General features: G+C 41.9%; 9 protein-coding genes across 20 annotated transcripts; 6 read left to right on the plus strand and 3 right to left on the minus strand.

Annotated features, from left to right (window-relative positions):
* The first annotated feature begins 3,735 nt into the window (after positions 1-3,735).
* Positions 3,736-9,929, plus strand: prdm4 (PR domain containing 4). 2 transcript variants are annotated; one of them, XM_080518393.1, is made up of 12 exons: positions 3,736-3,762; positions 4,085-4,151; positions 4,337-4,452; positions 5,051-5,239; positions 5,423-6,187; positions 6,288-6,437; positions 6,907-7,025; positions 7,108-7,193; positions 7,280-7,407; positions 7,500-8,096; positions 8,541-8,709; positions 8,823-9,929. In XM_080518393.1, coding segments are annotated over exons 2-12 (2,706 nt in total). In that variant the 5' UTR covers positions 3,736-3,762; positions 4,085-4,149; the 3' UTR covers positions 9,208-9,929. The 2 variants fall into 2 exon arrangements, with proteins under 2 accessions (XP_080374519.1, XP_080374520.1); XM_080518394.1 differs by having other exon boundaries at positions 3,754-3,919.
* A 4,926-nt stretch (positions 9,930-14,855) lies between these two features.
* On the plus strand, positions 14,856-20,112 carry tmem209 (transmembrane protein 209). Its single transcript, XM_080518039.1, has 15 exons — positions 14,856-14,893; positions 15,160-15,319; positions 15,410-15,468; positions 15,749-15,880; positions 16,003-16,232; positions 16,331-16,535; positions 16,654-16,829; positions 16,936-17,007; positions 17,171-17,267; positions 17,451-17,576; positions 17,686-17,783; positions 17,876-17,990; positions 18,669-18,766; positions 19,139-19,212; positions 19,394-20,112. Exons 2-15 carry the CDS (start codon positions 15,180-15,182, stop codon positions 19,446-19,448), a joined length of 1,677 nt encoding a protein of 558 aa, XP_080374165.1. The 5' UTR covers positions 14,856-14,893; positions 15,160-15,179; the 3' UTR covers positions 19,449-20,112.
* Positions 20,113-21,033: 921 nt separating this feature from the next.
* Positions 21,034-57,683, plus strand: ahcyl2b (adenosylhomocysteinase like 2b; the record flags this gene model as incomplete). Its single annotated transcript, XM_080518635.1, has 17 exons — positions 21,034-21,369; positions 43,394-43,502; positions 47,792-47,935; positions 48,438-48,538; positions 48,625-48,727; positions 48,894-48,988; positions 49,333-49,439; positions 49,775-49,891; positions 50,074-50,137; positions 50,384-50,472; positions 51,219-51,289; positions 52,353-52,447; positions 53,119-53,217; positions 55,058-55,126; positions 55,243-55,321; positions 56,066-56,186; positions 57,588-57,683. 17 exons carry the CDS (start codon positions 21,034-21,036, stop codon positions 57,592-57,594), a joined length of 1,806 nt encoding a protein of 601 aa, XP_080374761.1. The 3' UTR covers positions 57,595-57,683.
* A 5,485-nt stretch (positions 57,684-63,168) lies between these two features.
* strip2 (striatin interacting protein 2) lies at positions 63,169-87,956 on the plus strand. 3 transcript variants are annotated; one of them, XM_080518386.1, is made up of 22 exons: positions 63,169-63,406; positions 67,756-67,825; positions 69,014-69,088; positions 70,947-71,081; positions 71,398-71,518; positions 71,764-71,832; positions 72,872-72,978; positions 73,061-73,188; positions 74,420-74,608; positions 74,929-74,979; positions 78,014-78,246; positions 79,453-79,518; positions 79,613-79,676; positions 79,909-79,980; positions 80,147-80,221; positions 80,935-81,032; positions 81,368-81,494; positions 82,376-82,476; positions 82,639-82,705; positions 82,853-82,957; positions 83,049-83,253; positions 85,557-87,956. In XM_080518386.1, the coding sequence occupies exons 1-22, from the start codon at positions 63,296-63,298 to the stop codon at positions 85,805-85,807; spliced, it is 2,520 nt and encodes an 839-aa protein (XP_080374512.1). In that variant the 5' UTR covers positions 63,169-63,295; the 3' UTR covers positions 85,808-87,956. The 3 variants fall into 3 exon arrangements, with proteins under 3 accessions (XP_080374512.1, XP_080374514.1, XP_080374513.1); XM_080518388.1 differs by having other exon boundaries at positions 63,169-63,316; XM_080518387.1 differs by lacking the exon at positions 74,929-74,979.
* Positions 87,957-91,842: 3,886 nt separating this feature from the next.
* dhx57 (DEAH (Asp-Glu-Ala-Asp/His) box polypeptide 57) lies at positions 91,843-99,746 on the plus strand. Its single transcript, XM_080518031.1, has 22 exons — positions 91,843-92,075; positions 92,153-92,362; positions 92,956-93,854; positions 93,947-94,134; positions 94,238-94,359; positions 94,531-94,726; positions 94,815-94,939; positions 95,038-95,171; positions 95,254-95,308; positions 95,402-95,616; positions 95,699-95,815; positions 96,069-96,165; positions 96,389-96,562; positions 96,647-96,847; positions 96,971-97,247; positions 97,414-97,509; positions 97,595-97,678; positions 97,848-97,985; positions 98,074-98,148; positions 98,238-98,372; positions 98,538-98,738; positions 98,854-99,746. Exons 1-22 carry the CDS (start codon positions 91,969-91,971, stop codon positions 98,995-98,997), a joined length of 3,990 nt encoding a protein of 1,329 aa, XP_080374157.1. The 5' UTR covers positions 91,843-91,968; the 3' UTR covers positions 98,998-99,746.
* Positions 99,747-100,956: 1,210 nt separating this feature from the next.
* Positions 100,957-102,541, minus strand: stmp1 (short transmembrane mitochondrial protein 1). Its single transcript, XM_080518632.1, has 3 exons — positions 102,396-102,541; positions 101,793-101,846; positions 100,957-101,531 (listed from the first exon to the last, which is right to left on the minus strand). Exons 1-3 carry the CDS (start codon positions 102,408-102,410, stop codon positions 101,460-101,462), a joined length of 141 nt encoding a protein of 46 aa, XP_080374758.1. The 5' UTR covers positions 102,411-102,541; the 3' UTR covers positions 100,957-101,459.
* Positions 102,542-102,698: 157 nt separating this feature from the next.
* LOC308146304 (dynamin-1-like protein) lies at positions 102,699-114,772 on the plus strand. Of its 3 annotated transcripts, none has more exons than XM_080518051.1 (19): positions 102,699-102,890; positions 103,294-103,435; positions 103,908-103,954; positions 104,036-104,107; positions 105,092-105,178; positions 105,584-105,746; positions 105,997-106,117; positions 106,384-106,515; positions 108,544-108,750; positions 108,972-109,092; positions 109,225-109,380; positions 109,462-109,551; positions 109,648-109,740; positions 110,780-110,833; positions 111,150-111,230; positions 112,391-112,522; positions 112,655-112,764; positions 113,861-114,020; positions 114,147-114,772. In XM_080518051.1, the coding sequence occupies exons 1-19, from the start codon at positions 102,789-102,791 to the stop codon at positions 114,201-114,203; spliced, it is 2,127 nt and encodes a 708-aa protein (XP_080374177.1). In that variant the 5' UTR covers positions 102,699-102,788; the 3' UTR covers positions 114,204-114,772. The 3 variants fall into 3 exon arrangements, with proteins under 3 accessions (XP_080374177.1, XP_080374178.1, XP_080374179.1); XM_080518052.1 differs by having other exon boundaries at positions 103,299-103,435; XM_080518053.1 differs by lacking the exon at positions 111,150-111,230.
* On the minus strand, positions 114,580-121,254 carry tnnt2e (troponin T2e, cardiac; the record flags this gene model as incomplete). The annotated part of the gene is made up of 10 exons (XM_080518587.1): positions 121,171-121,254; positions 120,547-120,568; positions 120,382-120,442; positions 119,320-119,436; positions 119,145-119,222; positions 118,494-118,607; positions 118,292-118,404; positions 118,116-118,206; positions 114,850-115,003; positions 114,580-114,593 (listed from the first exon to the last, which is right to left on the minus strand). Exons 3-10 carry the CDS (start codon positions 120,424-120,426, stop codon positions 114,580-114,582), a joined length of 726 nt encoding a protein of 241 aa, XP_080374713.1. The 5' UTR covers positions 120,427-120,442; positions 120,547-120,568; positions 121,171-121,254.
* Positions 121,255-131,783: 10,529 nt separating this feature from the next.
* Positions 131,784-192,511, minus strand: cald1a (caldesmon 1a). Of its 7 annotated transcripts, XR_013937102.1 has the most exons (17): positions 165,474-165,611; positions 163,652-163,737; positions 154,576-154,713; positions 150,632-151,085; positions 150,509-150,541; positions 150,201-150,413; positions 148,753-148,865; positions 147,440-147,707; positions 144,652-144,789; positions 141,346-141,389; positions 141,041-141,116; positions 140,149-140,289; positions 139,950-140,045; positions 138,119-138,187; positions 137,468-137,519; positions 135,658-135,694; positions 131,784-133,550 (listed from the first exon to the last, which is right to left on the minus strand). XR_013937102.1 is itself a non-coding variant. In XM_080518067.1 (16 exons), exons 2-16 carry the CDS (start codon positions 163,726-163,728, stop codon positions 133,537-133,539), a joined length of 1,911 nt encoding a protein of 636 aa, XP_080374193.1. In that variant the 5' UTR covers positions 163,729-163,737; positions 192,395-192,511; the 3' UTR covers positions 131,784-133,536. The 7 variants fall into 7 exon arrangements, 5 of the variants coding, with proteins under 5 accessions (XP_080374193.1, XP_080374195.1, XP_080374192.1 ...); XM_080518067.1 differs by lacking the exons at positions 137,468-137,519; positions 165,474-165,611 and adding an exon at positions 192,395-192,511; XM_080518069.1 differs by lacking the exon at positions 137,468-137,519 and having other exon boundaries at positions 150,315-150,413.
* Positions 192,512-288,358: the final 95,847 nt, after the last annotated feature.

Raw genomic sequence — 288,358 nt, forward strand, 5'->3', positions numbered from 1 at the left:
TTTCAAGAAATACATGGTGTATTTTGTAAAAGAAAAAAAAGACTATTACATTTGAAGTAACCTTTTTAAAAATGTGCTTCAAGTCTAAATCAAATGACATAACAGTCGATGACGGATAAATAAATAATTATATAACTGAATGTCAGATTTTTACGTTTTTAACTAAACGTAAAAGCATAAAGTAGTATTAAACAGTAATATCATGTATTTCTCTCTCTGCTTCTTTTCTCAATCCGTTCATTTAGGTCTCTTTTTTCAATTTTTTCTTTAATGTTTTCTAGAGTGTCTTTTTCTTTGCTATAATATGCTGAGAAAGTGTTACAGACTGCGGTCAAGCCAGCCCGCAATTTCAAAAACGAAGTCAAGTGAGCCGGCCGTGCGGTTGTCTGCTGCCGTCAGTGATCAGGGATGCAGCGTACTATTTCCGCTGACGGATTTCAAAATAAAAGCTCAAATCACTTAGCCGGGAATGGTTGTCAATTTCTATAAAGAATGATTTATTCAATCTAAAAACTACTTATTCAAATACTGTATCAATGGAATCAAGCTATTGTTTTCAAAATATTAGGTCAACATATATGTACCTTATTTTTAACAGTATGATGGTGCTCTTCAAAAAAATCTATTTGGAAATCAGGATATAACCAAACAATCTTATTTCAAGAAGGATTCAATCAGAAACTCACTAAAAGTACTCACTCAAAATAAAATGCAATTGGAAATTGGAACGGAACACATGAATTTGAAGTGGAAAACTTCAAAATTCCTAGTTGTCCCGGGGTCATTCCACCTCACAGTGATACTACACCATCCCAGGATGCCACTCAATCACTATGAAGGAATTCTGATCTGTCGTTTCAAAATAAAATAAAATTGAAAATAGAAATATAATGTCCTTTCACCTGACTTTGAGGTGGAATATCTCCGAAATTCCTAGTTGTCCCGGGGTCATTCCACCTCACAGTGATAGTACACCTCCACAGAATACCCCTCAGTTAGTTTGAAAGAATTCTGATCAGTCGTTTCAAAATAAAACAACTTTGAAAATTTGAAGGAATTAGGATTATTTATTCATCATTGAGTTGTACAGGTGTTTGTTGTGCTGGATCACAGATTTACACCTGGAGGAATGTCAATAAATATACTACCTTTGTTCTGAGATGTCCAGAGTACAGTTGAAGTGAAATATAAAGTACTCCAAAACACCACAATACAAAGGAGAAAATACAAAAAGTCTCAACTATTTTATTGTTCTTTATTCAGTCATCTGTGTAGCATTCACAATATCCCTGATAACGTCTTTTGTTGATGATTTGTTTCCAAAATGTCCGATATTACAGAAAACATTTTAAATGGCTCGAAAAGCGATTCATTTTCTGACTCGTCTCGGATTACTTCTTTAGACCAGACTTTGTACTGCTCCTCCATGTCCAGTACAGACTCCAGGTCAATTAGGCAGTAAACAGGTCCATGTTCTCCTTAAGCCACTTTGCTGCACGTCTGCAGTAACCAACAATCCTTGATTCACACGTTTCCTCTGGAAAAATCAGACAGAAAAAGGATCTTTCCAATGCTGCAGCAATAGTATTTGACCACCAGAGACTGTGAAACCAGACTCCTCTTCTACTGTCGTCTCCCACCTGGTGGATTGACGTCCAGTGTGAAAGAAACATTAGTGCACTGCTCTTCTTCAAACATACAAACACACATATTTCAATATTCAAACACGAGCAAGACACTATGAGAGTTTTTAATTAGTCCACACTGACATATTACCGTAATTTCCACACAATAAGGCGCACCGGATTATAAGGCGCACTGTCAGCTTTTGAGAAAATTGGAGGCTTTTAGGTGCACCTTTTAGTGTGGAAATTACGGTAATATGTCAGTGTGGACTAATTAAAAACTCTCATAGTGTCTTGCTCCTAATTCCTTCAAATTTTCAAAGTTGTTTTATTTTGAAACGACTGATCAGAATTCTTTCAAACTAACTGAGGGGTATTCTGCGGAGGTGTACTATCACTGTGAGGTGGAATGACCCCGGGACAACTAGGAATTTCGGAGATATTCCACCTCAAAGTCAGGTGAAAGGACATCATATTTCAATATTCAAAGTTGTTTTATTTTGAAACGACAGATCAGAATTCCTTCATAGTGACTGAGTGGTATCCTGGGGAGGTGTAGTATCACTGTGAGGTGGAATGACCCTGGGACAACTAGGAATTTCGGATATATTCCACCTCAAAGTCAGGTGAAAGGACATTATATTTCTATTTTCAATTTGATTTTATTTTGAAATCATACATCAGAATTCCTTCAAACTCACAGAGTGGCATCCTGGGAGGGTGTACTTTCACTGTGATGTGGATTGACCCCGGGACAACTAGGAATTTCGGAGATAATCCACCTCAAAGTCAGGTGAAAGGACATCATATTTCAATATTCAAAGTTGTTTTATTTTGAAACGACAGATCAGAATTCCTTCACAGTGACTGAGTGGCATCCTGGGATGGTGTACTATCACTGTGATGTGGAATGACCCCGGGACAACTAGGAATTTGGGAATTATTTCACTTCAAAATCAGGTTTCATATTGCAATTTTCAATTTCATTTTATTTTGAAATCATACATCAGAATTCCTTCAAACTGACAGAGTGGCATCCTGGGAATGTGTAGTATCACTGTGAGGTGGAATGACCCCGGGACAACTAGGAATTTCGGAGATATTCCACTTCAAAATCAGGTTTCATAGTCCAATATTCAAAGTTGTTTTATTTTGAAACGACAGATCAGACTTTTTCCAAACTAACTAAATGCTATATATTATTCCACTTCAAAATCAGGGTTCATATTGCAATTTTCAATTTGATTTTATTTTGAAATTATACATCAGAATTCATTCAAACTGACAGAGTGGCATCCTAGCAACGTGTACTATCACTCAAAATCAATGATTGTTTGATATATAAAAAATTGAAAAGGTATTTTATTTTGAAATGCATCATCATATTAACAAAAACAGAAATAAAAATAAAGTTTTACTTAATATCACACAACTTTAATTAAATTAACCTTTTGTCCTTTTGTCCCACTATTTTTCTCATTTGGCTTGGCATTATTAATTCAATTACTTACATTTGGCTTTGCTTTGCTCTATTATGTTTTGTGTGCTTCTATTTAAATATATTTAATTTGTTGTTATAGATTTGCATAATCAAATTTGTGTCCAAACATGAAATAAACCTTCATTCTATACAAAAATAAATATATTCAGAACCTTTAATGAGTAGCTTTTGGCTTTAATAAATCATTCTGTACAGAAATTGACAACCATTCCAGGCGAGGTGATTGGAGGTTTTATTTTGAAATCAGCTGGCGGAAATAGTACACTGCATCATTGAATATTGACAGACGCCGACAGCCGCACGGCCGGCTCACTTGACTTCGTTTTTGAAACTGCGGGCTGGCTTGACCGCAGTTGATACAGCCACACATTAGGTTAAGACAGAATTCCAAAGTTACTAAAATTGAATTTTGTCTTGAATGTAGAGAAAACACCTTTTATATTAGTTTTGTTGAGCCAAAATTCTGTACATTTTGCCCAAAACATGATATGAAATGGATTTTAGGCAGTTCTGAGTGCATCTGTAGTATTTTGGGGTCCAAGGGTACCCGTAGCTGTCACGTGACCCGTGTTTTGTGCGCCTCCACGCGGGGTCCCTTCTGCGCGTGCGCCGGGAGTCATGGCCCCGTTCAGGGAGGTATTGTGCGGCTATGTTGTTGTTTTTATGCCATTCTCTTCTTTGAATAAGCAGCATTTATGCTACGAAGCACCATTATCCGCCTCGTGGGTTTACACGGGCACTGCCATTTAGTTGGAGCACACGAGCTTTTTCTCTTTTGACGATTTAGAAACATGTAAGTTAGCAATGCTAACGAGCTAACTGTTAACCCGCCGTGTCAGTTTAAACGTTGACTGTTGTTTGAGGTCTTTTTTTTTCTATTTCTGGGACTGGTCTTATGAGCTGATTCTGGTTTATAATTGCTTTCACGTGTATTCTTACCAGCTTTCTTGTTTCACAGGGAGAGATGTGTGAAGACGCCATTCAGCTGTACACTGTCATCACTGGACATTAGCTGTTGATTTCATGTAAGAAAACTTAACTCACACTGGATCTGTGGATTGATTTTGCATTTCTGCATCTGTGCACGAAATCTAAGATAAAGCTCACTTAAATGTGTATTGTTTTTATGCTTGATGACACTACATCGGTGTCAGCCATACTTGCTATGCGTTTTGCTCATGTTGATGAACTCTTGTGTTTGTTCCTCCAGGATGAATGACATGAACCTGAGTCCAGTGGGCATGGACCAGCTCAGTGTGCCCTCAGTGAGTGCCAGCCACCTGGGTCTGCCCACATCCCCCACCCACAATCCCATCCCCACCCCAGGTATGACAGACTCTCCCAGCTTCCCAGAACTCACTTTGAAAAAAACTAATATTTTCCATGAAGTGGTTGCATGTCTTGTTAGAGAAGTGAGCTCATGGTCAGGAAGTTTGAATGTTACTGCTGACAGGTTATTGTTGTTGAATTGGGTAATGCCGACCTAACATGTTTCACCATTTTAACAAAAAGAAACCCCTCATCTAATGTCCTACAATGCAATGTTTTAATGACAAACAAGTACACTAAATATATCCTACTAGCTTATTGTTTACATGTTAGGAAATGCACACTGTTGCTTGCAGTAGTTGTCTGTAAACAATGCTGATGTTCACATACATTTGTTTTATATTTCTAAGATAAATGGAATAATAAGACTATGTGATTGTGAATAGGAGCTGCTTTGCTTATACCTGAGTAATTAGCATCTTTTCCCCTATTTTCTAATATTTACTATGTCTCCAGATTATTGTTGGTTTAGAAGAAAAAGTTTTTGAATCAAGTGTGAAAGTTGACATAACTTGGGAAAACTTGTATTTGATTGTAACAATCTCAAACTTTAGCAACTTCTCCACTCACTTTTCTGATTTCCTCTGTGGTTTAGGCATGCCAGTGGCCATCCCCAGTTTGGGTCCGTCCCTGGGGTCCCTTCCTTCAGCCCTGTCTTTGATGCTCCCCATGGGTCCGCTGAGTGACAGAGGAGTGATGTGCGGCCTGCCTGAAAGGAATTACTCCCTCCCTCCTCCTCCATACCCTCACCTGGAGAGCAGTTACTTCCGGCACATACTCCCAGGTTGGTTTATGATTTTATTTGAGATGTGTAGATCATCTCCTCAAGCACTCAGCTGTAGTGTAATAGTGAGTCTTTCACACTTGTTGCATTCTTTTGCTTGATTACTGTTGTAACTGACCCCAGTCAAATGAATGTCTTTGGATAAACTTCCTGAATCCCTCTCCCTCTCTCTTTGTTCCTCAGGTATTCTTTCCTATTTGGCAGACCGCCCACCTCCGCAGTACATTCACCCCAGCAGCCTTAACATGGATGGCACCCTGTCTGTGCCCAGCAACAATCCCTCGGGTCTGGATCCCTACAGTGGCCCCGGAGGTCCACTGGAGCAGGGCCTGGTGCCCATGGACTCCAGACAGGTCAGCGGTCAGGGCGACCTCCACCAGGGTGGTGCTCACGAGCTGGACTCCACCGGTTTAGCGATGGAGTCCCGTGTGAGTAGCCCCATGTCACCTGACCGGATGGGAGAGGAACTGGCGACCATGGACGGGGTCGGGGTGGTATCAGACACCCAGCAGCAGCTCGGTGGGGGGCGGCAACCGCAGCCCCACGAGGGCCTCACAGGGGTGGACTCCTCTGGCGGGGTGATGCCACTCCATGGCCCCCCTGTGCTGGAACTACCTGTGGTGATGGATTCAGATCACCTCGGGGGGCGAGTGGGCAACTCTGGGGGTGGAGGAGCCGGGGGGCTTGGGGAGCAGCTGCATGCGAACGGGGAGCTGACCTCCGGTGTTGTGAGTGTGGTGCTCACTGGCTCCATGGCCAGCCAAAGCCAGCTGGAACCCGTGTCACTCCACGGGCACACCGGAATGGGGCTGGAGGCAGTGAACGTGTCCCCGATCACAGCGGAGGTGTCCCTCGGGCCAGAAAACAACCTGGTGCTCGTCAACTCCACACTGCAGCTCGAGGATTCAACTTCGAGCAAGGAGAACATGGTTCCTGGCTACACTATCTGTGAGTTTGTCATTTAGAGTGATGCTTAGTTTACAAGCTAAAGAATTTAATCCCAGATAGTCAAAGAATCATAACCCGTGCTAATTTGTTTTGTATCTAGGGTGCACACTGTGTGAGCGCTCATATACCTCAGACTGTCCAGAGCATGGCCCAGTCACATTTATCCCCGACGCGCCCATCCAAAGCCGAGCTCGCCTCTCGCTGCCCCGACCACTGTGCCTCCGTATCTCAGTGGCTGATGAACCGCTTGGTAAGCCAACAGATATCGCAGTTGTGGCTGTTTATAAACACAGATATATGATTTCCATGAAAGGGGGATTTTTTTAAGGAGAGAAAAAAATGAAAACTCCCAAGGTTAGAAATTTGATTTGAGTCTCTCTTTTTTTGGGGGGACTTTGTCAATTTGGATAGTTTCACGACGAATTGAATCTTTGGTGAGATGTCAATAGCAAACATATAACTGCATTCAGAGAAACAAAGGCTTATCTTTTATAATTTAGTAGTTTAGGTACATGCAGAGGAGTGTTACAAGAAAATTGGTGGTTGATGGCAGGTCCTGGCATCATAATTAATTTAAACCCATTGACTCGTATCTTCTCAGAGACTTCACTGTCGTTCAAGATTAGTTGTAGGCTAATTCCCGGAAGAGCAATCAACACTTTGTTTAAAGCTGTTTGTTTTATTATCACATTATTACATGTGTTTATGTCCTCTCTTAGGAGTGTTTGCACGAGATGTTATTCCTCCAAGGACCTGCTTTGGACCGATGGTCGGTCAGCACTGCAGCAACGTGGATCTCTCGGATTGGCCAGAAAAGGACACGCCTCAAATATGGAAGGTCTGAGCTGCGGAGTGTGTGAGAAAAACCCCGCTTGTCGACGAAGCTCACAGTAGATGACGAACCATTTTCCCTGTCCCAGATGTACCACAACAACGTGCTGGAGTTTTGCATCGTGACAACAGATGAGAACGAGTGCAACTGGATGATGTTTGTGCGCAAGGCAAGGTAGGGCTCACCTGGTGGCTTTATTATCTATAACGCAAGTCCCCACCAAATTAAATGAACCATGTTTCGTGGTTTTGCGTGTGCAGGACCCGTGAGGAGCAGAATCTGGTGGCGTACCCTGCCAATGGTAAACTCTTCTTCTGTACGACCACGGAGATCCACCCAGACCAGGAGCTGCTCTTCCACTACAGCAGAGACTACTGCCGGCTGATGGGTGAGATGGTGGATGAACATGCATTCCTGCTGTGTTAAGCTACCCCTACCGACGTGTTTCTGAATCGAATGTCCATCGCGTGGCGCCCGCAGGCGTTCCCCAGGTGCCCGAGGGTCAGCTCTGCCAGTGTGGCAAAGAGTGCTCCTCCTTCAACGAGCTCAAGTCCCACCTGAGCAGCCACAACAGCACACACAGCCACAACCAGCCTCCGCACAGCCACAGCCCCTCGCAGCAGGACCACTCTCAGCAGCAGCAGCAGCAGCAGCCGCCGCCTCCACCGCCACCACAGCAACAGCAGCAAGAACAGCAACCACAACAGCAACAACAACAACAACAACACACACACCAGGAAGAGAAGCTGGCCAATGGCACGTCGAGCTCCTCCTCGTCCCCGTGGACCTGTCACAGCCACGCTGCAGGACAGCCAAATCACAGTGACAGCGGCGGCAGCGGCGGCGGAGCCAACAGTACTAGGAACACTGCCAACGGCAGCTCCAGGGCGAAAGGTCAGGGCCACGTGCGGGAGAAGAAGTTCAAGTGCAGCATGTGTTCCCAGGCCTTCATCACATCCACAAAGCTCAACGTGCACTTCATGGGACACGTTGGAATGAAACCTCACAAGTGTGAATACTGCAGCAAAGCCTTCAGCGACCCCAGCAATCTCAGGATGCACCTCAAGATCCACACAGGTATTTAAAGGGTTCATTGAATTGTGGTGGATGTCCGCTGTGAGTTGCCATGGCAACCCTAACTGTCTTACTGCCCCCACTTATTTGATTATGAATGGATGAATAACTTAAATATTAAAACAATAAAAAAAAGAACTTTTCAAAAAGGAGCAAGTAGAAGTGAAAGTTAGAAAGTCTTACCTTTCCTTTTTTTTCTGAAACTTGTATTTTTTTCTACAGATATTTACAGTTTAAATACAGCAATTTTCAACCTTTTTCACAACCTCAAGTCCTAAATTCATCACATGGCAATACTAAATGTGTACAGTTCTCTTGATAACTGCTTTTCTGTTCATTCATTCTCATTAGAAACTGGATAACATTAATTTAAATGCATGAATTAAAAAAATTCAATTGACTGGCAAACGACCTCTGTGTGATAAATGTCTTTTTTTCTACCGATAGGTCAGAAGAACTACAGATGCACCGTCTGCGAGAAGTCGTTCACTCAGAAATCCCACGTTGCTTCACACATGCTGATCCACACGGGTGCAGAGAAGCTCAAGTGTGACCTCTGCGACCGGGCGTTCATCCGAAAACACGACCTGAAGCAGCACATGTTCTCTCACACTCAGTACGTATTCTAATCACTTCAAATAGGATCGTCTTAATATTTTTGTTTTGTTTTGTTTGTGTTTATCCCCCCCCCCTTGTCACTGATCATTCATCATCTTTCTCGTTGTTCAGTGAGCGCCGGATTCAGTGTCCGAAATGCAACAAACACTTCCTGAAGACGAACCACCTGAAGAGTCACATGAACTCTCACGAGGGCCGAAGAGACTTCATCTGCGAGAAGTGCCACAAAGCTTTCCTCACAAAGTACCACCTCACGCGGCACCTCAAGATATGCAAAGGGCCCAAGACGGACAGGGCGTCCCGGAAGGAGCAGGATGCCGAGCAAGAAGAGGACGAGGAAGAAGACGAGGAGGAGGAGGAGGAGGAGGAGGAGGAAGAGGAGGATATCCGAGCAGGTAGAAGAGGAGAGAGACTTGTTGATTCTGTCAGTAATGAAGACTGCGGATTAGACGTTGGAGGATATAACTCTGAAAAGTCTTTGTCACCCCCTCATTGACGACATACTTCCTAACACTTTTTATTTATTCACTTCACCACAATACCACTGTTTACCTCTCATTTGCGCGCCAAATATTACGTTGTGTAATGTCTTTTGTAATCAGCTTAACTGCCATGTTTTACATTAAAATGTAAGAATTTGTTGGGTTTTTTTTCCTAAAACTGTCAGTGCTGCTAAAAACAAATATTTGTCCTATCAAATTTTTAAGATTTGACTGTGTTCTTGTGAAGCTACTTTCCTGTCATTAACTCAGGCTTGTGTAATGTTCTTGGTTGTTGAGGTTTATATAAGCTATTATTAATTTAATGTTTTCTCATTTTATTTCAGTATCATAGTCGATACGCATTTATGGTTGCACAGTAAGGTCAATTAAGAATTGTAATTGCACGTCTTTATGTTTCAGGTTAGATTTTGTCAAATTGTACCTGTTCTTTTAGGTGAGGTTTCTCCCAAACAGATTTTGCATTTTTCTAATCCTCCTTTTTTAGGCAGTCAGCAAACATTGTTGAATAGGAATTTGGGCATTATGTGATGTGTATCCCATACATTGCTTTTACAAAATATAATGGCTTCTTTCAATAAACAAACACTTAATGTGCCACATATACACTTTTTCTGTCTCTGTCTGTACATGATGTTTTTCACTACTATGTAACATTTGCCACTGTGACTGACGATGGCAGCTAACCTGTCTCTACAAAACATTTCTTTTATATGAAATAAACCATTTAACAGACTTAAGAGCACCTTGCGTCACCTGCCATCTTTTTATTTTTTTATGTTTTTTGTAAAAGCGTACAAATAAGATGCAAAGATATTGGAATGATAAAATTAAAAGGCAATATAAAATCGAGTAGTAATACATTTCCTTTATCAGCACCTTTCACAAAACCCAAAGTCACTGGAGTGATATTGTGGAATGAATTTCAGCAGGACAGATTTGAAATGAAAGTGTTTTTTTTTTTCAGCAGCTTGCTGACGTCACTGCCAAAGTTTCATCTTGTTCTTACCGCTTCATTAAGGGCGTGTGCGAGGGCCTTTCGTTTATTGAAATGTTGGTGCGCTCCGCTGCACCGTGGTCTTTCAACGAGGCGCAGACGCTCCTCTCAGTAACAGGAGAGGAGGAGATCCAGCAGGAGCTGGACGCTGCTAGTCACAATGTGAAATTCAAGCCCTGTTTCCACCGCACAAAAGTGCGGGGATGGAACGGAGCATAACCGGAAAGCATAACCGGAGCCAAATCCGGTACCCGTTTCCACCTCAGAAAGGAACTTTAAAAGTGGGCGAGGCTTAAGAGCCTCGCAGATATGTGACGTTACAACAGTCGTCTCAGCTTGGCTGCAGATCTTGATCTTATGAATCCTCTGTTGTTGTTTCCATCCTCCACTTTGCACTTGTTGTTTAGTTAACTGTTATTTTTTGCAGCAGCAGAGCTGCAGCCGCAACTTCTATGTTGGTTCTGAGAGAGCGAACGCTCCGGCGACTTGCCCCGCACCCGAGCGCGCCCCAGCTGGGGCGCGCTCGGGCAAGTCGGGCAAGTCGGGCAAGTCGCCGGAGCGTTCGCTCTCTCAGAACCAACATAGAACAACATCCCGTGTCTTAAGCTAAAGACACGGGAGTCTTTAGCTTTCTGCTCAAACGCAGGAGCAGCCACTCCGGCGCTGACCGTGCTCCACGGGGGCTCCGAGCTCCGAGCGTCTCTGCATCGCATCCGCGGTCCGTCTCCGCGATGCAGCGGCACTGACCGCGGTTGAACAGAACACTGACCGCCTCTGCCTCACGTTTGAACAGAAACCACAGACCCACGCCGCACCCCACGGCGCTATGCTGCAAACAGAAAGCTGACAGCAGAGGATTCATCCAGCCGACATATTAAAATATTGAGGGCGTGTAGTAAATCACTGACCAATCAGCAGACGGCTGCTCAAAGTCAGACCCGTTCCATGGTCACTGGTACCCCCAACGGAAGGGTAGCGGAAAAGCGACCGCCTTTGGAGCGGTTTGGAGCGGTTGTTTTCGCATTCCTGCAGTGGAAACGCGAACCGTAACGGACTATAGCGGTCTATCCCCGCACTTTTTGTGCCGTGGAAACGGGGCTTTACTGTACTGTGGTTTTTATTATCCCCCGCTGTGGCTGATAGGCCCCGAAGGGGGATCTTGAAACAGTCTCCGTACGTCCGTCCGTTCGAACGTTTCTACCTATATCTTGGCAACCCCTGGGCCCACAGTGACCAAACTTCACATGTGGATACATCTCAGAGGGGGAAGGGATACTATGGTGACCTTGACCTAATTTGCATATTAAGTAGGTCACAGGGTCACGAAGTGCTTAAAAACACATTTTGGGCTCTGGAGGCCTAGGTTTTTGAGCTAGGGCTCTGAAATTTTATACACACATGATACACACTCCAGGGATAACCTCTAGTACACCAAGTGACCTGACCTTGACCTTGAAGATTGGTAGGGTCTGAAGTTTGCTCGTCATGGTTGCACAATACATGTATTTTCATATAAACATTTCTCCTCATTTCTCAGCAGTTCCTGGGCCCACAGTCACCAAACTTCACACATGGACACTCCACCTGGGGAGAAGGGGCACCATGGTGACCATGACCTAATTAGCATATCAGGTCACAGGGTCACTAAGTGCATAAAAACACCTTTTGGGCTCTGGAGACGTATTTTGACATAGCTTATGAAGAAGACCTTTCAGATTCTACATAATTATCTACTAGGACCCATGGAACACCCTCTAGTGTACCAAGTGTGCTGCCTTAGAGCTGGCTTTGTGAGAAAATATAAAGCCCTCCGGCGGGGGATTAGCCGAGCAACGGCCTTCTTGTTTACTGGTTGTCAAACACAAGCGATGCAATAAGAGTAGGTCAAGTAAGAGGGATTGTCGTTTTTAAAGGAAACATTTATCCCCAAAAACAAATCAGGTCTCTGTGTCTGACCCTGTGTGACCCTGTGTGCCTCGCCTCATGTTTCCAATCAACCAATGATCTTCTCCCTCTGTGTGCTCCCTTCGTTATAAGTTCTACCTGTGTCCACTCCCCACTGTATTTAAGTCTCTTTTTTTCCTTTGTCTGCATCAATTTAACGTCACGTCCAAGCTTTTAGACTGCGGAAGGAAGCACACATGAGGAGAAAATGCAAAGTCCTAGGTCTAAAGCATAATCTTCTCACTGTGAGGCAAGACCTCTTACCACTGCACCACCGTGTGGCCCCATTATGAAACATATGTTTATGTTTGATTTTCACATCATTTTCACAGCTTGAAAAAGACGTGGGTGGCACCGGGGCACAGTGGTTTGCACTCTTTGCAGGTGAAGACGTCTTTTCACCCTTTGACTTTTTCAAAGGGTCTCATGGTGAAAGATATTTCTAAAATGTCTCATGATTGTTGTGCTGTGCTGCCTCTTGTCCTCATTTTTTGCATCCTTCATTAGCTTTTTCCACTTGTCCTTAGCCTCTGCTCTTTCCTTTTTAGAGATGTTGCCACACTCGTAGTTCATTTTCAGAACAGAGTTGAGCTGCTTGTTCATGATCTTGTACTGCTGCGATGTGGAGTAAGCAGTATGGGCGCAGTCACCAACTTCCGACGGGCTCTGTCTGTAACCACTTGTGTTTTTCAGGCTGTCGATTGCCTGTAGGACAGAAAAGAAAATTATTTAAATTTCTTTATATGCAGCAACATATACAATTAGATGTTCTCATTCTTGTGTAGATTTGTTTACCTCGAACAGCCGGTTGAAGTCCTTCATTTTTTGGCATTGCTTGGATAGCATCTTTTTATTGAGGGATTGTACCTACACAAACACATAAGATTTATCAAATTTTCTACCAATGCAGATATACTTTTTCACCCCTGCTGCTATCATTTGACATTTGATTGATCAATAAAACCAAAGAAATGAAAATTCAATTTATAACTCCTGACAAGAAAAGCAAGTGTTCAGAGTCGCATAAACTCCAACTGTTACAAATGAGCCACAAAACAGCACTAGACTAATATAATACACTTATATAAATTGTGTGTGTGTGTGTGTGTGTGTGTGTGTGTGTGTGTGTGTGTGTGTGTGTGTGTGTGTGTGTGTGTGTGTGTGTGTGTGTGTGTGTGTGTGTGTGTGTGTGGACTTTACATTTTCCCTCAAAGTTGATCTGATTCTCCTGATTCGACATGTCACTCTCCTCAACATTTCCGTTTGTTTGTACAAAGATTCAATGCAAACCGTCTTCAGGAGGATTTGACCAAACCCGCAATGTCTTTATATAAGATGTTTGATGCTCGTTTGTAAAGTTGTGACTGGTCCTGCAGGCTCTGCAGCTTCAAAAGATGACGTCATTATGTTCCAGATGAAGATGAAAGACTCATGCACTCTGCTCTGCGTTGCCATGGTTACTATCTGTATTTGATTACAAACACATACTGCCTATATAATATTTAGGATCCATTTTATGTTTCGTATGGGTTTATTATGTATTCCTATTGTCTGTTTGTGCTCACCTTTACATTGGATTTATGTGCAAGTATTCTGTTGATCCACTAAGGGGAGCCGGGCCAATTTAAACAGTTTATAATATGGTTGTGAAGAGAGCCTGACTCAGATTTTTTTTGTCATATCAATGAAAATTGCAAATATTACACCCAAGAACAATATAACAGCAACATTATAATGGAAAACAGTTTATCAGTAATTCATATCAACAGCAGAAGCCTATATGCTAACTTCTAAAGCATTAAACACTTTTTAAGTCAATTCAAACATCCTTTTTATATTATTTCTGTATCAGAAACCTGGTTAAACAGTGAACTAGGCATGCACTTTAACATTGATGGTTATGAGATTCTGTGAACACAAAAATTCACTAGTTCTACAATCAAGAACTTTAAAATTCATGGATCTGGTAGAGTTCAAAACTGATCAAGTTTTGTACAAAGAAAGCAATAAATTATTACCAGGTAACATCCAGAAAATGTTCAGTGTGACATTGAGTGGGTATGAGTTTAGAAGAAAGTTAAATTTCAAGATGCCTAAACTGTGTACAACTCTAAAAGGCATCTGTGGATTAAAGAGGTGGAACAGATTAAGGACTCAGATAAAACAATCATCAAATGTAAGTCAACTTATAAAAAGATATAAGGGATTGTTACTTGACAAGTACAGCAGTTTATCTTAGCGATGATTTGCTTGTTTAATAGAGAACACTGCATTAAAAGCACAAGTTTTTTTCACAATCTCCTGTGCAAATTCAAATTGCTGATGTTAAATGAGGAGCTTTTGTCACCGAGTGTTTGAGGGGTATGAGTTAATATGTTGGTTTTTTTTTTTAACTTCTTCTAATTCCTTTTGGACATACAAATCTGGATAAAGTGGGATGTGTTTCATTATTCTCTTGTGTTTTCGTTTTACAAATTAATTTCTCTTTTCCTTCTTTCTTTTTTATTTATTTGTATGTTCGAAATAAAGATTCATTCAATTAATTAATTGATTAATTGATTAATTGATTCATTTATTCATTCATTCATTCATTCATTCATTCATTCATTCATTCATTCATTCATTTTCATATTTGGGTCTATGAAAAAAGCGCGGCCAGACTGACCCGGATGTACATGTTCTGTACCTTCCGGTTAAAATACGAACGATGCAGCGCCGCGGCTGTCATTCACTGTAACGTGGTACGAATTATGTTTGATTCTTTCGCATTGCCTTTTTACTTCGGCTCTGTTCCTTTCGAAGACAAGTGCTGCTAATCGTTGAAATCCTAGGGAGAAGTCTGAAGTGCAACTATGAATGTCAGCGAGCTAACTTTAGCTAAGTGCTTCGCTAGCAGCCGGCTAGCATAACAGACCTAAAATAAGCACAGGGTCACACTGATCCGAGCTGAGGAGTGGGGATTTGTTGTGTTTTCTACAGGGTTTTTTGTTCCTCTTTGTTCTTTCAGCCTATTAGCGAGATAAAGTCATGTTCACCCCACCAAAGGAGGGGATGCCCAGTATGATCGACAGGGCGTTGAGGCTGAGGAGGGAGGAGCAGGCTCGACAGGTGGTCCTCGCCTGGGCTGTTCTCAACGTGTCTCTGGCAGGAATGATTTATACTGAAATGTAAGTGCAAACAGTGACATTCATGGGTTGCCTCCCAACTCCCTGTATGCGTTATACCGAAGTCTGTTTGTCTTCTCTTTCTCTTGTCAGGTCAGGGAAACTGTTGAGCCGATACTACAACATTACCTACTGGCCTATCTGGTACATTGGTGAGTTCCTACTAAAGTGGTGCTCAATCCAAAGATATGAAACATTGGATGTGTGTACTTAATAGTACATTAGGAGTACTGAAAAGTCCTCACCAGTACAAATAGGGTGGGGAACATTGCACCTAAGCTTTAATCTTGAACCTAAATATATCTCAAATTTCAATTCAACAACAGTAATTTACCATGTGAGGAATTGGAAAAAGAAAAATGCGCTACTTTAGTCGGTCTCTAAGATTTTTCATACCCAACTGTAATGTTGTTTTTCTTCTCTCTTTCCTAGAACTGGCATTGGCCTCTCTTTTCAGCCTCAATGCTCTTTTTGACTTCTGGAAGTATTTTAAATACACCATGGCTCCCTCCACCATCGCTGTGTCCCCTGAGCAACATCGCCTTTTAGGTCTAACAAACACCAGTAAGGCCCTGATTTCTGAAGACACGAAGCTGTATTCTCCTCAAGTTTTTGTTTTGTTTTTGTAACATGGATTTGTGTCATTAAGAATCGTGACGTGTTAATTGTTGTCCATCTCTCTGCAGGTATTCAAGCCTCTCCACCCAACAAGCCAGAAAAAAAGGAGACGCCAGCTCCCACCCAATCATCTCCACTGCAGGGCCAAAGCGTCCTGAGCTTCAGCCCGTCTCGGCCGGCAACCACCAGCCCCAAATTCTCCCCGAGCTGTGTCCCTGGCTACAGTCCTCCTTTAAGCAACCCAGCCACCCCTAATAGTGCAGGGGGGCCCTTTTCCCCCACAGTGGCCTTTGGAAAGGTGTGTTTTGGTTTTTTTTTGTTACGAGTCTAATAATAAAAACTAAATGCCCATTGACCATATTCAATATTCTATCCGTTCTATTGTCTCTGTCTCAGGTATTGAACTACAGCCCCTCCTCTGGCTCCTCGCCCTATCAGAACACTATGGGGTCAGCAGAAGGCTCCAGCCTCAGGGCTCGGTACCGCACCTCCCCTTCAGTGTTCAATTCACCAGGAAGCAAAGAGGATTACATGGAAGATCTGAAAAGTCTGGAGAGGTTTTTACGTTCAGAGGAGGAGAAGAGTCACCGCAGCCAGCTTGGTAGGTACCTGTGGGAATTCTTCCAGTCTTGCAAAGGGATCGTGGAAACAAACGGATACGGATGGAAAAGTGTGGTTAAGCCTTTGCTAATGTAATGTCTTGCCTTGTAATTCTGCAGGCAGTCCAGAGTCGGTGTCCCCAAACCACAGTCCAACATTTTGGAACTACAACCGTTCAGTGGGAGACTACGCCCAAACCTTGAGGAAGTTCTTGTACCAACCTGCATGCCGCTCTCAGGCACCGTCTGCCCACAAGGATGAAACAGACCTGGGTTCCAAACAGGCTGCCGAGGAGGTCTGTGGATAGTGTGTTTGTATCCTGAATGGTGTCTTCAATCCACCGCAGAACTATACTCAACACCTCAACAACACGTTTTTCTTTTCATCTGCTTATTTTGTAGGTTTGGGCCAGAATCACCACCAGTCGCACTGCAGTGGATCGTATTGACAGCTGGACAGCCAAACTTAGGAATGTAAGAAATTGTGTTACTCACGTCTCTACGATGAGATGAATCACACAGAATTTCCTTTAGCTGTTCAAGGTCAAACATTGAGATGAAACTGTGTTTTGTCATCCAAAGATTTTCCTTGTCGTTTTAACCAAATGTGGTCATTTCAATTTGTCCGTGTCTGTAGTGGATCAGTGACACCATCCTGGTCCGATTGGTGAAGGAAATTGACTCTGTCAACAGTCAGCTGAGGAGGATGGGCTGCCCAGAGCTGCAGATAGGAGGTAGATCTGAGAAAATTGTATATTGAGTATGTAAAAGGAAGTTATTCAACCATATCAGGCATTCAGTAAATCTGCTTTTGGAAGCTGTATAATTTAGATATTCAGCCATTATTATAAATGCGTGGTTTCAGTTTAATCATAAAAGTTTCTTAACTACAGTGTCGTCTGTTGTCTTTATTGCAGAGGCCAGCATCAGCAGTCTGAAGCAGGCAGCAGTCATGAAGGCCTCGTCAATCCCCACCATGAACTCTATTGTCCAATATCTGGACGTCACTCCAAACCAGGAATATCTCGTGGACCGGATAAAGGGTAGGTCCGGCAAGACAGCTAGGGACTTGTCAGTACTGATTGGGACTAAGAGGAGCGAACAATGATCGCTTCTTAAAATGTATTTTATATTTGTTTTTGTGTCCATTAGAGCTGGCTCACAGTGGCTGCATGAGCTCCTTCCGCTGGAACGGTGGAGGTGATGTGAAGAACAGGAAGTGGGACACGGACTTGCCCACTGACTGCGCCGTGAGTGACAGAATTGTGGCTTCCAGTGCAGCTCTGACCCAGTCGTATCCGACTTCCACCTGAAATCTGGAATCAATCTGTCGACCCTCTAGATCCTCATGCATGTGTTTTGCACATACTTGGACTCCAGGCTGCCCCCACACCCGAAGTACCCGGATGGGAAAACCTTTACCTCACAGCACTTCAGGCACACGCCGGACAAGCCCGGTAAGTGCACGTGCATACAATCCTGACGGGGAAATGTAGTCGTTTGTTCCTTTCATGGTGTCTCAGACTAAGTTGACGTCACAGTAGAAAAAATAAGAAATCTGATTTTATTTTTGGGCTTATATATAAGCCATGTCTTTTGTTGGTTTTGTTTGCTTTTTTTCATTTTTTGAAAAGCAATTGCATTTTTTGTTTTCCTTCAGTTTCAGGCCACTTTCATGTGTCACCCTAAAGCTGATACATGGCCAGAGAGCAGTAACATCGGTCTAAGGCGATGGTCACACTGCGGGTCTTGCTGATCAATTTAGATTTCTTAGCATGATCGTTCATATTACATTTTGAATGCAGCCTTGGATATGGGTCTTGCGAGTAAAAGAAACCGGAATTGGAGCACATTTATCTAGCCTAAATGAACACGTCTAATTTCATCCGAATTTTGTTTTCTATACATGAGACAGTGACATAATGTCTGTAAAAGATTGGATGTTCTGAGATCAAATTTGACCTATTGATGAAACTCCACATCCATTCTTACCTCCTGTACAAAGGAAACGGCCACTGCTCCTCAAATGACCCCCCTGAAAATGTGTCTTCTCTATTATCTTAACCACCTCAGTTCCTTTAAAGAAAAAATCTGTATTATGAATGTAGTTTCTTGTGTTTCTTTAACTCTCCCAGATGTGACCAAGGAGAACCTCTTCTGCATTCACCAAAGCAGCACCACTCCCCCTCACTACCAGCTTATATACCAAGGACACATTTACAGCCTTCCCAAGGTAACCGCTCAATGGTCTATATTGAATAGTGTTGTAAAAAACTTGTGTATGCAATATAGTTTTATCGGAGCATTATTACAGCAAAACACAATATTTGACAGGGAAAATAAAATGAGTTCCCTTCAACTACATATTGTTAAAAGCACCAACTTTGATTCTGTTTACATTTTCTTGCCATTATTGTTTCTCATACATGTGGTTATATGATCAAAACTCAACTAAAGTTCCATGGAGAGCTTCCTATCAACTGGTGTTCCTCATAACTGTGATCCCGTCATATAAATGATACTACCAGAGAAACACAAACCTTTAGATCGGATATATTGAGGCCACCGTGCTTGGTTGTAACAGTTTTTTTGACCTCCATTACAGGGTAGGAACAATTTGTTCCACACGGTCCTCATGTTCCTCTATGTCATTAAGACCAAGGAGTCGGGGATGCTGGGGTGAGTGAAAACCTATAAAATCTCAAATGAACTCAAATAAGTCTTCAGTGCATGTTGCTATTAGGGAGTATCATGACATATTGATTAATTCTCAAGCGCTGATTGGATATTGATTCAAAGAGTATTTGACCTTGCTTCTTCTGCTGCGCAAAACTAAAACTGTTGTATGTATTTTCTATAGGAGGGTGAATCTGGGCCTCTCTGGTGTGAACATCCTTTGGATATTTGAAGACTGATGCTTCCTCTTGGAAGCAGCTGAGAGTGGATATTTGTTCCTTTTTAACAGTGTTGTGAAAGCTGTCGGTTGGAATATTGTATGAACCTTAGGATTGCTCTTTCAGGATCATATTGGAGGGGGGGGGGGGGAGACTTCATATTGAATTTTCACAACAGTTGCACAGTTTTGGACATGTTCTCCATTTTGATGCACAAATTGTCAACTTGATGTATTTTCACCTGCGTTTTGGAGACACACTTCTGTTTCTTTACGGAGTGCTAATGATACGATAAAAGGAGACTTTGTGTTCATTTGAGAATGTTTATTTGTAAATACTACACCTCAGATTTATCTTACATGGGGTAAAGGGCTCAGAGCCATCTGCTTGAATGTAAATACAGCATGGTTGACTCACTTGTATCAGCAGCTGTTTTACAAATGAATGCCTGCATTAAGGATACACGTGGCATGTGCTCCAATTATGTGAATAAAATGGAGATTGCAGCAATACTGAATAAGGTATTGAAGTATTCTTTACTACTCAAGCACAATGCTTTGCAAAGTGTTGTACAATACACGATAAATGATGGTGAACAAAGAAAGGGCCTTTCGATCACAAATGCCTGTTTTTGTTTTTTGTGACTGAAGAATTTGATGTTGGCTTTCTTGTCTTCTTATTTCTGCCATTTGTTACTGTTCAGATATTTTCATTTACATGTTTTCTTGTTTTTGTATAGTTCGATTTGGGAAATGTCTCAAGAGGATTAGAAATTAAATACAGATTTTACAAAGAAATGACTGACGTTGGTTCATTCCTTTTGTGAATATTAGATACAATCCACTTGGTGGCAGTATTGTTCATTTGAAGGGATTTGACCTTACTCCTGTACCCATTTTCTCCTGATGTACCAGCATGTGTGATTTAACATGATGCAGAGACCTGGGATGATCTTTCAATTGCTGCATTTAAGCTGGGGACAAATGTGTTTAATTATTAACAGTATTTTCACTATATATATATATATATATATATATATATATATATATATATATATATATATGTACTAAAAACAAGTAACTGGCTCTCATGGTTTGTGGGAGAATTGGTGAGTTTAACACAATATCGTCTGATCTTTACCTCTGATGTTAATTATATAGTTCGGAGTATGACAGTGATTGATATCAGAGCCGTGTGTACGTGTTAAACGTGCCTGTGTTCAGAACAAAGCATTATCTGGCAAATATCACGTTTGTTTTGTAGTTTAGTGTCGTCCTCTTTAGTAATAAACTCCATCTCCCGCAATGAGCCGGGCCGTGTGGCTTTTCTGGCTGGGGAATGTAGTTCTAATGGCTGATAGAACTGTATGTAAAGCCACGAGAAGTTGATTATGGTGGGTGATTTTATTTAATATTTTTGCAAAAAAAAAAGTATTGTCAAAGATCATACTGGTAGTCACAAGTTTTTTATTGGTTTAATTATTTTTTTTAATAAAACGTAAGCGAAACTACAATAACCATGATGCTTTGCGCCGGCGTCGCTCCGCCGCTAACATCCGCTTGACTCGCTATCAGTGCTGGAAAAAGGACTTTGAGAAACTGCAGCGATGTCAGTCCAGGTTGTGGCAGCGAAAATGGCAGAGGTCGAACTCAAAGACGTCCCCACCGGCAAAGAGTTGTCGGCCGAATCCCCGGTGTCACCGACGTCGGAGGGCAAAAACATCCCCAGAAGCGACCCGCACGAGGCCGGTTCCTCCGCCGCTACGTCCCCCGCCGCGGAGCCGTCCGCGAAAGCCGGGGAAGGCAGCCTGGGCTTGCTCACCCCGATGCCCGCAAAGATGCCCCAGGCGTCGGCTATGAAGCGTACGGAGGCGCAGCAGAACGGCGGGGAGGCGTTCGTGAACCGGGACGGCACTGTGGCCGAGGCTCCGCGGATGAAGAAGGTGAGAGATAGATTAGACAAGCGCGTGTTCTTGCTCGGTTTGTGCGCGCCGCGGTGTGTCGCTCACTGTTATTACGGGACCACCGCGGAGGAGCTCGCCGCAACGAGACCTGGCATTGTGTGGCGATGCTAACGAGCTAGCTGGTCTCCCGGAGCTGATTCAGCGGTGTCACTTCACGCTTTTTAATGATGGAGTCCGGCTCTAATGACACCGTGGAGGCTGTAATGAGAGCCTCTGACACGAGGAGCCTCATCATTTTGGCTGACATTTAGCTGAAATCTCCAGGACACGATGATACGACGTGGGGTGCTAAAAAAATAAGGGAAAACAAAAGCACCCAACTATCCTCACAAGTTTTTTTTTTCTTTTTCGCTGAGAGCAGTTGTTTTAGAGAGAAGAGACTGTTCATACAGAATTGGCTCTATATTTTTGTGGTTTGTGGACGTCTGCGTTGTAGTGCGCAACAAAACAAGAGTGCGTCATATGGCACCGCACTACTCAATCACGGCTGAACGCTGGAGTCTCTATCAAGAGTTTCTGTGTTTGTCAACATTAACAATTGAAAAGAAATGTAGTTGCTTTAAGTTTGGACACGTGGTTCCCTTCAACAACTCCCAGTTCCTGCCTCCTCATGCAGATACTGTCTCGTTTAAGTGGGTTTTGACCCATGCTTGACCTCAGGGTCAGTGCAGTGAAAACACAGTTCATTGCTTAGAATACATGCCTTGGTAAATTTAGTCAAGAGTTAAGCAGTCCTACTAAACATGTGTGACCCAACTTAGACATAGCAGTAATCCATGACCCGTGGTCATTCATGTCACCTAGTTTTTCCTACAATCCTGATTTAGCTCTGGGAACACCTAGAGTTGATACTTTGGCAAAGGGAATCCCGGCTCTCCTGGATTATTGTTGAGGTTAAACTGACCTGGGTTATCCACAATCCACAAACTGTACAGTTCTTGTTTAAATCTTATCTCTTTAAGATCTTGATTATGGCAGAGATGGGTATGAGGGCAATGTTCAAGGAGAAAGAAGCCTTTTTTGATAAGAAATCTCGGAAAGAAAATTCCCAACTTTTATCAACAGCTGGTACTTTGTAATTCCTTGTAGCACTTAATCAGTGTTGATAATTCTAGGATTAGATTTGAAGTACAATTAATGGTTTTGAGAAGCGTGTTCAGTTTTTGCTCAAAAATCCTAAGTTAGATTTGATTTCAGCTCCAAATATTGTCTTGGAAGTAGCAAAAGTTTGGTAGTTACTCTGGAGCGCCTAAGGGTGGAGTGACATTTTGAGACCGAATAAATAGGATGGGATGCACTTGTTACCCACAACGTTGTCCATGCGTCAACCCGGTTGGGCTGCCCTTAAGGAAAGGCCCTTTAGGCGAGACCTGGATTACAACCGTGAGAGCCTTGACTTTACACTAATGGCAGTGTAGAGCAGATGGGCTCGTGTGCCTCAGACTGTCAAATCAAACAAACATATGGAAGTCGACCAGCAGTCCGGCGAACGGGACCGACAGGGCGACTCGCATCTGGGGGACAACCCAAAGCCAGATCAACCGGACAGCAACAGCCACATCTGGATTATTGAGGAGATCCATTTCACATATTTGACGATGGTACCAAGAGATTTCCCATTTTCTAAAACGCTGTAGGTTTGTTTTAATCTTGTGTCAATAACTCACAAAAGTTTAAAGCGTAGTATCTCTGAAAAAGTTTTCGTTGAATGGGTCGTAATGAAGAAAATGTATTTGTAAAGTAATTTTTGTGTTTGTTTTCCAAATTTTTAAAATTTTAAAAAAAATCAAATGTGTAGTTTTAGTTTTCGGAACATGCAGACTGATAATATTTGAATGCCAGTTAGGTCACTGCGGTTGGATGCAACAATTGAAGTGATCATGTAGTTGGGTATTTGAGTCACTTGGAGCCATGTATTTTAATTTGAAAGAGATTACACTCCACAGTTGAGAGGACATCTCTGAACTGTCAGGGTCTTTTATTTTCATGTGAAGCGGCAATCTTAAGTAATGGATATCAGTCGGGGATAATACAGTGATGCTAAAATCTGTCCACCATGGCAATTTAAATATATCATTGTAGCTGCATTGTCTTTATCAACTACTTTAATATGTGCGTAATTGTCCCGGGTGACAGGGTTGCTTGCAATCTATTTATAGACGAGGATGCATTGTGTTTTTTTAATGCCTCTGCATTACAGATATGTACACTGCAGTCTGAGCTTTAAGCATCTGCCGAGTTGTGCTTGTCCAGTGCAGTAAAGGCTAAGCGATGCATTGGAGCTGATGATGCGAGCAGACTGTGTTGACTGACTGACTGACTGACTGACTGCATGACTGGATGACTGGTTTGCTTTTAATCCTCGCCTTTATCATGTCGCCACATGCAGAGATTAAAAGGCCACCTCTCTGTTGTAGGTGAGCCCAGATGTAAGGTTTATTTATTTAATTTTTTCCCCCTTTTTAAGGGAGTGATGAGTTTTATTGTAACTGGCTTGAATACCCAGCCAGTATGAGAAGGTGAAGAACAAACTCTGGTTCTCTCACGGTCACTCTCTTTGTTTTTGGCTGAGATCTTTCTGGTTCCCATCATGATCAGTGGGGTTCTCCTGCTGGATTGCATATGCTGATGTCTCATTACAGATGATTCACCTGTTTTTTTTTTGTTTTTTTTACAAAGACCATCAGGGGTGCTCCCTAAACCTATTCTCCAGTCGGTATTTGACAGTGATCGCTCTCTGCCTGACAGCCCATCCCTTCCTGATGTAACGTTATGTCACCCGGTAAGCTGGTGTTCCTGGTACTGCGCGCTAGTTAACAGGCTTACAAGGACCTATGGCTGCTTTGCCCAGGAGAAGTACAGTCTGCAAATGTTTTTCATTGAAAAGAAGTGAGATAAGTGTCTATGTGCTCTTTATGTTGGCTCATGTAGATTGTATTATGATGTTCCAGTGGGGGCCAGTCTTCATGGTCATAAATTCCGGCTTTGCACCTTTTGGCCTTGCAACTCGTCAACAACTTTAATTTCGGGTTTTCCAACCTGTTGAAAGCCTTTCTGACGCGTATTAATGTCTCGATGTTGACTTCAAGCATTGGGTTAACACTGTTCTTCCTATTTCTCTTCAACTTATTCCAAACTTTTCAAGGGCATCCTGGAAAAAAGTTACCACTCTGTGGTTTATCATAATGGTCATCATGTCACAAGGTCATCCACCATCTTCTTAGTCCCACGACTGTCCGCTGACCACAAAGGCGAGTGTGTCATGTCCTTTCATTTATGATTCACGTCTGCGACGGAGCTGGTCTGCGTACGAGAGCGCGGGCAGGGCCCCGCGGTGATCACATGGACTCCTGCAGGGATTCTGTCGTCTTTCATTGCAGTCAAAATGTTGCTACATACTAATCCGTCTTCACGAAATGGATTTATTGAATAACTTTGAGTGTTGACGACAGTTTGAGTAAATACTGGGGGGATGGGGGGGGGGGGGTAAATTTTGTAAATCAAAATCAACTTTTTGTGTTTTTAAATGATTACTCATAAGAATTTGATTATTTAAGTAAACATGGATGCACAATACGTATACTTGCATTGGACAGCTGTTCTTGAGCCATCACAGGTGTGATTTCAACATAAACCTCACACCTTGAGCTGGTCGATGAGCTGTTTTTCAATTCAAATGTTTGCGGTTCGATCTCCCACCTCGCCATGTCCGTATACTGCAGTGTCCTTTGCACGCCGTTGCTTCCACCTTGCACAGCAGCAGCCCCCAATTTCGTGAGTGAAGGGGTAAGTGTGAGTGCTGGAGCTATAAAATGTACTGTCAAAGTGTATTTCAATGACGTTTTACCACATCAATCATGGGGTCGTACCTTTTAAGACCTACTAAAACATTTACACATCCGTTTACGATGCATGTGTGTGGATATGGGGAAAGAATGTGTAACTTCGGTGTGAAGTTTGAAGAGGGCTTTGAAGAGGAGAGGCAGAGAAAGGGAGGACTGGTTACAAAGCCACTCCGTTTTGAGGCTTCCCCTTCCTTTTCCATGGATGTTGGCCTCAAAGGAGGAATGAACTGCTTTGCTGACAGATTGTCATAATCCCAAACCCTCAACATGTGGAAATCACTCTGGGTGATGTGGAGTTCATCATTTCTCCATCGCAAACAATATCTCTGAATCGTCTCCTTTAAATGAGAAATGACTGTTTGTGGATACCGAGTTAAGTTTCTCCTGGGAGCAGAAAGACGGGTTGTGGCTCTGGCCGGATAATTTAGCACAACAAATAGCGAGACACAGAAACTGAAGGGAACAAGTCTTGGCTGTGATCAGTGAGAGCTTCCTGAAAGATTGAACTGGGGCGAACCTGAGCCACCCCTTCGTATAATAATATAATGCCCTTGCTAATGATATTGTAGGCTTTGTCGAGCATGTAATGAAAATGTGAGGAATGGGGCGGTGGTGAACAGTTTCTGCATGTTTGTTTTAGTACATATCTTGTAAATGATTAATCTATTAGACGCGAGTCGGCCTGGCCTGGATTTGGAATAACAAAGAGCGGTATGCCTTCAATACCTGGGAACTCGACGAGCAGAACAGGAAATGCATCTGAAAATAAATGCCAATTGGAACTGGATGGTGCTGTTGTGCAATTTGGCATGTCCTGGCTGCCTCTGCCAGTCGCAGGAGAGAGTGTATATTTGGCTAGGCTTGGCCTCAGTGCACTTAGCCAAGGTTTATCACTCTTGTTAATGACCGACGAGTGAAGCCCTGGTTTTATCTGCTCTTTCTCTTGTGTTCCTGAAATTACCACGTCACAACACTTTTATTGATATTTTTGCATCAGCCACTTTACCCAGAATAAACCCACATGCCATCTGTCTGAATTACAAACTACACGCACCCCAGGACTTCCTCTATTGTTTTTATTGTTTTGTTTTGGAGTGCTCACCGGGATTTCTCACAGTCTCGTTGTGTTCCTGTGCCGTGAGAGCTCTTGTCTGCCTTGCTCGCGGCGTAAATCTGCACACGGCGTGCCAGATCACACCTTCCTAACCATCTTTATCCGTACCACTCAGGGAATGGACTGCGAGTACTTTACACCAGTTCCAGTTTCTCTCACCCCGATAGTGATGTCTTCGTCACGGTCCAGAAGGGTCTTGCAGGCGCCTGCTCTGCAATAGGGGCTGCATCCATAATTAAGAGGATATAATGAGAATAGATCTTCACCCTCAAAATCAAAAGGCATCAGATTCTTCCAGTGGTTGTCAATTCTTCACCATTAAGCCAAGTGCCATCAAAAATAGTATCAATGCTTTTCACAGTAATAATTGGTAGGCTTAAAGTGTGGCTTTGTCAACAACACTAAGCTGTCGCTTGATCCCTACTTTCCCTAAAGTTCAGTTCTCCCATAATTAATCATGTTACCTTTACGATGCAAATGAATGAACTGACTTGCATTGTGCGTCACGAAACACACCCAAATGTCACTCCCAATAACTGTTTTCTGGCCGGGCTGTAAATTCAGGTCAGCTATCGTATCAATAAATTCTCTAACCAGAACATGTTTGAAGGTCAAAGCGGTTTATAAATGTCAGTGAGCTGCATCTGCCGGCGCGGAGCTTTTCAAAAGGATTGTGGCTGGGTTCCTGTGACCTTTTCAGAATAGTTAACTGGAGGATAGGATAATTTGACACATTTGTAGTTGCTGATAGAAGCATTGAAGAATGGGTCAAACTGACCTGCCGTCTCTTCTGCATCAATTGTGTGAGCGCCAAAGGAAGTTCACCCCCGACAGGTGTCGGACACCGGTTATCTTACCAGACTCTCCCCACGCAAAGAGGACGGGTCACACAGGTAGTGTAGATGGAGATGGACAGTGGTGGCCTACAGGTTAGAGGCGCTAGCTTATAACCAGAAGCTTGCCGTTATCAAATCCCACACCAGTGTGCCTGGGGAAGGCCCTGAACCCCAAGATGCTCAAATTGTGGCATAAAAGTACACAATCAAACGCGTGGATCCCATAATCCACTGTGGTGAGGCTGCAAGTTCGCCGTCAAAATACATTCCCTCATTTGTGATATAGATTTTTTTTTTAGGAGCTTTCTTTCAAGAGTGCATGCCTAAGGTTGGCGTGTGGTGTCGGCCTCTCTGCTTCCCCGTTCTTCAGTATACCACCCGCACATGCAGTATATCTGCATCGTCGACGAGCCACTTGAAACTCCTTTCCTGCTCTGTCATGCAGCATGCATTCACTGAGCACGTACATCTGATCGAGTTCCACGTCTTCACATCAAAACACTTCCGACACGTCTCGTGTCTCTGGAACAGTCTCAAGTAGGTAAATATAAACCGAGGTTAGTGTGTAACATTGATGCCCTCCCCCTGTTTATTAGTTATCCATCAACTAGTGGGTGCACAGCAGGCCCAGCTGATGTGGGTACGTGTGCACCCAACCTCTCACCCCCCCCCCCCCCCAGCCTATAGCTTTTGAGTTTACTCAAGGATCAACCAGCAACAGTGGACATTAAGACTCGACTCGCTATGTAACATGACGAGGAATGCAGCAACATACTCGAACTGTGCATGTGAACAAAGAGCTAACATTGTGTTCAAAAAGTGCTGCCTCACAAAAGGCCCCCCTCACAAAGCCCGAAATGAAGCCCGCACACCCATCAGTCTGCCCCACTTCCTTTTAGCCAGGCCAAATCGCCACTCAGGCAGACAGAACACTGACACACTGAGATTTATACAGGTTTAGTAGATGCGAGTACATGAACTTTACAATCGACCATATTGCACAATGTTCCTGGAAGTGTAGGAGTGATATTGCACCACGTCAAGATTGCAGTTATGATATATCCTGAATCAGTGCTATTGCTAACAATCACAGCTGCTCCTCTCACTCTATTAATCAGGAGGGATTTTGTTTAACCGTTTTGTCAAATAAAGGTCTAAGCTTGGAAATATGCCGACAACAGTTTTGGGGTTTACTTCCAAATCGGTGAGCTCAGTCATGCCAAAGTGCTTCGTCCAGCTCCGGTAAATTATAGCTCTGTATGACAATTATTTTTCAGATATCTTAAATCCACATAAAAGCCTTCATATTGCACAAATTGTCTTTCCTTTACCGCTATGTGGTAAGTCTACCATTTACGTCAAGAGAAGTTAAAGTCCTTTAACATGCACATCTGTAGTTATCAGATTATCCAACTGATCATGTGTAATGTGATATAACAGCAGTTAATCTGATTATGAAAAATAAGATGATCTCTCCTTGGTTTCTCCCCAAGATTATTTTCTTTTCATGCATGCAAACCCGTCTTTCCGATTTGTTTCATTCCTCGACATTTGCTCATGTGATTTACAAAAAAAAAAAAAAAAAAGGCCACTGACCCCCTCTTTGTGTTTTTTAAATACCTGATGGTTCCATCTGGATTAAGTAACGTTGGAAGAGATGACTTTTACGTTTTAATTAAAAACCTCTGAGAAGACGTGGACGCTCGTATTAGTTGTGTTTTTAAGTGTTGGCGTACTCTTGAGTCGGTATAACCTATCTTTTCTTTTTCTTTTTTTTTTCCGATTATCACATTTCTGAAGTCTGTGCAAAAGCATCAGATTCAAATATTACAAATCTCTGATTACTCCCAGTTAACTGATTTTTTATGCCCATGTAAATGGGTCCATTATGGAAGAGCCATTAGTTTTGCAGACATTCTGGTGTTTCCCTCTGGCACATACCCTCTCATCAAATTCTTGTTGAGAGGGTATGTGCCAGATTAAAATCTTTTTTTTTTTTCCATTGGCCACTTGTGTTCAATGTGCATTACACACATCTGCAAGTTTGAGTCATTATCCAAAGCCATTATTCTTGCAGCCCACGATAACGGGGCCATAGACACGTAATGTATTTTTCCTTTCATGTGATCGGTTGAAAATTAACAACAAATTCAGCTTAATAAGTGATGCAGAATTGCTTCACACTCCTAATTAATCGTATATCATTGACCTTGTAATGGTTTTATTCAAAAAGAGAGCAGCACCGCCCCCGTCTGTGAGCCTTTTGATGTAATTATACCTTCCCCGTAGGGAGAGACTACTATTTTCAGCAAATCAAGAAGAGGGAAGAATACAAATATGCAATTGAAGGGATTGAACCACTCGATTTGGGAGATTTTTCACTCGCTGTTAAGTCTTCTGATTTTTGTTTTGCTTTCAAGCTCAGGGAAACATTGTTTCATTTGGCTTAATGACAGACATTAACAATCCATTTACATCTCATCCAAGTGAGAGGGATTTATTGACTCCACAGTGATGCGGCGACGACCGAAAACCATGCGCTGATTGAGATTGATGGGTTTGGATACGCGCATCAGACGCAGCTGGCTGTCTAATTTACGGGAAAGCCTCGACATTTCTGATCCGTCGTCGGAATACTCGCTGTCGGATATGGGAGCTGTGTGAGGACAGAAGCAAGCGATATTAGAACATCTGATCAATAGTGATGCCAGTCATATGTGAAGGGGGGGGCGTCATCTGACTGCTCGTATGGGGTAGAATCGTTAAGCCCCAGGGCTCCAAACAGTGGCCTGGTTTGCCCCGTTTAGTGTACGGGGCAACGAGACCCTGTTAGGCCGTTACACAACTGACTGGAGCCTGTGTGAGTGGGCGAGAGGAAGACAAACAATAGTTAGAAATGCTTATGAGCAATACCTTGGCCACGATCACTACATTATTTTTTTATACATATCGGTATAGACGTTTTTGGCAGCTGTCTCAACAGTTTCAATAAACACTGCACAGCTATTTTACCCAAGGTGCCCATTGTGCTGGTGGCATTATGGAGGAATCTCATGAATCCACCAGAAAGCTACAAGCATACTCTCTTCCAACCCACCAGTCATCCATACGTTTTGTCCAGTGAACTTGCAGCTACCAGAAGAATTGAATTTCCAGCCGCTCTGTAAGGGACAGTTTTTAGCTTTTAATCGAGCAACGTTAAATCAACATTTTCTTTGTCTTAGTCTTTGTCCTCTTTTACACTGTTTGATGCAAGTAGATGTGAGGTCTTCTAGTCTGTTCAGCTCTGTTGCAAAACCCAATGTTTTGGACACTTGTGTCAACATCAGTCCATTTTGTATTTTGAACATAACATGACAATAGCATATCTGAATGATACATTCATTGGAACAATAAAGTGCATGGCTGGGAACTTAAAGTGACAGTATCTGCTATAACTGAGTGCGTTATAGTTGCACTTTCTGCTTCTTTCAACCTAATTCCAAATGCCATTTCTGACATAATTGAAAAGCAATAAGTTGGAAGCATAAGTGTTGACATTTTTTGAGTGTGTCTGTCTGATCAGGACAGGAGTCCACCTACAAGCTCCATTGGAGATCATCCTGTCAAAACAAATATCCTCTGGTAAGCAAGCTGGCAAGTGTGTTAACTATGTGGATGTGGCTTGTAATTGCTTATGTTCATAGTTTCAGGCAAACGCGGAATAAAAAGATACCCGATCAAAGCGGTGTACGACAAAGCATAAAATACATTTCTTTGGGTCGTTTCTGCTCAGAAGTGAGCTTTATGAAAGTTTAGGTTTGTCCTTGAAGGACATGCACACCCAGTGGTCTTGGCTCTCTTCCTTCGCTTAATGGCGCATGAGAAGGGAAAGGCATGTGAATGAGAAGAAAAAAGGCAGTGGAAAGTACCTAGTGTGTTGGCTGCGGCACCCCCCCCACCTCCAGGTAGGGTTTAATCTGTCACTAAGCCCCCATCATTCATTGCCTGTTCTCTTCTTGTATCAGTGTCCCTGGCTGTTTGCTGTGACCATCAGACCATATCGGAGGGACATGGTTTCTTCTGGTCAGCACTGCTCAGTGTTGATGGCCCTGCGTACTCCCCATAGTTTCATAACAGCCTGAGTTGATACGAGTTCAAAGAGGGGGCCGTATTACTTTGCCAATTTTGGATTGCGATTTTCAAAAGCAATCACGAGAAGTATCTACTAAAGGCACTTGAAGAACATTAGTGTGACATTTTAACTCGACAGATTCTTCACTTGTTGTGTAATCCATTGTGTGTGGTGTTGGCATAATAACATCTGTACTTTCTTCAACAATGTACGCGGAGATGCTGCGTGCATGGCAGACAGAAGGGAAGAGATCAGCGGATGAGTCCCTCTGGCGCCTCTGACGTGGCAGCTCTGAGCGGAGGGAAGCCGTGTGTGGCCAAAAGCCTCTGGCCATGTAGACGTGATGTGTGACGGCACGTGTCGAGCCGCTGGTAATTGCATGTGGGTACAGTAACTGCCAAGTGTACGCATGGTAATGGGGGCGAAGGGGTGGCGGGGTTTGCGCGCTCTTTTGATTTGTGTGTGCGTGTGCGTGCATGCCATTATTTACAGTCTGAGCACTTGTCTCTGTGTATAAATCAGCAGGAGCCACTCTTACATCACAGCCTCCCTCAAGGCAGCACTCTGATACGAAAGCCCCCCCCTTCACACAACCACACCACCTCACGCTAGCAGCTTCCTCCTTCCTTTTATCCCCCCCCCCTTTTTTTTTTTCCCCACCCTCTCTCTCCCAAGATTGACTTTGCAACAGCCCTTCATTTTCTCCATTTTCACACGGATACGTGAGCAGACTGCGGTCTTCCACGTGTCACAACAAATCGCCCACTTCGTACAGATAATGCACGTACAAGTAGTTGAGTGGTGGGACATGCCGCCATATTGTCTCCAGTATGGAAATGTCAAGGTCACAACAGCAGGTCGCAACAGCTGGCTGACAGACTCGTCACGTCTCTGCTTGGGCAAGGCATGCATCAGTAATCTCTGCATTCGCTTGAATATGGGCACGTAGGGAGGCATTCATGTGAGCTTCCTTGACTTGGTCTCAGTGGCTTCCTTTCTTTCATTTTCCTTCTCTTTTCTTTTTTCCTGCATGTGAGGTACCAGAGCTTAACAACTGCAGAGCTGTTTCACCCCCCCGCCTCCTCCTCCTCCTCCTCCTGCCAGCGTCAGGATGCCTGTTTTTGTGTCTGCACTGCAAAGTGTCTGGTCTTTCCCGTGGCCAGAGCTCCGAGCTTTTCCACAAGCTCTTGTTGCCATCCAACGATCTCTATCGTGGCTTTAAAAGTCTCGAATCCTTAAATCTGTTCTCTGGTTTTCCATGCAGTTCATGTGTTCGCTGCTGTTTGTAATTTCACTCTTGCAAAGCAGCTTCTCATTAACAATAAAGGGACTCTGTTCCTTCCATGCATTTAATATGTTAGCCAGTAAGCTTTGACGTGCAAAAACAGCGTATTGCTCAAACATCAAGTGATTATAGGTCCAGTTCAAGCTTCACTGGCCATGACCAACACATTCTTGATTCTTGAAATATTACTACACTATAAAGTCTTTTTATTTTGAAAACGAGGTCCTGCATGATATTTCTGTGACATTTTATTGAGATGGCAAAACAACTCAGTCGACCTGAATACCAAAACCAAGCGTTGTATGACTTTATAATCATTTGCAATGTTTACATATCTGCGGCGTCTGAAACCAAAAACTATTTTTATCCCACTCACTCCCAGTAAAACTTGTGTGGGAGTCCAAGTTCTACTTAACCCTTGAAATTACATTTCTGTATGTAGGTTTTCCTTTATCTACAAAATCTCTGCTGGATTCCTTTATAAAACTGAAAATCTACAGTTAAGAAGCACATGTTAAGTTTAGTTCTTTTGGAATAAGTGGGGGGGGGGGGGGGGGGGAAGAAAAACTTTGTCTATAGAACTTTCTGCATTAATAACATTTAGAGAATGCTGCTGTGCAGGTGATGTGTATTTTATTTGTATGTTTTTTTTAAAGTTGCATCTAACTACAAAGTGCAAGTATTTATAAAAGAGTCTGTTGTTCAGCGGCATTTTAGTGGTTTAGTGACATTCATTGACCGTGTTGCTAAATTGTAAGTGAAAATAAACACGAACCCTCTCATTATTAGACTTTTTCATCTTTTACAACCAGTTTTATTGTCGACGTGTTGGCCAACCGCTTCATTGAGGAGATTTATGTTTTCGTCAAGATGCTTAAACCTGTCTTCCAACGTTGTCAAATGCAAAACCAATACCTTTTTATTTTCACCTCCAAGCTTAAGTTGTACTGTTGTCCTTGTTCGATGCTGTTGTAGGTTCAAACCGAGGCCACGGTGTCCTCGGCTAACTTGGACCATGTTCGATCCAGTTTTCATCGCAGAGGTGGGAAAGTTGTGAAAAGTACAGGAGAATTCAAGATTTTATATATGTATATATATATATTTTTGATTATTTATTTAAAGCATCTCTCGGTCAAACACAATAGTAATCCAAGAATAGATGGTGAAAAGTTTGAAAAGCACATTCACAATTCTTTAAGGTGCCATGCAAGCGCTTCAAAATGTGCATGCATATTAAATTGCAAACTTGTTTCCACTGCAGGTGAATTTTTTTATGAGGAAGGATAGTTATAGAAGGTAAAAAAAAAACAACTAGAAATTATGAGGAAAAAAAAGTCTGAATAACTGTGCACATCCTCTGCAGAGATGTGTGTGGGAGATTTTGCAAACAAGACATCCGTTGCTTTGTCTAATAGACACCGTACAGGCTTGAAAGTCAAAGGGCTTCCGCTACTTTAGAAGCCTGTGCCAGATGTTTAGACAATATACCTATTTCTGCCAGTGAATTCTGTTCACGAATATGTTCATTACAGACTAACACAGTGCTGATATTTATTTGTGCATGAGGACGAAATCAACGATCAGAGTTGTCGATTGATTTTCAACACAGTTATTCAGATATTTCTCATTGTTTTGAATTCAGATTGAAATGTCTGCGGTTTCCTTCCCAGATTCAGGACAGCCAGGCTGGAGCACTCTCAGGATTTGGCTTTGAGGATATTTGTTTTTGAGCATTAATCCGTCAACAGGACATGTTCCCTTTTAATTTATTATTTTTTTTAATGCCATCACTCTCACATTTTTTTCCTTTTTATGCCTTCTGGCAGGCAGTATCTAATAGTGAAGCTATTAAAAGCTCACTGGCACTTTGATTTAGGAATACTCATCCTTCCACTTGGATGTCTGATCTTCTTTGCCCGCGTGTTCTCCTTTCTGCTTTGTATCGCCAACAGCAGCTATCACACTGCTATTAAAAGACGAAAACTTGGCAGGGTACCCATCCAAGCTGTATGGAAAAAAAAAATAGATAGGGCGTTTGATTTAGAGGAATAATGCTGTTTATCCATGCATTTGAAAGAAAAGCAATGACAAGTCAAGTGTTACTTAGCGGCTGGGTGCAAATCCATTCATCCCTCCATCCTGATGCAGACGCTGCCGTTTGTTGTCGTCTGGTGACGGGAGATTTTGTGGCAGGCTTCCCAAAGCAGAACAGTTGTTGATGCAACACTTAAAAGTGCCGCAGCAGCAACTGATGTTTCCAGGCAACACTCGAATGTGTCACTAGTATGTCGAATTTTGTTTTGACCCAGCAACTGTTAATGGCGTGAGTCATTTGTGAAGAGGGTTTTTGCTTCTTTTCTTCTAATCCTAATTCCCATTGAATCTAGCTGTTTTAATAAATATTAATGGCTTAAATTGACTTTTTTTTTTTGGTTGAATATAGCGTTGCGACAATTAAACAGATTGCTATTTTTGTATTATTTGCATTTCTGCTCTCTGCTCTCTGCTCCGTGTTTCTGTCGGGACATTCAGGCCAAATTTCAATGAAGACTTAATTTCATCACATTGAAAAAAAACAACCAAGAATGACTTTGGTTTGGGTTTTTTTCGCTCTAGGGTTCTGAATTTTTCTGTGTTCCTCGGCTGTGGCGCAGGTTGCGTTGCCATCGGTTGGACGTGGCGCCCCCAGAGAGGGGAATAGCAGCAAGTCGTTACAAACAGCAGCTTCCCACTGGCATTTCCAGAGAACACTTCCTTCCCTCTTCTCCCTCTCGGCGTCCCCCTGAAGGACCTCATCTCAGTCCCAGGTTGACTTTGAACAGAAAACTCTCAGGCTCCTCATGCGTTTGCCCATGCACATTAATTCACAAGAGTCAAACCCAAATCTGTTGTTTGTATTTGTGAATGCTCACTGCAATTCAAAGCTCATTTTGAAAGCCGCCAAGAAGAAACCGACATAAATCCTCAGTATTGAAGTCGGAGGGCTTGTAATTCTTCCTCAGTATGAAGCTTTCCAAATGGGTCACGGCGTGTCATTCTCGCGTGCTTAACTCACTCTTCAGAAAGCGTTGGTGCTGTACGCTATGATTACAGCCGCTCCCTCTCGTCTCAACTCCACGTAACCGTGCGTCGCTTTGCGACGAGAATCTTTTCCCAGTCGTCTGCTGAATGGACCATCATCTTCTCCGTTAAAATGAAATTCCAATAGAAAAAGCTTCACCCATATAATGGAAACATCACAGCTGTCGGCAGTTTTCGTTATGGGGAAAGGAAGAAAAAGAAAATCAACAATGTGATGCCGTTCGCGTGAGGCTGCACATGGGGTCTCGCTATCACAGACACAAACGGCCTCATTTCTCCCCCCTTGGACGATGACTCTGTGGTTTGAGGCGGCGGAGGAGTTGAACGATATGTGATTGCATATTAAAGCTCTTTCAGGTTTAGAAATGGTTTTAAATTGCCAGTCTGCATCTAGTAGTGAGGTGGCAGATGACAGCGAAGCATGAAAGAGAACCTACAGTGAGATTTATAAAAAAAAATATCATGAAATTGTCAAAGAGACATCATGGATTAGCTTGTGGAAGGTTTTTTTTTTCCAATTGTTCTAGTAGAGTTCCTATATTCCAGCTATTGCAAACATGCTACCTGTTGTTTTAAATTGAGACGGACAAAAGTGCTAAACTCTGTGTAAAAACCGCGGAAGACTTGAGCACTGTCACGGGAGGACTGGCCCTGCAGCCCCTTCTAATGGCAGGCGGCTGGTTTATATTTAAAGTGCTGATTGGTGAGAGGTCAGAGGTTTGAACAGTTGAGTCGACAATTTAAACTCGTCTAAGTATCATGTTGGATACGCGAGTATCGACGAAACTCGAAACATGTCCTTGTCAGTGATGGTAAATGTGTGAGCCACCAATAAGTGTCCCATTCTCCAGAATAAAAGGTCTTCTGTCCTTTTTAAGGCCTGTATTTGTACAGTCCATCAAACGCAGCGAGCACTCTCCAAATAACCCCACACAACCAGCACATGCGCGGGGAGAACATGCAAACTTCACGCAGAAAGTCTCTTGCGCCAGGAATTGATCCGTGAAACACCGTTGCCGTTAGCGGAAAGTGTTGACTACTGAACCATTATGGGCCACCGCTCGTATGCTCACGTACACAAAGTAAACAAACACACAGCCCTCTGGCCTCCTGCATGGAAAACAAGAACAATCACATGACCTTAGAAACCACCTGAAGGTGATTCCACACTATGGGGCACTGAAAACCGCCTCACAGGGTAAACGAGGCTGAACTATGTCCTTACCTTGCTCTATTGCAGTATATCACCATTTGTCAAGGACTTTTAAAGTGCCCAGTCCCGATGTTGGATTTCTCAATTCCAAAAATATGTTGTATGTTGTATGATCATCTGCCGCGAGGCTGAATGTTCCTGCTAGTATTGATGGCGCAGGTACAATACTGCCACGCGTAGTTCAGATATGAAATAATAAAGACAAGCGTTTCATGAAGGTGAAATCAAACCGCGACAGTTACGCAACTTCAGATAGGTGTAATAATGATTACACCTTGTAAAATAAGGCGATATTATAATCTATTTAGTGAGCGTGTCAACAGCTCGGCTCACGTGTTTCCACGCGACTTCAGACCCCGCAGACGAGTCAAGAGCTCCTCTGTTGCTGCAGGTGTCTGCTCCTTCCTCCCGACCCCGTCGTATTTTGATTTGGGATCAAATTCCCCCAGGCAAGTTCCAGGAGGTGAATCCTTTCAGACTGAACTCCCATCTTGGGGCATGCTGTCAACGTCTGTAAACACTGGATTTAAAATTCTTATTTTCGACAACTTTCTTGAAATGTGGAAAGCCTGCTGGCTACACAGCTGTGAAGACATGGCACCATGTTTTGTAGGTTTGCAGTGTTTAGGATATGCCGGCGCGCGTTCCCACAGTGACAGCTGCGTACACACGCTGCATTTATTTGTTGTAGACGAATCAAACTTCACTTTTGCGTCACAAAAAATAAAGAGTTGGCCAAAACCATTTACTTACAGAGTCAAATGTAGCGTTTTAAATCCACAAATCCAGTTTAGTAATAGTCTAATTCGATGGTTGACAGTACATTTTCCCTTTTCTCGTCAATCAGTGACTTTGCGGAGAATTCCTCCACTGTTTAAGGCATGCACGTTCAAAAGGTTTCGTGCAGCCTCCAAAGACTTTGAAATGGGTAAACATCAATTGTTTGATATCTTTTTTTTGAACATGAAATGTTTTGTCTCCTTGGTGTTATGCCAAAGGCTTATTGAGCACAGCTGGAATACAGAACTGTTGTTTTGAACTCGGCATGTGCATCATTTTGTGCACTAATGTTACATTTTAAAATGAAAGAAGTGACGCTAATCACCGCTTTAATGCTCAAGAGGGCCTTTTTTCACCTGGACTTTGTTTGCGCCTTCTGGTTGTTTTTGTCATCTTGGTAATTGTGTGTGCTTTTTACTTCATGCTTCACCCTGCTGTTAATTTTTATTTTTTTTTTAAATGCAGAGCTGAAATAGTCTTGTAATGGATTAATCGAATTTGTAGTTGGGCATTTCATTCTACCATCCTTTGTGGATTTCCGTAGTTACTGTTGCACTTTTACTTAAACCCGAGTTAAAGCTGGAATTTATTGAATGACAGAGCCTCATTTACTTTTTATGTTGGGATTGTTTGTATGCATTTTAACTCTGAGGACAATCACAGCAATAAAGTTGCACTTTTGACAATATATCTGATGTCTGCAGTAATTTTTAAGTGCATTGAGAAATTCTTTTTAATCTTAAATCGAAACTCAAATTTTTATAAAAAAAAAAAAATCTGATTTTTTTTTTTTTTTTTAGGCCAAATCGACCAGTTCTACATTGTTTATTTGATCACTTCTAAAAATGTGTATTTTAACAACGCAAACTTTGGCTTCATTCTAATTACTGTTTTGATTTTGTTAAAGAAATTCAACGAGAAAGGGCATCTCCCTGATCGTCTTGTTTTTCCCCACTGCATGCCCCCCCGCCCCCCCTGCTGAAGCTCTCTTCCGCCCCCCCCAGGGGAGACTTGCCCCACACTTTGAAACCCACTGCTCCACTGTATCACATCTCAAAACACTCGCTGTTCCATCTGCTCCCATTTGTTTTCTACCCCCCCCCCCCATATCTCTGGTCTGGAGGGGGTAACAGTATTTTCACAAGGCGTTCTCCTCACTCTGCGCCCTCAAGACCCGCCGCCTTGTCCCCAAACATCATGTCAGACCACTAAAGTTCAACAATCTGTCCTTTCCTCTGGGTTTCAGAGCTCACACACATTGCAGGGTTTAGATTTTCTGGTGTTTGTGGAAGTAGTCAGGGTGTCATCCTCTACTATTCTGGAATAAAATATGCAGATGGGACACGAAGCCTCAGTGTGATCTCTGAGGTCTTCAGTTACGCGTCAACGCTTTGAAGTGCTTTTGGGCTTCCGTTTGGAATTAAAGGGATATAGATTATCGGGGTGAGTTTCCTCCTCCACCTCAATTTAGAGCACGGCTGGAAAAGCCATTTTTGCACTTGTCCTCCAATAGATGGAGCATTTATCAGTATTGTGTTTTAGTGAAGCGTACTCTGTCCTAATTTCTAGCAAACCAATACTGTGTACATTTAACCCAGACGCTCTGACAATACTGGAACACATGGCCACAACTGTGTCCCATGTGTTCCAGTATTGAGTGAACATTCATTATTCACATGTCATTTGCCGCTCAGTCAGTACTCTTTCTAACGTTAACAAGTGCAACACGATGTTGGAGAGGTAAAGTCGGTGGAAGATCAGAGATCACGCGACAACAGAAAGACTTGACACCCAGGAAAAGTTCAGATTCACTCCCATTTGTTGCTATTTCATTGAATGTTTTGTTTTTTTTGCCAAACTGGAGGCTACCTACAATATAGCACAGACCGTAGTGTTGTGGCTGCGTCAATATTGTCATAGTCAAATATGATTCTTCTTACCGGTTTGACTCACACAGATGACGGCAGTAATAAGCCTAACATTGTAGAAACCGACTGTTCTAACTGAATAAATCATGTCTCATATAACAAAAAAAAAAATGGAATCCAGCTGTTGAAAGTATTTGAAGATTTTGAATGACACAATAGCGCCTCTTCAGACAGACTGAATTATTGCTACGTGTCTCTTATGTCTGCCGGTGTTTTAGAGCTTTGTGTGTATTGATGAGTCATGTTCCCAAGTACCACTCCAGTGTACTCGGTAGTACAGGGACAGAGCAGTGCAGTCTCCATTAGTTGTATGCAATGCTTTTTGTTTTTGTTGTTGTTGTTGTTTTTTAAACCTAAATCCTCCCGCAGTAAGTTTTGACAGGCATCTGTCATTTCATGAAGTTAAATCTCCCCACTACAGGTTTTTCAAGTCCCATTAATCGTGTGTGTGGCTGCTCATAATGCCCCAGATTTAATTCATAAGCACGACTCATTGCAGCATATTAAGCTGCTGGAACAGCTGACCAGTGTTTGACTGGCAGGTTATTTTAAGCCGGTGGCACCATTTACTAATTGTAAATTCCCATTCTGCGTTAATAATTTGTTAAACAACACTCACAAGCACCAACATGGATCCAGTGCATCTCGTCTTTCTCCAAAATCCTGAGCGACGGACAAATCGGATCACAATGTGTACCCGTTATGTCATTTTCATCCACCTTGTCGCTCTTGTTTGGCTAATTTTGTACTGCAGAACCAAAACCGCTGGGCGCTTTCTCTGGAACCCCCCCCCCCCCCCCCCCCCCCCCCCCCCTCCACTCCGAGGCCTAATGTAATCTGTGGCAACCTTATCCCCAAAAACGTCTCGTAAGCCCTCCATCCTCTTCGCCTGAGCTCCCAAAATGACCCTCAATCCTTTGGTGAAACTTTGAGCTCCTAAAGCCCCTCCTCTAACCTCCACCCATTAAACCTGAGGAGACCGTTAACAATGTTATAACGCATTGGGGCCCGGATTACTAGAGTGCTTAACAGCAGGTTTCTCACTTTTGTCATCCAAAAAGTGTTCAGATGGTTTTCATTTTGCAGTCTGATAGTCATTTTTTTTTTATTTATTAAAATGTATTTTTTTTTTTATAGTGCGTTTTGCATCAATACCAGCCACCCATTGCAGTAGCTCTTTGTTAATGCTCTAAGTGGGCTACACACCATCTTGGGTCAGCAGCGGTGAAACTGAGCTTCAGTTTTCATACCAGCAGGTCAGGACCCAATCTCTCTGACGGGTCTACAATCAAACAAGAATACAGAGGTAGACGTGAGGGAGGGTGAGAGGGTGGGAAAGAAATGAATGGAAAAGGAAACAATTCACCGCATTGTATTATTTTTCCCGGCACAAGGTCAGACCAGTCCGGAACTGGATTGCATGAAAGCAGAGGCTTGAATGGAGGCAAGCGAAAGAAGAGGCACAGCTTTTGAAATGATCAGTCCTTGAAGTTTAATGCACAGGGCGTTGCATCTCACACACACACACACACACACACACAGCCACCCACACACAAGCTGAAGGAAGAATAAAGAGGGAACAGCAGTGAGCTCTGTGTGAGAAAGGTAAGGAGGAAGGCTGAGAGGTGGATTAGCCGGGCTTTATGGGGGGGCGGTAGGAAACGAGACATTAGGATCTGGATGCTGAGCATATCGGTTTCATGATGAAATGGCTGTGAAATACTTTTCAGCTTAGCAGCTTTGGTCACTGAGAACTGGCATTTAAAGTACAAGAGAATAAACACTTTTCTCTATCATCTCTCGTTTTTTTTCTTGTTTTGCGTGTGTTTTTTTGTTTTTTTTACAGTTTACATTTATAATCCGTTAAATTCAAGCATTGTCAATAGCCAAGACTTCTTTGCCGCATTTCACTTCAAGCTAACCCACACACATCCTGCATGGAGACGTTCAATGTCTTGTAATATGAAAGAAGAGAAGCCCAGTCGATTAAAACAAAGTCTCCAAGCAATGTAATATCCGATTTACTTCAGAAATGGTCCAATGTGACTTGAGCCAGCTCTTAATTGTAAGATTTATCAAACAGGAATGTTTTAAGCCTGGTCTTCAAATAGAGACTGAAACGGTTTAATTAAATTCTGTGCCAATGTTCAATGCCAGCATGGCTATTGGTGCTCAAGAGACACTGGCTACTTCCTGTGAAGGTGCAGGTGCATCGCAGCCGTCAAGGAGGGGCATACAAATTCCAGAGAACTTATGTGTTGTGGGCGTTCACTTCTTCTCCTTCTTCCTCCAAGCCATGAGTCAGTAGATTGTTTTTCAAGGAAGTGAAAAGGAGGAAATTTAATATGGAAATACTCCAATAATGCATTTTGACAACTACTTGGCACATAGCGATGGAAGAACAAACAAGAACCACATCGAGAGCATTTCTCCATTGAATCTACCGAGCAAGAGAATTACTGTTTCTTATTTTGAGAGAATTCCTTAACCAAGAAGGGAACACTGCAAATATAAAAAGGAGTAAAATGTTTATTGTGCTGAAAGTTTTTCCATTTGTTATTATGACTTGAGTTTTCTTTTTGTCCATCATGTACAGCTACAAAACCATACAATCCCTGTGTTTACATGTATGCATGTATCCACACACATGCAACTTGTCACCGACCTTGAAAGTATATTTGAAGTCGTGTGTTGGTTATGTGGATGAAATCAACGTCAATTATTTTCAGATTGTGTCGGAAGGAATTCCTTATGTGAAGTGGTGCAATTCGTAACTCAGTTCCTCACAGCTTGATTGATGCAAATTGGTTACAAAACAGTATAAAACTGATTTTTATGGGGAAAAAATGCAATTATATAGAGTTGCCCCATTCAATACTCCTTTTTTGAATGTGGCACCTTTAAAGAGCATCTGATGCTGTGCACTGATGGCTTGAGTTGGTTTAAATACGTCTACACACACACGCACCTTAATCTGTATTTTGATATGCATTTCCTGTAATAAGCCATCCTTGAAAGCAACTGCTTGTTTTGTATTCGAGGACCGGTTAATTAAAGAGATAAGAAAAAATAAAACTGATACTCGGCTCCTTTTCTTGAAATATTTGAAGGACAACTGGGGAGTTGTCAGAATGACATCGCCACTGAACGTTTTTGCAGATTGGTGGGCGTCAAACAACCTTTCCATTCAACGATAGTCAACTAAAAATGCTTCTGTCGTTCAGCACAAGTCGTTGCACAAATTCCCGCTTGTGCTTTTTGTCCGTGACATGTACTTTTATTGGAGGAATAGGTTAGCCATTTGTACTCTGTGGCACTGTCGCTAGATGAATTATGGTGTATCAGACTCTGTTGTAATTGCGGAAAGATCAACACAGTGACAGAACCGTGGGGACTTTAGTGCCTCTGCCAGCCACCTTTTGTGTTCACCAAACCTGAATGAACTGTTGTACCTTGTGTGGCCTTGCTGCTGGTAGATAATGGCCTCATTGTGTCCTTTATCTTTCCAAGTCACAGTAAACTCCAAAGCTGGCCTCCCGCCTTGGAAATTGCATTGTGCTTGTTCTGTCCCTCAGTATTTATTATCTGCCTTCCAATAGTTCGTTTTCATTTTGGAGGTCAGAGTTGACCACAAAAAAAAACAAACCCTCAACTATAATTGTCTTGTTTTGTTTTTGATAGTTGAAAACTGTATTGTAACACAAATTAAGTCATGACAGATGTGTTTTTTCCCAACACTAACTATGAGCAGAAAGCGGTGACTTGTTTTAATCTGGTCTTTTTCTCCTCTCCCTTCCCGGCCAGCAGATCCAGTTTGCCGACCAGAAGCAGGAGTTCAACAAGCGTCCCTCTAAAATCGGCCGGCGCTCCCTGTCCCGCTCCATCTCTCAGTCCTCCACAGACAGCTACAGCTCAGGTAAACACACACACACACACACGAGTGTAGTCTGACCGCAGCAGTTGCCCGCTCATCGGACACTCCTGCAGGTATTTCGGCTGCATTCCGTCGACGGACGATAAACTGACCTCTCCCGTCCGAGCAGCTCCGAGTCTTTCTCACGCTCGGGACACATGTGAAAGTGGCTCATGTGAAAGTGGGCTCTGCGGCGGGAGGATTAACTGCCGGTGGTCCGCAAGGCAGAGGGGCCGGGGGGAATGAGGGAAGTGCTGGAAAGTACAGGGTGTGGTTGAAATTAAATGACACGACTCGCCTCATCTCTGCAATGTCATTGCCTCATTGTTGGTGTGGCGAATGGCAAGATGGGGGTAAATGGGACTTCATCCAGTGTCTTTTCCACGTTGAAGACATCTGTTACACAGCGAGGGTTTATGTGTGGCCTTCGAGGGCTGCTTAGGTTTTAGATTATTTACAAAGTAGCAACAATATGTTTAGCAGAGATTTGGTGTAGGAGTGACCACTAATGCTGCATGAACTTAAATGGCTTAGAGCAGTGGGTTCACATTTTGGGGAATCACTGAGGTAGTCATAAAAATAGTTCATCATTGGATAAACTATATTACAGACCTTGCCAGGCTCCACTTTATGTGCGCGAGGTGTTTCTGCCAGTGGTTGCCCTCACAACAATGTTTTATGCAGATGAATGAAGGTGGATCTAACCTGAGTGGCTCCAAAACTGGAAAAAGTAAAAGATTGGGTGCTCATGTATTCGTCATCGACCTTGTTGGTTTTTATACAGCAACATGCGTTGTCCACTTCGTTTGATAGGTTCCTCCCATACAGCTTTACATTACACATTTTCTCACTTGAGACCTTCTCAGACGAGAGATGCTGGAGGAAGACTGGGATGATACACGTGCCTGTTTTACAAAAATACGTTTTTTTTTCGTTTTTTTCTCAACACAGAACTGAACACTGGGAATCACCTAACCTGACTCTGCCTCTGAAAGCGAGAACATGGTTATTTATATCGATCTAAAGCATTCCACATTCTCTTTGGTGGTTTGCCCTCTTCTCCTCCCACTGCCAGCTTTCAGAAATGTGTAAATTCTGTTCAGTTGAAGGTTTTTTTGTTGTTTTTTTGGGGGGTCTCAAACTCTTTGATTCAACAAGCATTCACAGGGAACCACGGTTGAATTAATACTGCGGTTAATCACAGGGTGTGAGGGACAAACTGAGTTTCAGTTAGTATTATAGTGGACGGCTCTCAGGGGTGTGAAGAACGTCTTGTTAGCACTGGCAACTCTCACTGAGAGATGATGAAGCACTTTGATCCTCTGACTGCCCAGCGGCACATGTTTTCATCGGCCAGCGACATCAATGAGGGTCAGCTGAGGAAAAGCCCTCGTCTTTCTTCACTTTCTTCAGTCTTCAAATGAGGGGGGGGGGGAATGCTATTGCTTATTGTAGCCTGAGATTAGAGTTTCTCTCGTCATGTCATCCTATTTTAGGAAAACATTTTGATTAAGATGCATTTGTATTTAACCCACGACAGATAACCTACAACAGTCCTAATTAACTCCATTAAGTAAGATTCTGAGTTCAGCTCTGTGTTTGAATCTCTATTTCCCTCTTGTTCCTCTTCAGTGTTTTCACCTCGTTCTTTTTCCTCAATCTTTATCTCCTCTCCTGCAGCCAGCACTGCACTCCCAAAAAATGTTCCTTTCCAGCCTCTGGCTCTTGGCTCATGACTGAAATATGATCTGCATTTTTTTTTCTTTCTCCCCTGGATATCGAGATAGTGATGAGTGCACTTAGTTCACTTTTATTTCATTGAGTAATTTGAAGAAGCCAGCAGTACAGACACCAAGAAATACCATATGCCAGTTAACTTAACAATAAACCACAGCCTTTGTAGATTGAGCGAAATCCTGTCAGTTTTGTTAAATTTAAGATTTTTATCAGATACTTATGTAGCTATTTGAACTGTGCTTTTCTTTTTTTTCCTCTTCTCCTTTGCTGCTCACTCCCTGTCTTTTCCTATAATTCCATCAGCCGAGTGATTCTTATTACTCTGATGGTTCCCACAGTACGGCGACCTCACCGAAAATCAAGAGCGCCGATGTATAAGTTTTGTTTATGGATGCTCTTTTAAAAAAAAATTTTAATCACTTTGTAGAAATTTCAGATTTGCAAGACATTTTCAAACAGTTTAATGAAATTCAATGATAGAAGTTAACAAACATGTAATTCTATTCAAGTACATCTTAAGTAGGGATTTAAAAGATGGTCGAAAGGAATCCAGTCGCTCTCCTCATAGCATTTATATACAGGGAAACTAACTACATATGAAGGGAGACAAAGGATGGAGACATGATCTGGTATTTTACCCCCACGTGAATCTGCACTTCTGCTGGATCCTGGTTCTGCATCTTCATTTTCTGGTGCTTTTCCATTGGTCATTATTTGCTGCAGCTCATAGCATCAGTCACACTGCAGGCGAGAGGTCAGCATGAACACTCCAGTGTGTTTTAACCTTTTATAGGACAAGCTGTAAAATACTTAAAAACATTGTAACCCCAGGGCGCTGTGGGATATCTCAAGACGTATTACAAAAAAAAACCGTAAGAAAGCATAAATTACTTTTTTTTATATTTTAATAAAGTGCCACCATCAAATATAAATTTGTTTGTAAACCTAAAGCTGAACAGCATCTTTATTTCACAATTTAAAACTTTGATCACTACTATTTATTATAAATAATGGAAACTGCAGTTCCCATTATAGCACATATCTTCTCCTACACTAATTTCATCTATAGTGCAGATACAGTTTTGTTTTTTGTTTTCCGCATTTTCTGAGCTGAATGCTGTTTAGCTGAATATGAGGAAGGTGTTGCACATTATGACCAACTTGACCTCTCTTAATATTGAGCATATCTTTTGATCTGGAGCCAATAGATCAGCCAGCAGCTAAGCTGCTTCATTCTCTGTTCATGTATTAGACCAGAATACTAGTGTCACATTCAATGAGCTGATGTTTATCTTATTATATATATATATATGTGTGTCTATAAAGTTAGATATTGCAACAGACTGACTGGCTTTCAATAAATGGTTCATTTAATACATTCATGTCATGGCCAGATGGAGCTCCACTGCCCTACATTGTGTTGTCAACAGATCAGATGTCACGCCATTATTTCATCACATCGTACCTGGTGACACCAAGCCACAAGCACCAAGGGACGAAAATCAAGGAAAAATTGACCCCCAAAAAAAGTCAACAGTCAACAACTGCCACATGTCTGAAAAGCTGCTCGTGAAAACTGAAAACACATGTGATCCAGAATAATGAGAAAAACAAACGGACGAAAATTGGGTCAAAGAAAACAGAGAGCAGTTATTTGTACAAATCCCAAAGCAGAACAGCATCAACGTCAAATACTTAAGTGTTGGTTTAGTAGTCACAAGTCAATACTCATTTTTGCCTATTGCACGTGTGTATACTACTGTACAATCTATCTCAAACATGCTTCTGCAAATACTGCAATTATACTGGTCACGAGAAGAGGGAAATCATTTTAACTGTACATTGCAATGTCAATTATAAATAAAATTGTAATTATTAGCCCGGATGTATATAAATCGCGTTGGAGTAGAAGTGCTTGATCCCGTTTCTGCCTTCTGGTCGTGAGGATACGTTATTTTCTGTCCCTGACCAAAGTTCTCCTTTCCTGCTACAGGTGCTACTGTTGCTGTCAGTCGCACCTATAACTTTGTGTATTTTTGCCCAAGGGTTTGAACATGCAGGAAAGGCTTATTTTCTTCTGTGTAAAGACCAACAAGTCTTTCCTGTTGGGCTACAGGTTTGAACCCATGAGAACCAAACTGAGAGAAACCAGTCGAATTGGAGAAACAAGCAGCACGTAAAGTTCCAAGTACCGGCCAGTGAGTCCCAAGTGAGAAATAACCGGCTGCAGGTCGGGCCCCGGAATAAAGACAAACAAGTCTCAAGTGGCACACACATGTTGGAACCAATTAGACTCCAGGGTTGCGGCGGCCCACGATGACGTTTTCGAGGAAAGCCTTCGGTGAACAGCTTTTTATCAATTAAACCCCGTCTTGTCAGGAAATGTGTGGCCTCCCAAAGTTTAATCACCGGATTAGGGAATATACCGACTTTTACTGTGGGTAAAATAAAACGACTACCACACGGTGTTCATTTTCTGTTTTGAAAACTTTGTGACTTGTGTGTTTGCTCGCGCACGACTCGCCGGTAACACTGATGCCTGTGGTGTTTTACAGCGGCATCATACACAGACAGCTCCGACGATGAGACGTCTCCCCGGGACAAACAGCAGAAAAACTCCAAGGGCAACGGGGACTTCTGCATCAAAAACATCAAACAGGCAGACTTTGGACGCAGGGAGATCGAGATTGCAGAGCAAGGTAAATATGACAGGTCGTCACTATTGCAGGGGGGTTGGTGAGTTTAGGGGGGGTAACTAAAGCTTGTCCATCCAAACATGGTGTGAATTTTACCTGAACGAATATTCAAATAACAGAATGACCCTGCGAGAACAGTGTGGTTTTGCGTGCGTGTTCGCTGATGCCTTCGTCCACTGATTAGTGCCCATATTTTCAACACCACTACGAACGCAAACACAACACATGTTGACACGACACCAGTTCCCTGATGGCTTAACAAACAGCACGAAGAGCCTCAGCTGAACTCTGGAGGTCTCACACACACACGCACACACACACACACACACACACACACACACAATATCCTAAGCATCAATAACCCCTTCAGCTGGATGAGTCGATGGATTAGTGATGAAGTATTAGGAGGATTAAATCATGTGAATTCCTTTCACCATCTCTTCTGATTGTTGTATCCACTTCTTATGTGTCATGTCTCTGCGTTTGTGTCGTCCCCCCCCCCCAGAGATGCCAGCTCTAATGGCTCTGAGGAAGCGAGCCCAGGGGGAGAAGCCCCTCGCTGGTGCCAAGGTGGTGGGCTGCACCCACATCACCGCCCAGACTGCTGTGAGTAGAAATGCGCTCTCATGCCAGCGTAACATCGGTGCCACTGCGAACAAAAATCATCCACCGTTGTTCTTCTTCTTACCCAGGTGCTGATGGAGACTCTGTCAGCTTTAGGGGCTCAGTGCAGATGGGCAGCCTGTAACATCTACTCCACCCAGAATGAAGTGGCAGCTGCCCTGGCAGAAGGAGGTGAGACTATCAGGAGTTCCTGTGTGTGTGTGTGTGTGTGAGACATCTGACCTCTTCTTAACCTTTCACACTCACATCTGTGCTCTCACTTACATTTACATCACCCTTCGGTTTCCCCGCGCGCTTCTTGTGCCACATATATACACCACTGCCCGTGTCGCCGCAGGTTTCAGTGTGTTTGCATGGAAGGGTGAGTCGGAGGACGACTTCTGGTGGTGCATCGATCGCTGTGTCAACGTGGAAGGCTGGCAGCCCAACATGGTAGCACACCTACATTCTAACTGAAGCTCGCTAAGTGTTTTCTCTGTTTATATCCCGCAGTCTTGTCGGTGCTGCATACAGTTGCTATTTTTACCAGACAGACCATCTATTTTTAAATAGATTAGATCTATGTTTGCGTCGCTGCTCATTAACTGGCCATGCGAGTAAAACTGCAGAGAAAAAGCTTGTACTTGGTGAGATCGTTCTTTGTCTTGGACGGTGAAGTGGCAGCACTTGGACTAAACTCTAATGTCTGTTTGATTGCGGAAACTCGGCAGATTCTGACTTGCCTCTTCATCACTCCCAATGTCCTCTGCTTGTGTCCGTCTCTGCTCATCTGTCAGATTTTGGATGACGGTGGAGATCTGACTCACTGGATTTATAAAAAGTATCCCAACATGTTCAAGAAGATCAAGGGCATCGTAGAGGAGAGCGTCACCGGTGTGCACAGGTAAAACACGGATACAGAACTATACGATTTCTCTTTGATATTACACTGATCAATAAACAAAACCAGCTTGTTTTCTTTTTGTTTTTTGTTTTTTTTAAACGATAAGATGATTCACTTGTAAGCAGGGAAATATCCATCAGGCACATGACGTGTCCACAGTTTTCTCATGTTCTCATAGCACCATCTAGTGGTAGAAATGTCCATGGAATATGTACTGTTTGGGGTTAAGTGTGTGTGTGTGTATGTGAAAAGGATCAAGGTCTTTGATTGTGAAATCATCTTCTGTGTGTTTACATTTTTTCACGCGACGATGTTTGTTGGGTGGACGTTTGCAGGTTGTACCAGCTGTCCAAGGCCGGGAAGCTGTGCGTACCAGCCATGAACGTCAACGACTCGGTCACCAAGCAGAAATTCGACAATCTCTACTGCTGCAGAGAGTCTATCTTAGACGGGTACGAAGCCGTCTCCCCGTTTATTCCAGATTTTTTGTAATTTTTAAAATTTTTACAACAGACTGTGTTTGTTATTTCTACATTTAATGTTGCAGGGCAATTACGCCCACCTCCTTTCTGTTCCAAACGGCCTGAATAAATATTCGGCTGCCAGCCTGGTATAATGGTGTTTTTGTCCTCAGGCTGAAGAGAACCACTGATGTCATGTTTGGAGGGAAACAGGTGGTGGTGTGTGGATACGGAGAGGTAAGGTTGGCCTCCTTAGGCTTCTGCCTTATTAAGAGAGAGGCTTCATTAAACAGTGTAATAGTTTCTGTAGATTTTAAGCCATCTCAGTCATGAAAGCAGTTGGTATTCGGGTGGTGTGAGGGTTTATTCCAATTCAATGAGCTTAGACACTGATAGAAGTTCTTCCACGACAAAACAATTCCTGCTCCTTTTCCATGATAATCCTGGATGTGAATTTGTGTGTTTACTGTGCCGTGTCCTCAGGTTGGGAAAGGCTGCTGCGCTGCGCTCAAAGCAATGGGTTCCATCGTGTACGTCACAGAGATCGACCCCATCTGTGCCTTGCAGGCCTGGTAAGAGACGTCTGGTTTTTATTTTTTTTTTTCTTCCTTCTCAACCAAATCACTTTGTTTAAAAAAAATAAAATAAAAAAATGAGAGCAATACAAATAAAAGCATATAGGTTGATATGGGGAGCAGCAGCAGATATACACGCGCTTAATAAAATAAAGCTAAATTGTGTAATTTCTGTGATTTTCTTGTCATAATGAAGATTGAGGTTTCCACGTGCCTTTGTTGGGAAAACATTTTTTTTTATAGTGTGAAATACTGCAATGACATCCAGAAACTCTTACTGTCATTCTGCATATTCATAGAGTCTTTATTTTTGCATTATAAATGCCAAAAAGAGGACATTTACTTGCAAGACATTGTCCTTTCAACACTAGAAGTTTTTTTTTAAGTTTGTTTCATATTTTGTTAACATCCCAAAAATGTAGGTCATGTTACAAATTGTAATTGTTCACTCGAGCAAAGTGACCGATAATAAGTTAATGCTTATCTGAGCTCGACCTCCCATCATTTATAAGTGCGTGGCAATCATTTCCTTCGTAAAAGTAATATAATACAGTCGCCATTTCCACAGCAAAGCAGCCTTCAGTGTCCCTAATTACATAATACATAAGGCAAACTAAATATTTTTCTACACACCTGAGCAAAACACAATTTCCATGTTGATTTCTAGATTACATGCCAGACTTTTTTTCTTTTTTTAAATATTAGTCGTTGCTCTTTTAATTATGTCTTTTTCCGAATGGCAGCATGGACGGCTTCAGGCTGGTGAAGCTCAACGAAGTCATCAGACAAGTGGACATCGTGATCACCTGCACAGGTTGGTTCAGTCTCTGAACTTATTAGCCGTCCTGCATAACAATCATTGGGTCGCTGACTAATCGCCTCACAGTAGCTGCACAGGGATTAGTCCTGTTGGCTTTTGTGCTGGAATATAATCCACGTTGAACAGCGCTGAAGTAAATGGAGTTATTACTCTGGGAGAACACCAACTTTAGGGCCCATCGGTAGTCTCCACGTGGGCATAAAAGAGCCGCGAGCTGAAAATAGGCGATGCACCTTTACTCCAAAGGTCTTTTTGTTTTAGGATCGGTCGCACATTTTGTTCCGAAATGCAACGGTGAATTCTCCGCCTGCAAGAAATGTCATTCTTTTGATAAATACATAATGCCATTATGTGCTCTTTAACGTTTCTCCTTCTTTTTAACCCAGCCTACACTGACAGGAACATGCCGTCAAGCCAAACCGGGTCTCAAAAGGCGGATCACAGCTCACATTTTGTACACTCGCGGAACCCAGTCACCGTGACTCAACAGATATTTAATCAGTCTGCAGGAGTTACTAATAAAGTTCTCAGTACTGAAGTCTGCGAGTTGAGCACTTAATTGGAGCAGAGAATTACTCGCGCCCCGGCCTCATTAGCTAGCGCTGCTGGCAGGGATGAAGCGGGGGGCTCTCTGCGGGGTGAGACGACTGGAACAGTCGCATTAGAGTGTCACATACTGTCGGCTCCATTCATAAAAGCCAGCGCCGTGTTTAAATAAGCGGGAAAAAGTCACCAGCTGTCTGTCAATTCCATTTTGATATGACCGTCACCTTGAAGATTATGTGACTTCTGCTTTGATCCCACTGAATGAAAATTAATTCATGTAATTAAAAGAATGTAAATTTTAGATGTCGAGCGTTAAAAGTGATGCCAAAGATTTGAACAGGTTGAAAGAAAAAAAAAATTCAAAGCCTAATTCGCCTTTCTCACATTCTTTCGTCAATAATTGAGGCTCCATTAGTAGTGACTCACTGAACCTCTTGAAATACTTCTTTCTGAACCCTCTCCTGTGATTCGTGCTCTCACTCTTTTGACTGTTTGTCCTTTGTGTCGTCAGGCAATAAGAACGTGGTGGTGAGAGAGAACCTCGACCGCATGAAGAACGGCTGCATTGTCTGCAACATGGGACACTCCAACACCGAGATCGACGTGGTCAGTTCGCTTAAAGCAAACTCCTAATAGATTTGAGTTAATCTCATCGGAATGACATGACAATTCTGCAAAATGAGTCAAACTGTCAATTTATAGAACTTAGTTTTTCTGTGTTTGTTGTTCTTAAAGAAGATAATCTATTATCGCAGATTGAGACACTTGATGGAAAATGAGAGCACCAAAACACAGACGGCTCCTCGCAGCGTCTGTCTGTGAAGCTTGACCTTGGGCAGGGATTGTTCAGGGTTGTCATGGTAACTGACAGCTCGGTATGAGTTAATAGAATAGCAATGAAAGGATTGATCCGCATCCCGCTGTGGCAGTGAGAACTGGGAAAGTGGATCTTATCAGGTCTACAGTACAAATACATTAGAAGTCACTCTATCGTTCATTTAACAAATCAGTTCTAAGTGCATATGTGCACTAATCTGTTAGAGCTCGCTACACAGACATTGAAAAGGCAAGAACATTATAAAAAGTATCTTCTGGCGAGTAATCGGCAGTACATGAAACTAGAATACAGTTCATATTTGAATGGAAATCGTGAGTGCGTTATCACGGAAAATACTAATTATATATTTTAATTCCATCTAAAAATAAAGGGAAGTTTGATCAGTGATCCAAATGGAAAATTTTGATGATTTATTTATAAATTTTTTTTAATCTTTCAGGCAAGCCTGCGGACTCCTGAACTAACCTGGGAGAGGGTGCGCTCTCAGGTGGATCACGTAATCTGGCCTGATGGCAAGAGGATAGTCCTACTGGCAGAGGTATATACACAAACACGCATATGCACAGAGATCCAAAACTATGGGTCATCACCCGTTTTCAATATTAGAACGACCTTTCATCCACCTGTTTTACCATCTTATTTAACTGGGCGGTTGGTGTTTATCGAAGCTCATCCCATTTGCTAGTCTATTTGTATTTTAGATTAAAGGGATGAGCAACAATTTTTGTTTCCCCACAATGGCAAGCTTAACGCTAGTTGAAGATGCACAGCTAAGAGAGACGTTGGAGGCGTGACTTGTTTCATATAAGAAACATCATCAGAAATGCTCTCCCATAAGTATTACGTGGAAATAGTTTATAGTCCAAGATATTTAATGATGAGAATGTACAAAAAAAAACATTCCAATGAATACTTTGCTGTCAAATGTAAATCTCAGCGAAAACCCAATGGGAAAACCACTAATCCTCATTAACACAGAAGAAAAGAAGCCAAAAACTTCCAGATAATCCAATCCAAACCTCCTTTAATGGGTTTTTTCCCCCCCTTAAACATCAAATCAAAAAAAAATTCACTAAACTGTTGACATTTATTTGACAAGTTGTGTAAAAATCGTTTGAAAAGCGAAACGTGAAGACAGACGTATGCTGACGCATGCCTCTGCAGACTCGTGTTGCAGGTTAAGACAAGCTGCGCCCGCCTGCAAATTACAAGCTGTGACAGAATGAGAGCAGGCCGACAGACGACCTGCCAGCCCTGCCATGATGGCGTCTCCGGGGCTGTTTGATGTGGTCGTCCACACACCCCCACCCCCCCCGTCCTCATCTCACCTCACCTGCTTTCTGATCACAACAGTTATGATCTTGAATGGAAGCTTGAAACAGAAATACCATCTATTTAAAAACAATAGAACCTTTTTTCATCCGTCTTCGTCGACAGTTTTTCATTTTAAAGGCTCCCACAGACAGGAGTTTTATTAGTTGTCACGCTGAGCAACGTAGATGTTAAGAACTTTGCTGGAACCGTGGGCTTGGTTGCTAAATGTCACTCTGGGCCATCGGAGAAGGTGACTTTACACTGAAGGTCATCCACATAAATCAAAGGTGCCTTCGGGCAATTCTTAAAGCACGTGAACCAAGAATGGAGCCGTTGTTATAGAAAGCAGCAGGTACATTGAGGATGTGGATGAAGGTCCACCAGCTTCCTTGAGAGTCTTAAGTCCTAATTAAACTACCGATTTGCTGCAATGCGGACGTCTCTTTGATCTTTCTATAGCCGACTGTCGCACTCCTCTCACTAAACAATTTAAAAACTACAGCGTTTAAGCTCTGATTAATGATATCACCACAGATGCCCGTCTTTCAGTGTTGAGGCGGCTTCAGAGGACAGACTGCGCGTTGCATCATCTTCAGCAACACTTCCAATTCAGCAGGCTGGAGACAAACAAACGTATACAATAGAAGGTTATGCAATCAAAATGTTTATGTAGCCTGAAAACCTTTTATGCTTCTCGTTTTTAATTATTTTTATTAATTAGCTTTATCACACAACGTGGTTTCATGTACTTTCAAATGCCATCATGTCTGAGACGAATTGGAATTTGATTTAAAAAAAAAAAAAAAAAAAAAAAAAAAAAGGTCCATTTTACATCAGGATCATTGTTGACTCCTTTCAAGGTTTCATGTTTTATACTGTGGATTAATGAAATCATATTGTTGCCTTTACCATGAATCCTTTGTGGCTTACAGAGCCAGAGTACTGAAAACCGTCTGGATCTGAATAATTGTTTAAATTTTGTTTTGTGTTGTGAAAAAGAGATATGCACCTGAGTCTCTGTCCTCTCACCCCCCCCCCCCCCCCCCCCCCCCCCCCCTCTCCAGGGTCGCCTGTTGAACCTCAGCTGTTCCACTGTGCCCACGTTTGTTCTGTCCATCACTGCCACGACCCAGGTAAGACCGAGTCATCCATATTCACAATGACTCTATTTTGTTTTCTTTTTTTTTTCTTTTTTTAAAATATGCTGAAACACAGTGCTCATGTGAGTAACACTTGTGTCTGTGCGCAGGCGCTGGCTCTGATAGAGCTGTACAATGCCCCCGAGGGACGCTACAAACAGGATGTTTACTTGCTGCCCAAAAAGATGGGTAAGTCGTTATTTATTTTTGATTCTTTTATTAGTGTAAAGACGTGTTGAAGAAGTCTTGAAGGAAAGAATAATGCACATCATGTGAAGCTGTGGACATGCCACTTGTGTAACACACTTGGCTGGTCAGATGGGCGCAAGCACCAAGCGCAGAGACGGACAGGAAGTTATTATTGAGAGTTTGTCGTGGCCCAGCAGAGGCCCCGCAGGAACGCCGCATTTATCTCTACAGAGAACATGGCGAGTCTCATCTGTTCCGTCCGGAGTCGTATCCCCGGATAGATCTTTCACGCTAGATGAAAATCCCCTGCGTCGGGTGTAATCACACACACACGCGTGTGTGTGTGTGTGTGTGTGTGTGTGTGTGTGTGTGTGTGTGTGTGTGTGTGTGTGTGTGTGTGTGTGTGTGTGTGTGTGTGTGTGTGTGTGTGTGTGTGTGTGTGTGTGTGTGTGTGTGTGTGTGTGTGTGTGTGTGTGTGTGTGTGTGTGTGTGTGTGTACGCAAACTGACATCAACTGCATTTCCCGTCACATTTCCGAGCGGTCCCTCAGCGACCGGGAGCAGACAAACACTGAGCTGAATGTAGGTCACCCTGCTACCAGCACACGTTGGGAGATGGATGGAAAGGCTCAGAGGAGGACAGAAGGAAGGGAAAAGAAGGAGAGAAAAAGAGAGAGAGATATGGGAAATTGTAGTACTCTCCATTCTCATTTCTAACATGTCCTCTCTCCATTTCCCCCTCCAGATGAGTATGTGGCCAGCCTACATCTCCCAACCTTCGATGCACATCTTACAGAGCTGAGTGACGAGCAGGCCAAGTATCTGGGCTTGAACAAGAACGGGCCCTTCAAGCCAAACTACTATAGGTACGAAAACACCCCAACGCCCTTATTGTGAAGGCCACTGCTGCAACATGTCAGATTTTCCACAAGCCCCTCCCAGACCTGAAGAGGGTTAACCCAGTAACCAGTGTTTACTGGGTTAACCCAGGCCCAGGTGCTCTCATGCACTTCTATTTAATTCACAATAAAACATAGCAGATGTTAAAATTGGGACATTTTGCAGTTGCATTTATTTTTTAAAAATGTTTTGAAGTTTTTCACATTTCATAATATTAAACACACAATGCCGCAAATGATAGTGAGGTCATGTGGTCATCATATAAAAGCTGCAGTTATACTTGGAATGAATGACGACGGGCTGCGTTTACTTCTGAACGCAGTTCATTTCGAGGTACTGTTAAAGATTATTTTTGCATTTTTACATGGACATTTTACTGGACTTAAAAGTTAAAGGATTTCCTCACAAGTCAAAATAAAGTCAGTGGTCCTGAAGACGATAATACATACAAGTGTGTCACACAAAAAAAATTGTGTAATTGAAATGTTTTTTGATCAGTTATTTCTATTTTCACATCATCTGCAACCTTTCTGGCCAAAATAGCCTTTTTTGTGATATTTTTTTCCCACCGAAACAAATTGACCTGGAGCTGCAAGACATGTTTAACCTTGTAAAGTTTCATATATTTACAGTAGTTTTGAAGGAGAAACTGGCTCTTATGTCACATTTATCAAGTTTTAATTACAATTTAGGATTGTAAACATGTAATAACTTTTCTGGTACATTACATACCAGTTTGGCTTTTTGGGTGGTGGATGTTGTTGTTGTTGTGTATTTTTTTCCTTTCGTTTTGAAGCTTGTTGTTGTTTTATTTTATTTTTTTGCACTTTTATAACAATCTTTCTTGTCTTTGTCCCACTAAACATGTATTCTAAACTCCTGAAGACAACAGAGAGCTGTGATAAGAAATACAAACAGCTCACTTCTGAAGTTATTACATTTAATGTTAATAGCAGCAAAACATACCAGATCATTATGGACCGTTAAAAAAAATATATATTAAAAATCATCTAATTTTATAAATCTTCTCACATAATGAGTTCTTGTTCATTACTTAAAAGCTATAATTCTAAAATACAAAAAAAATAATGCATTGAATTACATTATTGGAAAAATGTGTTTTTAATTTTCTAACTTTAATATACAAAATATATGTAAAAGTACGCTGGCGTTTGCACTTCCTCCTCACACGTTTGTGAATTTCGTTCTGAGTTCTGTCCTAAATTGAGGTTAACTAGTCTCTGGAATTGCGCTGGGATTGTTTCCAGCCTCCTCATGACCCTGAATCAAGGTATAGAAAATGGATGAATGTTTAAAAAATGAGTAGTAGAGAACTCAGTCTTTCTTTCCTTTTTTTCCCCCTCAAGGTATTAAACAGTGTTGGGGTTGACGTGAAGAAATACCAACACTCCAAGACTCGCACAGACTCGGAGGAAGAGGAGGAGGAAGGAACAGTCGACACACCGGGGGGGGGGGGGGGGGGGGGGCGAAGCAAAGGGGGGGGGGGGGGCGGAACTTTATTCGTGCTCATAGCAGCCATTTTTATTTCTTCACACTTGACAATAGTAATAACAATGATAATAGCGACTCCACGGAGCAGCTCCTGCCATTCACCAGTAGCTCGCTCCCCCCCTCCCACACACACACACACACACCCTCCTCTCGTCATTTCATCATTATCTTTCCCTCTAAATACTCGTTTGTGCGTCAAGTTGTATGTAAAACCTCAACTCTCCCCTCCCGTTGCAAGATCTTTTATTGTTTCTGTTAAAGATGAAATCACTTAAAGGATATATAGCTTCTAAAACTCTTGATTTAAAAAAAAAAAAATCTGTATGAATGACGGATGATTTCATTTTTCGCCTCTTATTTTGGGATGTTGCTGTCTTTTAATTTCTTTTCTTTCTTTTTTTTACTTGTGATTTTGTTTTTCCTCTCTCGTAACCTTTGTCAGGGTGGGGCTAGACTTAGGGGTAGGCGGGGTCTCAGGGTCCAATCATATCTTGTTTTGTTTTTTCATTGAGATTCTCCGTACTCTGTTTTTAAGTATTTTTTTTTTTACTTCATGATTATTATTTTTTTAAATGATCCGCCTGTAGTTAAAAAAAAAAAAAGTTTTAATTTTTCTTTTTGCATGACTGGATGGTGATCGGTTCTTTCCGCCCGTCACTCAAACTGACAGTCAAACCATCTCACTCGCTGATTTTGCTTTATTTTTGTTTTTTTAATTTTTCTCTCTCCGCTGCTCACAAGATGCCAGTGTTGAAAGTAATGAAAAGTATTGACGCTTTTCATTTAGTCTTTTCCTTTAACAGTAATGACTATTTGAAGCATTGTTAGATCATTACAAGGATATACTGTATATTTACATATTTATATAGCCACGGCATGTTTTCCTATCTTTTCTCTGCTTCTGGCGCAATCTAATATGATTTTCTTTGGAAACATTAACATGTCATACAAACAAGCAATTAAATGTTGTATTGACAAGTGTAATGAATGGACTAAAACCCTGTTTTGAATACTGTGACAAAAATGTAAAGATATACCAAATGCGCAGCTGGCTGTTGCCAGGCCGGTACATGGGTCCTGATTTAGTAGGGGTGGAAACAAAAAAAAAAAAGGTATGGTGCTGATCAGGCTTACTGTATCTGCCATACGCAAATAACGCAACTCTTTGGTACTCGCAGATGTCAAATGGTTTAAAAAAAAAAAACTCCAGTCGAAAAATAAAATATATATGTTCACTTTAAATGTGTCAAAAGTAGATTTTCACCGGCTCTTCACCTGAACCTGCCAGGTCTGCTTCCACCGAGTGGGATCAAACACGCACACTCATATACATATATACATATATATATATATGTACACTACAGCTCATTATCCAACCTTACAGAATTGCATCGTGTATTCCATCGCTCCCGGGAAATGTCACAAAAGCTCAGTTTTTCCAGCTGAATAAGTTCGTTTGTCCTCCTCACACTTGAAATACGCAACATTTCAGTTTTTAGGATATGACTGAACTTAATTCCAACCAAAGTCTTTGAAGGAGGAGGCTTCAGTCTTCGATCTGCTATCAAAAAGCGGCCCGTTTCCATGGTTTTGTTTTTTTTTTTCTCCAAAGAATTCCCGTAAAACGAGCAAAAATGTGTAAATCTCTGCTGTACCTACTGTACCTACACCTGTATGCCGTCACGAAAGGACAAAATCTCATACGGTCACACTGTTCCCTGCCAATATTTGTGCATCTCTTGTCTCCTTGTGCGGTTCAGAATCCCACTCTTGAAGTTGTGTGACCTGTTTCCTGTTTTAGTTCTTAATCCTGTTGTCTTAAGTCTTATTTTCCTCCTCTTTTTTTTTTTTTTTTTTTAATGTGAATGAATGGTACGCTCTCTCCACAGAGCGCTGAGATGATTATTGACGATTGTGTGTCTCGATATCTTTCTGTATTTGTACATCTGTTTTTTTTCGTTTTTTTTGTAGGCCTTAGTTGCTTTTGTTAACAGCTGCCTCAGGATCCTAGCCTGTGAGTTAGAAACGGTTTTTGGTTTTGGTCGGCGCCGAGCTGACCGACACGTGGGCGGGTAAGGGGGAAGACACCAGCATCGTATGTGTATATATACATATTATATACAGATATGACAACCTTTAAAAGTATAGGAAGGTAAAAGAAGAATCGACTCCTGTATTTATTGTTGTAAATCCTCATACAGTGCAAACTGGCAAAAATTCTCAAACATGTTTTAAGTTGTCTAATAAAGATAAAAAAGACCCTATGTTTAAATATTGCAAGTAATGGTAGATGATGAGCAATAATAAAAGAAAAATCTGTAATCTTAATGAATAAAAATGTAAAAAACCAACAATCTTGTTTGTCATCTTGAGATTTGACTTGAGATACATAATTTTCCCATGTTCTCTTTTGTATCATTCACCCCTTTTCTTATTGTATTGCTGCGGCAATATTCCATTATTTGAGGGTTTTGTTCCAGAGGGATCAATGAGGTTCTATTTAATTTGTGAGATTGCTGAAATGTGGGGGAAAAAACACTTTACTACAAGTAAAGTCACAATTTATATTATGCTTTTTAGAACCTGTAGTTCAAAGCACATCCTCGAAATACCTGCATTTGAAATATTTATTTGCTAAATCCTACAATGGTGGCAGTGGTTCTCTTCACAATATTACTTTTTCTATGAATATCCGCCATGTGATGTTTAGTGCAGGTGTTTATTCTTAAACAGCAGTCACGCTTATTAAAAAAAAAAAGGTGACTAACTTGTAGTTATTTTTACATTTAGGTCATCCTGCATGCCGGATCGATCTCTTGCAGGATGTGTGTGTGTGTGTGTGTGTGTGAGAGGGTTGACGTGGTCGTACTTGGGTGTGTCTGCTGGGTGAGAGGGGAAGCCCGTGTGTGCAGCTGCTGGAGTCTGTCACAGCCACGCTGAGCCCCTCTGAGTCGGCAGCGACAGCAGGGTCACACTGCCTGCCAGCTTTATTTACTGGTGACAGATGAGTCGGGCTCCGTTGTGGATGTTGTGGCCAAACAGCGAGAGGAAGGAGATGCTATTTGGACCATTTTCAGTCTTTGATTGAGGATTGACGAGGAAATGCGATTTCTATTACTCAACCTGTGAGAGTCACCGCAGTGCCAATGGGGAAAAGATTGTTTCAGCAGGCTGTGGGGATTGTAAACGCCATAATGAGGGCGGTTTATAACCTTTTCTCCAAAGACAGACCTCCAGTTTCGGGGAAAACTGACTGACTAACTGATTTTTTTTGTTTTAAAAATCTTTGTCATAAATCTTTTAAACTTCTTAAATAGGCTGCTGACATAAACCTGTAAAACTCAGCTGAAGCATTTACTCTTCCCAAAAGGGTGGAAAAAACAGTTATAAAGATGTTCTTTCTGAACATTTTTCTTTTCTGGAAGAAATTGTGTTACATCAGAGTCCATCACGGGGCAGACGTTTATTATTTTCTTCTCAAGCAAATATGGAGTTTGCATGTTTTCTCCAGGCTTTTCTTTGGTTAATTGGTGATTTTAAAATAGTTGTATGGCAGAAGTAATACTGAATGTGTGTGATTCTCTGTTTTTTCTTTCTTTCTCCAAATCCAGCACCCTGGCTTCATCTACATAACTCTAGGAGATGAATGAATAAACGCATAGATGCTTGCATTATTTTTTAATGCTAGTCATATGAAAACTTGATGCTGAGTGGTTTCCAGCTGTGGCTCAGTTGGTAGAGAAGGTCAGTCGCAGTGTTGCAGGTTCGATCCCACGTCTGACCATATGTTGACGTGTCCCCCAGCAAGACACTGATTCCAATTAATGGAGCGTCTGAGTGGGTGTGTGAATGTGATTAACGGTAAAGTGCTTTGGGAGCTGCTGGAGCAGTGGAAAAGCAATATGCAAGTACAATCCAACAATAACGTAATAGCCATGTGACACACGAGTCCAAATTGAGTTACCACTTGTAAATAATTGAATAAAATCGGGGTCCCTGGGCCATGTGGCCTTGATTGACCCAAATCTCACCCCCAAACATTAAACTGTACTCTTCAATCATGTCAGTGGACTTAAACAGTCGAAGGCTTGCGATTTGATGGGGGTGAGAGCGCACAGTAACCCCGCCCCCCCCCCCCCCCCACCTCCACGTATCAATAATTCACTGGCTCAGCAGGGTGACAGGAGGTGAAGGGGCCACAGGAAGCCTCCACCTCCACCTCCACGCCTGTTCAACGTTTAAAATGGAGGCAGACTCGTCAAGATGCAGACACACGAACCCACCCAGACCCCTGACCGCAGATTGTGAGACGGATTGAGACATAATTTACTTTCTTTATTTAAAGGCACACAACCACTAGGTCTGACTCTTTTTTTTTTAATACACACAGGAGTGAAAGTCATACTTGTGAGTTTCTGTACTTTTATCTGTATTCGTATTAATAATGCTACTTTACTCAAGTACATTGACACCACAATACATTTATTACGTTTTTTTATGCAGGTATGGTGCATTATGCATTACAAGAAATACTCAGTTGTGCAAATATATTTATTTTTATTTATTTATTTCTCTTTAAAATTAACCCAGACTTGTTGAAGATAAGCAGGATTTTTCTTGGGACCTTTTGAACAAGTACATATTGTTTTACCAAACAAGTTAAATTGATGTAATATTGTACTTGGATGATACAAAAACAGAGTCTGAAAAGTGTATTTTCTTTTCAGGAATAACCATGAACATTTGGCCAAATTGACCAGAGCATTCAACTTGCGTGTTAGAATTTAAAAATATATGTCTTTGAAGGGAATTTGGGGGAAAGGTGGATGACACTCTTTTGAGAGAAGGTTTGATATGAAGTGTACCATTCTTTTAATATCATCTTTATTATTATGCAAGGTGCAGACAAGTGCAAAAAATCAAGCAACATCTAACAGACAGGAGAAAACAATACTACATACAAAAGATATATAAGAAAATACACAGCTCAAGAGCTTTTTAATGTAACCTTGAACATGCGGATGTACACACTTGATTTGATTTTAGGGTACATATTTTAGAAATTTCTTTTTGCTTTATTTTATTTTATTTTATTTTATTCCCCTGGCTTTGGGGTAGGAGTTGGTGGGTTTCTGCTTGTTCATTTGTTCATGTTTGTATGTTAATGAAAAACAACAAATATAGTTAATAAAAAAAAAAAAAAAAAAAAGCTTTTTAAAACGTATCTTCACCGAATCAGTGGTTGTTTAAATGTCAGATGTTTTCGTCCACATTAAAAAATCCACCAGTTTCAGTTTCAGGCGATCAGCTGATGCGCGCCTCTGCCACTAACCCCGCCCTCCCGGGGCGCGCGGGGACAGCGAATCAAGCTGATCGGGGGAAGTAACGTGCAGGAGGAGGAGGAGGAGAAGAGGAGGTGGAGAAGAGGAGGAGGAGGAGGAGATCCTCAACTTGGCTCCCCGGAGTCGGTGCACCTCCACGCGCGGTGCAGTGTGAGCCCTCGCGCCGGTCCGGTATGCTCCACCCGCGGAGGGGGGAGTGATCCGCAAGCCACCGCGCAAGCATGCAGGCGGAGGACATGGAGGTACCTATCATTAATAACCTTAACGATAACGGCGACAGACAGAGGCCGAAAGGGAAAGATGTGTTCAAGGATCAGCAGAAGGAGTCGGAGGTAAATCCGGTGGAGAGTGTGTGTGTGTGTTTTTCTGTGCATGTGTGTGTCCGGAGCGTTCGGATCTTTCTGAATGTCTTTATTTCTTCTTCTCCTCCATGAGTCTCAGCTCTGGAACGTGCATGCAGGCAGACAGCGAGGTGTTATTTTGGCCACCGGCTCCTATAAATAACCCAGCAGTAATCCTCCAGTGCAGAATGCAGGTGGTGAAATGTGACTGCTGCTGTCAGGACCAAACCACCAACACTGATCCCGGACAAGAGTTGCAATGTTTTTATTTATTTATTTATTTTTCCATTTCTCTCATGCGGTCCGTACAGTAGATCCTCCTTATGCCCTTCGTACAGTCATTTTGATCACAATCCACTCAGCTGCAGCTCCGTCAACCTAACCAAAGCTTCTGTGAATGGATTGCTTTGGGGTTTTAATGCTTCACTTTGAGATCTGGTCCAGTTTGATGCAAATAATCGTTCTTGTGGGATCAAGTTTCAACCATTATTCGAGAGATATCAGTACAGTATATTAAAACAGAAAATGAAATGAGAAGATACAATGGTTTTGGGTTTGTTTGTTTTTTCCCAATAGGGAAATTACCATTTCTACATAACATGAAGTGAGCATGTATTACAGTTGCTTAAGAGGTAATAATTGTTCATGTTTCAAGATGTTTTCCAAAAGGTCTTGATTATTTTGAGCTCCTGATTGGGAAGAACAAACAATTGACAGATGCAAATGTGGGACTATTTAGATTTTTTTTTTTTTTTTTTTTTACCATCTTTCATAAGCAAATCTAATATTTATAGTTGCAGCGTAACCTGCTCTGCTTTTCTGCCTTCAAAACGAGTTGAAGCTATTCCACACTATGATCCAAAGTCAGTGTTTTAGTGATGTTCACCAGTGTTTGGATTCACCGTCTCTGTAGTCTCCTCTGCTTTTTCTTCTCAGCACAGCTCATGTGAAATCCCATAACGGGCTCTTTTTAAAAAAAATGTATTAATTCTTTTCCTGCCATGCAGCTCTAATTCGTCGTCCTCATGAAAAAATTACAAGACGACGATGGTTCAGATGCCAGTGAGTCAGTCTGAGCTCGTCTTCCAGGGCCAAAACCATTCAGCTTTTGAAGCGCGGGCTGAATGGGATTGGAGCATATTCATCTCGCAGACGTGGGGATTCTGGGTCGGAGGGGGGGGGCGGGGGGGTTGGTGGCTGAATGACACGGACGTTGAAAGTGTTTAACGTCAACGTGCGCTGATGCTCCCTGACCTCACCAGCTTTCAAGCTGTGCTCCGGCGTCTCGCCCGTCTGCTGGGCGACATCAACCTCAGACCTGATTCACTCGTGGGTGTGTGGGTGTGTGGGTGGGTGGGTATGTGTATGAGTTGCTGCTGATCGCCGGGGCTGGCTGGAGCAGTCGCCTGTTGTCCATTCAGCATATGTTGGTCAGAGTGGGGGGTGGTGGTGGTGGTGGTGGTGGGGAGGGTGATCTGCCTTCACACTGCGCCCGGTGTTTGCACACAACAGTGTGCGGACGAGGACGCCGTGCCAGTTTGGAGCTGGGACCGTTATCAGCTGGCGGCAGAAGGCTGGAGAGAGGGATGAGAGAGAGGATGAGCAGAATGAAGGAGATAGAAAGTGAGAGGAGAGGAGAGGATGGGCCACTCCAGGAAATTAAAGAAGGACAAAATGAAGCATCTCAGTTTGGGCTCAACAGAAGACTTGCTGAATAATATCATCAAACATGTTTCTGGTCTCCGCTTAAAGAAGCGAGGACGAGCTTCTCCTCTCACCGTCATGTCCTGTAATCCTTCGAATGTTGGACAGGTTCCCTTTCAAGCTCTTCCAAAACCATTGGCCATATCCAAACATGTCCAGGGCTTTCCTGTGTTGATCCCCACATCCCCTTGAAGCTTTAAATAATATGTCTGATCAAAACAATGCTTCACAATAGGTGCTCATGGCAGATTTCAACCTCTTCTATTCAGCATTGAGACTCATATAAAGGTTGTTTTGGTTTTTTTTTCATTTGAGCAGTAATGTTAGTTTTTAGCCTCCTTAAAGTGAAATTTCTAAGGTACTGAGACAAACATGTCTCTATTTTATTGTGGCCACATAGTGAATGTGGGTTGTTTTCTATTTATTTGCTGTGATTTCCCTCCACCAGTAAACAAAAAACATCAATATTTTGAGCTTTGTTGCTTGCTCCACACTGCTCGCAAGTGCGATTATCTGTCTCCCTGTGGTGTCCAGGATGTACCCTGCCTCCGCCCAGAGTCAGCTGGTATTGACTCCAAAAAACAAACAGACTCCAATAATGTGATCTTAGATTTATGACGTAATCTCACGGTGTTCACACGTCGGATTGATCCTGTCAGGAGCGGTTTTCTTGGGAGCGTTCGCGGGAAGTAGTCGACAGTAGAATCTTACACAGCCTCAACAAACCTCCCTTTTGCTTTTGGCTTCCCGGCGATTTACCGTGCTCGCTTACAGGTTGTAGATGTGGGAAGTGAGCGAAGCAGCGCCTGGTCTCAGACCCGCAGGCCTTCTTCATTTGCACCCCGACTCACGCCAGCATGTTGCCGTCGGTCGCCGGCGCTCCCAAGTGGGTCTCATTTCCTGGTGTACAAGTGCAGTAATGACATGAATCGCTTTACTTTGGCCCCGGTGTCATAAACAAACAAAAAAAAAACCCGCTGACGGCCTGCGTATTACAGTCATATTTATAGGAGACGCTTACATCGCACTGCACAGTTATTTAACCGGGGAGCGCTGACTCAGAGTGCACATCCTTATTTACAGACCCCGGCCGGCCCCTCGGGGAGGTTTCTCACGGGGTTAAACGGCAGCTTGCACCCGTTGTGCTTGCCAGTTCTGCCTGCAGTGTTTCTTGATTCTCATTTGCATGAAAAATGCATATTTAATATCGTCTGAAGGGACATTTCAGTTGACAGACCCAACCCAAAAGCTTAGGCAAACAATGGCTCTCCAGCTTATTTGTCGTGACACGTTGTGCCACTGTTATCGTACACTCTATGTACTGTACGAACCGGGTGGAAGTTATTCTGCACAGTCGGCACATGCGGCGTTATCCTGCATTCTACGGAGATGTCTTTGTTTGTACTGTACACCCTTTTCCTGCATGTGGAAGAGGAATTGTTTTCACAGTGATCCTCGATGTGAAGTTGCTTGTCTTACTTGTGTCAGGAAAGGATGTTTTTTGTTGTTGTTGTTTTTTTACTTTTCAGTCTGAATCACTTGTTCGAGAGAGGTTTTGGAGCTCTTGAAGTTGAGGGTGAAGGTCCAGCTCGAGCCCTAAACTAGCATATGTGTGTGTGTGTAGTTCAGATTAATAGGAATGAAATGAGTTGAATGGGCATTTTAGTGATCAGATGCCTCAACCTGCATGTCTTTGGATGTGGGAGGGGAAAAGGAAAACTTCACACAGAAATCAGGAAACCTTTAAAAAAAACAAATATATATATAAATACACACAGATAATGAGGTGGAGAAAAACGACTGACCTGTACAGAAACTCAAGAATCTTCAAGGTCAAGCCTTCAGTAATTTTCTGTAGCTCTTTTCAGCAGTATCATTTTCAGTGATCCCATTTTTCTGTTGACTCTGTCATTTCTTTTCCACGAGCGAGTCAGCTTTAAGGTCATGCTTTTAATATTTGTGTGTGTGTGTGTGTGTGTCTACACGTGTTGCCCACCCAAAAATATTCAGAGACCTAACTTCAAGATCAAACTGGGAAAAAAAAATATGTTTTTTCGGATGCAGACAACGTGTGTGCCCTAAAGGGACTCCATGTGCGGTACAGGGTGTCTCGTGGGCATGTGCTAATCACAGGGTGAGGCTAAAGTCAGAGCCAGGAGAGACCCTTGCCTGGATACAGCAGCTAATCTGCTCTGAGTTGGGGGGGGGTTCCTCTGGATTGCTGGGGAGAGCCTGCTGTTACTCACTCAATTAGTCAGATTAAAGCAGCAGCTATGAAGAGAGCAGCTGTGATTGCAAGTATCTCTGTACAACAGAAGAAAAAAACAAATGTAAATGACCAATCAGCACTGCCAGCAGAGGAAATATAGAAATGAGCCTGAAGAGTGTGTGTGGGTGTGTGTGTGTGTGTGTGTGCGCAAAGTGTGTATGTGTGTGATCGAAAATGGAGTGCAGAGTAGAGGCAGGTGTAAAATAATGCGAATGGCCTGCGGTTTGTTTGTGTGTGAGTGGGTGTTGACAGTGACACTGCGGAGCTCAGGGTCACACACTATCGTAACTGTTAATGTGTGTGTTCTCGTCTTAATGTGTGTGCTCTCGTTCTTGTCTTGTTTTTGTTTTGTTTTTTTACCATTTAGAGCTCCATGGAGTCCCCCAACCTGGAGTTCGAGTACGGAGACACGGACACGCTCACGGCTGAGCTTTCAGGTAACGTGAACCGCTTGCTACAGCTGCAAGAACCAACACAGTTTATTTAGTGATTTATTTATTTATTTTTGTCTTTTGGCACTCAGTTTTTAAAACTATGACCAGTTGTAATGCGACACGTCACGTTTCACCATGAGAATTCCTTCAAGGAAAGCTTTTCTCACCACTTTGGGAGACCAGAGCTGGTGCTCGTTTGCTGCTGTTTGCCACAGTGAACTTGTTCTACCCAAATGTGTGACCTTATGATAAATAGCTGACTCTTAAGTGATCACACATTCTGTGTGACGCGGTTAATAAATAGAGAAAGATGTGAGGAAAAAGTAAACGGAACTTTAGCAAAGCTGATGGACGCGTCTGCAGCACAATATTTACTCTTCTGATGCGTCGTTTACATTCCTCGTCTCTTCTTTTCATCGGTTCCAGCTGAAGTGTGGATGGAAAATTTAGAATAAGAGGCGTCGATCTCGTGTCCCTTCTGGTTATTTTTATCATGTCTATGTGGATTCATTGCATTTTCTTCTTTTGAATAGTGATATTATCTTTTCCATCCGCTGTTCAACGTTTATTCTTGCATGTCCTTTATTCTGCTTTTTCTGCACTGTCTCTACGTTGCCGGATCGCAAGCTTCTTTTCTAGATCATCACTGCGAGACACTTTCTTTTAGATCTCAAGTTCTTTTCAGAATCTTCTCTTCTACATCTCCTACCCTGATTGTTTTGGTGCTTCTTTTTTCTCGATGCTTTTTTTCCCTTTACACGTTTTTAAGATTTTGTCATTTCAGCGCTTCTAAATCTTTTTATTTTTCTTCTCGTTCCGTCTCTTCTCTGCTGATCATGACCTAATCTACAGTTTGGTTTTTTTTAAATCATGATTTCTCTTCAAGATCTTTTAAATCTTATATTTTGAGGTCTAGATCTTATAGGTGCTTTCCTCCCATGTTTTCACTTTTCTTCTCTTTCTTTGCAGAATTCCCCCCTTTTTTCCCCACTTGTCTTTTCTTTTTACTCTTTTCTTGCCCCTTCCTGATATTCTCCCTTCTTTCCATTCCTTTTTCTAGTTTTCTCCATCTAGACTCAAAGTTGAACCCTGAAAAAGACCCAAACCCCTCTCTCTAATAATAAATATCATAAATAAACCACCACAGAATTCTCTTTTAAATCAGTTTTGTTTCCTCTCTCCTCTCCCCAGAGCTCTACAGCTACACGGAGGAGCCGGAGTTCGCCCTCAACAGAGACTACTTTGAAGAGGACTTCAGGAGCCACGGTACCGTGTCTGTGTAAATCCTGAGCTTTGCTCGCCGTGTTCAGGTTTCCTACAAGGTTTCTAGCCTCCTGGGTAGAGCAAACCGGAGCTGCACGCTGTGTGTTTGATGGATGAAATGGGGCTGCGGATGCTCTCTCTCTCTCTCTCTCTCGCTCTCTCTCTCTCTCGTGCTGCTTATCTCAGTGAGCTCTGACAGGACGGAGGCGAGCGCTTGACAACTGTCCTTTACTGAAACGTTGAAGGTTAAATAAAGTCAACGATCACATGTTGCGTGCTAAAGAGATTAAAAGAAGGCTCCAGTTCACTGCAATCACAAATAGTGTTCCCAGGCTGACAAAAAGCATTAGATACGGTCTGAAATACTCCGCGATGGGTCGCGCCATTTTCGTCTAATTTTTTAACATTTTTTAAGCTGATCATCGTGATGCGGTGATGAGCAGCCACATCAAAGCTCTGCTCTTTTAAGCTCTTCAAAGAATGAATATCCCCACTAATACAGACGGGAGGGCGAACCCTAAACCATGTGATTACTGTTTGGGTTACTCACGATAAAGCAGCTTTTCCAGCGTGAACCTTGACTTTATTATCTGCAAAACAAGCGATCAGGGATGTCTCAATGGATATTTGATGCATCATGCAGTAGTTTAGAGAATCACAATATTGGAGCATAAAGATCTGAAGTAAATATTTTAGTTTTTTGCAAGGACAAAATAAATCTTTTTCTTTTCTGTGTCACCTTCCTTTCACACTGAGTGAAGATGAACAGCAGGATCGGATGGCTGCTGTTTTACAGAGACGAAGCACCAGGCATTTTTTTATTATTTTTTTAAACTTCATTGTCTTTTCAGTTGCTCAGCGCTCTGTAGTGTACTGAAGGTGGTTTTCCTGTTTGACTCTCTCAAGTATTTATACAGTGGGGCAGGGCCGCCGCCGTCAGCATCTTTATCAAAGCGTGACGCCTCTGCCCACAAACACCGCAAAGTCACGTATGTAAATTACAGTCATTATCCCGGCGTCTAATTTAAGCTCCTCGCCAGTTTTCTGAAGGCGCTGCTTAAATCGGAGAGCGTTTCTGTTGGGCATAAGTAGACAGCACGAGTCAGAATACCTTAAGTAGAAGAAGATCAGTGCTTCACTGATGATGATGAAGATGATGTGCTTCCGCCTAATGCCTATTACTGTCTGTTTAATCAAATGACCACCCTAAGAATAGATGACAGGAAGTAATCTTTGCCAGGGACGGCATGCTGTAGTTCTTGTAGTAGCTTGACATCTGGGCTGTGTCGTACTTGATTTGTTCGAAGAGCATTCATCTTTCAATTTTGTTTATCGGTAATCTAAATAATGTCAACTTGTCCTTATTTTTTGTCTATTTAATGATACATTTGTGAAAAACCTCATTTTGATTTGTCTCCATTGCACTTACAATGAATCCACTTATTACGTGTGCTCCCTTTTTTAAAGCATTGATTTTGTGTCTCATTCAGGGAAAACCTTCGGCGTGACCTTGTCAGAAGCTCCTATATCATTTTGTTTGGCTTGAGCCAAGCTCGTCGGCATCACAGGGATAGAAAACCCTCCCGTCTATAAATGAAGATCACACTGAGGGTTATTCTAAAGCGCGAGTGAGACGGGAGGATATCCAGACAACCAGGGTTATTCAAGCAAGGCTATAATGTAATAACTGATCCTGTTGGAGGAGAATATGATGGGAAACAGACGGACAAAAAGGTCCGCATGGTTGTACGCTCCATCGACACCGTGTTTTCAAAGGCACAGCAGAAAAGGAAAGATGGTTCATAATGTGCCTGATTTTGAAAGTGACCCTGAGTTCAGTGTGTTTGTGTTCGTCCTGCAGCTAAAGGCAGACGGTGGATCGAGCTGGCGGCGGAGGAGCAGAGGGCGTATGTGATGAGGCTGCTGGACGCGCTGGAGGTCACGGACCGGGACAAGAGACTGAAGGTGGCCAGAGCCATCCTCTACCTGGCTCAGGGTGAGTGGGCGCAAAAGGATCCTTTTTATTAAATTTTTTTTAATCAGCCACAACAGCAAAAGTCTTCCGATCGGCACCAAGAACGTGCTCGCCGGCCTGTTCAACCGCAGAAATAAATGAAATCCACTTGTTTAAATATACGAAACATTTCTCAAAGTTCACCCCTGAAAATATATATATACATTTAAAAAAAAAAATTATTTTACCTCGAAAAGTTATTAAACTGGACTTTTCTCTGAACAAGTCTTTGCACATAAAACAATAAATGAATAAAGCACTCCACTGCCCGCCTCCTCCTTCTCCACGCTCTCCCCAGGAGTGTTTGACGAGTGCGACACCGAGGTTGATGTGCTCCACTGGTCCAGGCACAACGTCTTCCTGCTCTACGACATGGGCATCTTCACCGCGCTGCTGGAGTTACTCAGCATGGAGATCGAGTGAGTGGGACGCGGCGAGGACATGTGTCCTGTCAGGCTGGATAACCACGCAGCTTGACATGGACGAGGGAGACACACGTGGTGGTGGTGGGGGGGGGGGACTCTCTGCTCCGGATGCTGCTCGGTGGTTTGAGAACTTCAGATCAATTGTGTTTGGTATTCTAAAGACACCTGGGTTGTATTTGATTGTGGCTTGGCTTTTCCCCAAATAAGCAACTGACATAACCTCCGTATTGCTTCGGCAGTAACAACCAGGCGTGCAGCAGCGCCGTGAGGAAGCCCGCCATCTCTCTGGCGGACAGCACAGAGCTCAGGTAAGTCCGAAAATATCAGCTGACTGCAGGCTGCAATCTGTGGGGGGGCGGATATTAGACGGGGTGTTTCTTTTACAACAATAGGATTTACTTTAATGAATCAATCCTTATTAGAGCCGGATGCACTGTTAATGTAATGAATGAACATTAGAATAATGATATAAGCTCTTGTTAACAACTACAAGTCTAAGAGCCTCTACCTGATGTTGCTTTTGACTTAGAATTTGATGTGTTTTGTTCAGTCTGCTGGTGAAGTAGCTCACTGTGAGAGGTCCATGGATGTTTTCCCTCCCTGTGATAATAATACTTCAGCAGAGGATCAATTGTGTTGCCTAAAGGGAACAAAGAATACCCCCCCCCCCCCCCCCCCCCCCCCGCAAATGACACTGTGCCTGAAAATCAGATGGCGGTTAAAAAAAAAAACCTTTAAAAGAATAAATCAAAATGGCTTCTTATCCTTTTTTAAGTGTCTGGAATGCAAAATGTAATCAAACTATTTGTCCCTCCTCCTCACATTCATTTGCTCTCTGCTTCAGCTTAATGGGATTGATTTTTTTTTTTTTTACAAAATAGAATGGATGCTTCTACACACACGTGTACACACACACAGAGCCGAGTCGGTTACGTTTCCCACATGAACACTTACTAATAATTACATGCTGGAGAGGCGTGGATTTGCACCTAATTGCTCGAACAGAACCGAAGGCCATTATAGTTATTTAGAACGGAGCGAGACGCTTTGTAGGGCGAACAAAGAGGTTAACGCGCAAAACACCACCTGACGTGCAACACATAATTGGGGATGAATGGAGCGTTATTTTGCAAGAGCCTAGATTATTGTTTCCCCTCCGACTTCAATGCAAGCTGCAAAACAAAGCTCAGCTTCTACTTATCATTCCTTTTTTTTTTTTTTACACCTCATGTTTTCCACATTAACATTTCATGTATTTATGAATCTTTGTGGACATGATACCCCTTTATGCATTTACATGCATCGGAAATGTCAAATTGCGTCTCGCTACGTTACCGTTTCTTGCAGAGTGTTGCTGAGCATCATGTACCTGATGGTGGAGACCATTAGAGTTCAAACAGAAGACGACCGACCCGAGTGGACCGCGGCCAGGGAGACGTTTAAGAACGAGTTGGGTACGTGCAGTTGGGTATGCGCGGGATACGCCGGGTTTTCCCATTTTAAGCAATCCGGTCACCCTGTCCGCCGTTCCCTCAGGTTCGCCCATGTACAACGGCGAGCCCTTCGCCCTGCTCCTCTTCACCATGGTGACCAAGTTCTGCAGCATGAACGCGCCACACTTCCCCATGAAGAAAGTGCTGCTGCTGCTCTGGAAAACCGTCCTGGTCAGTGCCAATGTAGTGAGAGTCACGGAAAAGTTAGGGGATCGCCAGCTACTGCAAATGAAAAGTTACTTGGACTCAGCATCACACTGACTGCAGCAGACAGGGTTTATGGTGCGTTTGTGCATCTGGGAAGTCAGAAAGTCACTATGAGCTTTTACTTGACGACAAGAAGCGGCCAATAATGTCATCATGAATGATGCTTGTACATGTTTATTTTAGGACTACGAAGACGTCAAAGCTGTTGGATACACTTGGATGTTAATGTCACTTAACGTTCAGACATGGTTCATATCGAGGATTGTGTTCTTAGGCACCCATCCTCCATTAAACGCGTGTTTTGTGAAATATTACCGAAGAAAATCTTCAGCAAAAGTCTGTTCTGCGATCGGCTCAGAGATAGATGGCAGTTCTTCCAAAGCTCAACCGTTTTCAATTCAGACAGAAGTTAATAAAGGACGAGCTGAATTAAAAATGCTTTACTTTTATTTAAATGTAGTAAGTCTTTAATGCCTTGTAGCGATCAATTATATAATAATGGCCAATAATGCAACAATTGTGGCTGTTTTCAGCGTAATAAAGCCCATAAAGTAATAACTTGCTCGTAATATTTGAATATAGTAATATTTTCATTATTGAAATTACATTTTGCCAATAAGCTAAGCAGATATTTTGCTCTTTTATTACACTATTGTTAAGTTATGATATGGTTGGCTTTATTATTTAGAAAATTACAAAAATGATCTGAAGTCGTGGCATTACAAAATTGTTTTATATTTATTTACAAACATGTACACAAACGAAACAATATAAACAAACAGAATACATTTAAAAAAGGAGACAATCATCCAAATGAATAATCCAGAGATCACTCGACACACACTCCAATTTTACAATATGTGCGTTCCATGTTCAAAAGGGGGCCAGAAAGAAGTCATAAATAACATTTTAACATGTTATTCATGACATTGGTTTCTATATATTATACAAATAGTTTATAATCACACATGTTCATACTTTTCAAAAGTAATTGTACATATTCACCTGCATTTTACAAAACATTTTTTATCCCTCTGCACAAGCAGTTTATGTTTCTAAGTTTTCCGTTTGATTCTTTCTTTTTAATGTGCTTACTCCAGAGGTTGTTCTTCGAGACATTTGACGATATTTAGGCTTTGGTAGCCGAATTTAGAATTTTTTTGTTTTGTTTTGTTTTGTTTTTTTTCTCCCCCAGTTCACCCTGGGAGGTTTCGAGGAACTCCAGGAGATGAAGGTGCGCGGCCGAGAGCGCCTCCATCTGCCGCCGCTGCCGGAGGACAGCATCAAGGTGGTGAGGGCCATGCGAGCGGCCTCGCCGCCGGCCTCCGCCATGGAGCTCATCGAGCAGCAGCAGCAGCAGAAGCGAGGCCGCCGCAGTCGCAGGGTACAAGGCTCGGCCGCACCCGCCCTCAGCCAGCATGCACGTTATTCTAACACACGTTTTAATGGCCTCCGCTAAACTACTGACGGGAACGTAATCGAGCCATACTAGTGTTTGAGTTGTTAAAGTAAGTCAAGTGGCCCTGCTGTAAATCTGTGCTGGGTCGGCCAACATCATCGGTTCCCTGTTGTAAGTCAGTGACCACAGATGATCTTGGTGCTCGGACACTTTTGGGAATCCCAGCCTTATTTTTTTTTTTGTCTTAGAGCTTTAACAGGACAGACTCTGGTTTCTCATTGCCCGTCTTCCTTGTGTCCCCACAGAGTGCCTTTGTTGATAGCTTGGAAGGAGACAGTCCCTTTCCCAAGAAGCAGGTCTTTACCCACAATTTCCCTGTTTTTCCTCCTGCATTTTCTCTCTGCACTGAGCTGGACTTTTTTTGCACTCCTCTCCCACATCCCCGTGCCGCCGACAGTCTCTCTCGCTCTCTCTCCTCTTTCTGTATCTTTTGCTTTCTACCTCTCCGTGCCCTCCTATTCCCTCCATTTCACCTCGCCTGGTCCTGTCGGGATGCACCACATGTATTTAACATGTCGGACATTCAACCAAAGTTGACTAAACTCTCTTCATTCGAGCAATTCTACGTGCAATAGGTCAGAAACCTACAGTTTAATCTGACTTCCTTTGGTGCAGCCTTGCATTTCACTTCATATTCAGCATTTTGTTTACTTCACTCTTCCCCCTCCTCCTCTCTGCATGTCTTCAGTCTCTCCTAATATTGACTTCCTTTCACTCCTAACTTTTAAATGATTATGCACATGTTTCCTCCATTCCCCCACCCCTTCCACCATGTCCTCCCCCCCCCTTTCATTATTCTCTCCTTTCTTTTCCCGCTTCCTCCATTTCCACATCCTTCTTCATTCTTCTTCCTTTTCTCTCCTCCTCCTCCTCCTCCTCTTCTGTGGCCTGCTCAGTCGGGGGCGGTGGGGTTTGAGGGACAGGGCTGACTTGCTGGCTGTTATCATTGGCACTGGAGCGGTCACCGTCCACGTCCCATAGACACTCAGACATCCGCAGTAGGAGCATCTCCCCGATTAGTCGTCATCACATCGCCGCCGAGTTTGGCCTAAAAAAAAAAAAATCACCTCGCACCCGTCGACTCTGGACTAGGGGGTCAATGTCTTTAAAAATGCATTCCTTTTGAGGAGGTGACCTGAGCTCACCCGTTACCGTAGTTTGACCTCTGCAGGTGTGGCGTTTGGGTTTCATTTGACCTCTCTCTCTCTTTTTATGTGGATGCCATTGAAAGCAGTTGCCCCCTAACCCCGACAGATAAACCCTTAACTTTTACGTCCCACCCGAGCAGAGAATGGCTTTTCCATAGAGAATGGCTCACAACACAGTTTCACGCTCTTCCCCTCCCCTCCCTCCTTTCCTCTCACGCCCTCCCTCCCACCATACACTCACTATACTCACCGTGAAGTCCGGCTGTAGGACTACCACCACCGGTGCACCATACATCGACCGCAGCAGCTCAACTAATGCCCAGATTGCTGACTCATGCCTGATGCTTGCACTATTACCAGTCATTCATCGGAAAATCTGTTTGATCAAAGATAGTATGTGTGTGTGTGTATGTGGATGTTTTTACACTTGAGATGAAATGGGACTGTCTACAGATTAAGAGATCGAGACAAACACTTTGTCTTTAGACTTTTGCTTGCATTCTTTGCCTGTTTCTTCTGAAGTGCAGACGTGTGGTAAGTCACCGCTTGTGAATGTGGCGAATGCTGACTTCTACCTTTCAGACGGGGAAAAATGTCACATTGATCTGACCTGCTTTCTTTGCAGTTTGCAAGCAGATCTCGTCGGGGGTCTGCAACTTTTATGACTTACAGGGGCATTTTCCACTAAATAAAGTTTGTCTGGAGGAAATTATTTAAAATTCAACACAATACTAGATCACTTTCTATTAACTTTATTCATGGATGATAAATTATTACTGTTTAGGTCTTTCAACATGACTTCTTTTCGTTGTTTGCTCACTTTTTCATACATATTAAACATAAAAGCGAACAAACTTCATTGGCAATTATTGCAAAAGTCTGACTACACTGAATTAATCTCTCTTTTCCTCCAATACTTATTGTTTTCAGATTTATTAGTCGCTTAGAGGAAGGCCATAGAGATTCATAGATGCGAGACTCGTAACCCCAAACAGGAAAATGCTTAAGAGAATAATAATAGGTGGTTGGCTCACTCATTATTAACCACCTGCAGTGAAAATTAGAATGTTTTGCCCTTTGTCGCGTGCGGTTGTGCAGGTCAGGAGATGCCGACCTGCTTATTGATGCTTTCCTGCTAAAAGCTGAGCTGAGATTGTGCCTGCAGCTTCATATTAAAGCCTCCACCCGGTCCACCCACTGAGGTGTTTTCCTGTTGCTGTGTAATTAGGCCTCCCCTCAGGTGGGCGTGGGTGTAAACAAGCTGTGCTCTTGACTGACGTATCCGTCGCTCTCCCCCCTGCTTGTTTGGCTTCACCTGTTTGGAAGCCAACGGTCGACTCATTTATAGTGCGCATGATGCTTGGTGGCATTTCCACCATCGCTTCTACTTAAGTATCAGTCTGATCATCGGCCGCTGTGACTGCAAACAGTGACATATTTAGTTATTTTATAAAATAAACGTTTGACATAGGATTCAAGATTACATTGGAATATTTTAGCCTCGGATATTATATTTGATTTTTTCAAGGTTTAGGAAGTCTTTCAACCAAGAAGGCGGCTTCTGATCCTTCCTGTGAATTGACAGTGGGATCCATTCACCTTTTGATGAGCATAAACTCTAGAGCCAAAGGCCTTTGGAAGTGTAACATGAAAGTAAAATCAATATAGACTGCATTATTGACATGAGAAATACACACATTTATATATGTGACTCGTAGTAGATCACTCACAAGCACCAGCTGTGTTGAGGAGCTTTGTACGACAGTGACGTTTCACCAGGCCTTTGTAATACGATAACTTTTCTGCTTTCATTACTTTTTTTCCAAAGTTCAGCGTGGCCAGTATGTGGTATGTCAGGAATAACTCTGTCAGCAGGTTTCCGTAATGCTGCGTCGGCTATAAACTCACCTCAGCGCAGTTCGGACTGAGATTTCATTGTTAATAGTGCAGGACTCCATAGGTGCATAAAACGAAATCAAATTGACATTGTATTATTGGTTTTTTTTGTTTGTTTACGTTTACACACAGACACACCTGAGGCACTTGTGGGCTACATTTTATTAGCTTTTTGACACCTCTTCTCATGATATTTGTTGAAGACTTTTTTAGATATATAGTAATTACATTCCTCTAAAATAAGGTTAGTCATGAACACTATTCGTCCTCCTCTCTTGTCTCTCAGCCTCTGGTCAAGCAGGACAGCCTGGACACGTACAACGAGCGGGATCCCTTCAAGAACGACGATGCCCGGGACGAGGAGGAGGACCCCGAGGACACGGACAGCGGCATCGAAGGTGAGGTGGACCCGCTGGACCGGGACGTCATCATCCAGCCGCCGCCGCCACCGCCTCCGCTGAGACCCCCGACTGAGAGGGTCAACTTCCCGAAAGGCCTTCCCTGGGCGCCCAAAGTCAGGTGATCGGCTCCGTTTCTGTTGAATCTTTAAAATGAGGCGACACGGCTCCTAAAGTTGTAGATATAACCTGAAACACACTTTTTATTTTATTTTTTATTTTTTTTGAGCAGTTTTGAACCTTTTTTACTAATTTTATATTTTGGCTATATTTGCCATCATATGTGTGTTTGCTATTTATTTGTTTTGTTCTTTTGTTTTGATCCCTTTTTCTTGTTGTTTTGACTCTTATACATTTGGGCTGACAAATTTTCCAGAAACCTTTCGTCAAGTTTTAGATGTTTTAGATTTTCCACTTTTTTTCTTATTTTAGTTTCGCTATTTCTGACATTTTAGTTTTTGATTTTGTGCTCTTTTTTTTTTCTTAGGAAATAACAGTTCTTTTGATGTGCAGATTTAAAAAGAAAAAAAGAAAAGAAGAAAAAGGAAAGGCTCCCGATTGGATGTGACCTGTAACACAGATCTTGCACACAAAATACTTATAAAACCTTCAAAATAGACACTTTGTTAAATAAACAAAACAGCATAAATTGTCCCTGTCAGATTATTTATTCATGTATGGACACTTCTTTTCATTCTGCATAGTAAAACCTCCGAATTATTGTTGGCTTCCTGCCATTCTGACCACTCGAGTGGCGAACACCACTTGGCTCAGCAGCTGCTGTCACTTTCCCACCCTCTAGTCTGCGGCACCATGTGAGATGTTAAAACTCGATTTGAAAAGAAATCTCTTACAGTTTGTTTGTTTTTTTTTTCTTTTTTCTTCTCCTTGCGACAACTGAGCAATATGGTCTCCCATCTGTGTGTTCCAGACAAGTCGCCCGGGCGTCTCTCCGGGGTGTTGCTTTGCTGGTTTGCAGCCATGAATAGTGCATCGTTGTCGGGACACAAACATTTAATAGTGCTGCATCTATCACGCATTCATAATCAGTAAACGTACACTTTGTCTATCCGTCACGGAGTGCAGCCACTTCTGCGTCCTTGGATCAGGGTGCATCATACATGGCTGATTAAATGCAGATCGGTGGGAGTTTTTTTAAATTTTTTTTATTAACCCTTCTCGCCCGGAGCAGCGGCGTGACTGATGAGATTCGAGGAGGCTGATGCTGCAAAGCTGCTCCTCGTGTGTCTACGTGGGTGTTGTGCGGCTGCAGGTGTTCCTAAAATGAATGCGAATCCCAACTGAAGTGTCGTCTGTGCGTCCGCAGGGAGAAAGACATCGAGCACTTCCTGGAGACCAGCAGAAACAAGTTCATCGGTTTCACTTTGGGAAGGTAGGCGTGAAACGGCCTCCATTTCTCTTTTGATCGGTCTCTTCTTTCAACCCGATTTGACTTTTCTTTTTTTTCTTTTTTTGCCATTTTCTAGTGACACCGAGACCCTGGTGGGCTTACCCAGGCCCATTCATGAGAGCGTGAAGACTCTCAAACAGGTGTGTGGGGAAATTATTCACGAGGTTGCATCTTATTGCTTGTTTTGATTCGTCGTCCTTCTAATCAATACTCTCTCTCTCTGTTAATTAATACACTTGCCAATCCACATGCGCTGTTTAGACACACTGAGAATTGTAATTGAACGCAGGAATGCCTCTCTTGGTGTCACTCTTATTTTGAAATCCATGCCGGTTTAAATTATGCCGTTATGTTACTTTCCATTTGTTCCAGCACAAATATGTGTCCATCGCTGAAGTCCAGATCAAGAAGGAGGAGGAGCTCCAACAGTGTCCACTGACGCTGGTCAGCAAAAAAAAAAAAACGTTCACTGAATCACATTGTTGCCACGTCGCAGCCTTTTCTTCTGTATTAAGAACTGAATACTTTTCCAAACATTAAGAAGCCCATTCATTTCAGATATTAAAGGACATCTTTCTTCCCTCTGTTTATCTGTGTCTGGCGTTAAAAGGGGGAGGAGGATGTGGAGGAGACGCCAGCGGAGATGCTCTACCTGGGAATGCTTCCCAACCTGTCGCAGTATGTGGTGAGTAGTTTAAGAGTTACTCTTACCTGACGTTACTGCAGTTTAATGAAAGCAAAGCGATGCAATACACTTTTGTCACCGTAGGGAATTTCATCTTGGGCTAAAAAAAAATACTACAAAGACTTTTGTATTGATAACTATGGTAAAAAAACAAACAAATTTGATTTTGCAGCCTAAACTTGTGTTTATATGTGTAAATAAGGATTTAATGTAGGATATTTTTCCTTCGCTGTTTTGTGTTTTCTGCTGGTTTCACACTGCAAGGATTTTCCCTGCGCCTCCATGCAATGTTTCAGCTTTTACTGGGTGTGTCGCTGATATTTTTATCGGAGAATATAACATCTCTCATAGGTTTAATTCCAGCTGATGATCAGACTAGGATTTCCATAAAGTCTCACGATTTACAAACATCATATCTTCCAAATGTGTGTTTTTATTCACAAATTAAATGAGACGGGATTGAATTCAGTTCCTTTCCTATTTAACCTGTTAATCTTTAGCTTTTCATCCTCTTAAATATCTGAATACCCAGTCTTAATATCAGCATCATGTAATTGAGAAACGCTAAGTAACTGAATGAAGAATTCCATGTTTGGATATTCTACTATGCTCGATACTGTAGCTTAGATTTGACTCTGAATCGTAGGAGAAAAACACTGGGAGACCTTGACCCGGGTTGCGATTCAGTCGGTTATGTTGTATTTTCCGCTCAGATCGCCCTCCTGAAGCTGCTGCTGGCTGCAGCGCCGACTTCCAAAGCCAAAACAGACTCCATCAACATCCTGGCTGATGTCTTGCCCGAGGAGATGCCGTAAGTACTGCAGAAAGACGACGGCAGTCCTCAGATGGTTTTTGTTCCGCGGTGCCATTTCTTTGCTTTAGAATAGGAGTGATGAATGTGAAATTCTCGGAGGGCAGCTCTGTTTTGTCTAACGTCAGGAGAGACTGTTTCCTTGTTTAAAAAGGACTAAAACACACAAACTAAACGTATTAAAAAATAAATGCTTTCAGACGTGGCTGACATGTTTTATTCAGCGCAGCCCGTCTCCGCGTGGGTTTGACTCGGAGCCTTGTTGAAAATTTTTTTTCCCGTCATCGTTGTGGACTTGAAGGATTTACGGCCGGCTTGTGTTTGTGTGCCTTCAGTATCACGGTCCTCCAGAGCATGAAGCTGGGGATCGACGTGAACCGCCACAAAGAAATCATCGTCAAGGCCATCTCCGCTCTGCTGCTGCTGCTCCTCAAGCACCTCAAGCTCAACCATATCTATCAGGTTAAGCACACACACACACACACACACACGCAAATATGCACTGTGTCCTCCTGCAGGCACCTTGCATTTTGCAATCCTCGCACTAATATCCAAGCACCTCCCCCAGCACTACTTCCACTATCCTTCATCTTATTATCCCACCTATAGACCGCCTCTTACACCTCTGCCTACCTTAAACCTTCTGAATAAGCCTGATTTAATAAAACCAAGAAAGCCTACTCTACAAAACAAAATACACACACTGCTCACATTTAGGAGCCCCACCGCTGCGCATTCAACTCCACCATCTGCAGTTCTGCGGTTCGGTGTCATGGGGACACTGATGCAGATATTTGCTGTTGCTAGGAAGAGGAGATTCCTTCACAGGGTGGATTGGCTGCTCTGGAGCATCACAGTGGTGGCGCCCTCTGCTGCAACTGAAAGAGATTACAGGCAGAAAGTGCAGTGAGGAAAGGTGCACCGACTTCGTCCATAGTCGGATCTGGAAGTTCCAAAAGCAACATTGAATCCATTTTGAGCAGAGTTCCTGAGATTATATATACATTCAGCTGCAAGAATGACTTTTTTAATCTATGAAAAGCTTCCTGAATGAAGTAAAGGTTTAATATACTATATAGCTTCCCTGGCTCTTTTCCCCACACAGGAAACTCATCAATGATACAGGATTACAAGATGAAGGATTATTATTTTCTCCTCTATTCAGTCTGTGATTGTTTCTGAATGCCTGCCCCTGGCTGCAATTAAAACCAAACAACACAACGTGTGACAGTTCAGCCACATTTATAGTCGCTGCTATTAGTTATTTTTTTTTGTCTTTCCCCGAGACTGACAAACTCTCTAACAATTCCTCCTCTCCGCCTTGTCTTCTTCTTCCCCTGCAGTTCGAGATCGTCTCCCAGCACCTGGTGTTCGCCAACTGTATCCCACTCATCCTCAAGTTCTTCAACCAGAACATCATGTCCTACATCAGTGCCAAGAACAGGTAGAGGCGTCCTCTCCTACACTGCCACCTCTTTGTGTTTTTGCTGTCGGACAAAATTCAGACGTCGGGTTACAGAGGTTGGCGTTATTTGTGTGGTCCGGGAAAAAAAAGAAGAAAAAAAAAGGCATCAGTTGTTTTTGTTTGTTGTGTGTTTGTGTGTAGTATATGTGTGCTGGACTTTCCCCACTGTGTGGTCCATGAGATGCCTGAGCTCACAGCGGAAAGCCTGGTGAGTCACAACACTATCAGACTAATGCCACCTGATTGATGCCGGCTGGATAAAGATGAAGTGGGACTGCGTCCAGCACTCTGACACTGTGACCTTGTCTTATGTGTGTGTGTGTGTGTGTTTATGCATGTGTGTGTGTGTCTACAGGAAGCAGGAGACAGCAACCAATTCTGCTGGAGGAACTTGTTTTCTTGCATCAATCTGCTGAGGATCCTGAACAAGCTGACCAAGTGGAAGCACTCCAGGACCATGGTGCGTGTAATACGAGTACGTTTTTTTTTTTTTTTTTTTTGTCTCAACGCATCATAAATACATTTCCCGTGGTTGTCGTTTCCTGCACCAGATGCTGGTTGTGTTCAAGTCCGCCCCCATCCTGAAGCGAGCGCTGAAGGTGAAGCAGGCCATGATGCAGCTCTACGTTCTCAAGCTGCTGAAGATCCAGACCAAGTACCTGGGCCGCCAGTGGAGGAAGAGCAACATGAAGACCATGTCGGCCATCTACCAGAAAGTGCGCCACCGGCTCAACGACGACTGGGCCTACGGGAACGGTAAACGCATGAGAACAATCTCATGGAACCGTGCACCTCTTTTTTTCTTTTTGTAACCCACTCTTAAAGTAAGACGACATCTATTATTATTAACCATTTATAAGTCATATTTCTATATTTTGTAACTCCAAATTGACAATAAGTTGTTTTTGTGATATTTACTTCAAGCTTTAGGATGTTTTGGCCTATTTACTTCAGTAGAGCCTTACCTACTGTCGTCTTTTTTCACCTAATTGACACATTTAACTTGGAGAAATATATATAAAAAAAAACACTCTTGATAGTCGTGTCAACATATTTGTCATGTACTGTACACCTATGCCTTGTGCCAGTAACCATTGTAATAAATACACTTCATGTGCCCTGCGTGTCCAATTTAGAATATCTTTTTTGTAAATAACACGTTTATATGACAGGATTATTTAACATTTACAGATATTCATTTTATATTCATAAATGTTTTTTAGTCTGTTTTTTTCTTTTATTGCACAGGCACATGTACCAGTGAAAAGTTAATGATGAGTTAATGTATTTCAAGATTTTGCAAAATCACTGGGAGATTCAGTTTGAAACTGAGCACGGAGACTGACTTTCACTAATTCTCTTGTCAGAGAATTAGTTCTCTAGCATTTTCTAGCATTTTATACTAGAATCAGACAAAACTCAGGATTTGGTGTCACACCATAAGTTTAAACCCTCAAATCAGACGAGTAACAAGCTGTCAAATTGTCCACCCAACTTCCACAACCAATCCTGCTCGGTTGCTGCGATGAGAAAATGTCTATTTTTGTGCTTGCGTGTGAAAGACACATGGTGCATTTGTTGACTATATTTAAATTGTTTACTTTGACTTGGTAGAAAACTGATTTGACACTTCCAAGATGATGCATCTAACTTAATTACATAACACTTCAGTGCAAGTCATGCTGGAAGACAACCACAGGCGTTTTGTTTTTTTTCTTCATTTTTTTTTCCCAAGTTGTTCGTACGTCAGTCAGAATTTTCCCTCTCTTTTAATCTTGGTAGCACGATATCTCCTCGGCTGAGGCCACGTGTTTACTTCGACTCACTAGACATTGCAGGTTGGAATAAACAAAGACATCTTACAGATAAACAATTCCTCAACAAGCTTCAGTTATTGGATTATGTGATTCAAGAACATTAATGCCAATCATTGCCCAAACCAGGAGGTGTTGATTTTTAGACATTTATTTTATAAATGTACTGAGTAATCTTTACTCTTCACCGAAACTGGATTTGAATTGGATAATCAACATATGCTTTTCATGCTCTTCTCAGTTCAACAACTCAATATTTTCACTCTTAAAATCGTTACAATAAAATGACACATTCAGATATTCAGAATAAATCTTTAATAACAGCTCTTTGAACTTTATATTTAGAGTTGACCTTACTTGATTTAAAACTGTGTTCCCACGCCTGTTATGAACTGGAAACTGTTTATTTATTTATTTATTTTATTTATTTCATTGCACTGTATTAATCTCCAGAGGGGAATGTGCTCCATATGAATGAAATGGCCATTTAACTGCTGGGCAGCCATTTGTCCAATGGTTTTTGGTCAGTTGAAATGATGGAGAGTAAATATAACATGTGTCGTCACATTGTTCATCTGATTAAAATGTAAATACCCTCAGATTAAAAATTCTACAATTAAACCTTGTTGTGATTGAGATGACATGCAGAGATGAAATACTGTGAATATCCAGTTTTCTCTGTGGATCTGAGGTTAAAATAAATAAATAAATAAATGGCAGCAATTTACAACCATATTGTCCATGTAATTCAAGTGTCTGGGTTTCTACAGCTTAGAAAATTAGCGTTGCAGAATGATGAAATTAGCAATGATCTGCAGCACCACGAGGAGCACTAATTATCTCCAACATCCTCCTTTGCGCTGACACAGTGCTGAATAATACGACACGGACTCATGAGGACTCCGTTCACCCCCCGGGCACTGATCATGTGACACTTCAGGATTACAAATGTGCACGTGTGCCTTTTCTCATTGTATAAATCCTGTGGGTTCATGTGTGCGTGTGAAATACAATACTCCTGCAGCCACAGGAAAACGTTCTGGATTGTGTTGCCATAGCAACATGGATGGGAGAGGGGGGGGGCGGGGGGTGTATTTCAGGGTCACCGTCCCTCACGGGAGAGCAAGTGCTCTGTCATCATTAGCATTTAGGAGAGAGGCAAAAAAAAAAAAGAAGGAGTGATTGATTGGCTTTTTTATTGTTTTATTTCATGACCATTCCATTTTTTTTTTCTCCCCCCCTCAGATATCGATGCCCGGCCCTGGGACTTCCAGGCAGAGGAGTGCGCCCTGCGGGAGAGCATCGAGAACTTCAACAGCCGGCGCTACGACAAGAACAGGAACGGCGACTTTGCGCCGGTGGACAACTGCCTGCAGAGCGTTCTGGGCCAGCGGGTGGACCTGCCCGAGGACTTCCACTACAGCTACGAGATGTGGCTGGAGAGGGAGGTCTTCTCGCAGCCCATCCAGTGGGAGGGGCTTCTGCAGGATCCGTAACGATAGGAGGGAGGGGTCGCGGAGGAGAGGTCACGTATGAGCGGAGTACTCGAGGAGGTCATAAATTTGTAGTAAGGAGAGAGGCGGGGGTATAAAAAAAAACAACAACAAAAAAAGGTTTATAACGGCGGAGAGCTGAGGCGCCAACTGTGAGCTTGGCTTTGACGGCCACATTTTACGCTAACTTGTGCCTACGACTACTGTGAACACGCGACAGGCATAAACCAGAGGTAGCACTTCGTCAGAAACGCGTGGAAACGTAGCAGGAGACTGTTTCGGCCAGTTTAACTGCCCCTCATGTTAACACAGTGAAATGTCAGTTTATATCCCCCCACCCTCTCTCCCTCTCCTCTTTTTTAACACGTCGGTGCTTTTCTGACTCTTTTCTGATTGTTTTGTATCTGTGTGTGTTAAACATTTTATGATAAGTGATTTTTTTCAAAAGAAGGTGTAAATTTAAATGATTTCTAATCATTTTTTTGTTGCTTTGTTTTTTGGGGGTTTTTTTTTTTACATTATGATTTTAACACAAAGCCTGTAGGAATTGTGGATGCTAGATTCAAAAATTGTTTTACTATGTATTTTCTAGAAAAGAATAAGTCATACCACAATGTCATGGTAGTTCGAATGTGGATGTGAGAGTTGTGTGCTTTCATGGCACCAAAAAAAAAAAAAGAAATATACCAGCCAGATATTTGAGGGTTTGTTCATGGATGTTAGGAGTCTTTGTTGATAGTAGGAAAACGGTAAACAAAAAAAAAGATGGTGGGATGTGGACAGAAAGTGTTTGTGGAGTGAAAAATAATAAGACAAAGCTTTGCCTGCTCAGAGGCTGTCAAGATTAGATTGCTCTTGATTAAAGAAAATCAACACACTCCCCCAAATCTATAGCACATTTTATTTTACTTTCATTTTGAAAGTTGGTGAGGTGCTGTTTCTTCTGGTGAACCTGTAACTGGAAATGGAAATGGGGGGGGGGGCTCTGGGATTTGCACACACACACACACACACACACACACACACCTACTCGATGAAAAGTAAGCAAATAGCAGTACTTTTTAATGTGGAACTGTTCATGTTGGGTCAGGCAGGAGTCTCACCTTTTACTTGGTTGATAATGTTAATGTTAAACCCAACATACACCCCCCCACCCACCCTCGAGCACACACGGCTGGTCCAGTTGACACAAAGCCAATGTTGCTGTTATTTTATTTTTAATCGACTGGCTTTTTCTTCCTCCACTTTTGACTCTCTAACAAGTTTCCTGGAAATGTCACCTAAGCACACGAGCAAGCACAGAGGACAGAGAACACAAGCAGTTTTGCTGCACTTCATAGTCTGTTTGTATCTATTAACTCCGGAGATGTCATGTATTATCTTTGTACAGATTAACACATTTGAGGCCCAGGTGGTTTTTTTCCCCTCCTCTGTACAATTGTGCATGGCCATGTTTCCGTTCTGTACCCGTGTTTGCTGGTTACCGTTTAATTCTTCGATCTAACGATGTTTCCTGCACAATAAGAACTGTATGTTTTCTTGTAAAGCCACAGTGCTCTACAGTCACATAAGAGTTTGTTTTTTTTAAATTTATTATCATTCTCTTCAGGAAAGTCAGATCTTTAAAAAGAGGTAGTGTTGTATACTTTATAGATTCTCAGGTTTATAGAGATAATATATTGCGACAGTTTGAAAAGCTTCCCAGCTGATTTGTGGCGAAGAGTACATATTTATCATCAGCACAAAACATTTCCTGCCTCGACCGAAGCAAAACAACTGATTGTGAGTTTGAAGTCGTCAAGTTTTTGTATCTTGTGCCAAATTTGAGTGCCATCTCTGGTTTTTATTTGATTGCTGCCATAAACACATTAAAACTACCACTAAAGGTTTGCAATACGAAGGCGCCACTTTCTACCTGAAAACCGTACAATCAATGAAAATGGCATGTTTGTTTTTGTTTCTGGAATTGTATTTTACCAGAAGTGTTTAACATTGTGCGAGTATTACACCAGTATATTCACATGTGCTTTTGTTACTCACATTTCCATATCTGTATAGTCTAGATACTGAATTTGTTCAGGGGTATGTGCAATTGCAGATCCATACAGGCATTATACAATAGAATGACAAACTATGATATCAGAGTTGCTTATTAAACAGTGTTGAACACTTGTCATCATTTGTGATTTTCATTCTTGAAGCGGCTGCCGAGTCCAACACAAAGCTGAAACACTGTCAGTCGCACACTTGTGTCACACGCCTCCCCGGGCCGGTGTCCCAGCAGCTTTAGTGGCGCTGACACTGAAGGGGCATCCAAGCGTATGGTGTTCTGCCCCCCCCCCCCCCCCCCCCCCAATCCTACTCAGTCATACAGAAAATATCCAAAATGTTTGAAAGATACAGATTTTCTTTTGCTACTTTTTATTTCAATGTGGTGTTAAAGACAAAATAGTTCAAAAGCTCCTCTTAGTCTTGTACGCTGTGCTCCATGTTGAGGCCGAGTGCTGCTTTGCCGTGAAACTCCCCCTTCCAAAGCACTCCCTGTGTGTCCACAAAAGCCCCGTCTCCTTCCAACCTTCAACACAACAATTCAGACATGGAAAAACATTTGCATGGCGATGCGGCCTGAATATGAAGAAATAGAAAATATCTGTGTTTTACAGTTTTGTCAAGCAGACAAGCACTGCAACACGAGTGCAATACCAGAAAGAGCTCATACACAACAAATATATGAATCCTTGATTATTCAAAAATGCGAGTTTGTTCTTTTAATTTCAGGAATGTTTTGCCTCAAAAGCGTTGACTTGTATGAAAAGAGCAACGCATGATGTTGAATAGTTCTTTTTTTAGTACGACTTTTTACACACCAGCTTTGTTGTTGTGAACACCAATATCTGCTTTTGTTACCACACGAATTCAAAGAAATATCTTGTACTGTTTAATTCTCATACACATTCACACTCAAGGTATGAGTTTATATGTACTATTACCGGTACTTAAATTTTAATATTAATACTGATTTCAGACAATAAAAGCCATTTCATTTTGAAGCAATGCTGAGTTTCCCAATGATACTTATTTATATCACCAAAAACGTAAAGCTGTAGCTTCATCATTGTATCCAAAAAGAACAAAAAAAACACACAATGAACAGCTGTGAATGTGTAAACTATCATTTTAAACCTAAGACTTGAACTGGCACTCGGTAGAGCGCATAACTTCGCCAACGTCACATTTGTCACCATGGAAACCAATGGATTACAAGATTGTTTGATCCACCACGCCACTCCTTCCCCTCATTTGTCATGGTTGTTTCAATTAGTTCGTGTTATCACTATTTGACACTGTGGCATGTCAGAGGATAGGAAATTAAAATTGAACATTCTGGCGTTGGTTTGACATCAATCAGAAAAAAAATATGACTAAACGTTTGACCTTTTCATGACCTTGACCTTTGACCAAATCGCTCTCAATATTTAATGGGACCGTCCATGGATGAAGACAAATCATCTCTGAAAATATTGTGCAATTTGGGTGAATAGTTTATAAATGCATACAAGCCAATAAATAAATACATGCAGAAGAAAACATACCATCGCCCCAACATTCTTTTGATGAAGATAATGACAGATCTCAGAAAGGGAATGATTCTTTTTAGTACCTGTTCATTTTAAAGCAACCTTTATAAACCGATGCATCAGGGAAGGTGTATATTCCCATGCCATGATACATATTGTCTTTGAATTCTCCTTCATACAGTGCTCCAGAGGGATGCTGCAGGGTCCCTCTGCCCTGCATCTGAGTATGAGACACAGACACAGCATGCATGACTAACCCTGACACAGCCTTTTAGTCACAGCTGTGCCAGACTATGAGTGTGTGCAAACACTGCACATACATACTTTGTCATTGCACCAGTCTCCAGTGTATATGACACCATTTGCTGAGATGTGTTTACCAGTTCCATTCCTCACCAGAGCTCCAGAAAGAGATCTGCTGCATTCCCCCTCTGGAGAAAGGAGAAGGTGTGCAGATGTTACACATCTGTAGTAAATGCCTCAAGCTGCGTTGCCATTTTTCACTCACCATATCTGTCCCCATTTGGGAAAATGTATGAGACGTTTGTGGGTTCTTCCTCTGTCGATAAATAGACATTTAGCTCGAAGTTATCTGCAATCACATGCAAAATGTGAGGAAATGTGAAAAAAAATTTGGAAGGAAGTTTACCATTGGGAGCGGAAGGATCTCCTTCTTCCTGATCTGAAAAATGAGAATTATACTAAATCAGACAGCAAAGACCGTGTGTGTGTGTACGTGTGTATGTGTGTGTGTGTGTGTTGAGCGATCATATCTTCACAATAATAATCACACCCCACCAGACATCCGTGACAGCTTCCCCCAGCTTGCAGATGGTTGCCTCGATCGCCTCTAAAACGCCTCCAACTTCAGCGACATGTAAACTCTGATTAAAAACTTGTGAAAATGACACAAAGCTCGCACTCTGTACTAATTTTGTCGACTTTATCGCCATAAAAATAACCCGATGTGAGTAAATGCCGCAGGTTGTGGGCCGCACTGACTGCTCGACGCAAAATACTGCTACCATGGTTACTGGTTTGGGCACTTCAAGCTAAAGATAAATATATATTTTTTAAATCCATTCAAATTTAACATATATTCACTTAAAAAATTAATACTTGTTCAAAAAATCTATTTATTAAAAAAAAAAAAAAAAAAAAAAAAGATATTCACCTTCTCAAGGCGTAACCGGAAATAAACTTTGAACTTTGAGTTTCGACCAATGGGAGACATGCAAGCTACCGGTGTCCGGCACAGCTGTCTGAGGTATGTTCATGCTTCTTATTAAAGTTTAGTTTCTCATACATTAATGCTCGTGACTCGCACCCTGTGTTTCACGGCGCCACGGGGAAGTGAAAATCCTGTACTTTCTGTACTAAAAGCCTCTTTTAAGCCCGCACGTTCCATGAGAAGTGAGGCTGTTAGCTGTTAGCTTGCCGGTTAGCTGAAGCCTGATACATAAGAGTGAGCGTTAAGACGGAACTTCTCGACACGATACCGCATTATTTGTTCCGCTTTGACTCACGTATTTTCTTCTTTCTTTTTTTCTAATAATACTCTGCCTCCCAGCTCGGCGTGTAATTAAACGGTCATCGCCCTGGTTGGTTGTTAGACTGCATCAGTCTGATTGCATAATTGTAGCCAGCAGCAGCGCTGTGTGTGTGTGTGAGAGAGAAAGAGAGTGTGTGTGTGTGTCAGCCACCAGCTCATTGCTGCACTTGAACTGAAGTGCCACATCGAGTCACCCCACAGCGACTCGGTGTCTCTGTGCTCTGCAGTTGGATGTACAGTAGCTGCCTGCTCTCCCACCACTCCTGTGGTCTCGCCGGGATTGCTGGATCCTCCCAAGGCTGTGGCAAAAAACATTAATGAGATTCATTCGCTGCCTCTATTTCTCCTCCACAGATGAGAAGACGCTGATTTCACGTGAGTATGTGGAGTGTTTATTTACCTATAGCGTGTTGGTGGTGATCAGATGGAGCAAAGGCTGAGGATCAAGCTGCTTTTTTTTGTCAGAGAAATGAATGCGAGGAAAAAAGGTGGGAAGCCAAACAGAGGCGGAGGGAGATTCAACAAACCAAGAGGAGGTGGAAGTGCTGGAAGAGGAGGAGGAGGAGGACGAGGAGGAGGAGGAGGTGGTGGTGGTGGAGGAGGAGGAGGTGGTGGTGGTGGTGGAGGAAGCCGTAAAGGAGGAGCTGGTTGCTGGGATGATGGTGACGATTTCAGCCTCGATTTTGGACCTTCTCCTTCCAGCAGGTAAATGAAAATGCTCACAGTTTGCTCATTTACGACTGATTTCTTTCCTCATCTGTATTTTCCACATTTTGTTGTTTACCTGGATCATCTGCAGACCCGGCAAAGGACGAGGTGGAGGAAGAGGAGGAAGAGGAGGAGGAGGAGGAGGAGGAGGAGGTGGTGGCAGTGGTGGGAGCCGTGCCAGTGGCAGAGATCGAGGTAGAGGTAGTAGCGGTAGAGATCGAGACAGAGGCGGTAGAAGAGATGACAAAAGCAGTAGTAAAGCTCTTCCAAGGTCACTGGCGAGCACGAGGACGTACCCAAAGTCAGGTGACACCATCAAACCGGAGATGAGCAACATGCCCTTGCAGAAGATCTTCATGACTAATGAGAACCAAGAACAACTCAAGGAGTTGCTACGGGAATTACAGACCCAGAACTTTGATGACCCGTATGAGTAAGTATTTATACTCTCATTATTCTTGTTTATTCAACGAAAAGGCAAACGATTGCAGATTATCCCCTCTGCTTCAGCCGATCGGATTCGGAATATTCGGGGGAAGAAGAGGAGGAGGAGGAGGAGGAATTTGATGAATTGGATCACCGTGAGGAAGGCCAGTTTTGGGCTACTAATGATGACCCTGTGGAGAGAGCAGAGAGCCCAGGATATGACCCGGAGTCCGATGAGGAGCGGCCCACCCCGGAACCTGTTATCTCCTTGTTTGCTGTCGGAAAACTATGCAGGTAATTATCAGATTTATCATTTTGTAGTCTCTATTGTTCCGTTTACCATGATCTTGCTCTGCTGTTTGGTGGAGAAAGTCTTGACTTACTATTTCAAGTTGAAAACTCCAACCTGACTGAACCATCTCTACCAAGTCTTTTGGATGTGTTATAACACATCTTGTTTCATTTTAAATAATGACAAAAACCCAAACAACAGCCCTTTTTTATTCATATTCATGAATATCAATACTTTATGACATGAAATGTAAAGTTGCATGAAGTAAAAATCACAGTCATTAATAGAAACTATTTCGTTATTTGTTTATATCGATTTGCATCGTGTAGAAAATGTGACAAGATTTAATTTGATTGAAATTATTTTCGGTTGAGGATTTTAAAGGTTTGAATTAAAACTGAATAAAGTTGTGTAAACTTTTCCTGTATCAAACCATTGACTGTAGTTGTCGCTCATGTGGATTTGATTTGTTGGGTTTCTCTCTGTTAAAAGCACCTAGAAGTGACTGTGTTGTATTTGCTTCTCTCGAAATCACGTTGAAGTGTTGAGTATTCATTTTGTATTGTGCGACTAATGTTTCCTCGTCGATGTGCAGGTACGGATTTGACCGGGAGCGCGGCAAACAGGCACTGGAAGCCGGTGGAGGGGAATTGGGAACCACTCTGGAGAACCTCCTCCAACACGTTTTCAGTGAACGTTACGGCCAAAAAGCCGTTTCCCCAGATGGTCTCAAGGCCCTGCCGATGGACGAGTGCTTGAGTCAGAGGCAAGAGGAAGCTATGGCACTCCACGCCATTTATGGCGAGCGCTTCAGCGAGCGCATTGCCAACGCCGTCTGGACGGTGACCCTGGACCTCTCGCTCTTCTTAGACGGCGCTGCCATAAAAGAAGGAAAGGCTAAAAGTCGAAATGGCAAAGGAGCCGCCAACAACCATAACATTTGCAAGTTCTACCTGAAAGGTCAAGGTTGCCGCTTTGGAAACAAGTGCAAGTTTAAACACGAACTCCCTAAATCGGACGCCGCCCCTTTAGACCTGAGCGGTCCGAGCCAGCCGGGCTTCAGCAGCTACTCGCCTCCTGAGTATGAACTGGAGGTCCGATTCCCCAAAGGAAACCGCTATCCTTTTCAGGCGCCGATCGTTGCCTTCAGCACCAACGACGGGTCTCTCGGAGCGGCGGGGAGGCTCAGTGTGACCGAGAGGTTATTTGGAGAAGCGCTGGCTGCGGCGAAGAGCAACGAGCCAGTCGTTTACACCCTGATCACGCTATGCGAGGACGAAAGCACCATGAAAGAACTGTTGGCTGTCAGTCATCACAAATACAGCGTACCGCCGCCTGTTTTGGCGCCGCCTCCACCGTCTCTTCCCATCGCGAAGAGCAAGAGTGTGAGAAGCAGTGTGTCTGAGGAGAGCCGGAGCAGCAACAGCACCAACAGTAGTAATTATACAAACAGCAGGAGGGCTGCTCCAGTTTACAACCACAGGCCCGTAGACTGTAAGTCCTTTGGTTATTTATTGCTGTTTTTTAATTTATTGCATCATAATTAAATGTCTGGTAAAAAAAAAAAACCCATGCTTACTCTTAAGTGAAAGAGACGGCAGGAGAAGCAGAGGAGCTGGCGGAGAAGGACGAGGATGACGAAGAAACGGCCGTCCCAGTTGAGAACGACAGCTACGTCAGTCTTCGAAAGAAGATGGTGAATAAGCACAATCAGAGGATGGGCAACCTGCTGCAAGAAAATGGCAAGCTGCGTCGCGAGTTCCAGAGGAAACAGGTACGAGTGACAAGGGCAGCATTGCTTGTGCGTGAGCTTCCTCTCCGGCGCGGTGCATGCCTATTCATGCCTTGCCCTTTTGCTCCCTGTCATGTCGATGCAGTCATCCAGGCGCTTCAGGTCCATGCTGGAGCAGAGGAAGAAGCTCCCCGCTTGGCAAGAAAAGGAGAACATCCTCGACGTGCTGGACCGGTGTCAAGTGCTGGTGATCAGTGGGATGACTGGGTAAAAGTCGCGCACAGCAGCACCGACATATTGGCATTGATTCAAAGTTTAAAAATGGAGCTGTTGCTTCAATTTTAGCAATTTTCTTATTGAGAGACTAAAACAGGTTCAAAATAAAATACTCAGAACATATCTAGAAATCTATGTATTTTCTGTGATTTTTCTACGCAGGTGTGGAAAGACCACCCAGATTCCTCAGTTCATTCTGGACGCCTCTTTGAGCGGTCCCGCCGAGCAAGTGGCCAACATCATCTGCACTCAGCCCCGCCGCATATCTGCCATCTCCGTGGCTGAACGAGTGGCGCAAGAGCGCGCCGAGTCTCTCGGCAACTCCGTGGGCTACCAGATCCGCCTGGAGAGTGTCAGGGTACGCATATGTTCACGCAAAACGTGCTTGCTGGGTCTCTCGTGGCCGGTCCTGATCGGATGGTTTCCCCGTCTTCTGACTCTGTTAGACGTCGGCCACCAGACTGCTGTACTGCACGGCCGGCGTGTTGCTGAGGAGACTGGAGGGCGAGGCGGAACTCAACGGTGTCACGCATGTTATTGTGGACGAGGTCCACGAGCGAACGGAGGAGAGGTGCAACTCCTTATTCTCGCTTTTATGAACGACTCACACTTTCGAGTGTCGTTAAAGCTATGTCAGATATTGACCTTTTGTCATCTTCTTTTTGTCAGTGACTTCTTACTATTGGTGCTCAAAGACTTGCTGGTGCAGAGACCAGACCTGAAGATTATTCTAATGAGTGCCACTCTTAACGCCAACCTCTTCTCTGAGTATTTCTACAACTGTCCTACTGTCCACATACCAGGTATTTTACTTTATTCCCACGCAAGCCTGCTCACATGTCACTCCATTCATTTGTCTCTGCTTCATAATGTGTCTCGTTTCAGGGCGTACGTTCCCCGTTGACCAGTTTTTTCTTGAGGATGCCCTAGCTAAAACTCGGTGAGTATGTGTGCGTTTATGTATTGGAAACAAAAGAGTATGATCTACTTCATTCTCTTTCTGAGTACCATCTCCATCCATTTGTTTTTGTAGGTATGTAATTGAGGATGGCAGCCCTTACATGCGCTCAGGGAAACCCAGTTCGTCTTCCACGAGTGGGCGAGGAGGCAGAAGCGATCCCAGAGACGCAGTCGAGGACTTGGGCGACGACGTTTGGAACTGTATGTCCTTCTATAAGAAGGACTTTGTCAAAGACACGATCCCGGACCAGCAGCTCGGCCTGCAGGAACTCGCCGTCAGATATAAAGGTGAGCTGAGCAGGATTCTAAACTCATCTCATCTGTGCAGCCTGGTGATGCAGAGATAATAAATCCTGTTTTAATGACGCAGATACAAAGAAATCTGTGCTCAAGACCATGGCTGCAATGGATCTGGACAAGATCAACATGGACCTGGTGGAAAGCCTGCTGGAGTGGATCGTAGATGGAAAACACAATTACCCACCAGGTAGGAATCAAGTGTGTTCATATAGTTGGAATGAGTTAAGTCCACAATACTTAATTTTAGATTCTGATTAATTTGTTCATTCTTCACTGAGATATTCAGCCTTTATAATGTCAGGAAATATAAAAGATGTTGACGTTTGTGCCTCAGATGGAGCCTAAAGATCCAGTTTTATCAAAGTTCTCAAAATGACTGACCTCTGTGATAATACAGTTTTAAATTAACATACATTATCTAAATCCAATTTTTTTTGCAGGTGCGGTGCTGGTATTTCTGCCCGGCCTCGCTGAGATCAAGATGCTCTATGAGCAGCTCCAGTCCAACAGAATGTTCAACAACAGAGGCGCGTCGAGGTTTGTGTCTACGTTTTGGTTACATCCGTTCTTTTTAATCTCATTTTTCCGCTAAGGTGATCATTTCACTTGTTTTGCTGCATTTACGAGCAAAATTCTCAAACAATAAACAAAACTTAAATGCTAAATACTAAAAAAAAAAAAAAAAAAAAAAAAAGAGCTACAATCTCACATCTGAAGTGAATCCTGTCCTCTAATACTGGTTGTCTGTCGCCCACACAAGGTGCGTGGTGTACCCACTTCACTCAACATTGTCCAATGAGGAGCAGCAGGCGGTCTTCAGCCGGCCTCCTGACGGCGTCACAAAGATCATCATCTCCACCAACATCGCCGAGACCTCGGTAACCATCGACGACGTGGTCTATGTGGTCGATTCGGGCAAGATGAAAGAGAAACGGTAGACATTTTCTGTTGTTTGATCCCTTCGGTCTGAGAGATTCAGAGCTTTTATTAAAAGCCACGTGTGTGTGACCGTTGTCAGGTACGATGCGTCTAAAAGCATGGAGAGCCTGGAGGACTCGTGGGTCTCTCGGGCCAACGCGCTGCAGAGGAGAGGTCGCGCTGGCCGCGTGGCCTCGGGGGTCTGCTTCCACCTCTTCACCAGCCACTGCTTCCAACACCAGCTGTCAGAGCAACAGCTGCCTGAGATCCAGAGAGTTCCCCTGGAGCAGCTCTGCCTTCGGTACGTCCATCTGGCGGACATTTGCACCGAGCGAAATGGCTTCACTGTTTCTGTACATTCAAGTAGTTGTTTTGTCCACGACGTCCCATAAAGCTGGTTCCTCCCTCTCTCTCTCTCTGACAGAATCAAGATCCTGGACGTGTTCGCCGAGCAGAACCTGGAGTCGGTGTTCTCTCGGCTCATCGAGCCCCCGTTGCTGGAAAGCGTGGATGCGGCGAGGCACCGCCTTCAGGACCTTGGAGCTCTGACGGCGGACGAGAAGCTGACCCCGCTGGGCTACCACCTGGCCTGCCTGCCCGTCGACGTCCGCATCGGGAAACTCATGCTGTTCGGCGCCATCTTCCGCTGCCTCGACCCGGCACTCACCATCGCTGCCAGCCTGGCCTTCAAATCACCGTTTGTAAGACACCGAGGAGAGACCCTATGTGCCACTTGTTTGCACCACACAGCTGATTACTGTATAAAATACATTTCTACATTTATTTCTCAAGAAAAAACCCATTTTATTTAAAAATTGTTGAGTTTTCCCTTTTTTTTTTCTTCTTTTTTTTCCACCCTCTCCCCAGGTTTCTCCATGGGATAAGCGAGAAGAAGCCAACGAGAAGAAACAGGCCTTTGCTGTAGCCAGTAGTGACCATCTGGCCTTGTTACAAGCATACAAGGTATCAACTTCAAGGGAATTACACAGAACGGTGCATTTGGAACCACACTGACCTCACTTTTGTTTCCTTCCAACGTTTCCTGCAGGGATGGAGCTGTGCTGCAAAAAATGGCCACCAGGCCGGCTTCCTTTACTGCAGGGAAAACTTTCTGTCATGGCGTGGATTACAGGTCAGGCAAGGCCATCGCATGCGATCTGTTGTCTCCTTCAGTTATATATATATATTTTTTTTTTTGATGAGAAGTGGTTTTGGTCTTTCATATTTAAACATGAATGCATTGGAAAGGGATACAGTACAGCCTCGGATTGCAACCACAGCTCTCGAAATTCTGCGTGCAGGAGATTGCCAGCCTCAAGAGGCAGTTCGCTGAGCTGCTGTCTGACATCGGCTTCATCAAGGAAGGACTGAGGGCTCGCGTTATCGAGCGCATGAGCTCAAAAGGCGCCGACGGCGTCCTGGAGGCGACCGGTCCCGAAGTGAGTCTCTCGCACAAACGCCGCCTCAATGATCTGGCCTTAATCTGAAGTGAATTACCGTTTCTAAACATAAAACGTCGCTTCCCAGGCAAACTTGAACGCTGAAAACATCCGGCTCATGTCAGCCATGCTGTGTGCCGCTCTCTATCCCAATGTGGTCCAGGTATGTTTTTTTTGTATATATTTTTTTTAATCATTTGAATATGAAACTAGTATGATTTACGTTCAATATCCACCATATGATCCCTCCAGGTACGAGCTCCTCAGGGGAATTACAAGATGACCAGCAAAGGAGCGATGAAGATGCAGCCCAAAGCCAACGAGCTGCGCTTCGTGACCAAGAACGACGGCTGCGTCCACGTGCACCCCTCCTCCGTAAACTACACGGTGGGGATAGAGTTTCACACGTTCATTTGTATTTGGAACCAAGATGTACCGCAAACCATTTTATAGCCTCTGCTGAATTGCAGTCTTTAGAAAATGCCTTGAAATTCAAAGCCAGTGCGAGAAATGGGCTGTTACTTATTTATTTTCTTTCGCGCTGCGCTACAGGCTCGCCACTACAAGAGCCCTTACCTGGTGTACCACGAGAAGGTGAAAACCAGCCGCGTTTTCATCAGGGACTGCAGCATGGTGTCTGTGTACCCGCTGGTGCTGTTCGGCGGCGGTCATGTCAACGTGGAGCTGCACAAGGGGGAGTTTGTCATCTCCCTGGACGACGGGTGGATCCGATTCGCTGCCGCCTCACTTCAGGTAGGAGGATCGAACCACCACCACCAATGAAAGTCACATCAACTCACGTTAAATCGTCTGTGTGAAACAATAAATGCGCACAAATAAACTTTAGCGTGTACTTGTGTGTTGAAAGGTGGCTGAGCTGGTGAAGGAGCTGCGCTGGGAGCTGGACCAGCTGCTGGAGGACAAGATCAAGAGTCCGAGCATGGACCTGTGCAGCTGCCCCCGCGGCTCCCGCATCATCCGCATGATCGTCCACCTCATTTCCACCCAGTAGCGCCAAACGCTACTCGTCAGTCCTTGAACGCAGCGTGATAATCTCCGTGCTGCTGCGTCACTGCCAGAAAGTGTGGGTTTTTTTTGTTTTTTTTTAAGACGGGGAGCAACAGCATAAAGGAATATTTCACTGTATGTCTCATGTTTATCGTAAAACGAGATGAGAGCCTCAGTCTGCAGGTTGAGGCTCTGTGCAGGTGATCAGAGAAACTTCCAGCATTGCTGGAACCAAGCACTTGTTTGTTTTCAACAGAACAGTTTGGGTATTTGTCCTGTGGTTTGACGCCCTACTACTAATGTATGAGCAGGAACTCGGCATGTAACCGATACATTTGGATGTCACTTACTTTTTAGTGTGTATTTTCTTTTAGTTTTCACGTCTTGCTCACAACAAGAGAGGTTTCTTGGGTCCATATTGGATTCCTCAGCGACTACGTACTGATCATCGTCGTAATTTATTTGCAATGCATGATTGATCCAAGAGCTTCTGCATGAAATTCAGTCGTTTACATTTTCTGAATGTAATGAAACGTTACAGTGATGTCATAACTGCACCTTCACAATGTGAATGCAAGGGCTTAAAAAAAAAAAGAAAAAAGGTCGGAGTTGCCAAAGAATTTGAAAGTTTTTGTTTTAACAAGTCTGCACTACAAATAAAAGTGAAGATATCTTGAGATGCACTGTCATGTGTTCTTTTTGGCTTCCTTTGGTTGAAGCATGAGTGCAGCAGAAAAGGATTTGCAGGCTAGCGGGTGAGGCCAACTGCCTTTATTCAGGAGCATGGCTGCTCCGTCGCTATGACAACGGGGCATAAACAAAAAGGGTGTCACTATCTGGGCTTCATTCACAGCTGCCAAATCTCTACAGTGCCAAGCTCAGGACTGGTAAGATGCCTTTTTTTTTTATTACAGTGAAGGATGTAATCAAAGGGTGACATCCTAAACTGTCGGCGAGAGTTTCCACTGAAATTTTCTAGTTTAGCACTTGTCTTGTTTTGCAGATTGGAAGAAGCTAATCTCTTCTATTGGAAACTGCTCTGAGACTTTCTACAATGGTGAATTATCTGCAAAAACATTCATCCGTTTTCACAGTCTGAAGTGTACTGAGTTTAGGTGAGTGGACAGAAAACGAATCCATTTCTTATTTTTTTTTTTTCTTTCTTTAAAAAGCCAACCAAGAAGTCGAAGCCCGCCAAGAAGAAGGGAGGAAAAAAAGGCAAAAAGAAGTCCTCAAAAACCCCCAAGGAGGAGGTGGACATCCTCAGCCCAGAAGCCATAGAAACGGCCAGCTACATTTGCGACAATGCCGCCCAATGTCTGGTGTTCAGAGGGTTTTGGTGGCCAAAGTCACAAAAGAAGAAGAAGAAGGGAGGAAAGAAAAAGAAGAAGTAGTGAAAAATTCTTCCAGGATTTATTTCCAGTCAAACCGTTTTGCTTTGGCGCCACCTGGTGGATACATGCTAAACCAACAGCCAAAAAAACGTTTTCCCGAATAAACCCCACCTTTTAACAACCAGACCCCATCGTATCTTAAGGAACTGTTAGTCCCATATCTCCCCAAAAGAACTCTTCGTTCTCAGAGTGCCACTTACGGGAGGTTCCTGGGTTTTCTAAAAGAACTGGAAGCACAGCTTTCAGGTTTAAGGCTCCTCTTGTGCAACCAGATCCCAGTTTCAGTTGAGGAGGCTGAAACAGTTTCTACTTTTAAGGCCAGGCTCAACACCTTTCTATTTACTAAAGCGTACACTTAGGGCTGTTTCAAGACACTGCCCTGGACAACTCGTCCACACGATTCCATGGAGGAGACTCCAAGTCTCTTCCTGTTGCAAGAGCAAAAATTGTTCTGACACCAGAAGGCTCTCAATCACATAATACTGTTTGCAGAAGCTGCTGAACAAGATGAGGGGGAAAAAAAAGTGCCATAATAGGTCAAGTTCACAAGGCAGACACTTAAAAATATATCATTTGTACCATTTATTGTAAGCTGAATGACTCAAACTGTGTACTTGTATGACAAAACCTTTGGCAGTTGGAATTGATAAGTTGATTAACATGACAGGGATTTTTTTTTTTTAAAGCATTTATGCAACAATGTAGGAGCAGGCTGTGCTATTATTCATTTTGGAGAACATCATACACATCTAGGGTGGAAGTAGTGGATTACGTCACCACAGTGCATCATAGAAAAGGTCAGCGACCTGGACTTGAAGTGATCCCAATAGATAGCTGCATCATTCTTGAAAACCAGTCTTTGCACAATTTATCTTTAGAAAAATAGGCTACAATGGGAACATGCCCACAAAACTAAGAGAGGAAACAAATACTGTTCCAGGCACTGTTTATATTTCCATATATAATCAACTCTTATCAAATGTACACGCGCGATTACGCCATAACCCTGTAAAATAAATAGTTTCTCTGCACACAAAAGTCTCTTCCTGCTTGCAACTTGGTCCCGTTCTGCTCACTCTGGAGGCTTCTTCTTGGCCTCCACGTCTTTCTTAAAAGCTTCGATTTTCTTGGCTATGTTGGGGACCTGGAAAAGAAGCAAAGCGTTAAGAGTGGAAAATAAACAAGCATGTCACCGAATGAGTCACACGTGAGCTGAGAAGGGACTGCTTGGGCGCTTGGTGGTGGTGGGATGAACTCGGAGGGGATATTCTCTCCTGAAAAGGTGAACTTAAACATGATCTGGACAGTGTTACCTTTATAAAAGCAGGCAGGTCAAAACTTATAGACTATAAGATTAATTTGCACACAGAAAAATAGAATGAAGAACAAACTACAGCATACTTACGTCATAGTTTTGAGCGAGGTACATCCCAACAACATTCCCCAAAGTGAAGCCAGCCTGGAAGAAAACAAGTCAATAAAAGGTTGAGACATCTGACTTCATGTTGATGATAAAAAGAACTGGACAATCACGGTGAGTCTGAGTATTTCCCCCCCAAAAAACATTCGCAATTTCTAAAAATTGACACTAACCTGGACACAATGACTAAGTGGGTAAAGAAAAACAAGAGAATAGCTGGAACAGTCTAGTAAGTTCGACAGATTGCATCATTTTGTAAATATTCAGCTTCCAAAACCTTCCAACCAATACAGCTATCCCACGATATCCAAGACGATATCTGACTTTATATCTCGATATTAATTATATCGACAATATTTAGAGGGCATTAGCTAACAACAATGGTTAAATTTCTATTACAGTGAGTAAGGTTTAGTTAATAACGTATGTATCATTGAGGAGACTAAAAATGAGTTTTATATCTTATTCAGTTAGTGTGATGACTTTCACTGTCCCGGTATTATTGTGTCATTGGTTGAGCTACAGTCACTACCACAAAACATCCAGATAAAAGACGATAGCACGCGGGGAAACGTTGTTTTAACTCACCAGAAACTGAAGCATGGTGAAATGACGGAACCACTCAAAGTCCGCGCACAGCAAACTAACTTAACGACGAGGAAGCGGGTAGTTTTCTCTAAGTTTGAGGAGAAATTCACCAAAGTCCTCAAGCTAAGCTAGCGCTCATCAACAAGACGTGTGCGCATGCGCGGGAGTCCAGCGCTTATCGCGTTATCTATGCGGGGCATTTTTGTAGTTTTTATGCAGGTTCAGCTGTCGCTGCTGCTCAGTGAAGAACTACAACTCCCAGAAGGCACAAAAGTTTGCTGCCGTCGAGTGGGTGTTGTTGCAATGGTGGTGTCTGAGAGGGACATTGAATGACTTTGGCTCCATCACGAAAAAAAACTATTTTTTAAGCAGTTTAATCCGTAGGCCACGAGCATGGAGGCTCTCATCCCTGTAATAAACAAGCTGCAGGATGTCTTCAACACGGTGGGAGCGGACATCATCCAGCTGCCGCAGATTGCAGTGGTGGGGACTCAGGTAAATCAGTTTGTATTACAACACAGCGGCTGTCAGGCTAGCTGGATAACCTTGCTTTAATGCAACACACGTGTTAACTAGAACCAGGCTGTTAATGAAATGCACAACCTGTGGTGGAGGTTACACGCAGTATAGGAGCTCTGCTGAAGTCTGACTGCAGCCGGTCTCATTTGCACAGTCTGCACTGGCAGTGGCAACGAAATCTATTTTGATCTCGTTCAATTAGGGCTATATCAAGAACCTCAGGCACACACAAGCCCCTGTTGGCCAAAACCAGGTCGGTGCTTGAGGAAGACAGGTGCAATTAGATTAGGTGGCTCTGATCCAGGTGTTGCTGGTGTGTGAACTCAGAAGGGGACCAGTCGTGCTTCTGCTTCTATAACTCTTGCATTTGTGTCTGCAGAGCAGTGGAAAGAGCTCGGTGCTGGAGAGCCTGGTGGGCCGGGACCTGCTTCCTCGTGGGACTGGCATTGTAACCAGGCGACCCCTCATCCTCCAGCTGGTCCACGTAGATCCTGCAGACGCAAGGAAGAATGATGACGGTGGTAGGTCTGCTGGCAGCGGTGCCCCACTACCAGGATATCCAGGAAGATGCCACCATTTGGACTTATTTCTCTAACCTTAATAAGGACATGCACATGGAAGGGACGTCATCACTGTTAGCCCTCAGTATCCAAACAGCAGTTTTAAACATCTGTCACTGTCTTTCTACCCACTTGCAGACGGTGTGAAAAAGCACTGTGCTTCACAAAGGAGCACTGTTCAGGTGTCTTTCTATTTACTAAGCTGGCAGAGTTTCTTCTATTGTTGCCCACATCCCCTTCGTCCTGTGACTCCAGCTGCTTTTATTCAGCCCACCAGTGGTCAGGCATCGATCCTCGTGTTTAATGTGCATCCTTTAGCCTCCTGCGCCGAGTAGTTTCTTGCAAGTTGCACTAGTCAGCGCTTGTGTTTGCGTGCTTTGAGACTGCCGGGTCAGAACTCAGACATGCAATGTTTTTATTGTGGCTTTTGCAGGAAGGGAAGGTGAAGAATGGGGGAAATTTCTACACACCAAGAACACGGTGATATTTAAATTTTATTCTTAAAGATGTGTCATTAAAGCTGTTCACCTCGTGATGCTCTGTCTTACTTTGTTGTTGCAGATCTACGCAGATTTTGACGAAATCCGACAAGAAATTGAAAATGAAACGGAGCGAATCTCTGGTAATAATAAGGTGAGACCCGAATGGACATTGCATTTTCAAACTTCTATTCGCCAGTTTCTCACCACAAAAAGATGCATTCAGCTCTGATTTAGTCCATTATTTCTCTTCTCTCCTGGTACACTCTTCTTTCTGTTTTTACGATTCACCTCTCATTCTCTTTAGCTCGACCTGCCACCATTTTGTTTCTCCCGCTGCTTCCAATTTTAATGTAAATGCTTAAACTTAGTCACTGGGAATTATTGACCTAAATAATGCCAATAATAATAACTTTGTGGTCATGCTATACTATATGTTCATCATAACTGAAAAAAAAAAAGTTAAAAGTAGTGTGTCTCCACAAAATCTTTGGATCTGTGGACTTCAGTAAGACTTATTTACATGTCTGATTTGTAGTTGCCTATGAGCTTTTATGCTCTTCTAAAGTGTTAATGCTGACATGGCACCTTCGGCTGTAGTGTAAAATTCATGTAAATTCTAGACGGGGCCTCTAATTAGTTGGAGTTAGAGTTGGAGCTAATTTGAGCTGATGTGGTAGGACACTCACGAAAGTGTGTACATAGTAAATTTCTCTGTATGGAGATATACTATTACGTGTTAATCATACAAATATTTCTCTTGTAAAGGGATTTCAAAGTGACTTATTATTACTGTCCTTCAATACATTGTGTAATTTACACATGTTATGTTGAAAGATCGATACCGGTGCTTGCAGTAGTTTTCTGTCTTTCACTTTAAAAAAAAAAAACTGGAAACAGGATATGCTTTGCTAAAGCAAATAATGTTTGGCCCCTTCGGAACGTGTAGGAAATTAAATATCAGTTCTCTCAATAATGAACACAATTTTCAGAATCATCGTGAAAGATTTGGAGTGATAAAAGTGACTTTCATCTTCTGAACTGAGCGTCGGTTATAGTCTTTTAAGTGTTCTTTAAAGTGGTGCAAAGCTGCAAAACACACAGGAGGCAATTTCTCTTTTCCCTCGTCCCTCTGCAGGGAATCAGCGATGAACCCATTCATCTGAAGATATTCTCCCCTCATGTTGTCAACCTCACGCTGGTCGATCTGCCAGGAATCACCAAGGTAACACTCGCTGCACTTCCTGCCTCCCCATGACAAAATGCTTTGATCAATACCCCCCGCCAGGGAAATTTTCTTCCACATTTCCTGTCTTGAAAGTTATAAGTTTTCATTAAAGAAAGCTAAAAAAAAAAAGTCCACCAGGCCCACCTGGCCACCGGTGGTAATCCCCTGGCTGGTGGTGCTTGTCTGTAGTTGGTATTTGCAGGCGACTGGGATTTAATTTCCCCGTCTTGATGTTTCTAAACCGCGCGCTGTCAAAGCCTGAGTGCACGTCGGCTTTCATTCCAGCCTCATTAGTTCATCCCCTCTGGTTGAACATGTTAATTTGACAAATCCTCTCGCTTTCGCCAGTAATGAATCCGTCTGACACGTTTTGTGTCTAATTGGACGCCGCTGCCTTTCAAGGTGCCCGTCGGCGATCAGCCCAAGGACATCGAGGTGCAGATAAAAGATCTGATCCTGAAGCACATCTCCAACCCCAACTGCATCATCCTGGCTGTCACGGCGGCGAACACGGACATGGCGACCTCGGAGGCCCTCAAGGTGGCCCGGGAAGTCGACCCCGATGGTACGAAGACGGTCTGACACCGTCTCGCTGTCTGTTACAGTCGTGGAGAGCTCCAATTCTCTATATCGATGCCACGGGGTGATGTCGTGGTTCGAAGTTTCTCCAACGCTCCTGTTTTTTTAATGGTCTTGGTCTTTATGTTCGGAGTTTGAACGTCTCTATGTGACTGTTTGCCAGATATCAAATCAAATTTGCATATTGAGCTCATTAAAACAAAAAAAAAGAAAATTCATGATTGTTGATTGCTCAGGGAGGAGGACGCTGGCGGTGGTGACCAAACTGGACCTGATGGACGCCGGTACTGACGCCATGGACGTCCTGATGGGCAGAGTCATACCAGTCAAACTGGGCCTCATTGGAGTCGTCAACAGGTCTCGCATACAGTATTTAATATACTCTTGACATGATTTTCTGCTCATGATGGAGACGAGATGAGATGAAAGGGACGTAACGGAGGAGAGCCATCAATTCTTAATGATGATGGGGGGGGAAAAACATATCGGCCTCTGTTGTAGTGCATCTGTTATTGTGCAGGTCGGTTCTCTGCACATCCATCATCATTACTTTACACCCAGAAACGGACATGGCACAGTGATGAGGAGAGGATTTGATTCTCATCTATGTTTACAATGTTCAGGAGCCAGTTGGACATCAATAATAAGAAGTCGGTGGCCGACGCGATCCGGGACGAGCACGCCTTCCTGCAGAAGAAGTACCCGTCGCTCGCCACCAGAAACGGAACCAAATACTTGGCTAAAACTCTGAACAGGTAACGGCCGACATCGCCTTAATGAACTGCTCCCGGCAGGGAAATGACCATCATTATAGCTGCTTTTATTGTGATGGCTCCTTGACTGATGCAGAGGCGACGCTCAGTATGCACACTTTGTACTCGAGGCCTCGTTTCACCTCTTTTATTTAGTCAAGCATTTTAAAGTTTGATCTCATCAGGTAGTCATGACGGCAGAGATTTTTGGGCCAATATCAGACGATGCGTGCCGGTTAGATCATGCGCCCCCTCGGGCAGAGTTGTGCTTTCAGATGAAGCGCAACTCAAGAGCAGCTCGTATCTGTGGTGCGTGAGGAGGTGGTTCCTCCAATTTTTATTGAATAATTGATGTGTGATGAAATTACGAGGGATTAGCATGCAACACTCGGCACAAGTTGAGGTTAGTAAGTGCACGCGGTTTTTTGAGGATAAAGGAAGACGACACTTAACTGGGTCATTCAAGAGGTTTTACAGTATCAAATGCATCACAAATCAGCCATTCTTAAAAACACGGTATGAGTGATTCAAACTCAGGTAGGATTTTACAGAGTCTTTATATTAGTTCTCCTTGCCCTTTATAGTGGGCATCCAAGATCTGTAAATGAATAACTGTATATGATAATTATTCCAAAATGGAAAGCAAAAACCGTCCAACAGCCACTTTCATTATCTCCAATGTCATATCGAGACGTAGAAGTGTCAGCACTTTGCTCAATACAGCCAATTTATTCTGTCTTTTAAAAAGTAAACATGGAGGAGAGCACACACACACCAGTTCGTTCAGCCTGTTTCACCGGCTTTATTTAAGTAATTGAGCTTTTGTTCTGAGCACGGTGAGAGAATGCAAAACTAAACTCTGCTCTCTGAGAGGCTGGAGTTGAACTCTGGGGCAGCCTGAATGCTGAAGGTCAAAAATTCTGACACAGACATTGTTGCCCAGCCGTTACAATGCAGGATAATCTCACTGAGGCAACTCATTTATTCCACACACAGCTCAATGCTTTTGTCATGGGGGCCAAACATACGGCCTGTTGCACACAAGAGGGAGAGATTAGGGTCCAATCATCTCACAGGATGACATTAGAAGTGTGAAAATGACAAAATAAAAGACATGAACTCCTTCATCAAAGTAAATGCTGCTGCTAATTTTTCCATTGAACTCAAAGTCACGCCGACGCCCAGAAATGATCGGCGGATGACGAGACTGCTTGCAGCTGTGACATCAGTGGAATTAAGGTAGCAAGTTCATGACCGAGGTTGTGATTAAGAGTGTTGATTTCAACCTGTGAGCCTCCAGTTACACGCTAGTCTTGTAAAAAGGTCTGCTGAGACGCAGATTAATGTGGGTTCCTGAAGAATTCGCTAACATTCATGTCTTTTGTCAGTTTGTTGTTGTTTGGTTGATGCACTGGGACTGTCGCTTCTCGCTTTTACACTTAGTGGAGACAGTCTGCCCAAAATATTTCCCACTTTAAAAGACAAAACCTTTAAAACAATTACTCTTCTTCTACGTGTTTTGTCCTTTGTGAAACTGCAGGAAACGTTCCTGATGTGCCTTACCCTGCACCTCACCGTGCAACTTCAAAGTCTTTTGTATTGAACTGTTCAAGGATCGTGGTATCGCTGCGACAGCAGCCAGTTTGTTCACAGCAGGGGGTGCAGACAGAGAAGTAAATGAACATATTAAAAATAGATGAGTGGAAAGTGTTTGAGTGCAGGGAGAACAGGATTAGGACTGTAATCAGAGGGGTGTGAGGATGTAGCGGAGTGTTTGGCATTTGCCATTTTCCTGCAGAAAATGGAGGATAATTACATGAATGGATCTGCAGGCTGTCGGTGTGCGCAGAGAGCTTTCGTTGTCAATTTTCCACGAGTTTTCATCAGCACGCCAGCTTGAGTGCGCTGTGCGGACACACGCGGAAATGCTTGAATGTGAAGCCCTGCCGTTAATACCAGCCACCAGAGAAAAGTGCCATTGTTTGTCACTGAAAAGCCACCTGCTCTGCCCTTTCTCTGTCATAATGTCAGGCTACTGATGCATCACATCCGGGACTGTCTGCCCGAGCTGAAGACACGGATCAACGTGCTGGCGGCTCAGTACCAGTCGCTGCTCAGCAGCTACGGCGAGCCCGTGGAGGATCAGAGCGCCACCTTGCTCCAGCTCATCACCAAATTCGCCACGGAGTACTGCAACACCATCGAGGGCACGGCCAAGTACATCGAGACGGCCGAGCTGTGAGTAGCACCCCCCCACCCCCCCCAATTTCCCCGGCTCCGCCACACGGTGATGCTGTTGATCCAGAAAGAGTAGAACGACCTGCATCGGTTTCATCATTTAATATGATCCAACTTGGAAGTTGAAGCACGCACGCCTCCTCCGTGAGGGAAGGGCTGACGGGAGCAGAGGCCACAGGGTTCACGTCACAGCTAATATCCCCCTCGCTGCTGTTTTTCAGGTGTGGTGGAGCCAGAATTTGTTACATATTCCACGAGACTTTTGGCAGAACGCTGGAGTCTGTGGATCCTCTGGGGGGCCTGAGCACCATAGATATCCTCACCGCAATACGGAACGCCACGGTGAGTGCTGCTGCTCCCCCGACCCCTTAATTCAGTGATCTGTTCCAAAGACTCTTCCATCCCTTTGTTTGCTCACTTTGCACCACGCCGCCCCGGGTCACCGCTAACCACCCCCCCCACCCCGTGCATCAGGGCCCCCGCCCGTCCCTGTTTGTGCCCGAGGTCTCGTTCGAGCTGCTGGTGAAGAAGCAGGTAAAACGGCTGGAGGAGCCCAGCCTGCGCTGCGTGGAGCTCGTCCACGAGGAGATGCAGAGGATCATCCAGCACTGCAGCAACTACAGCACGCAGGTCGCCAACACGCCCGCCGGCGCCCGCTCGCCTCTCGTCCTCCAACGCCTGCCTCCGCACTCACGTCGTTTGCCTCCACAGGAGCTGCAGAGGTTCCCCAAACTGCACGAGGCCATCGTGGAAGTCGTCACCTCCCTCCTGAGGAAGAGGCTGCCCATCACTAATGAGATGGTACCTGCCGATTCGCCTCGGCGTGTTTGTGGTCTCGCCCCGCCGTGAGGTGAATCGGCTATCGACCTCTGAGCGTGTCCCCGTTTCACACCGCAGGTTCACAACTTGGTGGCGATCGAGCTGGCCTACATCAACACGAAGCATCCGGACTTTGCTGATGCGTGCGGTGTCATGAATAACAACATAGAGGTTTGCACTCTATAAATAATGCTTGTAATCACTTGTTTACCAATAAGAATGAAAGAATGTGTTTTTTGGGGGTTTTTTTTTAAGGTAATTTTTGCCTTCGAGATATTTGTGAATAATCAATATTTTATCTGTATTTACTAAAGACAAATCGTATAATTCAAAAAGTATTTCCATATATTTACCATTACTTGATGTTTTTGTGCTTTATTCTTCCTAATTTAAGCTCAAAAGTCATGAAAATTTAAAAAAGCTTAATATTAATTCATTAAGCTCGAGGCTATAAGTAATAATTATCACAATCCAAATATGAAAGATTCACGGAACCTTTAAATTTCTATATAAATAAGTGACAAAACGATTAACTTTCAACTATTCATACTTTCTTGGATGCAGCATTGATCCTGCACCTTAAAAAGTCCTTCATCCAGGTCTATTGAGAATTCTTTATATTTTTTTCTGTACTGAAAATAGAAGGTGTATTATTTGATTTTAATCATCAGAATAGTTCATGTTTTATTCATGGTTTGCTTGATTTACATTTATTTCTAATTCATAGGCTTCTCAATAGAAAAGCAACAAGAACTCAACCCGAAAAAGATATGAAATCATAGTTGATGAAGTCTGTAAACATAAAAATGTTGCAAAAATTAGAATAGTTTAATGTATTATAAAATGCGTTGAACTATAATTATGTCAGTTTAGACTAACTCAAGAATATAAATATCCCTTTAAAAAAGGAGAGATAAGTGAAAATAACTTATTCAATCTGTTTTCCATCAGTCATTATTTGCAAGCAAGCAGCTTCCTACAGACTTTGTAAGATTTCCACACGTTGTCTTGATCACCGTGACTATTTTTTAGTTTATTTCGTTTTTTCTGAATTGTTTTATGTTTGGACTTTGCCTCATTCCCACCTACAAAGCCTCACACAGTCTCAGAAATGGAAACCTTTTCTGTTGGTTTGCTTGTCCATTGATCGATCGTTCCAACCATTTTCCTGGGACGATTGTCAAAAAGTTATGTGGTTTTGTGTTTTTAGGAGCAACGGAGAAACAGGATGCGAGAGCTGCCTGCTTCAGTGCCCAGGGATAAGGTAAATAAAGAGCGAGATAACTGCGTTTTATAAACTGTGCGAAGCCTCATATGTGGTTGCAGCGTCTCGAGTGTAAAGAGAACTTGTGCCGCGACGATCACTCAGCGCCGTCGGAGCAGGAACCAAATGCTTCGGATAGTTTCCATCCAGGAATTTTATCCCACATCTCCTCTCTCGCTCTCGGGACGTCTCCTCTCCCCATCTCCACTTTCCGCTGCCAGCCTCTTTCTCTTCGGTCTCCCCGCATTTCTTCTCAGTGTTTTTTGTTTTGTTCCCCTTCTTCCTCTCCTCATTCCTCCTCTCATATTCCTGCTAGTCCGTTGGCAAAGGCCCGGCTGGCCCGACTCTGGCTCCTGGCGAGTTCCCTGCTTCTGGAATAGACATGGACGGTGCCAAGGTGGGCACATCGGCAGCCCGCTGGCTGTGGAGCATGGATGGATGGATGGATGGATGGATGGATGGATGATGAGCATGGGCTGCTGGCATGCACTCTGATCTCTGTGTGCTGATGCTATTGCTCTTGTTTCGCTCTCCTTCAGCCTGTGTGGACTTGCACTAACAACTGTCTGTTTTACCCAAAGTTTGTCCTCCGAACCGTCTTTCCTCCTCCTTCTACCTTCCTCCACCTCTTATCCTGATGGATGTCTTCTTCTGAGACTGAATGAATTGTGCGCTAAAGGTTTGCCGACTGCTGTGCGCCGCCGATCGATTCTTTTTTTTGTGTGTTTTTCCCGCCGTGGCAGCGGTGGAGCTTTTGGGATTGCACTGGTCGGTTTGATTCAGAGGAGACGACGCGTAGTCTTTCTGATTCCCCAACCACCGCTTGCATTAAATAAGTCGGCTTTTATCGTTGAGTGGTTTGCCCTTCAACTTTTACGTTTGCTTAAGATGTGATAAGCTGAGCATCATATTCATTCTATTCATCTTTGCATCCCGGCCTCTCAGTTCTTCTTTCATCTCTTATTTTCTGTCCCCTTGAATCCTCCACAAAGCCCACTTTCTTGCAATTGCAAGAGTTTACATTAGTTTTTAACAGCTGAGCTTGCAGGCATATGCTATACATGAAATGTCTGTAATTTGACACCAGTATCTCCCTTTTCATGGTTTAATAACCATACAGTGAAATGTATGTGCTCATGCCACATGTTGACATTATTATATTGATATAAAATACAGAAAGGTATGACGGGGCCATTTTTTATCTGCTGTAAGATTATCTTTAATGCTAATTGGCAAGTGCAAGTTGCATTCTCAGCCAAGATGGCAACATGTTGGCATGCCAGTGTAAGATTTATTATAAAGTTAAACTTCCCGAGGCGTTGGCAAGGCTGGCAAGTCGGGCTTTCTACTTTTCTACCGTGCAGCCGCGTGCGGAGTTCAGTCTCTCGTGTCTTTTCTTCCACACCTTCCTGATTTCCACTTGTTTGCAGTTGCACATGAGTGACTCCCACGTTATCAAGCTGCAGACCCTGTGCGTGCTTTTTCCCTGCCGACCCCGCGGTGAACCCTCGGTTAAGAAGGAGAGCAGCGGTGACCTGGATGTTGTCCTGTTTGCAGGCCCCAGCGGCGGGAGCCCCGGGGGAGCAGGACGGCACCGGGAACTGGAGGGGCATGCTGAAGAAAGGAGAGGAAGCTCCAGGCTCTGGACCTGGAAGTCCTCTTAGAGGCGTGGTCAATCTACTCGATGTGGTAACCAAACACCGGACTATTATCTATATCTGCATAACCTCATGATGAAAATGAGAGTACCTTTTTTTTTTTCTCTCTCTCTCTTCCCCCTTCAGACTTGCACTGATTTCTCATCTTCCTTTTTCCTTCCAGCCTGTGCCGGTTGCCAGAAAACTGTCTTCACGTGAGCAGCGGGACTGTGAGGTCATCGAGCGTCTCATCAAATCCTACTTTCTCATTGTTCGTAAGAACATCCAAGACAGGTAGGTCAGTGTTCCTCCTCTTCAAGAGCGATCGCTGCAAGGAAAATACCAACGGAGTTGATCGGCGGCCATACAGCGTAACGCTCAGTCACCACGGCAACAGGACTCAGGCCACCGATGATGACGTGTTGTTTTTCATCTTTGGTCTGAACTACAAAATGCTTCAATCTAAAGTCGAAAAAAATGTTTTTTTAACCTTATAGATCCACAGTGATGACAGGATAGTAGTGTGATTAATAGTGTTGGCTTTCAACAAACATAATGAAACTAAATTCCTCCTAAATGTGTTACTTTCTAGAACTTCATGCTTCATACTTCATCTTAAGATGGAGGCAGTAAAAGTGTCTGTATACAATACTTTTTAACTTTCCAAATCTGATGGGATTTGAGTAGATCACAGCAAACATGACAAGTTTAAATGAAGACATGTTTAAAATAATGGATGTAGTTGATGTATATTTTTTTTCTCGAATATAAACGAATTCAGATGAAAACGTGGCTACTTTGACTATAAAAAAAAAAAGAGACGTTGTTCAGGCACATTCTTTTTAGCTTCGGTTCATTCGCTTGTGTAAATGCACCTTACAAATGCATCATTTATTGTTCCCAGAGGAACGTCAATCTTTAAAATATAATTTAGAGAGAACATGCAAACTCCTCACAGAGTCCGCAAGCCCAGATGCAAAGTGGGGATTGTTGTGACCCCCTGCCATGAAAAGAAAAGTATTTTCCCAACAGTCACCTGTTATTTGACTGTTTTGCCAAATTGCATCAATTACAAGTGTCCTTGGAAAGCGGGACCCATTTGGAACAAACCTTATTGTGCGTCTTTGATGTTTTCTTTATTTTTCACCTCATTGGATGCACCTGACACGCGGCACTTAATCGAGTGTTTAGTTAACACGACAGACTTTCTCCTCTAAAGCGTCCTTAAACATGTGAGAGTGTTAAACCCCTCATATTTATCTCCCACTTAAGTGGCTCTGTATTCCGAGCGAGCACAAGGTCAGACCACAGCCCGCGCGCCGTCTCCGCCGTACCGTCGGCCATCTGTTTACTCTGTTCCCCCTTCTTTTCTCTTCCTCTCCCGCCGCAGCGTGCCAAAGGCAGTGATGCACTTCCTGGTCAACCATGTGAAAGACAGCCTCCAGAGCGAGCTCGTCGGCCAGCTGTATAAATCCGGTCTCCTCAACGATCTGCTGACTGAGTCGGAGGATATGGCCCAGCGGCGCAAGGAGGCTGCCGACATGCTCCAGGTAACGAGCTCCCAGCGTGCACTCCTCCTCCTCCACCACCTCCCCGGTGTACAGACTTGTCTTTTTCTCCGCCTATTCATCGTGCGTGTGCGCTTATTTATATTTTTCTCCTGTCGTTTAATGCAGGCATTGCAGAAAGCCAGCCAGGTGATCGCTGAGATCAGGGAAACGCATCTGTGGTGATGAAAAGGAACCGAAGGGCCGACGCCCCGCGCTCTCATCGAGGCTCAATCTGGAAATCTCGCCAAACAAAAGCTCCAGTGTACAGTTAGATATCATCGTGGTTTACCAGTTACTTGGAGGGGAGAAAAACAAAAAAAACCAGTACATTTAGAGGTCATCAACATGCACTGAATGGGTTGATTTTTAGGAATCTGTAAGGAAGAGGCTGCAGCCGTCGTCAACCAGGATGGAAACGGACTTTTGTGGGAATTATGAATTTAGGAACATTTTAGGTTATTTAAAGACATTGAAACTGTCATCATTCAGCCCTTCATTTGGATCCTTTTTCACCGTCATGAAACCATGAACTTTGATTTTTTTTTCTTTTGCACTATGGTCACCACACTGTACCTGTATAGCGTTACCATTATTTATTGAAGTGTTATTTAAATGTGTGGCTAATGTCATGAGCACTATATCGGCGAGTGGTTTCAGTTTACATATCGCTGCCTACACGTGAAATACATGGTGCACTGTGATTGTGTGTATGGTTCCCGTAAGAAAGAATAAATAGAGGTATTTTATTGCCACTTAATCTCTTTCGATTTGTTTGTATGCGAGAGAGAGAAAACAGAAGAGAGACACAAATTTCTGAGGAAATTCACACCAGTAAGCATAAAAGTGGGTTTATTGTTCGCAGGGTTTGTTGAAACCTGCGTCGATTCAGAGCCGCCGCTCGGGCTCACACGTCTCCTCGGAGAGCCGCCGGCGACGCTCCCGTCTATCTCACCCGGCCCTTGGCCTTGCCTCTTCCTTTGGCGCTGTGGAGAGATGGTCAGCAGCGTGAGGATTTACCAAATGAAGCGTATCTGACCTGTTTTCACTGAAGGATTGGAAACAAATGGAAAGTAAAAGTCTAAAGACTGCATGTGAAGAAAATGTGTCCTCATGCTTCATGAAAACAATGGAGGAATTAAAAGTCAAACGGCAGAGCGTCATGCTGTTAGCGCACACGGTTTCAGTGGACACGGATGATGCTCGTACTCCCGGGAGGCGGCCCTACCTTTTGAGGCTTTGTGAAGCTGTGAAGACTTCACAAATATCTCCCACGCGTTTGACAAGCAGACTACAAACACTTACCAGCTGCTTCTACACACGCATATCTTTTCTTTCCGTCTTAAATTTTCACAAAAACCCACAAGCTTTTGTTTGAGCAGGACACGTGGCTGATGTGCAGAGCCACTCTTTACTTTTTTGCCAACGTTGCAACTGATTGTCTTTATTTACCAACGTCATAGAATTAGCGGACATAAACTAACGTGTTAAATGTTAAAATGTAAACATAGGTGCTGTCACTGTTCTCACCAGACAAGAGTTTTGAGAAATAAATGTTATTTTGTGCTCATTAAACCTCTATTTTAGGGAGTCACGATGGAAAATGTGAAGGACAAAATGTAAAATATATATTAAACAAAACACGTGGATATTTTTCATGACTTTTCAAAACAGGTAAAGCAAACTTTACTTGTTTACAGGCAGAGGAGCAGTTTCTTGGCACCTCTGTTAATCTGTCCTCACCACTCACTCAGCGAAGCCTGATCACATGTTCCCTCTTGATATCGAGCAGGATCATGTGACTTTAAAAGGCCTTTAGAGGAAAGTTCTGGAAACACTGTGCAGGCGGGGGTCAAATCTGTAAAGATTTAAAATGTAAACGAAGCCAAAGAAAACAAGCAAATGTTTGTTTATAAATGACGGAATTTGCACACATGTCAGAAAAGTGTCCGACTTCCCCAAAAGGCTCTTTAAATGGAGACCAAAAGCCAAGAGGAACGACACCTGAGAATTCGCGGGGAAACCTCAGGTGGAGTTCCCACTTACCTCTGGTTGGCCTGAATACGCGTCTGGAGCAGATTGATCTGTGGGGGACAAACATGGAGGTCTGGCTAAGCCCAGAAAAATCCATCAGATCAGATGGACACCTGATGGTCCCAAAGAGCTCAGCAGAGGGAAAAGAAAGAAAGACTTCCAGATGAGGTTCACAGATGAGAAGGCACTTTAGGGTTTCACTAACAAATATTCTCAAAGATTTAAAGAATTACACATCTTCGCCAAAACATTTATCTTCATCAATAGCTCGAGTTAAAGCTGAAGCAGGTTATCAATAATCCCATATGTCCATTGATGCTTCTTCTTGATATAAAGCACAATGTTTTCATCAACTTTTGGCAGGAATAGTACGTTTTTCTTATATTTTGGCATCTGTATAGGATCAGAAAAAAAATTAAAGGCTCCGATCATCGACAAGATTCACCAGTGAGTCACATTTTTAACACAAGCTTCTCGATACCATTAACTGGTGTGTCAAACTCTGCCAGATTCTGAGTTGTCATGGAAAATTATGCATTTTTGACAAATAAAAAGGTAAATCCAGACTAAGTCAGAAGGGGATTAATTACTTTATAAAGATGGGTTATGTGATTATTGCATCTCCAGACGTTCAAATTGCAGAACAGTGAGACTCTCATCTATCTGGTGCTTCAGATTCCTGCTCTTGTTTCTCAACGATGTTTCCCAGATGTGAAATAGTTTCCTTGGGTTTCTCTGCAAAATACGTTTTGTTGACTGCAGAAAGAATTCTTGACATTCGAGTTTGTACATTTGATTCAGGAATTTTAAAGTATTTTTCGGTTTTGGTTGCTATTATGCCAATAAAGATCGCAAATTTGCCAGGGATCTGTTTGTGGAAGACATTTTAAAATCCTATTTTTCAGTTTTGTTTCAACTTAAATGAAGTTGTCAAACTAGTGAGCTGTTTGGCTTTTTAAGGACAAATTCTTACTTATCTGAAGGCGTACAGTCACAGCAAAGAGTTACTGAAGCTCTCATTAAACCGAAACAAAGCAACTAATCCCTCAAAGTGTTTCGTGTCTTTTCTTTCTCTCTTTTCAACTGAACATCAAAACCCAGACTCACTGTAGACCCACCAGGCTTGAACTCCTGAACTTGTGTATTAAAAGCACCAACATGCGTGTTTCTGCAGTGACACACAACCACCTGTTCACACTCCAGCTTTGGTCCCGCCGCCTGAGACCCGGTTCGAGACCCTCGGACTCCGACACAGACAGAGAAGAAAAACTACACAACACTCCTCTTTTTACTCACAACTTCTGCTGCTCACTGATTCGGCTTTGGAGTAAACTGATCTGTAAGCGTGAGCAGGTTGTAAAGTTGATTATTGACATTTGGCCCGGTAAAGTCTCCGTACATAAACACAGTTTGTGTTGAATATTCAGGTCCAGAATGATGCTGTTGACGCAAGAAGGACATTTCCTTCATGATATGAACCTTAAACTTCATTATTTTTTAATATAAGTGGCGAATAGAGTGACATTTTGGGAGCATCTTATTCTAAAGACGTAACTTCCAAAAGGAAATCGATGAAGCTTCAGAGAGATTTTTTGAAAAAAATCCACTTTTATCATAATTTCTCCTCAACAGCTGACATAAGAATGTGAAGGGTGCAATTAAGTATTTTATTAAAACACACAGTATCGAGTTACAGATGATAAAAGACTTCCCACTTTTTAATTGCATATATATCTCAACATTTATGATGATAATGTGGAAAAAAGTCATTATCAGACAGATCCATCATGTTAATTTCCGATTTTCAAACTTTTCTTAGTGTCTTTTAAACAAAATGCTTTTAATAATAAAAAATGTTTTAAAGAACATTTGTGCAACTTCCAGATATTCTATTATGTATAATTGGCACCTATTGGTTCACCTAGAAAAGTTTTCATGTTAACTATTATTTTATTTCCTTTTATGTTAAAACTAAAACTAAAACCATTTTTGGTGCTTTGAGGCACAAAACCTCCCCAAATGTTCTCAAATTAAACAGATCTCTCTCTCTTTTTTTGCACTTACATCATATTTCTGTCTCTTCAGTCTCTCGGTCAGGTCAAACTTCTCGGCCTCCAGCGAAAAGAGCCACTGCCACAGCTCATTGGTTTTCTCCCTATCGAGAATTAAGAAAAAATTAAAAAAATACACCACAGTGAAAAACTTAAAATTTCTGCGAAGGTACATCTCAGTCTCCTTACTTCATCTTCTCCTCATTGAGGTGCTCGATGTTGAGAGGTTTCTTCCTCTCCGCCAGGATCTTCTTCTTCTTCTCCCTCTCCGTCTGCTTCTTCACTCCCCTCTTTCCGTCTTGCTGTACGGGACAAGGGACGGAAGAGCAACGGGAAGGAGTCGCACTCGACTGTTGGTGATGGAGAAACGGTGAAGCGCTGGATGACTCACCCTCTGCTGGATGCCGCAGAACTGCTGAGTCATGTTCGTCAGGGCCTTCTTCTTCTTGGCGCCCTCGTCCTGCTTCTTTCGTGCCTCCTCCATCTCCTTCCTCTCCTTTTCTTCCTATGGAACAGATTGATCCATGGACAAATGGATGGATTTCAACCAAAACTAAAAACCAGTGAACAAAAAAAAAAAAAAAAGCCCTGGAAAGAAGACAACTGCAAAGAGAGGTTTTTGTTTTGTGTATGGAACAATCTGTTACTGTGACCGAGGGCAGATCTAATGTGAGAAAAAACAACAACAAAAAAAAATCATACTTACATGAATAATTGGCCACAGGTGAATGTAAAAGCAAAAAAAACAAACAAAACTTTGAAATGGAAACACTGTTAAGTTATTCACAATTTATGTGAAGAGATTTTCGCTTGAGGCGGCATGAAACAATAGGAAAACATATTTACATTTCCAGCCACCTTGAAGGCGATAGAAAAAAACCCCAATAATAATACAAGAGATGGAACGGCGGTAAAGGTAAAAAGGTTTTTTTGTTATTGATTTGGAGTTTGTCTCTTTCTGTTTCCGCTGCTTGGAGAGGCAAGCTGATTGTGTTTGTGTGCACAGGAAAGCTTTCTTTCAAGAGGTCGAGGGGGAACTCACAGCAAGACGAGCCTGCCTCTTCTTCTCCAGCTCAGCTCGGATCCTCTGCTGCTCGGCCCTCTCAGTACGACGCTTCTCCTAATCACACACACACACACACACACCAATGCAGTCCAATTGCTTGCAGGGCTGTACATCACTCCAGTCATCTGGCTCGCTGTCCTGGAAGACTTACAATCCTGTTGACGAGGGCGATGAGATCCTCCTCGTCCTTCTTCCTCTGGATGAAGTGGGCCTCGATTATTGAGTGCAGCTCAGACAGATCCTTATCGTGACGCTTCCTGCTGATGTCCTGCAGGTCACACACCTTTATCAACGCCTCGTTTTAGGCCGCCGAGTCAACTGGAAAAAACATTATGTCCCCAAAGGTGCACAAGTACCCCTCAATCGCCTCAATCACGTGTGCTTTACTATAAAGCCTACGAACTAAATACATGTTCTATTGCTGAATTTAATCTTGCGTTGGAAGATTGACATTTCACAGCATCCACATTACTGAGGGTTGGAAACTACGAGTGGAACTGACCGCATTCAGTGAATAAGAAGAGCAATACAAGAAAACATATTAAAACTCCTCCAAGCAACAGTCTTGCCAAAAGATTGAGTCTCATTTGAAAATGAACACAATAAATGATTTGAACTGACATTTTTACGAGAAACAGCACTTCTCTTAATCATCCAGACAATGGTTCACTTGTTTAGATGGCGGCGTTTTTGAAAGATTTACAACAGACGCACTGCTGAAAAGCTCAGTAATGAACAGATTGTCTTTCCTTTGGCCTCTATGAGCAGAAAGTGACGTGGAGAAATGTCGGTGTGTTTACAGGTGCGTGTGTGTGTGATGATTCTTGGTTGTTGTAACCTGAAAAGTAATTTCATCCTCAGAGAAAACATAATTATGTGAAGTACGGTGCAAGGTGGTGAACATTTGTTCTTGGTTACAGTTGCTTTCTTCTAAAAGTAGTGCACTTCATGAAAAACAAAGGAAAAAAAGTAGTTATTTGAAAAAGTATTATTGCTTATCTGAAATCTGATATTTCCATGACGTCCCGATTGTGTCGTCGTGTTTAATGAATGACGTGCATGCATGTTATTTTGGCACGTTTGAGATAATGCAACGTTATTAAAAAGTTCTAAAGTATTGAATCTAATTAAAATGAGAATTTCAATAAGGTTTGAGTTGTTTTGAGTTCCCGCAAACAAGAAATCCTGCAAAACGATTTCTTTCATCACTCACATCGAAGTCGACTTTGTCTCCTTCAGGTATCTTTGGCACGGTCATCGCTGGAGCAAACGCCCTGAAATATGATAGGTCTGGGCTTATAACACTAATAATATTAACTGAACAACCTCATGGCGGGATAACGTGAAGGGATCGGAGCTGAAATGATAAAATACTTACTTTGGTTTGGGCTTGGAGTCATCTGTCGTGATGAAAGGAGAACAGGCTCAGTTAATTCTGATTTATGTTTACCTTTAAAACAATTTCCATTCTCATTCATCTCCATTTTTGGGAAAAGATTCAGCTCAATCTTAAGTATTGAAGAAAAAAAAAAAAAAGCTGTCTCTCACAAGCTCTATAAACACACTGACCACACACTGATAAATGTACAGGGAGGGAGGATGTGATCATTTCGCTGTAAAAGACTTTCTGGCACTGCCTGCAGTCATCTCCTGCAGGATGTCCAGTACAGTGGCTTTAAAGTGAGCCGGGGACAGATTGTGGAACAGCATGTTGAGATCCGCTGCTGCCAGTATTGAAGGGATTTCTTTATAGTCGCTTGAAAGCTGTTTCTCAAATACCAAACAGTCTTTGTTTTTGAGTTTGTGCTGAGGAGCATTTTTTTTATTTGTGCCATGGTTATCACATGGAGCAAAACAAAACAAACACACACACACACACACACACACACACACACACACACACACACACACACACACACACACACACACACACACACACACACACACACACACACACACACACACACACACACACACACACACACACGGAACCTCACAGTACCTTCATCTGCAACTTGAGACTCTACAGAAGAGGAAATGGGAGAATTAGTACCAACTTGTCTAAGACTTTATATATGTCGCAATATAATACACTTTTATTCCATGTCATAAAAACGTTAGAAAGTCTAAATCAAAGACGGCAAACATGCACACAAGGGCCTGAAGAAGGTTGAAATAATATTTACTGCTGTCCTGACAGTCAAAGAACAGAGGGTGCGACACAAAACAAAGAGCAAGAAGTGAACAGCAGGGGGCAGCAGAGGGATCAGTGGCTCCTCAGGCTACACTGCAGGTTATTTTTTTGTTCTTTTGTAAAAAACAAAAACAAAAAACATTCTCTAAATATATCTGCCAGCATGGTCAAGTCTATGTCCTTGAAGAAACCCACATGTGCAGAATAAGACAAATTCACATTATTTATCGGTAAATATGTAACGTATACATAAATATGTAAAGACCTCCTTTACACTGGAAGCAAAGTGGGTCCTCATCCAATATGGCGGCCATGTCAGTTATATGTATCCATGTCTTCCTGTGCAGAAATTGTGATATTGTCACGTTTTAATGACATGAAAAGTCTGGTGAAATGTGATATGATCGCTCAGACAAACTTGAATTTCACTTTAGAGTCATCTGTGAGAGCTGACAATGTTATTTACCCGCACGAGAACCATATACTGAGGGTAAGTTTGTTGAAACATGCTGGAGGCTGCAGGAATTCTGTTTTCTGAGACATGACAGACTTTACCTCAGTGTGAATAGAAACACTGAGGTAAGTTCAACCTCAGACTCAAGCCTATTTTGGGGGGATAATGGTACATCGTATACAATGAATTTGGAAAAAAACATGCATTAAAAGTGACATGTTCAGCATGTATTCATATTTCCTTACACTACAACTAAGGGAAAACTTGTGTATTTATAGGTTATCATGTTATTTCAAGATGATATTAGAATTCCACTAAAATGTCCTCCTGGAGTAAGTGTTTTAAGCTCACTGTTAGTTTGTAATCCATGCAATCCTATTTCACCATGAACAAATGTGTCTGTTCTTATGAAAGTGTTCGGCAAGAGACAAAAAAAAGAGGAAGATACCAAGACACTTACACCAAATAATCTAAAAGATAAGTGTAAAGACATTTTTTATTTTTTTTTAGCAAATAGAGCAACTTTGTCCCAGTGTGTACAAATGTATATAGAATATAACATACCGTCTTCTGTAGGCTCTTCTGTAGGCTCTTTAGAAGGGTAAAAAAAGCCAGACACCATAATGGGAACCCATGAGAGAATAATTCAGTCATACGTTAAATAATAAAAAAAGGCCTCACCTTCAGCCGGAGGCTCTGAGGTGGAGAGAAAACAATGCGAGCATGATTAGATTACTCACCATTCGACTCAGTTGAATACATTTGTGTATAAAAATGCATCAAATGGACACAGAAAGCCTAAACTGTTTCTATAAAAGTAAACGGAAGGTATCAAGTCATAAAAAGACTGTTTACCTTCAGACAGAGGAGGCAATTCTTTTACTAAATTGTTACCAGAATAAATATTCGGGGAGGCGGCGAGGGAGATTGCAAGATATCTGCACCGTGAAAATCATTAATCTCCCGACACAAAATCGCAAAGATCGCCGCTCGTGATTACTTTCCCTGACAAATAGCTCAGCGACGACGGCTTGTCGCTGCAATTCAAACATGGCAGAGTTTCGCCACACTACAGTGTGCACACAGCGGATCAGAGCATGAACCAGAAAGCAGGTCATCAGTACATGACAACGTGAAGCTTTAGAGCAGAGGTCCCCGACCTTTTAAGGACCCGAAAAGCTTTTTTTGTTTTGGCTACATTTTCCACTAAATATGATTTGTCTGGAGCCTCAAAACATCTTTAACTTTTAAAACAGGAACAACACAGCTCATAAACTTTTATATGCAGCTTGACTACAAATATAAAACTAGTATCTTTTGTTGTGTTTATGAATTTTTTTTTCTGAACCATATTTAGCCCTTTTAGCTACTTTAGTCCTTTTAACTCTTTTAGACATTTTCACTGCTTTGGTGTGTTTATCACAATGATCTCTTTTTCTTTATCTTTTCTTATAGTTTTAGCAGTTCAGTCTTTTTTGCCATTGCATTTGCCTTTTGCAAGACTTTTAACCTTTTAACCCAATTATTTGATACATTTCATACATTTGAGCTATTTTAGCTGTTTACCTTTTTTGTGAAGCAGCTTTTTTTATAAAGGAAATCAAACCATTTGAGTAATTTTAAGGCTAAGTTATACAGAAATAAATGCACCTATTTCAAATAATATTGTGGTTACTGTCGATACTTCTTTATATCTGTACATCCACTGGGATTGCCAATGGATTGTCAATGGGATTGAGCCACAAGTTGTTTTGATAATTTTGACTTTGAGTTTATTACAAATCTTAGCCAATTTCTTCACTTTTTCCAGCAGTTGTGGTAGTTTAAGCTGTTTTTGGCTATCTTATTAATTTATTTTGAATCATTTCAAGAAACACAGTGGATAAAAGGGCCACACGTGGCTCCGAGCTATGGGCTGCAGACCTCTGGCTCAGACGGATGTTAAAGAAAAGAAGAGCTCACCTTCAGCTGTGGACGCAGGGGCTTCTGAGGTGGTTACAAATCACAAGAATATGATCATTAGACATTGTCGTTTCATTATCAGGATAGCGAATAGATCAAAACGATGCAATAACTCATATTTTCTGTCTTAGAATCGGTAAAACATCTGAGCTGGTGGATAAACATGAAACAAGTTTCAAACAAAAGACATCAGATGTGGGAGATCTGACAATTTGAAAGCAACTGTCAACTGTGTTTTTGCATGAAAATATTTGTTCTTTTTCTTTTGAGATGTCAACTTCTCCTGGATACTGCACATGAACACACACAACATAAAAAAAAAAAAAAGAAGAAAAGTCATTCATTACCTTCAACTTCTGGAGCAACTTCTTCTGTATCAAAAGAACACATGAAGAATTTAAACAAAGTTTGTTGGTGAAAAACAAGTGAAGAAAACAGGAATACACCCACAAACTGCAATGAGACGCCACGAGGGTGTGAAGAATAAGACGGAGCGAGAGACAGAGAGAGAGAGAGAGAGAAAGAAAAAGGTTTTTATTTACAGATGAAAAACAAATCATACAAACATTTTCTCTTCCAGAGTCTCCATGACTGAGTGAACAAAATATGGATTAGCGGATCAATGAGACGGCAGCAAACAGCTCGCGGCTGGGATTTGGTCACATTCTGAGCGCTGTCGTTTTGTCTCTTGGGATCCACTGAAATACACTGCAGGTGTTTGACATTCATACTGAACAAAGCCCCAAAACAGGGAATGATCCTGGATCACAGACTGGAGCCTGTGAGCGCTTCGCAACGTGTCAGAAATCAAAAGCAGCATCACCTCGACTGAAAGACAAGTTATGTTTTGTAATTGCTCTGCCCATCAATATGCCTTTGTTTTGATCCGCTGCGGGGGAAAAAAGAAAAAAAAAGCCCAGAATCTCAAGTTTTAAATACGTCAATACAAATGCGAGGCATTATTTATGATACTCCGCTGAAAGAGAAATCCTGCATAATATATTATGAAAGTGGAAAATAATTCATGACCTTTTATGGTTCGTGATGCAGTGAGGGAATTCACGTGTCCCGCTAACCTGCACACGAAAGCGAAAACATTTCGTTTTCTGGAACCTGCTATAGGCCAGACTGATTACTCGCAAAGTATCCAGAGACAAGCTCATGCGGCTTTATTATTTTGTGTTACAATTTTATTATATCCATTTCTGTTTTGGATTTTTAGCTGCTAAATGAGCAGATGGATGCTACTTTTAGGTGCTTGAGACCAAAAAACACCACTATCTTCCTCAGCAAAACTACAACTTAAGTTTTAATTAACTGTGAACAGGCTTGATTAAATTAGCCATGTGCTGATTGTCTTTTTGCCTTCGCTCCGTGATGAACCGACAACCTATTGATGATCGATCAATATCAGTTGGCTCACGTCGGTATAATAGTTTTCAAAGTGCAAGTTGCCTCATGCTGCACTTGGTGACAGCCTGTGTCAACATCACACAACCTACATCACCTTTATTTCTTTATTTTTCGCTGCAAAAAGGAAATGTAGACATCCACATGCAGGGAGAAAGGAATGCTCAATAGATTAAAGATGATTCATGCATAAAGACACACAGGCGTCAAAGATAAGCAAAGAATTAAAATAGTTATTAAGGACATTGTGGACATAAACTGGACAAAAACAAAACAAAACACAAACACCAACATAAAAATCTACTGTCTGAAGGAGAAAAATAACATGCTTCATGATGATAAATTCTGAATTTGCAAGCAAAAAATGCCTTTCCAGCTTTTCTGAATGCTCTCAATTTATAGATGGAAAGTTTCCTCCACGGTTCATATTCTGAATTACAAATGAATGCATCTTGAGCAACAGGCCTGTACTTTGTTTCCAGGGCAACTGCCTTAATAAATCTGAGTGGCCTGCATCTTTAAGAGGCACAAAGTTTACTGTCAGCAGCTGTTCATATTTCTATATCATCATATTTTTCTGCTGAATTTTGGCACGTAACTACTCAAAAAGGCCATAAAAATGAACAGAAAATTCTGGGATAATGTGTTGCAACCTTTGTTAACAACTCATCAAACCGTTTCCATGACTCATTTTTTTTCCTAATCATAACCCGAACCCTACTCTTATGTACAAATGCCCTTTGCCGTGAGAACTGCCTTAATATCTTCCATCATACATCTACTATTAATGACAATGGATCAATGATTGAGTTGGACTAAGGCCTACTTATGTTAAACCGTAACTATAATAAGATATGACTTTATTGAGCCTGATTTTTTTCTAAAAGCAAAAAACAGCATGTATCTTTTATTTTAATATCTTCTGATTTTAATTCAATCTTTGTGTGGTGAACCATTCCAGTCAGACTTGATTGAAAAAGGATCAGCGTCGTCCTCAGAAAGTCTAACTTCCTGTCAGCGTACATTACAAGCCGCTGCAGCACTGAAAATGTGAGCGAGAATTACAATAAAAGCCGACAGTTGAAGCTGATGTGATCTGACTGACGGGTGTCCACGAATGAAATACGAACATCCTGAACGAGCTCACGATGTCTTCTTCATCGCTGACAGCAGACGAGACACACACACACACACTCTCTCTCACACACACACACACGACGTGAAGCCATGCAGAAGTTTTACCTTCTTCTGGCTGCTCCTCTGCCTCTGAGCAGACATATTCAGGTCAGATACATCCAGAAATCGAAGCTCGCAATGAAAACAGAAGTTTTTTGGTTTTTTTAAACTCACCTTCCTCCCTGAAAAGAAGGAAAGAAGTTTTGAATTGATTATCAGCTCACCTGTTTTTTGATTTTTTTTTCATCTGTTTTCAGAGAGATGGTGGAAATACTCACTGCATCTCCTCGACTACTTCTTCATCGGCCATCTTGGAACACAGTGATCTGCATCACACAGCGAGAACATCAGAAATCTTCAGCTCAGCACACAGAACCACGGAATGAATATCCTCATTGATATTTTCTCTTGAAATGACATGAACCCAAAAACACCAACTCGTGTATTTTTTTCTATCTTAATCCATCTCTCGTTGTGAGTTTATCTTCTTGATACTTTATCTTAGTGATTGTAATGTTTCTACAAGCTCTTGAGATTTCTTTCCCTTGGACGGATGAGCGGCGTCTCTCTTCTTTTCCTTTTGGGGGCTTTTATCAATTGTACAAACAAAACCTACAGAAAAAAAAAAAGTATTTGGATGCACGCTGTGAGATTGGAAGAATTGTAGAATCTGAAATGATTCCACCATGGGCACTGCAGGCAGAGGGCCCAGGGCTCTAAACAGCTCCAGGCCTAATCCTCAGCCATTTCCTCTTGGCAGTGATCAAGGTCTGCAAGCAGCCGACTGGAATCTGAAAAGCTCGGAGAACTACCAGGACGGCTGCGCGGGTCCTGCGGGGACGCGCCGACGCATCTGAAGCCACGCATATCGAATAGGCTTTGATACGAAACACTCGTAAGTGATTTTCCAGGTACTCGGAAGGCTTTGAAGTGGTACTCCCGCAAAAATGTCCATCATAAGAAGTGCGATTTAGTCTGATGTCCGTGCTTTCCTTCCTGTTTTATCCCCCCCCTCCCCACTTCAATAGCTCTTTGGACTCAAACGCATGTCTCAGAGTCAACGTTGAAAGGACCAGGGGTCAGGGTGAGCGCGGGCGTATGTTTGCATCGGAGAAGCTATTGCAAGATTGTGCCTTGGCACTCGACAGAAGTGGGCGTTTCACCCAGCAGGAAGGGTCTAGACGCAATCAGGACACGTTCTGGCAAACAGTGGAGACAGTCATTTAGAGCTTGAACCACACGACGGGATCAGAACTTTCCAAACGCTGCTTTTCTAATTTTCATCCTTCCCTTTTCAAACAAGTTGCGCAAACGATCGCGTATATATGTTTGGATCAAACCGCGACCACTGGAGTTGTTACCCTCACATAACTTACTTTTAAACCGCGACTTCTACATTATTTTATACATTCTGGGTTTCTGGGACTTTGGAATAAAAAGATCCCAGTGACTAAAAGCCTTTATACCAAGCTAGTATTTTTGTTTTTCTTCCCAGAAATGACATTCTGTTCCTCACATGCTTCACTCAGTGTCAGAAATACCCTCCACTGACTCGTGTCCTCTGCTCTATTTATTCATACCTCCCAGTGATTCATCATGCGTTAGACCCCCTCCAAACACAGAAAATCACATTCAGCTCTTTTAATAATGCCTTTCTCGGGAAGGAATTGCAGTTTTCCAAATGCAGATAAGAACACAATTTAAGTTGAGTGATTGCACTTTTTTTTTTTTTTGACATTCTTTTTTTTTTCTGCCACTTTGTGGATGACCAAAGTCGTCACACAAAATGATGTCATGCTTCTCTGTTTGACAATTTAGCTTTTGAAACACACATCTTCCTCTCTGCAATTCACATTTGTGAGCATTCTCACTGTAAAAAAAAAAGGAAAATAATATCGGTAAAAACACAAACAAATTGTATTGCCTTATATTAAATGGTATTTTTAGAATCCCATTTGTTTGTTGGGGCTGCTTTAATCAAAGGATTCGAGTGGGAGAACCTGCGGAGAGCGAAACTCAAATATCTGCTTTGAAAAAGCAATAAATAAGGTTGAAGCATAAGACACACGAGTGAACAAATAGTCAACAGGCAGTGTGAGATCTGTCTTCATTTACAGATCAGACAGTTGCTTTAAGCACTGAGTGTGTGTGTGTGTGTGTCAGATTGTACACCGTGTTGTTGTACAGGCATATAAATCACATGATCATAAAAGCCAGCGTCAGAGGGGCTGGACGTCGGGAGGGGGGGGGGGGGGGGGGGGGGGGGGGGGGGGGCTCGGGTCTATTTTTAAGAATAATAGAGGGGAGCTTTTGAACAGGTGTGAAGCAGCTCCTCCAGACAATCAGTTTGGCTCACTTTGTCCGTACTCACACTAAATCAATGGGCCATATTCAGACGGGCTATTTTCGTGCTCACAGTTTGGTCAGCTGCCGGTTTGGGCAACACTTATACAGCCGTACCTTTAAAACATATTCCTCATCCTGGAGACAAGTTTATTCCAGGCCTTTGTGTGTGTGTGTGTGTGTGTGTGTGTGTGTGTGTGTGTGTGTGTGTGTGTGTGTGTGTGTGTAATAAAAGAGATTTATTATATACACATATATATGTTGAATGGATGACAAAACAAAATTAGCTCCACATCCCCCGGCTCTCGCCTGGCTGCAGCGCCGCTCATTTCTTTCCAAGTTCCAGCTGCACATTCAATCTTTGCCATGTCATATTTACACCTTCCTCCATATGTGGTTACCGCTACGAATCCACACCTTGTGTTGAAAGTATGTTACATGTGCTCTCGGATTCGAACGTCGTGGTGGCCGTGAAGGCCTCAAAAAGAAAGAAAAAGAAAAAGAAAGAAGATGTGGAGAAAAGACGAGAGGAGAGCGGGAATAAAAGAATACCATCTGGTCGGAGAAAAGCAGCGACTGGAAACTGGAGGAGGAATTCACAGCGCATGAGGGCTGACATGGTCGGGGTATTAAATGTGTATTTGCTTTAATGAATGCGGTCAGTCGCCGTCTGGCTGAAACGGTGGAATAACACACAGTCTTGACAGTGGCAGGAATGCTGCGGGCGCTGGTTTGGGCATTAGGCAGCATTAGCTGAAATCCCAAAGCATGCTACCAACATGACAGTTTCAGGGGCCGGCTTAGCACTTTCCTCCCCGCTCAGGTCATATTCCATAAAGAGGCCATCATCAAATTCTGAAGAGGCTATATAAGCTTGGTACAGGCAGAAGTTATCATAAAAACCCGATTTATATTCAAATGACCAAATGCAAGTATACTCTTAATACCAAAGTGAGTTTGCTGTCATGCACCCGGAGGTCGTGGCCGTGCTCGACTCTTACCTCCTTGATATCCCCTGAGGAAGAGACGCAGCAAGTGCCCGTCTTATTCTTCTACATCCAGACAAAGGACAAGCCCAATCGTCCTCCCCCCCTAACTTAAACACGCACTTAATACGTCCCTGTCCATCATGTGACCGCATGTCTTTTCCATGACTGGTCAGGACAGTCCGTTCTATTGTGGGAAGCAGAAAGATGAGTTATACCTGGAGAAGGGTCACGGCATCTTCTTTCACGATTGTTCTTTCCCCACTTAAATGTCAAGTGACAACACCATTTTTTTTTTTTTTTTTTGTTCTCTTCATCTGGTTTTTCTCTTGACAAATTTTTGGAATATTATTTTAAATGTGTCCAGAAAAAAAAAAAAGAAAATCAAAGAAACACTTGGAAAAATAAAACCTTGTTCATAAGCCATTTAAGACAAAAATGTTCTCTTTGGAAAAACAACCATAAAAAGAGAATGGATAATTTTTAGGATCAAATCGTTTCATTGAGTTCCATCCTGATCGAAATTAAATATTGAGAAATAATTAATTTCTTAACCCTTGAAATGCCAGCTTGATTGCATCATACATAAGTAATGCTGTTTTGATTGCTCAATCAGAGTGTGGTTCAATGGACTGTGAAAAATGTGAAATAAATATTCATTAACAAATCTGATACAGAATTAGAAAGGCTCTGAGTGGTACAAATTGTATTTCTGCAGTGGTTCTACCTGTATATTATCCAGAGGAAATAACAAACATTCTATGGATGGGCGTATAATGAAGAAATAACTAATATTAGGTGAAGAGTAGAAATGGGTGCTCAAAAAAATTAAACCATAATATTACAGAATGAATACTTATTATATTTTGCAATGTCTACGAGATTATATATTGTGGTATTAGTTTGGGTTTTGGGACAATTTTGTTCTGGAATGACACAAAAGAGTAATAGATAATAAATCTGATGCTCCATATAAAGTAATCAAACCGGGACTTCAAGAGATTTCTATGAGATTTATGCACAAAACAAGAGGGAAGATTTTCTGTAAGGTTCTTACAGCAGTTGCCTGAGGGCTGTTAAATCACTGCTGTCAAACTGCACTCAACAGACATGGAGTTAAAGAAGAAAAAAAAAGTGCGGTACTATTTGTGGTGGGAGAGTAATGATTCCCTAAAACAATGTTAATTTGTATTTTCTAGCTAAATTTCTGCATTTAAATGCTTTTCCAATCAGTACTTGGATGCCCATGAACCAGACAGGCTGTAACAGAGTGGATACAGTTGACTTCCTGTCTCTACCTAATAGCTTGATATAATATATCATACAATGTTTGGTGTTTTCAAACTTCATCAAAAATAGAAGCAATTTTGCATCACAAGTGAAGATTCAGCATATATTTAGCTCGGCTGCTCATCCCACAAATATATGTTTGGTAGAAATAACCTATTACCAACAAATGTCACAAATATTTTTGAGTGCATTTTATAATAACGTATTAAATTCAGACACATCGCCGTCCTCAGTAAAGTTGCAGGAGGTCGGACACCTCAGACACGTGTGGTTTTTATTCACTGTGAAGAATCTTAAGTGAGCAGATTAGTTGATTTTCGCTCCTTGCAATGTGCAACCTGTATTCTTTGAGTCTGAGTAGTGCCTGTGCTGTTTTTCCCCACCGCCTGGAGACAAATTGAAACAAGAGACAATTAAGGCGACTCATCATGCTCGCCTGCTCCTTCACTGTAATTTAGCACATTTCCTCTCTCATATTAGAAGTTACGCTCCTTGCAGTCTGAAGATAGAGTCCTTTAACTTTCCAAACTCAATTAGCGGCACTAATTAGCACCGGTGCTTTTAATACATAAGTATTTAAATATGCAGGGGAATGACTTTCCATTTCCTCCTGACAGGGGGGCTTCTGTCACTCCCCCCCATATTTATAGTTTTAACATACTCAGCTGCACTGCTCTATTTTGTACATTTTCTGCTACGTGTCTGCCAGCGCTCTGATTTTATTCCCACATTCTAAAAACGGAAGGCTATTAAGTGTGAATGTCTTCACGTCTGGTGTCATGAAAGGAAATAGATCAACGTGGAATACCTCAATGTCTTTATTGCTTGTTTTTTTTGAGTCAAGGGTACAATGTTCAGAGCATTTGTCCACTTGGAAAATGAACACTTGCGTGACATTGGGGGAGAGAGAGAGAGAGAGAGAGAGTACAGATAAGTGTGTTTTGCATAGGCGTAGCACTACACAAACAAGTGTCTGGTTAAACATGGAAGTATAAAGAATTTTTAAAAAAACATAAAATGGACACAAGATTGTAAAAAAGAAAAAAGAAAAAAAAGAAATACAGCATCATGAAAGCACTGTATTAAAACAAAAGAAAACACGAATGTCACATTAAATCACGCTCGCAAAGTGTTTTGGTCCCGCTCCCCTGCTCTTTTCAGGAGCCGCTGGAATGTGATTGTCAGACTCGTGAGCAGTAACGCTGATCAATTTAATGCCCCGACAAACCGATCGCATTCAAAACCTGTGCAGCCAGAAGCCATAAAGAGGGAACGCGCTAACTTAACATGCCCGTGGAAAATAAACTTGGAAAAATCACAAGTCTCAACGTCAAACCGAGTCGTTACGAGGCCTCTACGTTACTGTACCTCAGCTGTCGTAAATGTCGTTGTTGCAATCATAAGGCCGGAGGTTTTACATAGTGGTAAATATCCTTCTACTACTATCTTGCTATACGCCTAGGCACCCTGATTTAAGTATTGCTGAGCATAAGAGTGTGCATAGAGGCAAAAAAATAGGAAGATAAAAAAAAAAAAAAGAAAACGAGAGAGATACAGAAAGCTATTTGGCCCAAATCCTACATTATAAATCCGTGCACCTGCTTTCAAGAGGAATGTCTGAAGATTTTAAAGTGATCGAACAGGTACAAAAAAAAAAAAAAAGCTCAGAAGGTCAGCTAAGGAAAGGAAAACAAAAGACATTAAGACATAAATAAAAATGACATAAGAGCTAATAAAAGTTGTATAGTGGCCTTGTGAATATTCAACGCTCCTGAACTGAAAGAAACTGCTTGTTGGTGAAGAGTTTTTGAATTTAAAACAAAAAAAAAAAACTTTTTTTCTTTTTGAATGAGTATACAGATGGTATATAATTGATACAGTATGATAGGTCATATTCAAAACATCACATGTGCTAACATATATTACTCAGACCATTGCTGCACTATTGGTAAAACATAATAAAAAAAAAAGTGAAATCAGCTAAATTCTAGAAGTGCTTATATTTCTATCCTGAACAGGTGAACATTGAATAAAATAGCAATGTGTGAAGCTTTTGCTTTAAATATAAATTAAAAAAAACAACAACTGAGAGATGGAGAATGATCTGTATGATGGCGAGAAAGGGATGTCTTTGTTTTCATCCATCTCTTTGGAATGTGGAAAGTTTTATTCCAGGCACCTTGTAAAAAAAGATAACTCTAAATGTAGTAATTTGTTGTCTCCTGGTTGGATTTATGAGAGTAAAATTTATGTGTCCAAATTTCACAGCATTGTATTTGTCTTTTTTTTGTTTTTTTTAAAGAAAGCAAATATCTTTGTGCAAAGGCACTATACGTGGCAACCCTACAAAAATCTGCTGCTGTTACAGTACAGTGCTGGGACAGCGTCTCTCCTGTCCTCCTGGGGCTGAGGGGGGGGTTCGGGTTCCTCTTGGGATCATTATTTGGTTATTACGAATAAAAAAACAAAAACAAAACAAAACAAAAAAGTCAAAGGAAGAGTCTTGGATTGTCGTGGTCCCCAGCTCCGCTTCAGTGGCTCCTTCAAAAGACATTAGTGTCCCATACCTGGTGAAAGACAGAAAGTCAGCGGGCTTTACTACGAGGGTCTGCAGACAGCTGTGGGTTAACGGTGGGATGATCCTCTGACACAGAAGGTCGGAGCCAGCAGCTAAACGCCATGGCCGAGTGTTGTAGTCACGCAGTTAACATGGTTTAACAGCTACTTGACGCCGGCTCCGGAAAAAAGAAAAAAAAAATCCCCAACATTTTGAAACCTTCGGAGAGCGTTGAGCCGCCATTTTCAAAAACAAAAAGGAGGATTTCACAATGTGTCAGTTGGGTTACGAAAGCAACTTTGAGCATGGCGTCTCACAATGGGGAGGGAAAAAAAAGAATACTATATTACTCTAAACGAGAACACACTCTGTATGGCTCTTTATGATTAAGCAACTGAATAATTGATTGTTTGAAGAAACTGTAATACTCTAAACTAAATATTACTTGGACTTATGAAACACTTTATTAATACGATAAAATACAATATAATATTGCATATTATTCTTTATTAAATAAGTAAACAGTTTTGCTTATTATAAAATTGTGCACATAGTCAGTCCATAAAGAAAAACATAAATTTGAGGCCATGTTTTACTACTCTGTAAAAGAAAAGCTTGCATTAATAAGTTGATATTTGTATATATATTGAATTGATCTATATGAGAAAATATAGGTATCAGACAATGGCATTGTAGAGAAAGCTTTATCAGGAAACCATGTTAATTTTCTGCTTTGTCAACATCGACATAAGACCATTTTTAGACTGTCAACTTGAATTAAAAAAAGAATTCATACAAAACTACATATTTCACAATTAAAAAGATCCATGTAGGTCAAGACATGAAACGCTGAAGTGTTGAATAAGGGTGGATGAATTAAAAAGCTTCATAGGCATCGTATTTTAAACATTACAGTCGGAGACGACAGTACGTCAAAAAGAAATCAACAATAAAACATATTGCTTTATATTAGACTTTTCTAGATTATTCAGTATTGTCCCAGAAAACCAAAATGAATAGTCTCTTGTCAGTCCCAAAAAGATTTGACTTGAGATTAATTCCCGATCCAAACCAGTCATTCGGAGTTAAATATCAACGACTGTTTCCAAAACAGTCGGGTGTTATTTTGGAAGCTCTTTATTAGAGTCAAACACGTGAAGGGTGCGAGGCTGCTAACTTGTATGTGGCGCGCGGCAGTGTCGAATGTCTCGAAACGTCCTGCTGCCCTGACCCCGAGCGAGAACCACCCAAATCTATACAAATCCACTGTCATCCTCTCGAGTCAGCAGGCCAGAGTCCGCTAATCTCCAACATACCAGCGATTAATGTGACAAAGCGGCCTGGCAGGAGAGCGGCTCGTAGCACTTCTCCAGCCAGATCCCACAGAAACTGGACGCGCGAGAGCCGAGAGGATCGACAGAGCCGCGAAGCGAACGTGCTACGCCGAATGGAATCCTTCCCTCAAGGCCGAGGGCCTTGGAGGAGGTGAAGGAGGAGGTGAAGGAGGAGGCTGCGCGCCGTTTCAAAATAGCAAGCAATGTTTAGGCGACATCCCAAAACGGAGCGGAGGCGAACAAAAGGCCACGGTGGAGAAGGTGCGGCCAGGTTATTGGCTCCGGAGGGGGGCATACGCCGCGGTGTAAATCAGAGCGCCGCTGACAGGGTGACGCGCTGAACGAGAAGGTCGCGCCTCCAATCTCTGCGGCGATTACCGTCCCGCCGACGCGCCGGGGACATTTTCGCCGAGAGAAACAAAACTGGAAAAGGTTTGGCGGGGGATCATGCGCACGAGTTACTTGAGTGAGTGATGTTTTCCTCCCGGTTTGTCCTGCATGAGAACTTTTCAGCTTGTGCAACGCCGCCGCCGCGACTCATTTCTCAGTGTTTTCGCCTCGAGACGGAGAAAAAAACCCCCCCAAAAAAACCCAATCCCTTTGGTTTCTGAAAGCAATTACGAAAATGACAAAATAGACTGCCAAGCTATGAACAAGGCGCGATTTAAGAGGTTGTTAGAAAAAAAAAAAGGAAAACCATTTCGTGTGTTTTATTTCATGCACAATTTCACAAGCCTCTGTAATGGAATGCCAACGCTCGTGTGGAGCCCAGCGAAAACTCACCGTTGGCGACTGATTTGGTCTCTCCTCTGCCCGCCACCTGGAGGAACAAAACACAACAGGAGGGTGAAAAAAGACGACCAGCGAAGTTTGAAAACTACGTTGTTGTACGTAACCCATGAGCTACGGCCGTAACGCAGATTTTTTATCGCCACTTCACAGCCCTGTATTCTATTTTCGGTGTCGCCAAGGATTAGTAATAAAAGATCTGCCCCGTCGCGGCATTCAGATGGAACATTAGGAGCAGCTTCTCGGACGCTTGAATTGTGTTTTCAAGGTCACATGTTGTTCGCATAAATATGTTATTTTTCCTAATATGTTAGATACTCGTACACACGGCTCTCCTACAGTGCTGAATGAAGTTCTGCTGTTGTTGTGGATTAAAAGTGGTAAAAGTGCAGAATTTCTGCTAGAAATGGCAACAAAAACAGCTTTACTGGATGTTTTTAAGGAATTGAAATCATTTTAGTTTGTAATTACAAAAATTCGAAGCAAATTGATTGATTCATTAGTCTTCTTCGGCAAGATCTTCCCATAAAGACAAATATTATTCTTTCGTATACATGCACAAACTATATGGATAATTAAAATGAGGAACTATATTGACTGTCTTAGCTATGTCAATGCCACATTTTCTTATTTTTATTAACTTCTCTCCACATTTCTAATAGACTTCACTATTAAATCTGACCACATTGAATTTAACTCAACTCTTTGCTTTTTTGGGGGGATTTATTCATTCACACAAGCACTGTGCGATTGACACATATTGTATTCCACTAAAAGTGCCTTTGAAAGCTTGTCTGCCGTGCAATAAAATTTTAATTAAAAGCACAACTACCGATGTGCCTTGTAATTACGTGAATGAAATAAATCCCCATCACCCTGCTCATTTCGCGTTCGCTGATGTTGCAGCCAAATATGCTTAAATAACTATAAAGTGACGAACTAGAGTTCTTTTGATTTTTAGCTCAATTAGCTTCCTCTTACAAAATAATCAGCCGATCACGATTTATTTATTTATTCTTTTTTTAAGCAAATAACACACTTTAGAAGTGCACTCAGCAACACAGAATGTGTTGAGGTAACTGTGGCTGAAGGTCTTCGAACAGCTCCCAAAGAAATTAAATGTTTGTTCACGTCAGGTTTGAAGGCGATAACAGTGATTTGGCCCCTCCTTGTAAAGACTCCTGTAAACAGTTTCCTCCATTAGGGCAATAAAAAGTTAAGTGAAGTTGGCCTGCAAGTGGTGATTTGTGGTTGTCAGAAGGAGCGGTGAGGTGATGCAGCCATTTGTGGAAAGCATTTCAGCGCTGCAGTTGGACAACAGGCGCACTGTTAAAACTTTTTTTTTTTTTTAACGACACAGAACTGGAGTCTGGATCTCTGCGAGTCGGCTTTAACAAGCATTGGGTGTTAATGGAGTCAACAGTGTAACCCCGCTTTAAAGTGTCTTTACAAAGGCTTTGCTGATATACTCACTTTGTGTCTCTCTCTTTTTTTTTTTTGAACAGCACGTTGAAAGTTTGCCATGTTGAACATGTAAGAAGTTTATAAGATAAGACTTTGCAACTTGACACATTGATTAAATTGTAAATATCCAACTCTGGACTCAAACTTGTTGGACAGCGATTATCACCACGACTAAAATTAGCGGCAGCGTCCAACTACAGCAGAAGAGAGAAGAGCGGAGCCAACGACAGAGAGCCAAGACATAAAAAAAAAAAAAAGAAAGAAAAAAAGTCAACAGCGAGACAGCAGAGCGTGACGTCGTCCAGTGACAAGCGCTTCGGGGAGACAAGTTCTCTTTTACCTCTCCAGGCTTATTCCAGATTTAACGGTGAGATCAACTAGCTATGAGAGTTCTTCAAAACAAAGCAAACACAAGTGATGGTTAATCCCACCGGGGGGGCATGGCACTATGACATTCATGACATTGTTCCTACGTCACCACAGCAGAAAGTCTAAACCGTAGTATATTTGTTTATTCACATTTGACTAGTTTCAGGATTAAGGCCTGGGTTCGCATGTTCTTCCTCTTCCTTCCTGGTGACCTGTCGAGGCTCTATCCTGCCTTTCCTTCATCAGAACATCCTAAATCTAGATCATTCTACTCATTATAATCACATTTTGCTTGTAGATAATTGTATTTACCAATTGAAAAAAAGAAACAGATAATAGCAAACTTAAACTAGGTCTGGCGAGAGGTTTTTAAGTAGAAATGAGCCAAGCATGTTTGGTAAGAGTTTGCCTTTCTGCAGTCAACTCTTTAGCAAAAACTTTCTCCTGATCGACAAACAACTGAAACCCGAGGAAAACCGCGGAAAGCCTTCCGAGACCACAAACCAAATCTGGCATAGATAAACTCTGAGCTGGACAGACTCCAGGATGTTTAATGCTGGGTTTTTTTTGCAGCTTTGATGAAAGGTTTCTTTGCAAGACCGAACAGGCCGAGGTGATCTACCTTGGTCGGGGAGGCGCCTTTGTTTTCCCATAGACTCCTCTTGTTGGTGACGTCCACCGGCTTCAGGTCCTGTCAGGCACAGAGACGGTTTCGATCAGAGTCCTCAGCATTTCTACGTCTTTTTTTTCCTTTCTTTCTTTCTTTTTTTTTTTTTTTGAAAACAGTCATCACACCGCAGCGATGACAGAGTACCTGAGATGGAATGACAGGGAAGGACAGAGAGCAAGAACAAGAGCGGAGACTGACAGGGATAGAGGTTGTTTGTCTAGAGGAAAACTAAAATAGCGCAAGAGGATGAGGCAATCCACTTCTGAGGCACTCTGCAAAGTCGCGGAGGCTCTTTTAATATTCCGACGCTGGACATCAGTATTTTACTGAAATAAGTTCCTGATTTAGTCTCTGTTCATGCTCTCAGCTGGAATCCCATGCACTTAATGTTTCCCTTTATATCCTCCTTTAGCTCTGCTATTATTTATCTTTTTGTTTGAAGCACAAATCAGAATCAGTAACATGGATGTAATATAGGCGTACAAGTTATCAGGTAAAAAAAAAAAAAAAAAAAAAAAAGATTACACGAAGCTGCAGATAAATCGCTTGAGTGACACTGATGATGAATCTCCATGCAGTGCGTCTGGATCTGGATCGAGATAAACTCACTTCCAGGTGTGGCCACCAGGTGGTGGCAGACGGACGATGGGTCCTGTTTTCACTGCACCGTTTCAAAAATGATCATAAAACACAATTCTGACACCTTCATGCAGGGCTGAAGGAAGAGGGAGAGTGAATGCAGCCCAGACGTTTCAGGCTTAGAGATTAACGCGCTTCTGCGTGACAGTTTAGTTATTCAAAAATGTGTAGTGTGAGAACATTTGACATTGTTCATTTGAGTTTTTCAAAATCACTGTATGTTTAAACACCCCCCATGGGATAAGTAAGCTTTGGCAGCAACTGTGTTCATGCATGCTTCAATTACATTCCATGTCAGTACAGATATGTCCTTAATATAGGATTTTACATTATTATTGAACTTTTGACATCTTTTTACTTTTATTTCTTGATCTTCATGCAAAAATCTGGCTCCTTACCTGTTTTTACCTCTTTGAAGACGACTTAAGACGTAAGAGACGTAACAACTCAGAAAGTATTAAATCTATTCGATTAACTATACCCCCCCATGTTAAAACTTGTTAACTTGCAGGACTTCAGAGGAAGTGTGGATGGGATAGAGGATGATTCCTCTGTTACACCTGCAGCTACTTCAGCCTGCTCATCAATATGTGCTGAGGTGCGATTGATCGGCAGAAAGGAAAACACTGCATTCAAAAGTTTGCAAGACAATACTGGAAACTTTTCAAACTCAGCTGTTCCAACTTTTAAAATTGACCTGTTTGTGGTGTTTGCAAGGTCACACCTCGAGGTCGGAAGCTTTATCCTTGACAGTACTTACGCCACAAAAATCACAAAGCCTGTGTTTGGCAGTGAAGATTGAACAAAGCATCTTTTGAGGTATCACGGTTCATCGTTTTTTTTTTTTTTTTCTTTACTTATACTCGTCTGAGAAAACCCGAAGGGTCTTTATAAATGGAACCAGGAATGTGCTAACTTCTTTGTTGGCCTTCGCAAATACTTGCGGCGCTCCATAAACAAACTTCAGTGGAAGAACCGAGAGTTCTTGTGGCTCGCCGTCACTCACAGCGGGAAGCTAATGGAGAAAATCTGTCTTGAGGAACTTCACGTTAGCGGCACAACCGTTCGATTCGTTCCGGTTTTCAAACTTCACCGGACTGCGTGCTCCAGCGGCAGTGGGTGGGTTGCTATGGCGACCACATACCGTTGGCCGTCCCCCTGGTGTCTTGCCGCTCTCGGGGGTTTTATTCAGCCAGTCGTTGATGCGGCCCGCCACGCCCGTCTTCATCACAGCTGCTTCCTGTTTGGGGTGGCGGTGGGAGGGGTCAAAGGTCAGTGACACTTGGCTGCCATCATCAGCGACAACACCAGCAGGAAGTTCTCACCACTTTTTTTTTTTTTACCTTGAACTGGCTCCCGCCACCTCCAGGCGAGCCGAACACGTTGCCTTTCTCCCACATGCTCTTGATGTTTCGTATGCTGTCGGTGACCACGGGCAGATCCACCGCTCCGGAGCGGGGGGATCGAGAGTCCTTGTTCTCTCTCTGCAGAGACAAAAGGGTGTTTTTCTTTTTAAAAGCCAGCGAATTGCCGGGGCAGCTGCTCTGATCAAAGCTCTGATACCTGTCGACGTTTCAAACGGGCCGCATTAGCATTGCTAAAAATAACAGCCGCCAATTTCTGCAGGGTGTTTGATTCGTCTTCAAAGTGCGCTCACAAATGTTACCATGTAGCTTTGGGTATTCAAATCAACTGAGAAAAAGGTTTTGTGAGACATAAAAATGAATTAGCAATTCAGATCCGTTTCTAGGCCAAGGCGCTTTGTTCAAATTTGAACATCACGACGATGAGAAAAGCTAAGAATTCGATCAGAACAATGTACTTATGACCCGCTCATATAATATACAGTTCTTGTATAATGTATCAGTTGACAATCAATCAACTAATACATTTTACAGAGATAAAGGACAAAAAAGGAAGATAGAAAAACAAAGAAGCAGAAACACAGCAAAATAAAAAAAAACAAATGTTGGAAAATTCTATATAATAATACAATTCTGTGTGTGAGTGGTGTGTGTGTGTGTATGTGTGTTAATAATATTGGACCAGGCTTGCAGACATAGTTAAACCAACGCAAATTGGAACATACTCTATATGCACATAAATACATGCAGACAATATGTGTGCATTGGTTGATATACTTTGTTTCAAATGTTTAAACAGAGGAAGAAAGGATTCAGAAATATTGATGGTATTGTGCTTTCTTCGTATCTTTCCAGCCGACGTGACGCTAACCTGAGCGGCTGAGGTGTATTGCTCCAGTCTGTTGTCGATCTTGGACACCATGGGGGAGAGGGACGTCTTCACTGTGCTGCAAGGCGGAAGCAAGCTGTTATCGCACTCCCCGTGAAATATGGAATCACTTTGAATATTATATATATATATACATTATATACAATGCGATCCAGCCTCTAGACCCTCAAGTGGGAATTAAATCTTCGGCCGTGGATTATATTCCTCCTATTCAGCGAAAACAGGACTGCTGAAGAAGCTTTAGTGCAAAATGATTCAAATCATGGTGCTTCAGTAAGAGTTTTAACCTTTTTTGTGCCGACTTGTTCAGGAACTCTGCTCGCTCTCCAATCTGTGGAAAGAGGTGAGGAAAACTATGAGACACTGCCGTTTGATGCAAGGCAATGCAAACTCATGCAAACGCCACAGCAACGCTTCACGTCAAACCCCGGATTCCTCCATCGATCAACATCTGGACACAAATGTGATTTTTTTATTTCAGGCTGAATGGCTTCAAATAGTTGGATTCCACTCACAAGCACCGTGCACACACACACATGCACATCCAAACTTTAAAAAAAAAAAAAGCCCACCATTCTTTTTCTGTCTGTCTCTTTGACTGTGGGAATCTCCAAGGATTGTTTATAATATATGACGAAAAAGCTACAAGAGAGGGCAACACGTGATCATTAGACGCACACACACAGAAAATAGCTTAAAATGGACAGAGAGAGAGAGAGAGAGAGAGAGCGAGAGAGCGAGAGAGCGAGAGAGCGAGAGAGAGAGAGAGAGAGAGAGTTCACTCGGTGAAAAAGGGCCTTGTGCTCTGCCGCTACCGATTGTGGGAGTTCCCAAAATACTCCCGGACAGGAAATTCCCCATTCTCAGATGCGTTTTAAAGAGCTGCAGCCACCCCATCGCAGTTACAGTAATCCTGTTAACCCTAATCGCTTTCCTGCATATCCCTGCAGCCCGTCCTTGGTTGGGTCTCTCTGTCCTACTGCACCAGAGAGCACTGCGCTTTATCTACAGGCCGGAGTCGGGTTATGCTGGTTTGAAGCTGATAAAACCACGCCGGCGAGCTGGCGGGACCGTGCGCGCCACTGAGAGCTGATTCCTGATAGCGAGGCGTATTCTTCTGTCTTGGTGTGAAAGGAGCCACAATATAGCAGTTGTCGAGCAAAAAACAAAGAAACCCAACAAAAACATACACAAAAGAAACGAGTAAAAAAAATACGCATGCATGTAATTTGAAATTTGACAGGTTTCACAGAACTGAAGGGGCATGAAATTCATTGAGCACATCAAGTGAGCAGGAAACTGCTGAATTTGTGTGAAATATAGAAAAAACCACACACACACACACACACACACACACACACACACACACACACACACACACACACACACACACACACACACACACACACACACACACACACACACACACACACACACACACACACACACACACACACACACACACACACACACACACACACACAATAATATATTCTAGAATTATCCTGAAAGTCAAACATGAACTTTTAGATCTGCACCTCCTTAAAATCTTAAATGCTTGCCTTTGATTTAATTATTGTCGGTTGATTTTTACACAGCACTCATAGATCCAAACGTTCTTTTTTTTGCATTCGACACAATCCTTTCAAACTCCTCTGAATAATATAGTAGACATGTTGCAACAGCCTCCAGTTTACTAAATGAATGCACTCCATGGCACAGCGACACATCACTCACAGATTGTGAACTGTTTTGCCACACCGACATGCAAACACGAGCACATGCGCGGCTGCACCTACGGTGAACATGACGACGAAGTAAAGCTGCGTCTTTGAGGCCAACGGGCACGGCGAAGCGATGAATCACAGCGAGACAACATTTATTTACAAAAGTGAACGCAAACAGACACGGCATTGGATTCTGGGCCGATCGGCGCTCACACACTATTAGAGCCAAACCTCAAATCTACAGTCTCACTGGGACGGGCCAGATGGATATTACAGCTAACTGTCACTAATTAGATTTTCTCCACTGGCTGAAAATCCCCCATGATTTTTTAGTGTGTGGGAGTCGGCTTTCGGCAACACTGGGAACCTTTATTCACATTTGTGTTGATTAAACGTTCTGTCGCCGTGGCAAACATTTATCATTGGATGAGGACAAGAGGTCCACGCACAACCCCGGCTGAGTTTTCTGTGTGTACTTTCCGATGACAAACATATCTGCAGAATTTTCAAAGAGGCCAAATAAGTTGCAGATGAGTGACTGCTCCACGTCGCTTCTCCCTCGTCTCAGTCGGATAACGCTTCATGTGGAGAGCTAAAATAGGTGAGAGGTGCAGATGCGGGTCATCTCAGGAGGCTTAATCTGTGCCAATATTCTGAATGTTTACTTCAAGCTCTGCTGCACCGCTGGATGAGTGGGATTTGCAAGGTTTTTTTTTTGAGAACTATAATATCGAGTTCATCCTGCTGACAACCGTGCCGGCAAAGCCCAAGAATATACAAAAGGAAAAGTGCAACTGAGTGTGAAGAGTGTTTCTAAATTGCTCTTATTTTAGAGTCAGGGACACTAATCTGCAACAGAATGCCTGTATCTATTTATCGAAGGTTTGTGCAGTGATTTTTCCCACGGTGCCAACTTGCTCATGTTCGAATGGTCGAAGTTGATGAAACTATTCATATTTAGATGGTGGAGCACTGAAGCACTGTCATTTGACTCCTGATGCATCGGAGCAAAACGTCTACTTCCAACATTTGACATCAGGGTTTAACTGAAGTACGGATTGTTGATCCGTCCATCAATATTTTACACCTGTTTTCTTCAACTTCGGCTGTTGGTTTCTATAATGAAATCACACACACACACATTCTGTGTAAAGAACAAACTATAAACACTAATAAAGGCGAGAGCTGATGAACTTAGTGTCTCACGACGACGGCCACCAGTCACACAGAGGAGCGGTCGTGGCTTGGCTTCGCAATCTCCCCAAAAACAATTCCGCAAGACTTTCACCTTCACCTGCCTTCTCTTTCCTAACGTTTGAAAGTAAAACTCTTCACAAAGTGAGAGAGCCTAACAGGTTTTATACGAATAATAAAAAGCTCGATTTCACATTTGCTGACATTATACAAATACTTGTCCTAACAAGCTCTACTTTGCAAAACAAGCAAGGACAGCTGCGTCTTGGTTTGTCTTCATGTCTTTACATTGATCAGCAGATGGTTGAACATTATATCATCGATGTAGCCATCAAGCGCATATTGGAGACCCTTTTGAAGTTTCCCTCTGTTAAAACAAGCCAGCTGGAAACACTTAAATGTCAGACGGGGACAGCGGTTTAAAATATTTTTTTTTTTTTTAAAGCAGCCCACAAAGCTAATGTTTGACTAATTAGCCAGTTAGCCCCAGCTGAAAAAATCTGTACAGCAGATTTGCATTCAGCTGGAATCACAAGACATCAGCGCGCCAAATGTGCAGTGATTATGGTCATCGCCGCTACGTGCCGGGAGAGAGCGGAGGCTCTCGAGACGGCGGCAGCGGCGGTAAAGTGGAGCTCGGAGGGGGTAGGAGGTGGGAGAGCGTGGACTGACCTTCAGAGAGGAGCCCCGGGGGCTGACACACTTGAAGGGCTTGCCCTCTCCGTCCAGAGTGTCCTCCACCTTCTGCCTCTTCTCGGCGGCCTCGGCTCTCCTCCGCTCAATCTCTTCCTTCATCTTCCTCTTCTCCTCCTGAGCACGAGGAAAAACAAGCTTGTCATATTTTAATTTAGAGCATTTTTCTTTTTTTTTTTTGGGAGCAAAAGCGGGACCAAAATTTATAAAGATGGAAGGATGAAGCGACGCTAATATCGCCATCAATTACAATCTTAACACAGCGCACGTCACGGGCAGTCAGCAACCGGGAACCCAAAACAAATAGATCCATGCCACTTTTCTAATTGATTTACTTACTTTAACCAATGGAGCAGGTCAGGAACAAATTAAATTACACGGGGCAAATTCTTATTTACAGTGATCGCCTCAGGAAAAGCCTCCAGGCATGCTGACGATCAACAGTTTGGGAAACAAAAAAAACAAAACAAGCCCACAACAATTAATGTATGAATCGTTTGTACTGTATTCAGAAGAGGACTGGTGCTTGGCAGTATATCAGGCCTCTCCAGCAGCCTTGTCTTGGTTAATTAGTCTCTTTGTATCTCTGGGCCATCTTTTAATTACAAACCAAAAGGCCTCATTAACATCACACAGGAGAAGAAGTACGGGGGCAGATAGCGAGAGACGGGACGCCACATTCGGAGCCAAGATCAACAAAAGACGACCAGTCGGGTTAAAAGCGAGAATGCGGGGGCCTCGGAGGGAGAGGGAGAGACGAGAGAGAGAGAGAGAGAGAGAGAGAGAGAGAGAGAGAGAGAGGAGAGAGAGAGAGAGAGAGGAGAGAGAGAGAGAGAGAGAGAGAGAGAGAAGAGAGAGAGAGAGGAGAGAGAGAGAGAGAGAGAGAGAGAGAGAGAGAGAGAGAAAACAACAAGTGACAGCCGAGCTTTCGGAAAAGACGGGAACACAAGGAGATGAGGAGGTTATCGCATTTGAGATACATAAAGATGAGGCTGTTATGAAAGGGAAGGGGAAAAAAAAAAAAGAAAAAAGAATGACATATGTGTGTTACAAGTGGGGAACTGGAGGAGTTGAGTGGCGATAACGGTGACGTACGGAGAGATAACGTCACGGCGGTGCTGGCGCGAGGGTGATGCATTGGTTTGAGCTCATGCAGGTGTAAAGGCCAAGTCAACATGAAAATGTCGAGAAAGAATGAGGAATCATAAATGTCTTCTAAATGACACACGTGTCACTTCATTTGCTTCTTTCATTAACTTGTTGGGACTTTAATAAGGTTAGTGAGCTGCTATAATTTGACTTTCAGGCCACATTCAGGTTCGATGGTCTTTCTGCATTTCTTTGCTCACGTTCTTATGGGTGATTTTTAAAATCTCACCAATGGCTCTAAATAGAGACTGTCATATCAGATATTGCTGATTTTGATGGTTAAAGGGCAAAGCAATTCACTTTTTTGGGGGGGGCCCTGATGGACCACATGCATGAAAGAGCTGAGCCTTGTAATCCATGCTGAAACACAATCACATATTTTGATAATGATATTAATCTTGTTGGATCCACTGGAAATAAATGTAAAGTTTTAACCCTCAGTAATGATTTTAGAGGGATTGCTTTGAGTTAATCATCCATTAATAATGTGAAACTGAGGCACAGATTTTAACAGGCATGCACAACTTATCATCAACACCAAACATTAAAGGAACCGAAAATGCAGAGCAGCTCTTAAAAAAAAAAAAAAAAAAAGATAAGCTAAAATGTATTTAGTCCCACAAATCCATGAAAGCAGCTTGTGACTTAACAGTCGGAGATCTTTGTCGACGCCGTTCGCCGGATTAAGTTGAGAAGTAATGAGGCACCCATCCTCGGGTAAACAAGAGGTTTGAAAAAAAGTAACTGAGCTTCAGGAAGTGAAGAAAGACAGCTGCTTCACAGCTGTGCGCATCACACACAACAAAAAAAAGGAGTCACCGAGTCACAGAAAATTCACTATTTAAAAATAATGACACTACGTTAAAGTTATAATAATCAGCTACTTGTGGGACATGATCGAATGCCTAAAGTCTGTTTAGCCGTCTGGTTGTAATTTCTGTTAAAATACATATAATTATGTATTCTATGTAAACATTACAGTGCTCGATGAACTTATTAACCCTTTCACTTCTAGATAGATTTCGATTTTCAAGCTACACAATTGACAACAAAAAGTGAATTCAGTTTTCAATATCTGGTAGTTATTTGATATTACTGTGTGTTTTGGACTGTACATGCTGTGCAGTCATACCAATACATTGATGTAAAGCTCTATTCCTCTGCTTTCTGGGATTTCTTTTAACATCATCAAACAGTCTAAGATTTATGGCTATTTCAAGTATGCATACCAAACCTTGTCAACTGTGACAGTGGAGGAGTGAAAGCATTAAAAAAAGAGGGGAAAATAAGGTGACATGTCATAAATAAATGTAAAATAGAAGAAAAAGTAGCAAAAATCAAGAAAAAAAAAGATGAAATAAAAAGTTATTGTTGACATAATATTAGATATTTTAGCCAGTAATAATGCAGCTGAAAACAATCCCAGCAGGTGATTAGATGAAATATAAAGATATGTGCCATTTGTACCAGATGAAAGTCTGTTGACAATTAGACTCAAACATATTTCACCTTCTCTACAGACAAAAATCTCTAAAACTGGGACAATCGGTCAGTTTAATGAGGAATTTTAAGAGGAAACAAGAGAGAATACAAAGAGCGAAGCGAAGAGTTCTCTTACCTCCTCTCTGGCTTTCCTCTCCGCCTCCTCCTGCTTCTTCTGCCTCTCCTCCTCCTCCAGCACCTTCCTCCTTTCCTCTCGCTTCCTCTTCAGCTCCTCCAGCTCGACCTCGGCCTCCTGCTGCTTCTGCCTCATCTTCTCGAACTCCTCGCTCTCGGCGTCGTCGCGGCGGCGCTTCAGCTCCTCCAGCTTGCGCTCCGCCTCCAGCCGGGCGGCCTCGTCCTGGTCGTCGCCCGCGGACCCGTCGGGCGAGCGCAGGCTGCCGCGGCTGCGGCGGACACACGCGAAAGGGGTGAGGATGCAAAGCCGGTGGGGCGGGTTAAAGCTCGACACTCGATCCCAGACTGAATATTTAAACAATTTCAATCTTTCCTGGACACGAAAACACAAGAGTCACACACTTAAGGGTTACGACAGGCGAGGCTAACGTTACCGCTTGCCTCAAGTTTCATGCCAGAGTTTTCGTGAGCAGGCTCACTTTGAGCAATGCTTAAAAAAAAAAAAAAACCCCACACACATCCGAGCCGTCGTCGAACAAATAAAATGCGACTCAGACGTGCTTTTCAGTTAATATGCAGGATTCTCACATCCGCCAGATTAAGGGATAAAACAAACTTTCTGATGATAAAATTATGCCTCTGTGAAGTTTTGTCTGTGATCAAAATAAATTCCACAGTGCAGAAGACTTTTAACCCTTTATGGGTCAAGTGATCATATAGAAGAACACATTTCTATGTTCTATGTTCACAAAATTGAAGGAATGCTTGCAATTGATGTTTAAATGTGGGCCCTTGCATGTCCATTCTTGGAGAGTAATATTAACAATACATTTATTATTACATGATTTGTGCTTACAAAGGGTGATTAGGCAGCAAATGTGCTGTACATCTTATATGCTTTACATCATCTTCCACCATAGCAATGTGTGTCTTCTCCTCCCGCTTGGTAAAAGAGATCCGGGGTTGTTAGGTAGCGTGATCTTTTCAGCTGACCTTTGTGTCAGGAATATTAAGTTACTGCGGTGCTTTTCCACCAGCGGTCAAGCGCAGCGAGGCTCTGATAGCTGCATAAAGTGGGAGAGCGATTTGTCAGCTGTAACGCTCCGGCTTCGCTCACTGAGGGGAACAGCACAACGCTTTCATATTCGTTTCAGATTGAAAGCTTAGGCGGTTGTACGCTTGATGAATTGGAATTGGGAAAATATTTTAAAAAGGAAAATATTGGCGCATCTGAGGAGGAAAAAAAAAAGAAAACCAAACCAAAAAAAAACCCCCAGTGAAAACATGTGTTTGATGTCTGTCCTTCCTGTATACCTGACGGTCCGCTCAGGTTTCCTGTGCTGTTTGGGTGCAGCCTCCTCGTGCAGCCCTCCGTTGTGTTTCCTCTGATCCTCTCTCTCCTCCCTGGCTCCGCCCCTCTCATTCACCTGCAGCCACACACACACAAAACAAAGTGTGAGGATATAATTGAGTTTAGGCAGGACAGGGGGAGGGGGTGGTGGTGGAAAAGAAGAGAGTGTGAGGGGTGGGTGTGTGTGTACGTGTGGCGGTTGGAGTGGGATCACGTGGCATCACATGATGTCGCATGAGAGAAAGAGAAGGAGAGCACACCCCAAATAAAAATAACAGAACATCACATCTCGCTTGCATCCACTCCAGAATTACTGCTGACAGAGGATTAGCTAACATGTGATCACACTGGGAGTGTCTCCAGCGGGATCTCTTCGACCTCTCACTGCTGTCTGCACTCACACACCGTTTCCATTTAATCTGTTCACTGTTACGAATGTGCAGGTCCAATATAGCGAAACGAGCACAGATCTACAATTTTCATAAGAAACCTCTTCATTTTACCTGTCCGACATAATCATAATTAAAAAAACAACAACAAACATGCACAATAAGAATTGGAGGGTAATTCTAGTTTAATTAATCCGTTTGTCGTAGAGAGACAAGAATTCCATGTGTTAAATGTTGACCTGAAGACGCCATTAGATGCTTGTTTTTGAATAAAAAAAAAACAAAAAAAATTGCCCTGCAAATTGAAAGCAACAAGTGAGCTAATAAATCCAAGAGGAGGATATATGGTCCATCCAGTCTTCCTGTGGAAGAACATTTTCCCTCCTATATACATATGATCTATTATCAGATGTGTTAAAGTAATCCCATTCATTCAAATATACTTCACCTGAAAATATATTTGTACCTAAATACTTCCCACCACTATTTACTCTCACTTTTGTACGTAATCTAACATTGTATGTCGCCAGGTGAAATAGATTTGAGTGGAAGTATCCAGGTCATTTTAAGGAGCTGCTGTCCCTCTGCCGCAGTGTTTTGCTGGAGTGGATTCAGTTTAACGTGATGTGTTGTAGCTCTCACGGCCGAGGTGGACAACATGCAGTAAAAACAAACAGTGCCATCACTCTGTGCAGCATCACATTGACCTTATCGAGACTCCCGCCGCACGGCTGCAAACCGCACCTCGTAAAAAGTCGTCTCGGTTATCGGCGGTTTGCGAGTGGAGCAAACCGCACGAGACGACGCGAGGTGTCCGGGTAATTTCAGCGCCCAGATCTGGCATAAATCACAACAAGTCAACACGAGTGGCTTGAAGAAAAGAGATTTTGATTTTCTTTCTTTTTTTTTTGTCTCAAAATATTTCGGTTCATGAGTCTTCTCAAAGGCACTGAAGTTACTCGGGGAGAGACTCTGTGTCGTGCATCACACCTCTACTCAAACTCTTACCGCATGTATGATACCTCATTATCCTCTGAGTGCAGTATCTCTGATACCTCAACGTCCTCTTCTGCCTCATTTCCTAGTAAAATAGGCCTGTTGTCTGATGAATTATCTACATTATCATCCCCGGGTACCTCGTCAGCTTCCCCTGACGCTACCGCATCCTCCTCAGAATCTGCTGACTTGGCCTGAATCGAACCCTCACTGACTATTGTTTCCTCCTCAGCGAGGTCCTATGAAAAAGGATTACAGCAGTTCTCTGAAAGAACGATCTGTGAACGGCTCAGGAATTTGAAATCGCGAGGCGACGGTAGACAAACAAGCGTACCTTGTTGTGCATTGTCGGCTCTTCGGTTGACGCCTACAGAGACAAGCGGCACATTTTAAAGCATCTATTAGTCGCAAACTGAACCAAACGCATGAAAATCGATGAACCACACCGGAAACTGACCTGTTCTCTGAAGTAAGACCTCCTCGGTTTGTCTTCCACCACTTCAACTTTCTCCTCCTGCACATCATCCACACCCTCATCTTCCTCCTCCTCCTCCTCCTCCTCTCGGGCCTCGGGAGCGGCCTCCTCTTCCTCTCTGGGCTCGTCTCTCACTTTTTCCTCCCCCCTGGAGCTGTAGCTGGTCGTCTTCTCCTCCTCCGCCTCGTAGTCGCGGTAGCGGCCCCGGCGCCAGGAGGGCCTCTCCTCCTCGGCGCTGTTTTTCTCCACGGCGACGCCGTCGTTGCCCTCCGTGGCGGTGGGGTCCAGCTTCTGCCTCTCCAGCGCCTCCTTCATGCGCCTCTGCCGCCTCTCCTCGCGTTTGGCCATGCGGTCCAGCAGGGCCTGCTCCTCCTCGTCTCCACCGCCGCCGCCTCCGCCTCCGCACGAGCCGCTCACAGACACCGTCTCCGTCACACTGGGAGGAGAGAGACGAGACAAACATTTCACTTTGTGTGTGTGTGTGTGGTTTTTTTTTTGCCAACGTGGAGGAAGAGCTGAGGTCAGAGCAGACGTCAGCTGTTAACAAAATGCAAGCCGAGCAAAGTGAATATATGATATTATCTTACCACAGACAATTCAGCCGCCATGTTTTTGTCAGCTTACAGCGAGAATGTGGACAATAATGACAAATATCTCCATCAAAGGTCTTTACCACAGCTGTTTTATTAAATATACGACTATCAGGCTTTGATTTTTATGACAGGTCATCTCCTCTATTGTGATTTTCTTTCATTTGTTTAGGCAAAATTCTAATTAATTTGAAAACTTCCTTCACCAAGTTCATTCCGAATGCCAGCAATAATCCATGCAAAACTGTTATTTAAAATCTTTGCATGAGATGCCTTTTTCCCTATTATCATAAGCCGATTATTCACATCACACACTTACTGAAAGTGCAATCTATTCACACGAACATGCAATTTAGACTTAAGATCATTTTTACTACAAAAGAGGTTTTTATTTAGCTTCATGCAAAACGTAACATTTATGAAAAAGAAATATCCAATCCTTCAAAACATAAAGCTTCACAATGTGTGTTTCAAACAGATAAATATCTTTCCACCGTGACTCAGACGACTCCGACCTAAAAGTCTGGCAAACATTATGCCAGCGTCAACGGCCAGCGAGCGCTTCGCTCCCGTCTCAGCATCGTGCTGCGTACAATCCTCCCGCTGTGCGGGCGACCCAGGATGCATGTCTGAGCTCATGGAGTGTAACGTTCGCCACCACAAAGCAGCGTCTGTGCTGCTCGACGTCCGAGCGGCCCACCACTTCCACTGTGACCGTCGCCATTCATTACGCTGCACAGAGAGCGAAGGCTGGCCCCTTTATTCCATGTGACGGGCTTTTCTGATAGGGAGCTGTGAGATCATGCTGCGTTAACGACTCGTCATTTAAGGAGCTTGGAGGATGGCACACGATTAGCCTCATAATCTATGAAATATCACAGATGCAACCGGGAAGCACAACTTCAAGTTCACCTCATTTATAGATCTATATTGTATTGATATGCTCAACTTTGTATTTGTTACATTTACCAATTTAAACCTGCTTCTTCAAGTGCAGTACATAGATAAAATTGTTGATACATCTAAACTGCTGAAAATGGTGCTAATCTCTTAAAAATGCATGCAAAAGCGGTACAGTTAGGCACACTCATGAGTTTACATTGAAAATAGAGGAACAGATCCAAGTATAGTAAAATATTTTAAAATAATCTGGAACAGATAAGTATCTGTGGAAAACCAAGCAGACGTATTACTGTTATTGTAACAGAGTGAACTGAGGTCTAAACTTGGGTATAAGACAATAACAAAGGAATGAGCATGAACTAAAATGCCCTCACTTTTTGTACAATTTATCAATACAATCAGGTTTGTATTTGCTTTTATCATTATTTTCATTTCGTCATTACTCTAAAACATTCTTCTAGACACAACCTGGATTTCTACTATAGAGCAAAATGTAAATTTTATAGGCCGAGTAAATGTCAAAGATGTGGTGTTGTTGAATATGATACTGAAAATCATTAACTGTCTTTGCTAATTCACTTTCAGTGAGCAAGTGAGCAATAACTAGACAAAAGTGGATCGATATACAGATGATTGTTAACAGAAAAAAACCCCCAATATATATATATATATATATATATATATATATATATATATATATATATATAAATGGAGGAACTAGTCATTACCTACAGTTTGGAAGAGTAGATAATTTATACTAATTTAGCTGTTTTATCTCTTGAATTCATTTACATTCCACATTTTGCAGATATTTTTTAGATTACTGGATACAGCTCCTTTTGCCATTTAAAAATTTTTTTTTTCTAAAGGTTTAAGCTGTTTGAGGTATTTCTGGATATTTGAGCAATTTCAATTGTTTTCTATTTAGGCTATGGGCCAATTTTCCTTTTAAAGCAGTCCCTACAACTGGAACTATTCTGCCAGTTTTTCACATTTCCAGCCCCTTTTCAGCCAGGGGATATGATGTTCAAATAAAATGAAACCACGGTATTATTTTTTTAATATCCCTATAATTCTTAAAGAGTTTCGAGGAACTGGTACAGAGGGGCTGAAGAGCCACATGTAGCTCCAGAGGAGTTTTCTTGTATGTGTGAGAAAGAAAGACAAAATGATTGATCAATTTACAAGCAAGCATTGTAGAAAGAACATTTAAATGGATGTAAAAGCAGTATCAAACGCAAGGGAATTATTATACATTATCTAACAGTACCTAGTTACTTTCCAATAAAAATAGCTGCAACAAATGATCCTGATCAGCAACAGCAACTTCAGCAATAACATTAAAAACATCTGCAAATCTTTAAGTCTTCACTGGTCCTATATAGCAGGGTGTGTCGAACTCATTCTAGCTCAGGGGCTTCATACAATCGTGTTTGATCTCAACTGGGCCAGACCGGCCAAACCTATAAATAACAACTTTAAGATGTTCTCTTTGTTTTAGTGCAGCGACATACGAGCACATCCTGGAAATGTTCACATTTAATGCACTTGTTCCTTTTATCAAAGTGAAGTCTGAAATCCTCTTTCCCCACGGCGTTGCTCTCCAGACGAGCGTTAGCAACAGTCTGCCTCTACTTAGGTTTCTGCATATTTTCTACAATTGATCCGCACCGTATTGACCCGGTGCTAATGCTATGGTTTACTTGCAGAAACTCGGTTGTGGGTTCTCAGTGTTGTGTTACTTTACTTTTATAAAACAGCACAACCTCATGTTGGCCAAACTAGTATTAACCCTGTCTGGATGGTGGAACCTGCTTAGCTGCTGCGCAGTGAGCAGTAACGTCACCGTCAAGTGCAGATTTAATCTGCTTTTTGACCGGGTTCTTCTCCCTTTTAAAGCAAATCTTCTGGATCATTAAAAAGTCCGAGCGCCCGTTCAACCACCTCATGGAACTAATAACGGATGACAAAGCCTGGCAGCCACAGTTGTTACTTTAGTCTGCAAAAATTACCTGCCACTGGGTGGAAATGTCTGAGATCAAGGACCTATTGTTTGAAAGAAAAAAAAAAAAAAGAGAAAAAAAAAGAAAAAAGTGTTTCAAGTCTTGAATCTGCTCCAGTTTAGCCCCGGAGAGCTTGACATGCTTTGCAAAGGTAACTAAAGTCGAGGAGGCTTCAATTATTTCATAAAAAGAAAAAAAAGAAAATAAAGGTGTCTTCAAATGATCTAAAAAATGTTCAAGATATTCTCTTTGCAGAAGAGGATGTGACGGAATGTGTGTGCCATTATTCCACGGTGGGGAAAAAGACGTTCTGGTTAAGTATTGATGAGGGTTAACCTTTAAGCGGCGGGATGGCGTTTCAATGACACTCTTTGTCTCCTCGGCGGAGCTCAAGCTGGGATTGTAAACGCCGAGAGGGTTTGTGTGTCACCTGTGGCTGTTGGTCAGAAGCAGACCGTCGGGCTGGCCGCTGGGCTCCTCGCTCTCCCGGCTCCTCATTCGCTCTTGGCGTGCCCTGCGCCTCCTCTCGCGGGCCGCCTCCTCTTCGTCATCGTCATTCCTCGCCAACCTGTAAGAAAAAAAAAAAAAAAGGAAAAAGAAAAGAGCATCTGATTTACCAAAAGTGGGCTGGATTGTGGTTTAGGGAGAATAACATGAGTGACATCAGGTGCAAACAACAGGATCCAAATGGGAGTTTTGTTTGCTTTAAGCCCTGTTCACACAAGAGCGATCAGCTTGAAATGATATCACTTCCCTGTTTGCTGTTGCACCATGGAATGACTGGAGCTCAACAGACAAAAATGTGGAGTTGAGGAAGGGAAAAAAAAAAAAGGTTGTTTGGAAAGTCAAGGTCCGCAAACAAAAGCCATGGCGAGCCAGCTGAGAAAATGTGAGGAAAAGCAGCAGGTCTGCTGAAGCTGAGCTGATTCACATCTCACTTTTTTTAGAGATAGTAAATCACACTCTGTGTTTTCGTATCAACTCCTCCTGGTACATTGACTCACCCGATACAACCAACATGTCAAATTCATGCACGCAAATTCAATGTCCAGTGACTACAAGGGTGTCAAACACAGTTCAGGGGTCCCAAACAGCCCAGTTTCATTTTTGAGTGGGCCGGACTGCTCAAAATAGAACTTTAAACTTGAACTTTTAAGTTTTTCTTTGTTGTGGTGAAGAGTACAGGTTAGGAAAATGTCCAATATTATCAAAAACTTTAATAATCAGTACTGAAAATTACTACAATCCCAACAGTTTTCATGAAACCTTCTGGTGCAAAACACATTGAAATGTCAAAAAGCATCTATTATAGTTGTCGTACTATGCACATGTTTACAATCTCACCCTGATAGCGTGGCTTTGAGACTAATGCCCGATTTCAAGTTGTCATAGCAGCATCACTAGTGTTGCGTTGAGTCTGCTACTTTTAAGAAACGTGTTCAAAAGGGGAAACATTTAAAAAAAAATCTTTGACACTTTTACGTGTGGTTTGGCGGACCGGATGAGAGCCGCTTGCGGGCCGACTCTGGCTCACCGGTCTCATGTTTGACACCCCTGCGTTAGTAGATGGGCTTCCAACGTGCACGCAATGTCATGATAGCACCTGTTTTTCCAGCTTTAGTAGAACAGAATCAAGAGTGAGAAACGAGGACACCCCCCCCCCCCCCCCCCTCCACTCGTCCTGGATTTCGCCCCACAGTTAGAAACTTCAAAGTGAATGCTTCTTTAAATTGGACTGTAATCACGACGGTGACCAAACCTGGTGGATTTGCCCCCGAGTTTCTTTTCTTCCCTTCTCTCCTATCAAGCCGACCTGTCAGCTGTGCAACAACCAATACTTCTTATCAGGGCTGCAGGTTTTTTACGAGCCGATAAAAAAAAAAAAAAAAAAAAAAAAACTGTCTGGAGACACGGCTGGCTGCGGATAAGAGACAGCCATGTGAGAGTGTTTCAGCTCGTACTGGTCCGCTCAGTGTTGGAACAGAATGAACTGGATCGCTGTGTGTTTGTACTGGGGGGGGGGGGTGCTATCCTCAAAAGTTTTACAGCCCTTCAAGCAATTTAACGCCGCATGAAATCGAGCAATAAAATCTTCCCGAAGTCAAAAAAAATAAAAAAATGAAAAATGAAAAATTATGTCAAAACTACTTTGCTGTATTTTGTGCCGATATGGGTGGAGTGAACTTTGTTTAATAGACACGGATCTCTTGTTTGAATGAAGCTGGAATCGAGAGCGAGACGGGAGAAATGCTAACACTTTCAGTTCTGCTGCGATCGGCTGGACGGCTCCGCCGAGCAGCCAAGTCTCAGCTCTCATTAATGTCTGTCCAGACACATTAACAGAGATTTATGATGTAAAGACTGTTGGATATGCACTGAAAGGTGTTAAATGTATGTTTTGGAGAAGAAACAACGTTATCACTATATTGTTATGATATCTTCAATGAATAATGAAGCATGGAATAAAATATCTTATTTCCCTTTGAGATGTTTGAAGAGCAGGGAGAAATGAAAGAAAACAGCATGACTGGGAACAAGAGCCTTCCGAGATTACGGAATAGTGTCATAATCACACTGGGACGTGTCATAAATTACTTTTGACATCTCTAACTTCATCATTAGTAAAGCTAAAGAAGCGAGCAGATAAGCTGATGTTATTTTGATTTAAAAACCAAGCATCAAACTATCAATAGGTGGTAAAAAAAAAAAAAAAGGAAGATTGTGAAGTCATTCATTAAGGTTTGATCACACAGTCAATGGGTGGATGGAGCAAAAAAAAACCTTTCGATTAGCTGCTTTGTAACTCATGATTTATCAACATTTACTTTACCAAAGGACCGGACCAGCCCAAGACAAAATATTCTCACACTCCTTTTCACATCTCCAGCCAACTTAAAGGTAATCCTCAAACACATGTCTTGGGGAGGAAACAAATAGAAACCCACTTGTGTGCATGCAAACTACACAGAAAGTCAAACCGGTGACTATCGCAATCACCGTGAGTCCTTATTGGATAGTTTTGAACCGCGACTTGGGTTGCACCTCTGACAGAGTAGTGAAGTTTATTGCACAAAAACAGATTTGACTATTAAGCCTCACTTGTGATGTCTCCTGACTGCGATTCCCTCTACCGCCTCAGCCACAGCCGCCCCGCACGCTCCTGTTTAATCACACAGCCAGTGAAACAAAGTCAAGTCTGAAACGTGCATTTAAGAGCTTGCTCCTCCGCTCATCATCCTGCATCGACGTCAAGAAGTATCCAAATGTGGATCCAGGAACCCAAAGCTGACACGTTGTGGATTATTATTAATCTAATGCAGTTGGTTGAGTAAAGGGTGCGGCCGCTTGCTATCAATAACAAGACTCCACTGTCGTTGGCAAGCAAGCTACGATAAAAAGCCCAGCTCAGGAGAACAAGTCAAGACTTTTTTTTTTTCTCGAGAGTCCATCTGGGTGATACAACAAACTCTACCCAAGTACAATAGCCTCTTTTAAGAAATGGCGACGACACCCAAAGGAAAATTATATTCGATACTGGACTTTGAACAACGGTGCAATGGAGTGAGGAGACATTGCGACATAGTCCAAGCAGAAACATTGCCTGTTTCCAACTGCCACGTTTTCTGGCCACCTGACATCGATGAACTCGGCTCCGTGCTTGATGTGTGTGTGTGTCGCCCCGGCTGACCTATACACTCCCACCGCCAACCGCATGCCCAGCTACCTAACATCACAGCGCAGCCTTTGAGGTCCGCCGGCGAAGCATGCCGTTGCATGTTAATTGCAACACGTGTGGCGAGCAGAGCTGAAGCGGCCCGTCTTTATGCGAGGGTTTTTAACAGCTTGTGAACAACAGTTTCCTCCTCTCATTTCCTTCCTCTCTCCTCCACCACCCCCCGGCCCCCCCATTTTCGACTCCTCTCTGTCTCAGATGAGAAACGTTGTCAAAACAGAACACATGAATCTGTTAACGCCCAAGGTGGACCCGCGGGGACGGTGACGTCCGTGACGTCAGACAATGCTTCGCACATGTGCATCTGCTTAGTTCAAACCATTTGACATACTTGGGTGGAGAAAATTGGCTTAATCCGGAGGGAAGCTGGATTCTTTTGCAGCCTGAAAGGAAGAGGAGCGACGAGTCCTCGCTCCTCTGCTCACAAGTTAAAGTGAAAATGACTACAAGTACGGCAAAAGATCGACAAGCCTCTCTTTCAAAGACACCATTACTTCAACTTTGATGCCACTGATCGTTTCGGATTAAGCCAACCAGCAGCCGAGCGAGGACGGCGTGCTATTTGAAAACCGCATTCCTGCTTTTATATAAACAGTTCAATTTATTTTACATCCACCTAAATTGAGTTCCCCTGTGGAAGAAAGTGCATTAACCCCCTTTTTAAAATGCCAGAGAGACATGGGGGGGGGGTTGTGAAACAACTGCCATAATTCCCAGAGGAGCGATCCGTCCCAGAAACAGCACCAAATGTCATGAGAAAGAGAAGACAACACGACTAAAAATGGAACAAAAGAGTCCTCGGCGGCGGCGACAATCTGAGGGTTAAAGATTCCTCAGTAGGAGAGAAGCACAAACTCCTAAAAGCTGAATTAGCATTCCTGTCAATCACAGGCCATGGCTGGAGACACATACACAGCCAAAGCCCTGATTTAATATCCCCTTCCTTACCTAGGCCCCAAGCTCCATCAGCATACTGACAGAAATATGGGAAGAGGTGGAAGGGGGGGGGGGGTGAAATGGAGAGTGAGGATAAAGAGGAGAAGTGGGAAATAAAAAAAAAATGAGAGAGGAAAGGGTGTGCTCAATAATGAAAAAAGGGCTAATCTGTAGATTTGATCACAGACGACACCTTTTCCTGAACAAAGTCACGTGTAGCCTGGGTAATAAGCTTCAAGCCTGTTTGTATATGTGCAAAAGATGCTTGGCCTGTAATAATATTTAAAGAAAATAACCTGATAACTAATGTGCATCTTTGAATTATGCAGCCGTGGAGAGAGTCAGTCAAAACATATGCAACATTTCACATGTTTCAGACGGTTAGTGCAGTAGTCTGCAACTAAACCGCCATGCAATGCAACTTTCCACCAAATACAATTTAGCCAAAAAACATGATAAACATGTAAAATGAAGATAACAGCTCATAAGGTTTTCTGTATCTTAGGTTTGTATTTAGGACGTATACATTTAGAACAACAAACAATTCCTGCATTTTGTGGAGCAATTTTTTTTTAGCTTTTGGAGTCATTGAGAACAGTTTTAGAGTCATTTCACCCTCTTCTGCTCTTTAAGCCTTTCTTCCTTTTTATCCTTCTCATGCTTTCATCTGTTTGAGCTATTTTATACATTTTAGTTGTTCTTCCCATTTGGCCTTTTCTCGCCATGTTAAGACATTTGAACTGTTTCACCTTTCATCTTCCCAGATGTGAGAGTCCAGTTCAAAAGTTAAAAAGAATATATCTAAATATTTAATCCCATCTAATTTTGTAAAAGCTTCAAGGGGCACTAACAGACGGGCTAAAGAGTCGAGGGTTGCGCCCCCCCCCTGGTGTTGCCTTATTCTGATGAAAGTTTGCAACTAACTGCGTGGATGGCAAACAAAGCATCACTGACAGTATGTATACCGGGGAGAGAAATGTCCAAATATTTTCCTTGAAGCATGTCAGCGAAAACAATTTGGAAAAAGCCCATGAGAAAAGACTTCTTCACCCCTCCTTCGCTTGGAGTGGGGACAGAGAGGGAGAGACGAAATCAGGAAGATCGAAAGAAAGGGGGAAGAGGAGGCTGAGGGGAGGAGAGAGGGCCGAAGAAGAGGACGGATAGGGGGAGAGGGTGGGGGCTTGGTTGTGCTGTCAAAAATGCTGACCCATTCCCACGCTGGCCTCTCTGGACTATTTCCCTTCCTACCGCCGGCCCACAGGACCGCAGCGTACCCTGTCTGCCCCCGTCCCCGTCCCCGTCCCCTCCCCCTCCCCACCCCACCCCACGATCTGCTGGGCCGACTCCAAGAACACACAATGTTCACCATGATACCATTCCCCGAGACTGCGTTCATTCCCCCACCGCACAGATGAATGAGGTGGTGTAGCTCAGCTTCCCTCCCCGGACTGACGTGATGAGTTAAAACCTCTCTGTCTTTATGTCGCTGCCCTCGCTTCTCCTTCCTGTCTGAGCCGAAGGTTTACGATGCAGCACCGGGTCATGTTTGGAATGGTGCATTCACCCAGGGCGGGGATTGTTTGGCATGGCTCATTCACGGAGGATGGGTGTTATTTCCTCAGCCCTTCCTGGTCTCTAAAGGCAACGGGGGGGGGGGGGGGGGGGGGCAGATGTAGAGAATGAAGAGGAAGAGGAAGATGAGGTTGAGAAAGATGTTGGAGGGCAAGGGGGGCAAGAGATAATGAGAGCGCATGAAGGCAGGGAGAAAGGTAAGAAGGTGAAACAAGAGCAAAAAGATGGAGAAATAAAGAGAAGTGAGACTTTAAAGCCCAAATGAGAAGCGAGAGAGGGGCGCAGGGAGGATGTGAGGAGGAGGAGGAGGAGTCTGGAGAAAGAGGAGGCTGACACAGAGAAATGGCAAAAATAAACACTTCCCAAGTGGAACACAGATTTGGAAATGCAAACAAAGGTTATTTTCATCTTAAAATAAGCATTACAATGTGATATCAAATTCAACGGGCAGTTCAAGATTTTTTTTTTTTTTACATCAATCCTCTTCAATGCTTTTTTGCCTAAAGTTCAATCAAAAGTCAAGTCGATGAATAGTGAAATATTTGATTAATAAAATCAGAACAACCAAGTGAACACACTTCATGTGAACCTTGTGTATCACACACTACAGTTAGACAAATACCATTTTTAGCTGAAGCACAGACCCTCTGGTCACTGGATTGACTGGGAAAATTCCACATTTGTGCTCTCTTTGGATAGGATGAGGAGGGAAAAAAAAAAAAAAAGGAAGGCAGAGACATTCCTGTCTGGTTGTGTGTTTCAGTGAGGGGAAACATGCTAAAGTGCTGATGAGCAGCACGAACTGCGGAGGGGGACGAGCCCGAGAGAGTGTGAGAAACCTCAGAGTGAAACGATCATGCGTGTGCATGTGTGTGGCTCCTCCTGAATTTAAAAAAAAAGAAAGGAAAAAAGAAACGAGTGAAGCCCACTGCACGCCTCTATGTCAACAATCATTCTACAACTATAACTGAGGCTGATGTTGGACAGAACAGGGAAGGCTTGGCTGTCCTCCCGTCTCACACACGCGCACGGACACACACACACTCAAAAAAAGTGAATGGGGCTTGTCAAGCCTTCATCACCTGATCCGAAGCACACCCGCCACTTACACGCGCATGCATAGCGCGCACACACAGACACACACACACACACAGAGACAACCCCAGTGTCCCAGCATGTAGGAAACAGCTCATGGAGACCTGGCCAGTAAACACTTATAATAGCCAGGAATTTGGCATTCCGACAGCCGTTATTATACGGCCCGACATTCTCCCGTCTCCTCGCAGCACGCTCGGTGATGGTTGAATGGAAGCAAGCCAACGAGACAACATGTGGTTTTGACTAGTCCAACCAAGAGGGGGCATGTAAATATTGATTGTTTCAATATAACGGCAGAAATGGAAACAATGTAGAGATGTAATCTTTTATCAATAACAGGGCGGCGTCGCCCTGCCAGCTGAAATGATTGCCCCTCGGACCAAATAAACAGTCATGAGCAAACGCCCGCCGAGCCCGAAATGTAAAAATGTCGAAAGGCGCTTACGACTCGCACTCCTTTCCACTCTCGCCTCACTTCTCAACTCTTCTCTGTCGCCTCGTCTCAGTCTGCAGTCGCTGCCAAATTCCATCTCCTCCGTGTAACATAAACACTCCAGAAATGAATAAATAACTGGAGCAGTGGGGGGGGGGGGGGGTTATGCTATGTAACAGAGGCACTGACCTTCACTTTAATCAGTTATTTAGACAGCATCTCAGGAAATGAGGTATAGAAGTCTGAAAGAGGTAAAATACAAAACTATTTTCCACACAAATTAACATTGCATAACGGCTGAACACGAGCAGAATGTGTTCCACAGTGCTCCCCACTAAAATCAACGTTAAACCGTCGTTTTTTTTCCTGCTGCACTAATTGATATTTTCAGATCAACGTTCAAGCTCGTGACACAAATGTGCAATGTGTAAGGAATGCTTCTCAAAACATTTTGATTTACATGCAAACTGCTGCATTTTAGCACAATGTTGAGCCTAATACAAAGCTAGAAGCAAGAAATGTTAAATTTTTCAGGTTGTTATACACAAATATATTCATCCATGTCACTACAAAGTGTTTATAGGAAACTGTTTGCTCAACTTGTCATCCTTATCAAGTAAAAAGTGCTGTAGTACTCGCATTTGATAATAGACCTCAGATAACCGATAGACTCTTATAAATGCTAATATCACTTCCTGTAGCCCATGATTCTTATTCATCACCTGGATAAAAAATATGCATTGGAAACCACCTCATGAATAAACTTAAGACCATCCTATATATCGGATGTGAGGCCTGACAGGCTCTTTATTTTCAGCGTTTGGATGAATTGACTTAAGCCTGGATTTTATTACCGGTTTATCTCACCTACTGTGGACACTTTCCTTTACACAAGGAAAGTGTGTTTTACCTCGAGCAAATGGCCTTGTTCATCACAGAGGTAAATGCCACTCGCGTATTCTTTGTGTCATAAAAACAAATTATCAGAGAGCGCCATCTATGTATTCATCAGTGCTCAGACTCATGTCAGCTTGCTTTCTACAAGTGATGGAGTAACAGGCTCCAATAAAACACTCCTCAGTGTCAAGTGGCCTTGGCCAGTATCTGCATCCACATCAACCTCACGTTTAACTGCCAGGTCTGCCGCACAGATGAAGAGATTTATTTTTAACGAAAACCTTCTATAAAATACTTCCTTGGCACACTTTGCACCGAGGTCTAACTATTAAAAAAAAAAAAACCTCCTTTTTTTGTACTATTCTTGATTACTGCCCTTGGCGGGTTACCACTCAATCAATTTGCTGAAATGAACTTTAGTTTAATCAGTTTCTTATATTGAATGAAGGAGGGTTCACGACGCTGCGGTATCTCGGAGAGAAAATTGGGAAGAGTGAGGGAGGCCAGGATTGAACATTAAAGGTCATCGCAATGCTTATCAGATTTCCTTTTTTTCTCTCCTGCCAGCCGAGTTTGGGGAGGCCAACATTTGTGAAGTGGTGTTCTTTAAAGGCTCTAGCTCCTGGCTCCATCCTGTTTCTGAGTTGGCACAAGCGTCACCGACAACCTGAGTCTCAACATTAAAGACAGGCTGGACCCTGTTTTACAGCAGGATCCTCCAGGACGACAGGTTCTCTTTAGGCAACTGTGGAGGACCGACATGTTAACTAATTTCCCAAAAAAGAAGTTTGATTGGAAAATCCCGGAGTGTTAATGTTCGAATCGAACAAGTGTTACCTTTCAGCCTCCAGGCGCATCTCTTCCCGCTTCTGCCTCCTTAACTCCCGGCGCCGCTCAAAGTCCATTTCCTCCATGATTGTGCCCTGTGGGGAGACGTCGACACGTTCAATTCTCAAATTTAATACGACGAAAATGGATTCTTTCAAATGATTCCGATCACCAGCCTGGCCGAGTTGAGTGGAACTTGTGTGAAATAAGAGTTTCAAAACACTGTATTGCAAAACAGAAACCATTCAGTACTGTTAATCAAATTTGATATCATGATATTCTTCTCATTGCCAATTCGATTCTTTTGTCATTTAGAATTAAGATCCCATTCACTCAACATTTTTGAGTGAAAGCGGAAAACTTTCGTCACTTTGTGGGGGTGTTCAGAACCATTGAAAACATAATTATTTGAAATTGTCTCCCAAGGTGGAACTTTTTGAAAACACTTCTACTCCCTCTCTGGATAAATTTTTTTAAAAAGTAACTGTTCTGAAATAGCTACTGCATACGCTCACCATGGCCAAATTAAATAGTTGGTACGCACTCGTCCGAGTAGATGGACAATAACAACAATGGAAGTGTCATGACTTGTATTCTCCATGACGTAGCTTTATAATCGAGAGTCACCGAGAAGGTCAATCCACCTTGGTCGTCTGTCCATAATGAATGAATGTTAAAGCCATTGGTGATGTCTATACATTAAGGCTTGCCCGAACGTCCGGGGTTAGTAAAAGCTTTGCTCAGGCAAGTGAATCATCTCCCCAGCTTGCCCAAATGGGCTAGTGGTTTTTTGTGGCGATATTTTGATGTTTTTTTTGGCATAAATCACTTGGCATCGCCAACGGATCACGCCACCGGAGGAGACATTCCGTTAGCTAACCTGAGAAACTTTCATCTCTTCCGCAAGTCATGTTCACAGCAATGGTCATTTAAAGAAAAAGTACCAAGCTTTATATTTCTTTGGAGCACCCCAGACCCACTGTGTGATCTCTCAAACATTACAGTGATTAGCATTAGGACACACCCACCCTCCCCTCATAAACGCATGAAAAAAAGCAACCGCCTTCAAAATAAAGAAATAAAGAAATGCAACAGTCAGTTTCCCAGGTTTGAGCTTGACTCTAAAGTACTGTACTCTGGGTTTTCATGTGCTAATCTACGGCCCCTCAAGGGGGCCCCGGACCCCAGGGTAGGAACCACCACCATCTCATACCAAGATCTCACAAACAATAGCTGGGGAAGAGCTTGCTGTTATATTTACGCACTAATCACTGCTTTTACTGCCTACGGGACTTAAAATATGTTGGTTTATAACTTAGCATACAATACTTGTTTTCATACACAAGAATAACCAGAAGTGTGTGCTCATATCTCTGTGTATACAAGCCTCAGCGAGGTGACAACATGACTGCGTTTAAGTCCGCGGGTTTTGTTGGGAAACAGTGAAGCGATAATTAAAAAAATCAAAAAAAAGAAAAAGAAACAGACAGTGCAAAAAAGAGAATGAAAGCAAAGCCCGGACAGGATGTTAACACCATCAGTTAAGAGAAACTCTCACTAAAAATACCCAGCGAGGGTACATGACTGGCTGTGCCGTGAGGCCTGAGACCACCCAGGAGTCACTGAGCCTCCTGTCATACGTGTACGGCCCGTGCTCCAATCTACCACCAACATCCACCGAAACCCCGGAGCCGAGCAAAACCGACGCTGACTGAGCAGCCGAGGGGTAAAATTACGCGGTGAGGACGAGAGCTTTGAATAGAGTCACATCTGAATGTAATGAGGAGAACAATACACTGCTCCTAAAGACGGAGGACTGTGCCTGACATACCTTTGAATTAGCCTTCAATCAATGACTTCTCCCTTCACACCATACCAGCTTCTCACAATATTTTCTCCACGCAGAGACACAATGCAGCAGAAGTCTCCCGCAGTCCGGCCTCAGCTGACAGAAAAGGCAAATGCCTGCTTCTTTCCCCTCCCTGCAACTCGTCCCTCCCTCCATCCCTCAATAACCTCCTTCCTTCTTCCTCTCAAGTCTTACCCCCTTTGCCCCCCCTCCACCACCTCGCTCTCTCCCACTCTGTCCGTCTCTCTTTCTCTCCCTATCTCTACAACTGCCTCTTCCTGTGTTGTTTACCCACTTTTAGGCTGTTAAAATGCCCTCCGCAGACAAACGCTGCACATCTGAATGCAGGCAACACACAAGACGGTGTGCAGCTCATTGTGTGCACAGCAGACAGCCTGAAAAAGAAACCCAGGGATCCTGCTACCTCTCACCCAGTCTCCTCCCACCCCGTTGAGCCCCGTACAGTAAACAAAGCCTCGTCCCGTCACTATTACACTGTAAAACTCCCTGTGACTCGCTTGAAATATCCCCGAACGCCGCAAGAATTTGCCCGCTTTGTGTCCCTGGCGAAACGGACGGGGAGCCAAATGGCACTTGGATGTGGGGCTATTCATACGACCGTAATTAAGACGAAATGAGAGCAATAACCAAAACCGACAAGGCCTCCAAACATCACCAGTCTAATCACATACTTCCTAGAACCAGCGACGCCAAGGGAGACAAACTTATTAGTAACGCAAGCGTGGCGGCATATAAATTTGGAGGTATTGTTGCAAATAATGCATGATTTATTCAGCGGAGAGGGCTAGAGGTTGGCAATGAAGAATCGCAGATTCTTTTAAAACAATTTTATTTACCGTTTGAAAATTATAGTTCTGTAATTTGTCAAAGACAAATGAACACGGAATGGATGATAAATTCAAGATTTTAATGAAATTGTGGCATTTTTAAACCCATTCAGGCCATATGAATGGGGCTGCTCATTGAAAGCGGGGCTAAATGAAGCAGCTGCATTGTCTTGCCGCAACATGGTGGGAACACAGTGTCAAGGGAAGACATAGGAGTGTAACTATTGTGCGCATCAATAAAGGGACCACCCACACTTTAGCAGAAGCAGAAGAAGAGAAGGACATACCTCCATAAAAACAGAGCGACCTGGAGTCACAAGTTTGTGACATTTTTTCACGTTTTTTTTTTCTTTTTAAACAAGTTCAGCCTCTTCCTCTGCAGCATATGGCCATTTATTCCACCGCTTATCTCCATCCATCCCTATCTCTTGTGTTTTTTTTCCCTCTCCTCCTCCGCCTCGTTCTTTTCCCCTGTCTGCCCCCAACCTTCTACAATGGCTTTAATGACACATTTACCAGTGAAATTACTACCTGTCGAGACTGCCAGACCCTGGCACAGAACTCAGCGTCTAAGTGCCAGCCTCTTGAAAAGCCTGAAAATCCAAGTTGATATTATCCTGACAGCCACTGGGATTACACCGCCTCATAATGCCTCCGTCTTCTCACGAAGTCTTGAAGTTAAAAGCAACAAAACAATAGGTGCCTATCGGAGGAACGAAGCTCAAAACAAGTCTGAGAAAGTCGGAATAATGATGGACCGGCAGAGCAGAATCTATTTTCAGCTTTGGTGAAATGTCTGGCTTGTTATCCTGTGAGAAAGAGAAAGCTGCCGCATTTCGGCCAGATTTGTTGAAGTGATACTCCCAAGCAACTACCCCGCTGCAACTTTTAGACAAACACATTAATCTCCATGCTACGGTTATGAAGCTATGTGAGGAATGCTCCTATTTAACCTCCAATTTTAGCAGCGAGGACTTGAAAGAGCCTCAAAATTACTCATTCACATGCCAGTTAAACACAGCGACTCCTCCTTTTGGATCTTCTAGCAAGCAGGGACTGTTTTGGTTGCCGAATAAAGGGAATTAATGAGAAGATAAACAAGTAAAAACTAGCTCAACGCAAGTTATGCGCTTGCCAGCTGTGAGGCTGGCAAATAAAAGAACAATGGTGACTTGTGAGAGTTACATGACAGAAGAAGTCCCAGGACGGCTTCAGCATGGAGAGAAAAATGTAGCTCTTCATTACGACGAAGCTTCTGACAGAGGGAAGAAAAGCCTGCTTGAAAATGACATTTAAAAATTTTTTTATCTGAAGCTTCAGCCCCTAATGGCTGGAAATGTCCAAAAACAATGCTTTTTATTAAAGGTTTACGACAGCATATAATACATGTTGTCAAAAACAACCTAAAAACAAAAGTTAGCAAACTAATCAATTTGTAATACCAGTTGGTCCCACATGATGGCGCAGTGAGTCATTTTACATTATTTTCTGCAATCAGACCAAGAACGGAAACAGCAGCAGCAGATTCTGACATGAGCAAAAAATCAAAATGTGAAGTTAACGAGTTTAACAACTCACTACTGCCACCCAGTGCTCCAAAGTGGCATGACGAGAATAGTAAACCTTCAGAGTCATGATGCCATCTCAAATTTGTGTGTGTTGTGCAGCAGGGACACACTCGCTCAATATGAACTATTTATACAAGGAACACAGTCAAAACAGAGGAAGAATTAGGCTGATGAATGGAAAGGCAAACATATTAATTTGTAAGTTCTCAGTAAATAAAAATGAAAATCAAACTACAGAAAATCTGACAACTACATTGACCACCACCTAATGTACAAAAGTGACACAAAAACACACAAAATAAACCTCACAATCAAGTGCATTGGTATGTTGTCTGAGAAAGTATGGGGGAGGAAAGAGAATGAAAGGAGGGAGTTTCAAGCCTACCACTCATATGTATGCAGGTGTCCAGGTAAGCAGAGGTATTTCAGTCAAAACAGCTGCTGGCTCACTGCCAGGTTTTACTCATCTTCGCGTCAGTCGGAGAAAAGTATTTTGGCCCACCTGCTTCATTGCTTGGTATGCTGCAGAGTTCATGAAGCCCTTTCACTCTTTCACCAGCTGCATGCCATTAAGCTTTCCTTTGTATCAGCTACTTCAAGACACCCAGTGAAACAAATGAAACACAAGATAGATCCAAATGAAACATGTTGTAATTGTCGCATGACACAGATAGACGATGAAACTGAAAACAATGTCAACTGTCAAGAGAAACTACAGATCAAGACGCACATAATGGAGCGTGGAGGACATGGACTCTTAACTGTGAAAAGAACATTTTGAAGAGCTGCAGGATTTAGTGTATTTTGACATCAGCTGTCGTTACCCGTCAGTATTTAGCGGGCCAGGCCACGAATTATTTCAGCTTCCAGACGAAAATCGAAGAGGATGAAAACGCGCCGTCTCCGCAAATTCTGACAAATTCGAGGCTTTCATTGTGAGACCGGGAGCGCCGATCCTTGAGTGCTGTCATCGGTCTGCCAGACGAGCCTGACGCGTGTGAGTCGCTTTGCTTTCACAGCACTGGCGACTGACTCACATCCTGTCTGTCCCTGCTGACAGTCACCTGGAGCTTTATTTTGAAGTCATGATTACATTTAGTGTTTGTCGCCAAGATACATTATGCAGAGGCTGTTGTAGTAGCCCAATGAATATAAAGAATGTGTTCCCTGTCTTAGAAAAGAAATAACTCACTAAGAGATGATTTTCTCCTTTGTTTACATCCACATTAAAGAGCTACTGGCTAGATAAATCTGTTAGCTTTCTTTTCTTTTTTTAATCCTTCATTATGGTTTTCAACTGCAGAGGGAATTCAGCATTTCACTCAGCGAATGCAAACTTTTCACGTTATGTTCATCTGAATCAAAGTTGATGGAGCCGTTACTGCATTGTGGTGAGACACTTGGCTCCTGCCTCGTCCAATGACAGCCATGATTCACATTTATCTTTCCACTGAAAGTTATTGTATTGCACTGATGCACAACATTGGAGTGCAAATGTTGGGATAAGAGCATGAATTATTTAGGAGCGAACCCCGACGCAGCCGGGACTTTAAATCCTTAACCTGATACGCTCCAGCATTTGCATGAAGGAAAAGTTATTGTAACTTGTTCATTCATTCAGAATGAGACGCTAACCTGATGGGAAAAAAGCTTACGTATTTGCACTGAGGTCATCCAAAAGGCAAAAACGGATCGAGAGGAAGACGGGGGAAAAAAAAGTTAAAAGATAAAGCCTCCGCAGTCGAACATGGAGGGGAAGAGAGGTGAAGAGCACCGGGGAGACAGATAGTGTATGCCTGTAGGTAGTGCACAGATGTTTTGGCTGAGGCTCTGGGGACAGTTTGAGTTGGGTAAACCCAACGTTTTCTGCAGGGGTAAGGAGTCTACCGAGAGCCGCCTTGACAGGGCTGTTAAAATATGCTCAGACTCCGCAATGGTGGCTGCGTCATGATAAACAATATCTAACAAACAAGCTCCACATATGTAAATGTGTTGGTGTGTAATGCCGGTGTGTGTTTCCAGATGCAGGTAGGTAGGGTTTAGGTGCACTTTGTGAACGTGTGTGAATGCTCTCACAACTCCTACCGGGGGGAGAAAAAAAAAAAAGTGATGGTGTCATGAGTACCGTGTGTGTTTATGGTGCAGTTAACGTGTGTGTACATGTGTGATATCCATCACCACCTACAGGGCCGTGTTTGGAGAGCTGGCCTTGCGGTTGTGGGTTCCTGCGGTATGTGCGTCCTCTCACACGTCCGGGGGCCGAGGCAGCATTAACACGTTTACAGTCCCACGGTGCAGAGCGGTGGCGGATGAGCATTCATAAATTCAACTGGAGGGTTTCTGGCACAGCAAGGCCGAAATTTTTCTTTCTTTTCATCCCTGTTGGTCCTTCTCTCAACATCATCTGTCATCCTGAGTGTCTCTTTCATGACCTGTCTTTCGGAGCCAGAACACCGGTGAGGTAATGCTACTGACCTGGAACTCTGGTGAGCTGAGATTGTGTCCAATGAAGGAACGAGACATGCCTTTTACTATTACATGCATTTTCCACTGCAGAATCCAAATGTCTTTTTCACAATTTCTATATCACTCATCGGTCAAGTGTACAGTCAAGGACAGAACGGAAAGTAGGGGTACCCTTGGAAAAACATTTTCTGCAGCTCTATATTACATTTGGCAGGTCTCTCTTCTAATCATGACCCCGGTCTGTGATGATCTTGTTGGATGCCAGATTCATCCAGCACAAGCACAAATTAGCACCCAAAGAGTATTGAATACTATCAAGGCAGCAGAACGTTCTTTTTTGTTCCTTTCACATGTAAAACAGAAGTCAAAACTAGTAAGTAATGATGAATTAGCTCTTATAGAATGCAAAGTGAGGCAAAAACCATTTGTCTTCTAAATGTGCTTCATTCAAGTTCAGGTTACAGAGAGCTGGAGCCAAGCCCAGCAAACACTCAGCGAAGGGCAGGGCACAATTTGGACAGGTTGCCACTAGGGATGTGAGCAATATATCGCCTCAGTGGTTCCACATACACCCTGAAATATTAGTCAAGTTAAATTGTTTTGTCAATATATACAGCCGCTTAACTGTCATGCGGCCATCTGCCACTAGCTGGAGCTCCAGAGTTGGTTTGGCAGTACTTTCATCGACAAAGTAAAAACAGAACAGAAAACGATGCTCGCTACATTTAGGTCAGTGAGATATCATTTGCCCAGAGGCACTGTGATAACTACCACTAGACACATATTCAAACGTGATTACTAAAAATGCCACAAATGTATATTTTTGTATCATTCATGTCCGTAATCGGAATTTTTGCTTGTCTTCTTTTGGCTTGCTTATTTTGTCAAACATTTTTAGGATATTTTTTTTCCAAACGAATAAACTCACATGGAACTATTTTAGCTCTATTTGCTAGGACACAAATATTATCAGACGTCCTAAATTGTTACAGCCACCCCCCCCCCCCCCAAAAAAAAACAAAAAACAAAAACAAAACAGAAGTATATCATGTTACGCTACTTTTTGCCCAATTTCCTTCCTCCCCTGGGTCGCCCTTTTCCCACTGTGCATCCTGCTTCTTGGACCACAATGCGGCATCTTAGCCAACAGCTGCAGACTTTGTCTTTCGATATAATATGAATAGACACGGCCTTAGTTGGCTATGAATTAAGTTTAGTACTTGGTTTAATTTCACAGGATTTAATCATTTCAAGCAGCCAAGCGTTTCCCCTCGCTTTTCTTTTTTTTTTTTTTTTTGTCAGTGTCTGGATCTACATGCCACAGTGTGAATATCAACCACAACAAGCCTCTGCTGTCAAAGCCCCGGTCCTCAGCTGCGACTATATATTCAAGGCAACATATGAGGTAGCCAAATGCATCAGGGCTCAGCTCAATCTCAATACCATCTGCTTTCCGCTCACACTCTATCTCCTCCAAAGCAAATTTTTGAGCGAGCGGCTCCGGCTTGAATGAGAAAAAACTTTCATCGAGCGTGAGCCGGCTGAGTTCATAGGCGAACCTGAGAAACTCCTGCCACTGCAAAGTGAAATGCGACGGCATAGCGTGATGAGGTTTTTTTTTCAAGGTTAGGGCCACGAAATGGGAACGGGACCCCGGATGCCTCAGTTGTATTGTCATTAATGACTTTAGATCTCGCGATCAGACACAGCCCTCCATCAAATCGCGCCACAATCTTCACTGTGCTGACTTTGGCTGCCAGTGAGTAGATGAACCGGCGAGGGGGAAATTTCACATCAGCGTAAGGAAAAGACCCGAAGGTTAAAGATGTTAAGTTTCCATTTGGTGAAGAAAAAAGGAGACTCCTGCATTCCCAGACAATGGTTCACATTCCATAACACCTCTCACTACCCTGTGAATCATACACAGTGAGACAGGCTGACTGAGGCTATCTGTGCACACACAATGGACCCGGAAAGTCTCAATGAAATACCTGTAATGCATCATATCTTCAAATGTGCTCACAGGCAACAGGAAGCAATGCGAGAATTAAACATCGGACCAATGATCCAAAGCATAAAAAGCACAACAAATGAGAGAAAAGTCCAAACATGGGGAATCTTCACATTTTCTCATACGTTTTAACAAAAATCTATTGCAATGCATCAATGAAGAGTCAATTGCTGAAGGATCCCGACATGATTGTGTCACACTAGTGGTGCAGAAATAATCAATCATAATCATAAAAAGATGACGTCCTCCATCACTGTTTTACATGCACATGATCAACAGGGTCCTTTACGTTACTCAACCACAACAGTGTGACGTGTGACAGCAGAGTCCTTGATTCTTACTGTGGAGTCGGATAAAACTGCATCTAAACAAAGCAGCTGACTGACTGAGGAAGTTCAAAAACAGCTGATAGCGATTGCCTTGTACTCAGTTTGTTCTCCAATAACAAATGCAAAACATTGGGTCATGTTTCTCGGGTGAGCATTATTAGCAGGACCGGCTTTCTCATGAGGTGGCAGAGTTTCACACAAGCCAACAAGTTATGCCACGTACATGTAGTGTCTGTGTGGTTAAGACGACCAGCAAACCCGACACTTTATTTAACTTATCGAGTCAATCCAGAAAAAGATTCGTTTTGAGCATCACTTGTGTGATGTGTGGTGTCGTGGTTAGTACCATGGATTCCATGGATTTTCGTTATTACAGTTTTACGTATTCCGGTTATAATGATCTTCCTTCGTAGGATTATCTGGTTGAACCTTGTTCTGACTTTCAGAGTGAATATGAAAAAAAAACCACACAAAAAAAACAAACCCTATCAGGTTTTATTTTTGCAAACTTCCCTCCTCCCACATATTAACATATTAATATGTTGAGTGATATACGGCACAGAGTTGTCTTACTTTCTCACACTGCATGTTGTGATAGAGTCATGATAATAAATAGCATTTGTTTCAGTTATCTTTCGAACTGATTTGTTTGGAGAGGAAGTTGTCGCTTGATACTTTTGAAATCCTCCTGTTGCCCTGATGAAAACAAATCACTCTCAATGTGGCGCTCTCAATCCTTGGTGTTTTATTTTCCACTCTCAGGGAGATAACCTTGCTAAACTTTAGATGTGTTGCCATTTGTTTTTCTTGTATATTTAGTCTGCGATTTGCCGTTCCTTCAATAATCTGTCCTCTTGTGCTCCCGACAAACGTGTGGGAGTTTTGCACTGCCCATCACAATGAAGGCGACATTAGATCGAGAGATATTGTGTCCTTTTCCCTTAAGTGTGAAAAAGACAGCTGGAAACACCTGCGCTTCACCATTGAGCATTTCCCTTCACGCCGATGCTGTGTTTACGCATCCAAAAACCTCATGCCTGAAGGTAAGTCACTGTTAAACTGCAATAAAAACAATACCCTCACATGAAATGTCCATCATCTGAATCTCACAGCTCCTCCACTGCAGGTCTAAACACACAGATGCTCCAATTAAACTGCAAACACATTATCTTTACTCTCATTTTTGAGGAGATCTAACATAATCCCACTACAATTTTTTTTTTTTTAACTTGAGGCTCTTTAAAGCTGAAATGAGATGATAAATCCCTTATTTGCCTGTTGCTGGTACAATTGACCAAATTAAATAACTGCCGAGGAGGAGTTAAAATGGCAGTTGGCTGAAAAAGAAAGGTGATAAACTACTGTCTTTAATGTTGGTTTAAAGAGGGACATTTGCATTAGGGATTTAGATTCTTTCTGCCAAAACCATAAATAATATTACTAAAAGGGAACTGTTTTGTGAAACAGCAGGAACAAGTAGTATAACTCCTCTTAAGTACTTGACTTTTAAAAGGCTGGTTTCCCTTTTAAAAGTGCACTTTGAGATGCAACACCCACAATCAGGGAGAATTGGGAGAAAAAGCATTCCGAAAAGTATGAATCCCACACAAAATAGGGATGTTTGTACGGCATCAAAAGGCTACTGCTGACTGGCGGTGCTCCATATGACCAAATATGGAGAGAAAAAATGCTGCCTTTTCCCGTAACCAAACTGGGAAAAAGAGAAAAAAAAAAAAAAGCGAGAGAGAGGGTTTTTTTTACATGCTGTGTGCACAGTGAGATAGAGCTCTCACACTCACTACACAGTGGCCACAAAGTTGGCTCCCTCTCAAAACAGCATGAGTGATTGTGATGTTGGACCCGCCGTGACGTCTCAGCCGACACACACACACACACACACCTGCACGACTCGGGAGCCATGAAAGAGAGGCACACCGGTCTTTTCACGGCGCTGACATTTCATTTTTAAAAACACACACAAAAGCTTTCTTCACTTCCACATATGAGCTCTATACCGAAGTCTCGGCAGTGCACTTCTGAGTCGGAGCCCCCCCTGGATGGGAACATTCCTCTTGGTGAAAAAGCAGCCATCTCCCAACGCCACAATCCTCCGCTCGAGTTAGGAACAGTTTGTTTATCTGTGCCCCCCCCCCCCTTTGCGATACAGAGTGGCTTTGACATTTTCCTGCCACTGTGTTTTCCGAAAAAAAAAGTCCATGCAGACATATCATTGCAAAAAAAACGTATCTAGTTTTTTGTTGTTTTTTCTTTCGGGAACTTGTGTGCATGCGCTGCCATTAACCAAAGAAAAACAAAAACAACTTGGCAAACTACTAAAATTTTGCACTAAACCGAAAGAATAGGTCAGCGGATCACCTTCCTGCTAATAGTTACATGAGGATGAAAAATTCCACTAAAATGACAATCTTAAATATGCAAACTGTACCTTTTACACTGCAGGAATATACTCAGTTTTTTTCCCCTGTTTCCATCACTCAAAAACAGGCTAGAACATCAGGGCCCCAAGTGAAAACGCATTGCTTTTGTGTTTTCATTTCAGAAAAGTAAAAAAAAAAAAAAGTCTGTTAACCCGGAAACAGCAGAAATGCTGGAAACGGTGTCATTTTCTGTTTGTAACTGTTTGCACCGAATCCAGCCAGTTTAAGTTTTCACCACGGCAGCACTCTTATGCAAGCATCCCCTTGAAAAAACAAATGAGAAATTCTGCGGCGAATGTCAAATGAGCTCAATAAATATGCACCCTTGCACTTGACATGCAATATTAACAGCATGCTGTATAATTCCACAAGGACGCCACAGTCGAGCTTTCATCTTTTTGTCACTCAGAATCAAATGCAATGTCAAAAACAGACATACCATGAAGAATATGGATAGGATCAAAAACCAGAGTCTAATCAGATCAAAGAAGACAGGGATGAAATGAATGAATAAATGCAATTCTTGCACATCAAAACACGTCAAAACAAAGCAGCCATGTGATAAATACACAAGGGCATCATCATGAAGTCTCACAGTACCTTTGGTTACGCGGGGACATTTTTAACTCTACTGAATGGAATTGTAAATAAATAATGACAGACAGATGCTCACCGAAACCAAAGACAAAGGATGTGATCTGTCTGGGAAAAAAAAAGCCAAAAAAAACCCTCAAAAGTAATTTAATGGTCTCGGATTCCATGTGCAGCATTTTCAAGAGTTTATCCTTCATTTTGAGCAAAACACACAGGGACATGCGACGTGTCATGAATCCGTGTCTCTTCTTTCTCTCGGATCCATTTTCCAGGAGAAAAGCAGGCCTCTCTCATTCCTTCAGGACAGCCCGTCTTGACACCTGCCTTCTGTCAGAGTAAATGAGGCCCGGACAGGAGTCTGTGTCTCCTCAACAGGACATTAATCTGCTACTAGTGAGCTGACCGGGGAGACTAGTGGAATCGGAGCGCTGATATATGGTGGGTTTTAGCACAAGTACAGCTACTGCCGCCTCCGTCGCAAGAGAACGGTTTATCCAACCGATGGTAGTAGAGCACAAATGAACCAAAAATAACAGGTTGGAACAGATCAAAAATGAACCTTTGCAAGCAAGAAAAGGTTTACTTTTCTCCCTTGGATCAATACAGAAGCCATTCTAGTTTCAGACCTATAAAAATGTCACTGTATTCGACTTGAAAGGCCCTCAGGTAACGCTGGGTGTGCACCAAAGCTCAGTGACTCCAGCGTAAAAGTATAAGTGATTAGCATGATCCGCAGCAGCCCACTGCCTCCGGCGCACGAGCAATAACACGACATGCTGGAAGCATTAAGTGGAACATAAAAAATGTATTTCTCATAAAGCCTGAGAGGTTCTTTATGTGTTTCTCTGAGGCCAAAAAAAAAAAAAAAAAAAAAAAGGAAAGAAATTGGATGTGCCGAACATTTGTGACACGGCTCCCATGAAAGGCACATTTCTGTCGAGGTGGACATGAGGGGCTCTGTCTCCGTGGCCTGAGAGGAATTACACTATTCTGAGAGAAAAGAGGAGAAAATCGGAAGGATGACACAAAAAAAAAAAAAAATGGGTCGAGTGATTTATGCAGCTGACTCAAACTTTGTTTCATAGAGAATGTCTTCCCAGCAAGCCTTACATGGAAACATGCATCAGTTTTTGGGTGGGGGGTGGGGGGGGTGGGCATGATGCAATGCCCCTGCACGCTGGGAGCCTGTTGAAAACATGACAGCTGAGAACCCTCACACAAGTTTGCCTTTTTTGTGCATACATCATGAGCCTTCTGCAGGCGAGAGCACCAAGACAATCACTTCAACAGGGGACATATTTATTTAAATCAATCCGAATGTCATAAATCTTTATCTTTCCTGCCTCGTTTTAACACACAAGTCAGTAAATCAGGCGGCGGAATGCCATTTTTTTTTTTTTTTTTTTTTTTTTTTGGAAGTGCGCTGCGAGGCTTTTCAAGGGTATTACATGACAAGGTATTTTTCAAAATAAGGGGCTGCATTCCTGGAGAGAGATAGGAGGAGATTAGGGAGTGGGGGCGGGTGGGTGGTGGTGGGCGAGCGAGATGACCTGACAGAAAAGGTCTATTACTCAAGCTGGATGTGGAAAGGTGGAGCAATCCCCCGACGCTGTTTTCCACTCAGTCTTGTTGAGGGGAGGAGGGGGGGAGTCTGAAGGTTTCTTTGCGAATGAGACAAACGACGCATCCCCGTGTGTCAAGAGTAGAAGGCGTGATAATAGAAAGCCTCTCTGCGGAGCCCTGACGAGGATGTTTTGTTTTATTCCTGTGACTCTGTCTCCGGGTATTCACGCAGACACGCTGGCAGTGAATTGATGTGGGCCCCCGAGTTGTTAAATGGCGGATGTGTTGGGACTCCTCTGCCAGGTGAGGAGACTGGAAGATCTCCCCCAAGCCGAATACTCGGCAGACATTTGATAAATGGATCTCTGGCGGAGATGACAGTGAAGGCGGCATTCAACAGGTTGACGCTGTGCCGCGAATGAATATCTGCTATGAAAGCACCCGTCAGCTGCATTACCGATTCCTCTGGCCACAGGAGGGCAAGCTGTAAACACGCCGCCGAGTTATTCTCCGATTATACAGCTGACAGACCGATTGTGTTCGGAGAGTTGACATTCATTTGGTGTTTCTGGCTGACAGTTCAAGAATAACTCCAATCACGACTATTTGTCTTTTAGCTCTATTTTTGTCCCCATCCATTAGTCTCCTGGCTCGAGGGAGATACTTGGCTTTTGAAGGAGCCAGGAACAAAAACCAAACACGGGCTTTGGAGAGGGCCTTCGGCATTTTCTGTGAAATCTTTTTTTTTTTTCTTCAAATGTTTGTTTCATTTATATGTAACTTCCTCCGGCTGAGTGATTTGACTTTCAGTCCGCGGTTTAAATTTGGGAGTAATTTGTTTGAGGGGAACCCAAACCAATCGATAATTGTTTATTAATGCTCTATGGGTTGGAATAGACCGTGGCATTTTTCATTCAGTGGAGTTTTGCAAGCAGTGGCGAGACATTGTGGAAAATGAAAGCGTCTTTCTATAGCAGGTCATAAAAATTTGCATCAGATTAAAAATTGGGAGTAAGCTGGAATTCCATTGCTGTATTAGTAATCATTATGTCTTTCCGTCCATCCATTTGCTATATTGCTTTATGCAAGGGGGTTGATTTTAGTCAGGGAAACGAAGAGTACTTTGTAAAAAGGTCACCAGTCCATCACAGGACAAGCATGGAGACACAGACACACCTTAAGGGAATTTAGAGTCACTGATCAATGTCATTATTGTACCTTGTTAAAAAAAAATGCACACAGAAAAGCACATAGGCCTGGAATTTATCTGCTCTTGTGTTAAATCCCCGTCGATGGGATCAAAATCAAAAGCCTATTTCAATTATTGCATTATTGCAATGCCAGCTTGTGAAAATCAAAGGTGCAAAAAACAAACACACAATTTAGATTGATGACAAGGAATGTGGATCACAGCAAAAGTAAGTAGAAACAATATGTTAAGTTCCAAAAATCTCTCATTTTTTTCTCAAAAACACAATGAACAAAGTCCTTAGAGCCTTTGGGCGAACTTCACCAATTTTACCAAATCTTGTTTTTGTTTATGGCTATGACGGCTGGTATTATTCATGTGGCAGCCTGCCTGCCCCACTGGACACATAACTCCTGCATGTTATGTATCCACGCAGATATTTGGTGTGCAACAACTGAACAATATTCAGACAGGACGTTTCTGCACTTCTATTATTGGCGAGTCAAAGTTTGCTGAAGAAGCAATGGACGCCATTCTTGTTCACTAGTGTGCTCAAGGAAAGAAGTCTGATTGGCTTCAACTCGCCTTTTTTCAGCTTCTAACCACTAATATTGATCTATTCACGCAATCAGTTTGTAATGAGTGTGTTTTGTTTTCACATATTACATACAAGTAATGCATAATGCAGTATATGGAGGTTCTTAAAGCTCACGGTTTTGCTCATTGTTTGTGTCGGTCTCGATACCAAAGTGGCCAACAGTACAAACACCTGCAGGCAATTGTGGCAGAGCAGCCTTCACCGGGCTTGAACTGCGCCCTTGAGGAGCTACCCCACGTCTGTCTCTGTCTTTCTTTCTGTGGTTATGTGACTTTGAGATCCATTGCCAGAAATTCCAGGAAGCCCTCGAGCTTCACGAGACATAACAAAGCTTTCTCTTTCTCTCTTCCTCTGTTTTAGTCTCTTTCACTGTAGATTACACTGTTTCTCTGTCTGCTTCAGCATAGCTCCATGGTTCACTCTCTAAAAGAGCTAAAAAGTAATTTTTTCCCCCTTCCAGCGGCTGATTGACTCGTATCAAACCTATTATAAATGTCTGAGTTTCTTACTTTTAACGCTTGTGCTAATTTGAGCCCAGACTATTTAGACCATGGAAGATGCAATCATCACTGAATGCCATTAGCGTGATGTGGCATTTACCACCAAATTGAGGATAAAATTCAGCTTCAGAGGTTAATATATGTGCGGTATTTAAGCCTCCTAATTCCTAAATTTATTAGAATAACACATATCTCAGACAGCCATGAAATTGTAAATAATTGAGCAGTGCTCTTTGGAGGCTTCTCTGGTTGCTCAGTTTAAAGGTTTGCGGCAAGCCTTCTTCTGGAGCTGATGGCAAAACTGGAAATGAGATTTGGTTCGCAAAGCAGTGGCGCTAAATTGGAATAAATCCAAGAACACAGCAAGCACCTACCCCCTCATCCTGGCACTAATCTGTCCGGGGGGGTTCAACCATGTTGGAAAATTGTCTCCTCCACCTGGGTCAACTCTGCACCTCAAACACACAGATGCATGCCTGAGCCCTCCTCACTCACACACACACACAGGCGTGCACCTACAGACATACCTATTCACCCACCACCCACCTTGTGTTTATGTTCAGAGCTTGAGTGACTGGTATTTCATTTCGGCCTGCCCGGAGCCCTTTCGCACAGTTTGGCTTGGCCGGTGTACCATTACTGGTCATTAAGTCTAACCTGAACTAATAGGGGCCCATTTTCCAAGGTGGTCTCCCAGGTGGCTGTCATAGGAGTGAGTGGCACTGCAGGACTCTGGGTTTGACACACGGACACGCGGGTCTCGTGAAAGAAATTCTGTCGGGACGCGAGCCAGACTCCATCGTACGCGAGACGCAGCCTCTTCGGTAACAACAAGCCATTGTTCTAAGGGGGGAGTCTGGGTGTTTTGTTTCTCATTAAGGCAGGCTTAATGAGGCCAGCCAGAACGGGCAACCAAGCCCATCTCTCAAATACGCTCTACAGTATCTGTACCTTTCAACATTTGATCCAATAAAACATCAAGAGTCTGTCCAGGACTATGCTGCGACTCACCCGTAAATACAACCAAGTTAAGCCAAGCAACACAAAATGTTAATACAGCTACCATTTCTGCTTCTACATCAATATTAGACTACTGGGGGGGAAAAAAAGATCAGTATCAGTCATTACAAAATCTTGCTTTCAGGAATTTGAGTCATTTGGATATGTGCAGATTACTATCTTGATTGCCTGTTCTACAAAATACTAAGACGATGTGGGGGGGAAAAAATGGTCATGAGCTGCCAAGTTCAGCAACTAGAATTGCTTATTCAGACACACAAAACTATAAGAGATGACAAAAAAAAAATTCTTGCATGTAGATGAAATGGGTTTCCACTAATTTTGCCATTAAAATGACCTCAACATCAAACAATGTCTTCATCAATATTACCGAAGGAAAGGAAAAGCAATGACAAACAAACCAAATGGTCTTTGGAGAGGTCCGCTCTCTTGCTGGTCAGGAGAAGAAATATTAGTGTTTACCCATGTACAAGACACTGTTTGACTGGCCAGCAGTTGCCCACTGGTCTTTGGGACTATACCATACATGTCAGGAAAGGGATTATCAACTGTTTTTTCATTTCTTGAGATTGAATCGTTTTCTGTCCCAATCAGTCATTTTACTTTAGTGTTACACTCTTCATACGTTTATGCTGTGCTCCTCTCCGTTGTGACATGTGTCATTATTAATCAGAAGAGAAGGAGCCATTAGTCTAAATGTCGGGTAATTAATCCAAGCTCACACTCCATTAGATACCATGCTCAATTTGTGCAGGGGAGAGCTGTGTACGGCGTAAACAGGCAGAGCCTGTGGGATCTGCGACTACTATCCCTGAACAGGACTCGTCCTTGTACACTCATAGTAGGAAACTACTGAGCGATCACACTGTAGTTCAAGTGCATATTACAACTCAAATTGCAAGTACAGACAAATTAATTTTGTGACCTCTAATGTTCGATCAGAGGATAATGGTACACACATGTATCTCTGTACTACAAAAACAAATATGGCTGGACTTCAGCGCTACAGCCAAACCATAAGCCTTCAACAAGGTTAAACTGCAGTAGGGCACAAAGTATGAATCAGCCCTTTAGTTTAATAAGTACCATTTGGCTGTCACCTCGGCGGCCGTAGCACTGCTCTATTACAGTAAAGCCCCTCCAGTACAGAGCCGGGGTTATTCAATAAAACCCTGACTGAGTGTTTCTCCCAATCACCACTGGCAGAGCTCTGATGAGGTAAGGAGCTCTCCTATGCCAGTCTCAGTCCCTGCGGAGCAGTGTCTGATTAAAATGGTTTTCTGAAGCCATATTTTTGTTCTCCTTGTCACCTTGCCAGACCCAAGTTAGAGTATATGGAGAAAAATTGACAAATCACCTAACGCACACTGAAACGAAGCCGCGTAAACTGATTTAATCTATAAAATCCACTGTTATGTGGATGGATGGATGGGAGTGCTGGTTTGGATTTTTCTAAGGGAATCATTGGTATCTATAGCTCAAAGATACAGGAAGAGATTTTAAGAAGTGTAAGCATACTCTACATTTGCGGCCGGTGTTGAAGGAGGAATGGCTTTGCATTAGCTATCCTGCGCTCTTGATCTTCAGCCTTAATCACTTTCACCCCCCCCCCCCCCCCCCCACACACACACACACTGGTCTTTTAAAACCCCCCTCACTCAATTCAACAAGGCAGTGACATGTGAAGTGGAAAGAAGTGGCAACAACGGGGGCGACCCGCGAGCGCCGACTCTCTTACTCCCAATCCTCTCGCCTTGCTGGTAGTGCATTCCTGAGCAATCCTCCGAGGCTCATATGTAAATGCCTGAGTATGCTTCTGATTAGGAGGCACAAAGAGTACACTCTATAAATGCACTCTTAAACAATTACCACTGCTCCGAACTGCAGCCCCCGACACAGACCCCAGACTGAGCTGCTGCCTCGCCGGCCCGTTCAGGTGGGAAACTTGGATGGGGACCATTTACAACAATACGCCTCGCCTTAAGACACATGTCCGACATTAAGTACCAGACGCAGAAAGGAGAAATATTACGAATGAGTGAAATTTTATTAAGTGATGAAAAAAATGTTAAATGAATGATTAATTGACTCGAACAACATTGGCAACCCATCGTTTTGATGGCGAATCAATCAGCTCACGCTGTGTGAGTCAACTCATTGTGTTTGACCTCCAGGTAACTATCACAGAGTGCTGCCATCCCTCAAAACCACAGAGAGTATTTTTGTGTTGTTTTGCTCATTGCTTTGGCTTTCTTGTGCACAACGCAATTGTTTTGGTTTGAAGACAAAATGCTGTAATAAACCAACTGAGCACTGCTTGCCTGGAACAAAACTGTTGATCGACAATGCCAGAGACAAGAAAGAGAGAGAGGGAGAGGGAGAGGGAGAGGGAGAGGGAGAGGGAGAGGGAGAGGGAGAGAGAGGGAGAGAGAGAGAGAGAGAGAGAGAGAGAGAGAGAGAGAGAGAGAGAGAGGGAGAGGGAGAGAGAGAGAGAGAGAGAGAGAGAGAGAGAGAGAAAAAAGATAATTTCCTCAGGAGACCAAAACAGAGCTATAAAAGGGTAAAAAATGAAGTCAGAGTAAAGCAGCATGTTCTCAGTTTGTCACACCGCATAAAATGTTGTGTTTGACCTGAAAAGACAAAACAAAAACAAAAAACAAGTATAGAAAATTAAACATAGAAATCTAAAATTAATCAACACATCATTGAGCGTCACAACATAAAAACAACCATACTTAAGAAAACAAAAACCAAACAAAAGACTAGATTATGTGATGTGTCTGAATTTATATATGAATCTTGCCAGTTTTCTGTTTGGATGGATGGGATTTTACAACATTACAATGAAAGTGTTATTGCTGTAATCTCTACTACAGAATCTCTGTGAAAGTCCTGATGACATTAAACTATTGAAGAACTGAAAGGTTCACATTTTCTAATACCTTGTCATCTGCAAAATTTCAAGTATTCATTTTTTTTTAAGTGCCGGGTGAGCGAACCTTTCTAGAGATTCCTGCAGTACAGTAAAATAGTGGTGTGTGCATGTGCCAGCTGGTAATCAATAGATCTCTGATGGTCAAGGAAGTGAAGGAAAATTAGTTAAATAATCACTGCAGTGGAAGTGAAGTTTCTAATTTGCACGTTTGCATCAATATGGTTCTTTATAAAAACAGCTTTGGGACATTTTAAAATCTGCTCTATAGAATCCGAATCTATAATGTGTTGACTCATTATGGGCCTGATTTACTGTGATTCTGCAGAGATCATGCTCAATATCATGCTCATGCTCAGTTTTGCGGGTGGTCAACCCAGAATAACACTCTTGAGTGACATCATATGTAAAGACTGTCTGCATTTGGCCATGTTGAATGAGAATGATCTGTTGGAAATGGTATTGAGATGCAAATAACTAGATGACTTACAAACCCTATGATAAAGTCAGAGAATAAAAATCACGGGGAGCCAGCTGAGGAATTACCACAATAAGAGCAGTTCTCAGCAGATTTGCACCTCGTTTTAAAACGCAGTCATACATAACAGGTGTTTTCACAAGTCATAAATCACATTGCAGTACATTAACACATGATCGTCAGAGCGTTTGTTTGTAAATCAGCGCGCCCATGTGGGTGCGCAACGTCAACTTTGAATTGGGCTCAATTGGAGTAAAATCCAGTAACTGAGACCAAAGTATTTATTTTCAATCACATATTTTCAGAACATCCACATCCGATCAGTTAAAAACTAAGTATAAAGATACTTTCCATGTGATTTATGTAATACTTTAACAATATGAACAACATATCAATTAAAAAAACTGAATTAAATGCCACTACTACTTGTATGATAATATTTTGCATTATCATCGCCCCTCTCTTAACACAGTGGCAATGATGATAGATAACTCATATTTACATCACTAACAAAGTCAAGAACGCAACATTTACTTGTGCCACTTTCTCAAAAGTAAGGATCGCTTTTCTTCTCGGCCTTTGATTCTTGTAAACTGGGTTTATTTGGCTGTTGGAGCTTATAAAGAGTTCAGTCAAGAAAGTAACTGGCAAATTTGACGGCAAAAATAATTATTGGTTTGAGACCGACGGGCCTACATCGGTTGTCAGACCATGTAACAACACCGCGATGTGCTCAAGTTACTCACACCGAGACTTCAAATAAATGCTCAAATACTTGGTTGAAATAAAAAAAAGAAATCCAAAGTCTAAAACAATATTACACTCGAAGCCTGACTCATGCGAATACCCATGTAAGGACACAGTGATTGTTTTATGTGCATGAGGTCAGTCCGCACTTCCATCATTACCACATACGAGCTCGTTCTCGCTCCTGCCAGTTCTCGCTCCCAGTGTGGCCGCCGTCCAACGTGGACCCGGCGAGCCGCCCCGTACACACTTCAACGCGTACAGCACCTCCGCAACCGCGAGCAGAAATCCGGCAGGCCGAGAACTGACCCGCACGCTGCCCTGTCTGTCCCGCAACCCCGCCACCACTGTACGATTCGTCGAGCGGTTAACCTTGCTAACTGTGTAAACACATGACCTCACTGGTCATGTGTTCACGCTGAGCGGTATTTTTCACACACTCCCCTGGGATTTACATCACCTTATTTCCTCCACGTCCCCCTAATTCCCCATTACCCTAAACGACGGGACTTTTAAGCAGTGATTTGACAGGCTCTTGATTAGCCATGATTGTTTAATTTAGAGACTCTTTTGGGGGAAAAAAAAAGACAAAAAAAGCTGAGAGGAGAAGGGAGGAAGAAGAGAAGGAGGAGGAGGAGGCGGAGGGGAGAGCGGAGGTGAAGAGAGGACAGAGGGGAAAGAACGGAAAGTTGGCGGGGAGACGGAGTTGGGTGAAGTGAGAATGAACGTTATAGCAATCATTTCTTTTTGGGGGAGAAAAAAAAAACGCTGAGGTAGAGGAGATTGGTGTTACAGGAAAGAGAGCGCAGGGGCAAAGGAAAAGCTAATGTAGCTGTTAGGGGAGAGACATGTAAGGTGGGGTTTTTTTTTTTCTTCTTCCTGTGCCACAGGGACACGCTGTGCACGTCTGAGGTCCCGGCGGGAGGACGGTGAAGCAAAACACCAGGCCAATCAGCTCACGGAAGACATTTCCTGTGCTTGTTTTATCAGATGAGAAGAAGCCCAAAGGCTAAATGTCCCCTCTCAACACGGGCTGCACACTTCTCAGAATACCCCGCGTTCTGGGGAATGAAAGGGAGAACATGCATCTTTGTAGGATGACATCAGAAGTGCTGCTCAGGAGCGCTGACCTCACTCTCGCGCAATCAATCACATGCAGAAACCTTGCGAAATGTGGACCCTGTGAGCAACAGTGGAGGTTTTACCTTTTAAGATATAAACCAAGACTGCCTTGTGAATTAAATCATCAGCTACCAAAGAAAAACTCCACAAATACAGCCGTCATTTTTCTACAACTTTGAAACTTCTGGCAGGATTTTGCATCTGGCAACAAGCAGATGTCGGACCAATATGCCCATTACCAACCCTGACATGCCGCGCTGCCCGTTAGGTAATCTGGTCTTGAGTGATCGCACTAAAGTCAGAAAATGATACGAGTGAGAGGTTAATTTAACAAAAAAAACCCTCTTCATCAGAGTGTGACTAAAACCCAGAGGAATTCAAACACGGGTCTTTAATGCCCATGTGACGGCTTCGGACAGGAGACTCAAAGTTCGAGTTTGGAGAGAAAGCAACGACACTGGAGAGTGAAGGGACCATTACGAAATGAGAATAGCTATGATTAAATAGAGCGAGTATGAGAGTAGTTAAACATGCGATATGCATTAATGTAGCCATGTAGTGCTCTATTAATAAAAAGGGCTTCATATGATTGGGCAAATATATATTATTGCAGTTCTGTCACTCTTTTGCAAGATATATCACGATGATGATAGATTTGCAAACCCTAAATAAATAGATGTTTGCAATACAACGATTGGTTGGACTCCCTTTCCATTGTTTTTTTTTTAATTCAACCACACAATCATGCATGCAGAGAACAGTGCAATGTAAATATTCAAGTGTCTTTTATCTGCCATTTATCATCCAGCACAACTAAAAAAAAAAAAGAAAAAAAGAGATGCATCCCAACTAATCCAGATGATAGTAAAAGTACTTCTATATGCATACATCCAGAAAAGCTATTGACTGCAGTGCACGTTTTTCACAAAAGTTGTGTTTTCTAAGCTTCGCAATGTCAGGCTGAATGTTTTCACTTGAAAACGTTGTGTAATAAGGGTCTTGATTAGGTGACAGATCCATTGTAGGACCGACAGAAAAAGCAGTAGTCTTCATCATCCAGAAGACATCAGCAGCGTCAGAAACATGTGAGAGCCCCGTGTTCCCCTCACATCGCTGTTCCATGTCAGCCTGACTGCAAAACCAGGAGCAACAAACATAACACAAAGGTGGATTACACAAAGGGTCGGACTGGACGTGAGTGCTTTATACAGTATATCACAAACATCTCACTCCATAAATAAACACCATCTAAAGTTTCAACTCCTCATGTGACCGGGCAACAAATTAACAATAGACCCGACTCGTTTTTTTTGCCTACCATTGGCTGACCATCGTTACCCGGGGAAAGAGTTAAGAATCCTTCCTCCAACCCAACATCTGCCCGTCCGTCCAAACTCACCATATTATATAACTTAGTGTGCGGTTCTGGATGCAGCGCATTCAAATTACATGCTATCGAATTCAAAGGAGAGTGGGGGAACAGAACGAGCCGAGAGCCAGAATCCCATGAGCGCTCGCTCGCTGCAACGTCGATCACAACCGCTTCTAATGAACGGGACTCTGTCCCCTCTACACACCCCCTGCTGTTGTCGAGAAAAGACGCAAACCTGAAACCCCTAAACTGACTAAACGGACACACCAGTGATGCAACAACCAGCCCTGGTTTGACCACGAGTTCATGGTCTCTTGTCTCAGACCATATTTGTACGCCAAACAAATCTGCATGGGATTAAAAGACCCAGGCACAGGAAACATGCTTGACATAGTTTCACTGGTCCGTTATGAGAAGAAACCAGAAAATAGCTTTGGCACCTGCTGTGCAGCAACAATGTATGTTTGGACGGACATGTCAGCATGTGATCAGTAGAAAACCGAACCACATTTGGGAAAAACCTTAATACTGAACACAGAATAGGTAAACATCTATTTAAAAAAAAACAAAAAAAAACGAACAGAACAGTCTGATCATTTCCTTTTCAATATCGTCTCTGCCAGTTTTCCATTCTATTCAAATTCAGTTCGCCACTTGGTTGGCTGCCTGAGCTTGGTGGTGGTTAAAAAAAAAAAAAGAAAAAAGTACTGCCTTGCAAGGAAACTCTGGATTCCTGCTTTGGAATTTGATAGCGTGGTGGATTATGAGTATGTAGCATCAAGCTATAACAAAGAAGCCACATATAATTCATGCGCGTAAACACATAGCTGCACATGCTTCATGCTTTTGTGCACGCTGATGAGAATGATGCAAAATAATCACGCAATCCGACATCTAAACTTTAATCAGCGAGTGAAGAGAGAAAGTGAACGGAAAAGAAGATGGAGAGAGAGAGAGAGAGAGAGGGGAGGAGGGAGCCAGCATACAGTAACTAGAAGCCTTCACCGCACCATGCAGTCCAGAGCCAGACTCCGGAAATGCATGGCAGTGTTCCCTACATCCTGCCCGCCCAGTCCTAACCCTGGCTCTCGCCCCACACTGCCAAACCCCTGTTATCACTCCGTGCAATTACCTCCAGATTCTTCTGCACCCATATCATATCGTGCCAATTATAAAATCCCTCTGCGAAGCACAAAGCACTACTCGCATTATATAGCGTAAAAGCCTGCCATTAAACGTGTGTTTCAGCCCAGAAATAGATGCGTGGGAGTGCGCTTGTGAAACAACATGCGTGCAAACGACTGCAAAAAAGAAACAAAACATTAAAAAAAATTAATAAAAAATCCACACTTATAAAAATAGAGTAAATACAGTGTTTGCATGTTAGTACTGACTCGGCTTTATTTGACACCGGAGAGGAATTCAAACAGCGAAATCGATTGAATAAACCGACACACAGAAAAGTAATGAATCGCTTTGTTATTCAGTAAAGCTGCACATTTAAGCATTTAAAAGGGTTCAGGGGAATGGAATGATCAGCTAAATACAAAACCAAAACAAATTAAATTGTTGGCTGTTTAAATCAGTCGGGAACCCAAAAACTATTGAAAATTCCGCGAAACTTTCAGTGTTTTGAATTTTGTTTCCCCAAATAATCCCGTTATTGTTGCCAATTGCATATTACCAAGACTGGAGCTTGTAATCCATCCATCCATCCATCCATCCATCCATCCATCCATCCTCTACACTACTTTATCCTGTTACAGCGAAGCACCAATTACCATGTTTACACTGTTATGTTCACATGGAATGAGCTTACAGGTCCTTTTGTAGACTTGAGGCCTAGAATAGTCTATTTTTTTTTTTTTATTATTATCAATGGAACAAACATTTATAGGCTAAATACTTGAAATGTAAGTGGACAAACAATTTTTCTGCAGTTTGAGAGAATTATCAAAATAAGTTATTACAAAATTAATTTTAGTGTGGTAGTGAGTTTCAAAAAGTAAAAAACCAAACATTTTTTTAGCTCCTGAACTGCCATTTCCAGTATTTTAGTAAATCAATTAATCATACGTGAAACACAAAAAGTAGCCCGCGAGAAGATATAATTTGGCCAAAGTGAAATGAAAAGCTGATACTGATTATAATTTCCAGTGGTTGCTCTATTTAATTAGCATCAGAGGAAATTACTTCGACAATCAGAGAAATAAAAACTCAAAACAATAAATGTGAATGCTTTGCACTAAAACTAATACAAAACATTTGAGTTTTGTATATCAAATCAGGATGCATGTCAACATATTATTAGACTAAACATTTTTTTTTCTGAAGCCCATGTTCTGAGGTTATATCTCACGCAAACGATCAAGTGAACTATTCCTTACCAAGCACGTCCTGTAGGACCACATCATGCCACAAGTTGCCTCAACAGCTTCATCAAACAAGAAGAGAAGACCACAGGCCTCAAAACTGGCAGATGCATCCGGAAATACAATTAAGGTTTCGTTCAACAGCAACTTTTAAGACCACAAGAAAAGTTTTTGCCCAGTTCAGGCTGAATGAAATTCACCTGGAACAATAAAACTTAACATTTGTACATTCGATTTTTTTTCGTTTCTTCTTTTTTTTTTTAATCAACTCCTTTCGCTGTTTTAGCTACTTTGGCCATGCAAGCCAATTGATATATTCTTTTTACATTTTTAACCTTGTGATTACTCCATGAGACATTTTTCTAACTTTTTCTTCTTTGTTTTCCCCAGGGTAGATTTGTTGGATAGTTGTTTTTTTTTCCTACCAAAAATGTGCCACAACCTCTACATCCCTCTCTTTGGGTCACTTCCTGTATCTGGTCCACCGGATAATCCACCAGACCAGAGTTCGCTGGTTGGTCTGTGCCAGAGTGTAGATAACCTTACCCACCTGAACAAACAAAGCAGACTATGCGATAAAGAAACCCACTATAAGATAAAAGTCAATTTGAATGTGTGTGTGCTGTGCTATAAAATCAAAAATATGAAAACAAACGTATATCTAGATGGGGTTTTTTTTTGTGGGAGCTACAGATTGGCAACTTTATAAAAATGCTGACTTGGTCTCCTTGTAAATGTGAGAAAACAACTTTTCTGAGACACTGCTACTGCACATGCCCATCACGGCTATAGTAAATATTCTTCTGCACATGAGTGAGTAAACAGACAATAAAAACAATGGCGGCCTCTGGAGTGGCATCACTGCCACTGAAACATAAAACAAACAACAGCAACATAAAATGACACCATTTCATGAACTCAAACGAAAACGCAGAAACAATGCAGTTTCACTTGAAACGTTGTGTAAACAGGGCTTCAGGGTAGACTGAACTCACACCACTTCTGCTTCAAACTTGTTGATTGTATGCCGACGTAAAATGAAACCAGTAAAACCGATTAAAAGTTAGCTTTAAGTAAGTAGCATTAGAAATGAAACTATTTAAAACTGTATTTCACCTTTAAAAGAAAAAAATGCTGTTGACTATTTAAGAACATGGAAAGTGAACACATTGACCCAATGAAGTCCAAGCAGTTTGCGAATGAGCGGGTTCGAACTGCTGGGTATAATAAGTAGTACTCTAAGACTGTTATGCACTGCATTCCAGAGGCCATTCCAATCATCTGTCACCAGGTTGGGTCTGCACCTTATAAGGAGCGGAGGGCATTCTCCACGTGTTTTCCAAACACCACACAATTTATCAGATACAGTTTCATGGACAATCACTTTAGCCGTTTGTGGTCTGAAAGCATAAAAGAGAGGCACAGAAACCTGCAGCCCACTCCACTTTCTCCTACTTGAAATGGTTCCTCTGTCATTAAAAAAATAAACAACATAAAAACGCTTTATTCCAAACTAAAGCACAATGAGATGACATACCCTCAGGGGTGGTGGGATCGCAGGGAATGTGATATCTTGACAAGACTCCCCCTTTTTTTGTTCTGCAGGAGATGCTGAATGCATCCAAAGTTCATAAGCTTAAAGACAACTGGCTTCTGTATCTCAACATGACCTTATGCTCAGAAGTGTGCTGGTCGCCAGCTAAAACCAGCTTTATGTGAGGATTCTGCAGTGATAGTTCAGGACATTAATTAACTGCATGGATTAAAGCAGTGGTTCTGGTAAAGCTTGGAGGAGGAGTAGCAGGAGAAAGTCTTTTCCCAACATAATTCTTTTTTGTTTGAAGGAATCAGCTATTTGACTTCTGCACTGCTCCATTTAAATCCAACGAACCTTCTTAGACAGAAACATGCAAACTCTACACAGAATGGGCTCGAACCTAAGCCCCACTCGGCACGGGTGCAAACCACTACACCGCTGAACTGTGGGTTAAACCTTATGTCTTTTCCCCCCTCTTAAGTCACCATTAATTTATTTAAACCCTGGTGGAGACAGATTAAACCGGATACAGTTAAAGAACTACCAGATTTCAAGTTAAAATCCTCTAACCGGGACAAGAGGAGTCGTGCTTTTATCCTCACATCCGTTAGGAGTTGAGAAGGGAGGCGGGGGTGGTTTAATCCCCCCACGCTTTGGAAACGCCTGGAATGAAATGATTCTATTGAGAGAAAAACGCGACTAAAAGTACGATGATACGAGTAAGGAGTTGCATTCCTTGTTTCTCAGCCGTCAAGCACCGTTTCTGAGGCGAAAGGTTGAGGGAAAAGTTGTCTGTCCCAGGTTTTTGGAGAGAGACCCCCCCCCACCCCACCCCTTCCTCCCCCTCTTCCTCCGTGTCTTCATACTTTTGTTCGATAACAATCAGAAGAATTATTAAAACATCACATCACGCTTTCCCCCCTTTACGCAGTAACATCTTACAAACTATTGGAAACTTTTTTTCTCTCCCCCCCACTAGAAATCGCGATTTACTTTTATTGTGGTTTTCTTTTCTTTCTTTTTTTTGTTGAGGAGTGAAAAAGCGCACAAAAGGGGGAGCGGCTTACAGCCGAGAGAGAGATATCCTGTGAAAAGTACAATCCATGCGCGCTCCGGGATCATCTGTCAGTTTTTTTTACGCGTCGATCGCTTCAGCATCCGCAGCCACGCATCCAAATAAAGTTTGTTTTTCTTGTAGGGGGGGTTGTTTTGCACTTACCTGCGGATCTTAACCGGACAAAGTAGAGCTGAGAGAGTCGCGAGAGAGAGAGAGAGAGAGAGAGAGAGAGGAGGAGGAGAGGAGAGGAGAGGGGATCCAGTCTGCAGTCGGTCCTCCACTGCACTCAATGATTAAAAAAAAAAAAAAAAAAACCCAGAGCTGAACACTCGATCAAGCCCCTCCCTTCAAGACGTGACCGCACGTCCTCTCCAGGCTCAGTTTCGGTCTGCAGACTGTGATCTTAAAGCAAAAATGAAAATGTGTCACATCCAAGTAGACTTTCTGCTTTCAAACGAAATTAAACATCTGGAGGGATGAAAAGTTAATGTTGAGTGGAAGAAAGGAAGGAAGGAAGGGGGAGTGCATGAGTGGCAAGATGTGCCACAGTGGTAGTCATTATTGAAACATGCTTAAAAATATATTTAATAGTCAGGTATGTTACAGCAAATGATTAATGTAACTTCTCTGAAAATGCTGCATAGCAAGTGGTGTTTAAAGTGTGGGGGCGCCAGAGAGCTTCTGGATGCAGCGGAAATCATGAGGTTTTAGGGGCCACCTTCTCCCAGCGTTAATCTTTTGGGGTTAATGCAAAGTGCTTTAAAAGAAAATAAATCAAAATGCATTCATTTCACGGTGGGATTATCAGGATGTTAGTCTCATAAATTTTGCTGGGTGTCAAGCCCAGATGTGTCCTAGAAGCTATAAGTACAATAGGTTCCATTGGCGCCAGCGGTCCAACAATTTTGTATTCTAAGAGTGCCTTCTTCTTCACTTCTGGGGCCTCAGTCTCTTAGAAACACATATTACTGTTAGAAAACCATTATTAAATTAATTTTGCATACGACAGGATCTTTGAAATCAATTCTAAAATTTTAAAAAAGGGAGCTCATGGAAAAAAAGTAAGATGAGGGTGAGTTGCTGATGCCTGTTAAAACCTGTGAGATGCTGAGTTCTGTACTGGTTTTTATTTACACCAGCGACGAGAGAAGTACAGTCATTATTTATTTATTCTTTAGTGAACTAGATATAATACATTTTATTTTGGATATCAACCGGAGCTGAAAGAAACATGGATGGAAGAGAAATCAAAGATGACATTGAGGTTCTTTGCAGATTGTTTTCTGTTTGTGAATAGGAGGCTGGGGGAGTTGAATGTACAATTTAATTGCCTATTTTCTTCTCAACAGCCATTAATGATAATATTGTATAATGTGAAAAACAAACCACGAGGACAGGGATAGAAAACATACGGATACAATCCAAATAGAATAAATTTGCAACCTTGCGAGTAAAATGACAAGTTGAACATTAGTTTTCCCCCTCCCCCCAGTTGTTATGTCTAATTTATTCCGTAAGGATCAAACTGTTTTAAGAACAGCAGGAGAGCCAAGACAAGACATCTGTGATGCAACAGTCAAAATTCAGACACAAAACATGAGCTACAAATATAAGACTTGTCTTTTGGGTATTTCACTGTATCTATCACCAAGATGGAGCCATTAAAAAAAACAAACCCCAGCATAACTTGTGAAATTGTGCTTGCGAAAGAGTTATTTTACTTTAACTTTACTGATTCGCGCCCCTTCATGACCCCATGTGGATAAAAGTGGTATCGAAGATTAATGTTTGGATTATCGGACAGTGTCATGCACTACAGCATCAACATGAGTCCCACAGGGCACTCCCTCCATGTTCAGCAGCAGTGTTTTAACTTCATGATCATCGAGTGTCACCTCGTCACAGGGAAAACTGTGAATGAATGTTGCAAAAGTGCAGTTTCATAAAGGATTCCCTCCACTAAAACACACTCCATCTCGACTTGTGACCGTCTCTCTCTGCCTGCAGTTTTGCAGAAGACACACGGCCTCGTGAGGTAAAAACCAGCACAATAGCTACAGTGTTCCACTTTCTACTGTAGAAGAGCAGCTTGCAGACACTGGCCCGCTTTGTCTTCCCCTTTAAAACAATGATGTTCAGAACAAAAGGCGAACTTAAGAGCATTAGGCCACTGGTGCAGAAATGAGCACCATATGTGCCGCTGCTCTTTTTGCATGTGTGTGTGCGTGTGTTGTTTTTTTCTAAAGATAAAGTGAAATGAATGTGGCCTGGTTCCTTGTGTGTGGTGTCCACGTGCTTGCTGTGTGACATAATGACACAAAGAATTAAAATGTATTTTTTTTGGGGGGGGGGGGTTGCAGGAGCTACACGGCCATCTCACTCCACCAATCTGTAAATGTATTTATCTTCATTCCTTTGAAAAATGATGTATTTTGAGATAAAGCTGTCATTCTTCATCTTGAATGTTTCGGTTACACCATTCCGCATCCAGTCCGCACACAATGTCGAGGCCTCAGAAAGCCACATTGCCGACGCCGCTGAATCACATCGTCGCCAAATTTGATCGCCAAAAGCGATGCTGAGGTCGGGGCATGTTCGTATTTCGGGGGGAGGGGGGTTGAATTACACTCCGGGCCGACACGGCGTTTGCTGTATTTACACCATGAGCTCAGGTGTTTACCTCTGCTGCAAACTTCAGTTCATCCTCCTCAGGAGTCAGACCTTGTGGCACACGTCAACATATAAGTCCTAACCATATTAGCACCAGCAGAGGCTATATAGAATGAGCCAAGCAGTGAAACATAATGGTTTCTGGCTTCTTCTTTTTTTTTTTTAGCTTAGCAGTCAACGATTCAAAGACCTTTGGAGCCTCCGGCCAGTTAGCTTTATGTTGCAAAATTTATCTGACATATATACCTTCAACATGTTACATCAGATAAAACATCTCAGATGCAATTATAGAGGCTTCACCAGCAAACCTTTTGACAGTTTTCTCCCATTTCATCATATTGTTTTGAAGAAGATAAAAGAGTTGATATCACAGATGCCTTTAAAAAAGAAGAAAAAAAGTGTGTTGGTCATAGAAGAGCTCTGTTCTTAATGAAGTGTAATCAGGATTGTGCAGTTTTGAGAATAAAGTGCTGTCAGCAGAGTCAGACATCAACTGAAAATGGATTAACTCATGCTCCAGCCTGACTGTGCATACGTGATGGATGATTGGGATCTCGGATGTCTCAGTGGCTCAGATGGTCGATGCGCATACCAAATACCTGCAGCCTCCTGGGTAAGATCCAACACTTTCATCAGTTCGATCATCCTCCTGTTCCTCCCCATGTCCCTGTGCCGTGTACTATCAAAGATACAAATGCAAACGTAGGATGGACTCCTGCTGCAGCAAACATCGAGACTATTTCCCCGATGCATGGTTATTCATTTGACTTGTATTAACGCGTGCTAAACAATGTACCATAGATAAAGTGAGATTATCTCGAAAATATCGGATAAAGACGTTTGTAACAAAGTTCTGTGTGAGTGAAATACATAAAATGTATTGCCACAAAAGTTAGAAACCTGTTGATTATCCATAGAGCCTGCAGCCAGAAAACATAAAGGATATATATTTCTTTGAGTTTTATTCTCCAAACATTAGAGCTGGTTGCTCTGCCTTACTTAGACTTTAAGTGCATTTATTTAATGTGCTTTGTCCAGTCTGCTGGTGAAGCATTACTCACCAAAAGGGGGGGGGGGGGGGGCGGAAATTTATTTTCTTAAGCAATAAAAAATAGTTCAGCAGCCAATTGCAGCCTGATCCCCACTGACAACCCATAACTAGAACATATGCAGTTTATTATCTCGTGCATGAAAGAAACCACAAATAATCCACATTAAACAAGCTGACATCAAAGAGTTTTACCTGAATAGCTTCAATAAATGTTTTGGATATACTTGATTGTGCCAATTATGAATATCTATAACTTACTGAGTGGAAAGAATAATCAGGGAATGAAAATACCAGACTGAGAAGGAAACAAAGAAAGTCACAGAAATGATTGCAGCACATTTCTTTTTTTTTGGAATTCACTTTTTATTGCTTTTTTGAACATTAATAACCATACAAAACATATAGATAATAAAGAACAAATTAACTATATTAACATAGAATGCCAGCCATTAAACTAAAAAAAAAAAGAAAAGTTAATTGTAAACAGCTTCTATGAATAATATTGTAAGGGCCTATATTACTGTGCAAGATATTATTGGGAGTCTCTTTTTTTAATAGTAAGGATAGAATACAGCTCTTTAGTTGTAGATATTTCCAAAAGTCTTTTTTAGGGATATCATTTTTGGCTATCACCTCCTCAAAAGACATAAAATGATCATACTATAAAACATCCTCAATAAATATTATCCTCGCCTCGACCCATGTCTTCCAGTAGAGTTTTTTTTTTAATACCCACTTTCAATAACTTGTTATGCCACAGAGAAGACTTCTTAGTGAAGGAGGATTTTTTTCTTTTAAAATCTGGTGTGATTTTCAATGGCAGCACATTTCTATCACTTTACATTGTTACCTTGTACAATCAAAAGGGTACACGATGAGTTGCTGGTAAAAGTAGTTCATTTTTCAGATACATAGTCAACGAGCCAAAAAAAACCCCCAAAAAACCCAGGCAAAAAAATACCAACTTTCATAATAAACCCAGAGATATTTGAGATGACAAATACATGAAAAAGTAACTTTGCATGTATGTGTGAGTGCAATATGCAGGAGGCTCAGAGAGGGATCAAAAGCCTTGCTGCGACCCACCTGGCCAGAGTTTCACATGTTCAGGGGCCCCGAGAGACATCCCTAGGGAAGTCTGTCCTCCCAGCTATAAGGCTAATGAAAGCAAATAGAGAATCACCTCTTTGTTTAGGTTTTTTTTTTCTTTTTTTAAGCTTTCAATCTCACGTTTGCTCAATTCATTTGTGTGAGGGATTTGGCTTTAAAATAAAAGCCACTCTTACGTGTGTCAATGTGTCAATTGTCAATGCAGCAAATGAGCTATGTTGAAGATAATTAAGTAAATATTAGTGAGAAAACCAGATGGATAAGGGGTTGGGGAAATAACTAAGAGATCTGTAACTGAATGAAAGAAATATGCTGCTTGCTGAAAAAAAAAATTACAGATATATGTTAATACACAATTGTTCATTGTGCTTGCTGGCACTCCTTTCCAGTCCATCTGGTTCCTGCTCTCACCAGCCCGCAGCCAACGTCAAATTCTCCCCTGACCAGCAAAAAAAAAAAAAAAGAGAAACCCGCCTGATGCCCATAAAAGGACCTGAGCTCCATTGCCCTTGGCTATTTTCCCCCTGTATCACTGAGAGTCATCACTCAAGCTTCATTATCATTTAAGACAAATATGCAACTCCAAAAGTATTTCCTTTTTTAAAAGCCAGTGGTGGCAGCTGGGCCTTCACTGCAACAGTTTTCTGACACAGAAGCAGTACAGTAGTATGAGTGCACCATGCAAAAGAAAAAAAGAAAGTGTGCAGATGTAGCAAGCTGGCTCAGAGAGAGGAAAGGGAGAGCTGGGAGAGCGAGAGAGAGGATGTCACCAGTTATTAAGTGGGCACCTCCCATCACAGATGTTTAACTGAATCACTCCCATGACACCTCAGCGAGGCTCCTCTGAATCCCAGCACTGCCACATCAACAAACATGAAAAGATACATCGCCATATCCGCACGGATCCAGGCAATTTACGGTAAAAACCGACGTCCCCGGTGGCTTATTTCTTGCTCGTTTCAGTCTAAGCAGCAGCGACAACACATAGGACAGCAGCTGACAATGACGCTTTCAAATCATTTTCTGCTGTGGAGTCAAAACCGGGGCAAATATAAGATTGTGTGAGATATTACCAAGGAAACTCCATCTGTGTCCAATCACAACAAGGCCATCTGTTCAGCAAAGAAAAAACAAAATGACAGGAGGAGCACAGAGATCAGGAAACTGTATGCATGTCTTGGAAAGTGTCTATATGTGTCTAGATACTATTCATGTGGCTTGTAGTGCAGCCTCCTTTTAAATAATCTCACACTTTAACTGCAAATACAGACTAATTTATGAGTTGCTGTGGTTGCACACAGCAGCCTGTCATGAGACCAGTTATGACTCGGTGGGTTAAAATGTAATTAAAGTGTCATTCTTCCATAATCCTGCAGCTCTTCAACATGCATCAGTAAACAATGAATGGATGAATGGAGGGTGATGCTTGGACAGCCCCTGGTGGAGATTATGATAAAGTGGAAGTTGAAAGTGTGAGTTAAGAGTCCTCATTCGTTATGGTGTCAGCACCCCGACCTATACTGCCACCAACAGTCCACAATGTAAATTCGATGGAAACCTATACGAGCCACTGATGCAAATCAGAACTCCTTTAATATCTCCACAATGGAATTTACATCCATAAACAGGTAAGATGATAACTGACTGCATGCAGTCAACCTAAAGAAAAGTTTACGTTGTTAGTTTCTTCTAACTCATAAAACATACTAAAAATAAAAAGTTTCATGTTTTAGAATGGAAAACTTCAGATTTTATGAATGATTATAATCAATTGAGAGAGTATATTTCAGATTTCTATAATATAAGCCTCCAATATGGTGGTGGTGTAGTGGTTAGCATTCCTTATCTATCTATCTATCTATCTATCTATCTATCTATCTATCTATCTATCTATCTATCTACCCATCTATCTATCTATCTATATAAAATGGAGCAAACATTGTTAGATTCATTTGAGTTTATGTGTATTTAATTTCAAATATATGGTATTAATCCAATTATAGGATCACATTAACTTTTCCATTTGTTATATGTTTTATGCTATATGTTTTATGCTTCTAACGGCAGTAAAGGATATGCGTTATGCACCCAATGGCTTTAAATAAAGATATTTTTAAAATGCAAAGTGAGGACGTTGCCTTTGAAACATATAAAGATATGCTCTCTGAGAGAAAAATAAATAAATATGTGGTCTGCCAAGCGAGCAGCTGCCTGAAGCCGTACTTTGCTTTTCTTTGTGGTGTTTTAGTTTGGACTCCACACTTCTTCCCTCACATCAGCTTTGGCATGCTCTGAGCCTCCGGTTCCAGCATCTTCTCAAACTACCAGCTACAGCTCACGGTCAGTAATAGGAAAAAAAAAAGAAAGAAAGAAAGGCAGGGCATCCCCCCCCTCCCCATTTCTGCTGCTTCTCTCTACAATCTTGGTTATGTTGCAGGCAAAAACACCATAAAAACATAAAGTCTCTCTTCTGTGTCCTTTTGTGGATGGAAGCAGATCACAGTCTTGCAGGATCCACCCTACCGTGCATTTTCATGCCAATTTCTGCAAAGTTCAGGCTCATGCGAGATCATAATTTGACTTTGGTGCGGCGGGAGATGTAAATAGATGTAATCTTAGAAGGAGGATTAAGATGAGGGAGTAGCATTTGATCTTCAAAGAGATGGAGGTCATCTTGGATAAAGTACAGGTGACGTTGCATTCCATGAAACAGTTAAACTTCTCTTCATTTCCATCACAAAGACAACGTGTCTCCTCATTCTCGGCCACTTTCACCTCAATGTTGTGGCGCTCGCCATGTATCGTGTCAATCTTTTTCCCAGGAAATCCTTGCAGACTCAGGGGCCTTTTCAAACCACTATGGGAAAGAGAGAGAGAGAAAGAGAGAGTGAGGGATACAGCGAGAGGAATAAAAAGGAGTGATTCATCTTCAAATGGCATGTGAAAGCCGCGCTTTCAAATTTTGCTCAGCCGTCAACAAGACAGGTGGCAGGATGCTTTGTAATGTGGGTTTCTTTTTTTTTCTAAAGAGATACAGCGGTGGGAGATTGCTGTTTGCCTGTTATATCAAAGTTTTTTTTTTACGTTGCAGCTGCTCCCATGTGCCTCTCAGACACAATTTACCCACATGTAAGTCTATTTTTCCTACATTTTTAGGGGGTAAAGACATGAATACGAGTTTTAAATTCATCTGTTAGGAAGTATAAACCGGCTGGTTGTACAGTGCATGTCAAAGGCTGTTATAGTAATGTGAAATATCATCTGACAGTTGAGTGACACAATAAAAAAACAAAAAAAAAACAAGATTTGCAGTCTAGTGGCAAAAGATGAGATCTCCTCTGCAATTCTTAATGTGGCAAAAAAAAAAAAAAAATCCACAAAAAAACCAACATTCCCAAGTACTCTGGCATGAATTTGAAGTTCAAGTTTTCTGGTCCCGTGTGTCCATCAATGTCTTTGTCTGCCGCGAGGAGCCGAGCAGGTAACCCGCAATGGCTTCATCAAAGCTTTGTGATGTAAGAAATTGTGTTTCAGCCAACGACTGCGAGAACGAGGCTGATGAGAGCGCCAAGAGAGCATCAAAACAACAGCATGCGGTACATAATGAGCGGGAAACGCGACGAAATTCAGAGAGGAGCGACGCAAACCTGCAGAGTCGGGTGATAATTCACACCGCAAACAAAGTCTGATCCATAGTTAGTGAAATGTCGGCTGCAGCAGTTATAAGATTCTGTATTTATTTGGAGGGTAAACAAGGCCACGGAGTGAAAGAGAGCAGAGACTCGCAACAGCAAAGAGCCCAAATCCGTGGCGAATACTAAGATCATCGCTTCTGAAGACTCCAGTCACTACTTATGATCTTCCTAAAGCTTCAATGAAGACGTGTCCTCGTCTCCATCGGTAGATTTTGTTTCCCCAAGCTAAATTGCGCCACAGAAATGCTAACATGTGTCTGAATACATGAATAAATGCTTGAATATTGCTCGAGTAATCACAGCACAGGATTTTTCAGCTATATTGCCTGATTCAAGCAATTTGTGGAAAAAGGTCAACCTGTTTATTTCCGACATGCAAATCATTATTGGTGGCCAAATTAATGTAGCGCGTCTTCTACCATTCATCTGTCCATCTCCGGTACCATTTTATCCAACTACAATAATAATAATTTCGCAACAACCATTTAGTTTCGGGGTTACTCTCGCCTCACACTGACATGATACCCAGTTTGAAGCTTGTTGGCTTTTTAGTCTGGAATTTGCATGTTCTCATTGTGCATTTTTCGAGTTTCCCCTGCAGTTGAGCAACATGCATTTTGGGTTTGTTGTTGTCTTAAATTACCCACCAAATTGCAAATACGAGAATGATTGTGTTTGTCGATAGTGAGCCAGCCACGGTGAAGCGGCACAGAAGATGACACATATTCACATTTCATGCATTTCACTACTATTTTTAATCTCTATCAGAAACTGTATTTTCCTGATTTGTTCGACCTCAGTGAACTTGACCGTGCAGGAAGTTTTACGCTGACGGACTTAAACTGAACTCCCCGATGCTCTGTGCCTCTCTCGCTCTTTCGGTGTGTGTGTGTGTGTGTGTGTGTGTGAATCCTCAAACGTTTGAGATTGCCATTTGCGAGGACAGCCGAGTCCTCTCTGTACTTACGGTGCAGCTGTTCTGTACCTGCAGTCCCTGAGCAGACTTTCAGAGCACTTACACTCTCCTTTATCACTGTCTCCACAGTCTTTGACTCTACTCCACAACCCGCGAGGCCTCAGCCCCACTTAACAGCTTGCCACGTCGATTAACCATGTATTAGGTTTATAGTGCATGGTGGAGACAGTGAGCACTTTGAATCCGTTGCCCACATAGCCATTAGAGTCATGATACGGGGGATGGTGGGGGGGGGGGGGCACAGTGGATTACCCTTAAGTGAAAGCCTGAGGGGACGTATCCCAGCACGGAGAGGCTATTTGGATATAAACACATAATGTATTGCAAAGAGTCATCTGAAATGGAGCAGTAATATGTTTTTTTTCTTATTATTTTTCTATCGGCACAAAACTGTCACAACATTGCACACAGTCGCAAGCGAGAACAAGCCCCCAGACAGAAGTTGCTGAAAGGACTCCCCCCCCCCCCCCCCCCCCCCCATCTAGAAACCCTTAAACATTAGGCTGTGTGTCAGAGTCGACTGCCAGACCTGCTGGCAGGACACACACACACACACACACACACACACACACACACACACACACACACACTTTGTGTGCAGCCTGATTGCTTTCAGTTTTATACAGATTTTTCGTTTTTTAAATGTATCATAATTCAAAATGATCCTGCCCAAAAAAAAACAGGTCACAGGTGAGATTCATATATGGGGACTGTTACTTATTTCAAAATTTCTTGTTTCAGAAGAGGTAAGCTGAATAAAAGCTTATGAAACAGGCTAAGATTAGACAGTATACAATCCTACAATCCTTTGTGGCCTCATACAGATTTTTAGCCATACTAAATGGTTGATTATGAAACTTGTCATCTACACAAGAAGATTCACGACAATAGTAATTCAATTCTCATTATGTCTGAGCCTAAGGTTCTACATTATATGAAAAGTGATTCCCATTTAAATTTGGAAGCAATACACAAATACTCTGTTAATCCTTGAAAATATCCAATCAAACCAAGTATCTTGGGTTCATTTAATTTATTAGAGTTACAGAGTTTTGGTTTTGAAAACATTGTCAGAAGATAAGTGGCATGTTGTGCTGACTGAGTCAATAAGTGTTTGTGCTTCCTGATATATTTTTGAAGAAATCACAATACAAATTGACTAAAAGTGAAGAGGGAAACTAATCATTACACATAAACACATTTGTACAACAGAATGCTGTGTAAAGGCGATAAAGGCACACTAAACACATTTAATAAGCAACAGTGTAAAATTCTCAGTAGCACCCATGAAAGGAGGTCCAGCATTTAATCAGGAAACTTGGTACAAGTTCACTTGCGTGAGTTTCACTCTTCAAGCATGAGCAGCGGTACATAGGATTTAACAAGACTGTAATTTATTGCATTTTATCTGGTCTACTGGTGATGTAACTTTAATCACAATGAGGAGGGAACAGATTTTATCTTTTGTCATAAAGTTATTTCAGCTGTGGTGGGAATATGGAGACCACTGGATAAGTGAAACGACTATCCCCTCCCAGTAAATTGTTCCCTGGTTATATTCATATTAGCTCCTTAATGCCAATCACTTACCATTGATGTAACAAAAGAAAGAGAAAAAATAGAATAGAATAGAATGCATACTCAGTGAATGCATATAATAACTGTACTTGTTTTTGAAAAGTAAACTGCACAAATAATCCAAACACGATTTTATATCTCTGAGGTGCCATGTGCAGTCAATAAATTCTCTTTTTCCTTGTAATACATTGAAAAAAATGTGCTTTAATTAGCCTTTCACTTGTTCATGAATTCAGTTATGTTTCTACATTTTCTCTTCTATCTGTCATACTCAATCATGTATCGGGATTTTCAGTAATAATACAAGATGTATACATGCATACGGACAGAACATTTCTTCAACAGCTATTAAACTTCCAAAGGATTTTCAATGCTACTTCAATAATGCTAATACTATTACAATCTTGAATAAATGCTTTATCACATTATGGGTAAGTTATCACAGGACAAGCTCTGCTACATTTAAAATGCCTAAAGTTATTATGTTACTAACAGTTATTACATGAGTGCTTGCTACACCTCCTCTATTATATTTTTCCAACCAAATTCTGTATATTTTCACAATTTCTGTGGTGCGAGAATTGTATTGGGGCCAGCAGGATTATGACAATTTTACAAACATTTGAACTAAAACTGTTTACAACATAGACTTATTGTATAATATAGACGCTGAACTTTCGTTCAAAAAACTCGCTCGACTCAAACACCTGTCTTCTGGGTTAAAGTTGTAATCGTGATCACTTCTTTTTAGATGAACACTCAACCCCTAAATAGCCAGTCTCCCTGCACCACCTGTGTAATAATCACTACAGTTTGTTTTACAGTAAACATAAATCATTATATCCTGACTCCATTGGACTGACAGCTAAACTGACTGTATTCCAGTAAACTAACACAAGGAATTTAATAGCAATGGGCTGTAAGATTAAAAAAACAAACAAAAACAAAACAAAAAGGAAGACAAATCCAATAAAAACAAATCATTGAAATGATTCTCCCCTAATTGCAGGTACTTTGAGACTTAATGGGCAAGACAACATAATTGACAAAAGAAGCATCCCCGGCAGCAAAAACAACAAATCAGGAGCCATAATCGCTCTTACATGGCCCGTGTCAAGGCGGAGGAACAACAAACAAAAACATCAGGAGCAAGCGAATCATTTCCCCAACTGTGATCAATAATGGGCGCAATATTAAGGAGATGACTGATTGAAATGCAAGACGGTGTGACAGGCAGACAATCACCTCTTGTGCTCGTCCTTGTTGTTTTTGGCTTCCCGACGAGGCGAGCCAGCGCAGCGGGATAAACAATTGGCTGGCCTACATTCACAGATGTGGCATGTCATACCGGGGCACCATATGGCATGCATTACAAGATCATGGGATGCGATTCCGTGTTGTTTAGATGTTATTGGACGCATGTTGTCAGTTATTCACATTGAGATAAATGACCAGGATTGTGTACGATCCAGCGGTCTATGCAAATAAGCTACAGCAAGCGGAATATTAACCTTGTTGGGATTTGATAATGCAAAATTAATTATCTGTCTAAAATGTGAGCACTAATTCTTTTCCCCTTTAGTGCATTTATAACAGTGAGCATTGATCTTCACACACGCTCAGTCGATATCAATACATGTTGGAGCCATAAATGGTTACGAGCAGCTCTAGTTCAACATTCATCCCCATTGATTGAAGGAGCTGTTGGCTGAAGCAGCACTGATTATCAGAGGGTAATTGTGTTAGAGTCCCAGAGCCACAGCGGTGGCCTCTCTGACACGCTGACCCCGGCCCCGGCTGTGTCTTGTCCTATGATTTCTACAGAAAAATGCTATTACAGCCACCTCTCCAGGGGACCAGATCGACAATGTCCTTCCAGCCTGAGCTCTGGATAAAAACAGCTGACCCCGTCTCCCTCATCACATACAGAGATGAGGGTACCTACAAGAGGGATGAAAGTTCATCCGGTGGGTTAATAGGGTCCTTGGATGAAATCATGTGTATGATACAAAAGGAAAAAAGTAAAAGTAAAGTAAAAAAAAAAAAAAAAGACCTTTTGCTTTTCCGGCGTGCTTTTTGACTTCGTCTTCATACTTGTATGGCCATTGCCCTTCAGATGTTTTGAAGGAGAATATTAACTTGTAAGAGATAAGATTTCATGCTGTAATTGAAGCTTAGGGAGCATAATGGCGCTTGGGCTGCTGGTGTCTGCTGCAGCGAAGACTGGCACCAGGCAGCTGAGTTAGGAGGCCATCTGCTTTAATGTCACCGGTGTGACATTACACACAGGAATTGAACTTGTGACCTTCATTGTGACACATGGCTGTGCCACGTCTCATGGTCTTATTAGCTCCCCAGAGTTAAAACACACACATGATGACGCACACACACACAGACACACTGTGTACTCTGTGTCACAGTGTCATCGACCAGGATGTGGTCATCTTGTTAAAAGGTTACAATACGTTAACACAGAGAATCTTGACACAGGTTCGTTCTTCTCCTTCTCACACAAACAAGGGAAAACTCATGCACAAACATACACCCACACATGGAGGCATCTCAAGATTGTAAGCGAATTCGAGGGACCGGAGGGGGAATCGACTCAATGCAGCGTTTTACGGGCAAGCGATCCGACACCAATAAAAAGCGACTTTATTGGGAGAATTACACGCTCAAAATATGAAGGAGGATATGAGCTGTGACCTCGAGGAAGACCGAGAGAGGTGCCACACCACGCGCAGACGTGAAACAGAGCAAGAGTGAATGTGACTTGATTTATTTGCATTCATCCCCACTGATACATTTTAACTGTGGCGGACACAGTGCAATTAACGTATAACAATATCAAAGGAAGTATATTCAGATTTGATTAACCAAACTCTCAAAGACTAACTCTATCCCATTTAATATCACATAATTACCCCATAACTTACTTGAGCGAGGCATTTCTGTTTAGCTGAAAGTGTTAAAGTGTGAAATCGGCTACAGAGAAAATGGCAGATTACACACTGGATAGATGATTTACGAGCAGACACTGATTGCACTTAAGAGCATAAGCTTCAGGAGCATTCGCACTGATTTTTACTGGAACTCTGTGGGAGCTAACTTGAAGGGAAAAAGCTAATTGGTGCTTTGTACGCTGAAGGTTTTTAGAAGTTGTCATTATCGAATCTGAGGTATCACCAGGAAACTATTCCCATGTTCTTAGCAATGGCTGCTAACTGATTCACTGTTGAGTCTAGTCTGAGCGAGTACATTTACACATCGGCACCAACATAAATACTAAAGGTAATGTCATGTTTCCATGACGACTGAGCATCATGACCTGAGTTTTCTTTAGTAGCTACTTTGTGCCATTCAAAGAACCACACTGGCCTGTCCTACAACGTTGTTTCTCATTTAATGATGAAGTGCACTTCGATATATCCCGCTAAGATGGAGATGGAGCGTTTTCAGTAGTTCCAAGTACCGTTGCCATGTTTTCCATTTTCACTTGAAGACGTTTAAATGGGTCCACCAACACCAGTTAAGGCCTCACGTACACTAAACTCCACGCACATGCGCCATATAATTCTCTTTTATTCTGATTGATTTCTGCTGCGTTAACTCCTGCAACTCTGGTGGATAAGCTTTGGATTTGATTTAGATTATTCCAGTTGGAAATTAAACTGGAGATTGAAACACTGAGTTCCTTCAACATAAGTTTTCAGACTTATTGTCACTAAAACTTCAAGTGAGAACATGCTTCACAATGTGGTTTAGATCGGCAGATTTCATTAAGAATGACCTGGATTCAAATGTTACCAAGGACTGATTGGTGCTGACATTTGACGGACATTTGAATTCATTGTGTAGATTGCAGGTAATTCAATGACTCAATAATAAGTATAAGTATAATTAGAGTCCTACAACACTCCTAATCATAATTTGATGCATCAACAGTTGTCCAAAGTCATTTCTTGTTGGGTTTCATACATTAAAATTTTCTATGTAACATTGATCAATACAGCAAACTGCAAACCAACTGCAGGCCAACAATAACAGTTAATGAGCCAGCTTGAATTAGTTCTCTAGAATAGTGGATATTCCTCAAACCAAACTAATTTAATACTAGTTTACATTTTCTAGATATTTTCTCAAACGGTTACATCCCAGTAACTGAAAATAAAAGAACAAGATGTGTTTAAGTTACACTAAAACACTAGCAACCAATACTCGTAATAACAGTATTAATTACAATAGTGATCAGTTAGTAATGCATTAGTGCCTTGATGAGGTTGTTTCCCTACATTGTGTACCTGTGTAGTTTATAGCCAAATCTCATTTCCAACATATAAATTAAATGTTAAAGTGCAAAGATACCAAGTACTTTCTCAATCAGTGTCACAAGTAAGATTCCAGTGCGATGTAAGGTTTGTTTTGAAACTCGTCTCTTTCAGCACCACTCCGTTGAGAATTTAACATTTCTCTTTTATTTCCTATTCTTTTTGAAAGACTGTTTGTTCAATGTGACGTTTTAATTTTTTTTAAAGTATACTTCAGCTCTGCACAAAATTTAATGAGCAATAATGTTCCCTTGTGTGTGATTCATTACAACATGTTCGTTAGCTATGCAAGCTGCTCTTATTTGGACCATGTCCAACACCGTCAGAGTCTCCATGCGAAAATATAGAGGAAAAAAAAATCCAGCCTTGGAACTAGAGAGATTAAAGGTCGGTCATTTTGGGCAGTCATCAGCCCACGCAACATCCCCCTCATGAATCCCCCCCCCCCCTCATCCTTTCTGACAGAACACTCGCTGTCATCGTGCTTGGGGTCAGGTGGTGCCGTCATAAAGCCTCTTAATTGTTTAATGATGCATTTTATGAGGCTACACTGAGAGTCAGTCCCGCCTAAAGGCTCTGAATTCCAGACGATAACGCGTCTGATCTGGTAATGCGGGGTTAATCACAGGTGGATATTAGTTCACCGACGGCTGAGCGAAGGTGCTGAAGGTGTGTGTGTGTGTGTGTGTGTGTGTGTGTGTGTGTGTGTGTGTGTCGCCTTGGGGCAGGAGGTGGGTGAGGGGCTGTGGAGTAGGCGGGGGACAAGCAATCACATCCAAAGCCTTTCCACCTGCCTGTCTGAGCATGTGACCTTGCAAGTCAGAGCACAAACAGACATCAGAGAGGATGGGGAAATGCTGGTCCCCCCCCCCCCCCCAGATACCCCACACCACTGCAGATGAGCTTGAGAAAAGATGAGAAGACGTGGAACCCTAATGGTCACCAAGGTACCCACTGAAATAGATCGAGCGTGCACGCGCATGGAGGATTTGCTGAGGTGGGAATCCGCACAACGCTTTGTTCCAATGATCAAAAATAACTGCTCTGCAGCTGTCTGTGTGCAGTGATGCAGGGTAACCTGATACTGTCCCACAACGCTGTTCTGCAGGCCCCTGAAGACACCCCCCCCCCCCCCCCCCCCCCACCCACCCAATGCACGCCAAAAAAACCCAATGCAGCTGCAAACACACTCGCCAACATCGAGAATTCTCTTTCTCACAGAAGGTGACCAGACTTCGTTACAATGCGCTTTCCCCGTCTTGTGTCATACCCGGGCCAGTACTTCCTTTATCAACAAATTCGACGATGTGTATGTGAGATCAAACCACACAGACAGTTTCCATCAGTATAAATCACCTTTAGCCAGCACATCACATTATCCTGCAGGTGTTAGGGAGTTCAAAGGAAAGCTGAAGTGGTATCAGTCCCCCCTCCTCCAGAAGCCTGTTAAGCCACTTTAAGGATTTAGATGTGCTGACATCAATCAGATACAAATATATGACTTCCTTTACTTACCGTAGAGGGTAATCTACATATGCATTGAAACGCACACTTAAATATTCCTCAAACAGTTGCTCATCAGAATATTCTTTTGTGAGAGCTGCGATAAATATTCATGGGATCCGGCTCTTTCCCTTCATGTCTTCAATGACCTCTTCTAATACAGTAGATTAGAGTGCGTCTGTGTTCAGTGTTTCAGTCACGCCACCATTTGAACGCGAAAGCTCAAACATGTAAACTGATTAGTGCTGTCGAGCATATTATTGGTCGGCACGAATTTGACTTGAATTTTCATTAATATTGGCCCACATTAATGTGTAAGGGCACATCATTTCACATTGTGATTACATTAACTTTATAGCCATGTCAGTAACTCTGCACAACTCTTGGTTTTCTTGGTTTTGCTTCATGCTGTTGTCAAAGAATGAGCCCAACTTGAATAACTGACGTCTCAAATATCTGCACTAATAAGCAGGAGACAAAAACAGCAACAACAAAAAAAAGATATGCAAAAGAAAAAAACAGGAGCTTGTCAAAGTCATATCCAAAAGTGGAGAAATAATTTCAATCAGTTGCACATCACGGTGTGTTTATTGTTCGACTGTGTCCCTGAGTCCATTCTGTGGTTCCTCTTCCAATCAATGGGTTTGAGCGAAACACTGAACCTAAAGTTGCTCTCAATGGAGGCTGAGCGTCTTGCAAGGCAGTAGTCAGCACTGGTGTGTGTGTGTGTGTGTGTGTGTGTGTGTGTGTGTGTGTGTGTGTGTGTGTGTGTGTGTGTGTGTGTGTGTGTGTGTGTGTGTGTGTGTGTGTGTGTGTGTGCGCGTGTGCGTGTGCGTGCGAATGTGACTTACAGTGCCAAGTGCTTCCAGACTGCTGACTGAAGCAGTAACCTTGCAAACAAGCGCTTGTGGTTGAGTGGTCAGAGAATCTGACTTTACACTATTAGAATTACTAAGAATTAGTGCTTGAATACGATTGATTAAAGTGGAAGGAAAGGACCATAAATACTGACATCTCTGCAATTAAAGAGTATCCTTGGGCACTTGTATTTTTGCAAGTATTGTTAGAAATAGAACATTTCATACATATTCTAGTACAGATTACACCATGTATTTAACTTCACGAATGACATTCACACCTTTCAATATGCATTCTGCAGGTTGTTTACGCAGATAAATCACACTATTTCTGCTTTTGATGATGCATTGAAGCAACAAACAGTAGAAGAAAAAGTATTTTTATGAGTATCTTTAATAACTATACTACAGTAGCTGTATATGAATATATATGACGACACTGCGTTTTCCTAAAATGCTGTTACTTCTTAAAAAAGTAGTGACTGAAAATAAAAACACAAGCTGGCTACTTGAGAAGATAACATACGTATTGCTTATTAGTACACCTTCAAAGACATCCTGAAAGAACAGAACAAAAGAGCAAAGATGAACCACGATCCTGCAGACGGCAGCAAACATTCAAACTGTAGATACAGGTTAATGCTGACGTCCAGTCAGCCTTTCCAGCTCTACAAACATTTTGACATATGACAACAGTAACAAAGTCACTGAAACGGCACTGATTGTAGCTGTGACACTAACGTCATAATAATAATCCCTCACTGGTGTGCTACTCTCAAAACGCAGCAGCATCACATTATAGATATACATGCGACATAATATGTTCTTCCCATCACTGTCACGCTGGCTCCTTGAGAGGCAAGTCGTGATGTTGTACTCCCAGATGTCTTAAAGCAAAGTGACAAGGTTCAAGGCCTTTCAGGAAAATTTGTCATTTTGAAATCTCATTGGATAAAAAAAAAAAATAATAATAATAATGCAGGACTATACATTTCTTTCAGAACTAGTTTCTATGGCTCTTTAATGGTGGCAGTTCGCTCACTGGGAGGTCGTACTCTGGAGTACCATAACTTCGTCACTCAAGTGGGACCAGCTATTTCAGTGGGCTGATACGTGAAAAAACTGACAGCTTACTTCGAAATGAGAAACCACTATTATTAAAACTGCAAGAACATGGGGATCATAAGACGTGAACAATCACACATTCACATGTTCGATGCCACGTCAACCACAGACTGAAACTTCTTCATCAGAGACTCTGCTCTTGCTGCGTTGACCCAGGTTGCCTGCAGGTTGCCTGCAGGTTTGGTCTCATGCCTCCCAAACTCTTACATCAATCCTGACTTGGATGTACATTTGAAGGAAGGTTTGCGGTGTTTTTTTCAGGTGGGATGTTACCTTCCAAACCTCCGGTCGTTCCTCTGCTTTTGCTTTGCAACGATTTTCAGGCGATGATTTCCCCGTAGTTTGTGTCAATATATGCGATGGCACACATCATCAGGGGAATACGCCGGATCACAGATGAAAAAGGAGGAAAAAAAGTGAGTTTATTTTAGAAGTTTGAGACGACGTTTGCATATGAATCTGAGCCGCTCTCTGTTATTTGCCCGTGTTTAGTCAGAGATGCAGTTGGATGTGAGTGTGAGGAGAGGCGCTGCATGACGGTGAATTAGATTATGCAAATGGAGCACAGTAATAATATGATTTAACATTCCTTCTCCCCATACATACCTTAGACTTAACTAGTGCAGTTCTAATTTTAATTTGATTGGATTTACATAACGATTTCCCATTAGCTGGTTCCCTCGTGACCCCACACTGATGGCGCCAAATGGTTCATGCGCACACACACTGAACACACACACAGACTGAGTCTCACATGCCATTACTTTGAAGGCTGTGGGCGGTGTGACTATTTAGCGATGCCAGGAGTGTGCCATTAACGCGCTGACGAAGTCTGGTAATATCACTGTATAAAAATGTTGTCAGGAAGTGTGAAGTCATCAAGTTGAGACGAGTGTTTTAAGCAGCCGCCGCATGTATGAATTTTAATGGCCACCTCACAACAGCGTCTGAGAATGTGTCCAGTGTCCCTTTGAAATAAAGATGCAGTTACCTTTTTTATTTTGGTTTAAAGCATTCAGATTTAATCAATATTAAATGTATTGGTCTGTTGCTGTTTTTGAAGAGCAAGGTGCCTGATTTAATCAAACAGCTATTGGACACATTCAGTTTAATTCAGTTTTATTTATATAGCACAAATTGCTACATCTCATGACACGTTTATACAGAAATAGTAAATGGAGATCAATTCTATAGTGCTATTACACTGATTCAACAGCTCCCAAAGTGGTTTACTATGTCACATTGAGCCATTCATACACACATTCACACATTGATGGAGGCAGTTGCCATGCGTTTTCCTCCCTTTACACACAGATGGCTCTGAACATAGTGTAAATGGACACTAAAAATGCAACAAAAGTTTTCCGTTTTCACTTGAAAATATTGCCGTGTAAACAGGGCCAAAAAGACAACCCACTCTACCAACTGAAGCATACCTGCCCCCAACGATCAGTTGTACTCAAATCTGTACACAACTGTGAGGCACAATGCAGTTTACGGGATTATCTAGTTTATGTGACATTGTGAGATATTAATATTGCTAATGTTGAGCTCTATCAGCAACAAAACGCAAGGCAAACACAGAACTACTGGGTAGTAAGCGAGAAAAGGACAGGGACAGAGATGAAAAATCAAACAATGATGAAGGTAGAAGGCTCAGGTCAGAAAATGTCCCCCACCTCAGTCATTGCCCCATTTACACAGCGTTTCCAAGAGAAAATTGGAAACGTCTGTTGCATTTTGGGTGTTCTTTTACATGACAGTGGTGATTGGAATTACTGAACATACAGAGAGGGAAAACACAACTTTTTGAAGATGCTGCTACTGCACATGCACACCCCGGCCATAGTAAATAGTTATTTTGCACATGCATGACTAGATGGACAATAACAACAATGGCATCTTCCAGAGTGTCATGACTCCCAGTCCATATTCTCCAAGGGACTTGGTAGTTTTATAGATGAGTCACCTGGAGTAGCAATCCAACTTCGTCATCTGTCCAGATGAATGTCAATGTACTTGCCATTGTTAATGTTTACAGAGTATTGCTCTCTGCTCGCATGTGTGTTTAGTTTCATTTTCGAAAAAAAATATCACCACCCACTCGTGGCCCAACGTGAAAACTACCCCATTTTCACTATTTCTGACATTTCTGTGTAAATGACATCTTTTTCAAAAATTACAGTGTAAACGGGAAACTTTTCTGAAATGCAAAATAGGTTTCACGTCAAATGTCATCATTTAAACAGAGCCATAGAAACTCTAGGAAGGTTCAGAACAAGAGGAGAGAATACATAATGTGTGGGACATAATGTTAATGATACAAATAGGTGAAACATACGGTAAATAAAAAACGGACAGAAGCTCAGTCCATTAAAGAAGGTCTAAACCTACAGCAGTTTAAACCTATAGCAGCCTATATTGAACATAGTTTTTGGCCTGAGCCAGCTTGAAACATAAGTGTCATCAAATAGGAAAATTAGCTCCTAATCTTAAAAGTACATATATACAACAACTAGTTTCCCACCAATATCCAAACAGTGATTTCTGGTGCCTTGTGAGGGTTATTTCCACTTCACTGCTCTCTCTCTCTGAAGGTGGTGCATTGTTTAACATGGATGAGAGCCCAAAATCAGTTTTGTACCCTGCAGGAGGAAAATGAGAGGCAGGAGGCCTTCATTGTTATCTCTTGACACACTTACACACTCACATGCTTGATGCCTTATTCTCTGAACTGGGGCAAGTTTCAAACCTCCTCTGCATATCATATCTGAGAAGAAGGAGAAGGAGAAGGAGAAGGAGAAGGAGAAGGAGAAGGAGAAGGAGAAGGAGAAGGAGAAGGAGAAGGAGAATAACCAAAGCTGGGTGTGTTCGGTAAGAAAGGGTCTTTGAAATTGACTCAAAAGCATCTGTGCAGGCTCATACTGAAGCGCTCCTTCGCCTTGGTTTCTGAATATTGGTGTAGAAAGAGAGAAAAACACTTCCTTTCTCTCCCGCTTGCCCTCAATTCAGCTGAGTGATTATATGGGCCAGTATAGACTCTTTCAGTGTGACGGATGCTCGCTGTAATTCTTTCAATGCTCCGGGATCAAGAGAGAGCATTTGCATATGTATGATCGAGTGGCACAATGAGTAATCTCACCAACACATGCATGGATTCACTACACACCACTGACTTAAGCCCTCAAAACCAATTCCACATACTTCTTGCAATTAAGGTGCTTTTTGGGGTATGTTTTGCTATTGTGGATAGCCATTACTCAGCAGGTGCGAGATAGAGCCCAAAAGGAAACTCTAGTAGTCATATCAATCATATGAATATGACTCAAAGAACTCACTCATGCAAAACCAAGCTATTTTAAAAAATAAATTCCAGCTCATTGCTGGAATGTAGCTGCTGTTACCTCTCTGCTGTATTACTCATCCTGGCCACTAGGGGGTAGAGGTCCTCTGCTCTGAGTAGCACCACAGGCTTTGCAGGCAGGAGAGGAAAACTGATGCCATGATTTCAAATGAGCAGCCTTGTAAACATGCCACAGACAGTTGTTAAAGATTATAATAAATCGAGGGGTTGCCAGAGTGCGCGGCACAATGAATTCATTGTCCAATATGCATAAAAGAGAGGGATAAGGAAGCAGAGGGAGTTCTTTTAACTGCTGCAGAGGTGAATTTTAGATTTTCTTTTTTCATCGTGAAGCAAGGGGCCTTTACAATGCCGCTGTCTTAAATCTGTCACTCACCCCTCCCTCTGACAGCATAATAGCATCATTCCCTCCTTGTAGGCAATTACTGTTGCTTTTAATTGCATTGTTGTGAGACGCAACGTCACGGTCAGTCAGCTGAATCATCTGTGTTCACTCACTGTATACTGCTGTCATTCAGACCTGCCAGGTGATGGTTTAGGGACAATATGCACAGAAGCTCTCCTGTGTGAGGACGTGAGCGGGAGCAGCAGCGGCACATCTGATCAACTTGTATGAAGGGATGACAATGTGTCTCCGTGACAAGAAGTGGTGATGGAGGCTGAGTGACGGCACCCGTGTCGTCCACGTCATTTGCAGAGCAACAGATCAAATGCCACCCTTTGTTCTCCTCTCCTCTCCTCTCCTCTCCTCTCCTCTCCTCTCCTCTCCTCTCCTCTCCTCTCCTCACACCCGATAAGATCTCATGTACTGGCACAGCATTGCACAGGAGGCAATTCAAGATGGCTTCCTGCCCCGAAGCACATAGAGGGTCAATGTGAGTGTCGGCCATTGTGTCCGCCACTGGTCTGACCTCTGGAGAAAACTCCATCCCTCTGCAGTGGGCGAGCCTCTGCAGGGGAAACCGACACACAAATATGTACAGTAGAGCACACATACACACTGCCCTCAGGCAAGCGAAACAGAGATAGTGGAGAGAAAAACACACGGACGTCCGAGAAGGAAACCAAGCAAAGAAGAAACTGGGGAAATGGAGGAATCTGACTGGGGGCTAGAGGACTGAACAACGGGACTGCGGGAAGAAATGGAAGATGGATGGAGATGGAACTCAGATAGGCAGCCAGAGCGAACCATGTATTGGATCGAGGAAGATAATTCTATATGACATGATAAGAAGAAGAAAGCTTTGTCGGACTGGACTGAAGGCTGATGGACGTAGAGGAAAAAGATGCTAGATTATAGCATCTCTACAAAATGAAGCGTGCCAGCAAACAAAGGGTAATTATGGAAATACCCAGGGCAAACAAGTTCCCCAAGAATCAATGCCCTCAAGGTTGAGGAGGGTTTCCCCCACAAAGGCTTAGGTTTCTGTACACGTTTTTATAAAGCAGCACAGTACTAAGCTCTTAAGTTCAGCTCTCTATGGCTCTGACAGAAAAAAAAAAGAAATACCCAGCAACTGTTCATCAGGTGTGCTGTAAGGTAGAACTACATGATTCAGAAGCTGAGGTGGAGTACAAAACACGACAGCATGTATTTATACTTATCTTTAGAGAGGGAATTGCTCATAATGACAATGTTCTAGTGCAGTCAGAAGGCTGCATCTTTCAGCTCACTGCCATTAATGATTAGAATTACTTTGTGGAGGTCAGTCAGAGAGCAGCTGCTCGAGGCAGATGCCACTCTGGACAATGATGAGCCTGGCTGGTCTATGCACGATTTCATTAACGAATGCCTCAAAGAATGAGATCTGACATGTTGGGAGACTATTAATTCTATCTTTAGGCGAGGTTATATATTTTGTTGTTTTGATTCACATTGATTAATTATGCTAACTTAGATATTTACAGTTTGATATAAATAGTATATAAATGTCTGAAAGGCAAAAATACAGGATCAGATATGTGCTTCAAGTTAAAAGAAACCCATTGAGTTTCTTCCGTTAAAAAAATATCCATGAATGGCTTTCATTATCAAGCTCAGTTGAATTAAAGTGGCTGCTTGTTGTCCTTATCACAAAGGTCAAAGTCAGTTGGCACCTTTTTTGATGTTTAAACCTGTCGAATATGATTTGATTTAGTAAGATAAGTAGATTTAGTCATTTTCTCAGTGAGACAGTTGGTACGAAAGCAATCCTCCAGTCACACTGCACCAGAATGCGACTGGAGCTGCCCCTTGGGGCATCAGGGGGTGAGTATCATATTCACATCAACCCTGCTACTCCGTACTCGGTCAACCTGGGTGTGAAGGAACCTTAAAAACAAAACTCAACAATACAAAAAGCAATATAAAATCAGTTACAACTTGCTACTTTTCTGAAGCGTCTATCTTTTCATTTGTTGTCTTTGCAAGAATTTCTCCTCGCTGACATGTGTGCATTAATTGGTTTAATTCCTACTAAAATCCTTAGTGTGGTGCGAGCACAACACATTTTAGAAACTACCACCAAGATTCATTAGGGAACAAGACCTTAGGTGCAAGCTAATTAACTTATAACCCCGAACAAATTACTTCCTGCCTGCTCCAGATCCCCCAGATTAAAAATACACTTTTGTTCAAATGTAATGGCGATGAAGGTAAAAGCACATCAACATCAATGTTGGTCCTTATCAATGCGAGCACTCATAGTCCATTAGCAGGCGCAAAGACTTCAAGCTGATTAATTGATTTTTAATTGGCTGAGGCGACATGGCCGCCACAGGCATTGCATGATGGCTCTTTTCGGAGGAGGAAACTCAATTTGACATCCCCCGGCCATTGGTATATCTCCCTGCGCACACACACACTTAGGCTGTGTCCCAATTCTACCCCTTAGCCCTTAATCTTACCCCTACCCCTTTGAAATTCGCGTGCACAAGAGTCTTAGGGGTGTCGAATTTCACTATTGCGCAGAGGCGGAGGGGTGAGGGGAAGGGCTATTCACCCCTCGAAACGAAGCGTTTACAAATGCACACTTTAAACAGAGGGGTATGAGGACATGGCACCGAAGGACTCGCATTTCACATATATACACTTCTAAAGTTATATAAACCTGTTGTGTTTTATACTAGCTTGAACGGCAGTAGCGCTGCAGTCTGCCGTATGTAGCTTCCGTATGTATTTGTTTCGTAGAGACCGTGTTTATAACATTTTATTGTTACACTGTATAGTTCCAAAGTCTTCTAATATGGGTGTTTTGAAAACAGGGACCCCCGAACAAACAAGGAAGCTCATCCGCTTTCGCATGGCGAATGAGGAAATATTTCTGAAGTCCAAATGCAGCGCAAAAACTGAAGTAATCCATGTCTCCGTCTATTTCTTCACATTGATGTGGAAAGACGGAAAACGAAACAAAGCAGCCAAGCTACTGCAACACATTTGGGACGGTATGACGATGCTCCCACTGGAAAATCAACAAACATCCGTGGTTCAGCTCTGCTGATATAACGGCGCCGTATTATGACGTCAAAACTGTGAGACGGAGCGAGAGGGGCGGGGGTGAGCAGAGGGAGAGGGGTGTCCCAAATCTAAGGGCTGAAACTGCCTTTGCCCTCGTTTTGGAGGCGGAGGGCTAAGGGGTAGGCGTAGGGGTAAGAATAGAATTGGGATTGGCCCTAATGCCTATGTGCTTGTGAAGGCCCTCCGAGTGTGGTTGCGATGATGCTAATTGAGAGGTACAAACTCCATGCTCCTCCTGCCGTGCAGCTTTCTGGGAACAAGATAATCATTGTACACATTCTCCTGCTGGTTGGCCCACAATCCTTTGCTGCCGGGAGTTCTCAGGGGCTTAGCTGGTGTCAGGAACCCTTTTCATCCCTCGGCTCTGCTCTGACAGAGGGAGCCTATTAAACATGCCTTTATTATACAGGGTCCCAATGCAAACCCCAAAATAAAGTCTGAGTGGACGTTTCAGAGAGGATGTTGGCTTTATTGCATGCAGGCTGCACAGCGCGACAACTTGAGAGCTTGATCTGACAAGTTGCCGTCATTCTAACATTGTTATCCACACGTGACCGATCTTTAAAAGAAAACACATGTGTGCAGCCACAATATGACTAATCCTTTCTTTGCCCTGTGGTTTTCTCAGGGCCTCATTTTCCGAATTCATAAATCAAGATCTGGATATGTGAAACTTCAACCAAGGTGCCGTGCGCGGCTGTGGAAATGTGATTGGGCACGGCTCGCTATCAGATAACCCTGAGCCTTTTCAGCGAGCGGAGAGGGTTTTATAACTTTGAGGAGGGCGCTCTTGTGTTTTGATGCAATCTCTGAGGTAAACACGGATACGAGACGAGCCTGTGAAAAGCAATGATTCACCGAGGAGATGCGGGACATACTGTAAAGGCAATTATCAGGGAACAAAAACAGACAGAGTTGATGCACGAGCTGAGGTGTGCTCGGTAGAGAGGTGTTTATTAGCATTAGTCACTGCACCTAAAGCAAAAGCACAAACAGGCTTGTCAACAGGAAATTGGCTAATGGGGGTAAAAAAAAAAACAACAACAACCCCTTTCTTTGTTCGGGTTCCTTTCCAAGCTACTGTTTCATTACAAGACATTCCCACAATCTTTAACAAGGACATTATGTTGCTTGAGTTGAGTTAACCAAACACCACTAGGTTGTACTGTACGTCTAATGTAAAGACTTGGCAGTTTGCGTGTGATCCCTGGCGAGTCTCATCTGTTTTGGTATTTTTTTCTGACATTGAGAATATTGCCTGAACAATAATTACACTTCCACTCAGCTGCTCAGCAGAATCGTCGCTGTGAAGCAGCAGCAGAGTGAGAGAGGCCGAATGCCTCTCAGCATTAACCATCTCTCAGTGAAATTGTGCAAATGACGGGGATTTCAGCGTTGCCAGAAACTAAACAGGTTGAAGTAAATCACCGTAGTCAATAATCCCGGCCTAATGCAGTGAGTACACTTTGACATACCTGCTCTCGCGTTCTCACACACACTGATTTCCCTGTGATTTTGGGCTTAGTATTCTTTTTTTTCTTTTCTTCTCACTTCCTCCATTGGGAGCCTTTTTTTTCTTTCTCCAGACTGTAGCAGAACCAGTGTCCTAATCCCCCAGGAAAAATGAATTTAGGACACATTCTCATTTGCTGCATTCCTTATCACCATTGGAGCTTAATGTAAAAGTTACACTGAAGCATAACGCCGCCGATCAGGAATACCAATAAAGCGTTATCTTGGAGTTCTGGCGTTTCTTTGTCCATGTAATTGTTGTCGGAATCTTACTCATAACAGAGCTGAGTAATCACACCAGGCGGCGGGCTTTTGAAAAGCTTCAGTTTCAGCCTCTTTTCTCTCCCGCTCCCCTCTGCAATCAGTATCTTTAGAACTGGCCCGATTTCCATCTTTTTCTCCCCGAGTGGTTTCAACATTAATTTTGTGGGTTTTTTTTTTTTTTTTTGTGGTGAATATGTATTGGCATTAATCACAGATGATAGAAATTTGCAAGTTTAATTCTGCCCTCTGAAATCTCAGCTGCACGCTGCCTGCCCGTGGATAGTTTTTGTTTTGTCTCCCCCCACAAACATTTGCAATAAAAAATAATTACAGCTGGATGAAAACCCTCAATGATAACTCAGTGATTTCAAGTGCTTTTAATGGTCTATTGTCTAAATTTTGTCAAGCACTCAGAGTTGTTTTGTTGTCTCTCAGAACGGTAATTAGCCAAGTGCAGGCTTGTCCTCGCACACCATATCTACATGACTCAGCTATTTCAGCCAATTCATCACTGGACTGTCACAACACATCCAAGCTAATGAAGAAAATGGGCATCTTAAACATCCCTTTTCAAAAACTTACAATGCTGCAACCTTTCTTACATCAGGACTAAATGTACTTCATGACAGCTTCCTTCAGCTTCACTGTAACTCCAAATATAACTCCTCCATGTCAGTGATTCCTCTGCAAGCCTGTCAGATCAGCTGAAGTTCATAAAGTTGACACCTTCCTGCATACTTTTAATGCTCTTCTTGGAAATTATTCATAAACTTGAGGTTGTTGGTGCTTTTGTAACATTTGCCTTGCAGAGATGAAGTAGCTGTTTTCGTCCAGTTACAAGTCCCGTCGCTATTGAGGCATATTTAATTACTTGGTAGTACAATAATATATATAGACATGAAAGTTTTAGGAGTATATAGGAGTGAGGTTGTAGATTGGAACCAACAACATAGAATAAATGGCGGACTACTATTTTTGCTTTAAATATACTGGGCCAACAGTAGATTAATAACTTGATTGTTACCTCACAGTGATTCAGATTTTATATCTGCTTGATCCTGAGTGCGGTCATACGGGGGCACTGATCCATCAAAGGGCAAAATGCAGAACAATCACCAGTATCTTTGGCCAGTTTAAAGTCACAAATGGAAATAATTTCAATGCGTTAGCACTTTCGTCTTACAGCGATAATATCTCTGCTTCTAAGTCCTTTAAAATCGAATGTTCTTCATGTGCATCTGTGACAGTTTTCTTTGTCTCCTCTGTTAAAAAAAAAGACATTTGAGGTCGATCGGTGACCCAGATAGACAGTGGACGGAAGCAACTTGCTTCGAACTTGCATGTTAAATGGGTGCAAAGTCTGAACTAAAGAAACTCCTACTACCAAAGTCCCATGTTTGGAAGTACTGTGATGTCCATGGCACACAACTGAAATGATGACATTTCATGTGGCAGAACTACTAAATTAGAAAATCGCATAATGGATTTGGCTCATCTGGTTCTTTGCCAGGAGACGAGAGCAAAGTATCAAACATGTCATTTCACTTTGATCGCTGTCTGGATGTAGATTATTATTAGATGAGTGATTATGAGTGCAAAGCAAAAGGTTAATCTGAGTAGAAAGTAGATTTGTAGCTTTGAACTACAAAATCTCATAACTCATTAGGTTTGTTTTTGTAGGCCTTAGTTGAAATGACCCTGATCAGCAGTTCTCAGGTAAAATACAGTCGAGATTAGTCAAGTTGTGATAAAAACACTTTCACTGATATGGATTGAGGAAAAAAAAAAAACTAAGTGCTTCCTCACTTCTACCCATGCAGCAATAATTAATCGAGACTGATCCTCTGCTTTTGTATATTTTCTGCTTGGGTGCTTAACTCACTAACAACGTTGTGTAGGCAGTTTTAATGGAGCACAATTGGATCAACTGTCATTCAGCAAACTTCCAATATGTTACCAGAGATACCTATTAATCAAAATTCCGGGATTTGCCATGGCTTGAGACTTCAATTACTTTGCGTTAATTTCCATCCGTACATAAGTAATTATTTCTCATTATAGGCTTCATTCTGTTTCGGTGACAGCTCCATGGACGTTGTCATGACTGTACCCACACACATATAATCCACGTTATTAGTCTAATCCTAAATATGTGGAACGTAAGCGGCCTGGTTATTCAGGCGATTCTCACACAGCAGTGTGGGTAAATCGGCAAAAAGGTTGGTAAATCAAGCCCAAGCCAGTAGGCTAATAATGTCAGAACGTACGTGACTGAATTGATTATAGTGGATGGTATATTATGAGATTGTAAAGTTGCATATAGATCTTCAAAGCACCCTGCACTTCAAAATCTCGAAGAATACATTCTGTAGTCCAGTTGTCAATACCTCAGTTTTACATATAAATTAGATCTCAGAATAACGATTGATTGACATTTTTTGTTAATGTAAGAGAGGCTAAGCTGTGTTTAGACACACACGACATGACATTATGAAGGTTATATAGTTAGTATGCCAGGCCACAAGTTGGTGCTGTTGGTTGTTTTTGTAATGAAACCACAATACTAGACTCTCGTAATATTTAGAACATTTCCAACGAGTCACTTTTTGTTTCACTTGGCAGCTAATGACACAAGATGAACCAAATATGCACAATCTAAAGCATCTAACTAGCAAGAAAATAGTTGTTCCTCTTACAAACAATGGATTGTCAAAAGGTATTAACAAAAATATAATAATGTGAATAACATTAGGAAGTCTGATCCCCTCACTTGACTGTCGAACGGCGCCTGAACATTAAACACATTTGCAATAAAAGTGACTCCAGCAAACCTATAAACTAAAGCCACGACTACTGATTATAAACCAGTTTTATTTGAATTTAACAACTGAAAACAGCTTCAGGGTGAGAAATGCCAAAAAAACAAACAAGAACATGTTTTACTTCCCCTAACTACTACTAACAACAGAAAAAAAGAATAGCCTTACACAACCAACTAATTTTCTATTCCAAAAACAGTAAAAAAAAAAAAAACTGAAATAGAGGATTTCTATACAAGATTAATAGCAAGGCCCAGCTTTAGGCTTGAGAGGGTTTGGGATGGAGGTACAGTTTTTGACAATTTACACCAAATAATTCTTTTTTTTTTTTTTTATTAAATGTATTTATTTGGATTGAAAACTATATAATATCAGATTGGTGTTATCATTGTGAAATCATATATGATCAATTTGTGCATTGACCATGGGAAAATATAAGATATTAACATGTCTTAGATACATTGCAAATATCAGAGATATAATAAGGATAATATTTATAATATCCATATATAATATACCGTACATCAGCTATACATACAAAAATTGGATATCTGTGTACCATATATCTTTTCAACCGGTTTAAGCTAATTTAACTACTGTAATCTTTTTATCTTCTTTGGCTTTAAAATAAAACAAGACATTTTTTGTCTTTTTGTAAAGTCAGTTTTTTTGTTCTTAGTTCGCTCTTAGTTACGTTACCTATTTCCAAACTCTTTTTTTCATGAAAAATGTATAATGTATCTACATGGAGCCACTCAGTGCTGAAGAGCCACATGTGGCTCCAGTACGACGAGTTCGGTCATGAGAGTAGGCATTTACTGTATAACTTATTGTGAGATAAAGCGAGTGAGTGAGTGACCATTGTTCCGCACTTTCAAGATTCCTGCTCCAGTCTGCATTCCAAAATTACACCATAATTTAAAGCTTTCTTTCACCTTTCATGCTAATGAAAGTCAAATTACAAAATGTTCTGCTTCAAGTAATTACTGCTAAGGCATAAGTGTTGTGATGGATGAAAAGGCTCTTTTCTTGCCTTCGAGAAGAAAAAACCCCCCAAACAAAATCAAGGATAATTATATGATACAAAGTGAAAGATGCGACTCCAAAAGAAGCAAAACACAATGTCTGAAATTAAAAAATACTGAAAAGAAAGTGAAATAATTCACCTTTAACAAACAAAATACAAAAAAACCCCAACCAATTATACCATATTTTCCCCTCCGTTAAGGTGAGACAATGTAATTCACTACTTTCTTTCTCTCACTGTATTTGAGATTTGAAGATGATGTACTACTGGAGAGCTAAAGCTGGGCTGGTTCATCACTTTCTATATACCTGAAATTCCCATCTCCTTGAAGTATTTCAAGAAGTGTGCAGTATTGTTGGTTTACCATCTTCCCTGCTCGTTAGATGATTTTCCGCTTGTTCGTCGGTGTATGTGCCACGGAACGATAATAGAGTCCCATCATTGTAAGAAGATTGTGTCCTGAAACGGGAAGCAGCGGCAGCTGAGTCCTTTGGATCATCTCTCCACAGATTAAAAGCTTATTCAAATTATATTTCTCCCTCTCCTATAAACAAGGCAAGCTTTGCATTCCCTGCAGAGAAGTGCTGGTAAGTAGCTTTGCAAACATTTGGGTCTGGAAGCACACAAATTGAAGCTTGAATGAGCTACTTCTTGTTTGTGAAATGAATGCCCAAAGAACATAAATGGATAATAAGTCATTCAACAATATTGTGGAAAAACAAATGTGGTAATTGTTTTTGTAATCTGATATTAACTTAAGTAAATTGTTTTATCGTCATGTGGCAAATAAGGGGGGGGAGATCCTCCTATATCTATGCTGCAGTACAAAATGAACTCTATAAACAAATCTGGCTTGAGCATTTCTAAACATAGTTAAAAACAAAAAGAAAAATCAATGTGTTAAACCAGTTTGTGTTGCAAACAAAATGTGATCTATCAAAATGGCATTTCTCAGACGCTGTTAAGCCCCTGTGGAGCCCTGTTAGCAAATGGCTTTGTCATAAAGTAGACCCCCCCCAAAAAAGAGGAAGGTACGGACAGAAGAAAATCACAGCAGTATGAGAGCAAAAATGCAGTAAATAGTGGAAATTCTTTGATCGCTCCATTTGTAGGCTACTGAGCACTTGTGATGGTATGAAAAATAAATCACATGTATTTCAGTGGAAGAAGCTTAGATCTCCACAATACTGTGCTGTAGCAGTTCTGCTTCCACTCCAGCTTTTGGCAGCTTGGCAGATCCCCCCCCCCCCGGCTCTGTGCATATTCATGTGAAAACCGCGGCCGGCGATGAAACTGCGAAGCCCTGACACCTTGTTGCAAAACATTGTGGATGGGAGTAAGATGCTGCACCTCAGCGTTGGGCAGCAGGTATTTGTTCTGTCAGGTAGGTGTCTGCATCTTCCCGAGTTGCAGTGTTTCCTCCCGTCAGAAGCGTTTAGGATGCGCGAAGAGCTCGGCTGTGTTCGTCAGCGGCTGGTGATGAAAATGAAACTCCGCATCGGTTCGGCTGGGATTGCTTTTAACGAGGGCCGAGGTTCCCCTCTCCCGTTGTCCTGCGGATGAATCCGTGCAGGGAAATCAAATGAGCCGTTTTGAGGATTCCTGTGTGTTTCGCAAACCACGATGAAGATTACGTTTTATGCATGAATTATTACAGCCTAATCTCGAGAGCTATGGATGTCCACAGCTGCTAATTTTCAGAATCCATAATATTTCAAGCACATCGTGACAAATGTGGTTTTGTTACAATAAATCCATTCATGCAGATAATGACTAACACAAAAATATATCCCACTTTGGCCAAATACATTTAAACTCATAATACAGTGCTAACTTTCCAGTTTACACATCACAGTCAGGTCATATTCAGATCCCCCTGAATGCGTGATCCCCCCCCCCCCCATCCTGTGCTTACATGCACAAGCTCTTTTGCAGCACACCGCCTCCACCATTCAAGCCACAATGTCACATCGCATTATGGAGGATGACCTTTGTCTTTGCTGTATCACAAGCCCGGAGTCTGTACTTAATCAAAGATGATTAGTTCAATTTACTAAGTCTGCTCGGTAATGGGTGCACAGAGCACCGGTGGCAGTAGGGAGAGGTCAGACTGAGTGGGATCTGTCCCCCCTCCCCTCTTTCATTAGAGTGACGCTGTGGGTAAACATTCACTGGCTGTCTGTATGCGAAGCACTGAATCTGAATCATCCCACATTTATACCTGACATAGTCTCATTATATATAACAGCATTCCAGTGCTTCTCAAACTCTCTATTTATTTTAGTGCAGCTACCACAAAAGGCCACTGACATACCAGGTTTTTAACATGATTCGACAACCTCCGTGTGGGAAAAGCCTCGGGGTCTCCTGTGAGCCCCAGACCTCAGGTTGAGAACCGCAGCCCTGGATAGTCACGACACTTTATCATCAAATGACTCCTTTGGTTTCCACTCCTATTTTATCCAGTCTCATTGCTCGATTGTAAATGATTTGAAAACTTTTTTTTCTAATCACCAAGCAAATTGTAAAAATTTCAAAGGAAAACGAAGAAAAAAATCTTAATAGTAGCAGACACAACACAACAGTGAGAACCGAGCTGAGATATCAGTGATGCTGTCATGACAGATAAGCTACATTTTTCTTGCAAATCGGCCTCAAGGCTGTGCTGTTATGGTGAGTTTGTAAAAACATGCATCATGCAAGTTGTTTTTATTTTGACATTTCACTGTATTTTGCACAAAAAGTTGCTGAGATTGTAGTAGTTGTCGGTCGTAATTGTTAGGTTTTATGAAAATATAGACATTTTCATCATGTATCCTCTGAGCTACAACAACAAAAAAAAACCTCTTTAACATTTAAATTTATAGGTTATTATGTCACCATTTTACCGGTTTGGTCTACTTAAGGTAAAATTGGGCTGTATGCGTAATTGTCTTGTTCCGTTCAGCCAAAAAAAAGCGTATGAGAATCTTTTGCACAAACTTTTAGAATACTTCCATGTCCTTACTTAAGATAAATTGCACAAGAAGGATACACAACCGACACCTACGTATATTAAAATGTCTAATGAGTGCAGAAGACATGACAAGAGAAAGAGAGGAAAGCGTAACCTTTATATGAAGTAGAAACATTGATAAGGTGTGAGAATGGCTGCTGATCCTGACGTGTGTCAGAGGATGTCTTCTGCCTCATACTGTATATGTACCAGCAGTTTTTTTGCCCTGGGCAATGGAAACTGGGCTTCAAAAGCCTTTGGTGTTTTTTCCAGGTGGTGCTGTGCGTGTCCCCGTGGCCCTCGCACGCCCTTTACGAGCGCACTCCCCTGTCACACGTACGCATGCTTTGTGTGGGATCTGTGACTGCATGCAGATAAACTGTGCAGCGTGTCAGATGTGACGGCGACTGATAAAACCCTTCACAAATGACTTATCTTCACCAAACTGTCAGAAACGAAAATCTGCCACACCTCCCCTCTATGCTTCTTGCAGGTTAGTAAAAAAAGAAAAAGAAAGAATTCGAAAAGTCCTATGCACATGGTTCTTTTTGACCATTTCTGGAGGTCTTTTGCACTTAGTCTTTGATCTGCAGACTTTCACATGGCCTTCATCGGGGCTACGCCGGCGTCTAATTTGTTAATGGAGAGAGAGAGTTGTTAAACTGTGGGATGGAAGAGCCTTGCTCAAGGCAAAAATGTCTCATTCTGCCAATTAAATGAAAGCAAGTTTAAGAAATTGAAGGAAAGTGAAACAATTTAGCTCAGGTTAGAGAGGCGGCGTTGCAATGAAGGGCTGCACAGTGCTGCCATCTGCATTCATAGCCTCAACATCAACATGGCAACAACACCTAAAATTTGTTCTCATTCAAACAGATGAAGACTCCATACCAGTGTGCATTAATGCTTTACGGTCATATTTCAAGTATAAAGACTTCCTTGACTTATTGGCTAAGTACACTTGATGCTAAATCACACCTGCTCAAACACGTCAACCCGAGGGATCGAATGCGCCGGTCTTTGAATAAAGCACTCCAAAGCTGCCCTGAGAAAGGAATCTGCAAAAGTTTCATTCAGTGGTGCCAGAGCAGCAGCTGGAGGATCAAACTACAAGGTGTTTTTACATGCCAACGTAGCACACAGAAGGGACATTTTCAGTGCATGCAGCAGCTAAAGTCAGACTCTGACATTGTCAGGGGTTTCAATTCTCTCTGGCAATTGGGAACAGAGTGCAAACACACTTATGGTGTTGTGAATGTAATGCATTTACAAAATGACTGCTGCTATAGTCAAAATGTAGATAAACATCTAAATGGAGCAATCGGCAATAAAGAGACAATCAAATATGACCACCCCTCTTTGTGTGACAGTTTCCATTTACAATGCTGTTGTGCTTCATATAAGTGGTACTATATCTGACACTTTCAGGAAGTGTGAATTGCTCGTGGTATGTTTTAATAGGTGATTGGATCTTCAACACTTTTCTTTTTTTTTTTTTATCAACAATAATTTCTTGTGAGGAACCTGATGTCAGATGCACATATAGCATGTGGGTGATGTGAAAAGGCCTGTTTTTTTTTTATTTAAAGGTGGCAGAGCAAATGTTGGATGGGGAGAGGGGAGAGGGAAGAGGAAAAGACAGTCTACCACTTTGAGCACAGTGGATTGCTCAGCTTGCTATCAAATCTGAGCGGTATGAAACAGCAAAACACATTAATGCCTATTGAAAATATCTGTGCTGCCGGATAAAATCCCACAGGAGATATGAGCAGTCTTACCTCAATATCAGCCTCTGATCTAATTTGACAAATGGATACCTATTATACAATATTCTATGATATGTGTGCAAGGCTGTGGAGTGTGAGTGCTGCCACTTTGAATTTAGAAATAAAACATCCCCCTCTAACCCCCCCCCCCCCCCCCCCCTCCTCCTGTAGTTGATCCGCTAGATCCGCAGAAGATTTGTATGTTATCTTCAGGTCGTATCCTGATTGAATCCACAGGAATGCTGGCGATGCAAAAAATGGATTAACTGCATCTTCAATAAGTCTTCATCAAGCTGCGCCACAGCGGCGGCAAAATCAAAGTTGGGTATTTTGTCATGAGGCTCACTTTCTGGTGTTTGACCTTTTCTGAACTCGGTGTAATTAGCATTGTGCAAATACGTAACTCAAGCAATGTAGGAAGATGTGTCACATTCATCATATATAAAGCCACGCCCCGCTGCAAACACACACACACACACACACACACACACACACACACACACACACACACACACACACACACACACACACACACACACACACACACACACACACACACACACACACACACACACACACACACACACACACACACACACACACACACACTCCACTCATACCCTCTTGACTTATTCGAAAATGTAATTATTAATTCTACAAGCTTCAAGTATGTGACAGGGACTAATTGTGGAGAGTGTGTGTCACCCCCCCCACCCCCCCCCCCCCCCCCCATCACATGTGAATTTACCTGAGGATAATGAATCTACTGCTCGACTGATACCTAATTAGGCTGCCCCTCTCTGTGAATAAGTGACATCACAGGAGATGTTGGACTTAACCACTTGCTGAGATTCCCGGAGAGCTGCAAAACTTATTTAATTTTCTAGTAAGTAGTATCTACTAATGATATGACTTTGTAAATCTTAAAAAAAAAAAAAGCTTTCCTGCACACAGTCAATCAGTTAAGAAAATGCAGCTCAATCCAAAGTAAGCCAGCGAATACTAATGCATTACAGACTATTTTCATTATTGATTTTCATGCATGCCTCAGTGAGGAAAACAGAACGAGAGATTCTAATCTCAGGTAATATTTCCCTTCATCTCATGTCAGTCAACTGTGACACAGACAGGTTTTTTTTTGTTCTTACAGCCTTATTGTGTTCAGTTCTGAGCTCCAACTGTCACTTTCATGCCTGCTTGTCAGATTTGCCAAAGTATAAAGGTCTGAAAAAGGAAATGAATGGGCGCAATACCAATTTATTGATGCTCAGCCTAAAACACAGTGAAAAAAAACCTCCCAATGGTTCCAGCCTGTCAGTGTGGAGTGTATATGGAGTGTGTGAATTGAATAAAATGTTAAGGAAGATGGAGGTAAAAAGCAAAGATGAACTAACATCAAACATTTCAATAACGTCATAAAGGTACAGAATTTGTAATCTTCATAAACTGTTGTGACAACAATATCATTAATTTTAATGATGCACCATGAAAACAAGTACAAAATAAAAGCATTTGAATCATAGTTATTAATTAAATATAACAAGTAACATATTTAAAAAGCAATTGTGCATTATAATAATTGTTTGTTCAGCAACAAAATTCCGATATGTTGTTTTATGGAAGTCACATTTATATCCTGTAATTAGTTCCTATATATTGCTGAGCCAACTCAATAATCACACCGATGGTTGCATGCTTTTCCACGTCGTAATGTGAAAGAATGGCCAATTGGGAACAAAACATGTCCAGCGTTCCTTTTGTAGAACCAAAATACACTTTGTCTGACACACCCAGAGGCACAGATCTTGTTAGAAAAGCACATGTTCTCATTTCTTTCTCATCAGACTAGCAGCCACTTTGCAGGAGCCATTTGAATGTATGAGGTTTTTTTTTTTGAAGAAGAACTGTGTCAAAGCACAAAGTGAAAACCTCAGAGGCTCTGCATGTCGCTTCAGTTGAGCCACTGATTAACTTCAGGCGTGTCAGAATTTCATTTCTTACAGAACATCTTGTTCTGTGGATTAATGTTGTGTGATTTCCAGCAGTCTGGAGTTTGTAGGTTCCCATTATGAATAAAGTCTTGTGTTAAATAAACATGGTTCATCAACTTTCTTGTCACAAGACATTCATATTTCACTATATTTGTTTCTTAGATCCTACAAAGAAATATGTCTCAATACACGATTGTGTGTAAACTATTTGATAACAAGATAAAATAATGTATGAAGATGCATAAAAATGAGCTATTGACTCATTTTTAACAATTCCCTGAAATCAAAATAAAATAGACAATGCAATATCAAATTAGGTCAAATGGTAGCGCTCATACTTAATATGTTCTGAAGAAGTGATAAAATAAAGGGAGGTCTTTTGGCATGAGTCTCTTTTGGGTCTCTGGCCTGTCGTCTTAAACCCAGTTTCAAGAATCCAGAAAGGTCCTGGCGGTGGATCTGTCGCTGGCACCAGCTCTTAGGAGGTTATAAAGTTTGCAGTCCAGCTTTGGGCTCGATCCAAATCTAGCTGTAAAGCTCATCCATGCAGTCCTAAGGGCAATGCTGAATTTACATTTAAGCAGTGAGGACATATCTTTGAGATTTGTGTCTATCTCTTCTTCTTGCTGCGTGGGATAAAATGCTGCGCAGAATGAATGACTTCCTCCAGATTACTAAATGGTAAAATGACCATCCTGCACTCAGATAATGTCAAATTTGACTTCTCTCACAGAAACTAATCAGAATTGCTCATGGTTAAACTGATAAATGTCTCCCCATGTACCAAAACTGATGTATAGCCCTCTTATTTCTTACCGCGATAAGGGATTAGATAAGAGAATGGCATGGGTCTGGTTGATGGATTTATGCTCTTCAAAACCATTCTGGAGATTCTCTCTCTTACTGTGTACCTTTAGCTGAGCGCTTCCTCGCCAGAAAGCTCTGACTCATGCAGGAGTTGTCAGAAAGATTATCATTGCTTTAATGTAAGAAGGTAAACCAACACTAAATTTTGATAACAGTGGCAGGCAAAGAAAAAAAAAAGACTTCAGCTTCTTCCTGTCCCTTGCTGTTGTGATGTTTCAAAGCGTACGCTGCACAAACACCATGTTTGTTCTCTACCTGTTTAAAAAAAAAACCCAACAACTAACCAAAACAAAAAAACAACCCACCGCCATTCTACGCTTCGTTCATAACTTCACACCTTATCAGCTGAAGGTAAAAAAGGGACTGTTTGTTTGCTTAGCACTTACGGTGTTTTCATTTTTAATTTGGATTTCAATCAGCTTGCCGTTCTATGTACCGAGGAAATTGCCAATGCTAATGAGCAGCAAAGACGAATGATTCAGACACAGACTAAGACAAAGAGCATTTAATTTCTCTGTTAAATTAGGAGTGCGTATCTGCTGCTTCATCGCTTCTGCGACGGGAACTAAAGAGTGGAGTCAATCAGGAGCCGGGTTGTCAAGCAAGAGTATGTTTGGGACTCTATTTCAGGTCTTATGTTTGCTGTATTCAATCAACGGCTTCGTGGCCCATTCATTCCACGCCTATTGGTGAATTTCTAAAAGGCTGCAATGAAAAGGAAGTGATATATAATAACCAACAAGAACCAACGAACAAGGTGGAACATTGACAATGTACATTTCTATAATTTATATTATTTGACAACCAGGGGTGACAAACATAAGGCCGATGGGCCAAAATCGACTCGCAAGGTGAGCACCTTTGGTGAACGAAAATCCAGCCGTCAAACCACCATGCATGTGGTAAGAATTTAAAAGAAAACATAGATTATTTTAAGCCAAATTTATTAAGAGTAGTGGACACACCATTGAAACCTAACCTGAGATATCGGTGATGCTGCCATGAAATATAGCTACCTTATTTGTAAGAAAACTAGCCTTTAAGCCATACTGTCAAGGTGAGTGTGTAAAAACATGCATAATGCAACAGATAGAAGTTTTTTTTGGACATTTCACTGGATTTTGCACAAGAAATGTTTCATTAAAATTGGTTCTATGTTGATATTCTAGTCCTTTTCTATGGTAAAGTTCGTTTTTTTTGTGAAAAGATAGACATTTTTATCACATATACTCTGCACTACAACAAAGAAAAACTTTAAAGCTTACATGTAAAGGTCACTATTTTACTGGTCGGGTACATTCAAGATGAAATTGGGCCCCTTAACTAAAATGTGTTTGACACCGTTGATATTTTTGGAAATACTTGTAGAATACTGCCGAGTCCTAACATAAATTTAAACTTGATTGCACAATTAGGTGATACAACCGACACCTACGTAAATTATAATCCTTCGTTAGTGTAGTGGATATAACGAGAAAAAGGTGTGAGAATGGGTGCTGATCCGGGTATGTGTCAGAGGATGGATTCTGCCTTATATTATATGAACAAGTTTTTTACATTTTTATAAAACAGACCAAAATTAAGCCCAATTGGTTTTATATTCTGAAATGTTACAGTCCAGGCAATAACCAGAGATGCAACAACTGAAAAGTTGTATTTGGCTACTGTTGCATTGCTTAAATTGCACTCAAATTACACAGTAAAGCAATTTAAACCAAACATATAAGCAGAAGATATCAAGCTGTCAGCAGATATGGCAACAGGGATTTTATAATAAAGGTTGTTATGCTACTATTTTACCAATCCAAATGGGCTGTGTGTGGCCCCGCAACTAAAATGTATTTGACACGCTTGCCTTAAAACCCAAAAACTTCTAATTTATATACTGTATACATATGATTACTTCTATTTTAATAGCTGTTCCCAAATAATTCACCAAATTAGCTATTCAGGCAGGGCTTTTCCTGCAACGTGAACAAGAAGCTGATATCAATCTCAAAAATCTGATAAGTTCAATAAAGTTACAGAGAGAGTATGAGCTACGTACAACAGGTGCTCCAGGGTATTTTTTTTTTTTTTAATCATTCAAAATGGTATTTATTAAAAACCTTCTATTTGATTAAAAACTTCACTTAATTAGAAAGTACCTAAATAGATGAAAATCAAGGTAAAAGATTATGAAAAAGAAGAACAATCTGGAATTAACAGCTCCAGGTGATTTTCATCTAAAAGGATTTTTTCCTTTTTTTTGTAATCTTTGTGATAATATCCTCCCAGGGTGTTGGATTTATTAAAATGAGACTTCGTATTAATGAAGTCGAAATGTGTATGAGAATATATTAAAATTCTTGACATGTAGCCAGGGTTGGCTTTGGAGCACTGCTCATGTTAAAAGGCACAGAAGGTATACCGATGATACCTTCATTGTGTGCGTTGTGAAAAGACAGGGCCATTATTGGAATAACTGCTCAGTCGACTCATGCCAAAAGCCTGCAGGGACGCAAGTGGTTATTCACCCTCCATTCGGAGGCACGATCTTAAGTGAAATGCCCCTCTGTTGCTCGCGCAGTGAAACGATGACAGTTGGCAGCCTGCGAGACTTGACGTGACGGGACTCATTTCCCACTTCAAACTCGACTAATCGGTAAATTAGCTTTGAAAATAGATGTTAGCGCACCGACGGGATGTTTAGATGACGGGCTTTATGGCATTTTCAACAGATTTTCTGGGCTGCTCAGCGGCTCAGATTTGACTGCGACTGGAGTCCCTCAGAGATCATGCTCTGATGCGCGCAGATAACAAGCAGCATTTTAGAAAATGATGCTTTCCTACAGCAACGCGTACAGCAGGCGTGGAAGGCGGCCCCGTTCTCATTGTACTGTATGTGGCGATACAACACATTCAAGCTGTGCACCTGTCTTAATAATTACTCATGATTTCAAGCTCCTAAACATCAAATCAATCCCACTCAAGCGTTTCCTACATGTAAAGACAACCACTCAAACATCTGACATATCCTCCAATATTTGACTACAAACTCACTGAAAACTCGGCTTAATCTACCCTTGGGTGCAACCTCCTGCAGCAATGTCATTGCCTGGGTTTTAAATATTAATCAGAGGTATCGGTTAATTAAAACAGAACGGGGATTCAGATATCCTGCACACTAATCCATTTTAACGAACATCTGCCAGCACTGCATATATGAACGTACCAGTGTGGTACTCTATAATCCCTCCTTAACCAAAACAGTGAACTTCTCTGAACTACTGAATTTATTAGACGGGAAACTCTTCTACCTGAAAAAGGAAACTGTTGAATAATCCATCCGTCTTCGGGCTTGAATCCCTAAATGTCTGAGCATTTAAAAAACAACTTCATTTTGCTCACAATCATGTAGAAGCTGGTGGGATGGATGTGTAAAATCACACACAACTTTGTGCGTTTAACTTCATGAATATTATCCTCCATATTGGTATTTCCTTTACTTGCTTGTTTTTTCCAGATTAATTCTTTTTATTACTATGTCTCAGTAAGTTTCCGCCACCAACACGTTCATCTCCATGCTTATTTATTCAAACCACTTCATGACACACACAATAAAAAAAACACAGAAAACAATACCGTTTCCAGCAGCTGGTTCTCCAGCAATACTCTTTTCAATACACCTCTTTGTGTGTGAAGTCGCTCCATTTATTTGTGTGACCATGCAATTTACGACGCTTTATACTGGATCTTAAAGCATTGGGTTCTTTGGATCACAGGAGTGTCGATTTGATCCCATCTGACTATTTGGGTAAAGGCAGGGTATATCCTGGAGAGCTCACCAGTCCAGGAAACACAGTCAGGCAATCGCACACATTCACACAAATGGACAATTTACGGTTACCAATTACTGAATATTCTTTGCCCCAAATTATTTCGTACTCTCCAACCAAACATGATTCATGACTACCAACTCGTTCGATGACGTTACAATGTTCTAAAAGTGCAATCACATTTTGAGAATGGAAACAGCTTAACAATAAATGAGCAGAGAATCTCTCTAAAATCATTCCAATGTCCACAATTGTAGTCAACCCAATGATTTTCTTTCTTTTTTTTCTTTCCCTTTCTTGGTTTTAGCTGATAATCTAGTCCAGAACCAAGTAACTGTACAATTTACCAGCCTAACCTTTCCCGACAAAATTCATGAAAGGAAGCAATTATAGGTGGGGAGAATAAATGAAAGAGAACCATCACCACATTGCGAAGCTCCCTTCTTTCTCAATAATGGAAGGAGATAATCCTATCAAAAGAGAAATGCACTAACATTTCTGAGGTCAAGGCCTCAGACTGGCAACAAGCATAAAGGCCCCCCCCTCTCCCCACCCAACGCCCAATTCACAACAGACAGCAGAGGCAGCAAGACAAGTACCAGCTGTGTATTTTCATTTGCTCAAAACAATTCCCCAAATCCTGGAGCTGGTTGCTTTTTTTTTTTTTTTGCTTTTGCTCGGGCTGTCGATTTTTTGAGGCTCTTAAAGACATGAAAACACTTGAGATTTATTTTTTTTGACCTGCCACAACACAACAAGTGGGTCACGGCACATTGCTCAGCCCAAACTTATGAACTCCTGGGCAATTCATTTCCAATTTCGCAACAACCCCCATGTAATACAGAGACAATAAAATATCAACTAAGCGTGCAATATGGGAGCGCCGTGTGTTTTTTCACTTAATTTATGACGATACGGGATGTGCTGCCCCGGCTGACGATAAGAGAAGCAAGGTTTAACAAACGAGTGGGAGAGAGGGACGATAGGAAGACAGGGCGAAACAAATGCTCTAACTTTGATTTACAACTGGAATGGAGAGCGAAATGAATGCGGGGCTGTGAAGCTGAGACCTCCCATCTGCTGTGTTGTAGGACAGAGGCAGAGCGGCCATCTGCGCCTGAATCTCTTTTAACGTTTACATTCACTCAGGAAAAAAAAAAAGATTCTGCATCCTAGGTAATAATACTACACACTCTGCTTTCACTAAATCACCATAAAATGCACACTAAACCACATACGTGTAGGAAAACTTGCAATTCCTACACTTTTCTGTTTCAGTGTTCAACTTTTTCGAATGACTCAGTGAGGCATTATTTAAAAGAGAAGTGTGAGAAGGTTATTTCACTCTGCCAGCTGTGATTTGAAATGGAAATCAAATGTCAGGGTTCTGCATTAAAAAAATCTAATCACGTCTTTTCTGTCTTCTCCGGTGGACCCTGGGCCCGTGACAAATGTCTCATAGCTGAACACATGCCAGACAGCCCTCTCGTCTCACTCTCCCGTTCTGAGGTTCACACAGACTAAGAAGTATTGACAGCTTGACACTGCAGATACAGAATAGATCGGATTTCCCTTCCACATTTTCGTGGCCTTTGATCGACTGTCTGCCGACTGATGTTAAAGCAAAAACAAGAGACACAGTTAAAAGAACCCTACGAGGGTTAGATTCTCCTGTAATAGGAGGTTGAAATAAACCCGTGACTTCAAATGGGACTGGTTAGATGGAGAAAGTGCATCAGCAGGAGGACAGACCGCGACACAGAGGAGGTGAGACTTCAATGCCACATTTCTCTAGCCACCCCGCGTGGATGATTCACATTGTGAGACGCAATTACCAGCATGACATTTCCTTTTAATTGGGTAACCAATGAGTCCTCTCTGAGGCAAAGGTCACTTTCTAGCAGGAGTCAAAGTCTTCTGCCGCCTATATTTCAGCGGAGGGTTGATGAAGTACGGCTTCTGGTAAACGACGGGATCACATCAGTCCCGAAAGTGACATTGACACATTATTTACACGCTCTGTGGTAAGTGGAATTACACAGACATGAGGCATTTTTTGTCAGTCCCTATGGAAACTACTCACTGTCATGTGTGGGCGAGGAGGTAAAACTGTCTTCGGTAAAATGAACACCATTTTACATGCAGTCAACAAAAAACATCACAGCGTTAACATGATCCGTGTTTCCCTCTCTTCAATACATTTTCAATGCGAACAGTGGTGAACAAGATACTGAAAATAACGGCTTGATTACAGCCGAACGTTACTCCTACGGTGCGGAGTTATCGGGTCAGTAAATCTTGTGTTTATATATTCCTCAGTTAAGCTTGTCCCATTAATGTTGCGCAAAGCTGTAATATTGTCGTGTTGTTGTGACACATGAGCTGAGCTGTCAGCACTGCGTGGGTCAGTCTGAAGACTTCTCACTCATTAGGTTGGAAGAAAAAAGCTCTCCTTGAAACAAATGGATTTACGACCAAATGGCAATGAAAAGAAGCAGCAACAAAACAGCAGAGATAAAACATCGACGCGCAGACAGCTTTAATAAAGCTTCGATACGTAACAGGCAGCCACATGCCGGCGTTGACATTGACTGTCGTTGCTGTCAGGACGACAGAGCTGGCTCAGAATGAAGGAAGTTGTGGTAATTTAGCGATATAATAATTCAAAGAAAAGATTCTTTTAACTCATATTATATTTTTTTCATTCCAGATGTTTTAACGTAATACTACAGATACATTGTAGAGGAAAAATTACTTTAGCAGTGTACCGGGGTCAGTAGGATGACTATTCCCAGCTAAATTCTTCTCTCTGGTTTATGAGAAAAAAAATCAGGAGTAAAACAAATAAGTGGAGTATGAAACAGTGAATAATCTTATTAAAACACATTGTTATGACTGTTGGAGGTATATTGAGGATTTGTTATTTAAAATCGAGATAAAACATGCTTATTGAGGTGGTGGCTTTAAACAGCCATCACCTGCTAAAATACGGGAGAGCTGCAGCCACAGTAAGTCAATGACAGTTAGAGCAATTTTGCCACTTGCTCACTTTTTGCAATTAACTAATCAGGTCAGATACTAAGGGAGCTGGCCCCAAGGTGTTTCCTAGCAACCACGCCGCTGTGATCGGTCCGCAGTGTTGGTGTGTGAGTGCGCACGCCTGCGAGCGTTTGTGTGTGTTGCCGCGAAGAGGGAGAGTTACTGCCGCAGTAAACCTGTCTCCTGGCCATAAGTGATTTGTGACTTCCCTTCTCTTTTTGCTATGTCAATGTAGTGGAAGGCACGTACCGCCTTTTGTTTGAGCAAGCACACTTTTATTACAAGGAGGAGATTGGCAGGTGGTGCAGGATCTAACTTACAGTGTACCCATGTTTATCCAAAGGACAGTGCAGCGCTCACTCAAAGATGTTTCATGCATTTCCAGGAACACTGCGCAGTATGCTGCATCCTCATTGGCCTTGCCAAAAGACCATATGTCATTTACACAATGCAGGGGTGCAACGCCACATCAGAAAGCTTGTAAAGCAAATTTCCCTGTTGCAAGAAAACAGCAATAAACAAATAGCAGATGTGCATTTTTAGGGTCTGACATTATTCTCTTGTTTATGAACTAATATACAAATGCATGGGTTTTAAGCTCAATTGCTACAAATAAAAAAATATGATGTGGAATCATCAGGACAGTTCATTAAAATGAACATGAAGTATCTTTGATACGATTTCACTTGAGTAATGACTGCAGCAAAATATTACACCATATGCACGATGTTCGAGGATGGATCTCTGTGATTCACTGACTTTCCCTCTGGGGACAGATCAAAGTAAAAGACTAATCATATAACATCTATAGACTGAGGCAAGAAGGCTTCATCCTTCAAAGTTCGGGTCATCGTGAGGTGGAGCTGACACCAGCTCACAATGGTTTGTCTATGGAGTGTGTTAGGTAAGCTTTTGTTTGTGGGGAAATACCCATGCACGCTGCAGGAGAACATGCAAACTCCCCTTAGAAAGGCTCGGAAGTGGAATCAAGCATTTCCTTGTTGTTACACCACCATGATAGTCTCTGATTCATTTCGCCTCCTTCTTTTTTCCAAATTTTCCACTTCATTATTTTCATAGCACCCCTGCTGGTCTGTTACAGTGATACTTTGAGAAAACACATTTATCAACAATCTCTTGTCTCATTTTTAAGGATATTATAGTTGCTGGATATTGACCGTCTGTTTATTTGCTCTGAGAGAGATGATAATTGAAGTCTGGACCTGTCCACGGACACAGCCTCGTCACACTTGATCTATGAACGACAGGAAGCCACTGGCAATTTAAAGAAATCGATTTACACAGACAGAGTGAGGACGAGAAGCCTAACTTTGAATTCTGGTGATTTACTTTAATGTTTTCGAAATCTGCAACAACAACGAATAAAAGTGGATGAAATTCAGCAAATGCAAACAAAAAAACTCTGACTTATGACTTATTTTGTGCACATGGAATGTTTTAGGCTTATCAAATGCTCAATGTCAAAAATTATTTGTATTTCTTGATGTAGAAGTTGTATAGTCAGACAATAGTGACAAGTTCTTCTAAGGTCACAAACCTGAAACCTTCCAGTAAACCTCACTCAATACTATTATTAATTATTATTGTCAATCCACTTGAACATGTGTCAAAGAACTATTTACTATGGCTGTGGTGCCCATGAGTAGGAGCAGTGTTTAAGAAAAGTTGTGCTTTTCCCCCCATTTCCATGGAAACAGAGACAGATTGTTTTTGAAAAATGTCACTGTGGGAGCTGCTTCAAAAAACTGTTTTTATTTGAGAATGCTGTTGTGTAAACAGGGCCTTAATTTCCCCTAAAATACAGATCATATTCTTGCCAGGCGGAGGTATGTGCTCTTTGAATGCTTTCTTCTGAATGTTTTGCAAGTCCTGGCGCTTTTGTTCGGACTGGAAAATCTATCGTTTCTCTGACTGTGAACAATTTAAGCTAACGTTATAAATGTAAACCTACTCAATACTTATGAGTGAAGTGGTGTAGCACAGGGCTCGCTTTGACTCGATGGCCTGCTTGCATTGCACTATAATGAAGGCTGATCAACCTCAGATTAATGGACAATTACAGTTGTATTTTATTGCACATCAACAATATGGTCAAGTGGACTACTGGGGCCCTCAGGTTGGCAGCTTTGCAGCACAGCCTCAGTGCTGAGCATGTGGGGGGACAGATTTTCTGCATCTGACATCTCTCATAACGGATAGGCTTACGGGAGAAATTAAACGATCCAAAAATACACGAACATTGATTATCCTTGACATGCTTATTCCTATGGCGGGATGGGGGATAGACTGTGAAATCATTTCTCCACCTCGCACTGCTGTTCGGATTTGCACAGCAATACTTTTAACAATGTTATTCTTAGAGTTTACTGCGAACAACACGAAAACACTGTCGACTTCATTAGTTGCTGAGGACTTCATTAGCCTGTATAAGCTGTGCATTACAGTAAGGAGTTGGAAAGCGATCCTGACTTGGAACAAAGCTTCGCTTTGATCAAATTCAGTCATCCCGAGAGGCGGCTGGCTCTTTGTCTTTATGATATCTTGACAACAAACCCCACTAGTCTCTCTTCTGTAGTTTGCATGAATGTGCAGGCACATATTTTGTGCCTGCAAGTGAATGTGTCTGTAGGGGTGTGTGTATGCGTGTGTGTGTGTGTGTGTGTGTGTGTGTGTGTGTGTGTGTGTGTGTGTGTATGTGTGTGTGTGTGTGCGTGTGCGGCCGTTAGTGAACAGTGTTTCTTAGGAGGGTTGAGAGAACAGGAGTGTGTGCCTGTGCCTTGTTCGTGTGTGTGTGTGTGTGTGTGTGTGTGTGTGTGTGTGTGTGTGTGTGTGTGTGTGTGTGAACTGACAAATCTAAAGTTGTCTTGGATCTCCCTTCGGCGCCGGCTCCTGCCAGCAACTCTCTGTCTCTGTTGTGTTTGTAGATTACAGGGGCTGTTGATTTTGGAATGTTTCTTTTTCCAACTTCAAAGTTTGACTGATCTCCCTCACAGTAAGGGACTGAACCACTTAAAACTTTCATTATTACTTTTCGTCCGCCCTAACTTCTCTTCACCTCGGTCCTCACATGCACCGTGTATGTGGCTCTTTGTTGCACAACAGCAGTTTGACATATAACTGTACCATACCATAAGCTGTGCTCATCTGATTTCCCCCTCCCAGCGTGAATTAAGCCTGGAAGACATTAAAGAAATTGAAGCATGATAGACTGTTCAATCAGGCTCGCAACGGCTTTAGAATGAGCATTAGCGTGAGGCAGCGGGGGCAGAGGCAGTTGTGAGTTGCCACTGGAAACCAGGCACATTAAAAATCCAGCTGAAATCAAATACAACAACTTGAAAGCCTTTAAAAGCCCGAGAGAGTTGAGAGTTGGAGTGCATTACAGTGCGTACATTAGTAAGTAAGCGTGGTTAGTGGTAAATGACATTAATCATGCAGGCACTCTGTGTTGTGGATGCTTTTGAAGTGTTCCTGAGTAAATGCTTAGGAGAACTGCAAATGACTTGAATTCCACCTCAAGTCAATCACAATCAGTAGTTGTCGTAACATTCAGTATGAAACCTTTTGTACTCTGTGGGGAATTCAATATTAAATACATTTATCCTACTTACTGTATATTGCATGCTAACATAGCCTTAAGGTGTGTGTGTGTGTTTATGTCACTTCGGTGTTATACAGTTAGAAACAACAACAAAAATGCAAATACAATTGAAAGACAAACTATGAATTAAGCACATTAGCTGCATATAAGAGGAATATACAATGTGAAATGTAAAGTGGTGAGTTAAAGTCTATTCTAAGAATAAATGTCTGGTTTTACATGATTCAATTAACATTAAGAGTTCACTGTTGTTGTGTAATCATACTCATTACTGAGGTAATCCTATTGGACCTCTAGATTAGAATCATGTTACTCTGATCTGTCAGAAAATCAAAGTGGGATTACTCAGGCCGTATCACGGATTTCTAAGAAGATTAAAGGCTGAAACACTCATTATTATCTAAGAATCGTTCATTTCCTGATTGATTGTTGATTAAAAAAAAAAAATCTAATCATTCATTAGCAGGGTGAAAAATATCTTGGAGTCAAGAGTCAGACTTAATATGTGAGATCAAACCCCCTCGCCTGTCTCAAGATTTAATTCATGTCACGGGTGCTCTTCACAGCAGAAGTGTCCATAGCAGCAAAAGCCTTCATGCGACATATTTTGAAAAATCTGACAGTTGATTGGTGTGAACATTTGGATTTCACAGTGGCAGAATGTCAGTCTATTATCCCTCTCTGGAGAAGGCTCAGCTTCGAGATGATCAGATTTACTCCTATCATGTCCTTTTGTCGAGGAGGCAGAGGCAAAACAGCAGCCCCGCTGAAATATAGCAAAAAAGGAACATGTGTCTTTGCATTAATCTTGTGCAACATATACATATTTCATTCCAGTCACCCTCTGAACTGTTATTTAATCAAATAAATCGAGAGAAATCATGGCAGGACATCTAACTGAACTTGTAAAACATGCTTTCCAACTAACTCCGGGTGTTGTAATTAATCATGTGGAAATTAAAGTAAAAGGAAAGGGTTTGACCTTGTCCTTAGAGAGTTAACCCATGTCCGCAGCACACGACTATTTTTACATTATTTTCAATTATCATCTGAAACCGACAGGGACCCTTGAGGAAGGTAGCCTCATTTTTTGCCAAGTCCCTGTCATTGAGTCACATTCCCACATTCTTTATATAGCTGAGCCGCAGAAACATGGCCAGCCGGCTCACACAATGTCCCTCACTTACATTCCCCGTCAGATTAGAGGCTTAGTGTGACAGAAAGGTTTAATTCTACCTGTTTCTGCTGCGGCACGCTGCGAGATGTGTTGGAGCAATTACTTAGCTTTAAAAAAAAAAAAAACACCAAACAGTTTTCTTATTTTATGGCAGCCCATTACATATACAACATAGAAAAGACAAGTGTTGACAGGTGCATTCACAGTGCATTATTTCATAAAACTACCCTGCATAAAAATGTCACTGAAAAATTAAGTCGAAAAATGTGACTTGAGTAATAACATAAAAAGCATTCAGCTGTGCACCTAGTGTCCATGATAATGACTTTAGAGATGCCGCCTTGTTGTGCACCAACTACTTCTTCGTTTAGTGTGACAGCATCTTAATTAATACACACTCTCAGGGTGCTGGAGTGGACTTGGTGCCCGTGGTGATTGGCAGATAGATTAATATTGTCAGACCCTGGAGACGTATGTCACATTCCTCTTGAAGCCATTGTTACTTGTTTCAAGGACAGCACATCAGAAATTCTGTGAGTATTATATGATTGGAATATGAAATGGCGGGAAAAAAAAACAAAAAAAACAACCCATCAGCAGGTCTGTTCATGACCCTGCACTGAAGAGTCAAGGGGCCACATATGGACCTTTAGCTGCTCCTGACCGGCCCACTCGAGGGCAAAGAAATAATGAATGAAAATGAGTCCACATGCTGCATGCAATAGAACTGCTTTGCTTTTATAATGAGCACTGCCACTTGAATTTGCTCATTGTACTACATGCATTTATCCACCATCTTCTTTTATATTTTGCAGAACGAACAATTGTTCCCCTTGCAAAAAAAAAGAAAGAAACGATGGCTCATAGTACAAAGAGAAAGATTGATGCTGAATGAGGATTTTTCTACAATATGTGATCAAAGGCGTGTGCCGAGTCTGCAGAGAACAGATCGTACTGTTCGAGGATTACAACTTGAATTAGCATTATTGAACGAGATACACAGAGAGATACGAGAACATGACTGATCAAAACGATGAAGCATATTGCTTTATATTAATAGATCTATAATCATTCAGCAGAGTGAGTTCAATTTATGCGTTATTGTTTGATGTGGAGCTTGATGAAATATAAATGCCCACTCCTCATCCACAAGGTGCTGAGAGACAGCACCTACTCAAGAAACCTGTACTTAGTAACTTTATTTTACTTCTGAATTTTAACACTTGGGAACGCTTTAAAGAGCATGAAATATTTAATTTAAACTTCTTATTAGGTGCCTTAACTTTTGCACATTATTCTTTTGAAAAGAACTCGGACAACCCCGCTGTAAGTGGATTAAAATGGCATTCCACTTATTCCACCATTGTTGTGGCAATCCCAAAACCACTTTACATTTGTCACATTCATTTATCCACACGCGCATCAATCGTGACGGCTGCCATGCACGGTATTCAATCCCTCCATTGGCATGACATTTGCGATTTAGTGTCTTTAGCTCACACAATTGAAAGAGCACCTGCTCTACCAACTGATCAAGAGCCATTCTAACTGCAAACCAAATGTAAAGTTTAAAGTATACCACTGATAGCGTCTTGTAGCATACAGGCTCTACACGTTTCCTTTCACCCCTGGAAGTTCTGCATTAATGTTATATGTGGTAAAGCAAGTAAAGCAAAATGGCATGAAATATGTTAGTCGTGTTTATTATCCAGTCATGCATTCATGCTGCAAATTTCAGCTTCAGGTGCAAGCTGGCACTGTGTAGCCACGAGCTTAAGTAAAAGAAAAGCAGCATTTTCTATCGTGTTTCAGAGCCCGTGAGTATACTACTCGTGAGAAAGTAAGGCCACTTGCAAGGTTAAATATCTTTATTTTCAGTAGAAAAAACAAAACAAAAACAAAAGTGATTTACTATTGACAGAGCTGTTGTCAGTCTTAAAAAAAACTTTAACATACCCCTTTTATACACTATTTTTTTAGGTTGACAAATAAATCAAACCAAAGAAATGTCTGAAAGGGAGAGATATTTTACATGTGGGTTTGACTCCACCAGCGGCTATCTTTCACTTCCCGGCTGGAATCAACATTTTATTTCAGGGTTTTTTTCTCCTCCCCCTCTCCTCTCCTCTCCTTGCACCTCTTTCCTTTCCCATATGGGATCTCCTTCATGTTTGTACTCTGCTTCAACTCTGCCTTGGGCTCAACTTTGGAATGAGTTTGTCTCTGCGAGATGATTGGCGGTTGGGCTGCAGCCAGGGACAGCTGCTCTCTAAGAAACCGTCGTGGCGTTTGGAATACATTAACGGCCACCACACTCAAGGTGCCTTGATGTAGTTAAAGTCGCACTGCCTTTGACACTCCATCTTCCTTCAATATCTTGTTTGACATTTGGAATGTGTATATATTTCTTTGAAAATTTTCTAAAATGGATTTACTCCATCTCATTATTGTTATTATTATTTTTGTTGCTGGGCCTCTGTGCTGCATTAGAATCACATTAACACATGGCACTGTCACTCACAGGCAATGGCATTTCTCTCACTGAAATTGCCTGCTTATGCTTTTGTTGAAAACACTGTTACTAAGCATCCCTTACAGTCAATCTAAACATTTTTATTTATCGGGGACTGACAGAATATACCCCAGAGTTTTAATGGCGCATTTGTTATCCTCCCTTAATTGCAGACTACATGTTTAACACTCCACTGGGACACAGATGATTCAGAAAAGCTTGATTTAAAACGACTGCAGTGGCAGTAAATAACGGGGAAGCCACTCTCTAATCCAAGGCTGCATTGTCACTGTTCAAAATGACAAGAGAGCGAAGGGAGAGTGTAATTAGCAAACATTTTCTTCTTCACTATCACTGCGTCTCCCCAAGTATCACAGGTAGTTAACATGCATTAACTACATTTTTTTGTCTGGATGCTCTTCGTGCTGGCAGTTGATCTCAAAGCACCAGTATAAGGCAGTGAGGCTTTAACTTGTGACAATAATACTTTTTTCCAGTAAATAGCAATGTGAAGGATTAAATTTTGTAATTCACTTCTGCGCTGATTCCTTACTTTAAATTGGATTGCTTTTCACGTTACAGTCAATGGATACACCTACAAACGCGGAAAATCTGGTAAGCGTTCAATGAAAGGGGAGAAACCAGAGAAGCCATCCATCTGACTTCTATATTCAAAGTAGAGAAAGAGATGACTATTCACACCACCACTAACCTATTGATTTTGTATTTGGTTTGTTGAAAGAAACCAGCATATTCAAATAAAATGTACACATGTTCTGAGAAAACTTGTGAACCCAACACAGGTTCAAACGGAAAGCACCAGGAAACCAGCAGTCTACGACTTGAAGCAAAATCAAAAATGGATAAACAAAGACACAGATAGAGTAAATAAAGTAGATGAATAAATGGATTAAAAAAAACTAACGAATTGATCTCAAATCTGACATTAATCATGATTAATTGAATACTTTGTGGACTATTGATCCAAGATATAATCACCGATCCCATGCACAGAAACTGTCTCTATTCAGAATCTTAATTCAGAAGAAAAATTGAAATCGTCTATATTGGTCAAAACACTCAATGCTCTCAGGTGATACGATAATGATAAACTCGTTTGGTAATTCAACTTTACAAACTGCCAATACATTTATTGTTTTCCAAACAACAATCCGGTAGTTTCTGACATGGTACTTTTAATAACATACCAATGTTTTTCTTTTCTTCTTCATTGTTAACTCAGATGTGCAGCACCATTAAGAAGACATGTAGGAGGAGATGTATTGTAATGAGAAGTACAACAAAATCTTATTTACCCATCCTGTCATGTGTAAAATATCTCAGCTGTTACAGTGTATTAAGTGGCTGTTTTAAACCAAATGAAGAGAGTTCAGCAGCAACTGGAAAATATGAGAAAATCCTTGTATGTTATGTTAAAATATTGGACATTTTGTGTGACTTGACTAATGTAAAGTTTCCACTGCAGAGTTCAACATCACCTCGAGCCTCTCAGTCCTCTTCGAGTGCATGAAATGCACAGCATGTTGGACTTAGTAGCTGTTTGGCCAGTGTGTCACCCTCCTACATAGTCTTTTTGGGTTGTAGCTATGCCAAACTATCTGACTTGTGCATTGATCTGCCATTTAGTGAGCTAAGCCACCAGGCTTTAGGAGTCAATGACCCCCATAATGGGTTTTGAATTGTCTGGTGCGATCCGACAAAATGCAGCACAGCAAGACAATACAATACTTCCCGCCTCAAGTCACCAGACATCTAAGAAACTGCAGGTTCAAGTTGCTGGACTGAGGTTTGCTAGCAGGCTCAGTCATCTGGGAAGACCTTGATGTAATGTTGTTGCTTGTATAACTGGAGCCGGCCGAGGAGCTTCAGGCACCTGATTATGTGTGCCCTGTGTGGGAGGTCGACCCGGTAGATCTCCTGGTCAGCACAGGATCCCCTGGAGAGATTAGGGCTCCCAGGTGGTTCCGTAAAGACGTCGCATCCGCTGGTATTAAAGAAGGATTAAGAACAAAGATGGGCTTCCGTGTGGCCTCCCATGGTCCTAATTAAATTAATGAAAAATGTATAAACTGTACAAAGGCTGAGATTTGTTTAAAAAGGCTGTCTTTTTTTCTCAGTTCACCCATTCACAGTCCATTCATGTCTCGGTCTGGCTCTCCCGTGGGTTTGATGTGGAGGCCCACAGGAACAGGGAAGCATGTGCACTGAGAAATATTGGAGACTTAAGAAAGACAAAGGAGTTAAAGTCTTCCCACAGGCTGCTACATTTGTGATTAAGTGCTTTATTAAAAAAAAAAAAAAAAAAAAAAAAAAAAAAAGAAGAATCCTTAATGGGACCTTAAAAGTTATTGAGTTGGCAATATTGGGATGAATTTGACTTATTGCCTTGTCTTTTTTTTTCTCGAGAGAGTTAGCATGCTAATTAGCCTGCATGGAGGTGCCAGTTGGGTTTAGTTAATAGGTGGATCGGGTGTCAATATCGAGCCACGTTGTGACAGCGTCTGCAGTGATTTTCGTGCTGACGACTTATGAAACTAATTACTTCGACTGTTTAATAATTAGTTAAGTAAGATAATTACTTTTTCAATGAGAGGAAGAAAACAAGTAGTCGATTGCATACACTGGGATACCACCCAGGACCGACCATGGAGGAGAGCGCGCCAGTGAATATGTCAGAAAGGAGGTCATCTGGCAGAGAATAAAGTGAAAGGGAGCTACTGCCAGTGTCAACAACATTTCACAACTGCAGTCAGCACTGTACGCGTCTGTCTGTTGTGGAGATGACATTGCTGAGTGCAGCGCAGCCAAGGACTCTTGCTTTTGGTTGCCTTGTTGTGTCGCAGCTTATTGAAGTTGCCTTTTCCCGCTTGGCAGGTGAGAGTGTATATGTGGCCAAGCCCCACACTGTGAGTGACCTCCATGTCCTCGACCTGGCCAAAGCTGCCATCTCTGTAATAACCATCATATCATAGCCGCACTCTGTATGCGCTCCAATTGAACCTCATACGTTCTCTGTGGCCCAATCTCTTTTTCATACACCCCCCCCATGTTGAGTTATTGTATAATTAGTGGTATTAAATGTCAGCCTGTTGAGGAAGATATATGATTTTACAGGTACCCCATCGTCTCCACCTCAATGAACACATCCAATTTGCACGGCAATCTCCGTGAAATATTTGTGGTTTAAGACGTAAAACTCTGATAAGGGAATCTGATGGAAACGTATTGGCAATATGGCTGCTCATCTCTTTTTCTCTGTAAAATAACTGCTTATTATTTGTAGAAAATTACTGCCATGATAATGGAGTTAGTGTGCTAACGGATAACTGCAGCTTGGACAAACACTGGAAGTACACAACAACCCGAGGCACTCTCATCAAGCCAAATAATACATTTGCAAAACATTTTGTTCACTACAGTACATTAGGCAGTTTTCCTTCCCCTTCATATGAACATCCTAAAACAATATCAGTCACTGTGACCAACTGGAGCACGAGCAAAAAGCCTGCCTCTGTAAACTGAATAAGTGACATTAATGCAAATCAAGTTAAGTGACCACTGCGCTGAGAAATGAAGCTGAGCTGAACAAGTGGGCTCTTCTATGTTTTTTTTTTTTGCTTCTATGATTTTTGTTGCCCCTAGAAAAAGCAGTGTGTGTGCACACATGATGTGTGCAAATGTTCTTGCTTTGCTACAAGCTATGAGACTAAAGCAGGTTGGTGCTGGTTTTAGGTTAGGCTACTCAAACGATTTCATTTGTTATCATGTCAAACTCCATTTGAATGTATTTAGATGAAAAAAGCAGGTAAGTGCCGTAAATTAATTTAACTTCATATTAGCAAATAGACAATCGGGAGTTGCGGGACAAGTTAGTGGAAATAGAAAGTTATCCTCAGTTTCTTTATGAATTGCGCATAGCTTTTTCATTGCACTGCTGCTGTGGCACATTAAATTTGATGTCAGTGCTGTGTCAACTTAATTAGTCACCTGAAAGCAGTGATGCCCGATGCCTTAGTTAGCAAAGCATTCCTCTAACATGACCATTTTTTTCAGTAATGAGTAATCTAATGCATTATTATTTCCAAATCAGTGAGCAGATTAAAGTTAGTTATCCAAGTCATGCAGGACTTTGGAACGGAAGACAAATGGCACACACAGTGGTTGCCGGATGGATCTAAACATTGATAATATTGATATCTGCATTGGTATTGATATTTAATGCAACCAGTGAGATTGATATTTAGTTTCAGTTTCTCTCCTGTATGCATGCGTGCTACTCCATCCTGAACAATACCTGAAATAATATTTTCTTCAAATGTGTTTTGGGGTGATAGTTTTGTACACTTTATTTAAGAAAAAAAAAATAGACGTTCCAATGTATGAGATAAAATCATTTTGTTATTGTTGTTTCAACAAAAATTCTTATCATGAAAATAAAGTATTTTCTGTTTTAAACTTTTCTCAAATACTGTTCTCGGTTTAACCAATTCATAAACCAAGGTAAAAATCATAAAAAGACTTAAAGGTCATGAACATTCATCCAGATTCAGCAAATTGGAGCATTTTTACAAGATACACAATATTAAGACAGCGGAATAACAAACAAGCAAACAAACAGTCAAGAAAAACCACCAACACAACTCTTATAATGGTGCTCTATTCAGGCTCATATTAATGTTACAGTGTTATAGCTTTCATATCGGCATGAGTACAGGGTTAATGAAGGCTTCTCCTCCAGTAAACAGGTTTCTAGCAAAGTAATAAGTTTTTAATTGTGTCTGGAGTATTACAATTCTGAATATTGCTGGAACAATAACTCAATATTTTATAAAACTTTATTCCAAAGTTTTCATTAGACATGGACAGACTGTAATGCTTGGAGTGAGTTAGGAGAGCTTGTTGCATATAAAGAGCCCAAAGGTTTCTGATACATTTCCAGGAACAGATGTTTGCAGTGACTTTTCTTTTTTCTTTTTTTTCCACTCAAGAGAATCTGAAGCCAATTTGGGCTTCATTCTTACATAAAAAGAAAAGAAAAAAAACAGTGTAATAGGTGCCGGAGCACAGAACATGGTTGACCTCCCGAAACATCATGTACAATTTGGTGTTACTGTCTGGTTTTTGAGTGATTCGACTGTACTTGTGTTGACGTGGCCAGATGGTGCTATGAGATTGCTGGCTCTGGGCACCACAGAAACATCTCCTGCATTGGAAGAGGCCGGGCTGCAGTGTAGAGATATGATTGTTGTTGTTGCAATAAGTCTTCCTCAATATTTTTAATAAATGACTGAATATAATAAAATAGACTTAAGTCATATCTGGAAAATAATAAAAGACATGCCAGTGGGTGGCTGAGGCTGGAGTGGGACTGAAGAATAAGGCCCAAAGAGTCCCAAAAGGTGTTTTAGGCAGACAGAACTCATAAGTGTGACACTGCACAAACTACAAGTGTGATTTATTTAAAATTATAAAATTCTGCCAAGGTTACAGTACTCTAACTACAGTTTGTTTCTGTCCAGGTAGGAAATAAGAACAGCAGAAAAGTATAGTATACTATAGGAACATTTTACAATCAAATAGAGCTTTGTTTTCATTGTCATTTATTTCACTACTGTACATTTTGTTTATTCCCACTGTTGGGGTACATACAAGGCCAAACTGTGACTTTAATCACATATCTGTATGTTTTGACCATTATAGTGCATCTCAGCATGTCAGATAATAATTTCACAGGTGCCTTTGAAAGAGAATTATTCCATGTTTATCAGGAATCACAGTCTGGGTTTGACATCTTATCTTTGGTTTTGTCTTTGTTAATCCTTTGTGTGAAAAACACTTGGTACCCAAACTGTTTTCTGTCCAGAAATATTAATTCTACCCTCCATTAAGATTTATCCGCCGTGGTTTCTAATCAAAAGAATTAAAAGAGAGAAGGCATGCTGGGAAATGCTAATCTGTTTCTCCAATCAGTTTCTCTTTTCTTCATTGCATTGAATTACCGCTCTTCCCAAGGTAACTGCACACACTTTGAATTAAACTGAAAAGTTAGAAACCCTATAACATCCCTTAATGGTTGGCTGCGAGAAGCTGGCTGAGGACCAACGCTCTGTTTTCACGACAAAGTTTGAAGAGAAAATGCATTGTTTTTGTGGTTGAATATGTCACAAGTGTGTCAGCAAATTGTGGACACTGAGCTGATTTTGTGTTGTGGGGAGTGATTGAAGGACACTCCGTGCATGCTGTTCAGCTAAAGCATTCATCAGAAGCGAGAGCCTGTGGTACACTGAAGAACCTCGGAAACAATAATGACACACTGTCTATTCAATATCAGCAACCTCTGACCAGTCAGTATTTTGAAGTGTGTTGGGTTCCAGCGCTCTCCAAAGTGCACAAATTACTCCCGTCTTCCTAAAGGGGTCTAAATGATATGCTTTTAAGAATAATTACTCTCAAAGGCACACAGATGAAGCAGAGCAAAAAGGAGAGGCAGAGTGCCTGTATGTCCCCGACCTTAGCCATGATTAGCATAATTGAATTTCAAACGATCGGGGGGAGTATTGAGGAAAAGGCGAGACATTGAAAGTGTGCAAATGGTCCACAGTCGACACATTTAGGTAATACAACCCTGGTTATGTGGATGTGGTTGGCTGCAGAGTTGATGTGTCAGACTAAATAAAGCACATTATTAAGACAAGAAGAAGGGTCACAGGGTCATGTGGGTGTATAAATCAAAGTGTAAATGTAATCTAACTTTTCACAATCGCTATATGATGGATTCATATTCCATACTGGGGTTTTTGATTAATTTCTACTATGATCTGTCTCGCTCGAGTTAAAAAAAATAAAAAATCAAGTGACGTCTTTGTTTGGTGTATACTGCTGGAATTTTCATAAGAAAGAACCTGTCCTTTCAGCAAGCACTTGAAAATGTCAAATTTCTATGTGCCGGTGACAAAACCTCATAGCAGCCACAGTAATTATAACAGGAGCAAAGTTGTAAGGCAAGGTGGCATCATTATACGGCAAGAAAGTTCTTGGCAAGAGGATGAAAGTGTGAATAAACGAGCCATGATAATGTCAAACTTTAACACAGTGGATATGTTTTTTTTTCTTAAAATTTTAGCTGCGAGTCAACACCGACTTCTTTTTGATTTTCTTTTGGGGGGGGGGGGGGTCATGAAGGTAAACGTGGTAAAGCATATGTCTCCAATAAATGAATATACAACAATCATGGGAAGTCAGGTAGCCTGAACTGCACTGCAAGCAAACGAGGCTCATCTATATGCAGGTCACTCTGAGGTAAATCCTCAGTTGCAGTAAGTCAGTCAGTCTTCAGTGAAAAAATTGTTTATTACCAATATATTTATTAAAAACTAATTGCACTGATCTCAAAAATATACACACAGTGATTTATTTGTTCCATCTAAAGTTGACATCCTCTCTCCTCACTAACCTCACAATGGTTGGGTCCATTTTGCCAGACTGGAAGTTGCAGTGATTCAGTGACTGCATACTGTGTATCAGAAGTAACTTCCCTACAAAGATTTACTAAAAACTAAACCACATATTTAAAAGGGAGAAAAAACCCAATTACAATTTCTGGATTTCAATTTCCAAAACAGATTATATTGGACAGAATATTACCATGGAGGATGTTCATAACATTCCTGATATATTCATTCATTTTCAGCCGAACCAATTCAATTTAGTACCAAATATATTTGATGTAGTGTTGATGAAAAGTTTGCTATGGAGTAATTTTGTTTATCCTCGAAACAACGATTTTTTAAATAAAGAAAAAGTCATAGTTTAGTCATTATTTTCACTGTGAGTCAAAACAACTGTGACAAAGCTGCAAACTCCACAAAGAATGACCCACACCTCGCCCAGTGTGGAGCTGGAGACCTTTGTGCTCATCCGAATGCTGCTTTTCTTGTAATTTGTTTCAAATCTGCTATAAAATATATCTAAAGCACTTAAAATTTTCGGTAAGTCATTTTCTTTCAAAAGCCCAAGCAGGAAAACGTGTTTACGATGCTGTTTGGAACACGACGTGTCACTCTGAAACCATTTATGAGTGATTGTCTCATCTAATATAGCGGACAGGTTGGAGTTTTGTTTTCTTCACTTTCGGCGTAATTTTAAAAATGTCAGCGGCTCCTCCTGTCAAGCGACTTCATGTTTCCCACGGCGTTCGGTCATCCTGCGCCGTCTTTAATTCTTCCCACCTGTCAGCGGTCTGCCGACATGACGTCCCCGCCGTGCGAGTGTGTGGGGGGGGGGGGATGCGGGGATGTGGAGATATTCCTCCCTCTCCGTGTCATTATGATGAATGAGCAGAGAGGTGTGGCAGTGGGTAGGGCAGCTTTCTCCTTGTGGAGCGGTGAGCTATCGCTCAGGCGCGGCCTCTGGAGTCGAAACGTCCATAAACATGCACATAAAATCAGATCCTTCAGCAGGTGGTATTCTGTCCTTGACAGAGGAACGAAAAGTCAAATTGGCATATATTAGAATGATGGTAGCCGTCCCTGAGGACAGACTGTTTTTAGTTATCTGTCACTAGTAGGAAGTCAGACGCTGCATAACGGGCTGCTGATAGGATTTGATTTTTGCCTCAGAGGGGACAAAATATAATCTTGGCACTCAAAGCAGCTGCTGCCAACGACATAATGCGCGCAGGATCAACCACATGACACCCATTAAAGAAAATCGAAACTATATGAACATTTAACCCAAAACGCCCATTTCAACTTTTTTTTTTTTTTCCTTTTCAAGTGCCTCATGAATACAAATAAGCAATTAGTTGCACAGATTAACCATTTACTTACTCACAGGACTGCAATTTTCGAGACAAGCATAATTTCCAAGGGAAATAGTTCTTCTTTTAAACAGCTCCAGCACAGCTCATAAACAACATATGTTCACCACAATTATGGCTCCCCTCGAGGCAAATGTAACCTTGAGTCTTTATAGCAGATGTTGGCAAAAATAACAGAGATTATAGCAGCTTTGGATGCATGATTCATTGGCATTGACAAGCTCTTCTATTGGTCACTGGTGTCTGCTGCTTCACAGCTTTAAAAAAAAAAAAGACCTGCAAAATCTTGATTTTGCGATTGTTCACTCACACTTGAAGCTTAGCAGATGTAAATGGGCAGAGATTTTAAACAGATTATGCTTAAAGATTGTTGATGGAAGATGAAGCTTGGGTGTAAACTCTCACTCCATTGGTTAAAGTCACATTTTTCATCCTGGTTTTTTGGATGTAATGTGACTGAGAAGACGCAACAAGGGCTTAAATACACCATAAAGCACCATCAATGTGATTGGTAATATTATATATGTCTCTATTTACGGTAAAGGCATTGTGAAGCAGAGGCATCATTTTCCAGAATTGATTGCAATTTTCAGCAGCCCACATGTTACACACCGCCTCCAGCTCGGGGCAAAATCTGAAGCAAGTGCAGTTTTCTTTCTGGCAACGGAGATACGCATGAAGCTGCATATGGATTTCAATCGGATGCAGAACTAAACAAATGGCCTTGAGTCCAGAATGAGGCATTCAGACATTTGACACCAATGCATAGAAGAGAAATGGAGTGGTATAAAAATGCTCCAAATATTTGTCAGATGAAGAGAAAAGCAGATCACAAGATAAAGGGTTGGAAAATCTAATAGGAAATGCTATTTCACGGGGTATTTAAAATGAATAGTGTATTTCCAATCGTGTAATTCCCTTGGAGTTTCATCGATAAAGTTGACAAATTATAATTGCTTGGTCGTGGAAATCTTTTATCCGTAAACTGGTAAATTATTTACAGATTAAATTCTGCCCAGCATTTTATTCAACATTTCCTGTTACATAGTATAGTTCAGGTCAATGTTATAGTAAACTAAGGAGAATTTAATTTGTGATTTCCAAAGCGACAGATTCACCAAAAATATGATATTTCACTGAATTTACATTGTTTGACATTCAATTCCAAGATTGATCATCAAGAGACTATTAATGCTTATTCCAACCTTTTGACACATCTTGTTCAATAGCTGTTAAGTTACTTTCAGCTCATAAATATTTTGAATACAATTACAAATGTGCTCGTGCCATGAAAACAACAAACAAATCCTTGCATTTCCATTAAATTGACTTAATTGTGCAAGCAAAATTATTCATGTTGCTGAGCACAGAAACAGAGGCACCACTTGAATCGTCTATATTAATTCGACTATCTCAGCAGAAAGCAACAACCTTGAGTAGACTTACCCGTGCGCTCGTTTTCAACTGAAAATGTTCAGCGTGAGCCATCCCTCATTGTTCACTCAGTCACATCTGAACACTTCATTATAAATGCATGCAAGCTTTCCTCGTCCTCTACTGTGAAAGATCAATGCCAAAAGAGGTTAGAAAATGAGAATCACATCTGATTCTATTTTCATGAGCAAGTTAATTCAACAACCTGTGGTGTGCTCGGTTATCATGAATGTTGGATGGAGGGATGGTGACCCAGTAACGGGGTTGAATCTCTCAATAGACTCGGTGTGAGATTACCCTGGAGGCCAAAGTTGATGATTTAATGCATTCTGCTGAATGGATTTGGTGTCTTCATCAGCATCATAATCAAGACTGTGAGCCCTTATGAAAGTCCAAGAAATAAAGAGTAAGATTCATCACGACTTTTTTTCCGTATCATAACTATATTTGAAGGATTACAAATGCTTTCAAAGCTTACTGAAGCTGTGGAAGTCAGGAGGTTCCATACACATTAACACGGGTCTCGATGATGATCATAGTTAAAACCAACTAACAATCATGATTAGAGCACAATGTGAAATGCAGGACAGCATTCACAGGCTGGGTCCATTGTTTGTGTGATAAGTAGTGGTCTCCTGAGCTGATGCAATGTGGAGGTGTTTTTGAGAAATAAGTGTGTTTGGAGCAAGCCAGTTTGTTTATTTTTAGCTTTTTTTCCCCCCTTGGATAAATTAGTGATGTTTGTTGTTTTTGCAACGAAACCACACATACAGGTGGGCACGGAACAATATGCTGTAAACGTTAACAATGGTCGTTCACGGACATTTGATAGGCGATGAAGTTGGATTGCTATTATTTTGACTCGTAACTATAAAACTATCAAGTCCAGGGGAGTATCGACCAGTTCTTATTGTCAAGCTACTTGAGCATGTGCGCAAGTACTATTTACTTGGTGGCTTTTTGAAAAATTCCAACATTGGGAGCCGTTTTGAAAAAGTTCTCAGTTGCCCTGAGCACCGTTGTCATGTAAACGGACAACCAGTGCACTACAAAAGTCTCCTTTTTCCCTTGAGAAGGTCGTATAAATGGGGCCACAGTGAAGTCACTGCTCAAAAACTTTTTCCAGAAGATAAATAATAAATATGTTCTCATGTTTGTCTGGTTAAAATACTGTGTAATTACAAATGCAGTCTTTTTCGTTGTGCCAATGTTGTTTCATGCTTAAAATCATTATCACCCTGAAATCTGAAAAACACTTTTAAACGAAGAACATACTGTATATGACCATTAGCTGTCAAAGGAAATTATGTTGAAAAGTGGACTGACAGTTAAGTCTGGGCTCTATTAGGCCTTCGTGTGTCAAATGAAATTCGCAATTCAATGAAGGAAACACTGACAACACCGCAAGGCAAATTAAGACTGAAATCACCTTTTAGCACATACAAGAACTAACAGCAATGACTGAAACGTGCTGAAATATTGGAACGTGAACACACCGAAAGCCTTAAACCCCGTCTGAAGTGATCTGCATAGAGATCACATAATGGGTGTTATCAAAGTGCGATTCATTTCAAGAGTCCATTGCAGTTGACATGGTGAACAGCAAGCACTAGAGGTTGCCTTTTACTTCAATCCATTTTAGCCCTCGAGCATTTACCGCTAAATACAGATGCAGCCACTTACCAGTGGCAGCAGATGCATTGAAAAGTCTACTGACAGAGCTGCTCCAAATATTTTGCACTTTTTTTCACAAACAAGCCACATGCTATAAAGAAATGTATAATGCACATGATTTATATGATATGGATATGGATTTTAGGAGATGAAGTGTTTAGCATTGACGCCGAATAGAAAATATGTTTGATGATATTTCTGGATACTCAGTCTGAATACATACATTTATATATATAAAAAAAGTGGCAACTGTAAAAACGTTTTCAAGTGAGAACAAAGAACGTTTGATGTGTTTTTGGGTGTCCGTTGACATGACAATAGTGCTCAGAGCCACTAAAAACACAACTTTTCAAAAACTGCTTCTCTGTGCAAGTGGGGTAAAGCACTACTTTTTCAAAACCTTGCCATGTAAACGTGAAACTTTTCTCCCACCAAAAGCAAAAAATGATGCATTCTCACTTGTTGTCGCTGAAACATGGCCTCAAAAGTGTCGGCACATGTATACACACAGGAGAATGGAAGAGAGCAAGACACAGCTGACAACAATCATGTATAATCAGGGGAAGTGATGGAGCAGAAGGGGCATAATGACAAACAACATGAAGAGAGAAAGACTTGGTACAACGTGCATCTAGAAGTCAGGTGACACTGGAGATAATTTGTCTTTCTGTATGACATTTATCATAGTTCTATGTTAATGAAGCTTTTAACAGATATCAAAAGGACTACCATGTGGATGTGTAAAGATATGCCTGCCATCGACACCATGGTTAACTGTGGTTGCATCTTTGTGTTCCATTTGAAGCCAATACCAGGCAAAATTAAAATTTGTTTTTGGCGTGTAAGCTAAAACACATACTCTTTCAAAATGACAGACAGATAATTGGAAATCCAACCGGTGTACGCTGGTGATCCTTGGTAAAGGGCCATGCCAAATTCAAAATTCCCAATTTAATGATCGTTCTGCAAAACGGTGAAAGCTTGAAAGTCAGCATGCAGCCGCAAAACCCAAGCCGATGTACAAAGTGCTCCACACATGCGCCAACCAAACAGGCAGCTGACGGGAAGGAGCAGAGCGGCGACTGCAGGCACCTGTCCATCTGTCTTTCAACATGTACTAACACTCAGGCGTGCTCGCAGAAAAGCTTTCTTTGGCTGCAGCACCTCTACAGCTAATGAGATGTTTAGAGGGAAGTGCTTTCAGACTGATGCAGCACTTCCACACCCAGCCACCATTCCTTTTGCACGAGTCTTTTACAGCCTGACACATTTCAGTAGTAAGAATTATACATATTGATACCATACTTTACCTTTCACTCGTCACTGTTCCTGCTCTACAGCTGCTGCTTGACTCTAAAACATAGCATGTCGGATGTTGTACATTTTGAGCTTTAACTGAACATTTCATAGACAGCATTGTTCTGCATGTCTGCTGGTGATTGCATTTTGTACTGGAATTTTATAGTTCATAGAAAACTCTACATTTTAGACCACATTTACACTGTCAGTGTAATGTGACCCATTTTGATTTTTTTTGGCTTTTATGTGTGCAGTGATTGGATATGCATTTGGACAATGCAAGCAGGAAAAAGACATGCATTCTGATATCTTGAGATCGGATACCGGCCTCATTGACATGTGGAAATATATCAGCTATGTATCAGATATGTGCAAATGTGACTGCCATGTACAGTAACTAGACTGATCAGATGATCTTAACACTGCAGAATGCAACTTTATGTAAGCTATCCTTTTCTTTCTGCTATGTCAAATAATTGCCCCCAGGGATTAATAAAGCCCTTCTGATTCAGAGTTCTGATTTGAGTTCACATGAAGAAAGCCAAATCTCAATTCTGATGTGAAATATACAATATGCATAAGATGCAATACGCCTCTTTTCTCCTCCTCTGGCACGCATGCTCAATGTGTTTGACGTTGTAAATGGTAAAATGGTAAAATTGATTTCAATTTTATAGTGAGATTGTAGTGAGGTTCAGATATGGATCATTTATTAAAAATGTGTAGTCACTTCTCGGAAGCAAATCTGATCTGAGCATTAATGTCTGCTTTGCAAATGTATCTTTATTGTCCATTATATGATATTCTTTTTCTCAACATTTATTGTCAACTCACAATAAAACTACTCAGTAAATTTTTTTGTGTATATTGGTAATTTAGTTTTTTTTAACTTATTATTAAATCAATATGTAGCATGATTTCAATACACTGACAGGCGTTCTCTCTGACGGAAATCTAAGGCCTTCATGCTGTGGCACACCGATTCTCAGCTCTTGACCACCAGAATTCAACTTTTGCTCTTTGTGGGGCGCAATGCCTTTGTGATCACTCTGCGAGTGCTCCAGCACAATAGCCCCTAATGGCCCTCTGCTCCTCCATGTTCCAAGTACTGTTTGATGGATGGAAGCTGGTTCGAGCTGCGCTGCACCACAATGCCAAATTGCAGCTATCTGCTGATATGTTTGAGAAATAACGTTCTCCATCTCGCCCTGTTGAGATGCCAGGCTGTTTGGCCTGGCGGCGATGTATTAAATGGTATATTTGTAATTGAAATCTTTTGCGGCCCTTGCGGTGGCTTTCTGCTGACTGTGATCTTTTAGGCAGATGGTCTCTATTACTCATGTACAACTGGCGAGCACGGAGGAGGTGGAAATGGAGGGAATCAGATAGGGCCTGTGTAAAAATGTGATTCCATTTTAATGGCTTTGCGTTGAGATTCTATAAGACACACAAAATACATCAACACCTAATTACACAAACTGCACCAGCAAATGTGACAGCCCGTTATCTCTATGAATGCAGTATGTTCCTTCCTTGTATTTCATATTCTCCATTTGGTGAAGCACTTAATATTTCAAACATACTTAACAATTGATAAATGTGAACCTCACTGGTTTCTGTCGACTATGTGCATCGGAGCTATAACCAGATCACTGCAGCACAAATGAGGGAGCTCTTTTCATTTCCATCGCCTCAGAAATATCATATTGAAGGGTAATAGCCCATTTCGTTTCGATTCCAATGGACCTCATGAGTGCATTTTCACCCATGGCGCTCAGCTAAAGTAGAAATAGAACAGACTGTTGACAGTAACCAATGTCACATAATCTCCCCCTGAAGGACAAGCATCAAAGATCAATTTATTTTCCTAAATGCTATTCATATATCTATCTGTGCCGAGTGCCCAGGGACATTGCATATCAGCGTTTAAATCGAATGTTGCATGAATGGATTCTACAGAGGGGCAAAAGACAATGACAATGACATGGAAGGCAGACATGCAAGGGGAAGACGGTGAGAGAGGTGACAAATAGGCTCAAAGAAAACCATGAATTGAAATGAATTTCATCATTGGGAAACAGTGAAAATGTTTTTGTTTAGTCAGGGAAGCTATTTGTTGAGCATCAAGAGAGGATGTCGCCCTTGACAAAAAGCTGATCCACTTGTGCAGAAATATATGTAAATATCAAGGATGTGCACAGCGGGAGGATCAAAAACAAAAGCCAAAAGTGCTTATTAAATGTAACTGGAATGCATTATTAAAGCTAATTGTAAGTGTTTCTAGACAAACACCTCTTTCGCTCCAACTGTTTTTAGTCTTTTTATAGCTCATGCAAAACCTGCTACTTCTTGCACTTCATAATTGCTCTGCACACATGGGACGGGGAGGCTTTGTTTACTGTACTGCGAGCCGGCAGATCAATTCCTCTCCCGCTCTGCCCCCTTTGATAATTGCTGAGCAGAAGATGTGTGTTTACAGTTACAATTCTGCCAGCTCCGAAACACTTTGGACGGGAATAAAAGCGAAAGGCTGCAAGGTTGATGGGCGCGGGAGAGAATAAAAAGCTGGCAGCGTCTTTTTGAAAATGCAAGGCCCTGATATGATCGGTGGAAAATCAATACTATTAAAAATGAGGGATGGGCCAACAAAAAAGCCCTTCAAAGTGTCAGATTCAATGGAAGATGGTACTGGGATAATTAGCCATAGTGAAGTAGGCACAGATCTCCGATGTGACCTTGGGAAAAATAAACACTGGAGAAAAAAAATGCAAACAGAAAGAAAGGATCTGACACATTGATTTTGGAAGGACATGAAACATTTTCTCAACATACCTCTGTTGAAGAGCTATTAAATCCTTTTAACACTCAAATAAAAATATAATTGAGAAACCTGAACTCAGCATCAAGAAACCCACTCACACGCCATTCAGGCCACAGTAAGATTAGTATCTGAAAAGAAATTTGGAAAACTGTTGAGCACCACGTCATTTCACCAGAGAACTACTTAAAACTGCATTTCCCCCCCCAAAATCCACTATCAGTCGAAACTCCCACAAACTTGAAAGCCACAAGAAAAAAAACATTTTGAGAAGTTTGATCAACCAAATGATAAACCAAAATCTTGCCTTCATCATTATAATCCCTTTGACACAAACGCTGGCAACACAGAAGCTGCCAGCTCTCTGACAAATAGACGACTCTTTAGAGTTCTGGTTCTGGAAGAAGTGGGCAGTCGACACAACACAGAACAAACAACTGACAAATACAAACTTCAATTCAAATTAGAAATACGGCAAATTTACAAATAACGATGGCTGGAGATTAGCCAACAAACAGAAAATCATGAAAATTGTCATTTTAATGACAAAATAACCAATGAAGTAACTGGTGCTTATTTCATTTAATAATCAGTTTTGGCTTTGTTTTTCACCCACTGTGCACATCCTTGATATTTACATATCAAGTATGTATATAAATGTTCTTTTCTAGTCTTTCTAGTCCTATGAAAGAAAAATATATGAAAAATCTATAAACTTTCACTCAGAGTTTGGGCTTTGTCTCCACCTTTGTGAAGCCTGTTTGTTTTGGGACTTTTTTCATCATTATTTTCTCAGTCTGCACCTCGTCTTTGTTTTATAACCAACAGGTGCTTAAAGAATAAATAAATACAAATAAAGAACCGACACAAAGTATTGTATTGCATTTCTAACTTCAACATTTAATGTGAAAATGACCAAAACAAGCCTAAGTTATTGCCTAACTGCACATAACGCGTGTCAGGGGGAGTAAATAGGTCCCTCACATATAAATCCAATGGCTACAAAATAGGGCTTTGAGTCACATCCAGCTTTCATATTCTTGCTTGAAGCTCGACATCCACAGCCAGTGGGAGGGGGGGAAAAAAGGGTCTGGGTGAGGAAAACATTATTGCCCTTTATATCTTTAAGGAGGCAGGCATCCAATCCAGCCACCTACCCTTGAGATATCGCTGAGGCCGGTTGTTTATGGGGCCCCCGAGTGTCACCAGGAAAGTGACAGTGCAAAAGGATCCGCGGGCATGGCAATGAACTGTGAGCCTCTCCAGAGAGCGGGGTAAAGAGAGGCAATTTCTGGAATGATGGGTGCCGGAGATGATGCCCAATATGCTTCAGCTCTTTAGAATTTACGGCCTCTGCAGCACTGTGTAAACAGCTGGGGAGCAAAACAGGGTGCTCTGCAATTTCCTCCTCCTCTTTTTTTTTTTTTTAATGCTCGGTCGGCAATGTCCTTGAGAGAACATAATTTTAGATTTCTCTGGAGAAATACTTAACGATAGTGCCTTGCTTATTGTTTGGATGCCAATATTGCATTTTTCCCCCCGTGCATCTATCACATGTGACAAAGCAGAGTTGTCGTGCTAAATGTTTACAGGAGGGCACTGTTGCCTGTATAAACACACGGGGGTTAAGAAGACTGTTGTGAGCAGGTGTTTAATGGATACTTGCAGAAATGACAACAAGAATTCACTGCTATCTTGATGGAAAGTCATTATTATGAATCTTCTTTACGATGCCTGTCGGCTGAAGGAATTCTTCCAAAGGTAGAGACACTTTGCTTCCTGAGCTCTACAGTACATCAAATATATTAAATATTAGCAGCCGACGTAATATTGCGCTGCACAGTTCACCTCAGGCTTATTGTCTGAAGCTTTATTTTTGTTCATTGTCTCCTCAGTGTACTAACACCTTCACATCGTGAGGCTCATTTCAGGTAATCATGAGGTGGCTATTATTGCTTTTCTATTATGTGTGCCGTGTACATTTTTGCTTAACGATGCCATTCCCATAACTGTTACACAATCACGGCTCCCAAAATGAAACCTGATCATGACCTCAACATTTGTGAGTAAAGTGTAGTGTGCGCAGAAAGAAAAAGCGCTAGTCCCTCTGATTTGTCACAGTATATTACTTTTATTCCACGGATCCCCTCAGGGAAACGGTGGGGAGAAAATGTTTTGAAATGTCAAAATTTGGTTCACTCTCGCTCGCTCATAAACACTTGTGTTGGAAAAAAGGCTTTGCGTTTTTTTCTTTTTTTTCAGATGCATGATTGACTTGGGAGCACATTGACCTTGGTGTTTAATCTTCTTTCACAATTCTGCAGGAATAAAGAAAAAGTTTTGCTTTCTTCAAGCCATAGAAAGAGAAAATGCAATAGCAAGAGTATATTACATTTGTTCTTCCACTTTTCTTCAGGGCTTTGTATAATTCTGCTTAATGCGGAGGCTACCTTTATTAACTTCACTTCCTCGGCACAGAAACACACCTAAACCGGTGAAGTGAAGTGTATCAGGTTGGGAATGGATCATAAACAAAACTGAGATAAATGCAAATAACACCAGCATGTAAGTTTAAACCTGTCTAAAAGGATATGTATTGTTGAGTACTTCTTATACAGGTCACAAGTCCACAGAACATGAATCTGAGCAATTTAGAGTCACCATCATTCATCACTTCACATGCATGTTGTTGGTGTGTGAGATAAAAAAAAAAAAAAAAAAAAACCTGGAAAAACTCACGCACGCAAAGGGGAAAAAGTCCACACAAAAAAGGAATATCGCGATTGTAAAAAGCAAATCACTCCACGGTCATAACTTTAAATTCCTTAGCACCGAATATTTAGCTCATAATGAACTTCCATCAACTCATCACAGATTTCTTTATGTGGTCATTTATTCCTGGCACAGGAAAGCTAAAGAAGTCGAGTACCTGGCCCGCTGACCCGCTCAATCTGTCTCAGCCCATCTCACATTCAGCAGGCTAATGGACGCTGGCCGTTTTGAAAAACATTTTTTGAAAGTGGATTTTTAAAAAGGCAAGGAGTGAAATGGCTTGCTTCGGGCAAATGATGAAATGTGGAGTGGCATTAAAAAAAAAAAAAAGCTTCTTTGGATTGTAAGTTATCGAAAAAGTTGTAAGACCTTTACATTTCATGTAATTGGGAAGAGTTCTAAAAAGAAATCAAGAAAAAAGTCAAAAAATTATAGTCCATACATTGGAAGGTAAAAGGTTTTAACTTAATACTCATGGGGTGGATTTTGTCGCCATATTGGTCGTTTAGTAATCTAATGTATGCTTTCTCACTTTTTCTCACTCCCAACAACCATCAGCTGCCTCACGGTCATCACGTAATCTGTTTCTTTTTCTACCTCTTTGGTCGCATTCAGCAGTGAAACATCTTCTCCAGTATATTCTCCCATTCGTCATGAAGAATGATTATAACATGGACCACTTTACTGCAGAAAAAAAAGTGTTTTAGAATGCAAAACTATGCTTTCGTTTTTTAGCTGTGCACATTGCAGCTGTGCCTTTGTAGCTTTAAGAATAGGGTTTAATTTTTTCAGGTACTCAATGTCATTGTCTCAGTAACATTTTTTGAAGATTGCCTGTGATGACCAAGGGAAAAAAAAAGCATGAATGTGATTTGAGGCTTGAATCAATCGTTTAGACTAACACGTAAAGGTAGAACTCAACTTATTGCCAAAAAGAAACTCTGGGAGGTTTAGGATAAGGACACAAAAATAGTCTTCCAAAATCACTTTAAGCCACACGCCCAACCAGCTCTCCTCAGCACATTCGCAGCCTATAAAACCGTCAGTAGATTACGAATAAATTCCAAAGTCTTCTTTTGAGGAGTCAAATTGAGCGCATACATTATGCTAAAACCAACATCTCCATGCCAATGCCCATTTTGGAAAGTTTTACACTTTTTTTTAAAATTTCTAAATATGTTGATGCATCTGGATATTCCTTTCCTCATTGGTGCGTGTTCAAAGACCAGAAGAGCTCACATGCAGTCTGGAGTCGGGGAGGTCAGCTCCCAGTTGGGAACAGAAAGAGAGTTTGTACCAAACATCTCGAGCTCTGACCTTGACACAGATCCATTTCTGTGGCCCGCTCGTCTGATGGGGAAACTTTTCCAGACTCCTGTTTGGATCTATAGCCGCAGCAGTAGCGCGTCCTGCTGCAAGCTCTTCGGTCTTGGAGGCCAAACAAGTAAATTCTGAGAGTTTTTGGTGATTGTGAAAGCAAGCTGGAGGTTAGCGCCGTTGGTGCTTCGCGTTCGTGACTGATGATGCACAGCCCGTACCCTACGCAGTGCAGAGAGGCATTATGCAAGGTGGTGGATAAGGAAGTGATTCTGTCCACCCACAGGGATGGATTTCGAGAGCCTGTGCATGCGAGCAAGTTATTCGTGTATAGAGAGAGGATAAAATATGGTGGGTATATCTTTTTTTTTTCAGCTGCTGTAAAGCCCTTTGCACATTTCTGCCCATTGGACAGGGAAAATCCACTCAACGACCCTGACCTTTCATGTAATGCACAATATAATGTTTAAGTGGCATGCTAGCAAAGCTGAACTCTGGATGAATTGCCCCATACTTTACATGAAGGAGACATAACACTCAAGACGACTGCACCACATATAAAGCTGAAGATTTTTCTTTTCTTTTCTTTTCCTTTTTTTTTTTAAAGTGCTGTAAACATGTATTTGGTAGCCTTAAAAGAGCACAATGGAAAATTTTAGTCATGCTTCTGTTGAACCTGGAGGTGGTAGTGAGTCAGCTCAGTGCATTAAAGCCTCTTCTTTTTTTTTCCAGTTGGTCGATTCACTGTTCCAGATCAAGTCCAGTTGGTGAATACAGTAAAGAGTGAATAGACTTTACCTAAGGAAGGCATTTCTTTTCACTGCTCCGGCAGTCTCAAAGCACTTTACTCAAGTCAACCATTGGCACGCACTCCCATCAGTGCCTACTGCCTCCTTGCAAGGCACTCAACTTCCATTGGGAGCAATTCAGGGTTCACTGTCTTGCTCAAGGACACTTCAGTAAATGGATGGCATGAGATGAGTGATGGAACCACCAACTTTGTGATTGAAATGCAATCTACTCTCGAAAGAAAGAAAGCATACTGTAGTGCCAGCAAGGCGTGTGATAGATGGATGAATGGAATGGACTGGGTTGGAAATCTTTGCTGTAGCTCCTCACAGACTTTCTTCAAGTTGATGATGATGTCATAATTGATTCACATTAAACCTTCGACATTACATTCTCTGCCTTTAACATACTGTCGAAGCTTTATCTGTGCTTGGAAATCTTGACTGTTTATCCTGCCTTTTTGTCTTGTTATTGTCGATATAGCATCTCCCATTGGAGAAACAACACTATTACAATCCCGTTTCTTCACTTCACCATGCACGCTGGTAAACTTCACGCATTTTCACATGAGGGTGAAAAATAATGGAAATCATAACACATATTTCAGCAGGGGGAAACGACTGTGATGGAAATGCACGCTGATGATGATTCATGCACCTAATGGATCGGGCATCCCAAATGAATAACTCCGTTGCGCAACAATTCAAACTCATGTTGAGATACCGCATCAAACGGTCACCCACGGCTTTTAATTTCCAGTGTAGCCCCAAGCTGTAGCAGGGGATCGTTTGCATTCAATACACCTACAAATATCGCCCCCTCCCTCCCATAAAGGAAACTCACGAGTTAGGTTATTTTGAGCCTTTCTTGTTCCGTTCTTTCATATGAAAGTGCCGGGTGAATGCAATCTTCACCCAGCAGACTGCTGTGTATAAGTCCTGCATAAATGGACATGCAGGGGGATTTGCAAATATGTTACTAGGCTGCAATTTTAAACTTTTGTAGCTTACCCATTAAAAAGTGCTTTCAGGAAGATATTTTTTAATTAGCACTTTGAGAACACTTATTTATAATTTACCTGGGCTGCATAAACTCTAAGCCAAGTTGCCCATAATCCTAAATGCCTGTGCAAAGGTGGCATGGGGCAATGAAACACAGCATTTTCTGGCCAGAGTAAATTATAAATTTATAGGAATGGAGGGTGGTGGGAAGGGTTCGCCACTGATTTGAATAAAGTGAAATAAACAAGGCAGAGAACAAGGTGCAACCATGCACTCTGTATGAATCTGTGTACATCTCTACCATCTCCACCCCGGGAATCCCTGCAGGGGGAACACCGAGTGGTTTTCACGCACATGCACGCACACACAATTTGAGTCTCCGCGAGGAAAGATTACCATGATAAACGTGTCTCTCGGGGTAAGCAAGTGAGAAACAGAGAAAGACGGACACAAAGTGTTGGATGCCTCCCAGGTCTGCAGAGCATGCACTCGAATTTCATTTCACATTCACATCACACACAGCAGCAGCGAGCTCTGCGATCGGCAGCGGCTTCTACTTTGATTTGATTTAAAAATCATGACAGATCCTCAATAGGAAACTCATACGACAAGATATGAATCTGTTTTATTGATTAAATTACCTTTAAATCAATATGAATCCGTGATGCATGTACAATAAACCATCTAAAGGCTTTGTTTTACATTCTAACGAAGAGCGATAGAAGCAGCGTGAATTATTGAACACAGTTGCGGGAGGAAATGTGTGATTACTTTAACACAACAGGACAAAAGAAGACTATTTTTGCGAGCTGTTTATGTATTTACAACCCCAGTTTTAGCTGCATTTGGCAGAATTGCTTTGGTAAATGATGCACAAGTGAAAGTGAAAGATTAACAAGCAGTTTATCCCACAAGGGTCTACATCTCCTGCATCTTTAATGTGCATTTCTTTTGTGACAAAAAAATGCACACGTACACAAACAAAACACAAGCAAATGATAAGTACAAACAAGAATATTAAGTTACTTACACAGAAGCGCACTCTGCTTATATGATAAACTGTCGTCTTTAATTAGAAGGCTACACATTTGATGTGTAAATAAATTAACTCCGATCTTCTAATTTAATTTACATTGGAAAAAAAAAGATTTTGTAAGGAAGCGGGCTCCTTTAAACTCATTTTCACATGGATTTAATGTCCCTATTGTATTTCCTGCTAAAAGAATACACTGTTCGTTGCAGTTTATAGTTAACAAGGTCCCTTTGCAAGTAGCACAGCTCAGAAAATGCTTCCGGTAACAAAAACTGAAAAGAAAAATTGAGAGAAATGCAAATGAGCTGCTGATTATGCAGTCCCTTAAAGTAAATGGGGGGTAAAAAAAAAAAGGAGAGTGAGGGCGAAAAAAAATCAAACAAAAAAACAATAATTACCAGAAACAATGTCCTGGTTACACGGGATAATCGACAGACTTCAGCAGCAATAATTTCCATACAGGGGCTATTCCCTCAATGACGAGAATAGAAGCTCTGTGTGTTAAGACAGGTCTGGAAAGACACTATAGACTTTTCAAATCTCACTTTTCTCCCAATGCTTTAAGCTCCCTGAACAGCTGTCACCACCATTGTACTGTGGAAGCAGCAGAAAATATTTAGTTTTAAGATAAATTCCTATAATGATCTGTGTGACGCATGAACAAAAACTGAGTCCCACAATATTAAAACTTCATGGAGACAGGATGTAAAACTTTTCTTCTGCTTTGAGGATGACAGTTATTCTTTTCAAAGAAATTCCCTGAAGACAGTTTTTCTACAAAATAAACAAGTAAAAGAAAAAAAAAATATTTAAAAAGATATAGTTTGAAGACGCAAGACTTCATCTCTTTCTCATTGATGTGCAGCAACAGAAAGATTCATGTGGTTTTAAATAAATTCAACAACTAAATGTGTACTGTGTACTAATCGATCAGTTCCACAGATATGGGGTCATAAAGTCCATCTGCACCTAAATAGAAAAAGAGAAAGACCAATGTTGAATGTTTTCGGAAATATTTCATGAAATCGACTTGTTACTCTATATTTAAAATTCATATTTGCTCTTTCAGTAACACTTGAAAGACCCCATGAAATGAAAAACACATTTTACAAGCTTTTATCGAGTGTATATGGGCTAATTGTTAATTTATCTTGTGATCTGCGCCAAAGAAAATGTCAAAAAAACTAAAACCATAGGAGTACTCTCACTGCATTAATAAAATACTATTTCAAAAATCCTGAACATTTGACTTTTATTATCTCTTTAAGAAGCCTCCAGTTATGTTGGAGAAATAAGTCACACATGGAGTATCGTTGTATCATAGTGTCATAAAAGGTATGGATGTTCTTAATGAAGTGTTCTTTGTTCCCCTCTATCATCCATCCATTGGCAGATTAATTGTTTTTCTAATCTCACATTGACTGCAATGCAAGTGGCACAAACTGCAGCAGCTGTTACGCTGGCCTACTTTCCACTCAGTCGGGTCGCGCGTCTTGGGTGGATGGGATAGCCAGCCGATGCCAAAACGGCAAGGATCTGATGCATCCGCAAAGCAATTCAAGACGAAGCCAGATCTGATTGCTCAAACCACCCGGGGAGGCAGTCGGGGTAGAAACTAAACAGACGGCTTGAAAGTGCCATCTCTGAAAGATATGCAATCTCAACCTGTGTGAGTGGATACTTTCCACTGTCACTGCTTTCATCAAACTTTCAAAGTGGGAGTAATATTTTTTTTTTCTCTTGTTGTTTGTGGTTGGGACCAAACACGATCTGGGTATCTACCCATCTATGTATTTATTTATGCATACATACATAATGCCTTTTTAAGGAGAAGGTTCATGCACTCCCATGAAGGCCCTTGTACACACACACACTGCCAGAACTTTAATAGATTTAAGTAAAAATCTTGACTCATTTAGCTGAATTCCCACTTTAAGCCATTATGTTTATATTTATTTTCTCAAGAAGACACATGAAGTCTTCCATTCCAAATGTGTCCCCTTCTGTACCTTCAGTGTGTTTAACTGTTTTCATCAACAAGGTTGATCCACAACGCTGAATCATCCTCACCGAGAGGAAACTAAAAGCACGTCATCCACAAGGATCAATTGCATTTAGTTCTCTCAAACTCTACTCGTCCCGAGCTTGCTTTTGATTTTATTTTCTTTGTATCAGTAGCGCTGGGTGCACTTCTTAGTCCTTTTTATTTTGTGATCACGCAATACATTCCGAGGGCCATCCTCCATCTAATTTGTATTTTTAGCATCTAAAATTATCCGTGGCATTTGCTTGGATTCCTGTGATCTGTGTCCAAAAAAAGTGTTTGAAGCTGAGAACATTTTTCTTTTCTATTTTTTTTTTTTCTGTATGAGATTCACAACAGGCTCTGAATGAAGATTTCCTCCATATTTCGGAGGGGGAGGGGGGCATCACTTCATGGCAAGTGCCAGCAGCCACCAACTGTCTCCTCTTTGAAAATGTCCTGGAAAACAAGGCCCTCAGTGGCGTTTTTTTCCCCCCCTCAACAAAAGAACAGGAGCAAAGGGGGAATACTCCTCTGTGTTATTTCCCAGCCTGAAAATAGCAAACCTCCTGACTCATACCACACATGGCGAGCGCACCCAGAGGTGTGTGTGTGCGTGTGTGTGTGTGTGTGTGTGTGTGTGTGTGTGTGTGTGTGTGTGTGTGTGTGTGTATGGGGGGGGGGGGGGGTGATTTGTTCATCACCAGTGACTATTCCTGTTTGAAGATAATTCAACATGCCTTCGCTGCACCTGACTTGTTCTGCCTCAGCATTGAAATCAATTTTCCTTCAGTCCCCCTCTGTAGATCCCTCTCCAAGCTTCAGATCCTCTGCTGCCAGACTGCTGAGCTGTCCATCATGTGGCAGCCTTTCGTATCTCAAGACAGTAATTGGATGGCTGCTGCACCAGGCAGTCTTCTTCATTTACATTATGCTGTGAATATCTAAACAGGCGATGAAGGGAAGCTGCGTTATTTGGTCATATGTCTGCATTAACACACCCTTGGCAATAGGTAGGATTCTCAAAGTAAACATGGATGTATCAGTCTTAATAGGAACAGCCGTCTCAGGCGGAGACATGAGTTATGGGGAAGCAGAAGACTGCAGGAAACAGCAGGGAAGAGAAATGGAAGTGAGATGACATGAGCGGACATTTTCACCACTCCTGTGGCCCGCCCAGGCGATCAGAACCACAAGTTGGAACGGAGGGCGAAACCCAATTCAGCACGCTCTAAATCAGTTTTGCTTATTTGTCCAGAGCCTGTAACTCAAGCTGTCGGCCGGTGCACAGGTCCAAAAGATCTTGGAGGGCACTTTCCCCGGAAGATGTAGTCGTAAGTGAGTTTCCTGACCAGGTTCACATGCATCAAATGTTCCATCTATCTCACATCGCCAGAGGAGCTCAAGCGCAAGTGGTACGCCTACTTAATTCTTATTTACTGCACGTGACAATATTTCACATGATCCTGACGTCACGTACACAAATCTATTATGACGACCCTCAATTAATCCACGGTCCCTCTTCTAGTATCGAGACATCTTTATTCATTGGCAACCACTTCATCATTTTGACTTAAAATATGAAGCTGACAAAGATTTTAGGAGCGTTAAAGTCACTCCATCATGAAATATTTACCATCGCCTAATTATTTGAGTCTTGGCAGCCATTTTCAAAAGTACCTCAGTGGACGAGCCAATTTCCGAATGAAAAAAGAAAAATTCCTGTGAAGTTAGCCGTGGCCCCTTTTAATATTCCTCTATGCAAATGCCAGATGGATTTCCCACACATTAAATGGTTTTGCCTCTCTGCAATTCACCGACTGGCAACCCAAAACCAAGTGTCTTCATGAGCGGCTGAACTGCAGATCAAGAACAGTGTCTCCTGAATACTTGATGCTATAGAGAAAAGAGAAGTAAAGCATTGAGGACCACAGCTGAAAACGCAAGTCCTAATGAAACTCTCTAATTGAGATCTTTCAGGGGTCTGCATCAATTCTAAAGGATAGTTTCAGAGTTCAACTAAACACGTGTCACATTTCCTTTAAAAGTACAGGAGAAGGAATCTATAATCATTCTATAATTCTTGCTCTTCCTTTTGTTGTGTCTCTTATTGGTGTGGCATTTAAAGATAATTGGTGCTTCAGAACAGTCATTTCTAAATTGTCCTCTGTGAAGCCTTCCCAATTTGCGTTTAGGAAAATTCTCTAGAGTCCTGTCTGCAGAACTACTTTTCAAGTGCAAATACATTCGTTTTGTTTTTTTTCATTTCAGAAGAGTTTTGCAAATGTCCATTGCAATTCCACTCGAAACATTAACAATGTGAGAATGGACAGACAACGAAGTTGGATTACTATGAAAGTGACTCTCAACTATAAAACTATCAAGTTCCAGGAGAATATGGGAGTCATGACCCTCGAGAAGCTGCCATTGTTTTTGTTGTCCATCTACTCGTGCAAGTGCAGAAGAACTCTTCCCTATGACCAGAGTGTGCATGCACAGTAGCTGCTAAGAGTAGTGGAGCTCAACAAAAGGGCATATAGCAATCTTTTTTTGTCTTTAAGCTTTTGTTTAGAGGCCTCAGATTCTTCTTTAGAGGCTAGCCAACCAAAAAGTACATGCAATATTTGATCAGATTAAAAGAAATACTCCTTCTCCATGGCTCGTCGAGCCACCTGACAGAGTAGCACTTTACAATATGCTCCAAAAATATGTGCACAGCTTGTCAAACACAGAGTGAAAAGCTAATCAGGAAAAAAGTGATAGTCGACGAATTTTTCTGTCACTTCACTTAAATACGAATTTACTTCACTAAATACTAATTCATGAGAATATAGAAAAATGTGATCATTTACTAGAAAACCTAACTAATTTATATTATTCTACAACAGGGAGATAAATACTTAATAATCCTCAGTAAAACAATTTCTTTCCCCAATTTCTTCTTGAGATCTTTATTACTAATAACTACTCTATTAATCTCCCTAAAATATAAGACGAAATGAAATGAGGGGAATATGATCTATTGATAATAGAATGTGAAGAGATCATCACCCAATCTTTCACCTGATTCTTTAATCATTTATTGCTACGATCAAGTGGAGTTTTTATTTCCTGATTAGGAATTACACATGGACTGGTGATCTATCTGAATATATCCCAGCTTTGCCCTTAGTAATTGGCTTCAGCGTCCCACATCTCCGAACAAGATGATGTGATACAGACGATAAATGGCTGAACTTCGGGAAATATGAACAACACAACCAAGGTTACCGCCACTCACTTGACCAGTAGTCATGCATATTTTACAGATCATACTAGATGATATGTTGTTGTTTCATTTTCTTTACAGGCTTACGTACAATATTATATTAATAGAAAACTGTTTGAATGTCTTTTCTTTTTAAGATTTATTGTTCTATAATATTCCAAAAATCATTGTTTGAATATTTATCAACTTTTTCTATTAAACCTTTATTATGTACATATTTTATTTTATATATTTTTTGTGTGTACATTTCTTAGTATTAGTCCACTTATATGCTTTTAAAAGAAGAAACATCCTTCCATAATATACTTGGTGTTTGGTTCATTCAATATCAACTGGTCCCACATTTTGTCCTAATGATGTGTCTCTCTGAAGAGTGGACACATGTCCTCAGGGACTTAAAATGTGTACTTTTGTTTGTGGTGTCTTGAGGTCCCTCACTGCCACATATTAGATGAAGTAAAGGATAAATAGATTTGTTAAAATGTGTGATAATTTCCCATGTGGTTAATATATACTGATATTTTACCAAGATGCCCACGTCTCACTGGTTTACCACAAAACACAGTTTATATTGCATCAGAAGTTATTTAGGGTCCCTGAACAGCAGCCTGCAGCAAACCCCAAACCTCCTGTCAAAGCGCTCAAACTGCAGTCTGCTGCAACCCTCTGCTACAGTCTAACACCAATTTTAAAGCCTGCAAAAACCACACACAACCTGTTATAATGTCCAAAATGAAACCCGCAAGACACAGTGAACCACAGCCCTCAAAACTCCAGCTTGCAATAATCGCCAAAACCTCACACCATCAAACCTAATCTGCAGCCTGAAGCGACTCCTGAAATGCAGTCTATTACAGTCTCTTTTTATAATGTACAAGCTAAAATAATCCAAGTCTATAGGCCACAACTACTAGAACAGATGTTTTTCAGGTAGTGTCCACCATTTCTGAGGAAAACTTTTCAATGAGTAAAAGTTGACAGCATTAAGAAGCACTAACAAATCATTTTGATCATTTAAAGGTTGTACACATTTCAACTACAGTACAGTGAAATTACTGTGCTTTTCTTCAATATGCAGATTATATCAAAGCTATTTGATAATATGAACAAAATAATGACAAAAGGGCATTCAAACATGAGAAAAGGCACAAAAACAAATTTTTCTAAAATATTTCTTGAATGGCAAACATTTGAAAATTTAACTGACACAAATCGACAAATACCTTGAAAATATTTACAAAAAAGGTCAATGAAAATCAACCCATACTAATTCACATTAAATATTACCAAAAAAAACCCCAAGAAAATCCACAGTTTTAAATGATCAACAATTTAACAATTGCAAACTTAAAGACAGAAAGTACAATAATATACAAATGGCCAATACAAAAAGTAAATCAGTTGAATTAATATTGATGTAATAATATTTAATAGGGGAATATTATGGAAAAGCCACTTATTGCTGGTTTATGTACACTAAAGTACTTGGTTTGCCACCTGGCTCTTAAAGTTATATTTTTTTAACTTTTTCAGGAAACTGTCCGACTGTATAATATTCAGGACAGTGTGGAACACACACACCCCCTCATGAGTATCCTCACTCACAGACCAGAAGTACACATGCTGTGTTTGGTTCTTAGCGAACAGCAACAAAAATAACTACTGAGCTCTATAGATTTGCCTTTACACACCCTCACAGCCTCTGAGACAGTGGCTGTGATGTTTGGATTGATTTTTATTTATGATGGAAATGTCCAGGCAACTAAAGGCAGGCGCCTGGATGTTTGTGTCTACATTTCTTTCTCTTTCTTTCAACTTTTATTTTCGATTGTATTTCCGATTGGACTGCTTCTTCAACCTTTGCGGACGTCAACACTTCACCTCAGGTTGGATGGAGTTAGAAAACGTTCACCAGAACAAAGGCCATGTGATCTTTTTTTTTTAATTGTTCACTTCTTTTCTCATGAGTAAAGTTACTCTACAATGCTAATCGAAAAAACTCCTTACGTGTGACAACTCTGTTTAAAACTATTTTGTAATGATTGTAATCCATCATTACCATTACCTGCCGAGCACTGTTTAGCAATTTGCTGCTAATTAACCTCAAGATAAGTGCCACATTCAGACTTAGCCTCAGTATCCTTTTGTAGTTCAGCATCTGGTACTGACTCTGGGTCAAACATGTCGGGCTGCAGCATTGTTTGTTGACCACAGTCTCATTTTCTCTTGGAAACACACTGGTTGTCATGGAGACAGCTCTGTTTCCATGTGTCAGTATACCCATTGAAGAGGAGGGGAAAGAAAGCTGTCACTACTTTGCATTTAAGACGACATGCATGCAAAGGAGTCAACCTAAAGAGGGTGAACATTACACTGATGATGAGATTCATTTCTTGGTGTTTTGGTACAAAGATTGTTACTGATATTCCATAAGCACCACCAGAACTCCAAAAAGTGCTGGACAAAAGGACATAGTGTGTTATCTTTATGGTACTTCTGATGCAGGAAATTCAACTCGATACCCCTGTTGATCTACCAATAAGTGAGGTATGTTCAAGTCTTCATTTAACATTTTGCCTAAATCTGAAAAAAATAAAATAAAATAAAAAAACAGCTTTCAAGAGGCGGCTTGAGGCCTCAGTGAAGCAGATGGTGAGCACAGGCAGTCTGCCGTAAAAAAAGACAGCCCTGATGCTCTCCCATATTTCTGAACCTGTCTCGTCTGCATCTTTAACTTCACTGCTCATTTATCTTTCTAGCCGTGGCCATTTTATTACATTTGCTGTCTGTTCCATGTTGGATAAAAACAACATGGAAAGCCTCAGCAAAGATGTACCATTTCATTTGACCAGGACAGTCACTCCTTGATTGAGTGACAGGAAGACGATGGATGCACGAGGCATGTAGAAATTAGAAGCTCAATTATTTGTGTAGTTTTAATATGGGCTCCCTGTAACTATACTGTATGCCGACGTTCGTCAAAAAGGTGAAGTAATCACACATCTGATGAAAAGTTGGACATCTAATACTAGTAAAAAATAAAATAACTGGTGCATTTCATACACTTGAATGAATTTGTGATCTGGACTTGACCCATGATCACAATGAGATTGGGATATGGAGTTGCCATGTGACCAAAGTGAAGGCCAAGAATCCTAACCTCCATGATTCAAGTGCAGATTGTCATTTTCCCAACAACTGGACTGCTTATCATCTACAGCTACAATGTGGTGACTAAATGCTACCATGTTCTAACTCTTAAAAGTTGAAAATATGAAACGGTATATGTGCTCAGTATTACCATAGTCACAGAGACGACGTGAATGTTAGTTTGCTTAAGAAGGTTTTTGTCAACAGCTTTGTTTTAATGGTCAACAACAGGACAATAAATGAAAGCAACTACTGTTACAGCTACCTGGAGCAACGGCCCTGGCATTGACTCAGTGGTTTACTCAACTCTGAAGTTGGAGGCAGACAGAAATCCAGGAGAAAAACAAACGCCTCTTTTGTCTATCTGTCTGAGCCAAAAAAAAAAAAAAGAAAAAAAAAGGAAAAGGAAATCTCCTGAAAACCTCAGAGGCCTCGTTCCCGTGACGACAGGATTTGGCAGCTGGTTCCTGTGTCATGCCTGTGATACAACACCGGGGGTCGTCTCCCAGCCAATCGTAGCTTGGTTCCACGCGATTCCATAGTTTGTGATGTCTCGCTCCACAGCTCAGGAAAAGGATGAGGGTCTCCCTGGCAGCTGGACAGATGCTGTGCTGCAGACACGGCTGTTATATTGCTCAGACCTTCCCACAGTGCATGTACACGTACACACACACATATATAGTTACACTGTTCTATTTGTGATGTTCACCATTCACTGTTGCCCTGGGGGAGACCCAGTGGACCAAGGAGCCTTCTGTGTTTCATGCACTGTTAGTCTGACTAGCAGCTCTTTATGGCTGACTCCTGCCAGTTTTGCCAAGAGTCTCAAAGTGGATAACCCCACCGTTCTATGGATATTCAGTAGTTTTCCCATGGGAATGTGAAGGGAAAATAATATCCTAGCCAAGCGATGCATTGCACCCAGAGAAACCTGGATAATTATCCTCTTTGTAGATATAATGGGATTGCAGTAAAGCAAGACTGAAAGACTCCTGGATTGCAGCATCTTTTGCGCTTGATGTACCTCTTTGGGAAGTGAGTTGATGGAGCGGAAAAAAACAAACAGGCAGATATGTTGTTCTTCTCTGTTCTTTTTATCATTCTCAACATTTGCGTGTCACCACTCAGACAGCTTGCCTTGTACCTCCACTGAGCAAAAAGGTTTTGGAAATAAATGCGCCCAGATTGAGATTTCCATTATCTCAAGCTTGATCACCTCTCAAATTGCAATACATTGCCAAGACAAATCTGTTCCTTCATGCTTTGCGGGGTTTAGGTAGAATTGTTTCATTCAGTACCTAACAAAAAAAGTCCTTTTACGGGTTGTTTCAGTAAATTGTGTTACCTAGAAATGAGTCATTACTTATAGTAATATGACACAAAGCCCATTCGGACCAAAGGCCCAAGATCTTCCCGTCTCATTGAAGCAAAGCATATTTACATGATAAAGATTTATTCATAAACCAGATCTCCTTATATCCACAGACCCGTCTTTTATCAGCTACAGTGTGATATTGGGCTGCTGTGCTTCGGCTATGCACACTGTTCCTCAGATCCAAGACACTACTGGCAGAGCACGATCGTCTCATTACGCCAAATACTGAATTTTTAATGGGTCATTACAGTCGGCCGTTTTCCGGCAGCAGTTCTGTCAGAGCAAACAGGTGGAGTTGGGTTCTGTCAGGTCATCGTCTGCAATGGGGAAAAATGTCTGCACTGATCCCCCATCCATATCCTGTCTGCCAAATGAAAAAAACGACAGGGAATAAAAGCTCTCTGCTGCCATATCAGAGCCAGATCTTGACCCCTAATGTCCTTGTGGAGTGGCTGCAAGATGGACGGTACCTTTCAATAGACATCAATTTATTTCAGGGGTAGGCTGAAGCTAATTTCAACAGCCCTCAAAGGATTCGCTGATGTAATAGATTAGGTGGCGCTGCATTATAGCCACACCATGCTTCTTTATGCTATTAGACTTGTTTGTATTGCATTGCTGATTCAATCTCATTTCAATGTACCTGGTAATTAGGCCCTACAGTAATTATAGGCTGTGGCTGTATTAATGCAAACTAAAGTAATTGATAAATGCAGTGTAAACAATTGACTTCCAAACTCACCTCATATTTTTTCATGTTTTTTCATGATGTGGTTCGCTGTACATCTGACAGACGAGCACCTGCATTCTGGACTGAGCGCCGAGAGCAAGTGACCATTAAGTCTTAAGAGACTTGCAGTAGATGTCGGTATATATAGAGAGAGAAAGAGAAAGAGAAAGGGAGAAAGAGAAAGGGAGGGAGAGAGAGAGAGAGAGAGAGAGCGAGAGAGAGAGAGCAGAGTTCGATCAATATTCAAACTGCAAAATGAATTTGACTGGAGCGAGAACTTCTCATCAAATGGGAAAAGAAATTGGATATGAAAGATGACCTGCCATAAAATCCGATATCCCACAATGCCATCTGTCAGACAGCGGCCGGGGAATAATGACAACGGCTAATGAAAGTTGAGCCCTGGTTCGGTGGTGGTTTAAATCAGCTCCTCTGTGCGGCTGCCTGGTTGTGCTGACTCAGTGCCCTGTCCTCTATCCAACTCAGCTGGATGCCCCTGAACCAAAGAGCAGAGGACCCTTGACATTATTCCAGCCTGCCTCAACTTTCAGAAAAAGGAGGAAATGGTAAGTAATATCAGAGATATCGTCTCGGTCCTGGGAGGGGTCTTCTACTATGGTCAGAGGTGAGGGCAGTGACAGGAAAACTCTGGAAGATCCTTTGGCGTTGCAGAGGCTTTCTGTCATGCAGGCTTCAACGACAGTTCACCGACAGGCTCAGCGCTCACTCTGCTGCCCCACTGGTGTTTTGTATGGTGAGAAAAGGTGTTGACAAATTCTCAACATTCATCATTCTCATGTCTGCATGTTTAAGATCAGCCTCTAAATCTACAGTTCAATGTGAAAACAGAACTGTAGGTTGAGAATCCAGCCAATTACCATGATCAGGTATAAATTACATGAAAAGTATTAGATGCTTTTCTCCCATTATCAATAAATACATCATGAAAAATATGGTTCTTATAATTATCTTCTGCTTTTCCAAAAACAGTTTTGACCATAATGAGGCAGAGATGACATGTTTTAGAGCAGCTGGCCAGTAAGAGTCAGACATGAGGAAGGTTTTCTTTGTAAAGCAGCAAGGTAAGTAATAATTTCTTCACCAAGGACCTTCACTGTAATCCGCAAAAAGAAATTATTTCTAGGTGGTGGCATGTTACGATAAGTCCATCCTATACACACTAACACAATAAATGCACCTTTCATAAAGGTTTAGCTACAAATTAAAGTGACAATCTATATTATGAAGCAATTGAATGTTATAATAAAACTGGAATCATATTATATTCTGACCAATTCAGGAAGGTTTATAGCCTATAGAGGAATTTTTGGGTTTGAGAGTCACAGACAAAGCAGATGAGTGAGGAAACATTATGAATTGAACAAACATCTTCTTGGTTTTGACTCTTTTGGCCCTCTTGGCTGGCAATTTGAAGAATATAACTAATTTTCAGGCGTATCCGTCCCTTTAATTGCTCTCCCAGTTCAGATTTTTTTCCACAAAAATCCAATCTTTGGCAGAAGAGAGCAATTTTCTCTCCTTAAAGATGATCCGCATTTCCAATTAGTATTAGCAACCTTTTGTCTTTGACTCTGAAACATCGATAATCATTGTTTAATACCAGCCACCACCAAAAAAAAAAGTCTAAACACTCTATAAAGACAAGAATAATAATGATAAAGCTGTAAATAAAAATGTGTGATATTTGTAAATGACAAGTTTTCCCATTTGTCATTTACTCATTCTGGTAGTGCACAATAGGAAGTGCAAAAATGTGTGGAAGCTTGAAAAAATGTTGCCACTCTATAGACATGTTGTTTATGCAAGATAATTACTTGACTGTAATACATTTCCATCAGTAAGAGAAGTGATGACATCATAGTTGAAAATATGTTAACTGGGAGAAAAGTTGATTACTGAGATGTCAGATATACAATATACAACACGTGCTTCATTTTTCTATGTGGTCTAACACTGATGGCAAATCGCAAACCATGCACACGGCACACATCTTCAGTGATTGACAATACTAGGTGAATCCATATGACTGGCATAAAACTCAAAAGGTCAACCTGTCAAGTTCTCGATATTCCTCCTGCTTCCATTAAGCAGAGCTGCATGAAATATGAGTGCTGAGGAAGTGTTTCTAGCAATCTGATGCTTTCAGCTCACATGATATTCAACAGATCAACGTCTTGAGGCCAAAAACTGCATGGCAGTGTACTTTCAGAGCTGCGTATGTAAAGTTAATGGACTCTTAAATAAACTGTCAATCGTACTTCTTCGTACGGCTTCTTTATATTTATTTTTCTACCGATCGCTCAAGTGCACCAATTTATTTTTTCCTCGGCATGAAAGATAATACCCCCATTCTTGGAAGCCCCCCCCTCCTCTGCCACCCGCCTCCACTCTATCCACTGTCAAACAGCGGATTTAATAATTGATCCCATTTGATCCTGTCGATTTCCATTTCAATCTACACCTACAGCTGTCAAGACGCAGGCGGGGTTTGGACGGCTGTGAGCAGGAAATCTGAGGAAGCAATGAAGCTGTATTATGATATATTGTTTGGGTGCAAGGTGACTGATGTCATTAGAAGGGGAGTTGGGGGGGGGGGGGGGGCTGTAAGGAAAGTCTTATATCTTACTGTCTCATTCAAATATATACACTGCTGTTGGACTGTCAGCCTAAATCACAGTGAACTGTTTTCTCCGGGCCAAAAGGGGAATTAGCAATATTGAATCCGGAGTTGAATATTGAACAGCTCATACGGTTTCTCTTGTCTAACCTAATGGCAACTTTGGAGGGGCAATTAAAGCCAACACAAAAAAAAAAGCACAGAAAGGGAATTGGTTTCAGCCTCTCCATTAGCAGTATGAGGAGTGCATGGAAGATTTATTGCGAGAAAGTGTATGAAGTTGTCCGACACCAGAGAAAATTTTGTGACACAACACTATTTTTGTCAGTTTCTCGTGGTGAATTTCAAAGAAAAGAACACCTACAGTGCTCCCCTCAATGCACTAATATACTATGTATACCATCAGAGCCAATGAATGTCCTGCATACAGTTTGGGGGGGGGGTGACTGGAGGAAAATACCTGTTCTTTATCTCGGTCTCATCAGGAAAAGACGTTTGGATCAGCCGCCTTCCCACTTAGAAAAAAAAAAAAAGTGCCTCGGAGTATCTAAAAGCAGTTTCCTTTTTAAATATTCATGCTGGCCTTCTCTTTCAGGAAGGCTAAGATTTTTTAAGTGCATAAGTGCTGTATTGGTGTTTTGACGGCGGGGTGTAAATGGAGCGTGAGGGCTTTGGCAGATGCGCGGCCCGGGTTTCGGCTGATAACAGCCGTGTCCATTACATGAAAGACGAACACCGCGGCGCGCAACCAACGACGTCTACTTTTGTTTGTGTGGAGGAGGGCAGAAGAGACGACAAGAGAGAGGAGGCGAGCAGGAATGAGAGGAGGGAAAACGAGGAGGTGTTAGAGACTCTTGAGAGACCAGCCCTCGATAGAGGAGTTATGTAACACGCAAGTATGAAATCGTATTCATTTTATTTTTTTTGAGTTCCTTTTTTTGTGTCCTTGCACTAACTCACCCAGCAGCTCCTTACTTGAAAGCCAGAACCCGCATGTCCTTGAAAATAACCTGCTTGTAATGAGTGCTATGTAATCTTCTGTAGGACTTACTTTTAATTGACAAAAGAACCATCAAAGGCAACTTCATAGCTGGGACTAAGCGTAAATCATGTTTTAATTAAGGAGGATATAAGGATTCTTTTTTTCCCTCAGCGAGGAGGACTTTCCCAATGGAGTGCCTTCAAATTCCACAGTAACGTTACTCCAAATAGCTTAACTAGATGCTAATTGGAGGTTGTGCTAGCCAAGAAGAGGATACATTCTTTTTTAATCAATCTTTTAAGTGGAAAAAAAGGAGTATGGCAGTGCTCTTTTCTTCAAAAGAGCAAAGTCAACTGGCCCCAGAGCAGCGCTTCTTTGGAGGGAAGGGATTTTGCAGACGTGACAGAACAAGAAAGGTAAAGAGTTTGGGTGTCAGCAAACTGTTTGCAGCTTTGCCTCCTCTTTCTTCTCTCAGAACTTTCAGTTGACGGTGGAAATGAATACAATTTTCTGTGAAGCGTAAATGAAACGCATGAGACACACGAACCCTGCCAAAGCAGGAAGTCGGACCACCAAATCTACAACTAACCTTTCTGACGGCAACAAGAAAGAGCTCTTAAAGGGAATCCAGACATGGCGGCGACGTGATCAACATTGATCCGATACCATACCAAAGCCTCAAAGTAAAATAAAAACAATCCTGTTATTCTGTCTTGCAGAAGGAGAACTTAAAACAACCAAAAAGTACTTATTGATTTCTGTTGAGCTATCACCACCCACAGTCAGAACTATGATTCACTGATAACCTTGAAGTATGAATGGATATAACAAATCACCACCCACAGAACCCATTATCACCGTACGAGTCATTAACATGTCATTTATGTATATTGGGGCATGGGAAGGGGGGGACAATAGGCCATCAGGGGGCCAGGTGGAGGAATTAAACTCGCAAATCACTTTAGTATCTGCCATTTCTGCTGGCAACACGTTAGCAATAAACACAAACTCATTATTGCAGTGCACTCCTTGGCCTATAAATGTCTCGGAAGCCGGGACGGGAAATAGTGATGAGTAAAGCCTTACATCACCGTGTTTGGTGTGATAGGACAGAAGGGAGCCCACCCAGCATCTGTGTGTATTCCACCGAAATGGCAGCTGCAATGGCCTGCGAGTTATTTGATTAGGGCTCCCCGCGGACCAATCACACAGCTACAGGGAGGGGGGAGAGCGAGGGAGAGTCAGAGAGGAGGAGGAGGAATGTGCTATTGATGGACATGAACTAACCATCATAAATCATATTTATTTCATTGAGAAGAGATTTTGTTGGATCCAATAAATGCAGCAGACTTAGGCCACGTTTAGGGAACAGTGTTTTTTTTAAGTGAAAACAAATTTTTTATCGCGTTTTGGGAACCAGTTTACGTGACAATGGTGCTCAGAGTCACTAAAAACACATTTCAGGAATGATCTAGTACCGTCTCCATGGAAATGGGGAAAATACTGCTACTGCGCATGCGCGAGTAGATGGACAACAACAACAATGGCGGCCTGTCATGAGTTCGAGTTCATATTCTCCTGGGACTCGGTGGTTTTATAGTTGAGAGTCATCGGTAACAGCAGTCTTCTAAATTCATTGTCTGTCCAAAAGAATGTCTGTGTACTCACCACTATTAATGTTTATAGCATATTGTTCTCTGTGCGCATGTGTATGGTTTCATAACATAAACAGTGCCAACTCATGGCCTGGCATACTAACTACTTCGTTTTCTGCCAATTAAATTACATTGTAAATATCTAACTTTTCTGTAATGTAAAAGCAAAAACCAATGCATTTTCATTTAAAACGTTTCATAAACTGAGCCTCAGTTGAGTATGAAGGATGTTGGATATCATAGTGTTGTACTTATTTGCGTACCGTAGCGGTTTGCACTTTTGTTTATAAATAGACAATTTGCACTCCACTTTAGGGTTTCAAAGTGAACCAGCCCCAAGTTCAAATCTAAGGGTTTTTTCCATGATACACATTTCCCTAAAGATATATATATATAAGAGAGAGAGAGAGAGAGAGAGAGAGAGAGAGAGAGAGAAAAGCTGGCTGCTTGTGTGTTTGCCCTGCAACCTACCCAAGGTGTACTTCACACCACAGTCATCTGGGATCAGCTCTCTTATCCTGCAACCCTGCGTAAATAAAGCGGTCTAGAAGAAGGATGGATGCATGTGTGAAATACAAGAGAATCAAAAGTTTTCATCATTATGAACAATGACAGAACAAACTTCACAATGTGACAGAACACCGAAGGCAGATTTTCTTCATCGAGCAGCTTGACGCAACTTCTCAGGTTTGGCGTTATGAAAATAATGCCAGTGCGACTGCACTGATAGTCCTGTTCATTTATAGAAAAATGAATCCTGCCAAGATGAGCAAATATAAGGAGTAGAATCTGTTTTGAAACAAACCTCGCTGCTGTTCAAACCTCGTAGCCAAGAGACATCTAAACAAACCAAGTATAGACATAATAGATGCATAAAGCACAATGTGACTGCGGCAAGTGTCCCTCACTGGTGCCGATGTGTACAATGAAGACATTCTTCCTTACTGTCTGAAGTTTAACTTTCAAAATAACTGTGAGCACAACACACACTTTCCTTTTACTGCTTTACTCTAGACCAGGGAACTACTCCAAAGCTGTGATCACAGCCAGCATTTCTCAAAAGAGGCTTCATTTAGAGCATGCAGACATCATCGCTGACCTCAGCTTCGTACTTGACGCATCTTTCTATCCAGATGTACAAAACACATCAAAGCGTTACAGGCTAGAGGTGCTGGAGCACTTTTCAGACCACTGTTGGTCAGAAAGGGATGCGGCTGCACCTCAGGTACCGAAGGGACCTGCTGTGGGCTTTTCCACCCCAGCGAGGATACTGCTTAGGTTGGAAATGCCACATTTACAGAGTTTCGCTGATTTCACATCTCTGTGACAAATTTCCCTCGACTTCAAAACTCAAGAGGGGCTGATAATTCCAGTCTCTAGTGATTAGCCTGCACTCCAGCGAGCGCCCAGTCCGATCCAGGAGGGCGGCGGGAGTCAGGAAAAAACATGTTTTTATTGACTTTTGCTGTCAAAAAAATGAATGTCGGCTTCCTATGTTGATGTCATGAAAAGGAAAAGTATCTTTGTTTCTGCATGAAATTGTATACTGCTTTAACTGACCTATGGTCGATGGACACTATTCATATTTTTCATAACCAGTAACCAGAGGGGTTATCATTTATTTCATCATTATTTAATCAAATTTATGGTTCTCATTAATGAGAAATTATTAATACTTTCATTTATTATGTGTATAATGAATAAAATTCAAACAGTTGGTGTATAATAAAGCAGGATCACTTTTATCTTGTACCTTTTCTTTTTATTGATTTCTGAAATTTAAAAAAATCATACTGTGTAAAGATCTCATCCTGACCTCCAGTGGAGAACCACTTCATGCTTTGAAAAGCACCGATTTACATGTTAAATCTTTAAAAATGAAGACTGAATTACAAATAGCAATATAGGCTGATTGAACTTTGACAATCTTTTCTATCAAATTGACAGATAAAGAAAAAAAACTCTGTAAGAACAGTAGCTGTCTGTAATGGGAAGAAAATCAGCCGACCAGTTCCTCTAATGTTTAGTAATAAACACTTCACATCTTGTTTGTTTAACAGAATGACAGCAATTTATAAATACGCTCGACCATTTCTTGGCCAGCAGAAGTAACATCCTAAAAATCTCGTTGTCGCCTTCATGTCACACTGCCAAGAAGCATTCCTTTTTCCCCACTCTCTATCTGCAAATGCAAAGTATCCCATCAATTGGCAAACAATCTCGTCTTGCCGGGCCTTTAACCTTGAAAGCTGGCATCAAATGCAAAGGCAAGTTTTATGATTCACTTGGAGAAAAACAGTGAGTCACTGCTCATTTACATCTGTAGCAGTAGGCCCTCTGGTGATCTCTGCAGGCAAATGACTGCACTGTTCTTCATCTTTTTTTTCTTTTTTCTTTTGAGCTTCGCACGAACACAACTGTACCTGTGCTCTCAACCCGAGACTTTGGGCACGTGGCGACTTATAGCACATTCGCCACATCACGAAAAACACTCACATATCGCCGGCCCACCCAAGCACACATCACACACAGTTGCTAATGAATGGCACCGCTAATTAGCCGCCTTTCTTTTCGTCTGCCTCCCACTCCCTTAACACAGGATCACAGAGTGTGGGTCGGTCGTTCTCAGTGTGGAGGGCAGACTATTCGCAAGAGAGCCCTTTACTGCCGAAATCACCAAGATGCCGGTGAGCAGCTTGTCTGATTAGCGCTGATTACTCTCTAATTGGAGTTCTCCAAAACACGATGACCTCTGCTTTGTTTACTGATGGGATTAATCACAGTCTGGCAGAATTAGAAATCCCAACTGAATTCATTCTTCTCTCATTATTTGGCGCCTGCGTTGCTTAGCCCCCTGCCCCTTCGCCACCCCGCCTCTTTTCCTGTTGGATGCTGAGTAGCCAGTATCCACTAACTTGAAAGGATGCATTTTCTGGGCAAGCAGTGTTCAAGGTCAAAGGTAAGCATCGACAGTGATGCTCTCCATTCATCCTAATTCTAGAGTCTGGTAAACACTTAAACTGTGGATTGAGAAGGCCGGTAGATTTTACATTTCAGCTTCTGAAGGTTACATAGATCAATTAAGGCAATTACACACATAACAGGATGGTAGTCAGGTTGAGCCATGAAAGCAGCTGCGAGTGGCTTTTATCCTCATTAATGGCAAAATTGCACATATGTTGAAAAACTGTATAAGAGGATAATTATAGGACATGCAATTTAGATTTCTGAATGCTTCCATAGTTACAGTTTAGCCAAAGTGATCATTTACAAACCATTTATGTGCTTCTTGCTATGACTCACCATTTCTTATGGAATAATTTAGAGTATGAAAAAAAGCCTGTGGCAATTTTTTGAAAAAAAAAAAAAAAATTAAATAAAAAAATCTGGTACTCATAAAGTCAACGTCAAACAATGATATTTTTTAAACTTCTTGTTTGACATTAATAATAACTTACTTTACAAAAGCCATCGTTTATTAGACGCTACAAACCTGTAATTACAGGGCTTTGGGGCGTTGTACTCGATGACTGCTTTCACCGGTGCTCACAGGCTGTGCGAGAAAAACAAACTGTATCTGATGAAAACTGTGGTATCTGATGAAAAGAATAATTAACGATCTTGGGAATGAAACTGACTCTTTGTTGCTGCCGCTCATCCCATGCTTGCATCATCAGGTGAAGGATTAAGGGGTGAGCATGAGTCTTTTAAGACGTCCGCATAGTGAAGTACTGACAACAAGCAGCATGCAGATGGAGAAGACATATAGGAAATGTTGGAAATGGACTCGGTGGTTGTTCCAGATATCAATAATACAGCTGAAGACTAAGATCAGCACTTGGGATAAGGGTACAATCAAATCAACAACTTAGGGTCTAGGTCTGAGGGATCACTTCAGACAAGCAAGCAAACTGATGGCATAACGCGAATCCTCAGATGTGGACAGAAGTGGAGGGTTTTCACAGATTCAGACAGCAAGAGGATGAGGGAGACATCAATAGGGAGCTCAAAAGACAGAAAGAGTTACACATGTGGACAGGTACAAAGACACAAACACAGATGCATGGAGATAGATCTGCCGTGACAGGCAGAAATCCTCCAGCGGGCCAGAGGACGGAACAGATGCTTGGGGACGGGTCTGGGCTCACGGGCATCACAAAACACAGAGTG

Source organism: Blennius ocellaris, assembly GCF_963422515.1.
Source record: "Blennius ocellaris genome assembly, chromosome: 22".
Taxonomy (NCBI): Eukaryota; Metazoa; Chordata; class Actinopteri; order Blenniiformes; family Blenniidae; genus Blennius; species Blennius ocellaris.

What these genes read in the sequence shown, in the direction of transcription:
- LOC308146304 (XM_080518051.1), top strand. Translation starts at nt 102,789, where the DNA reads ATGGAGGCTCTCATCCCTGTAATAAACAAGCTGCAGGATGTCTTCAAC. An exon ending in GCAGCAACTACAGCACGCAG is followed by an intron (nt 109,381 to 109,461) that starts GTCGCCAACACG and finishes TTGCCTCCACAG; the next exon opens with GAGCTGCAGAGGTTCCCCAA. An exon ending in AGGCTGCCGACATGCTCCAG is followed by an intron (nt 114,021 to 114,146) that starts GTAACGAGCTCC and finishes CGTTTAATGCAG; the next exon opens with GCATTGCAGAAAGCCAGCCA.
- strip2 (XM_080518386.1), top strand. Translation starts at nt 63,296, where the DNA reads ATGCAGGCGGAGGACATGGAGGTACCTATCATTAATAACCTTAACGAT. An exon ending in AGAGGACTTCAGGAGCCACG is followed by an intron (nt 69,089 to 70,946) that starts GTACCGTGTCTG and finishes TTCGTCCTGCAG; the next exon opens with CTAAAGGCAGACGGTGGATC. An exon ending in CGACTGGGCCTACGGGAACG is followed by an intron (nt 83,254 to 85,556) that starts GTAAACGCATGA and finishes TCCCCCCCTCAG; the next exon opens with ATATCGATGCCCGGCCCTGG.
- stmp1 (XM_080518632.1), bottom strand. An exon ending in ACCTCGCTCAAAACTATGAC is followed by an intron (nt 101,532 to 101,792) that starts GTAAGTATGCTG and finishes CTTCTTTTCCAG; the next exon opens with GTCCCCAACATAGCCAAGAA.
- cald1a (XM_080518067.1), bottom strand. Translation starts at nt 163,728, where the DNA reads ATGGAGGAAATGGACTTTGAGCGGCGCCGGGAGTTAAGGAGGCAGAAG. An exon ending in GGTCTTACTTCAGAGAACAG is followed by an intron (nt 150,542 to 150,631) that starts GTCAGTTTCCGG and finishes TTGTCTCTGTAG; the next exon opens with GCGTCAACCGAAGAGCCGAC. An exon ending in CACCAGGGGGACGGCCAACG is followed by an intron (nt 138,188 to 139,949) that starts GTATGTGGTCGC and finishes TGTGCCTGACAG; the next exon opens with GACCTGAAGCCGGTGGACGT.
- prdm4 (XM_080518393.1), top strand. An exon ending in GGTTCCTGGCTACACTATCT is followed by an intron (nt 6,188 to 6,287) that starts GTGAGTTTGTCA and finishes TTTTGTATCTAG; the next exon opens with GGTGCACACTGTGTGAGCGC. An exon ending in ATGTTTGTGCGCAAGGCAAG is followed by an intron (nt 7,194 to 7,279) that starts GTAGGGCTCACC and finishes TTGCGTGTGCAG; the next exon opens with GACCCGTGAGGAGCAGAATC.
- tmem209 (XM_080518039.1), top strand. Translation starts at nt 15,180, where the DNA reads ATGTTCACCCCACCAAAGGAGGGGATGCCCAGTATGATCGACAGGGCG. An exon ending in GGACAGCCAAACTTAGGAAT is followed by an intron (nt 17,008 to 17,170) that starts GTAAGAAATTGT and finishes CCGTGTCTGTAG; the next exon opens with TGGATCAGTGACACCATCCT. An exon ending in ACTTGCCCACTGACTGCGCC is followed by an intron (nt 17,784 to 17,875) that starts GTGAGTGACAGA and finishes TCGACCCTCTAG; the next exon opens with ATCCTCATGCATGTGTTTTG.
- dhx57 (XM_080518031.1), top strand. Translation starts at nt 91,969, where the DNA reads ATGAGCAACATGCCCTTGCAGAAGATCTTCATGACTAATGAGAACCAA. An exon ending in AACTTTGATGACCCGTATGA is followed by an intron (nt 92,076 to 92,152) that starts GTAAGTATTTAT and finishes CCTCTGCTTCAG; the next exon opens with CCGATCGGATTCGGAATATT. An exon ending in ACTCGCCGTCAGATATAAAG is followed by an intron (nt 95,617 to 95,698) that starts GTGAGCTGAGCA and finishes TTAATGACGCAG; the next exon opens with ATACAAAGAAATCTGTGCTC.